Here is a 288,358-nt window from a genome sequence, read left to right as displayed (position 1 = left end):
GATATTCAAAACCCGTCTGGATGTGATCCTGGGCAATTTGCTCTAGAGGACCCTGCTGGAGCAGGGAGGTTGGACTAGATGATCTCCAGAGGTCCCTTCCAACCTAAATGATTCTGTGATTCTGTGATTCTTTTAAACGCAAAAGCATTGTTTAGGACCCATGGGCACAGCGCGCATTGGCATGTGGGGAGGGGACTCACCACCCACAGAGCACCTGGGCCAACCGTCACGTTGGACCTGAGGAAGCAAACCTGAACTGCGCCGTCACCTGAGCTGACTCTGCTTAGTTCACTCAGGGGCTAGTCTGCATGGTGGACACTTGCATGGTGTGAGGCTGCTGCCGAGCTCCTAACACCTTCAGTCTTCAATCTAGTCTGTGTGCTAGTAGACGCAAACAAAGGATCAAGAAATAATCCATCGGCCTAGGCCATGTCATTGTAAAGTCTGCCTATGGCCACTACCCGGCTACCTATAAAAGAGCCATCGCCGAGAGTAGGTGTGTGACAACGATGACATGTGTGTGCCGGTGGAGGAGCGAAGGAAGAAGAAGAGGTCATTGGAGCTGAAATCACTCCCTTCATCACAGAGAGCTTGGTGGCCCACATAGAGCTCGAAGGAGCCGAGTGGCCTTGCTCAAGGCCTCACCGGGAAGCCGTGGGCGGTGGATGGAAGAGACACATGCGCTCCTGCCCCCGTCCCGTTCGGGACACTGGACCGGGAGTTACCATGCGAGAAAATGTCCGTACGTAAGACCATACAATCCTAGGATAGGGAAAAAGGTGCACCATCACGTGTGGCCTAAGTCCACAAGTTGTGGTCCCTGAACCGGGGTCTGGCATGCCTTCGGGGTGGGACCAGCTATTACTTAGGGTCACCGCACCGGGGCCTGTCACACCCGCCAGGGGTGGCCAAATGAATTCACAGTAGCAATACTGGAGAGCCCAGCGCTGCAGTGCTGCCTTTCGGGCATCTTTCCTTTTATTTCTCTATATATTTTGTGTTTCTGTTCATTTCCAGAAGATTTACTACTGTATGTACGTACATATGATCCATCTATTCCATTCCTTGTAAATATTGGTGTACACATACATATAATAGTTACACTGTTCATGTTTTATATCTGTTACTGTGCTTGTTATTTGATATTAAAAGTTATTGTCAACGTTACCAGTAGCGTTTGTAAATCCATTCATCACCGTGCAAACACCTATACTGCCATCCCGAATCTGCTTAGGTTGCGGTTGCCTGCTCACTTCGGTATCCCTATTCATACGCCTTTCAGTGGGCGCATCCGCCCCAGGCGCGTACCGCAGCGCCAGTGACGCAGGCCTGTCCAACCGTGACAATTCCCCCTGGTTTATGTGCTGTTGGTGTACAACAAGAGATACCTTATTTTAGGGCCATCCTTCAAGGTCGTCGTTCTTCATCATGCTGTAACGTTGGTCTAACGTTGTCCCAGGCCCTGGAAGCAGGAGCACAAGGAGATGGGCGACACGCACCCGTGCAAAACCCATGTCAGCAGCTATTCACGATAACATGCAGAATAACCTAATCACAGAACTGCTCTGTGAAACCATAATGTGGAGATTTCCTCTGCCAAGACCTCCTGTCGCTGATAGCCTGGTTGCCGAAAGCTTTGAGGAAGCTGTGATGACCTCATCAACTGAAACGCATTGGGGCTATTTAGCGACATGTAATGCCAGGGGATTTTGAACTTCACAGAGCCAAAGGCTCTGTGCGGACATCTGTTGAGGCAATGGTCATTTCCGTGGGCTCTTGAAAGGCTTTCGGGGTTGTTCCACACCTTTTTGTTGACATTTATAAATAGCAGGCCAAACTTCAACCAGATAGAGATGTGCTTATACAATCAAAACGTTACATATTATTATCTGCAAGTTTTAACAAATTATTTATGGCGGTTTTATAGCACAGGAAAGTGCAAAGGTGAGATAAAGCAAATGTTTTAGGGCTTTAGCAGCAGTGAGTCACTGCAAGCCTTGCAGTTAAGGGAACTTTGGAACCGAGGCTCTGACTGTCTCGGCTGTCGTTAGTGCCTACATAATTAGCTGTCTTTTGTATGTGAGCCATTATGTCTAAAATAGGCATAAGTTCAAGCCTACCTAGAAAATGCTGCAGCGAGGCAGGCGTTTTTCTGCACGCTGATGCCTTTTGCTTAGCATCTCCTCTGCTTTTCCCCTCGCTTTGCCGTGCAGCCGTCTCCTGGCAGATGACACGCACTTTGTCTATCGTGCAGCCTCCTTTTTTCAAATACTAAATCAAGAAATTATTTCTTAAATGACTGTAATTTTATTTTCTAGTTCAAGCTAATGAGCTATTTGTGTAATGAATCATAAATTACTTAGAGGAAGACCTCTCTTTTACTTAAAATGGGTAAAAAATATGTGGCTTCTCTAGTCCATGCTTCTGACTGTGCCCACAAGGCAGTGGATTTTTCCAGCTTAGGCCTTAAATATGCACAAGCCCTAATTCTGCAAATAAACCATTGCTATTTCATAAATGAGTTCTGTACAGCATGTTTGTCTTAGTTATTTTCAGAAAAATTAATTCTTAGAATTTAATCTGATTAGCATCTGATTAATGGGATTTTTAATGACCCATAATAATAATAAAAGGCTTAAAGCAATAACAGAGGAATAGGTGTATATTTGTCTTTGCTATTTCCATTGTCCTCACAGTCATCAGTGCCGTACAATAATTCATGATATTTGGCATTGTTTCTTTCAGACCTATTGATCAGATGAAAAAAACAGATCTTGTTTGAATCTGATTCATTTAACCATTTTTGTAAAATTACCTATTATCAAGAGAGGTTGTTTTGAAGCAAGCATTTCAGTCTCCTTGAGTCAAGATACATCTGTACTGTTCGCTCCTGTGACACAAATACCATTAAGCCCATGTCTCCAATAATTAAATGCCTGCTGCATGACACCTAAAATCATATTTGTTGTCAGATATGGCACAAGGTACAATAGTGATATATTATAGCATAAATTTAGCAAAAGAGTAACCACGCTGCAGCAAAGGAATTTAGCTTTAGAATGTTATTCTGGTTGTATATTTGACTTTTTTGTTAACTATCTAAAAAATATATGTCATACAATATGCCAAAGCAAACAATGCCTGCATTATTAAAGGTCCTGCTCTGCAGTAAAACTGTACAGAGCAGTTAAAATCAAATACAATTAATTGAAGACAGGGCCAGCTCCCATACTTCTCCTTTAGCAGATTTAATACATTTACTAAATCCTTCCTCTAATTCTATTGTGTTGTAGAATGCAAAAATCCATTACAGTAATCACTTTAATGTGTCACTGTAGCAGAAGTTCTGTGAACAGCTTCTGAAGCGAATTTAAATACAACAGAAGATGTTTACTGCGCTTTTTGCAATCCTCTCTCATTCTTCCCTCTTGGGATTGCCTTATTTCTGGACACCGCCACCAAGGGCAAACCAAACCGCAGGGCTCACTCCCATCGCTGTTCCCACCGAGCACAATGGCAATGCCGGGTCAGAATGGTTTCTCCGAGGCTCGTGAAACTGCTTCCACAATTAAGTCAGCAGCAAAATTTCCACAGATTTAATTGAGGCCCAGTTGCTATATATAGTACATAAAATAGCAAGTATTGACCTAGTTCCTTCTCGGCCTTGGTGAAGTCATGTTTAGCTGCGTGAGGCGGGTGTAGGATGCTATGAAATCAAAGCTCTTCAAGCATGAGTACTAGTGGGGTTTTGCCCAATTTGCATAGATAGGAGTGACTGTCCAATAAATATGCTTATTTTGTAATAGGAAAGATGATTCAGTAAGATCAATTATTTTCCTGAGCATGCATGTAAATATTTTTAATATTTCATTAGGAAAACAGAACAAAACATTTCATTTGTACCACGGTTGTCCAGATCCAGCCATTTTACCTGGATGAGCTGAACCAAGTTCCCTGCAAACCAACACAGCGCGTCTCTCTCTGCTGTGCCGTTGCCTTATGGGGATTGTAGTTCACGTTTCTTTTCCAGGTGACATCTCTTGTGACACATCTTGGTCTCTGCTCTGATGTGATGCTCAGCTTGTCATGTGCGTTGGATAATTTGGGTTTTCGGGGAGATGCAGGCTGGTTAGGAAGCCTCCCTTACAGGGAAGCTGAGGAAAGATCAAGACCCCTGATCTACAGCCGTGTGGCTCATTGCAGCAGTGCTGAAGGAAGCAGTAGGGCATCACGGTGACTTAAGAGCAAACCTGGTCAGGATGTTTTTAGGATGCATCTTTCCACAGCTTTTTCCTTTCCAGTATGCTGCGTTTGCATGCTGAATTACAAGAATGTCTACCAGACAAATATCTGTGTTCTCAACGGCTTGTGGTCTGACTCTCTGGGATGTCATTTTCGGACATAACAACTGCTGTGCTCTGTCCCAGGGTGACACATTTTAATACCTTTTCTGATCAGGCCCATTTATATAGGCCTTAACTTGAGACCATGCATATCCGATTTCACCTTTGCTTTCGGGTTTATCTGCTTTCTTCACCCTCTTTCATAACCTTCTCTTCTCATTTCTTCTCTTTGCTTGCACTCTTGCCTTCACACTCTTCTCCTTGGCCCTCAGTTCTGTTCTTCACAATGCTGTTTCTCTCTCCGTAGTCACCTGATTTCAGTTTAACTTCTTCCATGACGCTCTCTGGGAGGTCAGGATTGCTGGTGCTTCGCAGTTCGACTGAGCATACATTTTATTCATTTTCTTTTCAAAAGCATCACCACAGGAAAGCATTTTACTTGGATATCCAGGTTTTCAGGTCCAACCAAATGCTCTAATTACCTACCATGTGGGATTCCAGCCGGGAGGTGGCATGTCCACACAATTACTGTTACTTCTCTGCAAGAACAAAAGAAATGACTTGAAAATAGCCTTGTGTTCTCTACCCTATGCAGATGTCCCCAAAGGTCTCCCCACCGTCAGTCCCGAAGCTGTCATGTTCACCTTTGCTGTTGAAATCCTTTTCCCTTTGCTGCCGCTGCTCCTAGCCAGAGTTAATGAGTGGTGGGTGGGCAGAGCCCATCTTTGATGTGCTGACCTGCCCTGTCAATCACATTGCCTTTGTATTGATTAGGTCCCTCTCTCCCCCAAACAAGAAGGCAATCACCGTGTCTTTGAACCATGAGCAGGCGGCCATGGACACTTGATGGCGAAACGCCCGTTCCCAGTGGCAGCTGCATGTGCGGGAGAGCAGGGGCTCTCCATGCCGCCTGCTCTAGCTGAGGATGTCGTGTCTCTCTCTCTCTCTCTCTCTCTCATTTGCAGTCCCACATGGACAAAGCATCAATAAAATGTTATTCTTCCGCAGCGTGAGAGAGAGGAAGCTGGTCATGGTATAGCACATTGAATGCCACTTTAAAGCTCTGTAAAATTTCCCAGGACAGGCTCCTCTTCAGGATCTCCACTGTGGTCCTGCTTTAACCCCACAGAAAACACACGTTTTGCCACCGGCTCTTACAGAAGCTGTGCTGGAGCGTGCAGGTTGGGATTCCTCCACGTAATGAGTCTTTCTGCGTGTTCCTGCATGGAGCTGTGGCTTGGTCCCAGGTGGGCGAGGGCAAACTGCTGAGAGGAACAGCCTCGACAGTTACTGCTCCAGACAGGAATCAAGCACCAGGCTTCAGACGCCAGCTTTGAATCCATGGTCCAGTGTGAAGCTGGGCAAGTCATTTCACTGCCTTGGACCACAGTGTCCCATCTCTGACAGTCTGGGTCTGTCTTGTGTATTTATGTGGCAAAGCACTGGGTGATCTTCACTGCTGGTGAGGTGCTCACAAGGCAGTGACGTGGTGGGACCCTAGACCCACTGCTGGACAGTCCCGGGTATAGCCACACTCCCGGTTGCGTGTCATTAGGAGATGCGGAAATGTCACTGAAATACAGAAATGAAGGAAAGACAGGAAAAGGGCCAACAGCTCTGGTGTCGCCTCTGTTGCAGGCTTTGGTGGCCACCTCCTGCTGCCCTGGGACCACAGAGGGCTGAGTCGTGCAGCTGCAAGCGAAGGAGATGCGGCAGGAGAGAGAGCTCTGCTTTATTCCTTCGGTGAGTTTTCACCTTCTTGAGGAGGAGCTTCTCAGTGAAGAAACTGCATTTTTTTGTCTTGCAGAAACTTAAAGTTGTGTGTTTTTTACTCTGGAAGGGTGAGTTGAAGGTCAGAGTGTAAACTCTGCCTGCTGCACTTTCTGTGAGAGGAATCAATACTCTCCTGACCATCCGCATTCACACACTCCTCGCAGGGAACGCGCGTGCAAACGGTGGAGAGAAATACTGAAAGGCATGTGCTGAGAGTGGAGAAAGGCATCCTCTGCCTTTCAGTGGGTTCCTTCCCTCTCCCGCTTGGAAATTGGAAAGAAATGGATCGATTTTTTACTCTTTTCGGGGTGAGGGGAAATTACAGAATGAAGATGACTTGAAAGAATTAGATGGATGGGAGTAACTGAAGCTCATCCTCCACGGGGGAGAAAAATGCAGTGAAAATGACTGTGTTAGCTATCCATCCTTCAGTCAATGTTTTTATATGGAGGTCCATCACAGAAGTACTCGAGCACCAGCATTAATGTAAGCTGTGCTAATTTAGGTGACTGTGCAACTTTAATAATTCATCACCAACTAATATTCACAAATGGTAAAAAATTTAAAATCACCACTGAATTGTCCTGGGAAGCAGGTTACTACCCTTGGCTATTCCATAACATATTTGCATTTGTGACAATGATATAAGCAAAGCAGCACAGCGATACCTAATTGTACTGGGATTTTTTAAGGACTTGCTTTCATAAGGGCAGCAAATTAAGGTGTCAAAGACTTATGATTCAGTCCTGTGGTGAAGTGCGTGAAAAGTGCTACAAGAAACGTTATAATCAGCCTACACTATGGCCACTTGTGGCTCAAAGCATCTGTAATCTCTGCAATGTGCCAGGTGGGTCTCACCGCTTTGTCAGGAATGGGTTTCAGTAACTGCAATCAATCAACCATAATCCTCATTTTTCCTTCCCTAAACTGAGGGAGTGCAGAACCGGACAGGACATGCCTTTGCTAAATGTAGGATTTCCCGGGAGAGATTCCCAGGGCATATTTGGCTGCCTGATGGTTTTGCATGGACACCCCCTTCTTGCACAGGCAAGGAAGCACCACAAAAAAGGTATCGTTTCCATGGGGGAATGCAGGCATCTGTGCATTTTTGTGCAGGTTTTCGGTGGCTGCATGGGGAGGGTGGCAGACCGGCTTTGGTGCTCGCGGTCGCCCTGCATGGTCTTCATGGCCATTTCTGTTTGGGGATGGTCAGGGCCTCTCACTGCCTGTTATAGGACCTGGGCCGTGGTCTTTCCTGAGACTCCTCTCAACCACAAATAAATAAGTCTGCAAATTCCCCTCTCAATCACAAACATATAGTTCTGCAAATTCTCTTCCAGTTGAAGAGGCAGCAGTTTGGGTGGCCTTGTGAAGTCTTAGGAGTTATGTGGAAGACCCTCACATGCATTTGTTCCTGCTTCTTTTTCACCAGAAGAATTGCTTTTTACCCAATAGTGATCAGAAGATATATTCTTCCATGAGATGCTACCCGTCTATCTTTCAGGGGCATTGCCAGCAGTTGTTGGTTAGTAGGTCCACTTCCTTTTTTCAGCGTTCTTAAAGCTTCGTGGGAGGAAGCCTGGGGATGCACAGACAAGTCATGAGAGCAAACAGCCCTCTGAGTCGCTTGCTGCTGAAAAATGCTCACTCTGGAAATTCGGGAGGTTGGGTGAAGCCAGGGCGGCTGGGCAGCACTGGCGTCACGTCTGTGGGGCGTCCCATCCGTAGGTGTCCTGTGCATGGAGCGTCCCATCCGTGGGGCATCGCATCCATGGGCGTGCCATCCGTGCGGCGCTGCATGTCCCGAGGCTACCCAGCAGTTCATTGCGTCCCGGCCTCCATTTCTGTCCCTGCATCTCCTGCTGACGGGACTTGAAACAAGAGACAACCTTTCCTCTGCAGAGCAGTTATAAATTCACAGCTTAGCAGATTTCGAGCTGATTGCCTTTTCTCATGTTGTCCCCCTGTAAATGAGGCTTTTCACCGATGACAGATAGAGCTGCTCCTCCAAAGCATAAATTCTTGGCTAACTCAAAGTACCACCACGAACTATTTAACAATCCTGCTTCCCAGCCAGCCCAAAGTTCAGCTCCTTTGGATGACACAGCCAGCTTGATGATAATTCTTTATCAGTTACACGTGTCTCCAGATCTGAAGTCCCCCCGTATAATGTTTTGTCGTCAGGTCGCCCTGGCTTTGAGCTGGGCACTAACCTCGGCACCTGAGTGAACACTGTTGCCAAAGGTTACTCCTGTCTTCATCTGGTCAATCCTATATGAACCCAAACGAGGGGACGGATTTCCGTTAGCCCCTGTAGCCTTAAGCGCGTTTTCCCCTTGTCTGTCAGGTTTTCCAGGAAAGCTTGTCGTCCCTCCTCCCTATTCCCCGAGGGCTGTCAGGAGTGCAGTTACTCACATTCCTGGAGAACCGGCGTGCCTCTTCCCGGAGCACCGCGGTGCCCGCTCCGGAGCACCGCCACCCCCTTCCCCGAGGGCTGCCCGCTGGCCCCTCGGTTTCGGGGCAGCCTCCGACCCTTGCTGCTTTTGGCCTATTGATGCATTTTAAACGGGCATCTCTGTCCCTGATTGCTGCCACAGCTCCAGGCCCATTCCTCCCCAACTCCTATATTTTTAATGGCTTGGAAAAAACCCCTGGCTTAGGGAGGGGTTGGAAGCTAACGACTGCCAGCCCTGCTCCATGGAGCACCTGCAGCTTTGCTGCCTAAGCAGGACATTAAGCTCTATATTTCTTCACATTATAATTTACTACCATAATTTATACAAGTTTCATCTTTTATTTATTATTCGTACGTGTTTTCTCCAGAGGGTTTCAGGGTACTTTTAGTCTCAAGGTCTATTTTTGCAGGCTTTCCAAGAGCTTTTCCTATGTTATTGGCCTCATTTATTATCTTCGCTTCTTCTATTGGTGGACATAGATTTTCCCTGGGGCTTCAAAATCAGCTGCTAGATGAGAAGTCTCTGGTGCAAGCGCTGAGATTGGCTTCTTGAGTGCATGCACAGCCAGTGGAGAGTGGCCTACGCGCTCCGTGCAGACAAGCTCTCTCTAGGTGTATATCCCAAATTACGTGCCCTCTTAATTTGCCAGTTCACGCATTTAAATCCACCATTTCCTATGCATGACATACAAAGCCTGATAAGACCAGGGTGTAAAAGCTTTGTAATTGTTTTATAGCGGATAAACAACCAATTTCACTTTGAGAATCGAACTGTCTCCATTAAATAAAGGCACAGAGCAAGAGAGCGGAAACCTGGGGATTTGGGGCTTCAGGAAGAGGGTGAGATGCAGCCATGGCAGCAGCAGACACCTCCCTCCCTCTGCGTTAATGGACTTAGCCCCAGCGACGACATGAATGGGGCGGTACCAAAGGGCCAAATGCCCCAGCAATACCCATTCCCACATACTAGGCACTGCGCGCTGGTCCCACATCGATACAAAACCCCGTGCACGGAGACGCAGCTCGGGTTGGGTTGCTCCTCATGCTGGTGCAGATCTACCAACGTGCGAGCTGGAGGAGGGCAAGTCCCGTGGTTCAGCATGCTCCTTTCTCCAGAATCGTGTCACCCGCAAAGTTTGTAAAGGAAGACAAACATTCATGGAATAATGTCCATTTTTAGAAGCGATCTGGTTATTAACCGGTTTGAGAAGAAGCTTGTGTTCCTGTCAAGGCTGGGAGACGCAGCCTGATGCTCATTATGCTGCTCCCAGATGAACAGTAAGTCTCTGGAATGGTACTTACAGCCTGTAATAATATTACTGCTCGGGTGGCTACATGGTCCCTCAGTCATTTTTTCAATTAAAAAAGGACCAATGCTCTATTAACCTTTTGCCTGCTACTCCATTCTTCATACAGCCATTGGACTGAGATTGCAGGCCATGTATTAAAAAGGGCATATATTACTGTAAACCATCTCCAAGTTTTCTGTCATTGGAAAGATGAAGTATCATTTTTTCATTTAAAAATATGAGACGGTTTATCAAATTCATAACCTCTGAACTCGCAATGAAATCTCTTTGTTACACGTGAAGCACAAGGTAGCTCCTATAAACTCAGCTTTTAAAGCGCGGTGGAAACCACAACGGGCTTCTTCATGCTAGCGTGAACCGCTGCGGAAAGGCGACGGTGTTTGTGTTTGGGACCGTGCATTATTGATATTTCTGACAGCCTTTCCGATATGGAAAGACATATTCTGCTTACAAAATGCTCTGGCAGGAAATGGCGACAGCTCAAGTAAACAAATAAATACCTCTATTGCAATCAAGAAAAGACAGGGTTTCGGGGGCCGTTGCTAGTTAAGAACGGTGGCGTTTCTCGCCCTGGGTGTTCCCGCTTCAGGGGCTGGCTGGGCTGGCTGCAAAGGCAGCGGGCACAGCATTTTGCCTTTTTTTCCCGACAGCTCCGGAAAGCAGCAGACGCTCCCTGGGACCCCCTTTGCCCTGCTGCTCCCGGGACCCTGATACCCGCAGCGGGGATCCAGCCACGGCGCCGGCTCTGCTGCCCGGTCCTGCCGCCGGTGCTGGTCCAGGGCGGCACCGCCACCCTGCTGCTTTGAGGCTGCTTTGTCTCTCTTATTCCTTTTCTCAAGGCACCAGCCACCGGCGGAGGCTGCGGAGGCCTGTTGACAGCTACTCATCTATAACGGTCCCAAATGCCACCGCAGCCGACATCTCATTGCCCTAAACCCGCACAATGCACCCGCAGGGTAATCTCGCTGGAACGGGCACGGATCACGGCAGAACAGGGCCGTTCCTGCCCCACCGGGCGCTGAGCCCCGCCACCCTCCTCGCCACCCGGGACAACCAGCACGAAACCCCGGCAGACGCGGCAGGAGTCCGAATTCAGACCTTGCTGTTCTGAAGTACTAAAAAGTGTTGGGCTAATTGTTAAAACTGATCCTTAATTCTGCAGAAAATACAAAATCTGGTTCAGAGCACGCAGCCCACAAGGCTGGATTTTTTTTTTGCTTAACAACTTAAAACCATGAGGTTTTGTTTGGTTACTTAATATTTTCCATGGAAAAGTACATAAATTAACTGTAAAACTTTGGAAAAGAGAATTTTTTCCCTACCGAAACAGGGAATGTAAGACTGTGCCATTTCCTGATTTGTGCTTTGTCTTTTTGCTGACACTATTATACCTATGTTTTCACCCTGTATTTTATTGCCTGTCCTTTTCGTTGCCATAAATTCGTGCTGGCCTCCTCCATGCTGATTTGCAGTGTGAGGAAATGAACACGTTTTAAGCAGCGTAGTTTAGTCCTACGACTTTTTTCTTCTCTTTTAACAATGCATATTTAATTTTTGAATTTATGCTCGTGCCTTCTGCCCCGCCACCTCCTCCAGCAGCCACCCCCATCCCCATGCCATTCTAAATCTTTCTTTTTCCCCCCTTTTAATCTCTTCAAGCCTTTTGGCTGATAAATTCGTGGGATGGCCTTTCATTCTTGTGCTAGAAGCCATGCTTGGTTTTCATTCCTTCCCTACCTTCTCTCTGCATTCACGATTTTGTAGTGCTCTGCGAATACCCACTCTTAGCCCATTTCTTTTCCAAGCTGAAGAGTGGTTGCAAATCTTCAAGCTGCAAACACTTCTGAAAAATTTGCCCTGGCCACTGAAATCTGCTCGCACTAACATATTTTCTTTCCCTTTTAGTGGAGCCACCAGAGAAGAGAGGAACGCCGACCTGCTGTTTAAGGCACATGACTGTGGACGAGGGGGAGAGGCCCCGGTGCTTCCCAAGGACCCCACCTCTGCCGCGGCTCCCACGGGCTGTGCTGGCTGGGGACACGGGCTGGTGCCAGGACTGCGTGGCCGGCCGATGGGGCAGCCTGCTGGGTGTCACCATCGCAGTGGCGGTGGCAGCGGTGGTGACAGTGGCAGTGTTGCTGACAGTGATGGTGGTGGTGGCTACAGTGGTGGCAATGGTGATGACTGTGGTCACAGTGGCAGTTGTGGTGGTGGTGGCAGTGGTGGTGATGGTGGTAGTGATGGTGGTGGTGGAGGTGGAGGTGGTGGCAGTGGCAGTGACAGTGATGGTGGGTGGTGGTGACGGTGGCAGCAGTGGTTGTGGTGATGGTGGCTGTGGTGAAGGCAGAGATGGCAACAGTGCAGTGGGCGATGGTGAGGCTGGTGGTGGTGGTGACAGTGGCAGTGGTGCACATCCATCCACAGCCAGGGACCGGTTTTCATTCCCTTCCTTTTGTCTCCTTCCTTACCCCTAAGCCCAGTACTCAAAACAAAATGTTCATCACTATGTTTTTATATCACCTTCACTCTTTCAAATCATATATATCAGCGGCTTCCTTAACTGAACGCTGGCGGAAGTGGCCCCATCTAAGAGGTGAGATGGTGTCAGCAATCCGTGTGCAACAAACTGTGCAGCTGCGGGAGGCAGATATATCTTCCAGGCAGAAACGTCAGGGCAAGCCCCCTTTTAAATTAAATGCACCGCGAGACCTTTAATGCCGATGCGTGTCAGGCAGGCGCTTTGTTTACTGCCCTGCCCCGCCAGGGGCAGCGGGGTGGCCTGGGGCTGGTGGCCCGGCCCCGGACCGTGTGGCTGCGCGCCCCCGTGGCCGGAGCCCTGCTCGTGCGCTTGGTAACGCAGCCCATCCGTCCCCGCGGACAGACGAGCTGAGCTGACCCGCTGCTGATGGGATTTGAACCCGGCGCCCCCCGTTCCTGCGGGTGATGGGCCCGTTAGGAGCCTGACGGATAGGTGCTTCCAACGGCTGCCCTCCCGCGCCGCCCCCAGATGAGTGCTCAGCTCGTTTTCAGCCCTTACGCCCGCGTTTCTGCAGAGCCCGCTGATATGGGATGTGGCGGGGAAGGGACGGGGATGACAAACCACGGAAAGCACGAGCGAGTGTCTCAAATGCATACCACAAATACTCATCAGCAGGCCTCTTTCTTGGCAGCTCCTGCAAACTAAATCAGCTGTAATTGACCTGGGGAACTTGCTAAATGTGTTTAGAGAAGGATATTGCAAGGCATAAACCATAACATATTGCAGTTCTCTGCTCTGAACTCAGCCAGCAGGTTCCATATTGGAAAAAGCAAAAGGATGGACCCACCAGGCGGTTCCTGGTCAATAAGGGCAAGGGGAGACTTCGCCCCAGAGCACCGTACCCAGAGACAAAACCAGCTCCCCAGCCAGGCCCAGGCGAAGTCTGGCTTTGCTTGCAGATCTTCCTGGGTCGGAGACCTCCGGAGCAGCCGTGCTGGTGTTTAAGGCTGGCCCGACCACCCGGGTTCACCGAGCACAGAGCAGCTGGAGAGTCAAGTGCTTCGTTAGCACCCTGTCATGATAGGACACCTCCTGAATAAAGACCAGAGTGACCCTGTCTCACGTTATTTACGACTGAGGCTCTGCCGAAGGAGCGAGCGCTCTCGTGGCGTTGTTGCCTTGGAGCCAGTACTGTGCCCATCCAATTAGCCGTCTAACGGGGAAGCAGGGGATGCTGGGACAACTTGGCATTTAGCTTGGCTATGGCAGGGCAGATTTGTTTTTGAGGCACAGGGAAGACCCTGAAAGGTTTCCCTGCTTCCACCTGAGCAGGGAAATCCACTTTATGCAAACAAGGATAGCACCGGAGAGGCTCAGAGGTGCTTTTCCCTCTTTTATTTCCAGTGATAAACTAAAGAGGAAATGTTAACAAAGGAAGGATGCCATTCAACTTGTGATAATCCATGAAGCCCTTATAAGCTAATACGTTGCATCAAGGAAAACATGTAAGTGGAGTCCCTGATCCAGATCTGCCTTTTATCCCTTTCTTTCTTTTCCAGTGCAAAGCTGCAGAAAGCTAAACAAAATCAACCCAGGGAAAGCCGACTTCGGACACACAGTGTTGCGGAAAGGGACATGACTCGTTTGCGCCATTTTTCCTGATCTATCGCGAGGGCTCTTTAAATTTTGCCTCGCACTCTTCTCACTGCCTGCCAGAGCCGTATAACCCTAATAAACCAGCAGGCCAATTGCTGCACACGCTCACCCTAGTTGTACTGTAATAAATATTATGTGATCCACTTGACACTCACTGCATGTTCAGTAATGACCTTGATTATTGCAGGGTGACCGAGGCTCAGCGACTGTCTCTGCAAATTTCCTTCAAGCACCGCTCCTGCCTAGCTCCTTGCGCTGCTTACGGGGAGATGTGGCCATATGGCTCTGCGGCTCCCACGGCGCAGCGCACGCCCGACACGCACCCTCTTGCCTCCATTTGCATTTCAATGCAGGTTTGCGTGCCATTTACTCACACTCTTCCTGACACATAGGTAATGATTAAAATCCCAGCGTATGGTTGGAGCAGTGGGTAATTACACCTGGACGATCATTTTTATGGGGTTTTCCTCCCTTGCCTCACCTCTCGCTGCTGGTCTCAAGAGCGGCTGCCAACTGATTTCGGAAGCGGGATGTTGTGAAGTTGACGTAACCAAAACCCAACTTTCCTCTTCACAGCTCAGCAGAGGCAGGCCTTGCTATGCTCTCCTTGTTTCTCCTGGATCCTGCGAAAGGCATCCCTCCCTCGTGGGACTGCTCATGTTCATCCGTGGGATGGTTCTGGCCCTGGCCATGGCTAGAAGTGAGGCCTCAGCAAAGGTTTTCACATTCACATAATGCTCTTTCCAAGGAAAGGACTCAAGACAGTTTCTGTGGCCACTGGGATGGAGGGGGAGTGAATTTGGATGGAAGGGAAGTCCCCAGGTGGCAGTCCTTTGGCTAAGTGCAGGTGGACACTTCTGAGCTAGTCCTGTTAGGGGAACCCCACCTTAATGTGTCTGCTCCTGTCTTGGCTTCTAGCTGGTCACCAGTGCGTGTGTAGACATCTCCATGGCAAACATCTGAAGCTGGGTGAGACAAATCCAAGGGGAACAATTCCATTGCCTCAATGGACAGCACTGGTCAGCCCATGGGGATGTGCTCCATGGGGACACCTGTGTGACTACCTGCACATCCATCCCGCTACTCTTGCACTGCGGAGAGCAACCAGCGAGTGGTGGGACCGGTGGCATTCGTGGTCCCCAGCAGCCAGGAACACTACTCAGGGTGGGGACAGCAGAGCCAATGGGAGACACTGACGTGAGAGAGGAACCTCTGGGTTCTCTCAGAGACTTGTGCGTGCCTAGCATCTGGCACAACAAAGCGATTTACTCCCATAGTGAAGAGCAGCACTGGGGAAAGCAGGACTGTGAGAGCTCAGGCTTGGATTAAACAGCAGCTCAGAGGTCAAAGTGGAGATATCCCTTTTTTGCTGCTCGAGGGGACCTTCTTGATTCTTCTAGCCCTCTCAGCCACACTGTGCTGCACTGAGGAGAAGAGGTGAAGAAGGGCTCCTCCATGTCCACTGTCCGCTTCATCCTGCTGGATCCAGAACTTATAGGAGAGACTGGAGATTTCCAAGTGACTCCCTCTCTCCTTTACTCTCAGCACTCCTTGGTCAAAGGGAAGCAGGAGAGCGGGACCTGCGGCCCTCAGTGATATCTCCACTGTGCTTGCCTGGCTTCTGCCCCGAGCTGGTGAGTGGTTGGGCACCTGATAGTCCTCTTGCCTCCCTTTCTCCCGCATTGACCCCTTCTCTCTCTCTGCCAACCCTCCTCCTGCTTCTCCTCTGATGACTACCTCCACATCTCTGTCCCCTGTGGAAAGCTATGCTGCTGCTTGCTACCATCACAATTTTCGTTTTTTGGGCTGTATCACTTTACTCATCCGTGACTATTTGGTCAAGTTTGGCTGCTAGTCTTTGAGATGGACACCACCAATGACTTTGTGGTTTGGTGCTATCTGATGCAATGGGCCCCGTTCCTATGCAGCTTTCGGGCACTACTGCGGTAAATGTCACCACTCAGGGACCGGGAACAAAGTCAAGCCCTTTGGTAGCTGCAATAGGAATGATTTGGGGAGATAAGTTTAGCCAAATAAAAGAAATCACTGATATTTAGTCTCTGACCTGCAGACCAGTAGCTGATCAGCAGGTGTCCAGAAAAGGGTGCTTAGAAAATGAAATGATGGGTACTGGGAAGACAGGTGTCCCACAGCAGGGCTTTCCACATGCCACGGAATAGCCTTGGCCAAAGGCTCAGCAGGGCTTGCCCGCCCTGACCCCCGTGGCTATGGGTCAGTCCCTCAGAGGGTTGAGTTTTTCAATAACCCCTGTGCTCTTCGTTGCCCACTGCCAGCCAACCTGGATTTTGGAGATGCTCCATTCAGACCTGGACCTACCTCTGTGATTCAAGGGGTCTGAAGCCAGGGACAATTCCAAAGTGGAGTTTTGCTGGGATCTCTCCAGATGCAGAAGTAGGAAGGGGATGTGGACACGAGGCTTTCGCACCGCTTGGAGCCCCGCGCTTGGTGATTTTGGCACCGATTGTTCCCCGTTACCTGCTCACAGAAAATGGAGGGCGAGTGCTTTATTTTCAGCTAAGGGTTATCTGCCAAGTCGCTCGTGCTCCACGCTGCCATTTCTGATGCCCCCAGAGCACCTCAGTAAAACGAGAGCCCTGATTAGGGGCCTTTGTTTCATCTCTGCATGGCCTGCCCGTTTCCTCAGGACTCCATTTTCACACAAAGAAAGCAAAGCATTTGTGCATCAAAAGAGCAAAGCGAAATGCTCTGACAGTGACTAGCTCCTTGTTACTAGAGTCTTCTCTTAAATAAGCATGTACTAGAGAGACCTGGATGCTTCAGTTCGATTTTCAGGACCCACAAATAATGGTTTACAATACATTGTTTGCTAGAAATTACCCGAAGCTCAGCTCTTCTGAGATCGTTCTGCTGTACAGAAAAGAGACCTTGTTGCAATCAATAGGTTTTCCATGGTCTCTGGCTGTCCACCGGCTATTATTTTGCTGGTTTTATTTTGCTTACAGTCCCAGCTGCATCAATGCAAGCATTCAAACTGTTGCTGGGTTTAATTGCAGTAGCAGTGATCAGGGGGGTTTCTCGTTTGGTTGTTTGTTTGTAAGGTCTAACACTCTCTCTGGCAAGGTTACAGTTCCTTGATCTAGAGAAAAGGAGACAAGGAAAGACAGGGAGTGAGAAAGCGATTCCTTGCATTTTGTCCCAAATCACACAAGTTGCACAGCTCCCGGGAACCGTCTGCCTGCTGCCGTGCTCTGCCTCCGCTCCGCTCCCGCCGCCTTGCCAATCCCTCGGAGCAATGAAGGACACATGGGAATGAACAAGCTGAGGGTATTTTGAAAAGATTATGCCCAAACAGTACTGCTTACTAATGGTTAAGCTATTATGTGGCAAAAATGCACATCTCCATCCCAGAGATGGAGAGTGCAAAAGGACAGATAATATGCAGCATAATCTCCAATTGGGGCAATTCTTGCATACGTATTCTTCCCAAGGATATGTGAAACAACTCAGATTATATATGAATCAGACTAGTCAATCTTAAGCACTATGAACTGGGAGATAACTCAATATGAATATTGCTATTGAACTTTCACACTGCAACACCATATTGAAGTTCATAGGTTCCTCATTTATAAAAGGTCTTTGAATTTCACTCATTAATCCTGCATTGTGCCCAGTAGCTGGTGTCTGTTTAAAAGGCCCATTTCAGAAAGGCACCCTGCCTTGAAGAAGAAACCAAATCTGCTGCACCCTTGGGTACTTTGTTGCTATGGTTTTAATTTGGGGCCCTCTTTTCTCATGGAGTTTGTCCAGTTCTGCTTCCTCTGGCAGGTTAAGGATGGCTTAGTACTGCACACTTTTTTCCTGCAAAAGTTCTCAAAATCTTGCGATAAGGATATCTTCCATTCCTTTCTCGATAAGCTCAACATATCAGGCTCTTTTAGTCTGTTTCTGTGCAGTATATTTTTGGCTTGCAAGTAATTTTTATGGCTATTTTCTGTTCCCTCCCCAATTTCTCAACATCCTTTTGAGCTGTAAGTGTCACAACAGGCTATAGCATTGCAATATCTGTCTACAAGTGCCACATACTGAGATAGGAGCAGCTCACCACCTTCTCGCCCCTGGCTCTTACATTTAGCCAGGGCTTCCATTAGCCCATTTTTCCATGGTAGCTTTTTGGGTATCATGTTCCATTATTTATTCTAGGATAAATACATAAAAGCTAGATGTTTTTCAGAGTTGCTGTTCCACAGAATAGTCTCCCATGTGGCACACTCCAACGCGACATCCTTTGCCATAGACTATGTTAAAATGCGTTGGTTTGAGCAACCCTGCATTAACAAGAGATCCGTGCTTTTACATATCTTCAGTCTTTACGTTACACTTCTTACCAAGCCACGGATAAAAATATCACAATCCAGCCTTGTAACAGGCCCTGCCAACAGCGACTCCAAACCTTGTCTTCAAGGACGATTCTTTCCCAACACCTACTTACTGATTTTTTTTTTCTGAAGCTATCTGTTCTCCATTTACCAGTGCTTTTATTGATATTGCACTATACTCATATTTTAGTCAGTGTCATGTGGGACTAAGTAAAACGCTTTATAAAAAGTCTGACCTGGGAATGCTCATTAGCACTGTTGGCTTTCGCGGCTCCTGGGACACGGATACGCGTCCTCCTGGGTGCGAGGGAAGCTGCTGTGTTACATCCCAGCCAGCCTGGCAGAGCTCCTCACTCCCCGAGCGTTTGAAATGTGGACACTTTGGGTTTATTTTCCTCGATCTCGTGCATGCCTTCCTGGCATTTCGCAGCTCCGTATCTGATGCCCTTCAGGTTTCCGGGGAGCCGGGAGGTCCCAGCCCAGCTCTGCGTCCAGGAGGAGCACTGGCAGGGCACAAAAGGACACGGGCTCCCTCCCGCCTGCACCACCATGCACTGGGAGTCAGATCGCCGATATTTGTGCAATTAGACCAGCGCGGCGCTTGTGTAAGATAAAAAAAACAGGTCAACAGCATCCAAGGAGAGAGACCAAGATAACATGCCTGCCGCACAGCTGGATGGGGGTTGATTGTTGCCTTCACGTGGAGGAGCAGCCACCGGCTCCGGCGCGAGCCGAGACCTGGGAGAAGGGGCTCTGGCACGTGGTGGTCCCTGTCCGGGACCCCGCAGCGGTGAGCCCGGCGGCCAGCGGCTCCTGCCCCGCTCCGGGAGCAGAGCTTGGCCGCACTGCAGGTTTCCCGGGAAGTGGCTGCTGGTGCCGAGGGCTGTACCCGACACCCTGCTTGCTTGCTAATAAGGGTCTCCAAGCAGAGCATAAATATTTAATGCATTTCACGCTTATTTTTATCTTCGGGTCTTACTGTTTCCCTTCCAGCCCTCTGACTCTCTCCCTTTTTCCCGCTTACTGCCAGCCGGCAAGGGTGAATCAGCTGATGCTCGTGGGAAAGGGGGTGCAGGAGTCTGCGCCCCAGGGTAAGTTAAAGCACAGCCCCACCGTTTCATCCTTTTACCTGCAGACTGGGGGTGTTTGTGTGCCTTTTTACATTTTTTAAGTTCTTACTATAACTATAAGGTGGCTCGCCATGAAGATCAATGTGCCTGAAGGAAATTTTATTTACTTTTCCTCCTGCACAGGGAGATGCTGTAGCCAATATCCCCAGCAATAAATTTAATTCAGGTGCTTGCAAGGACTAACAGTGCTCCTGAGAGGAGCAGCTCACAGTGTGTGCGCTCAAAGGGTTTCTTTTAACTTTCTCCACTTGACGGCGGATTGCATCATGGCATTTTACATCCCAGCATGCTGGAAATCAGCGTGATACAGAGCGAGGTGACCAAAGAGCACACAGGAGCACACAAAATCTTTAATAAAAGAGAGACCCCCTTTCAGGAGTTGGCATCGGTTCAGTCCTTTCTGCAGCTTTCCTTTCCCTGCGGTTGTCATCTGCCTGTTCCCCTCTGCCTCCCTTTAAAGCAAAGCCCTTTTCCCAGCCCCTGCAATTACGCCTTTCCAGCGCCGGCCCGCGGTGTCACGCGCGGCGCTGGGCTGGGGAGCAGACCCCGGTGCTCAGCGGTGGTTTCCAGCCGTTCGCCCCAAGCGCTGGGGCTGCACCTGGAGCCCCCGGGCGCTGCGGGACGCGGACACCTCCTCGCCCCCGTCCCTTCCCCAGCACAGGGCCAAGGGCGCCCGGGCGGGCTCCTTTCCCTGATTTTAGCCACGTGTCCCGTTTCCTTCATGATCTCTTCTCTTTCTGGGAGATTATTTGGATTAACGGGACCCTTCAAATTAGCTATAAACCTCCTTGATCCCTAAACAACTCCTCTAATGAGATTGAGCCCACCTTTTACAGCCTGGCTTTATACCTTTTGCCCTCTAGGATGTGTTACCTCCTGCATCCTTCCCAAGAGCAGTTATCCCATGCCGGCTGCTGCCTGGGATTGCCACGGGGGCACCGAGGTGGTGCCGAGCGGCCCGTCCCGCGGCGCCATCCGTCGCGGAGGCGGCTGGCCTCCCTTTCGCCTGGCCGCCTTCTCCAGCCGCCCTGGGTTTCGCTGGTACCCCTCCCTCTGCCTCTGCGCTCCCAGATTTATTATTCTACAGTGATTGTGTTGAATTGCATTTGAAATCAATTAGCACAGGTACTCAAAGATGAATGTTCATGCTCTGAAAAAAGGTGATGAAAACATACCATTTAAATAGAAATCAATTTCCCTTTCATGTATTTCTTCCTAGCTGCTGCCCCAAAATTAATAGTTTTTAGATATTTGTGTGCAAAGAGGAGACTTCTCTCTCATAAAGCACTTTCCTCTCCTCCTCCTGCCTGCTTGGACTTACCGGGCGTAATCCACTGCAGCAGCCTTTTATATCACAAACAGAAAACAAGGATGTTTTGTTTGACTAAGCAAGAATAGCTAGGTCAGGAGCGGGTAAAATTGCCTCCTCCCGCCTCATATTTTAGTGACATCATTAGCCATTTCTCCATGGAAAACTATTTAATTCTAACAATAATAAACACAGGAACTGCAGCAAATGAACCCCAGGCAGCTACAGTATTTGCCATCACCCGGTGGGCTTGATCTTTATCATAAACCTCAATGTACCAATTAGACTAACAATGAACAGAGATCCAAAAAGGAGAACAAGAGCGGGATTAAGCTGCTGTGTCGCTGGATCTCAGGGGCAGTCTGAACATTTCCAAACCCCGCAAGCAAAATCGCAGCTGATTTACAGAGATCACAGCAGTCCCACCAGATTTTAACCACAGTCCAGACACACTTCTGAAACTGAATTTAAAAGGTCCGGGTCTGTGTTCCTACCCGGAGTTTAACTTTGACGATAAGCGATGTCACTCAGGCCTTTTCCTAACCCAAAGCTCATCACAAAACAAGCAAAACCCATATTCAGACTACCTCAGAATTGCAGGGTCAGGTTAGTGTCACAGACGTGGGGTCCGCTGAGCAGTGGTTTCCTACAGCACAACCACCTCAACAAACTGATCGTTTGTGGTAAAGGTCTGGGGGCTGAACCACAGATCTGATTATTTCCCACCTACTCTCAATGCCTTGGGCAATGCCTGTCCCCCCGCTGTGGGGAAACCACACCAGGAACTGGCTGGAGGAGAGCCCTGAGCCACCTCACAAGCTTCACTCCTGTGCCAGATTGGCTCCAGGTCAGCTGGACAGTGTTTGCAGCCCACTAGCTTTCCAGCAGCAGCCTGGGTTTTGGGATGCTACAACTGTCTTTGGACTTGGGCTGCAGCCAGTCACTGCCAAAGCGAGCCCAGCCCTCAGCTTGACAAAGGAAGCATCACATCAAAAGTGTTGGGGCTTTGTCTTTTCTGCTTTGCTTTTCTTTCACGAAGCGCAACCTGGGAGCTCTGGTGGAGCACCTCCATGGAGAAGGGGGCATGGAGCAAGGGGCTATGAGGAGCTGCAGAGCTACCAAATGCACCCTGGGACCCTCCCTTCTCTGCCTGTGTGCACGAAGCTGGAAGATATGGCCGGAGATAACTTAAGGTCCAGCTTTGGAGACCAGGTAAGAGAGTGCACCCTCTCGAAGCGCAGGTGAGGAGCTAAGCAGAGCAGCAAGGCCAGGAGGCACCAGTGAGGGAAGGAAACCGGCAGTGCTCCGAGACCCAGGCAGTTTCCACTATTGGTTAAGAGGCCCAAGAGCGGCTGCACACTCCTGTCTTTCCAATACGTGCTCATTATCGCCATCCTGCTGTGATAAAATGTAACATGCACAGGGAGGGAACGACCCCTCCTGAATCACACCATGTTGCAGCATTTCAACTGCAGGACAACAGATCCCTACTGCTGCTTAAATGAGTCTGACTCCTATGAACAACCTTTCTCTTTCTGCTTAAAAAACAAGGACATTCAATCATAAAATCCTTCATTAATGCAGAGTTAAGGTTGTCCCATAGCATTTCATGCATTCCAGAATACCAAATTCAGCAAAATGCAAACCACTGGAAACGATGAATTAGGATATGTTGTACACCTACATAACCTAAATTCTGGTTTACTCGAGCCAGGTCTCCACAAGGCCACCTTGCATGCTCTCTGCCTTTGGTTGCACCCATAAGATGTTCTTGCATCTATCTCACAATCATGTACTTAGACTGTCCCGTTAAAATGACAGAATATTTACTAAAGGCCAAAGCCTAAATAGCGTAAAAGTTAGGTTAAAAAGAAGAAAAAAATGTATACTATGTTAACCTTTCCTGGAAAATTGTGGCCAAAGTATTCTCTTTAGATGCCCCAAGGAACCTTTTAGAAAAGAATTTCCATTGGGCTAAAGTGCCTCTTCATCTTTATTCTTATTTGTTATTTTATTTGCAAAGGTCTTCCTATACTGCCTGTCAACTGGAAGACTAACATTTTAATACTGTAATCATTCCATTTATTATCTTCTTTAGGCTACAAAATCTAATCCCCAAATTTAAGCAAGCATCTGTCCTCTTCATTTACTACAGAGACATCAAATTATTGTCCAGCCTCTCTGTTATGTCCTGATCCTTTCAATCTAGTTTTCTATCAGTATTACTATTAATCTCCTCCCATCATTTTTCCTTACCATCTGCTTTACAGCAGGAGTCCTGTGCTTAAACTGGTTCAGGCGCGGGAACCGGCACTGTGGGGCTTCCAGCCCTAATCCCGGCGGTGCCATCGAGGCGCTCCTTGGTGCTGAGCAAACTGGTCCCCGACCTCCTCGGCACTGCTTGCACCCAAATGGAGCTGGCGTGAAAGTAGGACAGCACTAAAAACACAGCACTGCGTTTGTGTCAAGCCCTCTTGCACAAAGAGTGTGCAAGGGAGATTTAGGTTAATTTATTTAGGAAATGTGGGGAATTCTTTTAATGGTAAGGATGGTTAGGCACTGGCATAGGTTGCCTGGAGATGCTGTGACATCCCATAGTTGGAGGGTCTGGGAAAGTGCCACCAGCGAGGGGGTTCAATAAGTGACCTCCTGAGATCCTTCCCAGCCCCATTTCACATGATTTAAAGATAAAAATCTCCTCCTGCTAGAACATCTTTTTCAAGAGTGTATCTGAATCCTGCTGCACCTAACTTGTGCTTGATATTTTATTAATTCTGTAGTCATATTAATATGCTGGCTTAGACAAATATTTGTAGAAACAGCTCCATACTGCAAAGCTATGAATGTCCTCAAATCCTGGTATTATTTGTGTTCAGGTTTTTCTTGACTTTTCTGCTGCCTGCTTAATGAGTGCAGATGGCAAAATCTAGCCCTGTACCTGCCTCCGACGACGGCAAAGAGCAGCCAGCTAACGGAGAGCAGAGAACAGGGCAGACGACACCCTGTCGGAAAGCTTTGTCAGCTTGCTGCCGTTTGAGGGAGTCCCTGAGCAAAAACAGGGTCTTTGCCTTTCTGTGTAATAGTCCTTGGTGGATGTCGTTTCCACGGATTTGTTCAGTCCCTTCTTGAGCGCCTGTAAAGCGTTTAGCACTTGCAGCACCCAGGAACGCCCGGGTTGTGCACCTGAACTGCACGCTGTGTGAGGACGCATCTCGTTTCAGTTTGATCTCTCCCCCTGCTAGCTTCATTCGATGCCCCCAGTTCTTATGGCAGCAGAGATGGAGAACAAGCGTTCCCAACCCAGCATCCTCAGTGCCCCTCAGGGTTTCATGCACCTACAGGCTAATGATGATGAACCAACCACATGCAAGCCATGACTATGGTCTCTTGGCACCGCTCTTTTGAAGACAACTGCTTCTGACACCTGCAAAACCAGGCAGATTTCCTCTGATCACAGAATCACAGAATCACAGAATCGTTTAGGTTGGAAGGGACCTCTGGAGATCATCTAGTCCAACCTCCCTGTTCAAGCAGGGTCCTCTAGAGCATATTGCCCAGGATCACATCCAGACGGCTTTTGAATATCTCCAGCGAAGGAGACTCCACCACCTCTCTGGGCAACCTGTGCCAATGCTCTGTCACCCTCACAGTGAAGAAGTTTTTTCTCAGGTTCAGATGGAACTTCCTGTGGTTCAGTTTGTGCCCATTGCCTCTTGTCCTGTTGCTGGGCACCACGGAGAAGAGGCTGGCCTCATCCTCTTGACACTCCCCCTTCAGATACTACTTCTGAGCAGAGGGAGCTAAGGTGAGCATCTCCCAGTGTCCTGGTGCAGCTTGGCCTGGCTTGGAGGGGTGGCAGAGCTGCTGGCTGGGTCCACGCTTGGTTTCCTGTGTCCCTGAGCTGCTCTCTCTATGCCTAGCAGCCACCTTTGCCTGTCCGAGGCTGCCCTGGGCAGTGGGAGAGGACCCACCATCCTCTGGCCAGCTTGTTGGTCTTGCCGGGTGAATGTCACATCTCCACACATACAGCCTGGGCAAACCCCACTGTAAAAACCTAGTTTTATTTTACAGTTGAATTTCATTGGGCTGAAGAAGGATTTGAAGTTAGCATCTCTGTCTGCCCTTTGCGCTGCACCTTCTGTTTTGGACAGAAGAGTTGTCTGCTTTCTGCAACCCTCTTTGGCTCGTGCCCACTTTCACCAGCTTTCTCTGACCACTTAATGTTTTATGGGTGATTGCTTTCACAGGAAACATCAAGATATTTTTGGTTCTGCCGCCAAAATTAACATCAGAGACTTCTGCTGGTCATTTATAATGCCAGATCATTTCAGAGGGGCTTACAGCCAAAGTGAAGCCAGCCTGGGTGTGCCGTGGAAGCAGATGGCTCTCTTGCACCTGTAAGGACCCACGTGCTGCAGAAGAGCCCCCTCCTGCTGCTAGATGGGAAGACAGCAGAGCCAAGGGTTAGCTGAGAGCCTGCAGGATCAGTGCACTTCTCTCACTGACCTCAGGATTTTCTGTCTTGTCTTAGGAACTGTTCATAGGATATTAAAATTGTTTCGTGGGATACATTTTTCACCACTTCTATCTTTCATCTCTGCCTCTACTGTGATATCAGCTACCATGGTGTGATATCCACCATATTATTCTAAATATTTATCCATTCATCTGTCCATCTATCCATCCATCCATTCATATTTCAAATTCCTCTTACTACTAGCCAGAAAGAACCGTCTTTACTGAGTGAATAAAAGTTTTTTTGGATATATATGAGTGAATGCATGAAGAGGATAATGGCAAAGAACGTTTATGTGTATGGAGAGGGAAGACCATGGCCAAGAAAAGATAGGTCTTCATTTTTTCATATAAATATTTTTTTCTATTTTTTAAAGGAAAAGGGAAATTTAATGTTTTGTCTTTATATCTACTTACAGCAAATGCAGATCAGTTCCGTGCTGTGTTTCCCGGTACGCGCGCAGCTCGTGTCGGCACCCCCTCGTGCTGCAGCTCGTGGACTCCACAGCGGGGTCAAACCAACAAGGTTTTCCCAATTAACCGCTGGGAATCGGAACCTCGTCCGGGCTCGTGGAAGGGTCCCACTGGTTTCCTCCTCCTGCCTGTGCCCTGTGGCCCGCGGCCTGCAGCCATCGCTCTCTGGGGACGATACCTGGCTCGTTAACCACCCAGACGGACAGCGGGACATGTCTGTAGGGTGGATGGACCCCGCGCGGGGTACCAGGGACTTCCGCTTCCAAGGCTGTCAGAAGGAACAATTTGGGAGCACTACATTCATTTGAAGGGTGTTGCAGTCAATGCCCTGATTTAAATCCATCTTGCTTTTGCACTGTTATTATACTTTCTCTTAAAAAAAAAAAAAAAGCGGGGATCTGCAGTGCAGGCACCTGGCTGCATAGATCAGTAATAAAAATTATTCCCAGTTCTCTTTCTGTTTCTTTTCTTCAGATATTGACCACCTCTTCCATTTTTCCCGTCCTCTGCTTTACTCCAGCCGCTGGGTGTTTTTGGTGGATGCTCCTCCCGAAGCCTTTCTCCGGCTCGGTTACTTGCCTGCCGCCCGGCCGCGCACCCTTGCCTGCCCCAGACCCTCTTTGTCGGCTCTCGCTGCAGCCCGGCCGCCGCCGCCGGGGCTCGTTCCCCAGGCTGAGCCCGTTAGCTGCTAACGAAGCCGTTTTACGTGACCAGCGCTGCTGGCGGCTCCGATTTTCACCTGCTGCGTAGCACACGTTCAAATTGCATTGCTGCTTGAGACACGTATTTTAATCGTCTTTTAAAGCTTTTCCTTACACAACAACCTTCCTGATTCCTGAGTATCTTTATTACTTAGATTTGTAGCCCCTTTTTATTTTTACAGGCAGATGTTTTCAAGACGTATGGACTTTCACCTTAGACTTTCATACGGACTGGTAATCACCATTGGTTTTGGGTAGGGCCACAAAAAATGAGTTTTGAAACCTCTCTGTAAGAACGACGCCGTGTGAAGGGATAGTTCTGGGTAATCACTGGGGTTTTGCTTGTTTATCGAGGTTTTCTCGTAAAACTGAAACATAACGGCGGCTGTAATTATATAACCAGACCAACGATAGTTTGTTATGCTGTGACATATTAATAAAATTCTCAAATACAATATATTTTTGCTGGCAAGTACCCTCTGTCTTGGTTGGGAGTAAGCAGTAAACCAGTTCCTAAATATCTATTTGTCCTCTGTCCATTTTGCTGAGTCCGCGCTTGACGCATTTGTTTTCCCATGACTGTAATCTCCTTTTTTGATTTCCTAATTTTTCCTTCTCTTCTTTGTGTTATTTGTTACCATCTTCAGCCGAACACAGGCTAGTAAACTCAGAAATCAATTCAGCACTGGAGTTTCAGTCTCCGAAGAGCTATACGGGAAAGGCCTGCCACCTTCCCGGGATAGCCTGTGACAGAATATAAATCATAGCAGATTTTTTGCCAACATACCATATTTCAAACTCATAATCAGTCTGCTATCATCCTTAGGTTTCCTTCAGCCCTATGCTATCTCCTTCCCGCTATGCGTGATTTATGTCCCCAGGTACTGACACCAATTGTACATTTCTAATCCTCCCTTGTATAATTTCTTTCTGCTGCATTTCCTTAATTACCCTCTTTCTGACCTTCCTTTTCCTTTCTTATTCCTCCTTCTAGCTTGCTCTGGGGCTTCTTTGCCCTCCACTGACTCGTTCTCTCAATTTATGGCGTGAAGGCGACGTTTTCACCCAGGCCTTCGCCCGACAAAGTATTTATAAACGTGGCTGCACCTGGCGACCATGGTGGGTGGCTGCTGAGACACGTCTGGAGCACCTCAAGGGTGCTCCAAGAGCCTCCGTGCAGAAAGAGGACCATGGTTGGGTGGCTTTGCAGGGAGATGGTGGCTGTTATAACAAGTAGCAAAATACTATATGTAAACAGGAAAAAGGGGAACACGATGATAATATATGTTTCTGGTGTCGATGATTCTCAATAAAAGCCACGAAGACATCGAATTTGTTGGCATGCGGGTAGCTTGGGCCAAAGAGCCCATCTGTTCCCAGCGCAGTGGGGACACATCTAAGCTCTTAACAGGCGTCTGTGCGTTAGTTTTGGGTTCCTGAATCAAGGATTACGTGTTTGATACATATTAAAAAGTTGTGGCTAGTGACACAGGGAGGGGAAACACCGTTACGGACCTTTTGTGGCCGGCCGAAATGAGCGGTTTGAGCGACCTGTTGTCATGGAGACACGCATCGCAGGGGTGAAATGGGGAATTGTTTGGGAAAAAGCAGGCATCTTTTGAAACAGCAAGTTTTCTCTTTTATTTATTTTTTTTTGGTAAAAGCTTTTCACTAAGAATTGAACAGCTTATTTTATTTTTGATGCCTCGCACTTGCAGCTTGCTCTCGCGTCCGGCCGAGCGGTCAGAGCAGCTCTCCCAGGACGCCCGCAGCTTCTCGTGGCCCAAGTGCAGCGCGGTGAAGAGTCCAAAGTGAGAGCTGGGCCCTTTAGCTGACACTGCTGGTGCTATTTCCCAGTAACAAATCCATTCCCAAGGTTCCCATTTTGGGACACAACCAAGTATACACACACACACACAGGTTTTGTTGCTCAGGGGTTAGGCAGCCAGTCTGATTTGTGAAAGGCAGTTTCCACTGAAAAAGAATGAAATTGAAAATGCAGTTTTCTACCAAAATACAGTTTTTATAAGAAAAGGCTCAACCTCACTCAATTTGAGGGATAGTGTATCTCTCAAAAAATCCAGCTATTCCTGTTCCCGCTAACATCACTGCTGTGAAGCCAATTGCAGAAATTCTGATCTTTTCGCAGAGCGGAGAAAAGGGCAAAAACCAGCTTCGATGTTTTCCTTAATGGCTAGTGTGACGAGCGGTAGCATTTATAACTATTAACATTTACAGCTGCAGTTCGGGTTACCAGTATGTATGGGACAAACCGTCACGTGCTTTAGCGATACAGAGCTATCCCGCAGCGATTAATCTGAAGATCACTCTTTACATTAATTAAGGTGAGTTTCTTCCCCTCTGTGCTGGTACGGCGAAAGCCTGCAAGGCTTTGACAGCTGCGACGTTGGCCAAACCACAGCATCTTGCTGCAACCTCGGTCGGCAAACGGCCGCTGGCCGCGCTCTCCGCCTTGCCCACAGGCAGGCGAACCCCTCCAGGGCGACGCTCGTCTTCTGCTGCTACTTTTCATCCTGCCCTGAACCGGCCCAAGGTTTCCAAACCGGGGAGGAAAAGGCTTTTCCCAAGCGTTGCAGCCGCGCCAGGCAGTGACGGGGAGAGGAAAGATCACACTAGTTAACTTTAAGAAATCCCTGGAACATCTTCTTCATAATTAATAAATGAAAAATGTTGCTGCAGCTGATCAATAACGTTGTTAGAGAGAATTGATCGGAGGGGGAAACTCTTTTTGTGGGTACAATTTTTCACCTCTTCAGAACAAAAGACTCCCTGGGGCGCTCTCAGGCGGACGGACGCTCGGGAGCCTGACCCAAACGGCGGCAGGGAGGGAGGGAGTGGGGGGAAAAACCCCGAAAGGCGATTAATTAAAACCAGCTGGGCTGCGCGGGTGCAGGGGACGGCGGAGCCTCCGGGATAACCCGTCGCTCCGGCGCCGGACCCCGGCACGTGGCATTGCCTGGACCTTTCTCGGCTCTTTCTGGGATTTACAGGAGGTATCACTCCGAGTGTGAAAAATAATTAAAAAAAAAAAAAAAGGTGTTAAAAAAGTGAAGTAGATTTTGGTGGAGCTCAGTCTGCCTCCGAGGGCAGTCTCGTCCTGACTTTTTAAGACCAGGCATTTAAGGCACGCAGAAGAAATTGCAGCAACAGCGAACGCTGCGCAGTGTTTGCACTAGGGTCCGCCAGGCAGCGTTTTGCAGACAAACTCCCCCCGTTGCTGTTTACGTGCATCTATCACCTTCTCAGCCCTCCCTGGTTATGTTCATCTTCCCGATGGGATTCCCACGTCCCAGAAACAGGGTGACCCGCAGCCTGGTCCGTCCCCGGGGAGAAGCCGGTCACAGTCTATAAAGCCCTCGCGGAAACGACAGCGCTGGCGCTTTGGCCATCACCCGGCGGAGCCTGGCTGGGGAGCTCGGGAGCGCTGAAGCCTTCTCGGAAATGGCACGGGGGAGCGTCGCCGTCGCAGAGGCGTTTCCGCTGCGGAGGCTCGTCTGCGCCGCTACTGCAAAGCTGGCTCAGCTTTTCCATAACAGAGCGGAGAGCCTTGGCAGGCAACAAACCCTGTTTTAGAGAGTTTATAGGAACATCAAAATGTCCTTGGGGTTGACACTCGACGTTCAAGTATTTCCTTCGGGAGACCTATTTTGAAGATCTATTTGAGGTTCTTTTTTAAAGTGGTTTCACCGTTTTTCCTCTTGGAAAAAGTGTGTTTGGGTCACCATGGGAGGCAAATCCATTTTCGGGTCAGCGTCTCAGGCCTCGTTTTCGTTCCTGCGGCAGGCAGGTGCTCCCTGACTTCAGCAGGCCCAGGAGTAGCTCCTCTTCGCACCGCCGCTTTCCTCACTCCTGCTCACGAATCATGACCGCGGGTCTGGAGCCTGCCGACGTCCGAGGGCGTGCGGGGACCGCTCGCACGCGCGAAGCTGCGTCTGTGCATAAACGTCTGCAAGCTCAGGGCCTTCCCACCCTTCCTAGGAGGGACGCCTCTTCGGTTTTCACGTAGTTTCAATTTTTCATGGTTTTGCGACATGGAAAGACAAAGGAATAGAATAAAGATGGCGAACGAAACCAAGAGCTCGGCGTGAGCTTTAACACGACGCAGGGGGTTTTGCAGGGAACCGCGCCGCCGAGCTGCGAGGCCCCTTTGGGCGCCGTTGTCCTGCGCTGGGGCCACGCGGGACGGGGCAGCGGTGCCACCCGGGACCGCGGCGCCGGCCCGCACCGCACGCTGCCGGCTGCCGGCGGGCAGCGCCGAGGCGGCCGAGCAGACCCCGCGCCAGCCTATGGGGATCGATGAACAATTAATTACTGTCATCAAGCGGTGCTCTGCTCGGGGAAGACAGCACACTTATATTTATCAATTGCTAATTAGTAGCTCTTGCCTGGCTGACAGTTGTCTGTCAGCCAAGAGGGAAGCGGCAGTGTGCGGCTTTCAAAGAGGTCACTTTCTTAGTGGTAATTACGGATGGATAAACTTGTTTGGAAAAGGCTTGAAGCCTGAACTACAGCTGTGATTTGAACAAAAAAAAAAAACCCAACAATTAAGACTAGGATCTTTAAAAGAGCTTTTAGATGTCAAAGCCGCTAGCATTTCACTTGGGTTAAGTGCCTAACTCCCATAAGATCATGAAAATCCCAGCCCCGAATTAATTTTTCAGATGTGTATTGGCTCAGAAACAAGGTGTTTTTTTTTTCTTCCTCTCTTCACTTTTGTTTCATGGGGAAGGGAGTCTACTAGGGGTGTCAGCAATGAGTGCATCCTTTGCTGGCAGGTCTCAGGACTGTGGCTCCAGCCCAGCGATGTCTTGTAGCCCCCCACTGTGAGTGGGGTTGCAGAGTAGCTGTTCCGTGCGAGTAAAACCAGCCTGAGCAACGAGGTTCTGCACAAAATCAAAGTCATATTCAGAGTTTTCCAATTCAGCGGAGTAGTATTTACTGCTCCAAGTGGTATCCACCATACAATGGAATTCAGTGTTAGAGACAAAGGTGGTTACTTCCCTGAAAAGCTTGGACAAGAGCAAGGAGATGACATAAAAGTTTTCTAATGCCCTTGTTTATTTGTTGTTTGTGGTGTTTGCACAAATAGTAGGAGAAGAGCTGAGACAAGGCTGTTTGCCCGCCTCCTCCAGAAGGTCAGGGGGTAGGCTGGACTGCTCCAGGTCTGGTTCGTGCAACATCGATTCTTCACTGGATTGCATCCGGCCATCCATCCTTGCCATTTTGCTGTGTCTCATGACACTTTGTGGTTGTGCCTGTGTTTTTGTAATGTGCCAACTTCCATGCTTGTGTGTTGACCTCTCAAGGTGGAAACAGGCTTGGCATCAAAGCTGAGAAACTTGTCTTTTTCTGTGTATTCATATACGGCCTCAGCTCAGGAAGAGCTGAGCGAATGTAACAGTTACTGATTTGGAGAAGAACCAGAATGTCTTCTAGAAAGACTTGTGTGACCTTGAGAAATGAGATGAAATTTAATACAAGGGAAGAGCAAGACTGTGTACCCTTACTGGTAACAGATATCTCTGATGTAAATCAGGGCTCACCATTTAAGATAATAATAAAAAAAAGAGAAAATAATAGAAAGAAAATCTGAGTGCATAGGCAGAGCCCTGGATGCTGCCATCCTGGCAGTGTCAGGTGGCTGTATAACAGATGATGAAAGTTCACGAACGTTTCAGCTGTACTACTTCCAGCAGAGACGGGGAAGCTAGAACCCAACAGCTGATTCCTGAAATCTGGGCTGTTCAGGTCAAAGCCAGGCATTTAGCAAGTCCAGCACGAACAGGGCAGCAATACAAGCTATTTTGGCAAAGAACAGTTATGGGTACATGGGATAAACGGGCTATGTGTGCATCTGGGCAACATGAAGGCCCCGACGGAGGTAGGAGCAGTGGGGGCAAGGGTCCAGGCTAGCCAGTTGTAAAATGGGGCTAGCAGGGTTTTTGAGGCCGATTATATGACAAGCTAAGCCAGCAGAGGACTGGATTCAGCAGCCCAGGAGATCCCTGACAGTCCTGTCTTTATCTTTTAATGACCTTTCCCTGACGTGCTCTCTGGGGTATAAAGAATTGCTGCTTTTCTCCGGAAGGGCTGGATTTGTGTGACCGGAACCGCTGTTCACAGCTGTTTCCTCCTGGGTTGTATTTAGTATCGATGCTGCCATAAGCCCTCCTGCAGGTGCTTTTCAGGCAAAGTTTCTCAATCGTCTTCTCGTATTTAAAACAAATGTCAAGTTTCTGTAATTATCCCTGTTCTAATCAAAATGTGACTTCCCCCTTTTATTTTCTACTACTGCGGATTACACTAGTTTTTTGCAGAGTACAATAGCTTTACAGAGTGTCTTTTTTCCTTTTACAGAGTCAAGAATAAGTTACCTTTTAACCATCTTTTTGTTGTTTGAAAATTAACGTACTGACCCAGCCAGTCCTAAGGAAACAGCGCTTCAAATCTGGCTTTGCTAAATCCTCTGGCTCCGTGTCAAGTTGATTATTGACGGTGACAGCCATTTTATCTGCCACAGGTAAACGGTCCAAAAACACACAGTGAACCAGACACCGACCGGTATCTCATCACTTCAGCGGTGTTATCACCTCCGCAACAATGGGCTTCCCACGCAGCAAGTGTAATAAGTTATTGTATGTAATTAACTTGATCAAGCAAAACTCCTATAAATCAATCATGGCTCAGTTAATAAATAAATCTTTGATCAATTACTCTCTGCAAAATACGTAGACAGCGGTCAGTATCTCTGATTCGCCACTTTTCTCGTGCTGAATTGTAAGATCAAAGATTAATGTCATGAGGGACATCAGCGATCTGAATGTAATGCATTATTTAAAACTTCAGAGATAATAAAATTTTTTAGGAGACCGACCCATTAGTTCAGCATTCATATTGACATTTCTTCCACTGTATTAGGAGTTTTGTTAATGATTTTATATTCCCTCCTGACTTCCTACTCATTTTTCTTTGTCCTTTTTTCATTTTTAATGGTGTGGTAGGACCTGTTCTCATAGTGACACCCTCCAGCAGCCAGGAGTCTCTGATGGCTAAAAGCTTCTCCTTGGAGCGGAGTACTCAAAATTAATCCAGGCAGTGCCCTGCTCCTGCCTAATGGCACATGGTTGCTTAGTCATTTCCTCCTTTTTGTTTTCTCTCCGTGCCCTGGGGAGTAATTCCACTGATGTGTGGCCCCCACCTCAGCATCACACACACGTCTTTGCTAATTCCAGGGCTGCATTTCTTAATCTAACTACTAATTCCAGGAATCTAACCATGCGCCGTAATGGGCTGCTGTCATCAGGGACTTGCCAAAGACGGTTTTATTTGATCTGGCGCTGAGACGCAGAACAACAGGGTCTACCTCCAGAGGAGGATAGTGCCAGGCTTTCAGACACTGGAGAAAGCCAGTCCGAGTTGCCTCATTATCTCATTAACTGGCAAATCTTGGGGCGTTTGGTAAAACCCAGAAAATTTCCTGGAAATGCGAGAAACAAAGGGAGCATCTGAACTATGGCTGCAGGCTCCCAGGTCCTCCCTGATGGCTGAAGACCTTGACTCTGTGATGTATTTCATTGCGACTAATAATGGGCAGCACTCCCAGCTCCAGGACCCGGTTTAGGTTTAAAGGAAGAGCCTCCAAGTGCCTCATCCCCAGCAGAGGGGGTCCTGGGGGCTGCTGGAGAGCCATCTGCAAGGTCCGGCATGGCTGTGAACTCTCTGGGATGGAGAAGCCAAGTTCTCCAGCCTCTTAATTATGCTCTTTGCTGTCTCAGCCACGTAATAGAGTGAGTCCAGCAGTTCTGGTGAGTGGCAGATTCTCTGGCATTGTGGCACAGTGCAGGTTTCCAGGAAAACAGAGAAAGGATGGAGAACTTGGACCAAAGCCCAGACCTCCATGTTCTAGGCCAGCAAGGCTGCTGCATTTTGAGTTGTGCCTAAGGCAAACTTGCTTGAAGTCCCTTTGAGTGGACAAATGCTTGTCCTCAGGGACAGGCTAGAGGTGACCTCAAGGGAAGAGCGAGGGAGAAGCGTGTGGCTTGTGCCACCTGCAGAATTGTGGGATGGGCTCCTTCCTCAGCATCTCCATAAACCCCATCAGGCTTTGGGCAACACCTCGTAATCATTGGACCGCTTCCAAAGTAGACATCCTCAGCCTGCAGCTTGTAGACCAGGGAGGGTCTGCAAAAGCCAAGTGAGGCAGGTCCGAATGCGCTGCACAGGAGGTGGCACCTGCAGGGGAAAATTTTGAAGAGATCTTCTCTCAAAAAGGGAAATGCGCTATCCAAGAGGGCTCTTGTGGTCACCTACTGTAAGGCTGGAGGGTACCCACAGCCAGGCTGTGCTTGGCTAGGTACAGTGCAAAACAGAAGCCAATAGCTCACCTGGCATCATCTTACTGGCAGAAATATGGACCTGTTCCCTGGTTCAGCAATGCTGATCAATGTAGATGTATCCTGGGAGGCTCCAAAGAACGGATCTGTACAACTACGGCATGTAGCAAGAAATCAAGTAAAGGAAAAAAGAGAGTGCGTATACCAGAGGTGTGCAGTGGATGAAACCTGATTTGCTCAGTCATGTGGCATGCCCTTTATATTGCAATTTTCTGTCAAATCGAGTGCAAGTGGTGGTAATCCTCCCAAGGAGCTGAGCTCGCCTCCTTTGACTGATGTTGCCACCTCGAAATCCAAATGATCCGGGATTTTAGCAAAGTAACGCAGCTAAAGCACCAAGGGCTCCTGAAAATAAAACTCCGGGGCCCTTCCCGGGCACAGGAAGGAGGGGTGCGGGCAGTCCTGCACCGCCGCTGTAGCCGGGGCCAGCCCTCGGGACGAGTCCTCAGCCGGGCTGACGCTCGCCCGCCGGGGGCTCGTCTCTGCCCCTCGCTGCCGGAGGTGCGGGAATGCCCGTGGGCCAGCGGCGCCGGGGTCCCGGCAGCGGAGGGGCGACGCTGCCCGGTGCTGGCCGAGCCGGCAGCAGCAAGAGGGATCCGCAGGAGCACGTCGGCATCAGTTATCTGCTCCTCGAGCAACGCGGCCTCGGCTCATATATTTTTCATTCCAGTTGAGGGTACAGTGTCAGCTGATGACCTTTGTCACACCCCAGTGCTTTCTGGGATGTAAATTAGGGGCTTTTTTTCCCTCATCTGGACAGATAAGATGCACTCTTACTTGTGCGTCTTGGAAGTAGATATTTATTGTAAGCCCACCGCTATTCTCAGCAGGCGGAAGAAGATAATACTGTCATTATGTGCTCAGAAAATGCTTTGTAAAATTTGGTAAAGTATGCGGCGGGCTCGGGAGCAGATAACATCTGCCTTAAAGGACTGTACTGTTGTAAACAGGGTTTAGAAAAATAGCACCCACTGCTTCTCCACAGGAGTATTGATTTTTGGTGCTGGAAAGGGTCAAATTCAAATTGCCGGCACAAAGAGCGGCTGCATCCCCTCAACTGCGCGTCTTTTAACAAAGAGCAAAGTGAGGGAAGGGGCGCGCGGCGGCGGAGGGGAGGGCGGCCGGAGCAGCCGCCGGCCGGCCCGGTTCCCGCGGGAGCCGCCAGCTGCGGCCCTCGGAGAGCGGCGCTGGGGCTCTGCTCCCCGGAAGGGCTGCCGGGAGCCAGCGCCGCGCGCGCGAGCGGGGACCCTGGGCCAGCGGCCCCGCGGCCGTGGCCCGTTGCACCTTGCCGGAAGACCCGGAGCAACGGCGCTGCGTTGCCTAGCCCCGAGGAGCGAAGGTCTTTTCCTTCTGCTCAGGTCGAGAAGGGCCAGGAAGCACCTGCGGCACCTCCGGAGGTTTGGGGCGATCCACTCGCGAGCTGGGAAGGAGCCAAAACGCCTGGTGCGAGCGGCCAAGCGGCGCGGCATCAGCCCCGCGAGTGCCGCTCGCCAGAGGAGAGAGACAGGCGAACCGGGCGCGTGGTGAGATGGGCAGCGCCGAGCTGCGTCCCCCCGCAATGGGCCGTGCCCCATTTGCCGCTCCAGAGCCGGTCCCAGCTGCCAGCCCTTTGTGCGGACCGGGGAGCTGCTCCCACGGCGCAGACGTGGCTTCAGACCCGGCTCTGGGAGCGAGGCTTTGGCTGGATGCGAAAGCGGCGCCAGCAAAGCGGCTGAGATGCTCCGCTGAAGTTCATCACTCTTGAGGGTTCCCATTGAAGGCTTTGCTTCAGGTTTCTCGTTGAAAGGACATGAAAGCAGGGACAGAAATTAAAATGACGACAGCCTCAACCTGCCGAGAGTGACAAGCCTTGCCCTTGCCTCGGAGGCACCTCGCCGGTCACAGCAGTGGTCCTCGAGAGCTTGGCATCCTGCACCGGCATGCAGGATCCGGTGCGCTGCTCTGCTGGGGACACAGTCCTGACCCAGCATCATCCTGCCTTTACCCAAACCTTTCCTGCAGGTGGAGGGCAGCCTCCAAGCCTGGTCTGATCTCTTCCCTCTTCTTCCTCTGTCCCACCGGTCAGGAAGGTGCTGGTGGCCTCCTGAGCCCACCCGCGGGCGCCCTGTTGCTCAGAGCCCTGGCATTGCTTCCAGGAGACACCTCCTTCCACGGACCATGCAGGAGGCCCTGCCTGAGGCACCCACCCGAGGTGGTGGCTGCCGTAACTGCCCCTCCAGTCTGGACCAGCACCACCACTAGGTGCCCAGACCACGAGAGACCATCCTGCAGAGCACCTGCGCGGGCGGTCACCTTATCCACACTCTTGCAAACGCATGCTGCTGAATTTTAAAAACAGCCCCACCTCCCCCCCCCTCCCCAGAGTGAAGCACCACCCCAAAGCACAGCCCTGCAGGTACCAGCACTCTTCTCCACCGTTGACGTTTGGGTACAAAACCTGCCGGTTCTGCCCGGCCTGGCCTGGCGCGAGGCTCAGCCCCCGCAGGCAGCCGTCCGCAGCATTGCTCTGGCGCGGGAAGCGAAGGCAGAGCAGGCTGCAGGTCCCGGAGCACTTACGGTGTCAGCTTGAAAATTCACCATCCACGTTATTGTCCCACAGGAATGCCCTGAAAACGTTTCCCAGACGCGGTCTAACGGGAAGCAACATCACCCGCAGCAGAAAATAAAATGTGGAGGCAGCACATGCGAAGGCTGATGTTGGAAGTGAAGAATTCTACCCAAAGAGCACGTGGCAGATCCAGGTCGCGCTCAGCACAACATCATTATTTATTGATATTCGCATGGCACATACTGTTGATTTGTCCAAGAGACGCAATCAATAACCTGCACCTTGCTACCGCTCATAAAGCACAAAAAAAGGAAACCCGCTGCAAAGGGCTAGCCCAAAAAGTGGAGCAGGCGTGACAGTGGGATATTGCGAAGAAGATCCTAACAGGTGGAAGTGAAATTTCTGAACTTTTTCTGCGACAGAAGCATTACTAACACTGCTGTTTTACAAAAAATAAGAAGAAAAATCACTACTAGCGTTATTCTAAGCCTCTGGTCAAACCTAGGCTGTAAACAGGACCTTGCATGCTTTGTGCCTGCTGGACTGAAGGAGGCGGTGATGCCAAGAAACGGGCGCCTTCGCCGCGATGGTTGTCCAAGCGGTCGCGTGCCTCTCCCTGGCCCGGAGGAGCCCCGCGTTCGCGTGTGGCCCTCCACCTCGCACCTGCCTTTCCCGGAGAGAAACAAAGCCGGCGGCGGCGATCTGCTAAACACGAACAAGGCGCTCGTGTTGAATAAAGACGCGGGAAATTTATGCCGTGGGGGCACCGCGATCGTCCGTTGCCCGTCGGCTGAGACCCTGAGCACCAGCAAAACAAAGTGGAAGGCGCGCGCGTGCTGCAAACGCGAGCCAGGAAGTATGATTAGATCATTTAAAGCTAAATGCTATGCTGTCGTCTTCTCCTTGACAGATATACCGGCCGCAGAAGGAGGGGGACGCAGGGCCGGCGGCAGCCCCGCACGCCCCGGGCAGCGCGCTGGGAGAGGACACGGAGACAATGCTTTCCGTGGTTATGCGCAGAAGGGAGCTGGCACCTTTTGAGGGGAAAAATAAGTGTCTTCCCCATTCAATTAAATGCAACCTAAGGCACTGGAAAAGCAAACGGGCTTCCATTTACGGCTTCGGGAGGGCAGGCGGGCAAGCGCCTGATAGCAACATCGCGACAGGAGCCTGGTCGGGCAGGGAGAGATTGTTTAGCATATTGAGTGACTTTTATCGTGCGAGTAATTAATATGCATTACTCAAATGCCACATGTTTCTCAAGCAAAGTGCTTTGTATGAGCTTCCAAGCCATGCACGTTAGCAGCGGACTGTGCAAACAACAGGCAGGAGGGAAATAAGAAAGATAAGGGAAACGCGGAGGGACGCGCACCTGCCAGGTGTCCAAGGAGCTCGGTGCTCGGTTCTGGGTGACTTCCTGCTCCCTTAGGTGCTCCCCGCTCATAGAGGTACGGACAGCTGTGCTGGGTGGGACCAAGCCCAGCTACGGGAGCTGGAGACCAGCGGGGGGCTGCAGGGGGTTAGGAAGAGGGTGAGCATCTCTGAGAGCTTGTTGGACCCCAACACCTGGTGGCACCTCGGGGGCTTCCTGAGTCTCCATGCTCAGGAAGTGACAACAGGTTTATTTTACATGGTTCCCCCAGCCTTTCTCTGAATCCCCAAAACCCCTCAGCCGGGACTGGGATGGGGACTGGGAGCGGGATGGGGAGCGGTGCCGAGCCCAGGCGTCCCCACCACGCTGTGGGGGCCGAAGGGCCACGCCGCCGCACCGGGCATGTGGTGGGATTAGCAGTGGCAGGACGGTGCCGGATGCTAAATTAGTCCTGAGCAAGGCAAAGGATGGTGCTGTGACTGAGACATTAGTCTGGGATTTAGGAGACCCCCAATTTAGCTTCCGTCTCCACCTCTGCTCCCGTGCCACCTTGGGTAAGGGACTAACGGCTAAACCTGCCCAAGGCCTGTGCTCCTCCGCTGATGGGCCAAAGGGAAGTGTTTCTGTTCATGAAATGTTCACTTTTTAGTGGTGCATGCTGCCCAAACAGCATGGAAAAGCTGCCAGGTCAGGCCCTGGCTCCTGCCTTCCTCCTCCTCGGCGGCTGGAGCAGCGCTGCCGAGCGGCAGAGCCCTCATCCTGGCTCAGGCATCGCTGGCGTGGCATGCACACACGTGCACACGCATGCACACGCATGCACACACACACGCATGCTTGTGCACACGCACACGCATGCATGCACACTCATGCACACGTGTGCACCGTGGCACAGTGCGGTGGCTCCATCCAAGCCCATGGTGCCAGCAGGGGCCCACAGCCTGGCCCGAAGCCCCGCGTGTGCAGCGAGGCAGCCCCGGCGAGGACGGGAAGGATTTGGGCCACCAGTGAGCCCGGCCGCTCTTGCAGCCGGCGCTGCAGCACAGCGGTCGGGTGCTGTGACAGGAGCCAAAGCTGAGCATGGTGGCCTGCGGTGGAGGTCCTCCTCCCTTGGTGGGTTTAATGCCACTTTCCCACTTCTTTCTTAGCATTGCCGATCGGTGGAGAGGTGGTTTCAGGGTGATTGCTGCGTCACCTCACACCTGCATCGTGTTCGGTGCAACCTGCTGCTGCCTCCCGCCGGCCTCCGAGACCGTCTCCTCTCCGCCGCCCCGCGGCAGGCGCTAGCCCGGTCGCTGCGCGTGGGCCGTTGGTCCTGTTAATGCCCAAAATCTGACCGTCGTTCACCGGCGGTAGCTCGAAGCTAAGCCCCTACCTGCCGGTATCCAGCCACTTCTTGCTTTGCTGCTTGAGAAGCCACCAAAGAAAAGAAAATCTGCTGCCAACCGACCGGAGACCAGCGATCTCTTAACTTTATAAAGCAAAACCGGGCACGATCGCCTTAAATTCCACTTGCTGCAACAGCAGCGGTGAAGAGTGGTTTTAAGCCTTTTAAAAATCTATCTCCTGGCTCATTATTATGCAGACCAATTTTTCATTCATCGGGAATCTACAGCAGCATTTTAATGTAAGAAGCTCCCTACTCTGTTTCTCTTCCCCTGAAGAAAAATAGCTTAATTTCTCCAGCTTGATAGATTTTCCTGATCCTTCAAACAGTAGAGAAAGACTCTTGAAAATCGGTCGTTGAACTATCCACAGGCATTTTATAATGGCCGTAAATAGGTCTATACTGAATAGCTCTCCAGGCATCAACTTGAATGGTGTCCTTGACACTGTTATTATTATCCCCACTGAAAAAAAGAAAAGAAGAAAGAAAAAGAAAGTCTGGGAGCCTCTTCACACTGCAGTTTGTATGTCTCGGAGTTGCAAGAAGGCTAGAAGAGCTAAATTCCCCTCGCCGTATATATGCCCCCAGAGAGCTGCAGACCATGCCATTTTTCACTTCACAGAATTGTCACAAATTTCATGGAATTTCATGCATAAAAAAAATCAATGCACATGAGAAATTTTGCAAACTCCTGAGCAAATGGAGTAGAAGGAGAAGTTTGGGGTAATTTATTTTCTGTCTTTTACCCCTTTGTCCATTTTCGGTTGTCCAACTAAATCCCCATTTAGTTTCCACTGGAGAATATGTTTTCTATAAGTTCCTGGGCTATTGTGTCATGTTGCTCTTTTGTTGATAAACAGCTGCTGAACTTCAGCTTTGGTGTGGCTGTTCGTAAGGGGTGATGATTTTACAGCATTACAGTATAACTCTGCATTTAACAGCTGCATGATGTTTTCGGCTCTATTCACACCCTTTTCCAACTTTTCCCCCAGTCCTCTCCCTTTAACCTTGGATTTGGTGGGATCAAGTCTTATGTCGTAAGAGACAGGGTGGAAAAGCTTGAGGTTAATCAGTAAGTGCTATTTTCTTAGAATAAACAAGGTGCTTTCATTTCTTGAAAGCCGATCTGTTTTTTTTTTTCAGCCCACTCACAAGGCAAAAATAGCTTGCCCTAAAAACGTCACCGTGCCTTTATAGATTTATCGCTGCTGAGCACGAGCACAGCCATCGACTGCTGCTCCCTCCGTGCGGCGCGCAAGCCCTGCCTGGTTTCTGCCCCCCACGCCCGGAGCTGCAGCCCCTGCGGGACGTCACGGCCCCGCGGTCCCCCTGCGCCACGGGACCGAGCCCCCTCGGACCCCAGCGGGGGATGAACCCCCGTTGCAAATTCCCATTTCGAGACATCATATTCCCATTGCAAGCAGCCGAGTCGCAGCTCAGCCGGCCACGTGCAGCCAGGTGCACGCCGGCAAGGGGTCTGTGGGCCGGTTACAACCTCTGGAGCCACCAGGTACGTCCCCATGGACTGGTGGCCACCTGACTCTCAGCGATTGTCTACACTGGAAATATAACGCAATGTGAGTCCAGCTCTCGCACACCTCTGCCTTCGTTAAGCTAGAGAGAGAGTTGATGCTCATGTGCGATTGCCCGAAAGCAGCTGTTTGCAGAACGTCTTTATCCACGGCAGGAAAGAGATTATAAATATAAAATGCAATTTCAGGTAAGACTGCAGATGTCTGTGTTGTTTGGGTGCTTGCTTTTAAATTTAAGGACATTGCTAGGTAAAGCAGTGCTCAAGTTGTAAAGTCAGAATGTCACGATGTCATATTTCACGTTTATGGGACAAAAAGTAGCTTTTGAAACATTTGAAAGCGAGGAAAGTTAAAATTCAGCTTGAACTCCGGACATAACTGTACAACCAAGCGGTAGAGCCTCAGGAAATCACCCGCTGTTGGCCATGGGTTGTGCCTGCTCTTGTGCCCGCCGTTGGCTCACCTCACTGGACCTGGCATGCCCTGGCCCAAGCTGTTGCCCAACCTGGTGGAGCTCAGTGTGTGCCAATATATTCAAAGTCCTCATATATCTAAATATATTTCTTGAAACTTGAGGAGCTCAGTGGCGTGGTCTCATCACACACCTACCATAGGCAGTTCTACTGTTTCCTGACAGCAAGGGCTACAATTACCATTGTGGGGCAAAACCCCGTTATTTACTAAAACTTTAGTAAATAGCATGCAATAATGCATGCTTCATGCAATAATGAAGCAGCTAGCGTGGTGAGGGGAGTGGTGCCGAATGCCCCCCCTGCCCCTTGGTGCCCAGGGCAGGGGCTGCTACGCTTATCCACGGGCGAGAGCCGGCTGGGCATCCAACAAAAGGAAAAATTAGAGACACAGAGGAGAATTGCAGCAGATCGGATGTGTGTAGCACGTGCAGGTTAATAGCTTTGGCAGGTTGCTCTTCACTTGAACATATACGTACGTAGACTTGCCTAAATGGGCTTTCATACCTGCTGATTCGTCCCAGCTCTGTGGAAGCGTTAAAGACCATCACCGTTATGCCGCTATCCTGTGTCACGAGCACCATACGTTGTATGCTCAAAAGTAGGGAAAAAAAGGAGTAGCTCAGTTCAAATTTCACGCACCCTTTGGCCTTTGGGATCCCCTCTGCCTCCATCATCCAAAGCTTCTCGCCGCAAGCTGCAGTACGGTGCAGTTCATTAGCTCACCATCTTCCGTCTTTTCTCATGCTTCTACCTAATGAGAGTAATGTATGCTGGTGCAAACTTCCCTCAAAGAGCTACAGACTATGAAGGTGTTTTCTGCTGTATGGACCTACATAGCTTCTTTTGAAAAAGATTTCTGGCTTTGAGACTTTTCCCTGGCATTTCGATGTGGGGACCTCAATTTGAGGACCTCATGAACTCATTTCAAAAACATGGAAAACAAAAGAAATTCTTCACTGAACTGTCCCCAGAAACATCTCCCCCCTCAAGCTTTTATTTTGAAGCTACTCAGCTTCTCAGCAAATCTGAGACTACTCAGTCCTCAGCAAATCTCTCCATTTACCTGCAGCTGGTTTTCTAGTTTTCCCAGAAGAAACATGTGAAACTGCACAAAGTCATGTTTTATGTTTCTTCTTCAGAAAATGAAAAGCAAGGCAAGTGTCTCTGGATTAATTTTGTGCATCATTTTTCCCCTCTCTCCTCTGCCATAGTTTAGCATTGGCTAAATGCTAAATATAAATACAATAAATAGGCCCATCTACAGATGGCTGTGTCCTACTTTCGGCAGGAACGACAAGTACACCATGGATGGGTGGCTGTGAAATCCAGCGTTTGCTGCAGAATCCGAGAGCTTCTGCGTCCTCATATTTTTCCATGCAAACCATTTAGAAACAAAACAAGATAGCAAACACAAATCAATTCAATTGTCCTAGAATATGACAGGTTGACTTGCGACCTGTCTCATCTGGTACATGACAATGTTGTTTGCATCCTATTAAAGTGGATGACTTGTGCGCTATTTATACAGAGCAGAGGTTCCTTTTGATGACAGCTTTTGAATCATAGCTCTTTCTTCATCATATAATTCACTACAAAACCCCTCCACCAATTGACATTGTAACATGAGTGTCACTATACAAAGCAGTTTATCCTTCAACACCAACAATGCCATTGTAATTTTTTTATACCCTTTCACACTCCCTAGCCTGCTTGGCTGTTTGTAAGAGCAGCATTTCTCAGGTACAGACAATTCATTACTTTCTGGCACAAGCCGCACATTGCTGGATCCTTTTCTTAGCAATGGCCCAGCTCTAGCAGGTGTCTTTATAAAGCGTACAAGAGCTCCTCAGAGGATGTGGTATTTAATCTAACATCTCTGTGAGCATCTAAACTTTCTTTTGCACTTGTTAGTTCGGAACAGCTTGTCTGGACCTGGATCTGTGCCTACAACTGTTCCCTGAGGGACCCGGGTCCAGACAAGGAACCGGTGCACATCCTAAGGCCTCGCCAAGTGCCACCCCGGTGTGCAAATTCTGGCTTGGTTTCACCAGGGCAGAAACCATTTAATGAGCAGCAAGAGCACACGGAAATGCAGGGCACAGGACTGCCACTGTGCGTGCCAGAAAGTTTCGCACCTGAAAGCTCATATTTCACCATGTCCCACTAACCCTCTCATGTAGCTGCATGCTGAAGTCCACCCAAAATACAGCTGTAGGACAAATACCTCAAAACTTGTGCGTGCACTATCTCTTTGATTTGCATTCAAGCTCTATTTAAACAAAAAAACTTTATTTATTTTTAAATCTCAAACTGTGTTTGGAGCTTCTGAGCTTCCTTTTATTAGACATGATGAGATGTGAAAAGGGCTCCTGCCTCTTTTGCCCTTCTGGTTCTACTTCCTGAACTTCAGCATGGGTCATCATCCTAGGATTCACCAGCATGGTTAGCAAAGCTGAACAAATAATTCATAGTCACTGACTATCTGACAGATTTTGACTGTTCCTATCTTCACAGGGCACCCCTGAGCTCAGCATGACTTGCACTATCGGAGATTACGCTGTAACAGATCTTTTGCATTTCATGTGCTGTTTGAAATCGGATCTGTGGGGCTGAAGTAAGCACAGACATGAAAGGGAGCTTTTCCCTGGCTGGATTCTGACCCCCCTCTCACGTCTGAAGCAGTAAACAGGCAGCAACAAATGCTAGTTAATAGATTTGGGCCAGAAGTATGGTAATTAGGTTAAAATTATTTGATTATTTTTGATACCTTTGCTACAAGGATCTTCTTTCAAACGCAGTCCTTGGCCGAGCAAGGGGGGCAGGCAGCAGTTCTCACGCGTAAAGCCTGCCATGGGCCCCAGACGCCTCATCCCCTTTGGTGGTCTTCAGCCATTCATTCCCTTCAGACCCTGACCTCCCGTGAGGATGAGTGCGGGAGCTGCAGCCGTGTCGCTTGCCCGTTTTGAGACAGGTGAAACCATGGAGCATCATGATGAATGGAGCATCAGCTCCACTTCCTTCTCCCTTCCTTGAAGGAGGGACCTCAGCGGCTGAGACACGGTGATCCAGCGGGGTTGGATCCAACAAGCCTGCCTTTGGACTCGGTCTGGCTCAGCCCTGTGTGGCTGTGGGCAGAGGGCAAGATCTGCTTCTGAAGGACACTGCTCTTCTCTTCATGATATATCAGTTTTATAGTCTGGAACCAACTTGGTTTAGCAATAACTGATGACTTTTCAGCCTTTCTGCAGGGAGAATAAAAAATGAAAAAAGGGAATGTGGATTCTGCCTCGTGCTCCAGATTTTAGATTGAATAAATGTAGCTCAGCCTGGAGGCATGAACTTGATCCCCCTCCTCCTAACCATCAGAGACGTGTTTTAACCAAGGTAGTAAATAATGCTGTTAAAGTCATCGTGGGGCACAACGGCGGCACTGTCATTTTATGATATGACTCCAGACTAAAGGCATAGAAGATATTTGATTCTGCTCACATCTCTCTAAGTTTCTCCCCTCTTAAGCAGTGAAGAAAGTTTCCTCCTGACGCGTTTGCTGTCTGCTCGCTGGTGTGTAGCTAAGGGAAGGGTTCTGCTCTTTGTCCTTGCAGCGGTGGTGTGTCCTGACCGTGTGGGTTTTTCTACTCGTTCTTATTCTGCAGGCAGCAAGCCTCTTTTAGCCTCTGGCTTAGGGCAAGAGGAGTTTTCCAGGAACAGGCTGATGGGGCCTTTGGGATACTAGCTCCACCCTGTGCTGAGGGTCTCCCCCCGTTCTCTTGTTCTTCCTTGATTATTCTCTCCCTAAGAATGTGCTCTGTTGCTGAGGTCTCTACTTTATCCTTGGGTCTCATACTAATTTTTATCCCTTTCAGCTTCTTATTTGCCCATTTGAACTTTTAGTTCAACCCTTCTTTATTTGGAATCACCACTGCAAGGTGAGAACTTCTTTACCTTAGACTACCTCTGACTTCTCCTTTTGCCATAACTCTGCTCTTCCCCCCCAACATGTTGGCTTGCACATCTGTGCCCAAATTAAAATGAATGCATCATCCATTTCCCTTCTGATTGACAATCCATTTCATCTACCGCTGCAGCTGAGTACAACAGTTAATTCTCCTAGCAACGCTATTGTAACTGCTGTAATATCCTTTTTTCTATTGCAAGATGCTCACAGAGCTTTAAGAAGCGATGCCTGCTTCTTCCCTCTTATGACGTGCAGTCCTGACTTATCCTGGTTGTCCCAGTACATGTGAGTCTGTGTGTGGTTCTTTTTCAGCTCCGATTCCAAGTTTTGGTTTTCAGTTTTCTTGGATCTTTAGCTGCTTCACTCTCCCAGCCAGGTTTTGCTTTGTTTTGCTTTTTAATTCCTGGTCCAACTCATCACTGTGGACCCAGGGTCCTTAAAAGCATTTTTCTTGCACCTGCAGCACTCTTCCCACTCTCTCCCTCCAGCTGGAAAACAAAACCACCCAAAGACACGTATCCTGCAAACCACATTGGGCTTCAGGGAAGGGGCAAAATCTGGCTATGGGTTTTGTAAGTTCAGACATTTCAAGCCAGTCCGACCAGTTACACTGAGCACTTGATTCAGGACTTCTTGAGCACTTAGGTAGCCAACATGAAAAACAGTCTAAAATCATTCCCAAAGTAAATGTAATGGTCAGTGAAATGCTGAATAGCAAAGTCAACTGAAGCAATACTCTGTTCCTGAGTTCAGGAGGACTGTGGAAGGAGAGGATTTCAACAGAAAAAGAAGATCTGTTGCCATTATCTGAAAGCATTGGTCTGAATATGATCTCAGCCAGCCTTAGCTGTCAAGATCAAAGCTGATCTCTGGTCACCTAAGACTTTAAAATGTCACTTCTATATTGTGTATATTGTGGAGACAGAGAGCATTTACTGTATTGTGGGCTTCCAGTCCTTAAACTGGAATTGTTTTGTGCAACCACAGTAAAAATGAAGAGGAATGGGTGACACTCGGTGATCCATGGCCAATAAACTGCAAAGATGTGAGCAATGATATTCTGAATAAAATAACTGCAAGCCCTTTGCCATTTCTCCTTTGCCTTGTTTAGTACCTCCTGCCCTGTGGTTGGAGATGTGTCATACTGTTCAGTGCATGCTGGCTGCCTTCGGTTGAACTCAAGACTGCATTATGAAAGAGGAGAACATGGGGAAGTCTTAATGTCCCAATTTTTCTCTAGATAAAGCCACCACTATCATGATTCCACGGAAGTAAATTAGGCTAAGCTAGTGATTTGGGGGAGAATTTGCCAATTATCCATGCATGATTTGCTGTGATAAGTCCAAAGACAGGGGGCAACTGTGCTAACACTTCAAAATACCAGCAATAGCTTGCAATGTACCCTTGTGGCAAAGGAGGCCAACAGCATCCTGGGCTGCATTAGGAAGAGTGTTGCCAGCAAGTCAAGGGAGGTGATCCTTCACCTGTCCTCAGCCCTGGTGAGGCCACATCTAGGGTACCGTGTCCAGTGCTGGGCTCCCCAGTACAAGAGATGGATCTACTGCAGCAAGTCCAGCGAAGAGGCACAAAGATGATGAAGGGACTGGAGCACCTCTCCTAAGGAGGAGAGGCTGAGAGAGCTGGGACTGTTCAGCCTCGGGAAGAAAAGGCTTAGGGGGGAATCTAATCAATGTTTATAAATATCTGATGGGAGGATGTCAAGAGGATGGGGTCAGACTCTTCCCAGTGGTGCCTGGCAACAGGACAGGAGGCAATGGGCACAGACTGAAATACAGGAAATTCCGCCTGAACATAAGAAAACACTTCACTGTGAGGATGCTCAAACACTGCAGCAGGTTGCCCAGAGTGACTGTGCAGTCTCCATCCTTGGAAATATTCAAACTCGCCTGGACATGGTCCTGGGACGGCTGCTCTGGAGCAGGGACTGGACCAGGGGATCTCCAGGGCTCCCTGCCAACCCCAGCTGTTCTGTGAATGCCTTTTCTGAACTTGGCAGGGAGAAATGGGATGTCCTCATGCTGAACTGCCATCCTTCATTAAAATTCAGTATATACTACCTGGCTTCCATATTCATAGGGCATATCAATGCCACATCATGAAAAACAGACACAAACAGTCTTTATATAGTGGTTTCAACTATAAGAACCCTATGGACAGTAACTAATTACTTAGCGTTTCACCTATTGATTTGCAAGATAATATGATCTATGCTATATATACTTTTTAAACATGGAGTAATTAAAAAGGAATACTACTCACAATAGCTTTGGAATTGAGTTTCCTCAGGTCCTGCTTACACAAGGTTTGCTTCCGGATGTTAACTATGCTGGAAATGTGCCTCCAGTAATGCAGCCAAATTCTCTTTTTGCCCCAGCTGATAACTACTGTCTTTGTTGCTATCTCTGCAGAGGCAGAAGCCTGCTAGCTATTTTTTAGCTAGCTAGCTTTTTAGCTAGCTAGCCTGCTAGCTAGCTTTTTCACTATTTGGCTCCTTAGCCTCTATATTTCTTCTTTTGCTTTTTCTCCCTGCAAGACATCTGTGTCTCATATTTCGTCTCACACTGAGTCTGACAACTCCTCAGCACTTAATAACACATGAGAATTCTCCAGACTCTGGTTTCCGTCCTGTTGCCCTCCAACATACCATGCCCGTAAACAGAGAAGCTGAAGGACAACCAATTCTATTGGCCTCTCATACATAGCATACTTAATATCATTTAAAATAATGATCACTTAAATTACTGGCTATCCCACCACAAGGTACAGATTTTCTGGGGACAAGTCCTCAAATCTTAACTAGCAGAATAATGACAGAAATTAAGCAGTGGCAAAGAGGAGGCACTGGCAGAGACCGCGGCTATGCTGGGGCGGGTTTGGGGGACGAAGGCATCGGCCAGGGCTCGAGGAGCCGTGGACGTGGCTTTGAGCGTCAGGTCGGTGGCGCTCCACAGGCACTGCTAGCTTGCAGGCAAATGTCTGAAAGGGGAGCAAATAGGGTATATATTCCCTTCTGTGCCTACAGCTACAGGCATTATTTTCAGTCATGGCCTCTTCAATCAGCTTCCATATTTTAAAATCTGCAACTTGTAATGTGGCTGGAATCACATATTTTATCTCAAGCCCACCTCTGCTACCTTTATGAGAGTCTGGATTCATTAAGTCTATCACAGGCGACGAGGCACCGCCCCAGCCACAAGCACAGCCCGTCTCTGTGCGTCAAGGGCACACGTCTGACAAAGGTTCTTGGAAAGGCAGGCAGCAAAGCAGCAAAGCTCATCAATAATTTTGCCCAAAATGCTTTCTTCTTTTTTTTTTTTGTCTAGAAAATGCAAATTCAGCTTTGCTTTGCAGAAATACATTTATCTCAGTTAACACGTAACTGTAAAATGTCTCACCTCCAAACCGAGCAGCCTGTGGCTCTCAGCGGCTGCAGCCCACCATGGGGATCTCTGCGATCGGGGTTGATGCTCCTGCAGAGGATCTCGGCTCCAGGTCCAGGAGAAAGCACGCGCTTCCTGATCGCTCCCCGCTGCCTCGCCTGGCATGTGGGAGCTCCTAACCATCAGCATCTCTGAGAGACATGTTGCAAAGCCAGGTCCCAGGTGGGTGGTGCTTCTCTGTTGCCCTTGAAGATCTCTGTGTCCTTAAGTTAGCATGTCTCTGTACCCTGGTAGAGAGGTAGAGAGGCAGAGCATGTCTTTAGGTGAGGAAAGCTTTGATGTTAAACCAGCTCCCTCAAAATCAACCTTAACTGAAACCAAGTTAGGTGAAAAAAAAAAGAAAGAAAAAGAAAACACAATATTTACTGCCTTGAAAACAGACAATATCATTGTAAATATGCATAAAGAAAAGGTGAGGAATGAAAAGAAAGAAAAGCCTAATCAAGTCATACTGAGGTCACTTCCCTCTCTCTGTGCTGGTTCTCATTCTAAGATGGTATTTCATCCCCTCTGACCAGGACCTCTGTCTCTCTGAACACCCAGCTCTTGAGATCCTCTTCCTTCTCCATGTCCTCAAGGGATGTCCCTTCGATCACCCATAGCGCATTCAGCAGTAGCTTATTCAAGGCATAGTATGATATGCCAGCAAACTAAAGACGGCTACCCAGTGTGTTGACTTGGCAGCCCAGACACCCCTCACGTAGTGGCAGGCCAGCTAGTTGCACCTCAGCTTGTTAAAGGATAAAACTCTCCCTCTCTCTCACATAAGTACACATATCCCTCCCCGCTTGGCTCCATCTCTGCGTTTTCCAGGACGCCTTTCTTCCACTGATCCTGACATTTTTGCATCAACCTGTCTTTGATACTAGTGTGCAATGTCTTGCTTGGAGGTGCTTCTGAAGGCTTCACCAGGGTGGAAACCAAGCTTGATCTTTGTCCTATGCACGTTTCTCTGCTTATTCTGGGTATTGGAAATGGGGTGGCAGAAAAACAAACAAAATATATCAAGCAAAAGACCTACCCCAAATCCCAGTAGGTGTGAGCTGCCTGCAGGGAGAGGGAATTGTCCCCACTGCCGTCAAACCGGCCGTGGTGCCGTATTGCACCGGGAAGAGCCCGTGCGCTGGTGACTCTGGAAGAGCCTGGGAGAGCAGGCTGCACTGCACAGGTCTGTAGGGGAAAGGGGCTACCAGAACCACTGGAAAAAATGGGGAATTTGGTCAGCCCCAAGGGGCTGCCTGCATCATGTCTGATCCCAATAATGAGCACTTAAGTGTCCTACAGTATTTTATGTATACATATGTACATGCACACACATATGTACACGGAGTCTCCAGTATGTTCATAATTTACAGATTAATATAGACGCTGAGGCTCACTTAGCGGAAATATGTCACGCTGAGATGTGCATGCTGAGCTGCCAGCGAGGGAGCTGCAGGGAGGCCGGGTGCGTGCGGAGCAGGGTTTGGGAACATGGGAATAATGGGGTTTTTAATTGTTGCCGAGCCCAGGGCTTGAAGGAGTTGTTTGCACGCCAGCCAAGCACAGGGGATGATACCTGGCTTGTCGAGTGGTGTTTACATCTTCGGATTTAGCAGAGGAATGACAAAGCTGCCTCCTACATGAGTTAAAGGGAATAAGTTTTGGGAAAGAAAAACTGAAGCTGGGTGGAGGACTCTACAGAAGACATTGGCTATCAAGGGTAGTCTATTTTATGAGGAATGTTCTTTTTACAGAAACAGCCTTTTCCGTGGCCAGTATCCCTGAACAGGAACACCTAACCAGGCACCGAGCCTGGAGGTTCAGATTAAAGGCACCGCCGTGCGGACAGCGCAGTTATTCAGAGGGACAGCAGGACGCTTGGCCCATCCCGACGGTCAGGCCTCCTGCGTCCTGCCTGCTGGTGGGTCTTGGCAGGGTTAACTGCAAGGCCCCAAAGGACCTGTCGTGTGGTGCTCCGTGGTGGCACGGCATGCGGTGGCTTTCTGGAGCATCTCTAGGACCCCATCCCACTCCTTCTGGGTGGGATTCCCTCAATACAGACTCACCCAAGGACCACTGATTTGATCTGCTTGTTGATCCAAACTTCAAATATAGGCTCCTCTTCTAGTGTTGGTCTGATTCCTGAGCTGAGCTTCCAGTAACGCCAGGTTTAAATGGTACCTACATATTAGGTACCATTAGTATAGGGCTGGTTGGTTGGATCTTTCTTTTTTTATGTTAAAGGTTTTCAGAAGTATTTTGCTTGTTCAGAAAACAATAACCCTATTATCACAGATTGCTTTAGAGACAGCATGAAAGACCATATAATCCCGAGTCCTCATTACTGCTTACATGTCTGGAGGAGGTAGGTGTTTGTCTTGTACTTACGTGCCATAATGCAGTCTGGATCGTTTTATTTTTCTTCTCTTGTTGAGGCTGATTTTCCCCACTTACACTGCTGTGAGTTGAACAACTTCACTGCAGATGCTAGCGCAGAAGTGCCTTAAAGAACCAGAAATGAGCAGTTTGTCTGCCTAGGCTATTTTTCAAAAAGCTTGTCACCATGACACCTCCGTGATGCGAAGAACAGGGAGCTCTCCAGAGGCCCCGCGGAGGCCAACAGCTCACGGGAGGGAGCCTGATGTTTGTGGTAGGAAAAGATTCGTCAGAACCGCAACACTTTACATTCAACACTGTGCAATACCACATTTCCATAAAACTTTGCCTGGAGTTTTCAGACTGTCCACTAATGAGGGCAGACGGTGTTGCGGCAGCGCACAACAGCCGCGGCACGGCGTGAACCCACACTGCCGGCAGCGGCGGGGCTACGACCACGCTGGGAAAGGCCACCAAAGGGAAGGGCTTAGGAAGGAAGGAATACTAAGACTGGGGAAAGAAGAGCGTTTTCTGCCCCCAGGATACGTGCTGAGAAGGAATCCAAGTTTTCAGGGCGCAGGCGCAGCGGGGCTGCAGCCCAGAGCCGCTCTGCTGCGTTTTGCTGCTGTCCTCACGATCAACATTTAGCTCGGTTTTACCTCCCATGCAAGATGTTACCTCTAGTGTAACGTCTCACTTAAGCAGATGTGAAGATGTTACTAAGGAGTCCCTCCGAAGCCGTGACAGTAATTGCAGGCTACAAAGCGATGAGTCAAATCTCCCTGCAGTTGTCAGCTGTGCCGCGTGCAAAGCCTTTTTTCCCTTCTCTGGGAGGTTATTTTTGTAGGATCGCTCCTACCTGGATGGGGGAGAACCTGGCACATGGTGAGGAGGAAGGAGGTAAAGGCTAAAACGGGTGGTTCCTGCGTCCAGAGAGACTTGCTGGAGCAGGAAGCTCTGGTTTTTGGTCGCACCCGAGGAAGGTGCGACGCAGAAAGGGCCACGTCGCCAGCGGACGGGCAGTGAGCACAGGGACCTCTGCTCACTGTTTCTCTCCATATGATATCAGGAGGAAAATAATAGATAGCAGGCTTGAAGCAAACAGAAAGAAATACCTTTCCCGTGCAGAGCATTGCTGTGGGGCTCATTTCTAGGGGAGGCCGCGGCAGCTAAAAATGGTTTGACAAGGGACCAGCCACATTCAGGGTTGGCTGGAAATTAATGAGCACGATGGTCTGGATGCCACCTCCACCAGACAAAGCTGCCCATCTTGGCTGCCCAGATGCTCCCGCAAATTAGCAAGGCCGAGAGAGAGGGAAAAACAGGAATGGGGATGGGAGAGGAGGACAGAAGGGAGGAACAGGCTTCAGCACCGGCTTTCCCTCCGACAACGGCAGAAGAAGGGAAAGGGAAAAGGAAGCAGTGAGAGATTGGGAAGCGAAGTGTGGACATCCGTCTGCCCGCACGGCTGCATCCGGTGCACAGACCTGGGGCATGCGGTGTGTGCAGGGAGCAGGGACACGGGGGGTGAGCAGGGAGCAGGGACACCAAACCGGGCTGTTGCTGGTGGTGGTGAAGGGACACCAAACTGGGCTGTTCCTGGTCATGACGGGATGCCAAACCAGTCTGTTCCCAGCGGTTCTGAAGGGACACCAAAGCAGTCCATTCCTGGTGGAGAAGGGACGCCAAACTGGGCTGTTCTGAGCAGAGGTGAAGGGACATCGAATTGGGCTGTTCCCAGGGGTGGTGAAGGGACACCAAACCAGGGTGTTCCCACTGGTGGTGAAGGGACACCCACGAGGCCATCGGCCACCACAGCCACCCAGGTCACTGCCCCCAGGCGCGGAGCAGGGATGTGAGATGGGACACCAGTGGTGACAGTCCTGCCCGTGGCCCCTGCTCCCACGCTCCCCGTGCAGGACCGATCTCCTCGTCCCATTGCACAGCCGCCTCCCCAAACCCCCATCGTTTCCAGCCAGCCGAGCGGCTCCTTTCAGTAACGCTGGGGAGCCAGCCACCACTTGCTTCAGCTCACCGGCCTCAGGAGTCAAATAAGATCCCGGAGGCACGGGGGTCTGCCGGCAGCCCGGCTGCACGGCCGGGATCAGGCGGGCATCCTGCCGAGCTCCCCGGGCACCTCCGCAGCAGCAGGGAGGCTTCTCGGTGCCACCTGCCCTCTCCGCTGCTCCTCTTCTTCGTGTTCGGGTCCAAATTTCCTGGCTACCTATTTCGTGCAATACTGGGAACGGAGTTTTCCACTGTGCCAATCCCTTGCCTTGCCGGGAGACCTGATATCCCAAAATAAAATCTATATTTAAGCCCCTAAGCACCTCCCCGAGTTACATAATTCACACGCATCAGCTAAGCGGGGCGCTGAGCGCTGCGTTTTTACACCGTTCGTTAATTGTCTCGCCCACTTACGGGCAGAGCCGAAAACAGGCAGATAAGGCACAAAACAAATCCCACAAACCCACAGCTGGCAGGTTTAAAAACCTGTTTTCCTACAAGGAAATACGGGAAAGATGAGTGATTAATGAAAGACTATGAAGAAAAGATTTTATCCAGCAGATTAATTTTAAAGTGTGTTTAAATCATTAGCAGGGTTGGACAAAACATTTCGCCGCGGCGCCGCTCGGCACGGGATTTCCCCGAGAGGCGTCTGCAAAGGCGGCGCAGTGAACGGGAGCCAGGCTGCGTTGCGCTCACCTTCGGTCTTTCTAGACACGTTTTGCAATGCACCTTTCCAACCTTTAAGACCGCTTTTTAAAAGAATTAATTTAGCATAAAAATATATATATATATTGGCTGAACTGTGGGCTGGAGTGCTGTGCCGCGCCTCACCGGGCGCGAGCGGCTGTCGCTGGACAATCCCACCCCGAGCACGGTCGCGCGAGCTCATCCCAAAGGATGTGGTTACCTGCCGAGAGACGCTCGTCCCCGAAACACTGCTGGTCCTCTTGGGGCATTTTCCACTGCACAAACAGATCTCTTAAACTTAGGGGTGGTGGAGCTGGAGATTGAAGAGGATGAAGTTCAGGTCTTTAAAGGGATTGTTCTTTCCTCTTTTATTCAGTAGTAGGTTTTGGGCCTTGATCTTTAACAATTTACCATGTTTTTGGCAATAACATGGCTAAATGGTTTAGACATAACTCGCAGAAATTCAGGGTTTGGACAAGGTTCTTTAATTCAGCCTGAAAAACCCACAAAGGAAGAATTTCGTGCCACGAGACCAGGCCTGTGCAACTCCGATGGACCCGGCCCTGCGCGTTAGGCCATAGCTGATGACTGGACAGCCCAGAATCGTGTAATTTTTGAAAGAGCTGCCTCCAAAACCATAACGCCTTCGAGCATCTGCACCGCTCCCTCGCTGGCTCTGCTTTGCCTACGGCCCTCGTGGGTAATGGGGCTGGAGGGTGAGAGCTAAAAAGTCACTAGTGGTATGGAGCTGGGGGGGATCGAGTGGTCATCACCTCTTCCCCTACGAGAGCTGGGGAAACCACCTTGAGGAGATGTTGGACATATCCCTTTGCCCCTTCATACCCCTCCTTGAAAATCTGCTTACCATCACTGCTGGGGGTGACCTGGGAGACCTGGGGACCCGTACAGCCACTGCCATGCTCTCTGCCCTCCTAGTTTGTCCGTGCACTCACCCGCTTCTGCCTTTCTGCTGTTCTGCACTCATTCTGGGGTATGAGCATCAACTCACTGCCTCAGGGATTATTAAAACCTGTAAAAATATCAAGTTTTTCATGCATTCTTTTTTTTAAACAAGAAAGGATAAAGATGTAGAAGACTGCACAAGGTGCAGAAGAGCACTGTAGGAGGCTTTCACCATTCCCTTTCCCTGGATGTGGTGCTGCAGCTCTATTTGGGATGTGTGGTGTCCCAGGCCAGCGAGACGTGGGCCCTGAGGAGCCAGGGAAGCCTGTTGGAAGGGACTGGTGACAGACAACTGCATATTACAGAGAAGGAGACTCAGGAAGGACCTCTCAGGAAGGAACATGGGAGTCCTTCTTATGGCGAGGGAGCAAGGACTCTGACACCTGCCAAGATGCTTTCTTAGGCAGAAGCAGGAGGAGCTGACCGCCAACCAGCAAATGCTGTGCCAGCTCCTCCACAGGCGGCAGGGGTCCTTGGCTGTGTCTCTGCACTGAACGCCTTGGACCAGCTCTGCAGATTGTTGGGTTTGAGTGCTCAGGAACAGGCCTGGGTATTATCTACTAGTTTACTACCATCATCAAAGTCTTCATCCAGACCCTGCCTGGCGTGTCCTCCCTCAGCGGGAGTCCTAGTGAGAGTGATTTCAGCAGAGAAATCCAGCAGGCTGATGCCAATCCAGAAGGTCCATCAGATCTTCAGTTCCTAGGCTCCTTCTGGACTGGACATAAATTTGGATGTTTTCCTTTTTTTTCCCCCTAGCTTTAACCAGTTTGACGTTGTTCAGTAGATTCGCCCAGGCTGCTCTCTAGTAGCAGAAGTCAGAGCGGCAGCTTTGCTTTCTGTCTGATTTGCAGATCTGACCAGGACCCCCCTTCTGATGTCAGGTCACCCTTGTGCCCCATGAATGTCCCAAGCAGTGTCACCTCGTGGGGCTGCTGCTTGGGAGTATATTTGATTGCTTCCTTCTGAAGATCTTATTTTTTGCCATTTGGCTTCTGCCAGCAAAAATCGGCTGTCTGCTTTTACTATTCCCCCTCAGGCATGTTTTGCTTTAATTCTTCCAGCAATTACTTTTGTTTGGAAGCTTCTTTTTGATTTGCTCCTGCCCCACACGCTGGAGAATGGGAGGAAGGGATAAACTCAGTTAATCTTGCAGTGATATCAAGACGAGAAAATAGGGGTAAACAATTAAGCTAATGCCAAAATATTTGGATATGAAAAGCATGAAATAGCCCCAGCAGGAAATTGCTGGAGATAGAGGATTTACAGTAAAGCCCCGCCCCGGGCTGGGCTTATGGGGAGAGATGGTAGGATGCACCAGCCTAGCTGCAGCTTCCCAGACCGGACAGCGTTGTGGTTGTCTGATACAGCTGTGGGCACAGCTGTGCTGCTACTCCCCCCTTCCTTCCTTCTGATAGCTTCTACATCACGGCTGCGTTTGGCCCTTAATGTACATATTTATGAAGCTGAATATTAATTTTAAACATAGTGCTTATATATCTGAACCATGAAGTCAGCATAATTTGCAAGACTAATTTTTCTAGCATCAACTCCTGTTCTGAATTATGGTGATAGTGTTATACAAAAAGACAAATATTTTTAACATCCGGTTGGGTTTTCCCATGCCGAGACAAGCAACGAGAGAAAGAGACTGTATCTGGCATATATGGAGGGCAATCATTTAAAGCTTTCATGTTTAGGGAGCAATTAATTACCCAGACCTGCAGTTTTGGAGAAGAAGATATTTAATCTCTTTTAATCCCTTGTGACTCAGACCTTTGACCTCAAAATCATGACCTTCGGCATCGCACTTTGCCTCCCTTAGGACACTACTAAATGTAGGACCATTGTTTTGTAAACAATAGTTTCATAAATCTTTGCAAGGGGTGCTCAGGATTGCTTTGTCGTCAGCTGCCCCTCACAAGATGGGCTCTTAAAAACACAAAATGGAAGAAAGTGACTTTTAGCATTCCAGGTCATGCAAAATCACCCAGACCTCGTGCAGGCGACTGGGGCAGCCTGGAAATCTGCATTATGCGGACAAGGACTGATCGGTCCGTGTTTTAGTGATCAGTCATCAAAACCTGATCTAGCAACGACAGAATTTGGAAGCTGATCACTTGGTGCTACAGATACCTTGCTTGCGGCATATTATCAGCTATATTATTGACATCAATTCTAATTACTGGTATTGTCTCTCACCTACATAATTCACAGTTGACATTACCTTGTGCAAAATAAAGCAGGTTACGCTAGAGTGGGGGTTACTGCGCATTTTCCAGCACCACGCTTTGCTTGCGTTCTGTGCTATTAAGTTAAAGGTTGGTGTTTTGTTTCTGTTTTGTTTTTCTGTAAAAATAGTCTTTGATGAACGATTGTATAAGCTCTGGAAAAAAAAGACCACTCAAATATGAAAAAAAAAAACCACTCAAATTTTAGGCTAATCTCTTTTGAAATAATGAAAGATGGCACGATTGTTCTCCAATATATTATTTTTCCTGCATCCCCTTGATACTAGAGCAACTACGGAAAAGGGGATTTCTTCCAAAATTGCTGAAAGAACCTCAACCGTGTCTAAAGCATGCACTGCAGGTTCATGCGGGATCACGGTATTAACATCTGCAAAGGTGTGAAAGGCAGGTGACAAAACCTGAATGTTTATTCCCCCTAAGCAGAATAATTCCTAGTCATTGCAGATCGGATAAATAAGATGTCCCTGATAGGCTGTTCGTGCTTCCAAGATCGTGAGTCCCATTTGTGCTCCTTCCAAATATCTTATATCATCTGTAAGACAGCAGACCACTGGGGAGTTGGTCTTAGCCTTACCTGCAGGCTTTTATGTGAAGATGAATTACTGAACATCACAGTCGAAGTACCTCCTTAGCAGGAAATACAATACTGAGATACAAGTAACAAAAATGAGAACGCTGAGTGATGGTTTAATTTAATTTATCCATGGATAGTGCTAAGTGCTTATGCTAGTCATGGGATGTGACAAAGATTGGACCGGCATTAATAATATTTGGCTCAGGGAAACAAAAAATCTGCTTCCCGCAGGTGGAGCCCTACAATGCTTTATGAGCAGGAGGATGTCTTCCGCAAACGGAAGGGACAGAAAACGGACACTGAAACAAGTAATCGTGGCGGTGGTGTCCGAAGCTCTCTTTGCCTCCAATTTTCCGTAGTAAGCATTCCCCTGGGAATACATATGCCTGACCCTAAACTTCCCCATTTTCCAAGTCAATGCACTTGATGGGAACTCATCTTGCTACTCTCGCTTTGATTACATACCCCGTAGGTCTTCGGCTGCGGAGCTGTTGCCAATTTGGAGTTGGTTGAATTCATTCCACTTACGGATCTTTTAAAAGATTGAGTTTGGTTTTCCGCCGTTCATTTTATTTGTTTGTTTTCGTCTCTTGCAGCTCACTAGATGACCTGGCCTGCGAATAAATGCCATCCAGCGTGATTCCTCGGTTTCTCACGCAACATGGACACACCTATTGGGTTTGCTTTACACCAAACTGGCGTTGTGGAATTACCATGTAGGAAACAACGCTTCAACTTTTTAAGGCTTTTTGCCCCCCCCCCCCCTTTTCAGTTTTTCGTAAGCTAGTAAAAATCAATAGTCTCGTGTTGCCATCTGCAAGCCACCTGACATCCTATGAATGATCAATGCTGCTGGCGCAGGGACTCGCAAGCGAGCCGAGGGCCGCGGCGGCCACGGCAGACCGAAATCACAGCGCTGCAGTTTTGCGCGCTGGTGGTGGGAGCCGGAGCCCTCGCTCCCCTCGGGAGCCGGCTGCTTCACCGGGAACAAGCAGAAGCAGCCCTTCTGGAAAACGACACGTCCGTGAGGTCAGCTCCCCGCGCCGACAGTTTTGCGTGCGAGGGGCTGGATGCCTTTGCTGCAGCGCCGAGCCAAGCGCTCGGGCGTGGGAGGATCTGACGCCCGGCGGGTCGCGGAGCACGCTGCTCGGCGCCACGCGGGGCCAAGCGGGAAAACGCCGCGTGCTGTCCTAGGGCAGGACAGTGGCACCACCCCGGCCGAGCCCAGCGCGCCCCGCTCGCCGCGCGGCCCTCCCGGCCCTCCCGCTTTAGCGCTCGCCAACGAAGGGTTGGCCCGAAACGCCGCGGGAAACGCGGCAGGCGTGCAGGCGAGCTCGGCGAGAAGCTACGGAAGGAAAAAAAGAGAAACCGAAAACGGAGGTTTTCTTTTCAAACCGCGGGGCTGCACCCGGCTGCCGCCACCGAGCTCTGCCCGGCGGTGCCCCGGCCCCGGCGCGAGCCCCCAACCCGCTGGCCGTGGCTCCGGCACAGCTGTTACCGCTGCGGACCCGAAAGCCAGGGCTGAGTCAGGCTGCGCCCCGCGGACAGCGAGCGCTGGGCAGCGACGCTGCGGCCCGAGGAGCCCGGCACGTCGGCGGCTTCCAGGCGCGCCGTGAAGACCATGCCTGGAGCCTCCCTACGAGCGGGAAACGGGGTAGGTATCTCCGCATCCCTTGCACCCACTGGCCGGGAATTGCAGTGCTCGTGGGCAGAGGCCCCAGAAGCTGCTGCTAAAGGTGCCCATACATGTCCCCATAGGCATATATGTGCCCATCTGGAGCTGCCTGAGGATGAGCGTGGTCAACCCTGCTGAGCTGCACCGCCACAGCCGGGCACTGCCGCTGCCCAGCGCCCCCAAAGTGCCCTGCTAAGTTTGCCCATGACCAAAAGCAATGGAGCAATTCAAAGGAATCATTGGAAACCGTATTAAACCGGCTAGAAAAGGTGCTTCTAGGCAGAACGGGGTGAGAGAGCGCGGTGAGCAAAACGTTTTCTCCACAAGCGTTTTCTATTTTGTGTCCTCTGAAAGGGACAATACGTGAGCAAACAGGACAAAGGCGGGTGTTCCTCTGCGTCTGCGTCTCCAAACACGCTTGCTGGAAGGTGCTATTGTGTCTGTAATAAGCTGTTTTTTTTAAAAGGTTGAAATAAAATATTTAAATAAATGGGAAATGTGAGCCTTCATGTTGCTAAGTCTTAAAAACATTAAAGATGGTTTTTAGTTCTCATCTGTCTTCCCTTGCTTTTCGCCTGCATTAGGGGTCAGGAGTCTCCATGCTCCCTAGTTGCCTCTCTTGGGCCGAGGCTGCTGCCCGCTGGCCCGGTGTCACCGCGAGCGCCGGGTGCCAGCCCCGGGGACAGCGGTCCGCGCAGACGGCCCTCAATTCCTCCTTCATTGGGGTCCAGGCAATAAACTGCTCTGAGAGGAACGGAAGGAGCTCTGCTCATCCTGCTGCGCTTCCTCCACCGGCTGCGAGTCTGAGTTCACATCTTCCCGCCTTCGTTCTTTCCCTAAAACTCATTTTATGCACCAGAACAAGTATCAAATGGTAGTAATCAGTAACTTTAGCCACGATGCTACTTATACAGATTTCTAAAAAAAAAAAAAAAAAAAAAAAAAGCCCTGGCTTAACTCCAGAGAGTTAGCCTCGGTTTGCAAGTTCAACAATTAATCAAACAGAAAAAAAACCCCTAAAAAATGTCAGGTATGATTACAGAGTGAAGTTCACAACAGCCCTTTCCTTCTCACTTCCCTTAGAGCAACCGGGCTGCAAATATTCTCCTGCCGCGCCACCCCCGGGTCAGGACGCGGGGTCCCTGCGCTGGGTACGTCATGGTACACCCGCTCGTCCCCGGTGCTATCTGCCCCAAGGAGGCAACTGCTCACTGCAGGCAACTCTTGAATTTTGAATTGAAGATTCTTAGATAAAGCCGCAGATGTTTTCAGCTGAAATTAATGAGTTCCTTTATCTTAGTGCATGCCTAACTGCTAGGTAGCCATCTAGCAACGTGCGGTTCCTCACAGCTAAGCCAGACCCAGAGGCAAGATGTGGCAGGCAGGAATGCAGCGGGATTTGTGCTAGTCTGCAGAGCCGTGAGCTGAGGAATCAACTGCAAAGAGTCATAAATACAGCACTGTGCTCGGTGATGGACATACCTTTAAGTTTACGCGACCGAGGGAAGTAATTACATTCAATTTAAAAAACTGCTGTTTTTTTTCCTGGGGTAAATATGTCCTTCATCTTACTTGTGAAACGCTGAGGTGAAGGTGTTGAGATGTGCTCACTGGCTGATGCGCTGCTCCGTGGCCGGTGTGTTGAGTGAAGAGCAGCGATAGTAGGAAGAGGCCAGGCTGCCCGCAGCAACGAAAAGCAGCACAAGCGACCGAGACGCTGTGATGCTCTTGAGAGCATCTTGGGACTCCTCGGTGGGGCAGGTGGACTTTGCCTCTGGGCAAGGGCTCCCCAAGCTCCCCCTGACACGTGGTTTCCACACTTCACACTATCTCAAATGTCTCTACCAAGCCATGGATCCTTGCCTGCAGGCACGAAGCACCATCCATCCTGGGGCCGTAGAGCACCTTTCAAGGCAAGCGCCACTGCTCCCATTGCAGAGAAGTGCCCAGAGGACTATGAAAACCACATTAGGCTCAGCAACAAACGCACATCTCCAGCCTGCGCTCACTCCACAAGGCTCCTGGCACGTGAAGCCACGAGGCCCAGGCACGGACTGACAAGAGGAAGACGTGCGGTCCCGTGCAGTGCCAACGTGGTGACCGGAGCTCACCTCGCAGACGTCCCACCAGCAGACAAGGCGGCTGCCGGTGGCCGCCCTCCAACGAGGCTCCGGGGACTTCCAATGGAAAGGGCAAGAAGGAGGAAGCAGCTACCATGCTGCTTTCCTCTTTCTCTTTCCACGGAGATAAGTGGATTTTTATTTCTGGAAGCAATTTAATGGTTTGCTGATAACTTTGATTGGTTTCTTGTTAGGTTGGCTTTTAATCTGTGTTCTGGTCTGCTTATTCCTTAAAATAACTTCATGTGATTAAACGATGCCGTTCCAGCACTGCACACACGCTCGCCGACGCACATGTGGCTACGTACAGGGCCGGACGGTTTTCACCAGCTGACCCGTGCTACTTTCTACTTAGACATTTACGATTCCAGTCCTGACCATGCCACCTCTCTGGCTCTCCTCTTTTTCAGGAAGGATGGAGAGAAAACAGCCACAAAAGCAGTTTGGGCAGATGTTGCAGTGACAACAAGTATCGCTGCTCGGGACTCCGCAGCGCAGGGCGGAGGTGCCTCTCCGGGAGCCCAGCAGCACGCTGGCAGCTCCGGGCCCCAGCAGTACCGCTGCCAGCGTCCAGGCCCTTCCTCCAAGGAGCAACCACTACAGGCAAAACAGTCTAAAGCTACTCGGTGATAAATGCAAGTTTCCATCAGGGATAAACGCTGCTAAAGGTACTTCGGTACTGCTAATCTTCAGCAGGTCACGCTTGGTTTTGCAAGAAGAGGGGACAAAATTTAGATCAGATTTCTTTAGATCTTATGTGATGCATGATATAATACTTATTTTTAATAGGATACTACATGAGCCCAAAACCTAAGATCACATTCTTCATTAAACCAAACTGAAAGAGATAGCAGAATTAGCTATTAAATCTCATCTTTTTCATGAAATCAAAGCAGATGATTCACTTGCTTAATAACCCTGGATAGACATACTTGCACACAAAATGTGAATGAAACCTTCCTTTTTTCATCGTGATAAGTAGACTTAAGAGGTATTTGCCAATAAAGGCAGACTCCCTGATTAAGAGGGCCCTCTCGCTGGAATCTGGTCTGCTGAAAAGTAGGCTTTTCAAGGTTAGATCTTACACAAACCTGCAAACAGGGGAAGAACGGTTTCCGGGACGTTTAGTGATTGGCAGGGTTTGCTCGCACGCTCTCCTCGGCCACGGGTGATCTGCAGGCGGAGCGGAGTGTCGCGCGGGAAGCGAGGGCCAAGGCGACACCAGCCAACCTCCTCCTCGGCACGGCGCCGAGTCAGCCCGAGCCCCCGCGCCGGGCCTGCGGCGAGCGCCCCGGCTCCCAGCGCCGGGGTGACAGCGCTCACCTCCACTGCTAAGGAAGTGCATCGCGGTTTTTGTGCTGAATTTCTCCTCAGTCATTGGAATACTGCTACAAAAACCTGTCTCCTATTAGAGCATCCTTTTCAGATAATGGTTAATCTTCCTTCTCACCTTCTCTGGGGTAAGCTAAGACGAGCAGGATTCCTCTAGCGCTGCCTGCAAGGCGTCTTTCAGGCGTTACACTTCCTTCCTGAACATCTTCTGTTTGGCCAGAAGACGAGAAAGTAACAGCACAAGTGAAATCAGCTTAATTTTTGTGGATTAATAAGTCAGTAAGTCAGTCAGTTGGTAAATCAGATAGTTATAACTTCTATTTTTGGTTATCCATGATATTTCAGTGAATACTTTTTTTCTTTTAAATGGATTTGTTTTAATCCAACAATTTTCTCTTTGAGTTGCAAAATGAGATTATGAGAAAAGAAATATTCACAGCAAACAAACAGATCACTTAAGGGTAAATATTTGCCCCTATCCCCCGGGGATATTAGCATGAATTAGTATGGTTGCAGCTTCTCATTACTGCCTCGCACAGGGTTTGCATTAACTTGATCGCATTAGTACCAAGCAAAGTTGCTAATGCAATATATTATACCATCGTTAAGTGTTGTCATCTTTCAGACCTCAGCTTGCCCACTGAGGCTGTAAAAAGACGGACGGACCGACGGGCTGTGATAATGCGTTTCGTGGTGTCGGCATCTGCCCACAAGGATGTGGGCGACGGTCAGGGCTGCGTTTCACAGGCGACAGCGACGGCTGCCACGTGCTCATCAAATAGGTTGTATCTGCAGAGAGGACAAGAACGGCACCTCACTGCGGCTCTTGAGTTTTTCCATGCGTCATCCTATTGCTGATGTGATAACAGAAAAGTCCTAACCCTTACTCGGCTTCTCCAACTGTTACATGCAGCTTGGTTTGTTTTCAAATATCTGAAATCGGAAGGAAGCGCGTGGATAGAGGCAAGGTTTATTTCAGTTGCTCTCTCGTTCAGCCAGCTGGTAGTTCAACGTCCCAAAGGAACGCTTCCTTTCACCAACCAAGTCTCACAGCTGGCTTTTTCCCTTTGAAAGGTTTTACAGAACTGCCTAGCACTGAAATTTTTAAATGTCAGGCAAAAACTGTGAGGGTATGTAGAAAAAACTAGCTACATGATAAAAACACTGTTGGCATTTTGGAAAACACGTTTTTATAGAAAGATTTCAACTTACATTGGATGCACGCTTCATGTCGAGTTTCTGCTGCTAGTTTCCGACTGAATTAAACGTATGCTACCGGCTTGTTAAGCAATACGGGAGCGACCGAACATACCATATTCTCCATGTTAAATAAAAGCCCGGAAGATTCCTAAAAATACATACCTGCCAGACCCCCGCCCCGGCTCTCGTGCCGTCCCTCGCCGTGGCAGGGCACTCGTGGGCTCAACGCTTCACTTCGCAGCACGGAGACGGTCATGCTCGTTCCTCTTCTGAAGCCGCAGAGACTCCCTCCAGGTGCCATGGCTTTGACATCCCCAAATGAATCTTCTAGAGATTCACATTCGGGGCAGAAAATGAACATATACTTGATAAACGTGCTAGGAGGGAAAGGGAAAGCCATGCCTAAAATCCCTGGGAGTGCTGATAGTTTCCTTTACTTCAGGGCAGATGCAGATTTTAATCAATGAAATCAATGGTTAATGTTTGCTGGCTGTAGAAATGGTTAAGAGGTTGCTGGTGAGTGGCCGTAAGATGGATGACCGGTGGCAGAGGACTTCGGAAAGGTCAGAGGTGACTATCACCTTGAAATCTAATCTGCAGCTTGTTCCTGCCACGCTGGACACTGCCGCGGCTCGGAAAAACGGCTTGTGTCAACTCACTGGCATAACCTTAGGGAATCCTGATCTGCTCCTTCCCACTAATGCAGTGGCTTTATATACGGTCACATACCCTGAGAGGTAATTACATTACATTTACACACTCGCTAAGCCCTTGCGTGACCTAGGATTCTTCTCAAGCTGGGATCCCAGAACAATCACAATCAGAGCAAAGTACATTTTTCCTCAAAAGCTGCCTCCTTTCCTATTTCTCTGTTGTTTACCTTGCCTTTCCCCTCCTCCCCAGTAGCTGCTCAGAGGGACCTTCTCCAGAGCCATCACCATGGGCGCTGGGCTGGAGGTCCTCCCGCTCCAGTCTGGGAAGCTTCACACCTCTGCAAAGCCCAGCTTCCGCCTCGAACGACGCAGTCTGGATGACAGGCGAGTATCTCATACCAGTATTTCTGATTTTGTCTCCAGTCTTGGTGTTAATGGTGACAGCTATTTTCGAGGCATCCTGACTATGTGAATAACCTGGCTGCCCAGAAACGCGTTCTCTGGTGGAGGGGGAACAAATCCCACAAGATTTGCTGAAATGATTTTGCCTAGTCTGGAGTTTTTTGGCAGTGCTAACGTGAGAGTCCTAGCAGTTTAATCTAACCAAAAAAATCCCATTATCTATGTTTAAAAACATGGCTCAGTGAGTACAGGGAAATGGTCCTGCAAGTCTTGGTGTGTTACTTGGTTTTGACCCCAGAGCATGTGGTGCTCACTCCAAAGGCTCACGCACAGGCCAGTCACAACAGCTTCTGCCACCGTTTTCTGATAATTTCTGTCCCCCCTCTTTTACTTCCTCAATTCATTCTGCACCACTCCTCTCCACTCTTCCTTCTCTTTAGGTGTGCAGCCCACAGGTTGATGAAACAACAGTTGCATTTGTTTCTGTAACAAATTTGGAACTGCTTTAAAATGAATTTTAATCCACTTTCTGGCTAAACTGCAAACAAAGTGACAATATGCGGCCGATTTTAATAACCCCTCTGTCCTTAAAGCTCAAAGAAATATTTTTCACAGCTTTGGAGTGATGCTATGCATTGCTAAACACGTTCCTGTTTGATTCCATACTTTTTTGCATTTCATTGCAATTCTTTGCCATATTATCTCTGCCTTGAAATATCATAAAATCAGCCTTTGAGCTCCTCCTGGAGTAACAAGATAATTAAAAATGGGTCAACATTATTCTTCAAGAGAGAAGGATGGAAAACAGCTTCTTCCAAAGCTATCCACACTGACAGATGACCTGCTGACTGTAAAGCAGTCTACACAGCAGCAAACACGTTCCCCTCTCCAAAGGTCATCTTCGGAGCAGCCGCTCTCTTTCTTACCCTTCTGTAACTGGAAATCTCAAGGTGACTCAGATTGAAGTCTCTAACTACCAATACTGGGATGTCAATGGGATGACTAGTTAGACATATTTATGAACTGAGATTACCATGAAATTGGACCTAATGGCTCACTATTAATTTCAATCCTCATTGGGATCACGTGGGTTGCCAGAGAACACTTTATCTTTTAATAAAACCTAAATGAAAAAAATATATCATTCATACAATTATCTGACTGAATTTATAAATGGTGTCACCCCATTTCCTTCAATGGAAGAGCATGAAAGCTGGGGTTGGGTCCAGAGCCTTAAATGATTTTAAAAATGTCACCATTTAATTAGATATACAATATTTCAGAATGTATAGTACAAAAGCAGTCAGGTGGAGTGAAAACTGCAATATGGTATCCCTGATACTCATTAACCACAATGTTAATGTCAGGTACTACCAGCACGATTGGTCAGAATACGTTACGCCTTGCTTTAGAGACAAGTATAAATTAGATGGTGGTATGACCATTAATTTCACTGATTTGAGATTCAGCTCTTCAGAGCCAAGATGGTAAGGAAGATTGTATAAAAATTGATATGGAGTTATCCTGGTATCTACTTCATTGGCTATTTGAGACCAGCTTTTTTTCTGAAAGCAAGAGAATAGACAAGCAGCTTCTGGGGTCCTCCAGTGGCATTGCTATTGATGCATGCTTCCCAGACTGAAGGCCACATAGGCCTTATATACATTCCCACATACTGATAATATGCAATAATTTCTGTTGCTTCTGAAAGATAGAAGACAAATTAGGAGATTCATCTTTCCTGCATGGCTTTTCTGATTCTTCTTAAAGCTGGGAAACATAGGAAAACACTCATAAACATTGCTTTTCTGTTAAATGGTTGCAAAAGCTGGCCTAAGCCCCTACCTTCTCATGCTAATATCCCCTTCTGACAGCAAGATATGAACTGCTTCTCTTCCTCACCAAGGCTTAAAGGTAACAGCCAAGATTATGGAGGAAAATATTTTGTTAAATACATTCTGTTTTGTGAGAGTTAAAGCCAGAATTTGTGCCTTCTGTATCTTCAGGTGAGGATGGGGAGAGAGAATGGTGAGAACCCTGGAAATATGCTTTACTCATCTCATTCAAGAAAGCTAGGGCACATTCACAGTACTGTGGCAAAGGAAAATGAGAAGTGAAAAGTTCCTTAATGGTAACTTTGAGGCTCCAACACCAGGTAACACTGTTATCCTCAACACGTCCCTTCTCAGCTTCCCTGAGAGAGAACCCTTCAGAGTCAATGAACAGTGAGTGCTGCCTTCACGTTAGGCAGCAGATGAAGATGAAAAGCAGGATAAAATGGGCCCATGCTATTTTGTATACCTTCGTCCCTAGCCCTTGTCTTCCTTCCAAATGAAATGATTAGTATTACTTTAAGCTCTCCTGTACAGAAGCACCATATATTCTTCCAAAAAACGTGTGCTATCCTTCTTCACACAATTTCTATTATGGATAGTTTTTTATTCATTTTTTTTCATTTTATCAAAGCTGATTGACGTGAGCTGATTGTGCAGCTGCTGCAGGTGACAGGACCTCCTCCTAGATTAGCCTTGCCCAAGGCACGCCTCAAACCCAGCTCAGGACTATCACAGCAACTACAACTGTGAGGAGCATTTCATCCGGCTTCTTGCTTCAATACATGCAGCTTGCTACTCAAGGTTTGATGGTTGGGCTCAGAGTGCACGGACTGGGTAGCGGCTGTGTTTTTGATAAAATTATCACTGTATTTCAGGTATGGTGGGTTTTATCCTCAAATATGCTGTTCTCATGGCCAGTCCTGGGCGTCTGTGGCCCTTATATGCTTAAAAGCAGTGGAGAACAAGGACAGAGCAAAAAAACACAGATGATGCCATACATAATCACAGAATCACAGAATGGATTAGGAAGGGACCTCTGGAGATCATCTAGTCCAACCTCCCTGCTCAAGCAGGGTCCTCTAGAACATATTGCCCAGGATCGCGTCCAGGCGGGTTGTGAATATCTCCAGCGAAGGAGACTCCACCACCTCTCTGGGCAACCTGTTCCAAGGCTCTGTCACCCTCACAGGAAAGAAGTTTTTCCTCAGGTTCGGACGGACCTTCCTGTGGTTCAGTTTCTGCCCGTTGCCTCTTGTGCTGTCACTGGGCACCACGGAGAAGAGACTGGCCCCACCCTCTCAACACCCTCCCTTCAGATACTTGTACACATTGATGAGATCCCCTCTCAGTCTTCTCTTCTCCAGGCTGAACAGGCCCAGCTCCCTCCGCCTTTCTTCATAGCAGAGATGCTCCAGTCCCCAAATCATCTTCGCAGCCCTCCGCTGGATTCTCTCCAGTAGCGCCATGTCTCTCTTGTACTAGGGAGCCCAGAATTGGACACAGGACTCCAGGTGAGGCCTCCCCAGGGCTGAGCGGAGGGGCAGGATCACCTCCCTCCACCTGCTGGCAACACTCTGCCTAATGCACCCCAGCATACCATCAGCCCACCTGGCCACAAGAGCACATTGCTGACTCATGGTCAACTTGTTGTCCACCAGCACTCCCAGGTCACTCTCGGCAGAGCTGCTTTCCAGCAGGGCAGCCCCCAACCTGTACTGGTGCCTGGGGTTATTCCTCCCTAGGTGCAGGACCCTGCACTTGCCTTTGTTGAATTTCAGGAGGTTCCTCTCTGTCCAATTCTCCAGCCTGTCCAGGTCCCTCTCAATGGCAGCACAGCCCTCTGCGGTATCAGCCGCTCCTCCCAGTTTAGTATCATCAGCAGACTTGCTGAGGGTGCACTCTGTGCCTTCCTCCAGGTCACTGATGAATAAGTTGAACAAGACTGGACCCAGGACTGACCCTTGGGGGACACCGCTAGCTACAAGCCTCCAACTTGACTCTGTGCCACTGACCACAACCCTCTGAGCTCTGCCATTCAGCCAGTTCTCAATCCACCTCACCGTCCACTCATCCAACCCACACTTCGTGAGCTTACCTAGGAGGATGTGATGGGAGAGTGTCCAAAGCCTTGCTGAAGTCCAGGTGGACAGCATCCACTGCTCGAAACCAAGGGTATAGGAATGTGACGTATAAATAGAGTAACAGAAAAAAAAAACACGCAGAAATCGTTGAGCTATTAAGAATGTTAATGTAACGATATCGCTCCGAGTCCCAAGGGGGTCCATGAGGGGAAGCCTGGATACTCTTGCAGCCATGGCGCAATTAATCTACCACCCAGATAATCCATCTGCATGTAATTAGGGCTGACCATATCACCTGAAAATCTTCTCATCAGCTGCATCTTTACAAATCAAACCAGCAAGTGTATTACCTGTTATATGCAATGCCAGGACAGAGTCAGCCAGAGTCTTGTGCTCAGTCCAGCTAATGGTACCTTTGATGTCTTGGGCCATGCAGAAGATGGAGAAAGGGGTATTTTAAAATAAACTAGGAGAAGGTAAGATCTGAATGTGCATGCTGATGAAAATGGTAGTGCATTTGAGTTGCTTCTCTCCCCTTCAGTTCTAGATTAATTTATAAGAAGAAATATTCTTGCTAAAATGGCTCAGATTTAACTGCAACATCTGTTTTGATCACCACAGTGAAAGACTTACCTCAAGATGGAACAAATACAACTGTTTTGCTCTAGCCTGCAGTATAATGCAACTAACAACAGACCAAATCCTTTTGTTAAGATGGCAGTGACTCTTGGCCTTTCTGAGATAGTGATAACAACTCAAAATTGTCTTCCTTCAGAGATTCTTTAATCAGATATACATTTATCCATGTGGTATATGGACACTTTGCCATGAACATAAAGTGGAAGGTCCACAGCTAGGTATTGCGCTTGGGACAGACAGCATAGCTGGAATTGTCCTTTCTGCATGGCTGACCATCAGGTTTCTGGGAGTAGATCTGCCACCTTCTGACGCTCTGGGCATTGGTGGCACATGTGAGTGAATGTGAGTGAGATGGAGGGGGCACTATTTGCTGTGAGATTTTTTTTTCCAATCAAGTTTAAACTTGCAAGATGTGCAGATTCCATCATCATGTTTATGGTAAAAAACAGTAGCTTTCTTCTACTTAATGGAAAATTGGGAGTAGCTCTACAGAAGTGAATAAATTGCCTCTGTTTAAAATCAGTTACTTCAGTAAATAAATATCCAATCCCCCCACATTTTAAGCTATTCGAGTCCTTTGCAAATCAGTTTCCAATTTACTAAAATCAATTGAAATCATATATTCTAAATGTAACAACCAACAATGATCTTCCTGCAGATGACATTCAGCCTTCATTTTAAAAACAAAATCAACATTCAAAAAGCTATGCTGCTGCAGCAGAAAGTTTTACCTTTTAATTTTTCATACAAGATTAATTTTTAATTTTCAGACATCAGAGATACAGGGAAGTTCCCCAGGAGCCCTACTGTTCAAAGAGCACTCTGGGCAACTATTGCCATCAAGTGTCAATTTATCACACTGAAGGCTCAGACTGCTTGATACATATTTTTAATAATATTCATATTCAGACAAAAGTACTATTACTATGGAAGTTGTGATGTTTGTTAAAAGCTGGACACAGCCAGGACAGCCTATCTGCAATACACAGGAATCTCTGTTTTGCTTTCACAGAATCCAAATTCAGTACAGTCCCTGCAACCACAGATACTACCCAACATATGTTACTTTTATGACTTAACCTACCACAGACTTTGCCAGAAAATGTTGATTTGAAGTAATAGTGGCACAGATATTACTTAATTTGTACTCCTTCCACTCATGTGCAAACACCTTAAACAGGAAGAACCTCACGAAAGGTTTATTGCACAAATTGAAACCATCTGAAATTTTCTATAAAGCGGATGAAGAAGTCCCAAGTGGGTCTCCTTTTCACAAATTGGGTCCTGACAATTTTGCGAGCCTTCAAACAGAAATTCAGAACTGAATGCTTCTAACAGTCTGTCTCTGGATGTTTTCAGTTCACCTCATCCTGCTCTCAGTGTCCACAAACTCCCCCGGAGCTGCAGTGCAGCATCCTCTACCCCAAAGACAGCAAACGTGACTGACGCATTCGCTCCTTCTGCAGGAAAGGAAACAGGGAGGTGGAGGAACTTCTATGCTCCCTGTGGCTTCCTGGGTGTTCCTACACAAAGTGGAGTGACATTTGAAACAGATGTAAGAGCTGGAGTTGGCCAAGAATTTTCTTTTCTAAAGGGAAAAGTAATTTGCACAGATTCTGATATTTGCAAGGACACTTCTTCAGAAAAAATATCTGAATATGTCTGAACTGGGTTATGCTGCACTTTGAAGAGTAATACGCCATAATCAACACCTAAAATCCCACCTGATACCATGCATGAAGTTAGATATTCAATATAAGAGATGAAGTTTATATGAGTGAATTGCCGCTCATACTGTCAAGGAAATTCTGTACAAGAGGGATGAAGAAAATGATTGAATGTAGATTTGAAGTCAGTATTGTGGAGCTGGAAACTGCATTAGGACAGAAGGATCAGGTCTGAATCAAACTGTACTGCACCGGGGAACACAGCCTTGCCAGAGGCGATGTTCAGAGCAGACTCAGCTTTGGGTTTTTCTTCATGTGTTTTTTGCTAATGAAAGTTCCTGCAGCTTTCAAAGAGGACACAATACCTTTGGGCCCTATCCAATTCCTGCCATTAATAAACTGATTTTAAATATGTAAGTACATATGTTTAAGGTCTTCCATTTACAGAATCACAGAATGGCCAAGGTTGGAAGGCACCTCTGGAGATCATCTAGTCCAACCCCCTTGCTCAAGCAGGGTCAGCTAGAGCACGTTGCACAGGATCGTGTCCAGACGGGTTTTGAATTTCTCCAGCGAAGGAGACTCCACTACTTCTCTGGGCAACCTCTTCCAGTGCTCTGTCACCCTCACAGGAAAGAAGCTTTTCCTCAGGTTCGGACGGACCTTCCTGTGGTTCAGTTTCTGCCCGTTGCCTCTTGTCCTGTCACTGGGCACCACAGAGAAGAGACTGGCCCCACCCTCTCAACACCCTCCCTTCAGATACTTGTATACATTGATCCCCTCTCAGTCTTCTCTTCTCCAGACTGAACAGGCCCAGCTCCCTCAGCCTTTCTTCATAGCAGAGGTGCTCCAGTCCCCAAATCATCTTCGCAGCCCTCCGCTGGACTCTCTCCAGTAGTGCCATGCCCCTCTTGTACTAGGGAGCCCAGAATTGGACACAGGACTCCAGGTGAGGCCTCCCCAGGGCTGAGCAGAGGGGCAGGATCACCTCCCTCCACCTGCTGGCAACACTCTGCCTAATGCACCCCAGCATACCATCAGCCCACCTGGCCACAAGAGCACATTGCTGGCTCATGGTCAACTTGTTGTCCACCAGCACTCCCAGGTCACTCTCGGCAGAGCTGCTTTCCAGCAGGGCAGCCCCCAACCTGTACTGGTGCCTGGGGTTATTCCTCCCTAGGTGCAGGACCCTGCACTTGCCTCTGTTGAATTTCAGGAGGTTCCTCTCTGTCCAATTCTCCAGCCTGTCCAGGTCCCTCTCAATGGCAGCACAGCCCTCTGCGGTATCAGCCGCTCCTCCCAGTTTAGTATCATCAGCAGACTTGCTGAGGGTGCACTCTGTGCCTTCCTCCAGGTCACTGATGAATAAGTTGAACAAGACTGGACCCAGGACTGACCCTTGGGGGACACCGCTAGCTACAAGCCTCCAACTTGACTCTGTGCCACTGACCACAACCCTCTGAGCTCTGCCATTCAGCCAGTTCTCAATCCACCTCACCGTCCACTCATCCAACCCACGCTTCCTGAGCTTACCTAGGAGGATGTGATGGGAGACAGTGTCCAAAGCCTTGCTGAAGTCCAGGTAGACAACATCCACTGCTCTCCCCTCATCTACCCAGCCAGTCATCCCATCATAGAAGGCTATCAGATTGGTCAAGCATGATTTCCCTTTGGTGAATCTGTGCTGATTACTCCCGATCACCTTCCTGTCCTCCACATGCTTAGTGATGACCTAAACATTACATTGCTTTACTTGCATAGGACTCATTAGTTTGAAAAAGTATTTTGGATACACAGATCATTATTTGAAATCAAATTCAGCTTAACTCTAAGTGTTTCTTATCTGAGCTCTGGACTTACTCTGGCTGCATTCACAGGAGTGTCTCCTGCATGTGATGAGTGCATAGCAGGAATACCCCGAGTGCTGGTGCATTTTATGGCTCAGTCCCTTTCCACACAGATGTAGGAATGCCCCATTTCTCATACAGAGGAATCAACGTACTCTAAACAGATGTCTATCTGGTGATCAGACGATTGGGACCTTCAGGTGAACTCTGACTCTAAAGGTAAGCCTAGAAATAGCCTCTGCTAACCCTTCCCCACAGTTAATCTGCTTCACAAATGGTATCATGTCCTTCACAACCATTTTAGATTGTGTTAAAATGGGGCTCTCCACCCCATAGTTCTGCAAAATACCAACTATATTGATATTTGCTTGAGTTCTAAATGTGCCCTAATGGGTATGGCGTTGTCTTAATGTTTGGGGCATTATGCCAGGCCGCAGAAGAGAACATATCCCTTCACATCTGAGTAGAGAGTTCAAGATGTGTTTGAATGAATTTCTGAGTCAGCTGTAAGGAATGTTGATCGTCTGCAAGACACATAGGCAATGTAAAACTGTAGCATTATGCTGTTTGGAAAAAATCTTTGATCAATACATTTCATGTAGTTTACACTGACCTCAGTGGTCTGCATTTTCAAATAGCTTTGTTTTTAAGCATGATTGACATATTTTGAAGAGGACATAAAACAAATACACACGCTTGCTCCGAACGAAATGCTGCTCCTGCTGAAATCCGCATGAGTTCGGGCACTGGGGGCCGAAGCTGAAACTTCTCCTTAGGAAGTCTTTGGTCCAAGGGGCAAGAGTTACAAACACAACTCCAGAACAGAGGCTCTTTTTAGCCAAGTAAAGATGCCACAAACCTGGTGCCAAAGGTATAGTGACATTGAAAAGTAGGGGACTCTTCCTTCATGTTTTAAGTAACTAAAAGCAACAAACGTGAAGCGTCTGCTACAGCTTTTTCTATAAATCTCCAGTGACCTCTCATTTCCAGTATCTTACTCCAAATAACACTAACTAGTGGAAAGACCATCTCTACTGCACCAACTCAAGCAGAATATTGTGTGACAGTTTCGAGACAATTGTGCGTATGTAATTAATAATGTAAAAGTACAGTGCTCCTTGTCTCTATCACCTTCTCTCATGCTGGCTCTTTTCCAAGGAGCCTTAATGCATGCTCTTTCAAGCTTGGAGACAAGAACACCTTCTCATTTGATCTCCTCTGACCCTTCAGCTGCCTCTGCTCTCCTGTGTCAAAGCTGTCAGCTGCCTCGAGTCGCGCTGCCCAGCCGTGTCGCGATGCCATCCCAGGCGCTCCGTCATTAGGAACGTTCCTCATGCTCCTACTGAGCGCCGGTGCTGCACGTTTGCCAGCTCTGACTCGTAAGGTGGCCGCTTCTGCTCCTGTTCTTCATAACCTTGTTCTTTTCCTTCTTTACCTTTGGCTGCAACCTCTTCGCTACTGCCATAAAAATGCTCGTCTGTCCTTCAATTTGCATTTGTAGCTGTGTATATCACATATCCCCTCCTTCTCACAAGGTTAGGTAAGATGCTGCTTGGCTTTAAGTAGCATTTCAGGGTACTGTTATTTGGATTGGTATTAAATGACTCCACAACGGCACTCTAATCATATACGTTATCCTGATTTGCGAGCGTTCTTCACGTGAAATTAGTCTCGACCTGAGTCAAATGTGGGTTTTTTGTCCGTTTCCAGGACTTGGACTAGCATTCCCGGCCCGCTTGGCAACACCGGCGTGAGCCCCCGGAGCCTTCCCTTATCTGCTATGTTTGCTCACAGATTGCCCAAGGACCTCAGCATGCCAGAACGCTCCAGCTATCGCTCAGCGCCGTAGACCGGAGCGTTATCGCTAAAAACAAACCGATTGCCCCATTTGCTGGCACTGCCCCTGTGCAATCGGTGACGTATCAGTGAATTTGAAAGGGCCCACACTGCGGTGGGATGTGCAGCTATCCACACCGCAAAGGAGCAAGGGGGAGCTGGGAGCAGCTTAGCCGTGGAAACCAGCACCGAACGCACGGGTGGAAATCACTGGTGCTCAGCGTCAGCAAGGCCTTAGGTAAGCAGCGAAAGGACTACAACATTTTTGACTGTTTCATATAGTGCTCAAGTACAGAGTCAGGTATTAAATTATCAAGAAATGATGCTGCATAAATGAAAAAAAATTGATCATTTTGCATCAAAATGCAATTATGCCAAATCAAAAACAATTAATGTCCTTGAATGCAGATATATAGCAGGAAGCAGGTACATACTTTTATAGCTAAATTGCTTAAGGTACAATACAGGCATTGGTCTATTTTTATTTCTATTAAATGAGGGGGATGTAGTAAATACTGAGATCACTACATTTAAACATTTCTATACACAGATCAAATGGTCTTTATATTTTGTGAAGTAAACAGCAAAAAAAAAAGTGCATCTAATTTCTGAAATTCTTCTGGCTTTTCTTTTTGACCTTTGGTATTTGTATGTATTGACGCTCTCTCTAAACCATTGCACAAAAACACCTTGAAGTGTCAAGCTTTAAAAATGAGTCTTCTTTTCTCTTTCTCCTGTGCAGCTTGGATTATCTTGGCCTTGTCAAAATACATTCTCTAGTTAGAGGTTGGAAATATTTCCCTCCTGGCTCCTAAGTATTGATTTTTCAGCACTCAGCTCTGCCTGTCAGCCGAGAGGGGAAAGGTGAGAGTTCAGCCGGCGCTGCCTGGCTTTACCTTCCGATTAATGTCATAACCTTTCCACGTTTGATCAGTTCACGGGATCATCAATAGAGCTGCTATCGAACATATTTTACCTATAAGAAAATACCAAAGTCATTGATATTTCAACATGTTCACACACCTTGGAAACTGAGAATTCACATATGTTGCAACCAATTCCTTTGTGTTTTTTTTTTTTGTTTTGAAGTCTTATTAGGTAATGTCTGGCTCAATTCAAACTTTTCCTCGGAAGGCCAACATCCCGCCGTTCATGCCTGTGTTACGCACCTTTGTAAGCTGCAAGTTACTTGGGCTTTTTCGGCAGAAAAAACAATTGTGATTTTTATTTTTATTTTTTACAATGTGGATTGCAAATTCAAACCCAATCCACTTAGTAATCCCAGCGCAGTTTTCAAAGGACAACAGTCCACATCAGAAAATGTCAGTGTTAAATTTGTTTCAATTCCTTCTTTCCTTTGGAGGAACCTGAACCTGGATGACGAGGAGAGAGCATCACCTTTCACATCACACTGATGTTGATGAGTTTTTGGAAGATTAATATTCCTTTGTTTGGTTTAGCTGCATTGTTCTGGGAGCTAAGAGAATTTTATTCGCAGCACCTTCCTAGCTTCACCTCTTGTTATGAAGTGTGCAAGTCCCGTTAACACGATTCCCTGTCTGCACTGATGGAACGTCATTTATGTTGGTTTTCAAACGGGAAAAAAAAATTGGCTATGGTGAAAATAATTAAGATTACTGCCCAATAAATCAGCAATGAGAAATTATTTACATGTCAGGAGGTTGATGCCAGAAGCCACACTATTCTTCAACATAGTCCAGTTTTATTTCACACGCATATTTACACCAGGATGTTTAACACATACAGCGCATTGGGAGTGGAACCATCAAGAAGCTGCTTGAGAGGCAGACTTTTTAATCATTTTCCATACATGGCGACTTCAATCATTACAACATTTTCATACAGGTGTCTCATCATGTCATCTTTTGCTTGTAAACTGCCAATGAAGCCACATACGTCTCTACATTTACAAGGACAAGTCCAAATACAGTACTAACAAATCAATAAAACACTAAAAGCTTACACCGGAATGACAATACAAATTTTACTGCAGTGCTGAGAGATCTAGGCTGTGAAGAAGTTGAGGACTAGGGTTAACAAAATCACTGGAGTAGAGGTTTCACTAATGTGCAAATATCACTTCAATGGAAAGATATTTCCGTCACGGATTTTGCCATTTCCTTGCCAAACAATACTACCCCCACGCTGGCCTGCAGAGGCCTGACTGCTGTTGGAAGCGGACTGGACTGAACTCTGGATTGTTTTTAAATGTGAACAGTATGAGAAGTTTTGAGGGATCATCACCCTCTACAAATTAGCTAAGATAGCTTTCATTATTAATGCTTTAGCTTTGCTACATTTAACTCATTTTCAGGACGGGAAAAAAATTACTACCTCTCTTTTGCAATTAAAAAAAATGCACTATACTGCTTGCTTAAAACAAACATTTTTATGCATCTATAATTCAAAATATTCTTTCACTATACCACCAAGAAAATCATTTGCAGGGTATGGTCAAACATTCCCACTGGGGCTGCATTTTGTTTCTGAACATAAACACATATTTATATATATACACTTTGAAACCTATTGTAACAGAAGTGATAGGATCCTGGAATACCTATGGGAGCATGTTTAAAGCATACGTTTCAGGTTTCCTTGTATGCATATAACTTAAATATATAATTATAATATTTCATTCTACAGATGAAGAGTTTGCTGGTTCCTTTTTTTTTCTTTTTCTAAATCTTGGAAGTTACATATATATCTTTACAAGCACAGTGTACATGCATGTTGTATTAGTTCACTTTAAAAAACCTCTGATATTCTACTACAGATTTTTCCACTATACACTCTGGCCAGAGTTAAAAAAAGAGTATAATTTATGGTAGTTTGTGTTAAACATTCCTAATGGTCTTTCTTACCTTTTTGGTTTGTGTGTTTGTTTTCTAAACAGTAAACAGATATGTAGTTTCTGGACTGTAAATCTCACTTTCATGTACAGTGTACTACACAGACCACCTAAAAAAAAAAAATCAATGCTTTTTATATTTAGAAGCCATTTTAAAAAGTCATTTATTCTTTTTGAGGGGAGGGAGGATTCTGCAAGTACCATTTTTACTTTATCATGTAAAGACAGCCACCTTCTGTGAGCATTTCAGACAAAAATGGCAAAGAAAAAGCTATACAAACATATACATCAATATGTTTAAATAAAATAGTATTTTATGGATTTTTTTTTTACTGTGAGCATAAACATATTTTCACACCATTAAATATTGCACAAAATTAGATATGTAAGAAGAGGGAAACACAGTTAAAGCAAATATTACCTAAGAATATCCCTACTTAAGAAAAATTTCAATATATCCATTCAAATGACTTACCTTGTACATAATTTTTCATAGCTTTTCTTGCCAGAATTGCTAAATACCAACAACATCTGTATCGTCTCCCTTGAGGGCTTGCATTCTTACTCTTTCAGCCTTCAGCAAAGCCAAAACGTGAACCTGCGACTCTGCAACAACTTATACGGTAACATGCCATGGCATAAAGGCAGATTCTAATTTCCCTGCAAGTTCCAGCGTAAATGGGAGTGACTTTCGGAAGAAAAAGGTCTTTTTTTTTTTTTAAATAAATATCTGCATTCGTAGCAAAAAACACCTTTATGTATAAATATTCCTTTTTCAAGTTTGCTAGTCCATCTTCAAATGATTTTTTTTATTTACATGTGGATTATTATTCTTTCTTCCAGATTATAACAAACAATGACCGAGTACATCAGCACTTCCCACTCACTTAAGAACTTAACCTTTTTATGAGGAAATACGCCTCTTCAAATAAGAATAACGACCATGCGCTCCCGAAAACTCAATCCCTCACGACTGTGAGGCAGTTCGGTCCTCAGCAGGAAACCTAACTGGTTAACTCGAGGACACATAAGCCAGCGATCATCCAGTGGTCACTAGAAGAAAGTGCATGTAAACATAGAGCCTGTTTGGTAAACAGTGAGATTCCTTAAGAATCTCCAAACCAAAAACAACATCTGTAATTAGGGCTGCTGCTCTTAATTCAACATCCAATGAAAAGGGACTAGATCCAGCCCAACTTCAAAGCCTGGGTTTTGGTTCCTGAGAACGCTGGTCTTGCCAAGGAGCGCGAGCACAGTGCTATGGATTTTTCCGTTTCTGTTGCACCAAGCAACAAGAACGTTTCCCCAAAGCCATCTTCTTCCCTCCTCTCAGCTGCTGGGAAAACCCACCCGGGACAGCGTCCCCGTGCTGCCTGGCCGGTGCGCGCTGCCGAATCGCTAGCTGGCACGAGCAGGGCTCTGCCCTAGGGAACATGCGGAAATGCTGCAGCCTGGCTGGTCCCCTCCATGGCTTATGGACGCACTGGTGTGGGCAAGCCAGCGTTCAAAGGACACAGAGAAAGAAAAAGGGAGAATTACAAGGAATCATAAAACAGAAATGCATTTCTAATACAGGTGGAATTACTCTAGACCATAAACCGGTGCTCCTTGCCGTCATGAGCCATGAGGATGACGTTACGATTGGACGTCCAGATCAGTCGTGCCAGCTTGAGCGCGTTGTGGGACCCCGGAGAAGCGGGCTGCACGGGGGGCACCTGGTAGGTCTTGATGCAGCGGAGCTGGGGCGCGGAGTTCAGCATGCCGATGCTCCCCAGCAGCGAGGTGTTCATCTGCGCAAAGAGCTGACGGTGACCACCCGCCGACGGAGAGCCGGCCCGGCCCAAACGCGCCCGCGCCCTGCCCCACGCGTCGCGAAACTTTAATAATTGTTGCTGATCCCGGTTATCTAGCTGCTGTCTCAAGTGAGGTTTAATTAAAATTCCATTAGACTCGAGCCAAGCAATGCTGTTTAACTGAAGAGCGGCTGGGAATTTAAGCAAAGTGCTTGATGTTTTGGGGGACGCTTAACGAACACAATACACAACTTTGCAAAATGAAAGATTCAATAAATTTAGTGGGCACATTTCACTGTTCTCCTTTGATGGGGAGTTTATAAAGTGAGCTTAACTGCATAAGTGTATAGCACTGCACGCTATCTTAAGGAACATTTTTTACAGCTATATTCTCTTTTATCCCTCCAACACAAGATAAAGGGGTTTCATATGACTAAATGAAAAAACAAAGTACAGCAAAAAATCTGTTAAATTCTCACCTGTGTATAGAACTCAGTAAAGTTTGGCAGCTAGTGACAGTATTGATCTCATAGTTTGTCCCATATTTTTCTTTGCTAATGTTTTCCGTGATTGTATCTATTTCAAATTCAATTGTGAAATTTGAATCAATAAATTAGCTAGGAATAGTACATAGTTTATTCAGTACTTTGAAAATACCACCTCTGCTTTATTTTTGTCTTTAATAATAAAGAATTTATTTGGAATTTAAGGAAAAATCCATAAAATATTAAGAAGATTATATTTCTGCTAGAATATTTTTATTTGTCAAAAGCAGAATGACAATAGAGCTCATGGCAGGCAGAGTAAAGGAAGAATAGCCCTCGTGATGGGTACAAACAGAACAAACAGTAAGAGCTCTGCTCATTTTCTGGTCTGTAAGTAAATCATTCAGATGTTAAACATCTGAAGAGATCTGTTGAGTTACATTCTTTGGAAAGCAGGCCAATTATTGCTGATGTACGCTGCCTAGTTCCATGGTTTTAAAAACGAGATTCACTGCTTTCCTCTGAACGATCCACAGATACAAAATCCTACACTTTCTGAAATGCTTCTTCACTCTTGAAACCCTTGCCCTCCACCCGCACTAGGGCCCTAGCATGTACGCAGAGCCGGCAGCTGACGGCCAGGCTGCGCGCCTACGATGCGACACACAAAACCTTGGCAAATCTCAGAACATTTAAGGCGTGTTATTGCTGATATCCTGTTCTGAATTCTGATCAGTGGAAAGTGTAAGCCATTACTTTTTTCTGGCTCTTCTCAGCAGCAGAACGGTGTCAGAGAGTGTAAATCATGGCATCTCTAGCAGGGAGCATGCAAGCACCACTGACATTTTCACAATTTAAATCATCTTGAGTAATAACCCTTTTAAGATGACTAATGTTACTGATTTTCCTGCATTAATAATAGTGCCAAATAGAACACAGAAGGGAAAAAATCACTAGTGCACGAGGTCACATTTTAAAACTAAATGCGTAGGTATGTTTAACTCTTTACGTAAAAGCTAGCTTAACGTGAACATTTATGCACCTGGAGGAACGTGGCAAATTCACCGTTTAAAACTCAGACCTGAACAGAGCCTGTTTCTTTTCCTACTTTAAAAGATCAGGTAAAAAATCAAAATCAATAAGTCTGATTGCTTTCCAGATTTTCCCTGAGTATTTAAACTGAATAAATGTAACTGATGGATGAACATTTTTGCAGTTCTCACTTACTGTTTCACAAAGCTCACTATATAGTGATGGATAATAATTTAATACTTTTTACGGCACCTGTAGAACTACTGAATGACATCAGAAAACTGGGGAAATAGCTTAAATTATATAACCGATAACTATGACTATACTGAGTCCAATTTTATAGTCTGATTACTCTAAGACTCCTGATGATTTTAATAGTCTGCGCACATTGCTCGATCAGATCAGTTGTTTCCAAACACATTTGTAAGTCTGAAGCCACGTGAAGGCATGCTCACACATACACACACGCGCACAAATCCTGCCTAGGGAATGTAGGCAGCATTGCCTTGGTTATCTGTCCCATCGAGCTGCGCGTGTATCTACAACTGACAAAAAAAATACTGACATCAGATTACAATGAAAAAGATTGCTCACATGTTAAAAACAAGAAACCTGCAGATATTTTATAAAATGCTGGCCTGATTCTCAGCTTCTCCTTCTATTTCAGACCCTCCTTACATTGTTTATAGCTCAGCTCTCCTGTTTGCAGCATTATTAAGGACGTGAAAATCATCTCTGCGCTGTGCAATACAGCAAAGCGCAGAGGGAGCAGAGCAGTTGCGCCAGCTGGGAGGAAGGGCCGGGCCACAGCAAGGACAGGAGTAAGTGATCATCTTAGTTGCTTTGCATCATGCTTTAAAAAAAAAACACAATAAAAACACCTAAGAATCTCTTTCTCTATTTGGATTTATTAGGTTCCAGAAATTAGAGAAGAAAAACACCTACTGGGACAGGGAGTCAGAGCAGAAGTAGCTGTCTTGGCCTGCGCAGAACCAGTTGGGTGTCTCCTACATGGCTCTTAATTTTATTATTTGGACATTTTAGATATGTGAAATTGAAATATTACAATAGTACCATATTTAAATCGAAACATCAAATATGAAAAAGTTTATTATTTAAGAATATTCCTTGATTGCCTAGAAGTTGCATACTAATTTGTATGCAAACAGCCCCTCATCCCCCAGGACAGTTACATCTGCAAGGACTGTTTATATAGAAACAGCAAAAACCCTCAATACAGAGGCAGTGATATTCAAAGCTGTCTCCCCAAACCAGAAGAACAAAGAGGGAACAGTTACAGCTCACAAGCTACCTGGGACTTGGGGACTAAGCCTGCATTCAACAGTCTTTCTCAGATACCTCCGTGAAGCTGGGAGAGCTGCTCGAGACTGTGGAGGAGTTTCATGGGACCTGATGTGCCCAAACTGGGGGGAGGGAAGGAGAAGCAGAAGTCTACAGGAGCAAGCTGGAAGGTCCAAGTGCTGCATCTTAGTTCTGTACAACAGTACTTGGACAGTGTGGGAAACATAAAATACAATCAAAGATGGTTGTACAGTATTACAATAAATTGGAAAAGAAAGAGCTGCTGAAGAATGCACACTGCAAGAACTGTCCCAGAAGTAGTCCACTTGCACACACGTTTGCACAACTCCGAGCTGAATTATACAAAAATGTATGAAGTGTGACCAACTCTCCAGGAAACAAACTGAAAAGCAGCTAAACTGGATTTAAAAAAAAAAAACTATATGATTTTGCCAATTTAGCCCTCATCTGTCTATATGTACCAGCACCTGAGGGGGGTGCGAGTAGACAGAGGAACACCCTCGCTCCAGGTAAGACCGGAAGCAAGCACAGGCGGTGGTGGCACAGCTCCATGGAGCTTTCAAGGAACAGAACTGCTGTGCTGAGCTTTCAGCTTCTGCCTCAACTGCAGAGATTTTCCTGTTTGCAATTATTTCATGTAACATGATCAGTATTTCCTTATGTAGTACACTATTACTGAACAATGTAAAAAGATGTCCCAAATACTGCTTCATCAGCAACGTGTGTGCACACAGATTCAGATAATAACAAATTCTTACCTGCCAGAAGGAGAGATGACTGTCTGAATTGGAGTACGTGGCAAGGTACCGGCCATCAGGGGCAAAAGCTACAGCAGTTATGGGTCCTTTATGGCCATGGATAGTCTGACAAGAGGGGAAGAGGACAGTAACTTAGAAGATTCATTACTCAGCACCACAACGATGTTGCACAGACCTTTCAGCAAACACAGATGTAACAGTATATGAACTTCCAGAAACATTTTTAAAAGACAGAAATAGATCATAGCAGTCAGTAAAAATTAACTACTGTGTTCAAAAGCCCTGGAAGAAGAGGTCTCAAACAAGTACTGCAACATCCTCCTGCTATTTCACTATTGTATCTTAGGTCTCTTTGCAACTAAGGCAGCATCTACAACCTCTATGCGGCTTTTCTCTAATACTAAACTTCAAGAAGGGGTATAGTCCAAATTTATATTTAAATCCTGAATTCCTTTCTCCCAGTCTTTCCCTTCAGTGTTTCCTACTATGAAATATCCTGGACATAAGGAGAAAGCACCTCCGCGGGCAGCGGTCCCCAGAACGGGCATGGCTCCTTCCGCGCCTGCTTTGACTTCAGAAGCTGTTTGGCTTTTGCCAGGAATTCCAGCGATAATCGTTGTGCGATGTGAGCTGACGAATTACATGAACGATACCCAGGAATATCATACTAGTACCACAGTCGCAGACCTCTACCTATATACTTACTGTAGGCTTAGCAAGTGATCCTTGCAGAAACACACAGAACAAGTTGTGCATTTTCTGTTATTCTAGTACTAATTACTCTCTGATTGACGTTCTGTCAATCGGCAAATACCTCGCAAAAGAAAAGGAAGCCTCTTTTTCACCAGGTTTTGCTTCTCTCGGCCAAGGGAGGACCGGATGACTACGCATACTGCTCCCGCTCGCTTGAAGGAACGGCAGCAATTTCTCCAAAAGCCTCCAGAGCCTCCTTGCGCACCACGGGCAGGCGCCACTCTCGCAAGGACGAAACGCGAATTTCCCCCTCTCTGATCCCTAACGCCAGGCGCTCTGCAAAGCCACGGGAGGCAAGGAGCCGCGAGCGGCTGCTAGCTCGGTCCCCGCGTGGGAGGGAGCGCCGGGGCCCCGGGGAAGCAGGAGCTGCGCGGGAGCCCCACTCACCCAGCCGGGCGCCCGCTGCTCTGCTCGTGTTGCCTCCCTGGGCCGCTCCGCACGCCATGGATTTTCTGGATAATCCTGTACGCTTATTACACACTAGCAATGAATTAAAGGGGTTTCAGATCGAAGAGAATAATGCAGAACAAAGTGAAAAATGAAATTACTTGCTTAATTCAGTCTCTACGCAATATTAAGGTGCTACCAGTTAATGCCGCAAGCCGCGGAGCAGCACCCAAGAGGGGACGGTGCCGTTTCGCAGGGTCGCCCCGCCATTCATTGCTGCCCCACCAGCAGGCGCTAAGGGTGGTCAGCAAGCGCCACGCTAGCGACCACAAAAACGGCACGGCTCCTTCCAGAAACAGCTGATAACGTTAAAATCAGAAATGAGAAAAATGAGCCAGCCTCAGCCAGTGAGAATACTGACAGCAAAATCTAACACTTGCCGTTTTTTGCACACGGGGATTTGTGCTCACATCTCCTCAGGGCCCTCAAACGCCTCTGGCCACCCCAAAACATGGAAGCGCCCCTTGAAAATCACTCACCTAGCTGCATGCGCTTAAGTTCCCCTAAGTTTTCAATAACTTGACTATTTCTTTTAAATGACTTAATAGCTGCTTAGCCAATAAAATCTAATTAAATCATTGGATGAACAAATTCTCTGCCAAATTTCACTTTTTAAATCAAAGCCATTTGTCAGGTATATGAACAGAAATATGCCTTTAACTGAAATTTTTAAAATATATAATACTTATACTCCAAAAAGTAGGTTGTAAATTGCAAGTCTATAACAGCCTTCACGTGGCTAAGCGGCAGGCAGGGAACGATCAGAAGTTCAAACTGGGGAAGGAAAAAAAAAAAAAAAAAAAAGAACCATCCTCCCAACTCCGGCCTTACAAAACAGTCTTTACAAAAATGCAATCCAATTCCGAAATTTAGATTTGTAAACTTTTTTTTTTTTGCTGGCTTCCTGGTAACAGCACCAGAGGCTTTTCAAAGATCAGGAAGGCAGCTTGGAGAGCGCGTGGGGTGCTAATCGTTTGTCCACATCAGATGTTTCACCTCCAGGTTTTCCACCACATGAGTACTGTGGTATTTTAAGGCATCGCATTCATGCCACCGTTGTTTCTTTCAGCTGAGCATCAAGTATTGCGCACAGAGAAATAGCAGCGAGAAGACCACAAGCTTCATTCAAATGGTACAGTGACTGTAATAATATTTTTGCAGAAATGTGGAGTTTTCGGTTTTGGAGAATGGTCCCAACCCTGCATGGGCAGACGCTGGCACAGAGCCAGCTCCACGCATCGACACTGAGCACAGCGACGGCTGCATTTCGACACTCACAACTCATGGCTTCCTTTAAGCGGCCTTCTCTCCCCCAACAAACAATGCCGTATTTCCATTGCAAATATTTAAGGATCTATGTATGTTTACAAAGAAAATATACCTGCTAGTAGCAAACAACAGGCACACAAACCTCGGGACGAAGTACCTGGGGTTGCCCCGCTGAAACACAGGGGGCTCTGGGAAGGCAGAGGCTGGAGCCCCGCTCATCCCACACCGGTCCACATAACTGTTTATGTCCAATCTTCAGTTAACTAGAAGCATGCAATTAAAATACTTTGGACACTGTCATTATAAATGTAACTAAAAGTTAAAACCTTATATAGTAGATGAAGTGTAAGGGAATTTCTTCAGAAGTAACAGTCAACAACTGGAATGTCCTCAGTATTATCTCACATAGAGCTTAAACTATCATTTAAAAATATATACTTTTCATAGCAGTTGATGATCACAGAATCACAGAATGGCCAAGGTTGGAAGGCACCTCTGGAGATCATCTAGCCCAACCCCCTTGCTCAAGCAGGGTCAGCTAGAGCACGTTGCACAGGATCGTGTCCAGACGGGTTTTGAATTTCTCCAGCGAAGGAGACTCCACTACTTCTCTGGGCAACCTGCTCCAGTGCTCTGTCACCCTCACAGGAAAGAAGTTTTTCCTCAGATTCAGATGGAACTGCCTGTGTTTCAGTTTGTGCCCGTTGCCTCTTGTCCTATTGCTGGGCACCACGGAGAAGAGGCTGGCCTCATCCTCTTGACATCCCCCCCTTCAGATACTTGTACACGTTGATGAGATCACCTCTCAGTCTTCTCTTCTCCAGGCTAAGCAGGCCCAGCTCCCTCAGCCTTTCTTCATAGCAGAGATGCTCCAGTCCCCAAATGATCTTCGCAGCCCTCCGCTGGACTCGCTCCAGAAACTCCACGTCATGATACGTTCTCCATACACATCCTTTGCCATCAAGAACATTTTCCAAGACCAAGTTATGGATGCTTAGCTCAGGACAAGCTTTCACAATATTTAACATGACATACCCTGCTGCTAAAGCAAATACTTGTACCCAGCTTTCTGGAAACAAGTCAGACCCTGAGGAGAATACAAGAGTCAGTCTTGTATAAGAGTCCTATTTTTTATTCCTGGTTCTGCCACTGATTTGTCATGTGAGCTTCAGCAAATCAAGCATCATTCTGACTCTCATTCTGTGCTTACCAGTATGGTCTCACAAGGGTTAAACAACTTGTATAAAATTTCCAGCAATATAAACACGTGCATCAGAAATGCAGTGAAAAATTATTCCACTTGTCAACCTGTGGTCAGAGTCATAGTTAAGAGGTTTTTCTGTTACTTGAGGTTATTGTTTAACAATTGCAAAAATATGCAGACACTTTACACAAGATTGGCATTCATTTGTCTTACGTGTTTTCTAATGCTTTGGAGATCTCAACAGTGGCAAAACCTGGCAGCTCGCTTCCTCGCTTACCTTCCCTGTGGGTATAAAGTTTCTGAACGTTTGCCAGCGCTGGGATTCTTCCCTCTGGTACGTGGTACGTGAGTTTACTTCAGTCATTAAGTGCCGATTTCTTATATCCAGTACAGAAAACACCGTCTGTCTTCAGAAATCCCATAGAGAGGACTAAGGCTACGGAGCTGCAGGAGAAGGTAGTCTAGGTATGACGGACCAGATAGAAATGGCGCTGGCCAAGGCTGCATGGGAAGCCAACGCAGTAGTGCTGTTGCCGGGATAAGAGGAGACATGGGCAGAGTTACAGGAAAAAGCAGGCTGTGAACAGCCTTACAAACGTACAGCAGAATCTGCCACTGCTGCAAGATAGCTAACGAAAGCAGAAGAAACGCAGCCAAATATATAGGAATATCGAGTGCAGGACAAACCAAAAAAAGGTTGTAGATTCAGGTTTTTTAAATTCAAGATGATATACACAACTTTCTTTCTGAAGATATGACTTTCTATTGGATTATCATAATTAAAATTGTATTAGAAGTGCACAAAGAAATCAAAGTATTTCTTCAAAAATACACGGTAGCTGCTCTTTCTGCATTGGAAGGCTCTGTGCTAACCTTAAAACGGCATGACTTTAAATGTTTTCAGAAAAGATTCTGTAACCCTCAGAACTGTATTAGGCTTGGAGAACAACAGAAGTGCCCCTTTGGCCAGCTCTGAGACACTTCAGAAGACAAAGACCTACGAAGACAATAAACTGCACTTAAAATGAACTTTATGTTAAGAATTCATTAATATATTTATTCTGTATCATGTAAACAGGCAGTGAACTTCAACAGAACCCCAAACGCATGCCTTTTATATAATCCTTACTCCTTAGTATGAAAATCTGAAAGGGTAATTAATTAGATCATCCAATGTTCAGAACCATCAAACTCTTTAGCACTTAACAAGCAAGTAATACTTGTCAATAAAAAATGTTTTGGTAATACAGAGGTGGAAAATCAATACGACTAGCACACTTGTTGCTCTCTTTACTACTGAAAATGTGTTGCAATAACTGCAATCCTCCAGGGAATTAATGTGCTTTGTTATTTAAAAGAAGTGCTTCCTTAATTGATGCTAATCCTTTAAAGTAAAGATTTTTTTTTTTTAGTGCACTATCTAAATGCCTACTTTCCAAGGCTCATCTTCCTTTTTCCTAGGCACAGGAATAAGCATGACAAAAGAATTTGCTGCTGCTCATTCACAATACTCCGCTTGCCCCCGTGCATCGGGTGTTCAGACTTTGCTGGCGGGCACAGGTCTGCTGCTGTGCCGAAGGCTGCGTGAATGGATTACGACATTAACGCTTCAACAGAGAACACGTGATAAAAGAATAACAAAGAAACAGTGTTTTAAGTGACTTATGATTTGCCGTTTCTCCACTCTGAAGTAGTTATATTAGTACACAAGGAAAAGTATGCAAAAAGCTATGCAATGTTGGTTTGGGAATAGTCTTAATTTTGAAGAGGAGATATGGTGGGACAAAGTGCAGCTGTTTGTCGTTTCCTTCTGCCCAACCAATTGTTTTTTAATGGGAGGACGCTCCTGGGAGACTATTTGACTTCTGCACCTGCCACCGTCGTCGTCCTTTAACGCATGATATACTGAAGCTATGACAACCTAATTCTAAGTCCAATATTTGCCAAACCCTACATTGAACTGTATTCTTCTGTTAAAGGTGATGTAAAAAAATAAACATTCTGTATCGCTGCAGCAATTCTAATAAGTACACTGGAATACACATTTTAAGCTGATAACCAGGTGATTTATGTACTGCTATAGAAACATATTAATATTTTACTGCCTTTACTATTAGATATTTATTCCCCAAATCTCAAGGGTACTTTACCTAAGACGAAACCAAAATTTTACTCGCTGCGAAAGCAGCACGCCTGATGCCCCCCGCGGAAGCACTACCACGCCAACAACCACCATGCGAAACAGGCAGAAAACAAGAAGTTTGTCACAGCTAGACAAAACCCTGAAGGAGACCCACCTGCTTCGAGCTGGGAAAGGCCAAGAACGATCAGCTCCAACTTTTGCACGGGGTACAAATCATCTCGGAACAACGACTGGTTATTTGCAGATTAAAAAAAAAAAAAAAAACCCCAAACAAGAGAAGATTCTGCAAGTCTTTCACTGATCTGCAGCGAGGCCCTGGCAACGACTTTTGGCTTTTTGGCTCCGCCACAGCCACCTCCTAGGAGGGCTCTCTGGGAAGCGACCTGAACACAACGGAACGCAGCAGTCACAAGCCTACAGCTCGCTACTTTAAAGGCAGAGCCTACCAAAAGGCCCTTAACAACAACCTGAAACGTTAAGCTGAAAAAAAGGGGCCTGCAGTTTGCTATCAAAAAGTAACTCTCCTTCTGCTTGTCCCACACCCCCTAACCAACCCCCTCCCCCAAAAAAAACAAACAAAAAACCCCATCTGTCCAGAACAGATCTTACCAATACATAAAGCTGGGTCTCAGAGTACTCATTCTTGGCTTTTTTAGCATCACGCTACAAAGAAGATAACCAGAAGTGAGATATGAAAAAAAAAAAAAAAAAAAAAAAAGGATAGTGGCGATTTCCTGACGGGCACGTCTGTCTCCGAGGTCTCTTCTGGAAGTCCATACGCTGAGTAATTCCATATCCCACAAACAACAGTTGTCTTTTGTAATTAAGAACCGTAAGTTGAATTTTAATGTTAAATTAGGGTACAGGGACCTCCAACATATATACAGCCCAAATCATTCAGAGGAGTAATTATCAGTCTTTGAAATGAAGGTAAAATGGTTGATCTACGAAGTGAACGTATAAAATATACACTTAGAGAGACTATATACGTACATACATAGACATACACACACACATACATATATATGCATATATACACACGCAGGCTGCAAAGATAAACAAGTCATCTCAGCACCTTCTCTCTCTTCTCGGGTTGAGAGTCACCACGGAGATGACCCCGAGCTCTTCATGAACTTCTTGCATTTTTCATGTGGCAAATTTACTGATTTCAGAGCACACCCACTTAAGAAACGTACCTGCATCGGAGAGGAATATCCGGATTTCCAACAAATGACAGAAGTTACCAAATTTCCATGACGTTGCTGACCTTTAATTTCCAACTTTCCAGTCTACCAGCTCAGCCCCACACAAGTATGATTTAGGTAATTCTTTACCATATTTCCGTTTTTTACGGAAATACAACGGATTCTGAATAATGCAAAGCTTGACATTTCTTATACTTAATTGTGAAGGACATATAGTAAACACACCGATCTTTGCGCTTAAAAAATAAGAAAAAAAAAAACCCCGTAAAACCTTTGGTTTACAGCTAACGGCCCCCTCGTCCCTGCGTGGACCGGCCGTCGCAGGCGGCTCTTCCCTCGCGGCCCGCGCTGCGGCACGAAGGCTCCCGAGGACGCGTTGCGAGGCGCGACGACCTTCTCGCCGAGGAACCGCCGGCCCGCTTCCTCTTTCTTCCCCGTTTGGCCAGCCGGCCGCCGTGCCCACCCTCGCCTTCCACCTCACCGGCCCGTGACCGTGACACAAGGGCGGAAAGGCACCGCCGCGGTACGACGTGTTACGCTAGACGCGCGCCGCACGCCGAACCCAGGCAGCTCGGGTCCGGGCTCGTTTTGAGCAAAACCCTCCGCGGCCGTTTCCTCTGCAGGGGCCTCCGGCGCGGGGGGCCGGAGGGCAGGCCCAAGGCCGGCACGGCCGGCGGCCGCGCGGCACGGCCAGCCCGTTTCAGAGGGAGCGCAGCCGCTTCCCGGGGCGGCGGGAGGTCCCGCGCCAAGGTGCTCCCTCAAACCTTCCTACAAACGTTGCAAAAAAAAAAAAAAAAAGAAAAAAGAAAAAAATTCCCTACTCTCCAAGCAACTTAAGGGAAACGCCTAAGATAATAACAACTTGACAGTAAAACAATTCCAGTCCGTTTAATAAATAAATTTCTGTGATAGTTCAAGTAATACCGACAATCGCAGTAAAAATTTCTGAGAAAAGAACACGTTCGCATCTTTAAATTAATTTTCTTCCTGTCCTTCAAGTGGCTTCTCAATAATACCAAGATAAAGACAGAGTCCATGTATTAAATTTTTTAACTTAATAAAATATATAACTTCATTTTTAATTTTACTGTAACATCATTTTGCATCAGCCATTACAATTACTCAGTATTAAAATGTGACTTGCGTGAGGTGACAGCCAGCATACAATGAGAGCAGAAAGTGACCTTGAACAGCAGTGTATAAAAATACATTTATCACCGAAACGGCACGCTGGCTGCCAGTCAATATGTGCCTCTCATTTGTTAGGAGGTTCTCCTGCTGTGATTCCCTCATTACAATTTGCTTTTACTTCCTGGGCAAATGACAACCAGAAAATGAGGCAGCGTCTTTCTTTACTGAACTTAATCCAGACAAAATTAGATGACAGCTGCAGCCATCCAAGTGTTACGGGATGTTTTAAAGAGTTTCTCAAACGTACGGCTACAGATCCTAACCACCACAAGACACGACACAGAGCAGCCAAGATCTAGCCTTACGCGCCCTCCAAACTATCGCTTCTATTAAAGCGTGCACTTGGATCTCCAGGAATCAATCCAGCCTACCGTCCAAACACCCAGGTGTTTACAAACATTTGATTTTTTTACTCTCACTTTAGACTTTCAGATGGCAACATCAAAATCCATATGGCAATTAATTACCCCCAAACATATCAACCAGTCATTCCCTAGTATCAGCAGCAATTTTTTCATCTATGAATCTAATGCCATTGATCTTCAGAGGTGTACAACGCTGTAGCATCATCTCAGAAGATATGCATTCGTACGTGTTAGACCACAGGGTATTACTACTGAAATTCAAATCTCCTTGTCAAGTGCAGTTTTAAAAGAGGTTTCAACAGCGGGAAGGCTAAGCTTCATGCCTTAATGTCTAGGAAAATAACTGCAAGTGTGAACTATGAGTACAACTAGGATATTCACGTCTACAAAAATGGAAGAAGAAAGTGCTAAATATTTTCTTTGGGTTCTTAAAGAGTATTTTGAGACACATGAAATTAAATATTAATTATTTTAAATTCCTACAAAAAGGAGTACACTGATACTTACAGATCGATTGTGTAAAAAATACACAGCATGAACAGGAATGTAGGGAAAAAAAACCCCACACAGGACACAACAGATCTCTCCCTTTACACGTGCCCACTGCTATGGAGCACCGAAAAGGTTTAGATCCTGAACCACAAACCCCTGCGGGCTGACGCTCCGCGGGTGCGAGCAAGTTTGGGCTGATATCCCAGCTCCAGAGAGCGCTCTACAGCAAGACAAGACTGAACGTCTCCCAAAGACCCACACCACGGAACAGGTCACCGCTTATCACGTGGACCTCATTGAGCCAACCTTCAGCACGTACCTCACACCTTTAATGGGAACGGCCCTGGAAACTGCTAGAAAGACCAAATTAAAACACAACAAGTAATAACAGTCCACGCGGTGAGGTGTAGGGCTCACCCGGAGACCGCACCACGAGGCGGCACAGGAAGGCAAGCGCCAAAGGCAGAGGCGTACCGCTCACGCGGCTGCCGAGCGGCTCCTCTCGAGACGGAGCTAACGGGGCGTTAATTCCAAGGGCAACGACCCTAGCTAATTTCATGATTAACAGAAAACGCGTGCTCTTTCCGGTCGGCTTGGCAGAACGCACGCGAGGTCGTGGAGGCCTCGGGGCCGCGCTACCGTCCCGACGCGAGATACCCTGCGCGGGCATCAGGCGGCTAGGGGCGGCGCGCGCGGGGCGAGGAGGCGGCAAACCTCTCCCGCCACGCGAGAAGTAGCCCCCCGCCCCGCACCCCCGGGTCAATCACATTTATTGCTCAGTCTCAGGAAGAGCCGTAGTCGACGGGCATTGACCGCCCCGGAGAATGGAGCCTGGCTGCACGATGCAGGCCTGATTTTTGTTTTTTAAAAAAAAGGAGAGTAAAATCAAAAAGTATTAAAACAGACTTTAGGAGCGGACAGGAGAGGTGACAATATTTTCCTCTTAAACATGCAATTTTTAGCAGTGAACTGCACTACAACAAAGCAGTTTCCAGATCGGTCTTTTTTAAACGTTAGAAACTTAGGGAAAGAAAAAATTACATCTTGGTAACACCAGACGGCTCATAGCACCAAAGACAGTGACAAGACAGACGCTGTGCACTCTTACAGATGCTGCTCTTCACAATTCTTAATTTCATTAAAATCACCACTATTGAATGAAGAAGCTATTAAGATTTCTAATTAGACTAACGATGAACTAAAGCTTGGCAATGAACTAACAGAAACTGGAATACTCTATGTAAATACAGGGAACTTTCCCTTTTCCTACCTACTGAAAGCGAATGGTATTTACTGCTAGTAAAATACTATTTCATAATAAGAGTTAAACTTACAAAAAAAATCTGCTTTTCATTTGCCTACATTTTTCCACTTCTATTTGAAAGCTTATAATTGAAGTATGCAGTGGCTCAAACCTGTAAAACTTCTTAGTCCTGAGGTGACTTCCTAAACGTGCTCTCAAAAAGCCAATTTTTTCTCACTTCCTATTTAAGCAGCTGTCTCTAGATTTGCTACTAGCGGCAATATTCCAACAAATTTCCTACTTTTTCCACTGAAAGCGTATTTTGCTAAGATACCACTTGGCTAAAATTTATTCTAAGTCATGTCAGCAGAGATCAAACCATAAGAGCTACAGGACTTTGTCACAGCAAGAAGCACTTGTGCTTAAACAGTTTTTGTTAAGATGCAACTGCTCCCTTTCAGCTCTGACTGTACTTGTAAAAGTTTTAAAGAAAACTAGTCAGAACAATATCACATACATATTTTGAGCGCTGGAGTATTTTTAACCTTTGACTTCATAGCCTTCAATGTACTCGCAAAACACACAAATCCATAGCTCCCAAGTGACCCGAGACTTCAAACAAAAGCATTCGCTAACTCAAATGGAGCAGGCAAAGCTAACAAGATCAGCGTTTCCTGCCAGAATCGTAGGGTTTGGGGACTTAATTATCCTTCTAGAAGTGTCTTCTGCCCTGTGGACTCTGCGAAAACACACCACCGTGCCATAATTTTTGAAGTCCACCACTCCCCAGTGCTGCTTTTTCTTTCCACTTTCACCATTTTCTTCCAAGAGTTACAAGTATTAAAATTAAGATTCTGAAAATCAGAGGAAATGTAGAAGTCAAACTCCTCATATTTTTAAAAGCTTTGGACAACATTTTCTTGAAAGTCTAAATCTACAGAGAGTTAGCTTGTGTGCAGCTGCTTACATTCAATGATGCAACATTCCCGTATTTGGAAAAAAACACATCAGCTTTCCAACCTTTTTTTTTAAATATAGTCATTTATGCTTCTTTAGAAACTGCAGAGCATAAGTCCTACAGAGACCTATCTCAGCTGAGCGGAACGACGGTCAGACTTGTGGGTGCAAATACATACATCTCCTGCTCTCCGCCAGGACACTGTGCCACCCAGGTGCCCCAGACAGTGGTGCTAAACAGGGACACGGGAACTGTAGCACGTGATGACGAGTTCTCCCCACTCCTCTAGCTCTTAACTAGTGAAACGTTCCTGTATTTCTCCTTAGCCACAAGTATGTCTCTAGTCATTACTTCTAATAAGTGATGGCAAAATGTCTGTAGCAAATGGAGAGGTAAGTAGGTGGGCACACTGAACACCGTATTTGGCACCATTAAAATGCTCCAGACAAATCAATTTACAGGAGAGTTGCTTATCCTCTTCAAGCATCTTCTTCAGTAAAGCTTTAATTCACCGCTTAAAATGTGAAAGTGTATTTAATGAAGACTGGGGTTTTTTTAATTCGTTATTTCTTCTTTTTTAACATCAGTGAAAACGTTCTCACAGTGACATCCCTGAAATGAGCTGCAATATGTGGCAACCACAAGGGACTCAGTATCAGAGGAGGGTGCGATTTACAGCGCATTAACTCTTCTTATGGCACTCACCTTAAGTTTCTTTCTCTTCAAGTTAGGCATTTAGCCAAAGTTATTCACCCGTCAAAGAGCCCACATCCAAATGGTGACGCAGCCCCCCGAAGGGACGCAAACGGGCAGGGTGACTTGCCTTCCCGGGACACCGCACTCCTCCCACTGCCTACGGAGCAAGCCTGCTGGCCGAGCCTGGACAAGGCACCCGACTTTTAGCTGAATAGGTAAAAGGAAGCAAAATCTTGTCAAAGATAAGACGAAGCAAGCCACCTTTCTGGCCAGACCGCATCTACCGGACCAGGGCAGCGAGACGTAGGTGCGGGATGTCGCCTGCTCCAGGGAGGTGGCACAAATGCTCTGAGTCCTGCCCACTGCTTGTGTAGGCTACTTAGGCTCGGCACCTCTGCCAAGCGAGACAAAGCCAGACACCAAAAATACAGGGTTGACGCATGCCTGCCTTCCCCCTCCCCAAACGCCTCTCAAGGAGAGCTCCTGCCCAAGCGCATGCCGAACTGACGCCCGGTTTATGGTGAACAAAATCCTCTGCGGAACAGGGTTTAGCTTTGCTATAGCCAGACATACGCTTGTGTATTAAACAGATCACATGCATCAACGCGTTCTACACCATTTTACACTAAAAAGTAGCAAATACTGAAATAAATTGCCTAAACCATGGTGGGGGGAGCGGATGAGGGCTAAGTGCGCTGAGCCTTGCATACTGAATGCGTTTGGGTGTTCAGAAACTCTCCCTGCAGTATCAACGTCGCTTATTCACACAACCGCTGTAAGTTTTGGGAAAGGTCATTCGTTATAACAGACAGCAATAAAACTTAGAATATTACAAGTAATTGTACAGTGATGAGAAAGGAAAATGAATTAGTGATCAATAACTATTCAATAATTGACAAAGAATAAAAAGCAAGAGGTTCATAATATTTTTCTGGTTATGAATTTGTTGAGTATATTAGGGATACAGGTTCTCCTTGCTTGGTGTTAATTATTGTTCAATTCCTTCCAAAATGTACTTTGATATCTGGATTAAAAACTTTAGTTCCACGGCAGATTTTCTAAGCACCTCTGTATCCTCAGCTGAAATGCCACCTTGCAGCTCCTCAGGGCAATACCCTCCCTGAATCACAAGGAGATGTCCCAGGGCCTCCGAGAGAGACCGAGCCCTGGCAGCAGGGTTTCCTTCTTACGTAGCAGGGGAGCAGAGCAGCCGCTGCTTCATCGGGATTCCAGCCCTTCCTTGCACTCAGGCACCTACAGGTCTCGCACTTAAAAGATATGAAAAGCAAAGCAGAAAGCAGTCGCCTAAATTCATGACAGTGCTTTTCCCTAACAGAACAAACCCCAGACAGCAAAAAAGGCATTCGCAAAGGTCAGGTCTAGACTGGAGAAACAGAGGTCAGTTAAACAGGTGTGTTAGCAACACGGTTTTAAACACTTCTGTATATCTGCAAGAAAGAGGGATATTTAGATTCGCGTTTGTTGGTCACAGGCAAGGCTAAAGGGAGAAACCTAGGTTTGACCACCACCATCTAACACACGTTAAACATTAGCTGCCTTCTTTATGCTAGCTGCAAAGTCCTGTGTAAAGGCAGGCTTTATTAAAACTTGAACATCCAAACTAATCTTTCTGAACTTCACTTTTCTCTCTCTTCCCACTAAAGGCCAATTCTTCACACAGAAGGGACATTTGAAACTCCACGTCCAAAGATTTGATCCTTCTTGGCTTCATAAGATTTTCCAAAGCACTGAGGCATAGTCCATTTTAGTCTGTATTCTGCAGTGTGAAAAGTAACAAAAATTATTTGAAGGAAAATTCCAAGACGGGGAACACTCAGCTTGATTCATAAAACAAGACCGAGTACAAGAACAGCTGTTGATTTGGGAAGTGAAATGCATGAGTGCAAGAAACCTGAATTTGTCCTGACGGGAGAGAAGGAGCAACTGGGGATCTTCAGAGTGAGAAAATAATAGGGGAATTCCATCATTATTTGTTTCTAGCGGCAGAGAGGTGTGCGCGGGCCGCAGAGAGGACAGAGGCAGTTCCAGGGTAGCCCTCAGGTCGGGTGCCAGGACCTGGGTGAACTTTAACTGCAGGGGAAGAGAAGGCAATGGCCTAGAGGTGGTGGAAAGAGTGAAATTTGGACACCGTCTCGATGTCTAGCAGAGGGGAGAGGAGGACAGTAATGGCATCCAGTTTGCAGGAAGGGGAAACGGGATGTCGACGCAGAAGGGAAACGCGAGGTTTCAGGGAAGAGAGGGGGAAGTCGGATGTTGCACATTAACCTGATGGGGGTTGTTCAGGACACACGCGACAGAGCAACGGGAGAAACAGAGGCAGGACGGCGAGCAAGCAGCAGAGGTTACTAGTGAAATCACACAAACGAAAAAGAGCATCTCTACGAAGGATGCAAATAGAAGAGTCTTTCAAATACAGAGGATTGGGATATGTAACAGGAAATGAGACGGAGGATGGAAGTGAGATGTCTATCACATATATTTCACAAAACATATCACACATATATCACAAAAAAATCCTCATCCCCTTCTCATCTGGACAGTTCCCTAGACAGCTCTAAAAACTTGTTTTGGCAACACCTGAAGAGAAAAGCTCTACTCGTGGGGAAAAAGAATTGAGACCACTTTTTGCATAAGAAATAATGCCAGCATAGGAAGTAACAGCTAAATTAGATATTATTTTCTGTGTTACATGAAAACTCAGTTGTCTTTGCACATCTCAGTATAAAATCTGTGTAAGTAACATTTCCTTCCCCTTTTCTGTCACTGCTTCTAGAGCCGCTAGCAACTCAGTGCTGTAATAAATCTGTGAATCAGTGGGGGGTTATGTAGCCTCAGAGGCTGGTCAGTAAGTTTAATATCTTTTTCCAGGCTACTTGACTCTTGTATACTGAACTGTATCACTCCAAAAAGAAAAAAACAGCCCTTAGTAAAATCGATTATACTGTCAGCTCCCCATTTTGGTAGCCGGCAGCTCAGGCATAAGAATTAAACTAGTAAGAAAGCTGTTAACTGAATCTGTTTTCTTATTTAGTTAGTTTTTACTAACTTTGATTACTCAAAAGCACTTCTGATGCCTAGTCTTGGATTTACAGTCTACACTTGACATCCTTCCCTGCCTTTCCTCCTCCCGCAAACCGTTGCTTCGCCTGCAGCCTCCACGCGCCCATGAAGGCACAGCAAGCGAGCTCCTCTAAATCAGGCTCCAAGTCAACCGGGAAAAAGCGCAGAAAGTGACAAAACTGTCTTTTAGAAAACGAGCACTGCTGATCACTATGGTCCAAAATAATAAATTCCGTGGAGTAACTCCTGAGGCCTCAATACTTAGCCTACTGAGCTTGGAAAGTTAGAGCAGAGTTATGGTATGAATTTATGGTGCGCTCACTGGACTGTAAGTGAGGACTCTCGGTTTGCATTTGTTACTTGTAGCTTAATGTGTGTATTTATATGTGCAAAGCAGATTTATCTGTGATGCACAAAGGCAGCGTTGCTGTAGATCAACAACATCCAAATGGAAAGTTAATGCAGAGGAGTTAGCGCGCTGTAAATTCACACGCCTTGGCCAAATCCCCACCAACTTCCCAGGTAGCAACATATCAATGCAGGTTACTCTCATAAAATACACTGCTAAATTACCACCAGCCTAACCAACAGGGCATAATTAAACATGCTGTTTTTAAAAGACATCTGAGAAACTTGAAAAAGGTGGCTATTCTGCTATTGATAGGCGAAGGCTGTTCTTGTTAAAATGAAAATGAATGAAGTCTCTCAACTGTAGTATTAGGCATGTTTATAAAGACTGGGTAAAACTACTGCAACCTCCGGGGAACACGTCTGTGACATACAGGATAGCATGATGCCTTTCGTCTTCTGCAAGGCAACCTTGCACTAGAAGTATAACATAAGAAAAGCTGAAGAGTGAGGTTTGCATGTGAAAATGTCAAACGTGTCAGTGAGGACATGAAAACGCGAGTACATGCAAGTCCATGCAAGTCCTGCAGTAACTGAAGAGCGTCCCCTTAAGTTTCTGCCCCGCTTGCCAGTGATGCACTTAACAGTACTACTTGGCGTTACACTGCTATGGATTTTCCCTTGTGAACTTTCCTGTCGCCTCTGTGAGTCAGATTACATACTAAAGCAACCACGAGGCGTTCCCAAGGCTTCCTCGAAAATTAACACGGCTCTTTGCAGCGCAGATGGTACGAACAGAGCGCTGTGGGCGCCTCCGCTGGGCAAGGGATTTGGGCTTGGACTATCTTTTAGCTGCAATTTGAGAATGTGTGTTTCTACTAACGGCTTTCCTGGCTCATCTGAACTTGTCGGCGTGACAGTGTCAGTAAATGCACGGGTACGCGCAGGTTGCAGGGCAGCTTGCTTTCTTTTTCTACCTATGAAATACCGTATTTGAGAACACTGACTGTCATTTCTTTAGTGAACAGATTTAATTAAAACAAGCTATTTCACATGGGTAACTATTCATTCCAAATATAGTATTAAACAATTTTCTGCCTTTTATAATAATAAAAATATGCACAGGTACCTAGGCATTGAAATAAAATAACATTATGCACAGTTCAATTACTGCGTTGACTGCTGACGCCCTGATTTTAACTCTTTAGTGAGCCAAATAGAGTACCCAAGACCAACACAGTATCGATTCTAGCAAATGTTTAAAAACATCTTTTGCTTTGAAGCAAACCGGACCAGAACTCGGGCTTCTCTTTAACCTCCCGCTCTGAACAGCGCAGAGTTTTCCGGCACAGAAGCTCGTGTCCGCGTCACGTGCCGAAAGCCGCCGGGAGCAGCTGGAACGCTGCCGGGGCCCCGCACCGCAGCTTCCCCGCCGCGGGCCAGGACAGTCTATTCTCTATTCACAGGGAATGCAAATCAGATTACAAATATCAACTAGTGTCCAGAGCCTGTGAACACCTCAGCACATACTTAACTGTATCAGTGAGATCTGCTTCAGCAGGTTGCTTTACCAAAGCGTTCAGAAATTGCACATCAAAATATACAACCGTCATCATCATAGCAATATCCAGGTGGAAACTGTGTTCACTTTTTACTTTACTTGCTTCCTAACAGAAAAGAGCAGTCCACAATGAAAAGCATTTACCATTCTGAAAAAGGTATACAGATGATGAGCATGGGAATCAAGAATGGGGTGAGGAATACAAATAAAAGAAATAAAGCCAAACTGATGGCAAAGAGATGTCTTAAAGCAGTTACTTGTTTTACTAAAATACACTAAATATCATTTCTTACTCCTATTAATACTCAACCTCAGTCTTCCATAAATAACAAATCCTAACCTCACTTTCATGTTTCCCTTCACTCTTCTACTTCAAATTTAATTGCTTTTATAAGAATAATCTGACTACTCAACAGGTGGACGAGGAAAAAAAATCCATAAGCAGATAGACAGACACCACCTTCTTCCTCCATGTTCTTGTAACCAGTTTAGGACATTACAGTCAGGACGGGTGGATAACTAGATGGGTAAAAACTTGGTTGGATGATCCGGCTTAGAGAGCAGTGGTTAATGGGTCGTCCTCTACCCAGAGGCTGGAGACAAGTGGAGTGCTGCAGAGGTCTATCCTAGCAGCTGTCTTGCTGTTTAACATCTTTCTCAATGACTGGGAGAAGGTGACACAGCCCACTTCCAAACTGGGGAGCAGTCAATACACTCAAGGGCAGGGCTGCCTTCCAGAGGGACCTGGACAGGCTGGAGGAACGGGCCAACAGGAACCTTAGGAAATTCAGCAAAGACAATTGCACGGTCCAGCACCCGGGAAGGAAGAGCCCCTTGCAACAGTACAGGCTGGGGACCGCCTGGCTGGGGAGCAGCTCTGCTGAAAAGGCCCTGGGTGTCCTCGTAGGCACAAACTGAACATAAACAGCAGCATGCCCTGGCAGCATAGGAGGCCAACAGCACCCTGGGCTGTATGAACAGCATGGCCTGCAGATCAAGGGAAGTGATTAACTCCCTTTATCTAGAATACTACGTCCAATTTTGGGTTCCCAAAACAAGAAGGACTTTGAGATATTGGAGCATGCTCAGCAGAGGGTTGTTGAGATGGTCGAGGAGCTGGAACACTTGTCCTGTGAGAAGAGGCTGAAGGGCCAGGGCTTATTCAGCCTGGAGAAGAGAGGGAATCTGGGGGACCTAACAGCAGCCATCCCATATCTGTGAGGACATCATTGAGAAGACAGAGCCAGCTCTTTACAATGGTGTGGGAGGATGAGAGACAACAGGCATAAGTGGAAACAAGAGAGATCCTGACTGGATAGGAGGAGAAATTTTTTCCTCAGGAAGACAGTCAAGTGTTGGAGCAGGTTGCCCAGGGAGGTTGTGAAGTCTTCATCTGTGGAAAAAGCCCTGAGCAATCCGGTCTGACCCCCTAGCTGACCCTTCTTTGAGCAGGAGTTTGGACCAGAGACCTCCTGAAGCCCCTTCCAAACTGAATTCTCCTATGATCCTATTATCCTATGACTACATGGACTAACATGTAGCTAAGGCCACTTAATTCTACGGAAGTCACAGGACAAGAAATGAACGCAAGGTACCACCATGCTGCGAGCACTTGCAGCACTGAGGCTCTGACCCGCTAGTTTCTTTTAGATGGTAGTATTCAAGACATATTACAGCAGCAAAATCTGTGGCTATGCAGAACAACTTCGGTGTTCAATCATATTAAACAAGGAACAGAGCCCTGATTTTGATCAATTGGTGTTTGTCTTGATTATTACATGTATTTGACCAACACCAAAGATAAACATTGACTGATCAAAAGCAACATTTAAATTAACATTTTTTAAAATTTACTCTTTGGAGTTAAAGTCATCTTGATCTTTCTAATGACAACATCAGGAATATATTCAAAACAATCTTCATTTCCCTCCAAACCAAAAAAACATGTCTGAGTAAACTTAATAAAATTTATGAAACAGTAAATAACTGTAATAACTTCAAGAGAAATGTCAATGATCATATTCGTGTGAAATATAAATATATACGCTGAATTTTGATCCTGAATTCATAAGCAAGAAAGCTTGCTCCAGTGCAACAGAAAGCTCTGCAATACACAGAAAGCAGAATTAGGCTGTTCAACAGGCGTGGTGATGGACAGAAGGAAATAGCTCAATAGCTTTGCTCTTGCTAGAGCATTACACATAAGATATAATCTCTCCATAACATACATTAAAACAGCCGTAAAATTGATTCTAGAACTTTGAGCTATACGTTTATAAGGTATACACAGTCTAAACAAAGAGTGTTGCTTTCTGTCTGCTGTGAGAAATCCCTCTTCATGCTTTCAAGACTACAGCTAGCCAGGGCAGCAGTAACGTGTAGAGCCACATAAGACCTCTATGTGCAAGTCAATAGCCAAAAACCACCTCAGAAACATCAGGGATACTGGACACGCTAATATTTTCCAGTAAAACGCATCTAAGTAGAACAGACAACAACATGCTAAATAAATACTTACCTACTGTCAATAACATACAAATTCTCAAGATTGAATGATAAGGGAAGCTTTAAAGCACAGCTTGAATGCAAGCTAGAGGAAGGATGGTATTGATACTGTGAGAGTACTTTCCAAATCACTTGCTGCGACCATTCACTTTCTTAGGTTGTTAAGCTTTGTTCCAGCCTTTCCTACCAGTTGTGTCTTACAGCTTTACCCTTTCTTCCTTCCTTTGGCTTTCTGTTTAGTTAATCCCTACCTAACTTAGTCTCAGTGAAAAGATTTACATAACAAATCCAAGAAAATTCTGAAACAAATCACTCTGCTTGTGTTCAACTCCTCGTGCACTTCCTTCTTCTGTTGTGCCTACAGAAGTGGGAAGCTCTCTGGATAGGGTCTTTGCTTCTTGTTTCTGCAAGGCTAAGCATAGTGCAGTCCTGCTTCCAGGTCCTTCCTGCAACGGAACTAACACTGATGATAACCTCACTGAATCTCTGCAATACTAAAAATCACCAGAAGCAAACAGTTTGATACGGTTCGGCACAAGGGAGGACCTCTCTCAGTGTAAACTCTCCCTGCTGGAAGAGCAGAACATGCGTTTTTGGAAAGAGAGGCCTCCCCCTGTCACACTGCTAGGGTGGTTAGAAGGCATAATGATAGCAGGCAGTTTTCATTCTCCTGTTTTAACTAAAGTCTTGTGATTAGTGACTCAGTAAGGGCCAGTTTTTCACTATATAGCCCAATACTTAATTTTCTACAGGACAAGAAAAATAATCAACTAGCTAGTATGTATGAATTAATTCGGGGGTTTTGGACTGGTTTATGCTGCCCAAGGAGAATTTACCTTACATAGCTTTAAGTCGAGATAATTATATTGACCCCAAGTTTCTAGATTCCCCTCTACAATCAATGGTGAGAAACAGATACTCTTCTCATGAGTCTCCCATGAATCATTCTAGGGTAGATACCTTAAGCTAGATGAAATGCCTGACATTTATTGCACAATGAGAAGTCCCCAAACTAAAAATGTAGGTGAATTAATACTTATCAATTACATGGTGACAATAATTAACAAATAACGATACTAAACCTGTGGTCACTTTAACATAGTTCTATAGACTTTGATACGCAAAATATTATCAAGCAACTTTTGTGCATTAATATCTCCCCATCATTCCAAAGCCAATAAAAATCACGTATCCTAAAATCCAGTTACTTGAAATATACCTACACATAGTCTGACAACACTGATTTAGTGTTAAATTTGAAAAAAAAAAAAGTATCAGAGCATCATTCTTTTTACTTCATTAATGCACCTATAAAGAAAGGGAAATTTCAATTTCAATTGCATGTTGATGATAATTTACAATCTTATGCAAAATATTAATAATTTATGTTTCGAATTTAACATCAACCTGTGTTTTTAATTGTGTCCAACCTGCTGAAGCCGCTTTAACTCTAGGAAAAATTACTGCATATATTTTTGTTCTCCTACTCTTATATAAATGTATTTCTTTGAAAATAAAAAAGAAAGTAGTATGTCTCCAGGGTCATGACTTTGCACAGTATGTAAGTCACTTCAGAAAACCTCAAAATTGTCACTTTGTAAAATCAATGAAAAAAAATGACGTTTGGAATGGAAAGTGTAATTCAGTCACAACTGCAGTGGCATGAGCGCACTGCAATGCTATCAATGAGCTGCAATGTGGTACGTTTATCATTAGATAATCACACCCCTGGAGGATTAGAAGCACACAGATGAACCCTGTGCCACATAACACACTTGGGGTGTCATTATCTCATGATAACCCCACTCCCTGCCATCTCCTATTGCTTAATTAGGGGTTACAAAGGTTATAATAGGACTAAAAGAACTTGGGTGAACACAACTTGCAATGAATGATACCTTAATCAATTCAAAACCGGAGGCTGAAAAACGTGTAGCACGCACAGCAACAAAGGCATACATGGGAGACAGTAAGCATGTGCTGTTTTAAATGTATGAGCTATAACTTCTGGAGAACAAAGAAATCTAGACATGCTCCATAATTTATTTTACCTTGCCAAATTTCAACTTCTTAAAGTAGCATTTTGCCTAATTCAAGTGACATGTATGCATATTAGATGGACAGATCTTAGGATACTACCTCATCTGAAAATAAATGATCAAGTGCACCCCAAACAGAAGAAATAAGATTTGCTGGGTATCTCATCAGAAGTATGCTGTTACACGCATGATCACAGAAGTTCATCCTGACTTCAAAATTAGAAATTGTGCTTCTTAGCTTAAAGGTTTCATTTTTGGTTTAAAATGTCCACCTGTCTTAGAGCAGCGTGTTTTGTGCACAGCGATGGTTAACAGCACCACTGAGTTGTTTAACTGTAGTTCTTTGTTACGTTGTGTAAACAATGGCCATATTTGCAGATGGAACAGTCACAGATCTGGTGCATGCAGAACTGTTTTCCAATTCACTGTGAAACATCAATTATCTTTATCAAATAACAGTATCTCATCTCAGTCCATTATCAAGATGGAGTCTTATTTTAGCTGGACTGAAGCCCTATCTGTATATCAAGGCTGGCCGCAGTGCCAGAGTGAGTGAAAGGCTGTGAAATAATCAATAATCATCATCAAATTGTGGTCGACAGGTTGTGAGGATGGAAGTTTTTGATGAAACCTCAACCTTTTTCTGTGCAGCTGATAAAGCTTAACCTTTGCAATACCTGATAACTATGACTCAGTTAAAGGAAGCTCTGCATACACTTAAAAAGAGCTTTGACTGTTCAAAAAATCCACTGAAATGGCTTGGTTTAAGTGCATACCAACTTCACACCATCAAACATCTTTTTGTTACGGAACAAGTCAGAGGACAAAGAACATATTTCATGGATTTTTATAAACGCACCACTGTGTTCCCAGAACTCGGAGCCACACTCGGTCTCAGAGCTGTACAAATGAAAGGTCAGCCCAAAAAGGACAATCTATGCATAACAATGAACCCAACGGCAGAAACAACGGAAAAATTGCCAGCAAGTATTTGTCTATTTAAATGCAGTTTGCTTTAGATTATGCAGGATATAAGTGACATGCGATCACACAGATAAAGGAAAAAAGCATAAGAACATACATATGAATTAGTCTGCTGGCTTAACAGCTTTATTCTTATTCAGCCCTTTTCTTATGATAATTTCTTTTCAAAAATAAAACATAAGACACAGAAAGAGGCTGTAAAAGTATTTTGGTTTGAGTTTTGCTTCTTTTTTGAGCATGAATGACATGAGCAATCTAAAACCTGAATATAACCTACCTGTGAAAGAGAGAGTTGATTTTGGCCACGCTTTTGCCCTTTTAGCTATCCATCAGTTTTTCTGGAAACTGAGATCTGGGGAAATTTGTCAGAAGTCACATGAACAAGTAGAATATGAATTTCAAGAAGATGTAAATTTCAAAGTTTCTCAGCCAGAATTGTGTTTAGCTAGAGAACTGGAAGAAACACTTTACCAGACAAATTGCATGTAAGCACAAATTTAACGTTAAATGTTTATATGCAATACTCTTTAAAAACAAAACAAAACCACCCCAAACAAATGATGACCAATTATTTCAGTTGATGAATGCATTCAAGACAACTGTGAAAGTTTACTATTGGTCAGATTAAGCCCAAATAAATACTTGGAAAGAATTTATAAACCATCACCAAGTTCTGCGAGATGTGGTAATACCATTCCCTTTCAGCATTACCACTGAAGAACTGGTCATCACTCTCCAGGTTACTATAACATTCCCTAGGGGATAAGTCCAGCACTCGAACTGTCTTCTTTTTGGATACTGCAAATGTTAAGTTGTGCTTGTTTGCCAATAATAATAATATTTTTTGCTCTTGAGCATGAACTCCTCAGGTTTATCAGGCCATGAAAGCTGACGTAAAACGACCACCAGTTCAGAATACATCTGAACTTCGTTCCAACAAGTTCCTGTGAAAACAGGAAATCCATAGTCCACTTTCTACACTGATTTTCTGCTATATCCTTTGGCCCATTTCAAGATCTCAGTCTCAACCTTTAAAAGACACGTGAAGACGATCTGGGACTAAATAATAATTAATGTCTACATCCTGGCAAAATGGAACAGCTATGCAAGACTGAAGACGTATGTGTACACGCTACCAGATAATTTCAGAGCCTGGCTTAAAACCGCTGAATTTTCTCTTCAGGTAGGAGGATGATTTTGAACAGAATCACTTGCTTTTCCAAATAAAAAACTTCACAAAGAAAACGTGCATGCGTCACCATAACCAACCATAAGAGCTTTCAACAAACTAGTTAAAGAGCCTGCAAGACTGTCAGCACCGACTTCTACCAAACGTTAGAGGAATGTGAATGTTCCCGAAAACGGAGAAAACCTAACGTTATTAGCTAAGCCAACATTTTAACTCAAAGAGCACAGAGAAAGACTTAAAGAAGTATAAGCTCACCTACCTCACGCAAATCCTCTCAAAGGAAGGGAGGTTTCGTATGAAATTGATGCTACTAAAACATTTACCGACGCGCTATAGCCCCCGTCAGAGCTTCGCAGTGAAGCGGCTGTCCCCAGCGGACGTGCTGCAAGGTGCAGGCCGGCTGCTGGGGAAGGACGCCGACGCCTGGGACCGGACTGCTCCAAGGTGTTGGGCATCGTCTGCTACAACCCTTCTGTGACCCATTCAAGGGATACGTAATACACAGCTGTTACATGGATTTAATAGCGGCTAACCGATAAGCTTTGGAATGCAACTGTAAACACAAAATCTGCTCAATTTGTGTACTTCCAGCGGATTTCCAGAAGGGTCTGTTTCACCTTAAAATGACACAAAAACTTGTCGAGAAGACATGGTGGTTTGTTGCAGGTGGGGCTGTGATAAAGAGGAAAGGGGAAGGCATTCAGAGCCCTCGGCGGTGCCTTGGCCTTGGAGGATCCAAAGATGAGAAACTTGATTTTTTTTTGTTTGTTTTTTAGTTCATTAAGTATTATGATGTGACTTCAATCACAGCCTAAAACACTCATAAAAAGAAATTAAATTCACAATTTCGTTTATAAAAGAAGAATTAAATGTGAAACAGAATCTAGTGATCAGAAGTCAAAGCTAAAGCAGCATCACACTAAAAATAAAACATAATTTTAATAATGAAAATAAATAACTACTGAAACACGTTATTATGATTCTGGTAGGTTTTCCGTTACTGAAAAATTTACTGTCAAGATTAGATGATCTTCTGAGGATATACAATGATACGGGATTTAAGTGTCCTGTCTTATGCAGTAAGTCAGACTTGCTGATCACAGAGATCCTTCCTAGGCTTAACTCTCTCCTTCCCTCCACCCCGAGAGCCTCAATCAATGAGCTTAGTCCATTTACCACTTTGCTTTCCTGAGAGAGACCTCACATGGGATGAATACACATTAAATTATTTAATGCCGCTCTGGCGGATGCTGATACCACACTGATGGACGTGGTACTAGACTCTATAAAAGAAAAAAAAAATAAAGAAAAAGGAGATCTGCTCTGACAGGGAACTTGGGTCCTCCTTAGATGTTGAGGGTGCTCAGCATCCCTCAGAAGGCTGCTCGTCACGTCGTCAGACTGAAAAAAACCTTGGAGATCCTTTATATCCTATCATCTGTCTCAGAATAGCACGTTTCGAGGCATTTAAAAATACTCTGGTCACAAAACCACTACTTTTCTAGCAAAGGAAAAAGCTGAATGAATTCAACAGTAGTTGCTGGATACAAACATTTCTGAAAGCACACCAACGTTTCACTAGCGCATTACCTACCTCTGACCTTCAGAACAGCTCTGCTAGCGAAGTTCTGAATCTGGGACAGAATCAAACTGCAACACTGCTTGTCGCTAGACAGCTCTAAACAAAACAAAGAGATCTGCCCACAAAGGCAGTTCGCAGCAATAACCTGAACTACGATATGAAACAACGTTAACACAACAAATGAAATGATTCAAACCATCCCCCAATAATCTCCTCCGAGATATAGTTATTTGATAGTCAAATATAATTCACTGAATTTGAAAACAGCTGATAACTTCTTAGCTACAATAAAGTAGCTAAACTGTTTGATATTTCTATTTGTGATAATTACTTTGGGACTTATCAAAGGATTTAAAAGCGTAAAAGTGATCTTGACGTTTTATATTGCTTTACTTTTCATAACAGTAAACAAATTTTTTAAAAAACTGTTATGAAGTTCTTCTGATTATTCAAAGATCCCGAAAGCAGTCTGGATACAGCCTCACCTACAATTTTACTGTAATTTTCAATAACATAATGCAAAAATATAAAAGCCTCTTTTTCTCCAAGCAATCTACGCTCTTACAGGATGGAGTCCAACCACGGCATACAGGCTGCCGGTAAAACAGAACACAAAGACAATCTGAAAATTGCTACACCGCTTTGTCCCACATATAATAAAACGTTCTCCAGAAAGGCAGCAGTTGTTCGGAGGGTAGATCAGTTGGCTTCCAGAGCCGAGGAGCAATAAGATAGTATGTTTTATTATGAGTGTCATGGAGACGGTGTGAAAAATCAAGAGCCATAGGCAGTAAGCGGCAATGGGTCAATAATGTTCACCGAGACATTGTGTAGATAATCAACAACAAGGCCCTGGGTTCTCTCTGCACTGCAAACAGCTGAAGGGCAAATCAATACCGCCCTGGGAAGGACACTGCCCTGCTTCGCTTGCCACCGCACACTCGCGCCCGCGCACGAAAGCGCCCTGAGAACGAGGCGAGCGCCCACGGCGCGTGCATCTAACAGCAGGCACCGGGAATAGGAAGTAACTTGCAGTAAATATTTAATAAATAATTTTATAGAAATAAGAGAGAGAGAGAGAGAGAAAGAGAGAGACAGAATTCAATCGCTGTATATTCAACTGTAAACAATCATCAGCTAAGAAGAAACGATGGGTGTTTGGAAGGCTCACGACCGAACGCAGAAGGATTGCAATTCTCATTCCCATTTAATATTTTAAAAGACAAACTAAAACAAGATATACAGTTGAAAGTAAAAGTTTAATGGGAAACTGTTTAAAAATTTAAAGTGTTATAATTAATGACCTATATTCTAAAATATTAAGTAAAATTCACATGCTAGTACCTGCAGCTGTACCCTAACTATGAAGGCAAAACAAAAGAAAAATACTGAAATGCTGATTACTTTCGCTTTGAGGCAACATTTTGCTGGTCATATTAATAATTGACACCTTGTTAAATAAGTGATACTAATATTATACATTTTTCTGGAAAAACCTATCACATAAAAATGTTGATTTATTATTTGTTAAAAAAGGCGATTCTTAACATCCATCATTCTATTAATGATTAGATGTAATTTCTCAGTCACAATGGGCAACCATCTTTCTTGAAAACCACATAAAAATATGCTGGAAGGAAAAAAAAATACATTTAAAGCGTTTTTGTTTTCTATTGTTAAAGTTAAAATACCTCCCTGTTTTCTTCAAAGGGATGATAAAATTCCTACCATTAGCACCCTATTCGCCTATAGCATAGAAATAAAATAACTGCTTTTAATAGAGTACGTATTTAGGACAACAGTTTGTGCTACTGCTGATAATTATTAGAAAATTTTCGACAAACTGTATGGAGACAGCCAAACCCTATGTTAATTCTTTGACATAATTTCAGCAAAATAAAAAGCCAGGCGACTCAGATCTTGCTGTCAACTGAACTTAAGGAGGATTTTTTAAAGTTAGCATGGCTGTGTGATATGAAAAAGATATCATAGTAAGCTTTATTTTCATCCAAGATAATTAATTTAATATTCACCGTGATATACGCTCAGATTATTTTTTCCATGAATTATTCAGTGCTAAGATGACAAAATCCAAAGCAACAGCAAGCAAAGGTTTCTCCTCCTTTTATGAGGATTTCCGATATGTTCTTCCCTATCTCCACATCCACGTTGCTGCTAAAAACCAGCGGCCCCGAAGCGGCTCGGCAGCTCTGGAGCTCCCAGCGCCCCTCGCACAGCTCGCGCTAGACGCCGAAACCCCTCCAGGCACCCGGGGTGGGGAAACCGGGGTCCTTAGCGCGGGTTCCTCCCGACAGCGGGGACGAGGCCGGCCCCGCGGCTCGGCGCTGACCCGGCCGCTCCGCAGATGGCGCGGGCGGTCCTTGCGGCCACCCCAGCTCCGTGAGCAGGGAACCCCACCGGCCCACAGCACCCACCCCGTCCGCGCCTACGTGCCCTGCTTCATCCTGCAGACACGTCACACACCCCACCGGAAATGAGCCTCCCGAAAGCCACCACAGCCCAACTGTTCCTTGACCTCAACAAATGACAAATTTGGCCCCCAGATGCAGATTTTGAGTTTGCAGCACCACAATGGGGATGTTCTAAAGACCAAGTAGGACGGAAAAGAGGTTCATTTCAACAAAAAAGAAAGAAGCGAGCGTTTCTCAATCTTCAGGAGGGGCAGCCTGCTCTCACAGGCGATCCCAAGAGCAGATGTGTATTGCTAAGGGTACAGATCCCTGTCCGAACAGTTTCACTCCGGTAAATCACACCGCTGTTGAAGAACGGTCCTTTCCGGCAATTCAGGTGCATAAAAGTGACCCGCCTGACTTTCGGGGATGGAAAGCATGAAGAACCTGGCTGAACTCAAACAGAGACTCCCACTGTTTGTTTATTCAGCTTTTTGAGAAACATGAAGAAAAACATCTCTTTAGTTTCCAGCTCTGGTTTTATACATGTAACATATTGAATTCATCGTTCCCTAAACGCTATCAGATGTCTCCTGATCTTTTACCTGGACCACTGCAGTTGCTCTTCAAAGGCCTTTCTGAAGCTCACAAAACTAGCGGACAAAGGCGAGCATGCTTCAGCGGACAGGCATCAGGCTTGAGCTATAGCGACGGAGCTCCTTCGCGTTACGCACTGATACAGAGAAAGCTGATCCCTCCTCTGGAGCCAGGGAATGAAATGGAGACGGGTAAGATCCTGATGGTATTACAGCCAACAGCAAACCACGCTCCAGCTTCGGCAAGGCCAGGATGCCACCCACATGCCCTAGGCTGAGCAGTGGTAAGCAGACTGTCTACAAAGCCTTTTGGTATAACCTAAGGTTTGAAGTTAAACTGAAATGCTTTAACTGACAGAGAGCTTTTATTCTCAAATGCTCTTCATGACAGATTTCTTCCCCAAACACTAACTGTGACCCCCGAAGGTAACAGTATTTTAGAGTGGTTCTGGTATTAACCACAAGCTGGCAATAGAAAAGCTCATAGATATGGTTCCACGTTCACGTGCCTGAGTCACAGGCGGCAGAACTATCCAAGATCTGTATCCTAAGCTAAAGGAAGGCGTCCCGAGTAATTTGATAACAAACCATCAAAAACGCATTAGGAATAAACAGAGAGTCTACAAGGAGAGAGGGGAAGGTACGCATTAGAAACACGTACGGACATAACAAGCCTATGTCAACAACATGAGACTTGACAAAAGCCAAGTGGAGCTCCATCTTGCAAAACAATATTCAAGTAAACAGCTTTTTGAAGTTCTGCTTTCATAGAAGGAGAGAAAGGAAGAAAGATTGGGGGAAACTAAGCAGCGTGACTGGAACAAACATTTAAGTCAATCTATGTGGAGCCTAAAACATAAATTAATATTTTGTCTCTGGAAGATTAAGGAAAATAGCTTCTATTACAGGAAAGAAATTTTTAAAACCCTTGGTTCATTTCACCTTTCAAAACAAAGGCTGAAAGTGAAATAAATATTTTTCTTGGTAGAAATAAAGAAGCAATTAGTACAGAAGAGGTAACGGTTCCAACAGGAGAGCAGAGCAGAGGACGAGGGGCCACGGCGTCTCGGGTGCCACGTTTCACCCTGGAGGCTGAGAACGGCGTGCTCACTCCCCGGCGCTCGCCGGCTGAGCGGCCTCAGCCCCGCTCGCACCCTGCGCCGAAAGGCACCAAGGCACCCTCAGCGTTTCCAGCAATGTTTCGAAAGCCTTTAGCTGCTGTAACAACAACAGCAGCAGCAGCAGCACTTTTTTTGAATTTTGAAACATCATTTTCTTCTACACAACCCTAAATGTATTTTGTGACTTCTGAGCAGTCTGAAATTTGCAGCCATGAGAAATAACTGAAACGGTCAGAATCTGAATAAGAAACCTGTATCCAATAGATGGCGTCACCCCCTAATAATCACGTATCTGGCACTCACCGAATTTCTCTGATCCTACTACTACTAATAAAAGCTGCAGGTGACCCTGCCCTCATCACTCCAGGTGTCCCGTCTCTTCAGCCAAACCCTCTCTGCTTTCCAAGACGGACCTAGAACCTTACTAAGAAAACAAGTGTTTGAATATTCACCAACACGTCAAATTAACCTATAGAATTATTCAGACAATTCACCGATACCAATCTGGACTTCCTTCCAGGAACCGAATACAACAAAATGTCAACTAACAGGAAAAAGCGAGCATGTATGGACAAACCACTTGCAAACATTAGCCAGGCACACTCTCCTTCAATATAGCCAGTGGTTACGATGCAGAATACATTTTAAAAGCACTGGAGAGAAGAGGGGAAAACAAAAGGGGGGGGGGGGGAAGAAGAGAAAGATGAGGTATTTCAGCATGCCTGCCAAACCAAGGGCCAGGGGAAGGTTTTCATTGACGATTCAACCACAGACATACAGGTAGCTCCAAGCACACTTTACTGTCCTGCCTATCAGCACCTCTGGTCTCCTGTAAACTGTTTTAGACAACTGGATTGCATAAAACGTTTTATGGAACCATTTGGAATTCATAGTATTGAGAAAGACATTCCAGAATCACTCCATATATTAACAGATACCTCTGTTTTCCTTGGAGACATTTTATTAGGTGAATCTGAAGTTCAAAATGCAAGGATGCCAGTACAGAATAAATGCAATTGCTAAATGGAAGAATGAGTTAAGCACCCTTCTCCTCTAGAAATAGAGGAAGGGTAGAGTTGTGCTTTTTATTTTTTTTCCTCTCTCTAATAACATTAAGAATTAGCTATTAGCTTGAGATGCCAAGATTTCCCAGCCTCATCTGGGTTTTGTGCTCTTGGTTTCAGTGAGATGATGCACACGGAAAGGAACTGTGGTCTCTCAATGGCCAGAAAGAGATGCCCAATAGCTAGCTGCTTTATCACGCCGGTTGCTGGATGCTTGGGAAAATAGTAACGCAGCACGCCCAGCCCCTTTGCACAGACAACCAAGAACACATATTTCGCCAGAGGAAGAAGAACAGTCGCGTGCAGCAAGGCGGTGAACATGGCTCGGGCCCGATGACTGGACCGCAGGCCTGTAGCTGTCGGCATGAGGCGATACTAGCTCTGACGAATGCGATACAGTAAGAGTTGAAAATAACACAGCTCATTGCAATGGAAAACCCTCAGGAATTAAAATCAGGCCCCTCTTCCAAAGGTAACCAACGGATCAGACATCTGCACAATCGGGACACAAGTAATTTTCTTAATTTTTAGTTATCTCCGCAAAAGTCATGTCAGAAACGCTCACTGACACCTGATACATCAACACGTACCACTTCTTGAGGACTGATTTAATAGTTAAATTAATAAACCACAACCCAGATGATTTAATCTGAAATAAGACAGAACAGACTACTGATACTACTTGCTAACATTATATAGCTATTTGTAAAATTAATTCAGCCATTTCAGCTTCCACAGGACAGCTGTCTAAACAAAAAAAAAATACTAAAACGTACAACATTTGCAGCTACGACATGTGGGAAATAAAACCCAAAAGTCAGCAGCAGAAAATGAACCGACCACGTAGACCTAAACACGCGATTCTGCCAGCAAAGCACGGCATGACACTGCAGATTGAGCTGGAAGAAATCTATGCCACCTTTTTTATATCATGTACCTGTTGTAAGGACTAAATATAGCAGATTTTAGTCCAAGTTTAGAAACAAACAACTATTACATTTACACAAAAAAGTAGAAAGAATTAATAAAACAGATTCAAAAATGTATGTCTTTTATCCAAGTTCTATATAAAAAGCTATTGAAATTCAGTGAGAAGTAATAGTTGATCACACATTACAAGGGATAAGACAGAATATTACCAATGAATTTTTCTGAAACGATGATGTAAGGTAAACGCTTTGTTATTTTTATTTCCAAGCAAATTGAAGTAAAGGAAATATTTCAGTCTTATCATTTAGTATATCCAGCTCTAGGCCAGTGGTAAAACTGGTAAGAAAACATGTACCTTATTTAGTATTAGAAGAGCAAAACTTCCTCCAATATAAGCATTGCGTTGTTTCGTAGACAAGAGTTTTAGGAACACCCCTCCCTCCTGAACCAGTGGGTTTTCTTCATGCTTAATATAGCAGATAAATCTACCTCTCTAAAACCTTTTTTTTAATTAGCTATTTTATTTATTTCAGGGCAGAAGCACCACCTAACTTTAGGCTTTTATTATTAACCCCTCTGTGGCACCCATTCAGCTGCAGGGAATGAAGACAGTAGGGCTCTATATACTTTGAGTCCTTCATTAAACTATTGATCCCCTTAGCATTATCCATAATGTTCCAGCAGCTCAGCATGTCAACTGATGCAGAGCTAGCTGCTCTTTCCTTTCAATAACTTCCACACTTTATGGGGAGGAAGTCACAATGATTTATTTACCTGACATTTCCCAGTCCGGATGTCGTAGAGGGCCACTGAACCATGGCGAGCTCCAACTGCTATTCTGTGACTCCGCTCATAATAGCTGACCATGTAGAACCTGAATTGAACAATATAACAAGTAACAGGTGAGATCTGATCTGCCTGCATGATGTTAAAATTCATTCGCAATGCCACTGGGTAATTAACATTAGTGCTAGAACAGAGATTCGACGCAAAAATCCATCAGCTGCCAGATTTCGTTCTTGGCATTTAGCAAAGAAAGCAGACTGGTATTGGATAAATTATTGCAGAATCATATAAAATATTTTTATCATAGAGAGTGAAATACTTCTGCTGAGTTTGGTAATAACCTAAATAATAATTACAAGTTCTCTGAACGTCCACACGTATATGTTGTTTATAGTCCAACACCATGATAGTGCCGGATGTCAAATGATTAAAGAAGACAATCTTAAAGCCCTGAAAAATTTCAAAGCATTTTTCTTTGAAAATCAAATAAGAAAGAGAATGAGAGAAAGGGCAGGGAAAAATATACAAACAAATATACAAATATACACATTTTTGTTCGGTCTTAAAGAAGGAGCAAGTTATCAACCTATCACTAATTCCATAACATTCTTCCGGGGGAAGAAGAATGGAGAGGTCTGCAATATTCCTTAAAGTTCAGTGTGAGTATATGGCATTACTGTGAATTCAGGCAATTTCAAAATTCAAGGAATTTTTACACCTTGAAACACAGGAGAGTTTTAAAATCTTTATTCCCCATTCAAGTATTTGGGAATACTAGCGTGCTTTTCTTCTAAGTGGGAGAACAGATCTTTGAAAAGCACCTACTATATTTCTGGTAAATTTTAATTTTACAGTTAAATTTTACTGTAGCAAATTCTGCCAGAGATCGCTAGAATCAGTCTATAAAAATACATTGCTGACCATATTTATGGCTTAAAACAACAATACTAGCAATATCTTACCATGAGCTATTGCCTTCTTTTCTTAAAGGATTCCCAGAGTGCTATAAAACCTACTCGCATGCAGGTATTCTGTTTCTACTGCACTTGTTTCTACAGTGCAGGATGGCAGCCAGGGAGAAAAGCAAGCACGAAATATGGCCAAAAAAAAAAAAAAAAAAGGAAAGGAAAATTGCTAATTCTCACGCAGGAAAAAGGGCAAGAGCGACGGGCTGGAACGCACCTCTGCACGGGCTGCCCGGCTCGGTGCCGTCTGGCAGCAGGGTCGTCCCTCCGCGGGGGCGCGCGTTTCGTTGTGCTCCCGCACCCTGCGGGCACGACAACACTGCCCTTCGGCCTCGTCCTCCCTTCATCCTCGCCACAGCGCAACGAGCCGGCGGACGGGGCTGCTCCGCACCCCTCGTGCTGCCTTGCCCGGGCAGGCTCCCCCGCGCGGCGTCGCGGGAAGCTTTCCCCCGCTCCCTGCTCTCCGGGCAGAGGAATATTTCCAGGCCACATACCACCTCTGTTACTTCCTCTGCAGCCAACTTCTGCCTCATCTATCTGCTTTTGGGAGCAAAAGAACTTTCCACATTATTTCAAATTATTTTTCTTCTTATTATTTAATAATAATGCTATTTTATTTCTTATTAAGAAGAAAAGGAGTGCTTGCAAACACTCAAAAGCTGTTGGCAAATAGGCAGGGAGCAGGAGAGGCAGGAGCTGGTCACTGGTGAGGAAAGGGATAATCCTCTGGGCAAAGAGGTAGGTACCCACGGGCTCTAAGCACTTCGTAGATGGCCAATAATGCAGTAACGAGAGTACCGGAACGAGACAGAGGACTGTAACGAGAGCGCATTCACATTTTGCACCGTTTCATGTCAAACTGTCATCACCCACGTTATTAAAGTAGTATCTCAGGTGAACAGGAAGGAGACTATCTGTAAAGCTATTTTATATGACCAGCAAACCCAGGATTTACATTTAATTTTACAGAAAAATACACCCTACTTGATCATTTTAAGTGAAATGGAACGCAACAAAAAGTTTCTACAGAAAACGTTTTATATCCCTGTTAGTTCTATCACACTTCTGAACGGGCACAGGCCGCTTGTCTCCTCCAAGAGATTCACAAAGAGCATATCACATACTACTCTGTAAGCATGCAGCATTTCTCTCCTTACTGCATTTAAATGCCCATTTAGACAGAGAGCTGAGTCAGTATTTTTCCTCAAAAAGAGGAATCCATCGGTCTACATAACAAAAGAGGGTTTGGAAAAAAAAGCTTTATGGCGATAGACATTTCTGAACTTAATTTTCTAAGAAAGATTCCTCCTTAGTCTGACATTCAGTTGTCAACTCTTTAGCCTCGATCTTTATCTTTCAGTTAGCTTCGCATTGTGTCAGCCGCCTATACATTCAAATATTTTAATCCTTTGCATTACTTTCTAAGCCTCTATATGGCAGAATTTAATAGAGAATGATATGCCAATATATATTTAGACTATACTACAAATTCTTTTTTGCAAGTCTAGCTGATGCATCCATATCCCGAGTTGGCACCTTAATGGAATCTCTGCTCTGAGTGCTGCTCTATTATTGCTTTTAAAAGAAACTTTAGTCAGCCAAAAGACAACTTACTTCACTTAACTTTTTGAGGAATTCTCTGGTGGAACCAAATTAACGATGCTACTACTGCTGATACAAGACAATGCTTTAACTTGACATACCCTTCCCTCCCATCTTTTGGAAATGAACACTGTGCATGTTAAGATGAAGGGCAACGTGGCCCAGCCTTCTCTTCAGATCTTGTTGCCTTCAGTGACCGCTTCCACCCGTGGCTCCACTTCACCTGTGACACGATTCACAGCTCAAAGGTGGGGGGGACACGCTTCGACGCTTGCAAGCTAGGTGGAATAGTCTGTTGGCCAGGAATCATACTGCAGAAGGGGAATTTAGCATAAGCAAGTCATATTAATGACTGACTATGGAAACGATCTTTCTTCTTCTACCAAGTATTTTGTAAGCATACTTGGAAATAGGAAACTGGAAACAGGAGTGGTCGGGCTGGGCTCATACCTTCTGTGTTTCCATACAGCTGTGGGTTAGCAACAGCCCAACTAGCTAGCAAAGATACCAGGGGTTCAGCTTGTCACAGCCATGTTAACTTAGCACTTGATGAAAATAACTTACAACACACAGCTGAAGCTCTCTTGCTTTGACACTCTAACGACAGAACTAGTTGATGAGAGAAGTGTGAAAATTGTTGCTGCTTCTACTGCAGAATGTGAGAAAAGCAACTGTGACTGCAGAAAGCCAAAGAAAAGCCAAACAGTCATTTTCAAAACAAAAACGTTTCATGAAGCTTTGTCAAAGATATTTATGCATTAATTAAGCAGAAAGGAAGATTTCTTTCGACATCCACAAAGATGCCCACGCCACCTTTAACACGGCAACAGGAACACAAACAAAAACCAAAGCCCCAACCAAAGCCAAACCCCACTGAGCAGAACTTTGTCTGGGCGCCCTTTAAAGAGGCTTTGCAAAAACGACTGCACCGCTCCACAAAGCTTCTGCACAGTGCTAACTGCACTTCTACGATTAAATCTGTCAAAACGGGCACTACAGCTGCAGTAAGGGAGGAGAGTAGCAAAATGAAGCTTCCTTATAGGTTTGAGCCCTGCCTTGACAGTCCTGGGATGCCTGTCAGGGAAAACTCGGGGATGGCAAGTTTCCACCGCAGATGCATGAGAAGTTCAACATTAAGGACTCGGTCAAACCCTCAGAAACCAAAGCCAGAGAAAACCCGACTCGGTTCTCAAACGGCAACAGGGAACCAGGGGCAAATAATGAAACCGAGACCTCAGTAATGGCATGCTGCATCTGTGTTCAGCTGCAACAGAGACGACACTTGCCTTGATAGAGGCAAGTGAATCTTTGGGTTCATTTCTTCAAAGTTTTATGCAATTTTTTAATTTTAACTTTTTTTTTTTTTTTTTTTTACATGCAGAATGTCACAGAGTTATCAGAGAGTTTATTTTCTGGGGTCAGGACTTTTAAAGACTGTGAACTACCTACAAGGGAAGGTTTATAGAGGTAATATTCTTTTAGCCTTCTAAGATTACAGATGTCACGAGCTCATCATCAAGTTTCATTAAATTCAGCAGATTTTAGCACTTTGTTGTAATTAAAGATTTCTGTTTGGATTCATTAAGAGGAGAAACAGTGCAAAAACAGAAAGTTACATGTTCATTAAAAACAATTGGTCGTTTCGTATCATGACACTTATTAAATCTTAGTTTAGAACTTCAGTATCCTGCAATTAGTCAGAGGGGGTCTGCATTGCCTTTTAGCTATTCTTCAGCCACATTTCACAATGTGTTCTTTTTTTCTTCTCTCATACGGAATCAGGCTTTTTAGGCTTTCTTTGAGTATTACCATAATAACACCTCAAACTGTTAGACTGTAATTCCCTGAATTTTAGTCTCCAAATCCCTGGAAATAATTAAGGTATGAAAAGTTGATGTACAAGCTCGCTTTGTCTAATCCTTGGAGTTTTAACTCTTCCCGCAAAACTGCTGCCTAGTAAAAAGCAATGCAAAATATCTGCTACATTAAATTGAATGTAGCTTCCTGTGTGAGAATATAGAGAAAGCTTTAAATCAACAGTATATACTAAATACCTGACGTGACCAAGGAGATTCCGTCAAGGACCACTCAGATGTACGTAACTGCTGAATCTGGAAAATGCTCAAGTCAAACAGAATTATGCTGCCTTCAATATTATCCTTCAAAATCTTTTCAAACATCAAAAATATTTCATACTCATTGGAGTATACTTCCATGTTTTATTTTGTTTTCATAAGAAATGAGTTTGCATAGAACATGCCAAAAGGTAATAAAATCCCTTATAAAAAGTAACACTTATGGGAAAAGCAAATATACACCCTAACGATATGCTATAAAATATGGTGCATTGTGATGGATTTACCTCATCACCACCAGATAGGATTGAGTCACATTCATAGCAATTAAGAGCATGACTGCCACATTTGTACAACAGTAAAAAAGATGAAAAAATTAGAGGAAAGATAATCTGGTGCTTTAACCCAGCACACTGTTGCTCACGGCCCTAGGTTTTACTGTTCTACTAAAATTAGAACATCACCTCAAAAGTGTCAGCAGATGCACTAAACAAATGTTTGTCTTTATATAGCCATCAATATGCTATTTCCATAATGTTATATGAGCAAGAAGAGCTTGCACACCTAGCAGAAGTATTTAGACAGCTGAATGATTTAATCACAACATCTGTCCATATAATACAGTACAGCAGAAAGAGTATTAGGATATTAAAGAATTAGTAATAGGATTATGTCAAAGTATTTCCACTTGGAAACCCTCCAGAGACTCAACGATTCGCTAAAATCTTATGAAAATTTCCACTGGCCTGAATGATCAGATCAGTGGGGTGCTGTATCATTTTTACAATGGCTATAACTATGTAAAATAGGAAATACTGCCAGTAATTTAACAAAATTTTAAGACAACGTATCACTATAAAAGTACAACTGAAATAGGGAGATTTTTTGCATTAATTCGCACTTGCCCTTGCACTTATAATTTAAGTTAAGCCTTTTAAAGTATCAGGAAGAAAGAAGATTACCTCTATCAGTACCTTATCTGTCAACAGGATAATAGTTCTTTTCTTGAAACTATTCAATATTTTAATAGCTTATTAAGTTAAAATGTAACACTCGACAGATGAATATTATAATTTATTGGTTGTACCAGTTTAATAGTATAACTGGGATATTTATAATAGTCTAAAGATACTGTAAATGTTCCCATTTTATAAATCACATTTTATTATTTAAAAGTACCATTTTAAGAACTAAGTAGAACTACTCTAAGACAGAAATGACTGATAATGCTCAACTCCATCTGAAGGTCAGTGGGAGTCAGCTACTGAACTACCGCTTGTGTCTTTCAGTGTCCTCCAACCTGCCAAGCTACCAGAAAGGTGAACACAAACAGGAAAGCTACTGTGCTTCTCTTTCCCTTTGGTTTTACGCAACTAACGCGTATCATCTTCATATGATCAACTCCATAGATGGACAATTTTAAATGCTTTCTAAACAAGTTACACACAACAGACTGTGAGACAGCTTTAAAGCCACCAGCGGGGCTCTCTTGATTTTAGGAGATTTAATTTCAGTTGAATCCTATGCATCCACTGTGATGCGTTTCTAAAAAACAATGAGATAATACCCTTTGTGTCCTACTTCCTGCCACATGAATTAGCAACCTGAGAAGGACTGGCCTGTTGCGTATTAGCTCTGAGCTGAAGTCCAGCTTTTGTTCCCTGTGCCCCAATTCTGTTCATCTTTCAAAGATGCCAGTGGGAGAGTAGTAAAACCTTTGCAAACATAAAGCTACCAAGGAACTTGCCCAAGTCTTTAGAGCCCTGTTCAAAAATGCTGAGGAAAGGAAGATGAAAAAGGCACTTGACAACACTATTTCGAACCATCCGAGAGAACCAGGCAGATGGACAGGCAGAGAAAAGGATGTGGGCTGCGGGAGATCAAGGGGAGAGGACAACCACACAGCATGGCAACGAGGGCGTTACTCATTAGATAGGCCAGAAAGCGTGGAGCACAGCTTGCTCACCTGGTGGACGCCTGAAAAACGCTTACGAGGCAGAAGAAGCGTGGCTTTACTATGGGAGGGCGTTTGGTACTTTGTTTTTCTTGTTATCTCAGTTTTACTGATCTTTCCTACGAGATGGCTGTATGACGGACTTGTGTGAATAGCACAGGAAGCCCGGAGACCATGGAAGGCCTTGAAAATACATATTCCGGAGACGACAGCCTCCTCTTTGTGCCCTACAGCCATGCTTACATTTATATAAAAGTGCCCATCTAAGCTGTTGTCTTATAACTACGCCCTATTGTCAGCTATTACGTGGATTACAGCAGTTGGCTGTCGACATAGAGGGAATAACATTTATTTTCAAAATTCCCCACTGGAGGAGGTTTTGGAGAGAAAAACAGTCAGCCTCAATCTTCCTTCTGAAAGAAAAGTGGGCCTGCTGTTGGCTAACCCTCGGTGCGAGAGCGCGCTTTGCTGCAGGACGCTGCTGCTGCCAGCAGATCATGCCACGGAAGTAGGTGAACTAGGGCTTCAAAGAGCTCAGCGCCCTCAGCACACCTGGAAATCTTATTCTGACACATACCTTAAACCCGCTGCTCATGGTTTAGTCTCACCATACCAACAAACAATCACAGCTTCAAAGAGTTTACAGAACGCAAGCCACCCGCACCTGTACCATACCGGAACCCACCCCAACCTCTCAAAAATCCCCTAAACCAAACCTTTATTTTATGCTGTCAGAGCCTGACTTAACTTTATTTCCTTTGCTTCTCAGTCTCTGCTATGGTAGCAACTAACTCATTCAAGCAGGTTCTGCATACTGGAATCTAGAAGCCAACTTGTTATATATATTATCATCATTGTTGCATCAGGAAAAAATAAGATGTTGATAAATCCTCCGAAAGGCAGCTATTCAGTCAGTCTTGTCAGCTTCTGTGGTTGTTCCAGCAGGGCAGCTGGGAAGTACGAAGGGGGAGTATGACACAGTTTTTCAAGAGACTGCACAATATTTTCCTACTTTTGGATTTTTTAAATACTAGAACTTCAAAGAGCTGTTAATGCTTTTCTTTTCTGATCCATATCTCTGTCAGATGTGACAGAGATTTAAAAACCTATAAAGGCTTACATGTGTGCTAAAAACACTCTGCACGTTTGATGTTTTAAGGGGCAAGTATTGCGCAAAACATTGTTTCACTCCACGGGTGTTTCCAACAGGAAATATTTTTCATTTTTGTCTTCACAGTATTCCTGAAGGAAAAGTTTACCTGCAGATGGCTGGAAAGCATTCCTGAAGACCTTTTTTCTTAACCAAAGATCCTTCAAGGCAATACATGATGATGTCCATAACCTTGGAAAAAAAGGTTAAAAATCATTTGACATAGCGCATTGTATATTTCATAATAACAGTTCTGAACTGGTAAAAATAGAGAATTTCTGTGTCTGAATGCATCCTTTGATATCTAAATTTTAAATATGATTGGGATAAAACAAAAACCTGTCTTGCATTTAATGGAGTTTACAATAGCAGTGGTACTGGTGACTCAAGTGAACATTCACAGTATCAGTAAATAACTATAAAACAATAAACTACTGGTAAACATTAGCTATTGGAGCCCCATAAATAGCTCTGTTGTGAAGAAGGATTCTGAGCATCAGCACCAATGATAAGAATCAACTATATTATCTGTGACATTCTTGAACAATATTCATCAGCACCAATGAATACAAAACCCAAAAAGGTCTGTGCGATTCCTCAACGCATTCAAGTATTACTGCTACAGGTACACCCACACATCCAGCAAATCCTCTTGCTCATTTTTTTTCCCCCCGAACAGTGATGACTTATCTAAAATTGATCTAGTCTCTTCCTCTTTTCCACTTTCTTTTTACATGCCCTACAGGAATAAGATTACTATTCTGTTCTTCTCGCACACACACTTCCATATTTAGTAGCTCCTTTTACTTGAGCCCCATGCCTGGAATGCTGTCTTTAACCCATGTTGAAAAGTACCCACCTTTTCCTCTTTATTACTTTCTGAAAAGATACTCTCTTACAAGCTCCTCTGAAAAAAAGGAATTTCTCTAACAGGAAATAAAGGCAAAAAATAGAATAGGAGGCGAGTCAAGCTTTATTCCTTTGTATCACTCTTTTGTTTCACCCTGCTAAGTTCTTCTACAAATGTTTTCTTCTCAGTTTTTAAGATTCCTGAGACAAACAAAGTGGCATTCCCTGTGGAAAGAAATCCTACAACTGCATTCCATGCCAATCCATTATTCACTGTTGCATCAAACCCACAAACTGATATGGCAAAACACTCTTACCTCCACAAGAAGGTCCACTACATCGGTAGGCATCTTCTCAATAAGTATCTCGATGACTCTCAAGATCTCTCCTTTGGCCCGGGCAAGGGTAGTGGTGTGAATATTCTGCTGGGACTGCGTGTTGGCGGCCAGGGCCGTGTGCCTGTGCACCTACCAAAGATCAGGATGGTGCGTGAAAACTCAGACTCTCTAAACACCCTTCAGCCATGCTCACCGAGGTGTTGTTTGCCAATTCCTAAAACGCTTACAGTGTCTAGTGAGAATGCTCCTACAGGTTATTGCAGTCTCACCACATACTTCCTTTTTTTCAGTTTCTTAGCAATTTTATACACATGAAACCAAGACACATGGGCAGTGATTATTTCTATTTGCTCATCACCCACAACTCTGCACTTTTGACTCAGCTAGCAAGTGAAATAACTACTCCAACATCTAAGGCTGTAATCAGATCAGGTCTGAGAGAATGCTGGTAAAGAAAGGCAGCCCAAAGTATTTAAATTTAAATAGTAATTATTTAAAATTACATTTTGAAAACTATACCCTTTACAGCGAATAAAATATCTTATGGCCAATCCAGAAGTATTAATTTGGATCATACAGTATCGCAAAACAAGTATTTTTTTTTTTTAAGACCTAAGTTGAACACAGGCTAATATGTTACATTAGGAGAATCTGAACTATGCAGAAGGCTTTGTTTTACTTTGAGACCTACGGGTTGTTTCCCCTCAACCCCATTACTAGTAATCACTAGAGTAATTAATGCTTATCCTTCATACAGTGTTTAAACAAGGTTTTAACTTCTTCGAATAATTCTTAATCTCATTAAACTAAAGGTCAAGATAAGCAAATGCCTTGGTCTTGATTTCTTTACATAATTTTCACATATTTGTGCACATTTCTATAGGTAGTAGACTGCTGCAATACAACAGATGTTTTTTGGCCTAACGCTGAACATCATCTGTCCTTTAGCCAGTTAGATCTTCTTTATTGCCTTTAGCTATGCAAAAGCTCCAGCCTTTGTCTGGGTTCACTCCAGCGATCCTCAAAAGGAGTGTGCCTAACCTCCACCTAACCCATACCGGAGCCCTGCTCCCCTCCACACCGATCATTACATCTGCTGCTAGGCCACCACTATGTTTTACTTAACACTTAAATACTTCATCAGGTAGTATTCACGTTGCCTAAAAAAGGGATAAAGGAAAATCTAGTAAGCAGCATTTCACACGCTCCTATCCATAACACTTTGAAGTTTATATAACCAGCATACCAGGACACAACAAATTAAGCCCGTTACAACTCATCAGATGCGGTTAAGTATCAGTGCTGTCACGGAGTAGGGGTGATTCGAAATACCAGCGTTTGGGGATGTAAAGATTACACTTGTTTTCTTTCTTTTCAGGGTGGAACGGAAGGGCATCTGATTATTTATTGCTTTTTGGTAATTCTGGACTGTCAAAGCACACAGGAAAACCATTCCTTTGCTGGCAGCTCGGGCCAAGCTCTCCTCACCTCCTTGGCGATGGTGGTGATGAAGGCGGGTGGCCTGGCCGTGGCGATGAGCGAGAGAGCGTGGCGTGCCGAGCGCGCCGAGTCGGCCGCGGGACTCAGCGGCAGCCCCATTGTGATGCTAAACAGGTGCCAGACAAAGGGGGGAAAGAAAAGAAGCATTAGAAATATAGAGTGCAAAGATTAGACACAGCTTATAATGTCAGTTCAAGGTCAACGGGAGCACTCAAACAGTTAGAATATAATGGACTTCCAACAATGAGCAGTGATTAGGAGTCAGGGTGTTCTATCATCAAATACAAAATCGAATAATTAACCATGAAGATTGAAAACAGTATGTGCATCTGTCCAAAGTGTTAAAAAGGCCTTGTTAACAAATTATCTATATGTATTGAATACATATCACAAAACTGAGGACAAGGCAAATAAAGAATGTCTTCCAAAGTATTTGCTTTGTTTTGTTCTTTTAGAAAATTTTAAAAGCAGGCAGAAAAATATACTGTTCACAGTAATTCTACTTCATTTAGCTAAGCACTGGTTGCAGGACAGTAAAACAAGAACAAGAACCTTCCTGAAGAACTAAAACCATTAAACCAGTTAGATTTTCTTTATTGCATGACTTATAGAAGGATGATAAAATGAAGACAGACAGACAACCTCGTACCTTATGCTTTCTACTTACTGAAATTATTCAAACGCTCTTTATAATTTATAACACTGGGTTTTTTACTGCAATCCTCCAATTAACAGTAAGGGATTAACCTCTATCTAACTTTTCCATACACAGTGTTTTTATTTGTTGTGACAAGGTAAATACGAGAAACAATAAAGTAATAATAAGTAACAGGTAACTTCGTTAACTAAAAATAAAATCCAGTATTTGGTAATTGATAGAATACGTTACCTGACAAGATATATTTGCTATACTTTTGTCTGAAAGCTTCCTTCCTTAAAATGTACTATCTTAATCATCACCGTTAGATATGTCATAGCAGACTGCAGCTCTGTTAGGCTATTTGTACGTTATCCACCAATTCCACAAATCCTTCCGGCCTTCACATCCACAGGCCATCCAAAACATTCACACTGGACGTGCCCAAAACGCAGTTACCTCTCTAGACCGACAACTCCTTGCATTTACTAACCCAAGGTAATACAGAGAGATGTGTTATCTGTGTCTAATAATAAGAGTAACCAATTCACATTCAGCAACACGCAAAGGCATTCATGTACTGAGAGTTAAAGATTACGGGCAGGGAGGCTGCGGCAGAGCAATGCTTAACTATTGCCTCAGACACACTGCAGGCATCCACGCCTTCGTGGGAGAGGACATTTCACTGACAGAAGAAAGCAGCAGCACAGGAGAAAGCAATGGTGGGAGGAGAGCTATGGGGGACAGGAGGAAGAACACGCGCTGACATGGAGATCAGGGCTTCTGCAGAAGAGGGGAGAGCATCTAGGAACTAGATTAGTTCATTGAGATTAACCTTACACGTTTAAGCTAGCCTACAAAGAAAACCTTCTCTGACATGACTACTGTAGCACAGAAAAGAGAGGCCACAAACCACTGTTTGTTGGCTCCAGCATCTTAAAATTTAACGTAATGCAGCCTGATGAATCTTGCTGATGTGGCCACACTTTCATGAAGAAGTAGCCCTAGTAATCTCTCTTTTTTTTTTTTTTAACGTAAACACAGCACAAACGGAAGGTGGTTTCTTACGCTCACCGCCTAGCTCCTGGCATCAGCCAGCCCCCTGAGGACACTGCAGTTCCCCACAGGTCCTGCTGCGCCACGAAATGCGGCCTTTGGGAACGCGCCGAGAGCTCTCCTCCCCATGGCCTCTTTGCACAGGACACCCACCCAGATGGGTTACTACTTACTTGTTCCCTTATTTTGGAAGGGACTGAGGATTTAGGTGTTCAAGGATCACCCTGTCTGACCGCTTCCGAGCAGACTGCCCTTCAGCTGAGCAAAGCCAAGCCTTCTTGCTCTGCATTTAGTTAAAAGCCCCTCAACAAGAAAACTAGCACAGTATTCGGGCAGGAACATCAAAACGAGTTGCCCCTGGTCTACGGGACCATGTGAATACAGGTCCCCGACACCCAATAACGTCCAATCTAAACAGAAAAGTACAAGCACTGAATCTGGGGATGAAATTGCAGAATATGCGTCAGTGACGCAGATAAACCAGAGAGCGTCAGGCACCCTTTCTCTTCACTGCTTCACTTGGAGATTAAGTAATGAAAGAAAAGATATTCAGTTGTAAAGAACACATACGGGTTTACTGTTTTTCTGTGAAAACAAAGTATTTTTCTGCATGCTCCTATGCTCAGCAATCAGCAGTCGCTGTTCTTGAAGATCAGAGATGAAGCTGAAATTCTCATATGTTGCAAACTTGCAAGATTGCTTTTCCAGAACATATATATATGAACAGCACTGGTCTGTGAGTTAAACAAAAAGGCATCAAGGTTTAAAGGAATTTCTGCATCTCCGCTGTTTATACTGCAAGCATATGTGAATAAAATTGAAGCTTTTTATTAAAGTAACTGTGGCCTTTAAGTGCATGTTAACAATGCAAGATAGTTTTTATTACATGAAAAAGATAAAATCTACAACCTTCTCCACTACCAATGCGATTTCAGATGGTTTAACACCTTAACAGATGCACATGAGATAAAAACACATTCAATAAAATCTGTACCAGTCCAATGAAGTAATCTTATCGAGGATCAGCAATTTCAGAAAAATACTATGTATTTCCAAACACAGGGGAAGGCCCAGTTACGTAAGTTATGGCTCATTATAAAACACAACACAATTATTATGAAGCAACACAAAGTTATTGGTGGATGTGTCCAAACAGGAACCATAACCAGGTGTCCAACCCTGCAGCCTTTGCTCACCTGAGCAGCCGCGCTGCTCTCAGTCGCACTTTGCAGTTAAGTAAGGACTGCCGTTTCCAGGTCTAGGACCGCACTCGTTTCACACATTTAATGCTATTAAAATTGATGAATGGAAATGCACTGTTCCACATCCCCCATCCCCAGTTCAGAGGCTCTTGGCTGGAGGTTGAGCTGGGGGCCAAAGAGACCTGCCTCCTCGCGCCCGCGCCGCGGGGCTGCCTGGCTCAGCCCGGAGTTACCCGAGAGCGCCTCAAGGCCCCCCAAACCAGCAGGCTGCAAGCAACCTCCACGGCAGAGGATAAAAGCACCATCATAAAAGCATAATCATTCTACGCTTTTATCCCTTAAACATCTCTACATGCTTCTAAAGTGGTACAGACCACTTCATCAGGGTCAATACAGTTCATTCTACTCTGAAAACAAAGCACCAGGTTCATTCTGCTCTGAAAAATGAGGGAAAGGAGAAAACTAAACAATCCAAAAAATGTTAAAAAAAAAAAGAAAAAAGAAAAAAAAAATCACAAAACATTGTTCTTGCATTTCAAAAGTGCCAAACCCCACAAACAACGTAACACCATCTTTGCACCACGTTTGTTGCATCTCCAGAGATATTTAAGTCAGTCTGCCTATTCACCTTGTTAATGCTTGAGATCTTCTGATCTTTCAGCACTTTAACAAGAGAACACATCAGAAAACGTGGGTAAGAGAAAATAAGTGACATGCCATTTCCTCAAACGCACAGAAATTGTCCTTTCAGGCACTGTTTGAAGGGGTTTCTTTTCCCCAGTGCTATTCTATTGATTTGGGGGAGGGAAAGAGTAATGCAAGTTTAAAAACCCAAATATCTTCTTACAAAGTCTATTGTTTTGTAGAGGACTTAGGTGCCATTTGCCAAGTGAACAGTTACATTATTAACTTCTGTAATTTTTCTGTTTTTTTTTTAAAAAGGGAAAAGTAGGGGGGGGGAGAGAGTGGGAGGGAGGGAGAGGTGTCTACAGAGGAACATATGTCCTCTTGATTTCTTTTTTTAAAATATCTTTTAAAATTAATTCCATATTCAACCTCTGCTTCCGGGTTCGGAAAGCCTGCAAATGAAACACTTTGCGACAAAGAACTTCACTGCGGTTACAACGCTTGCTGACAAATGAACTCTTTTTCCGGAGCAACTTCAGCACAAGGTAGGGGTTTTACAGACTGACTTCACAAAAATACAAGCAGAGTTTACTGTCGTGTTCTTTCCCTTTCCTCAGCACCATTATCTACGTTAAAAACACAGATTTTGAAAACCAGTAGAGTCTCTGCAACAGTATTATAAAGATGTCTCCATAACCTTTTGCTTGTGAAAGCATATTTGAACATAGCTTTACAAATGTAAGAATTATACAAGTAAAAACTATGAAACACAGGACGAAGAACTAGGCACCATAAAGTCTGACTTTCTGACCAAACTTATCTTTTGAAAGCAACGAGCCCGCCGAGTCTGGGCACTTTTGTCTGTAAGAAGGCTGCACGTGTCCGCCAGCACCGCTTTTGCTTACCTAATGCTTGGTAAAGCGTGCGTTTTCCTGAAAAGCAACAGGCTTTTTGTTAATTCATTAGCATCACTCAGCAGTGGGAGCATGCAGCCGGAGATTAACCCCCTCCGGCGCTGGGCCAGCTGGCCAGCACGTCCTCTTCGGGGAGAAGCTGTGCGGGAAGGGACGGCCACATTGCCCCGAAACCTCAGAACAAAACACCAGCAGATGCAAAACTAACGTACGGAGAGAAAGGCTGCCTTTTCCACCCAGACTCATGTTCTTGTGCCGATGCGTTTTAGGATTTCCGTAGGCTTTAACGCTGGAAGGCAACGTGCTTCGTCCCCCTCGCCTCCCGACTTCCCGCGGCGCTGCAAAGCGGCAGCCGAGGAGCCGTTTGTGCACGCACAGCGCAGACCGGCTCGCCCAAGAGCGCACGTGGCTCGTCCTGGAAAGCGTGCTTTTAACACCGGGGACAGCGCGCTAGCTGCATGCTGCAGTAGGAAACTTGGATTTAACTGTTGCTGGGATTCGTGCTCTTCCTTTGTAGCTTTTAGCTCATTTCTAGAAGGTTGGTTCTCACTGGCTGCATCATTAGGGAAGTCTTGCCTAAAGCTGCCCTTCGCGCTTGGCAAACCCCAGTCTCCAGCACCGCCTCGGCCACCACGGGCTATGTGGGACGTGCCCGCGGCGCTGTGAGACACGACGCGGGACATCCAGGCCTTGCTGGCTGGAGGACATGCTAAGGCATCTAAACATGGTACTGAGCGACTATCTTTAACCATACAAATCCAAGACCTTTAATACCCATTAATGCTCCAGGCTCTCGGCTGCCCTCTCTGGAGCCCCGGTGGTCTCATCTCCCCAACATTACATACTCTTCACCGACTACAGTAGTAGCAGCAAGAGGGATCATCTTTATTTTATAGATGGGAGATTTAAGATAAAATAATTAAGCAACTTTGGCAAGGCAGCAGAGGAAGGCTGCATCCGAGTCGAATCACAGCGCGACAGTGGAAATTGTGTGTCAGGTGGAGACGATGCCTCTTGTACAGAAGCAGGTCGTTAAAATCACGTGTTTAAGGGAGACAAAGAGCAAAAGTTTTATTTTAGTAGCTCTCTACGACAAAAAATACAACCTTATCGTAAGGAGCACACTTCTGGAACTGCGTTACACAGAATTCCTGCTAGCTGAGTGGTTCTCAAACCTTTTTGTTCCTGAGGACTCCACGCAGTCTCCAGCTGAACTGCGGATCTCGCACAGATAATTTCAGCTAACTAGCAATAGACTGACTCAGTTCTATTTTGGACACTCCTTAGACCAAGCCCATGGAGCGGTGAGGTGTCTAGGCCTCAGGAAAATCAGCTAATGAGACACGCTGATCGGGGCAGAAAAGAGTACATGAGGAAAAGCAGAATATCTGGAGGCAGAAAGTCATTATTCTGCACAAATCTGACATGACCTTGATACATGGCCTTGGCAGAACCACCAATCTTTACGGTCGCCTCCGAAGGCAGGATAATGACAGTTACCTTTGCAAAACAGTGAATAATAGTTACTACGTATCACAGTTTTGCTCTTTGAACTAGAGACCACAGAAAATACTGGTATTGACGGACACCTAAGACAACGATGTCCTACTTCAGACACTTACTTTTGTTCAACATTACCCAAGAGCTGCCCTTTCTTTTCCTGAAGACCACAAGGAGGAGTGCAGCTCCTATTCTCATCTGCATAAATGGGCCAAAACCCAGCTTAATGAGAACACAGTTCCTCCCACCGATACGAAACCCGTTCTCTGCCTCAGGAAGGGATTTCTGTTATCTTTTTACATGACAATGTCAACACCAGAAATGTAATATATTTAATACTTTTTAAATTAAGGAATGGCGTTGTTTTTACTTTGCTTTCATTAGTACGGAATTGGAGGAGCCCACAGCCTTCTTGGTTTTGCTTTTAATACAATCAGTGCTGTTCTCTTGGCACTATTTGTCAGAGGAGCTCATTTCTGACAGAGCTGCAAGAGCATAAATCCTCAGGTCATCACAATAATTAAGCAGCACTGCTAGGACATAACAAAAGCTCTTTTGGTTATAGGATCTTAACCCGGGGGCTGTAACCTCCAGGAGTGGTACTAGCATGTGTCTGTGCAACTGTACGCGTTGCGTGTGGACTGACTGGAATAACAAATCAGTCAGAAGTGGGAAACCTGCATAAAAATAGTCCATTTAATTGAGTTTTACAGTTGTATTTTTTTTAATCTAATTTCTTAAAGAAAAATCTGATTCTTATTAGCAGGTACAGTTTGAAGCTCTTTGTTAGCTTTTTGTCACCTTTTTGTTTTTGTGTTTATATATCGTATTTAAGTAATTTTATTCATAATAGTTCATCTGAAAAAACGTTACTGTATCAGCATACCATTTTCAAGACTTACCCCCTTTTTCAGTCTTTCAGTACTTTACATTTAGATAGAAACTGATACTCTCAAAATGTACAAAATTATTTAAGATTCTTAAGTGAAAGACACACAGCCAAAAGGTTATTTTAAAATATATTTTGATAATTTCAGTTGCTGACAATAAGCATTATGTCTACTTGAATTTAACCAAGTAACACGCCCTTCAAGAATCGGTAGACTTCATTCTCATATCATATCAAAAAAACCCCAAATACTTCCCACAAGAGTATCACAGAAAAGTCCATTTCCTGATCTTGAAATTCCTTGCAGAATTTCAGAATTGAGAAATTCTTTCTCTGACTTTGCAAAAAACCCAGCTGTTGAGTTGAATGGCTTGAGCTGTACTACTCTCCCTGCACTCTCTTTCCCGAACAAGCAGCACAGTCCCTCTTACCAGCAGCTTCCACCACGTCAGTCATTCGGCCTTTCTGGAATGTTTCGAAACTGATATACTATTTGAATAATGTTTTCAAGGAAATATATTTTAATAGATAGTTTGCTTATATGCTTAGGACTTATGCTTTATATGCTGATCATAATTTCAGAGTAATTTTAATTTATTTGTCGAAAAATCAGGAGGACGTGTTTAAAAAGCTGATTCTTAAAGAAGAAAGCCTGTTACCCCAAGGAGCTATAGCTGATGACACAGTATCAAGCAGATCATGGGACAGGACCCAAAGAACACAGCATTTCCACCACCACCACGGAGGAGCATGGGCACCGGCACGCTTGAAATAGCCAGAAAGCCGGCACTGCTGCACCACACCGCAAAACCTGGAGGGCGAGCAGAGGAAGAGGCAAAGCAGAAGCGAGTGTCCTAAAGCGTACGAGCACTTGCTGGTCTGGAAGGGAGACAGAGCTCCGACCAAAGACAAGGAGGGAGAGCATTTCCCACCACGGGAAGAGGTAACAGGATTTTGGAGTGTGAAGTCACAGAAAAAAAGAAAATGAAGCTTTAACAGGAAAAAACATTTTAAGGACAAAAAAAGTTCTTTGGTGTCTCCCCATAGAAACAGGAAAGCTTCTTGAAAGCACAAGCATTTTGCATCTTCATTCTAGAAGATTAATAAAAGAACGTATACACACACGCAGAAGATAGATCTTGTTTCTAGCTACAAGGCTCTTCTGCATACCATTTTCTGTATTTGACAACCCAGCTTTCCTAATTACTTGGAGTAATTACTATCTGCTGTATTTTAGTATATGCCTAACCTAAATTTGGGACCAAAAGAAAAAGGAATACAGAAAAAGAGGAACGGAGAGAATTTAAGGTGATATCTCAGGAAAGAGGAAGATGGAAAAGGTTTTGAAGATGGTTAACAGAAAATCTAGGAATCAGAGCTCCAGATCTCTTGACTTTCATAAGCTAATGCCAGATGAAAACTTCAACTCTATAGGACTAAAAATGTGAAATTTCAACATAAAAGTCAATGATCTTGTTTAATATTTCTTTACTAAATGAAGTTAAACGAGGAAACCAAATATCCATCCAGGCACCTCTGCACTGAGGGTTTGAAACACAGCAGACATGGATACAAATCCTCTGCTATTTCCAGGTTTAAAACGTTTTTGCAGTTGTAGCACATGGTAACTCGCCAAGTCACCTTTAGGAGCAAGCACCCAAGGCAGGTTTCTCCTTTGGAAAAATCTCGATTTAACGACTGTTAAGGCTGTCTTCTAAAGCTGTTCCGCTGCTTTCGCAAGCTACGGAAGTGCCCACCGTACATCGCACCCTTTCATAGACAGACTCTATATGAACGTGGGAGTATTAGGAAAGTTCTCCATTAAACACATACACTCAAAAGTAAAGAGCGGTAACCTAATTATTTTAGTGCACAGATATGTATAAATATACAGATGGATGAGAATTCAATTTGTTAATTTTGATGTATTATATCATAATCTGTATCAAACTGCAGCTTGTAACTCAAAGCGCAAAAATTAAGGACAACAATGATCCCTACAGTTATCCAAGCCAAAAAAAAAAAAAAAAAACCCAAAGCCTAATTAATGCTAGAAAAATACTCTTAATCCTCCTGAGCGAGCCGTTGCGCGCAGCCTGGCTGGCTAGCAGAGCATAATCTTTGCGGGCTGGGTTGAACTGGGAGAGCGGAGGAGTTATAAATACCAGAGCTTTGGACTTCAGTTCAGATATTTATTTAATTCAGAGGGGAAAAAAGAAAAACACTGCTTTTGGTCAGTAAATGTGATTTTTTTTTTTTTTTAAAGGCAGAAGCTTGACAGAAAAGCTCTTTCATAAAACATTCTTAACATCCAGAGAGAAGCCAGGCAGCTGCGCGCCGTTATTGTGTACACGGTAAATCAGGCACAAAAAGGGGCAGCTCAGCAGGGCACCAGAAGGGTGAGATGCACACTTAACCCCCTGCACACGGTGCTGCTCTGCTTCTTTCCGTCTTAGTCCGTCTGCAGTCACTACTGTATCTGTCATGAATGTAACAGGCCATTTTCAATCTAAATCTTGTTATGGATTAATAAGCAAACACTTTCTCGCTTATTATGCAATTTATCATGATGAAAATTGCATTGGGCTCCTCAAGGCTACATGCTGATACATTCATTTATTCAGTGCTCTGTGTATAGAGAACCATACTAATCTTTATGACAGCTAAGGATGTAATAGCAAGATGAAAATTACTTTCCGAAGAACTGTATTCGCTCAGCTTGTATAAGTCTACATTTAAATACAGTAGAACTTATTTGACTCTTCGGGAAGGTAAAATATTTTGTCTTCTTTTGTCAAGTTAAAAAAAAAATGATTGAGGTTCAGATAGACAAGAGCATTCATCCAATCTGTACACATTTCTCCTTTAACCTCCCCAAGACAACAATCATTCATTCTTCAAAACTTTGCGGAAATTAAATACGCTATATAAAACTGGTAACGTCTACCTTCATATAATGTAAAAGAAAGTTATAAATCTTAACGCTTCTACAGACCGATGATAAGACACACATATAGGAATAAAGCAACTCTGCCAGTTCCTTATTGTATGTATCATTTAAAATGTGTGTGCTTATAAACAAACATTTCCAAATATATTTATAAAATAAAGTCTATTCATAACATAGCAGTTTTCCGAACTGTAAGTTCTGAAAGGAAAAACATAAATTCGAAGGTCAAATGATACCGGTTTCTAAAAGTACTCATGGTGTTAAACGTTATTTCTACAAATCAAATAATTTCTTGACAAAAAAACCAAAGAAACTAAAATATAAATATATAAACAGCTGACAATAATATTTATAACTAAAATATTTCTAATTAATCTACAGTTTCAGATAGTGTGGCAAAAAAGGAACAGCTTTAACTGTTATTAAGCAAATAACAGAATAAAATACAAAACTGAATAATTCTTTAAGAATAGAAATTCCCCCAGTTTTAAGCACCTAAACTTATATTACTATAATAGTACTGTAAACAAAAATATATATATAAACTAACCAAATCCCCTCCTTACTTTAACCACATATATAACCACCGTACATGCATATGAATACTCACTTGATTACTGACCTATGCAGTTTAAGGTACTACCTCTTAAGGTACTACCTGCCTCTTCAGTAACGTAAAATACTCTTCTCCTCCATGCTTCAGGATACATTTAGAAACTTTGACACACATTAACAATTCCACAGAGCAAAATACTACTGAAAAATGAATCTCTATTTTATGAAAAGAAATAATGCAAAATTAACACCTAAGTAATCAACTGACCTCTAGATTTTCAGCTGTAAGATTTTTTCCCAAGCAAAAACATTGCAAGGAAAACTTCAAAAATCAGTCTTCCGTTACGAACGAAATTATTTCCCTGCTAATGAGCTGTTTATCAATCTACACTTAATGTTCTAATTAGTGAAATTCCTTATGTAGAAAACACTACATAAAATAAAAGTTAAATATGAAATATGTTTAAGGTACAAATGAATACTCACTTGTATTCACTTGCTTGGAAGGCCAAACAGAAAGCACTATATTGTCAGCTGGTGCAAACTAGGATAGCTCTACTGAAACAACAGCATGACCACAATCCGCATGTGCTGAAGGTTTTGTATCTGTTCTGCCCAGAAACACAGCCCACAAGCTCATAGTCCAGATTCAGAACTCTGAATGCAAAACCGCCTACAATTTAAGACTGTAACTGACTTAACAACAAAAAGTTTCCAACATTTGAGGCCATCAATGTTTTCTACCCTTTATGATGAGAATTATTGCTTAATGGACGTAAATATTTTCAGTAGCAGTTATTTTCCAGGTGAATGCCTGCAGTGCTTTAATACTATAATATTAATTCACACTGACAAGCAAATAAGTACTACATTTGTATTTTCCAATTTATATTCGCTAAAGAAGAGCAACGCATCTCCAGAAGGATTCCAGATACCACACGGAGAATAAGGCAGTGCTCATCCCAGAGCAGGGGCTGGACGTTTTGCATGTCGCAGTCGGGGACTAACCTGTTCCTGTGCAAGGACTGTGCACCTAGGCCTGCAAACCCTGCAAATCTCGGCAGCACTGCTGTACAGTTGCAAATATTTGCCAAGGTTTTACATTAAAAGGAAAAAAAAAAGCCAATTATATAAAGCATAGCAGCATTGTTCTATTTCATACAAACAGGCCACTGTGTTTACTTCTTATATTTACTTTATTCCATTTAATACAAAGCACAGTCTCTCCTTCTGCAGGTTTATCTCATGCGGTTTGCTTTACGTGACAAAAACTAAATAAAGAAAAAAGGGGGAGATGGAACTTTTTAAAATAAAATCTATTCAGATAGAGATTTAGAATAAACTTGAGACAAGATGATCAATTTTACAACAAACAGTAACAAAAATAAGGGCTATCCTGCAAAACCCTTTACTGTGCAAATACTCCGGTTGCCATTAATCAGATTAATGGTGTGAGTAAAGACTGCTCATGTGAGAATCGGGTCCCAAATTGAAATTTATTGCATTTGGGCCTCAGATAATAAAGTCGGTGGATACTCAACAAAAACACTACTCAGCTCCTGCAAAACGGCAGACACTAACAGCTAAAATTTAAGAATCCGGCTATCTTAACGCAAAACGCGTTGCAAGAACATTTGATAGGAAAACAAAACGAAACAGAAAGAAAAGCCAGAGAAAGTTAGGGTGTCTGCCGAGAAGAGTGGCACAGAGGTGCCGGAGGACAGCGCGGCCCGGCGCCGGGAGGGAGCGGGCAGCACGGGGCGGACGCCCGCTCGCCGGGCGAGCGCGTTGCCACCAAGGCCAGCGCGCGAGACGCCTGACGACGCTCGCTGCGACGAGCTTACTCCAACGCACCCGTACCGGATGGAGTCGTCTGCGTTATTTCAAGGTAATCGGGACTTTTAATCCTAGTTAATCGCTGCCGCTGCGAAAGGGCAGAGGCCAAGAAGCGGCACAGCAAGCCGACGAGTCCTTCTTACGTTACTCTCGCTGTGCTAATAAGACGACCAAGAAACACAAGATAATAAACTGCAGATATGAGGCCATACATAAGATACAGTATTTACAGCTTAAATATATACTATTTTGCTAAAATATTTGAGTTGTAATTGCACTAAAGACAGACATTAAAATACATGAACCAGAAACCCTCAAGGTTTATCAAATTAAGCTAAACTGATTTTCCTTGCAAGTCAGTAGAGCCAGTCTCCTGTCTCCCTCTGCACGTCCTCAAGCGTGCCCTGTCCCTGATCTCAGGCCTCAAACAGCTCTTTCTGATACGTCTCCAATTCTTTTTTAATACTAATTTTATATCCTCTGCCCCAATAATATTTATCTTGATACCTATTTTCTCCTTTTTTCTTAGCAACACCTTCATACTTTTCATCTCATGCTCCCGTGAAGATAGCCTCATCCCTTTTCCTCACCCCAGTCCCATTTGATAATATTTGTGTACGTACTACATACATATTTACCTATGACATGAATGCTATGAGATACTAGTTGGACACTAATGAAGAGCAGAGGAATTTCCCATGAGTTTCTTTTCCAAAACTCCAGCACGCCGCAGGTTTTCCAGGCCTGCAGAGGCTGAGCCGTCCTTCCCTCGCCTTGCTCTCAAGTTCTCAACTAACCACGCGCTCTCGTGATCTTAGATCGGGTCTAACTCACAATTTCCCTTGCTTATGAAAACCCGCCCCAGGTTTACGTTGGTCCGTCACGGACGAGGGCCTCTTCCACTCGCGTAGCTCAAGCAGCCCGGCCAGGACCAGGCGGCACCCGAGGAACCCGTCCAACCGTGGGGCGGCCAGGCGCTCGGCTCGGCTCGGCTCGCGGCGCCGCCTGCCTCCCGGGCCCCCGCTCGCCGGGGCTACCGGCGCACCTACCCGCTCAGCAACTACACACAAACGGAACACGCTAGCAACGCGTTTCCTCGGCCGGTACAAACAAACGAAGATGGTTTTTCAAGTCATACTGGGAAAAATAACTCCACTATTCACGAGAGAGTAAACTGAGGTTTTCTTGAATGTGTCAGTTCCCATGGGTAAATTTTATTCTCTTGGCCCTATGACAGTGGGAAAACTGGCGGCCCAAAAAGTAGATGAAGCTAATACTTTTCTTTTGATTTTGCTTTAACAAACATTAAAATAGGGTAAGCATAACAATGGCATTTTTGGCAAATAAATTCAGAGAACTGACTCTTATTTCACTCTATTTAATTTTTCAGCATAGTCTATCATATTAAGGTGACTGAAATCACTTTTTCTTTTTTTTTTAAAACATATTTTAGGAAGAACGTATGGCTGTCTTGAGTTTTATAGACAAGTTGTTACAATGTTGTGTAGACGTGATTTGAAGTTGTAGAAATCTAGTGATTTTTAACTGGAACGTATGTACATTTAGAGTTCCTTGAGCAGTATTACATTTTTAGCGTGCACTTTATGCCAAAGCGACAGACTTAAGAAACTTCTACCCCTGCTTTAATCTCAGTTACAAACATCTGACACAAAGATGATTCTATCTGAAAGAAGGTAGAATACGTACCAGATAGGACACCATCGAAACGTCGGTTTAGGACACTTTAATAAACTGCTCTCTGACCCAAGAGACAAAAACCAGTCTACTGTTTATGATTTCTTAGTAATCTTTAAATCTACAAATTATCTTTATGCTACCTATGTGAACTGAATGCAATTGAGGAAAACCAAAATCCAGGTAGCCATGAATAATGATCTTGTACATACAAATTCAGCAATGCTATTAATAAAATAACCCTCCTTTCCAAAACGTGCTGTCCAGAATAACTCACGTTCCAACGCGATGGCTTGTAAAACCATGGAACAAAATTCCACGTGTTGAGACATACTGCTGGGAAAATACCTTCGAAAATACTAGTTTTACATTTCAGAATGGTTAAAAAGATAGCAAAAAAAAAAGAAAAAGATATTTTTCAGTTTTTAAAAACGTCTAGCTCATTTGTGTTCTCAGACTTACCAGCCGCTCGAGCTTCCCTTCGGAGGTCACCCGCTGGCGCTGCCCAAGACTACAAACCGAAGCAGACTTGAGATTATAAGCTGGATGGTTCTGCCTCAAACGCAGAACTCCACACGCACGGAATTATTCCTTTTCCCATCTTCTCGTCAAAAACCAGAGCTACCAGCAGCCGAACAAGCCGCCGCAGGACCGAGAGCAGCGGGTCGGAAAGGGCGGCCGCGCGGGATACCTACTTGGCGAGCTGCTTCTCGGCGTCGGCGCAGAGCTCCAGCAGCCCCATGAGCACGGCGGAGACGTCCATGTAGGGCTCCCAGACGGTGAAGCCGCGGCCGATGAGGTCGATGGCGGTGCGGCGGATGGTGCTGTGCGCGGGCAGCTTGGGGCTGGGCGGCTGCAGCAGCAGGAACGTCAGCGCCTTGCCTGCCGCACACAACGGGAGAGAGAGCGCCGGTGACTCGGGGGCCGGCGAACCCGTCGCGGCCCTGAGCTCGACGGCCGCCAGAAGGCTACGAAAAAGCGATGCTCGCAAACCGGCCAGTCAGGGCCGGAGGGCCGGAGAAAAGGCTCACGGGGAAGCACCCGGGTCGCTCGGGAACCAGTGGTAACTAGCGCACCAGAAGGTTTTTAACCGTCTTTAGAAGGCAACATAGAGCAACGTTTCCAATGTGCAACTGCCCTCGGGCAGCTAAAATTAACTCTAAAAATCATTATTAGATTCCTTCTAAGGACTTCTATACGGGGTGGAAAGTCTGACAGACAGGAACAAAACCAAGACCTTCTTAAAAAAAAAAAAATTAATTAAATTTGAAAGCATTGTTGGAAAGCACGCCTCACAAATGAGAGACAGCCCTCAAACAGCACGCTTCTGAGGGAAGCGGTACTGCTACTTCCACGCGCCTCAGACACAAGTCAGGCTTTGAGAACCGCAGATGATAACAATTTTCAGGTACACATAAGCGTAGGAGAGATCTAATCAGAAGTTTTGCCTCCCATTAGCGACGCCGCAACCCATCCAGTCTCTACGTAGGAGGACCGCACAGCGATCTATCTCCGCGGCAGGAAGGGTCAGGCGGTCGCTACAGCGCGGCTGAAGCGCACCAGATGACACCGTGGCCGGCATCAAAGGGGCACAGGCATGTGCCAACATTGCCGTTTCTGAGTCTTACACACAGTGTTTTCAGTATAAAATAAATAATCCTAAATATACTTGGGTGGGGGCAGGGGGGGAAGGACAGAAAAAAAGAAAACTCATGCTTGAATATTTCTGAATCAAAAGTGTGAGACGTACCACAATGACTCAAAATGAAAGGAAAAACAAACAAAACCTCCCCTTTCAATGGGCACCTCTGAGGAAAAAAAAAAAAAAGAAAGTTTCTAATAATGTTAACATGGAAAACAAACAGCTTTCAGAAAAAAGTGTCCAGAAAAAAAAAAAGTACGTAATATTTAAGGGAGTGTCTTACACAAAAGAGTTTGCGAAACTAAACTTGGCAAAATAGCTGTTAAAATAAACACCGTTTAAATTTTGCAGTTTTTAACCGGCACCTTGGCCGCAGCTACCGGACGCTCCTGCTAGGTGCGCTCAGCCGAGGGGGGAAGCGCAAGGCCAAGGCAGCGGGGCCCTCGCCCGAAGCCGCCGGTCCCGCTCCCGAGCCTCGGGGCGCTCTCACCCAGCCTTCCTGCGAACGCTCCAGTCTTGAACCAAAACCCTTTGTGACACCATGACGACGTCATCTCCGTAACTGGCGGAGATGGCGCTTAATTCAAACGAACTCTACTGTCTGGGGATACAGTTTCAGCGACCGATGCTGCCAAAACGGAGCTGGCTCCTAAGCGCAATGCTGTACTTCACTGTTTCTCTTAAGTTTAGCTCCATCCTGAATATTCCCGCCAGCATGTGATTTATGAGAGTGAAAGCTGCGGCTGCCGCCAGCTTCTCGGGCGACGTCGGAGCGCTGCGCTTGCCTTCTCTCCGCTCCCAATCCGACAGACGGCAGCTGCCCTCCACGGAGCAGAACAAGCAACGCGCAAGCAAAACCTTTCTTGACAAGCTGATGAACTGGGGCAGGGCGCTCGGGGACTTTGCTTGCCTGTCCTGTACGCGCCACAGTACTAGTTCAGAAAGTGAAACGACAGAGAGGAAGGCGTTAGCGATAATTAAACAACAATCCTCTCCCTGCCACTGAGCAGCACGGCCTCTGCTGCTAGGTGTGGGTCATCGGGGAACCAGACAGCCAACGGTGCGGCAAAGGTCCTTCCTCCTCGCAAAACCTGCTTCCCATTGAGATCGCCTCAGTGTGAAACGGATGGGGATCAGTAATGCTTTATTTATGAAACGCAATCAAATCCTTCAGAAAGCCCCGCACGGCTCCGTCTCTGCAGGTACATCGTCTGTAACCCCTTCTCGTCCAGAACACGGCACTTCCGCCGCTGCGCCGAGGTGGAAGCCCTACAGCCACCGCGCGGAGCCTCTTAACACACGCAGCTCGGCTTAGGAGACACTTAAACAACAGGAATATCCTACGTATGTGAACAGGAATCAGCTACTACTTCTGGCAAAACTATCTGCCAGGATCACAGACTGAAGAGTAGACAGAGGAAAGGAAGGTCACATTAAAAGGATAACAAATTAATTAATAGCTCAACTACAGTGATAACCCTTGAGAGTACATATTATATGCACTTTAAAACCAAGAGAATTTCTGATGATTTATGTTATCACAAGGCATGCCAGATGAATTAGGACTGTGTCACCACGTGAAGGTGCAGGTCATGGTGCACCGGTGGCAAGGGGTCATACTGTACTCTTTGCTCTGCCTCAGTTAATTGACTTTTATCAATAAAGAATTCAAATGTAACAAAACATCACAGTTGTAGACAAGGAAAGCAGCTACTTGCACTGACTGTCACGAGATGCTAACTCAAATGCATAAGGCTCTTGGAAGCTTGATCTTTACATTTTGCATCTTATATGACATTTAACTGAAGAAAAAAATAGAAAGCGCCACCAGAGTTACGCTCTTGTGACCACAAACAAAGCCACTCCCAACAAATCTTGGGGTAAAAGAAAACTGAGCAAAAATCTGACAAAACAAAGAAATCCATCTGTCAATAAACCTATTGAGTCCTCCCTGCCAGATGCTCGGGGGGAGCTCGCGGGCAGTGGTTCCCATGCAGCTGAGTTCTCCCAGTTCAGCGCTGCCAGTCACTGGGATGTTGTCCAAAAGACGCAAACGGTCTTCACGTCACGGCGCTCAAAAACATAGCCTTCAGACTGTGCAACTACACAGAGGAAACTTGGGAGGGGCAGAACTAAAGAGCTGGGGGAGACCAGCTGTAAGAAGCTCGGAAGGACCGTTCAGGCCCCAGAGTGGCTCAGCCTTGGAGAAAGACTCTTCTCCCAGAAGCATGAGCTTTCCGCTCGGATGTGAGGCCCAGAAATAAGCTGCACGTTTACAACAGTTGCCTGAAAGTTCACAAGGAGATAGAGGTACAAGGGTCACCACTCCAGCGATGTCCCTTGGTAAATAAACATTAGGCATATACAAAAAAAACCAAACCAAAACAAACAAAACACCAAAAAAACACTTAAAACTGAGAATCAGATCAAATAGGAAATGGTCTATTTAGTCCATTTTAGTCCATCTTTATAGCCCTACCAGCAGTCTTTCTTTTCACCTGCCATGCATATCTTATGCACTTACTCATCAAGCATATATTAAAGATAATTGTTTTTTGCTTATTTAATGCTCTGAGTTTTTGGGGTAGGGCTCTTGCTTTCCCGTGGTTCGTTATGAGCCATGTCTTATTGTTTTCTAGCTATGCCAAGCGCTCAGCAGATAAAACCAACTGCTCGTAGGAACGGAGCAGGGAGCAGCCAGTGCACTTTTCCTTGCCGAGCGCTCTGAACCTCCGCACTGAAGAGTCATGCTCCTTTCGATCCAGTATTTCTTTTTTTGTAAATAATTCCAATGACAGTTTCAGCAGGAAACGACGAACGTGTCTCTGCCTTTGAATGCCTGGGTGTTTGGTGGAAAAGGTAAGGTAGAGACGTAAGCTCAAACACTTCTCTCGCACAGGTGAAGGAACTAAATTCTGGGTCACCTTTGTCATGTTTGAGTGCTGTAACCGTTCAGATGTTCACTAAGAGAGAGACTCTGCCATCACCACTGCCCCTTCAGGGACCCCCCCCCAGACCTTAAAAACGAACAAACTAACTCGCAGGGATCTCCCTCCTTTATTGTAAGAAAGAGAAATGTAACTAAAAAAAAAGAGAGAAAGAAATGACGTCCCAAATGAGTCCAACATATATTAATCCTGAGCCAGGTTCTACGTGTTCAGAAAACAGCATCAATAATCTCATTTAAGAGATTTTTTTCTCATTAAAAGTAATTATATAGTAATAAATGTGAGGGACAGCTACAACAAGAAACACTCCCAGATAAAGATAATTTATCATTATTTCTACGTAGCTCTATGTTACCTCTTTCAATAATGTTCATTCAATTTTCTATTGTGGTAGAGATAACCTATCGATTTTTATAGGTTTTTCTTTAGCTTTAAGAACTATCTTCTAGGAGTTGCTTGTTTTGTTTATTAAATAAACCACCTGTCATATTCAGTAGTCAGAAAAGCCAACAACAGACATGCTTTTCTAACAAATTCACACTAAACCCTTACATATGTGTAACAAAAGAAGAACTGAAAGTTTCTGCTTAAAGCAAGTAGGTCATGAAGCTTTAATTTCCATGAATTTTATTTCTCAAATATAAGGCTCTTACTAAAAAGCATGACTACTCAACACATCACTACAATGAAATATGCCTACCTTTTTCATAAAAATCTTTCCAGTATCGCTCTTGTTGACACTTACCTTGTGTAAATTGAGCTAAAGAAAAAGATGAACTAAACCAAAGTCGTTCTGCTGCCCGTTTCTCAGTCTGGACATCTTTGTTTAAGCTTTGACTTGGCTTAAATGAACGAATTAATATTGACAAAAACATCAACTAAGCTAATGAGTTGTTAGTTAAGGCAATAAACATGTCACATTAGAGTCAGCGCAGTAAAGAGGTAATTAGCCCTGGAAAAGCTCTGCTGATTGGAGCTGTTGAGCTCCTCTGCTCTTAACCTTTGAGTCCATTATCTGGGGCAGGAGAAGCAGCGCTATGCTAATGCCAATTCCCCGATACACATCAGCCCTGCTGCAGCAGCCGGAGGCCCTTCGCCGGCCCACGCTCACACTTGCTCTTTACCGGGCATCACCTAAGGAACCTACGCACTTGTGCTATGAGCAAGTGTGCGGGGAAAAAGGTTCTGTAGCCTTTAACAGACTCTTCCAAGACTCGATGTCATTTGTGCGTGTACTTCAGCCATTTCAGAAGGGCTGATATATTGAAATATATTTTGAAATTGCTAAATCAGGTTAGATTTCCAGCAAAAGAGAAAAAGAAAGAACATCATACTCTTTAAAAAAAAAAAAAAACAAAACTGACCTAGATAAGTTTTAATGTAAGTTAAGTAAGTTTTAATGATTTACATGTACATTGTGCTATAAAAAGTCATTAAGAAACAAACCCACCAAAGCTCTTTTCATTAAAAATTAAGGTGTGACTCGCCAGACAAGACTACTTCAAGCAGTAACTTGGCAGAAACGTAGCTCAGGAAGTGACATTCCTATATATATTGGCATTAAAATATCACTTTGTTTCAGATGTTTTATTCCGCTTTGCTACGCGTATGCCACAAACATACGGAAATAAAGAAACCAGGAGTCAAAAGGCTACAAGAAATTCTGCCACTGGAGAGGAGGGACCACCCTGCTAGCATAAGGGAGCGACTGAGCGCGATCATGAATTCCAAACCCAGACTGAATTGCCCTCAACAAATATAGATAGAAGGATAAAATTTTGGGCACGTGCTTTGAAGCGCTTTCAAAACCTAGGGTAGAGATAGCAAGTCTGTCAGTTCGTTGGCATCTACACGGGAGGCGGGGGGAAGGAAGGCTAAAGCCAAGACAAACACAGCAGAGTAGTTCCAGGTGACACCTGCCTACTTCTCCTGTGCTTACGGGAACAGTAAAATAAGGGTCTTTGATGCTATGTCATTTTTAATAATGACAATGTGACCTGAATACTAATACATATTCAGTTATTTCCAATGCATATACCCCCTTGGATTTTTAAAATGTCTTTTCTTGCTGAATCTCAAGAGCTTTAAACATATTACAGCGGTCAGCATTGTTATCCCCATTTTGCAGAGAGATTTAAAAAAAAAAATAAATAATTTGCTCGGGAAAATCAATAGCACAGGCATGAACAAGACACCGATATGCTGATTCCCATTCTCATAATTTGCCACGAGATCAAGTTCCAAGTGAATAAAAATGACAGACACCAAGAATATGATTTAACTTGCTTCGAATCTTTCTCTGATTTTATAGAGGAAAACAAAAGTGAAGAATCCTAGCTCTGACTAATTCTTCTGTCTTCCCTGTCTCCCTGTGTCTTTGGGCACAGTATTTTTCTACAAGAAATTAAATCAAATTGTCACCCTTTCTGGATGATTTTTTTTTTCCTGATTTGATGTGTAAATGTGTGAAACGCCCAGAGAAAGAGAGAAAGACAAATCTGGAGAGCTAGGTTAAAAATTCACATCCCTTCCTCCCTTCCTACTTGTTGTAGTGCACTGAATTTTTATTACATATCTTGCCTCATCTTTAACATAGGGGTAAGTCAGAGGATAGTTGTTAGGCTTAAATTAAAAAAATGACATATGTTATTTCAAGAAATTTTATAAAGATGCAATTACGAAAACATTTTTTTTTAATACTCACTCAGTGTCACATTTTTACAGAACTTATTTTCAGCATATTTGCCTCACACTTAAATTCCATTTTTTCAACTGAGTTTTGCTGGGAGAGAATAGCCTTTTGCTGACTGTCTCCAAGTCTTTTCGGCACCATTCCTGCAACAGGTGCAAAGACCCAACTTCTACGGCAATCTCAAAATTGGTATGAATAAGTAATATTTTTCTTTATTTTCAAAAGGATGATCTTACAATATAGTAAGAAGCTAAGTAGTTACTGCGCAGGACAACAATGAAGCTTGCATTTCTTTTTTAAATTAAAAACACTGAAGAATTAAATCTGCATTGTTCCTGTAGGAAATGAGAAAAACAATAAGACTGAAAAGAGATAATCCACAACTGCTGCACTTCACTGCAAACGACACGACTAAAATCCTGCACGAATTCTCATCTGCAGCTGAGTCGAAATCCTGGCTGCTGTCGTCATTTCATGCGGTGCTACGAGCTGAGCGGGTAGTCGGGCGGAGGACAGACAGATAATTTAAAAAGCCTGAATTGCTGTGCAGCCATTTTGTACTTTAGATCAGACAAGATATCTACTAGATTTATATCTGCAGCGCACATCCACGCAGGGACTGTTTTATTGCGTCTCTAGTTGGTCACTCGGTGCAGTTTCATTCACTGTGCAATGACTCAAAATTAATTCTCTATATGCCCGATGAAGTAAATTTTGTCTGCAACGGCCCAACCTGCACCTACCTGCCACGCTGACGTGCCGAGAACAATAGCACGTTTGCTGTACAGTAAATCAATAACTACTATCTAGTGCAGTCTGAGTGATTTCAAAAGGGAGAGGAAACAATTAACAGTCTCATGTCGTATTGGCCGAACACAGTTGCAATATTTTCGCCTTTGCTCTTTTGAGGGCTTAAGCACAGCCCCTCCTGTCACGCGTACTCAAGAGTTGACACAATTTTCAAAAATAACTCGAGAACCAGAGGAAAGTAATCTTTGCTTATTTTGTCTGTATAATTAAACGGGCAGTTGAGTTCATTATCCGAAAAAAGGGTAAAACTTGGAATTAGCACAAATGTACATTTAAAACAGCATTTATGAACTGCTATAGGTCCTTTTTCTCATTTACTTCCAGAAGGTAAATACTTCTAAACGTAAAGACATTAAAAGACTGGTAATCTCAGAAGGGCGAAGATTATTATGAAAAATGCAGCACTAGCACCCTCCTAGAGCAATTCCGCCTTCACGCTCTGTTCCAGTGGCTTCCAGCCATCGCTCGGCGCGCAAGCGGCACAAAACCTGGCCTGACATTTACAATAACCTCTCAGGATACTGAAATTTAAACTTTTATTTATTTAGTTATTTACAGCTCATATATAACTACAATAAAAAATTTTTGCGTCATGTGTTTGTCTGATTGGAAAGGAAGTGTCCTCATTCACTTTGAAGATTTAAAAGCATCAGAAATATTATTTAACCTTAAGGGAAACATTCGTGCCATGTTAATTATCTATGTAAATCCTAAAGATTAAAGAGAGGTTTATCAGGTCAGAACAACCCATTCTAGATGCAGTAAATTCACAGCATTTCTTTTAAGCAGAATTATATATTGCTTTTTACATTAAATGAATAGACAGCAAGGATTTTTGTGCCAGATGAGCACTGCCTCTAAGTGACATAAAAATTACCTCAGATTTTACATAAATCCTTAGGAAGAGAGGGAAAAGAAAAAGAAAAATGTTTATAATCGCTGGTTTCCCAGTCTTTTCTGTCCACCTATGGCCCAGTTAAGCTGACCTAACAATGCCATTTTTCTTCCTCTCAGAGTCTGCAGTGGGGGAATCAAATGTGAAAGCAAGATCAATTCTGTTCCAAGACAGTAAATGAGTTTTAGATCAGACTTGTTTCAATTTATGGAGAGAACCCAACTATGGTGGTTTAAATGCATTCTTCCTCTAACTATGAAATTATATTACAGCGCTACAGAAACCGTAAACCATCATTATTTTAGCCCCAAATTTGTGTACAATCTAGCAGGGTGGAGAAAATCAATAGGGCTTAGTTCATAACTTTGCCAACTGCACATTTTCATTCCTATTAATTGTGTAACTATTATGCAAGTATATATAAATATTATTTATTTTAAATTAGGATGCTATTTCTGTAGGAATGATCATCATTTTACAGGAATTCGCTGTTCTTTTCACAGCGCTGATTATACAACGCGTTACTCTTAGGAATCTTTCCTGTCAAACATAACTACAAATAATTTTTTTTTTTTCAAAGCCGTTCGGATAACTTTTGACCTACATAATGGTGGAAGACATTTGCGCAATCCCAATAAAATAAGCAAAGCCAATGCAACGACTCGTATGAGTTGGTGATCACACTTTAACGTTCTCGATAGTATCAGGGTCTGATATATAAACACACCGGTATCCACAATGACACGTAATTTCTTCTCAACTCCCAGAAAGCTGCATGGCCTGTACAAAACCTCAGGGCAGCACAACCATTTTAGGCCGTTCCACACTGCCCAAGCCCTGTCACCCCCAAAGGTGTCTGTCCCCTCACGTGCGGTAGCGCACCCGGATCGGGCTCTGCTGTACCTCACGCCGACATCGTTGGGCTCTCTGCAGGACAACCCCGCAATCAATTCAAGCAGATTTGTCTTTGGAGAAAACAAAACCCGAGTAACAGGGCTTTACTGGAGCAGGGCGTTATGTGTACGTGCACGTTCTGAGGAGGAAAGCAAAGCTCTCGAGGCTACGAACTGCTCCTTTCCCTTTTGGCTATTGTGGCACATCCTGAATCGCAACCCAGGCAAGCCATAGCTCCGAACGGGAACTCTGGCAATAACAGATCTTATGTTAAACTGGTAACTACAGCAACAGAAAAAGAACCATACAACAAGCGATTAGTTTTCTAAGACTTAGGTCTCTGAACTCATTTACTGCGGTGTCTGGTCAGTGCCGGTGCAGATGCACAAAAAGTGGTCACGGCCCACTTCCTTTGGCAGCAGCTAGCTGCTCTGAGACTGGCCTAGCTGCAGTTCAAAACCGTACTCTTAGACAACGTGCCGCAGAGGACACAAGGACTATTTGTTTAGTGCTGTTTTCCACATAAATTGCAACCACATGAGGACCGTCATCTCAGAGAGGAGCCCCAGGATGGTACTCAAGTCATACACATTTGAGCTGATTATGTGCTTCTTGTGCTATGACCCTTCATAAAGTTGAGATGAATACAAATGCTTATAAAACACAAAATTAAATAAATTAGAAATTAACCGGGGACCTGTAGATTTCAGCAACATTTTTTCCTGTTACATTTTACACTTGCCCAGAGAGGCTGTGGATTCTCCATCCTTGGAGATATTCAAAACCCACCTGGACACTGTCCTGGGCAGCGGGCACTAGGTCACCCTGCTTGACTTGGTGTCTACAGATCCCTTCCGGCCTCAACCATTCTATGATTCTGTGATACAGGTGAATATAGGAACCACTGTTTGGGATGAGATGAAAGTTCTCTTCTCCATTCTTATCACTGTGATCCCCTGGGATACCAACTACTTAAAAATTACTGCTGTAGACAGGTACATAGGGGAACTGCCTTAGGAAAAAAATAGTCCAACTCCCTAACAGTCAGCAAGGTGGACTATATTAAGGATTAAACCCTTTAAAATTCTTAATATTTACTGCAATTTTCACTATTTCTTGTTATCCAATAAATGCCTAACCCTGGTTACACCTTGGTCTAAAGTAACTTCTAGCAATGAATTCCATAGGCAACGTGCTTGCTATAGAGCAGCACAGTGAGCCTGGGGGAAAGGAAAGGAAAGTAGCAGGGAAACCCAGGCAGCCCTCTGGAGCGGCCGTGCTCCTAACGCAAGCGTGCCTCGGCCACTGCGGCAACAACGCAACCGCGGCTGTAGACTAGAAAACTCGTGTTTAATTATTGTTTTAACATGAAGCTAGTATTTCTCTGAAGAACAAAGGCTGCGAAAATAAGACTATGATTTTCAGAAGTTTCTCACTCAGATAAATCCTACCTTCTTCCCAAGCAATCCTAAAACTCCCAGCAGAAACCAGAAAAGAGGGGAGAAAAGAAAGAAAGAAAGAAAGAGGGGAGAAAAGAAGAAAAGAAAAAATCCCCAGACTTAAGAGAAACACTGAAAGAATTCACAGAAACTTCAACTATTTCACAATATAAAGTATTAAAGAACCTATATATTGTGAAGGTAAATCCCTGCTACTTCTCTCTAAAACAATATTACGATTATTATTTCTGTATATCATCTCCCATGTTTCTCCTTCCTACAATGAACAATCTTAATTATCTGTTTTCCCAAGTGTTTTCCTAGGGTTGAGGTTATTCCTATCATACAGTTCTGGAAGATACTCTGGAACTCGGAATTCTCTCCCGCCACCCTAATGAAGGGCTAACGCTCACTTCTGTGATGAATTAAGTTAGTTTCTGCGTATCTCTTCATCACTCTCGCAATGAAAGCGAGCACAACCTGATTTACTGATGTGCATATTAAGCAACAGTTCATAAAAGGCAGGTGTTTGGGGTGTTCTTTTTAAACACCCAAACTATTGATTGACATCATTCGGGCATTATTTTCTTACATACAGCACTAAATAGCAAAAAGCATATGGAACGCTCTGGTTTTCCCGTCTGGCATATGAAAAATACACGTTCTAAATTGAAAACATTACACGTAAATAATATAACACAATCCTCAAATACACTGTTTGCTAAGCCCTCTGCAACATTCAAATACTATCTCCACATGTAATCACAATTTAAGAGTAGGTATCAGTCATACAAAGCAGCAAAATAAAACTAAAATTCGTCTCTTTTTTGGAAAAAATCTTTTCTCTTTAATATGGGCACCCCAGTTCAGACATGCATGTGACCACTATGGGGCAACAATCTAGACTTTGCACATGGTTTGTTATACTAAAAATTGTTCTTGCTTGTTGTGCCATCAACGGCACTCAGCGCATTTCATCAGCTTCGCAACTGGTAGGCTATTTGTGTGAAATGGAAATTGTAATTAGATTCCAATAGCGACAACCTTTCACTGTCCACATCAGGAAGGAAAGAACGAATCACAGGTAATACACTAGACTGCAATAGTCTGTGGCCAGAAACATGGATTGCAATTACGAACCACAGCTGCAAAATATAACAGAGGTATCTAGCATAGCAAACCATTCAGCATCCCTACTTCCACCTCCCTTTGATACACATTCCTGGAGCTGAAGCTATGCTTTCCTTCAGATACGCACAGTGCTGGCACCATGAATTCTGCTGCTCTTGTGATAAGCTTCCTGAGAATAAACAAGAAGCAAAAAGCTGCGTAAAACAAAAAATGAGTATATATTTTTCTGAATTTCCCACCTAAATGCAAAACCTCCTATCACAGAAACGGCTCTTAAACATCCAGACGCTCTTTTCAATATATCTTGATAAAGAAAATCCCTTTCTGGAAAAGAGACCGGTGATGGAGCACATCCTATCTGTAATTGTTGTGTGGTGTCAAACCAAAGTAATCAGTCCTGACAAATCTGCTAATCTCAGCACCGAGAAGCACTTTGCACTGAACTGTGATCTTTACATAAATGCTTCTTCTAAGAAGTGCAAACACATATATACTTGCAAATATGTGTAAATAAGCACATTCAGATTAATTGTGGTACATCCTGCTTGTGTGAAATTACTTTCACTCAGGTAGGTTTTCTCCCTTCTGAAACTGCAGCTGCTGCCCGTACATACATTTCACTCGGGATGTAAAAACACAAGGCCTTAAGCTTGAAGGTCTTGGCAATTCCTAAGAACTTAAATCAGGAATTATACTCCCCACAGGTACCATAAGGTTTTCATCAATTTTAGACCTTCAGCTTCCAGCATATCTCACCTTGGCTCTAAAAGGGGCTGTAAAGAGCAACGGAAAGCGCCACGTGCTTGGGACTGGACCTAAACCCAAAGGACTCAGCCCTCAGGTCCTCTACAGGAAACGACACACTCAGTTGTGCAAAGAACAATTTGTGAATAAGAATTAGGAGCTCAAGAACGGTGCTGAAGTGCGAAATCACTGAAAAAGAGGAAGGGATTCTCGTGACATCAAAAGGGACTTCTGTTTCTTGCATACAAAGTAAGAAACTCACTTTAATTGCTTTGCACCATAAAATACCGTCAATTCAGATCATCAAAAGACATCCAGGGTCTTTGTTCTCCTTGTCTTTCTCTCGGACATCAACACAGTCTCTTTATCAGCCCAAAGAGTAACCTTCACAAAAAATGGTAGAAAATTAAAATTGAGACCTTTACCCCTCTAGAAAACTTTGGTGGCATCAGCAGTGGTTTTGAAGGTTATTAGCGATGGTGCTCTCACACTGACAGCTAAATCACATAAACTTTATTTTCTTAGGAAGCAACTATTTTCCTTACTTTCCTTGGGGATTCTCCGAGTGTGATACTCTTTTTCTAATACCTAAGTTGCCTTCACAGTGCTTCTACTATTCTGTTCCTTATCTGCAAAATGGGAATAATATTGTCCCTTTAAGTTAAAAAAAAAATATATCTATCCAATCAAATCTGCAATTTGACACACTTTAGACTAGATTTTTCAGGATACTTGGTATTTACATTGAACTTTTTAACTCCTCTCCGCTATCTCAAAACTGATTTTATCCTCTTCCACGATCAGCTGCATCCGTAAACGTTTGTTCAGCAGGTTTGCCAATGGGACCTCAGTTCTCCCCAGGGGACCTCAGGAAGCTCGACTTCCCACCAGCCCTGCAGGCGAGGCACACGCGTGCACGCGATTCTTGCCACGCGTCCCGGTGGGACCGGCGGCCGCGGGTGAAGCCCGTTCCCCCGCCCGGGGTTTGACTCCCGCCGAGGGAAGGGCCCCCCTCCGCACGCGTAACGCAGGCTATAGATTCTCCCGTGAAACTAAGGATCGCAACACAACACCAGGAACGAGGGTGTTGAGCTTAAGGCTGAATTTTAATCGTTTGGATTTACAACATGATCATTCTTTAAACAAAAACTTTGTGCTTTCTGAGGCCTGATCTGGTGTGATACGCCCACAGTGGCACCCCTGCCGCGAACCGCTCACATGCGCAGCTATTCTGCTAGTACTGTCCAGTCTTTGTGCCCCTTGGTCACCTTTCCCTCAAACATATTTTAAGGTCATTTATCAGCGTATTTTAAGATTTTCCTCTGCCTGGGTTAATGAAGCTTTCCTATTGATTGGGTCACATAAAGCACCGTGCCTCGGCTGCAGCTGGGCGCAGGATGCTGCAGTGCTGCAGCAGCACAGGCATTCTGAAAACTCATCTATTTTGCTTTCTTTCACATCAGATAGAAATGCGAGTGTTCTCTGGTGGAAGGGTTCATGTTTTGTCCAGTATTTTATACGAGAACCTAAGCTTGCATACTTGGAACGAGAAAGTACGCGGAAAAAAGGTGCATGGACACCAACACTATTAATACAGGTCACTGCTACAAAGGCACTTTTCAACAGGTCTGACTCCCCTCCCTGGAGAAAGATGGGCTTGTTCCAGCAACCTGTGTGTTACACACTTACCTCAAAATGGGGTACCAGTGACAAAGCTGAGTCTTTACTTACGGTAGCTTACAGACTGGCAAAAACCGTAACCAACTGATTCAGATCTGTTACTGAGCTGTTACATTATTAGGCTCCTTCATATTCAAAACACAAAGAAGAGATAAGTTTTAGATTATTGTGTACCAACTCCTTACAATAATCAAAATATTAAATTTGCAAAAAAGAAAGCTCTGATTAAAAACACATCATTCAAATCATTCAATCCCCTACAGGATTTGGGGGGAAAAGGTGAATTTAGTTTTCAAATTTGGTTTTGTCACTAAAGCTAACAAGGAAATAGAGATTTCAATTAGGGTATAATATTGGTGCAAAGATTGACTGTTTTCTGCCACACAGATTTACTATTTTTCCAAAATATTATCTCTAAGGCTAAGATACGGGTTTCATTTTTTTGTAAGTCACAATTTTTCTGTTTTTTTTTTTTTCCCCCCTCCCTTCAGGGACAAAATTCTGCTCGAGACACTGATCTAGTTACAACAGCCCAGGGCGAGGGGGGGTGGGGAAGGAAAACTGCAGGTCTACTAGTACACTGAAAAATCAAAGGAATGACACAAACCGTGGGATCCATACAAATCTGCAAATCTTTCTGCCTAACTGATATAAAAATAAAGTCGATAAAATGACATGCACTGTTACCACTCTCTCAATTATGAACAATAAATTCTGTTACTTGTTTTAATCACACTGCTGCTGTTGGTGTTTTTTTTTTTAAATGAAGTTACTGAGCCATTTTGCTTAATTTGCTCTGAAAGGCTGCTGTTCAGGTGCTCAGCTGATTTATTGCATCTGTAAGTGATGATCCTGAGCTCGCTCGCTCCTGTATCAATCGCTGTTGCTAGTTCAAAGTATCAGATACGCAATAGGTGCCGACAATTAGTGGGGTGCGACAATCTCCTCACAAGGACCGTTTTCTGATTGTCTAGATTGGCGATTAAAATATTTTCACAATACAGAAGAACTAATGTTTCAAAAGACATGAGAAAAGGTTTCAGCTAGTTGATACAGTAAATAGCCCTGTGTTCACCAAGGGTCTCTGGTTTGGACGGTGTTGCCTTTTATTTTCAGATGAAGTACATTTGGTACACTGCGCAACAATCTATAAAGCTAGAAACCCCAATTTAACAAAGCACATGAAATATCTGACTTTATACCCCAAATAATCTTGTGCCTACTCACTGTTTCTGTGCAGAAGTACACGTAAAAACGGATTTGGATGAACGGATGAAGCACAGCCAAAGTATACCTTGAAAAGTAAACTTCTCTCTAACATACACAGACACCACTCCAGCAGTCATAAATTTTATCTTTTAGAAATATTGTGAAAATAAATATATTGTTTACAAAATGCATTCATAGGCTGCAATGAGGAGACTGAGAAGATGCTACTGAGTGGTCAAGTCTGAATCATCAGGCAGTAAATAGCGCAAAAGAGCAAAAATCCCAGTTAGGGATAATAAAATGTGGAATAACTCATTTAGGGACTATAATCCATTCTGCACTCCACGTGGCAACAGTCCTGACTTAGAATTAAAGGCTTGACCCAGTTCATATCTGCAAGCAAGCTGAATTCCAGTAGCACGCTCAAACTTAACTATACCGTTCCTTCCTTAACAGCGGAGCTTACAACCTTAACCAAAAAGTATTTTCTAATGCAACTTTGTATGCATGAACATACAACTTGTTGTGGAAACTGTGGGCCACGAACCTCTTTGTTCCCGTTTTCCTCAAAGCTGAGTCCTTCTGCCCAGCAGTTGGTCTCATTCACACCATCTCCCCCACTAAGATCCTCATCAAACCTGCTTGTCCTCTCCCACCTTCTCCCCGAGCAGCTCCTCTCCCATCTGCTTCTCACCTCGTCCTTCCTCCCTCAATTCTCCTTGCCTGCATCTCCTCCCCGCCAGCTGGTTTCCAGCATTTCTCTCCTCTTTCCTTTTGTCCCACACAGGGTTGAGTCGAGCAGCTCTTCCCAGAGCCACGGGGCTTTCCTGGTGCAACGCAGGCGCCACCAGCACAGGAAAGCCCTCCCTCCCTCTCGTTCTTGCAACTGATGCCGTGTTGTGACTGATGAAAAGAGTTCAGAAGAAAAACTGCAGGAAAGACCCTTAGAGTCCCCTCCACCTCCGGGGGAGCGTGCCCAGCTCAAACAAAGGTTTAGAGAAGTGGCAGCCAAATAAATCAGTCTTTAAACAACGCACTAATCTGCCAGGAGCTAAACCAATCTTCCACGAGAACATAAAAAGATAAACATCCTCAATATCCTTACTCCCCATGAACTTTAAAGCCCTGCACCAAAATATGGCATAACAAAACTCCCATGGCTAACATAATACATTTGCTTTCAAACTGATGTTAAAATAGTATCTGTTTTCTCTACTCTTCTTGTAAATGACCAAACCTTTTCAGAAGACATGTTCCAAACAAATTCAGTCTATTAAACATAACTAAAATTGACTTTTGGGTTCCAAATTTACACTTGACAGCTTTAGGCAGCTGAAAAGATGATCTTACAAAAAGAAATACTAGACAATCTTAAGAATAAGTGGTGATACCACCCATTACTATCTGGAGAAAAGAGAAATCAGAGAATGCAATAGCTAAGACTGAATCCCAGGTTTGCTTCCTGATGGAATTAAAAACGTCACTGGAATAGCTTGGATGACAAAGCAGAGATCAGTTTTGTATTTTAAGTCTCGCTGTTTTTGTTTTTTTTAATGGTCAGCTCAGTTATGCCTGTTTAGGATACCATCATCATACTTGCCGTTAACACTTGCTCTAAAGCAGTATTTTCAATTGCTTTAAAAATGGGCAAAGTATCTAGAATCTGGTATTTTAGGTTGTGATTTTGGATCCTTTTAGGAATAACAGTTTTACTATCTCTGTAAGATCAACAGAAAAAAAGGCATCGCCCGTGCTAATAAGAAAAAACAACCCACTCAAGTTTCCAGTCCCTCCTCAAACTTACAACTGTGCTATTAGAAAGCACCAATAACTCACATTTTGGAAAAAGAGAGGGAGAACGGGACAGGAGATGCAGCTGTAAAACCTGGGACATTTCTTTGGTTACCCACATAAAATATGCACAAAGGCAGGCATTAAAAACCATTGAAAATTGAATGTGCTAGAGATTTACTGAAAATTACCTGTAAAACTGAAAAGAGTATGTTCAATAAGGAGGCAGCAAACATGCATTTTCTGTGGCGATCGCATCCGGGCTCCCGCCGAGGGCTACGGGCAAGTCGGCGCTCTGCAGCTTGCTCCGGCGGCGGCACCCGAAGGCGAGGAGCTCGCTCTTCTGCGCTCGGAGCGTTTCTTCTCTTCCTCTCCCATTGCTCAAGTGGGGCGCAGGCATTCGAGGGCATGAGATTAGTAAGGAGGAGGAGGACAGGCCGGAGGGGGTAAAGCTAGCCAAGGTTAAGCACAGAGGTACGCACAGACTGATTTTTGGTTACGACACAACACTATTCTCCATAACCTGAAATAGAATGCAAAATTCCCAGTTTTCTAATCTATCAGCAAATCTTTCTGAAATTCGTTAACAGCAAACTTATGAAAATGGAAAAATGCGTCTGGGCAATCTTAACTCGTGTCCTTGGCATTTACATATTATGACTGAGACTTATAATCAAACAACGAGGTTATTAGTTGTGCAGGATTTCTAACATACTTCTTACACAGGAAAGAATTGCTCTGGGACTGAAACTCTCATAGAGCAAAAGAAAATTATTCTATGATTTGGGGTATGAATGAATGAAGTATTTTAAAATTTTATAATATCTCTATAAAGCATTTTATATTCAGAATGAAAATTCACTCTAATCATTCTTGTATCTATTTCTCAGCGGGAAACAAACATCCACTCAGCCTAGGTGAATGCTGCGAAAACATATATGTTTGCAAACACTTCTCTGGATACAGAAAGCCTATTGAAAAACACTTATTCATTGCCAAGAGTTTTAGATGCAAGGGAAGTACAGAACCACCTCTTCAGGGTGAATAAACGTTTTAATTGAACTGCTTCTTATGAGGTTAATATAGTTCTGCGCTTGGAATCAAGACAGACTGGAGGAGTTAACTCAGGAAAAATCTTCAAATAATAAGGAAAATAAAGAGCTGGAATAGATTTCCTAGGAAGATTATGGAGTCCCCGTCACTTGAGAGTTTAGGATTAGGCCAAAAACCGCGTCAGGGAAAGGAACTAGATGATCTTCTGAGGTCCCTTCTAACCAAATTTGCCAGGTTTGCCTGGAAGAGGACAAAGAGGCACACCTCTGACACAAAGCTACTTCCTTACTGTCAAATCCCCACTTCAAATATCGATGTGCTGAATTTCCAATGTTATTAAAACTATATTTGCTTTGAAAAATACATCTTCTTTTCTTCATCCTAAGCTAACGACGTAATTGCTTTGGCTGAAAGCATAGCTACAGGCTAAAGGTTTCTGCTCAAAGGTGCAGGAAGTTTACACGCATGGCTCCCTACTGGAAAAACCATCTTAATAGCAGCAGTCTGACCTCACGTTATTAGGCAGACATACATATTTCTATTTCGGTCCAGAATTTTCACTCGCTTCCCCTCCTGGCCTGCAGCTCACAGGCAGAAGGTCAGCTGCTACGAATTTGGGAAATGATAATTAAAAAAAGAAAAATGGTTTCATGAGAGTTAGGAACCTTATTGCTGGCTAGCTTACTTAACATCCCCCTTGTCCCCAAACGGCGGTGACTGCCATGGATCCTGTAATACAGAACCCCCTCGCCTCTGGAAGTATGTACATGTAGCCTGCAAAAACAATATAAATAACTCAACGCCTTGAACATGTCGTCACATATGACACTGACTAAGTTAAAGGGCAAAACGCTTATCATTAATAACTATATTGATGGCAGATGCTTTGAAAAATATACTGCATTAACAATGGAATCAAGTATTTTCATATTCAGGACAGAACAGTCATTCAGATTTATCAGCCCATTAACTTTATAAACACAGCATTAGCTGCAGTTTAAGTGTGATGTGGTGCATCTGTAATGAGAAATTCTTTGGGTGGCATTTTATAATTAAATATCTCATGAACTATTTGTAAGGTCAACAGAGATTAATGCGAGATGTCAGGCAAGGTCACTGTGTGAATTTCTAGAGAATTTCATCCTCTCAAAAAGACGTTATCACAATTATTATTTTCTTAAATACAGTAAATCACATGTACAACTCATACAGTTAAAACCTACAATATAATGTTAATGGCATAAAAAAGTCTTTAATTTTGGTAACTTATTTTGAATTAGAGAGGAAAAATTTTAGGCTTTGGTTATATACCATTTTTCTCATTACTTTGGGTAACTGGCAGCGCACAATTTCAGCGCAGGATAACAGAACACACAGATTAAAAAGGCATCACATCTTAATAGTCACAGTAAAGGGATGGAAAAAAAAAATCACCAGAACCGCTGTTTCTGGAGACATTGTCACACAGGTGGTCAAAAGGAAATTTGCTACAGCAGCTCTCCAGCCTAGGCTAGCTACACCTGAGCAGTTTGCACAGGGAACTGAAGCTGTATTTCAGGAACGGTTAAAAGGCAGGCAGGCCTCTTCCAGTTTGAGGACAGCCATACAGCACCAGGCTTCCATCAGTATTTATTGCATGCTATAGCACTGAGAAATAAAAAAATACAACTTGAAATGGAGGAGAACCAATAATTTCTTTATCTAAGCTTCTGTTGCTTCAGAGCATCATTTATGTCCCACAGCCAGCTTTCAGAAAGTAGACGACATCTCAGTAACCGCTCATCTCTTAAGGGCCAAGAAATATTTTCTATGCCATTGCAAGTCAGAGCAATAACCTGCATGTATTTCAGATTGGTGCCTATAAATCATAATAAGACAAAGAAAAAATTCGAGTCCTAGTGCATACTAATAATGTTGTTTTTGCACACTCAAAGAATTGTTCAATTTTTGATCAACTGTTCAGTTTTCAAAGTAATTCCTACTGCAGTACTACACATGTGGAGTAAAGATTAGAATGGACTTTTTAGAAGTATGATTATACACAGAAAAAACATCCCCAAAACAGGATTTTCTGGTAAGCGATTCTTTCCCTTTTCAGTGAGTCTTCGCATTCTCTCCCTTTGGGAAGAGCTGTGCGTTGGTGAAATAAGGGGTCATGATTACATCAAGATTAGAGAATAGACCTCCAAAAGCAAACATCAGTCTTTGGCATTATGCTGATACTCTTCTGCTTCATGATTATCCAAAAAACCCACCCTCAGTGTATACGCTTTAGACATTTACGGTGAAAATACCACCGAATGAAGCTGCTTAGAGCTGAACACCGTAGCTCTGGCAGAATGAGCTCCTGTCACAGGTACTGACAAATTACTATGTAGACATGGCCAAGTTTACAAGCTAATTAACTGGAGTGGAAGATGAGTCCATCTCACAGACATTTCCAAAGACTATCCTAATCTTCCCCACCTCAGAGTATCGCTTAAAAATGCTTCAGGCCTAGCCAAACACAAATCTATAGGCATTAAATACTTCTAATATCCTTACAATGAGTTCTGTAAGATGGTACGCTAGAAAAAAACTAGAGTTCAATTTTTGTATTTACTGTCAGCATACCTACAGACAGTTTCACACACATTTGGTTGACAGGATGCAGAATTCTGTTTCTCACAAAATGAATCATTATCCAGTTCACCTCACCTGCCCTACCTTCCCTTTGTTAAAGTAAAGACAAGCCCTATCACTGTCACCATACATGCATAGATCAATGTCGACTGAGAGGCGATCCCATCAAGTATCTGAAGGGGGGGGTGTCAAGAGGATGAGGCCAGTCTCTTCTCCGTGGTGCCCAGCAACAGGACAAGAGGCAATGGGCAGAAACTGAACCACAGGAAGTTCCATCTGAACCTGAGAAAAAACTTCTTCACTGTGAGGGTGACAGAGCATTGGCACAGGTTGCCCAGAGCGGTGGTGGAGTCTCCTTCCCTGGAGATATTCACAACCCGCCTGGACGCGATCCTGGGCAATCTGCTCTAGAGGACCCTGCTTGAGCAGGGAGGTTGGACGAGATGATCTCCAGAGGTGCCTTCCAACCTCAACCATTCTGTGATTCTGTGAATGTCGCCCTACCCTAAGCTCTTTAATGTTCTCCGCCCCCGACCTCCACGCCCTCAAATCACCTACCACTAATGAAAACTTGAACTTCCTCTTTCAGGCTTGCAAAGTTTCTTCAAATACACAAACATGCCCGAAAACTGAAGAAATGAACATTGTTGTTCTAACCAAATTTTCCAGTTCAACTTCCTCTACTTGAGCAAAACACCTGAGAAGATACTAACCACTCACCTCTAAGAAAATGTAACATCGTACTTTGGTTTCAGAGTAGATTGCACCAGAAAGACAGCAATACTGACTTTAATCAACATTGTTATTGCAAGGGTCATAGGTAAAATATGACGATGAAGATCCTACTTCATCTCTTGACACAAACACAGATGAGAGTATTGCTAATACCAGCATCAACCAAAAATATAACCCAGCATCTCCTGTCTGTTTTTCTCCAACTAATCTTTACCTCTTGAGGGTTGCAATGGCCCTCTCATTTGAAGAATTCTCACATAAGATGCGAGTGATCCATTCATGTCACCTCCCGCTTAGTTTACATCAATTTACTTGAACAGGAAGAGAGTGAAGAGGCTCTCCCTAGCAAATGATAAAGCACCTGCTTTCCCAATGCAAACCATCACAGGCAAAACTGCTCTGCTCTTCCTCTGGCCCTTGGTCCATTTCAAATATTACTTTATGGTCTTCACCTAAATTTTTAACATTTTAGTTCGTCAAGCTTCATCCACATTAAAAACTGAAATTCAGCCTATCAGTCAGCCAGACAGTTGTGCAGTGTTTCTAAGATTATGATTAGTAAGAGTTCTAAGTTGGAGTTTATAACTCTACTAAGCCTAAATATAACAAAAATAACACGCAAACAGATAAACAAAGAACATTGCTTTTAACAGCAAGCGACACCACCAACTAGTTCAGCCTGTAAAAAGCGTGGGAACGCTCAAGACAAGGCATTCTTGGTTGAAATGATTTGGTTTCTTTTCCATAGGAGATCAGGCAATTTCAGTGCTCCATCGCCTTTTGGAACTGAAGTGCAGAGGAAGCTGACCAGCGCGGACAGTGTGCCACTGAAAGGCAGGAGAACACGACCGCAATCTCCGCATCCCCAACGCAGCTTCCAAGCAAACAGAGCGCTCTGCGCTGTGTAGAGTCCAATAGAGACATCAGCATCCTCTTTTTTAGGAAACTCTAAAGACAAGTAAAGCCTGTTTTGACCCTGCGCCCAAATATCACTCAGAAAAGTAAGAAGTCTGACTCAACCTCACACCATAAAGGAAAACATGGAAGAACCTGTTTTGTCCAATCAAAGTATTGCAATCCCTCATGCTGAAACATCCAGGAACACAGGAAAGTCTATTCTTCTCAATTGTTTTCTCTCCTTCGAACAACAGATGTTGTTCGAAGAGAGAAATAGCTTAGTAACTTAAACCCAGCAATAATGCAGAACACACTAGAAAATGAATAAAGAAAAAAAAAACCCCCAATGTGATCACAAGGTAAAAAAGAAATAAAAAATGTAACTATTTAAAGCAGAGTTCCCTATACTTGCAAAAAAACTTGAAAGGACAGAAGGAAGCAGGGAACTGCAAGACTTTGCAATTTCAGTTCTGCAAAGGACTTACTGAGGAATGTTATTTACTAAAGCACAGGAATGCATTTACCAATGAAGTATATGAAGATGTCAGTTGGGGGGGGGGGGGAAGAAGAAAAAAAGATTTTCTCTAGGTTTCTCAGAAATATAACTTGCTTCCTGAACTACTGCATAGCTAACCCTACACTTCCTCACTGACACAACCAAGACTTGCGCATTTTTCAGATTTGCATACACTTGGCAAAGTATGTGCTCTTTGAAACCTTTGCCTTTCAAAAATCGGTGTGGGGGCTTTTCCACTTTGTGGAATACAGCGCTTACAGCTATACTAGCGACTTAAACAGTGCCACATAATGCCCACGAGCTCCTGAACGTGATCCTCCAATGACTGCTAGCACAGTGCTGTTCCGTGCCAACTAATACTCTCCCGCGCAGTTCCTGGGCATTGCTCAGGGCCAGCACGGGCAACAGACCTTTCCCAATGGGCAGCAGGCATATCACCACCTTGTTTTGGAGGGCGAGTTTTAACAGCGTAGATGCAAACTATTCCATGCCAGCAAGCCTCAATGGAAGGGAACGGTCTAAAGCAAGTTTAATGTGTTAGCATAGTAATAAAATTATGTTTATTTGTTATTATTCATATGATACTCCATTACCATGCAACTAAAAGGGCAGCATTTTTCCTGCATTTAATTAAAACCAAAATATAAAATTTATCATTATGAAACTGATTGACTTATCGGCATATTTCATTGGAAACACAAGTTGGAGTAAAAAAAGGACTTGGAAACAACTTAGAATTTCTGAGTTTTGTACCTTTTCTGAACAGAACTGTCTGTAATCTGATATTTCAGAGAATATTGTCACCTACAATAACAATAATCTCTGGAATAAAAGCAAGCAGAAACATAAGAAATGAAAACAATGTAAAATATGTCCTCAGTCATGCTATGGCACACGAAACCTTCAAGATTTCTTTTGCTAAATACATAAAATACTGCGTTATGAGACAACCGGTGCTTGTCCAAAACCATTGTCATGTTGATGCACTGCAACAGCGCGGTTCAGCGGTAACAACCTACAGCTCATTATAAGCAGGATCCCAAACGGAAGGACAGTTTCTTTGCTTTGCAGATGGCTGCAGCCTGAAGTTTAACCCCTAGAACAGCTGACCTCGGCAAGCTTACCAATAGCATTTTCACCTTCTCTTACCGTTACTACCTGTCCTCCTCTTGCAACAGTACACTGGTTTTCAATTACTTGTTTTTTCCACTTTTCCTCAAAGGCACTTGGGCATCTGGTGGAGACTACACGAGTGCACCATGAGAAATCCATTGCTATGAAATTATCTAGCGTTAATCATTTTTAAAGATAGTTGACATTTTTTCAAGCAATACTGGCAGTGAGTCCATAGTGCTTCAGAGTCAATTTATAGAGGTGACAAAGAGGACTTTCGCCAGACTCCACATAAAAGAAACTAGTATCAGCCTGCTCAGAACACGTCCAAAATAGTTGTAGGAATGCAGTGCGCTGTGGCTGCATTTGCTCCTATTAGATTTGCAATATCAACATCAAATAGTCAGTCTAAGGCATGCATATGTAAGCAGCTTAATATAAGATCACAATCACTGTTCATACTAAAGATAATTACATCTTTACTAATTCTGGATATGTGACCTGAATGTAAAGTTCTTTTATACAGTACATCATGAATCCTACCATTTTTCCATTACTTTTGTCTTTGTTTTTCACCTTGGGCATCTTGCACATTTTTTTGCATAGCCACATATGCTTTTGTGCAGCCTATTGATCCACATTGCCAAAAGTATGAGGGGTGCAGTAAACATACTTGTCCATGCTTCAATTACAGAGAAAAACCTCCATTAGGAGCAAGAGCTACTATGTGATGAAAATGAAGATTAATCAATGGAACAGGCAGGTCTAAAGCTCATGGTCTTCTCCTTCTCTTTGTATTAACCCAAATAACGTTTTCGGGAGAAAAAAAGAATAGTTACGTTAATGCAGTCTTAGATGCAAGCATTTTAAGTGTAACTGGAAAAAGAATAAAGGATGTTAGTATTTCAGCAGGAAGTGCTTGACCACGACAATAAAAATTTGAATGCTTCTCTTCCAGAGACAGGTACTTCCCTCTCACAAGTACCACTGCAGATCTCACTACCTAGTCCCAGACTCCATAATTCCGCTCAGCTATCTGTATCAGTACTAATTTCTTGGCAACTTATTATGGTGTTGCTTATTTGTATGTCCAAAATATCTTCTCGCTATCTTGTTCTCCGAAAGGAAATTCTTAATGAACAGATTTGTCCTGAAATATAAGTAAAACAATAACATAATTAAAAAAAAAAAATCAAAACAAGGGAAAATAGTACCCAGGATACTTACATGTATGCCTTGCCAAGGAATAATTTGATCCACCACTAGTTAAACCAAATCCCTCAGGAATTTGACTAGAACTGCGTGGCCGAGTCAAAAGTTTTGGAGGTTCAATTTCAGCTCCAAACTCTGCTCCAATCACTCCAAGCAAAACAATGGCGGTAGCTTGCTTCCTTCTCTCTTCATACGAGGTAGATATTTTTTTCATTTGTGGGAGACCAGACAGACAACCTAAAATGAAAAATAAGAAATATGAGGAAAATCAAAAGCAGGGTTGTTTTCCAGTACTCCAGACAAAGTTGTCCTTTCCAGAAGAAAGAGACGACATGGATTCCATTTAACTTAGAACGTGTCTTCAGCACAGCTCGCTTCCATCGCCAGGCGTTCAGCTGCTTGGTCTGATTCCACTCTGCTTCTCCAAACCTACCAGGCGTGATCCAAGTCCAGACGCAGCCACTGTAACGTCTGTCTCCAGTGACACCCACCATCAAAAAATCGTCAAGATGTCCCAGAAATATCAACCATCCGGAAACTGTTCCAACTTCACAGTTTTATTTCTTCATTTGGAGTGAGGCACAGGGAATTCTGGGTTTGTTAACCAACCTTTTCTGAAAGGTGAGGTACGGCTTCCTTCCTGTTTACTTTAAATCCGAGTAACAAGTTCAGCTGAAGAAGTAATCAGCTGTTTCTTCATAAAACGGATATTCAAAATTGTATGTTTGTATCACATATGAGGACAGTCACTGAAACAACAGCATGCTCTTATCGCAATTTTTATGAATTTTAACATAACAGTATATGCCTTTCAGCTGAATTAGTATTTTCGTACACTACAACGTTACGTATGGTATTTTAACAAACATCTTCAAAAATGCTGGAAAAACCTCACTGAATTACAAATTTTAAACAAAACTATTAGTTTTACATCGGTAGTCTAACGTAGCCCAGGGATTCGTAATTTCACGAAGCAGATGACGCTTTTTCGGAGCAAAGAGACAAAACCCGGAGAAGAAATTTACTGGAACGAAAATACGGTATTCGTTTATCCTGACAGCTACCGTTCCCTTTTATTTACAATGCTACTCCACAGTACACTAGCAAACGCGCTACCACGTATCGTACAAAAATAACGAAGTCTCGGCCCTCCTTACAGCACTGCTGTTAAATCCCTGCCGAGAAGCGGGAAGGCACCACCTGGCATTAAAGGAGACTCACAAGCTCGCAGAGTAACGGGGGGCGAACCGGCGCGGCTCCGCCGAACGCCTCTCTTTGCGAGGGACAACGGGCCGCTACCCGCGAGAAAACCGAGCCACGTTTTAGACGGGGCCTTGGAGGACCACCGGAGCCCAGGCGCCGCCGCCGCGACGGCGACCTGCCAGCCCGAGGGGAGGGCAACTACCACGTAAATAAGTTAATCTAACAGCTTCACAGGAAGAGGGATGAGAACTGTGACGGGCAAAGCTTAAATTTAGGAGTTTTAATTGTCGAGCCATCGCTTATCAGCTTCCCCCGCCGCCGCGCGCGCGGCCGAGGAGAAGGAGCGGCTGCTCCGGCCGGGAGCCCGCCTGACGTCTCGGAGCAAGATGAATCGGCGCAAACTCCTGCTCTGTTTTATACCGTTCAATTTAGTTTCTTGCCCCGCTCGGATGAGCGCAGCCCCGGTTATGGATTTCTGTTCTAACGCGGGGCAGCGGGCGCTGAGAGCGGGCAACGAAGCAGCTGCCGGAGCCGGCAGCGCGGGCGGCTGATCAATAGGCGAGGCGCTGACCCCGGCGCGCCGCCCCGCGCCGCCGGACACAGCGCACATGTGCGCCTTCCAGCAGGAAATTAAACAAGGGGGGCGCTCGCCCCCCATCTCCTTCGGCCTCGGCGGCGCCTTAACCCCTTCCTCAGCCAGCGGGCAGGGCTCTCGAGGCAGCCGTTGGGCTGTCCGCCCCGCGCCAGCTCGCTCCCAGGTGTCCGTTGCAGACGACGAACCGGCCGCAGCGAGCGCCCGCCTCAAAACGCCGGGGGGAAAAAACACCCAAAATCTAAAACCGCCCGGTCCCTCCGGCGGAGGCTCGCCGCTCGGCGACGGCCAGGCACGCTCTTGGATGGGGCCACGTCGCTCCCTGCGGGAACGGCCTCCGCCGGAGGGGGAACGAGCGCCGAAACGCTTTCGCCGTTCCTTCCCCACATCGCCAGTGGGAACGGGCGATCAGCTGCCTGCCCCGCGACTAATTGTGCTAATTGCACCCGGCAAATAAACCGGCAGCCGTAGGGGAGATTTCAAAAACGGAATCAGGTCTATGAAAGCAGTCCTTCCGACGGTGTCATTTGTCTCAGGAAAATCTGGTATTTTCTCACAGCGACGCGCCTCCGTTTAATCACGCTAAAGGGTGACACAGAGATCCATTTTCTTGGCAGGACGGTTGATCACCCTATCACAGTCAGAAAATTAATAACCTCAAATAGCTCTGTGTGGAAAACAGAAGCTACGCCGGTGAAAGGACAAAAGCGCTCTACGTTTTTAGCGGTAAAAACAACATATTTCCTGTACTGCACCACAACCGAGAAATCTGTCATTTCCATCTATTTACTTAGCTGGGTTGTTGTTGGTTTTTTTTTTTTTTTGTTGGGGAGAAAATGAGCGTACTGCAACCTTTCAAAACGTAAGATCTTTCGAAAATTGCAGGTAGACAACTTGCACGGAGGAAAGCGCTAAACAGCTTGAGAGATTTCACAAAGCGACTGAGCGTATTTATAAACCATTTAAAATATAGGTAAAACATTTCAGAAGTTTAGACTGTTTAAAAGGCTGGCAGATATTGATTACTTCATTTAAAAAGCAGTCAGAGAGTGCAGCCACGAGGTCAGGATAAATTTAACAGTTTGAAGCACTTTACTAAATAACACTAAAGATCATGTTAATTGGCTTTGCACAGTTCTTGGGTAAAATTAATTTTATCCTAGCTTACAATAAAAGGATTAAAAGACAAATCAAGTTCTTCAGGTTTAACTGGAATAGGAATCAATGGATTTGAATTAAGGCTGAAGGCGGTTTTATGAGAGATGGACTACTATCAGATACTTTATATCTGCTATTAGGCACATATTGATGGTACTCTGTTACTGTATTAGGTATTAAAACCTTACAAAACTAGGTGCTAGACCAATTTATTACTATCAGCCTACACCATCAGAACGTATGTTGCTACCTGAGCAGGTTCCACCAAAAAAGCTTCCCAGATGCGCTCCATCATATTGCTGGAGTTAAGGAGAGCCACTGAACCAAAGTGTTATAAACTACAACGAATGACAACTAACTACAAAGTTGTAATTATGCCAGAGGTTGTAAATGCAAATGTAATCACTGACGTTTAGTCACAACAACTGATGTGCACAAAATCCTTTAAAGTGAAAAATGCCAGAAAGATCTTCCACAGCCCCATTTCCGTGCCATACGCTCTACTACTGGCCAGGGAATTCCAAGCTGATAACACAGATACCCACCGCCAGGCACGTCCCAACGGCGGGGCAGGCCTTCTTCGGGGCTTAGTGCATTAGAAAATATATAGAGAGAGATATAGAGAGAGATATATAACATAGTATGAAAAGACAGGGGTGAAGAAATATGACTTTCACCTTAGAGGACAGAAACGCAAAGACCTAAATGAATAATGTTATTTGCCCAAGGTCACAAATGTATTTTGCATCAAATCAGGAAGAAAACCTAGACCTTGCATCCAAATCTGGTACTTTAAGGCTGTGAAGAAAACCAAAACACGCAAGTCCTCTTGATTTTCGTCACAGTTCACATTTCACAGCACTGAATATAGTAGTTGAGAGTCAGAAGTCACTATCTAAGGATGAGAACTTGCAAAACGAACTCCATGAAAAGCACCGAAACTTTTCCTTCCTGTTTGCCAGGTCCCTATCTCTGCATTTCTTCTGCTTATTTATAATGGTGGAGGGGGGTTGCAAGTGAGCAGGTGGGGGGAAGGATTTCTCTCCATCTCACTCTATTTTTTTTCCAGTCCTGCTGAAAAAGTATAGTTAGCTAAACTCAGGAAATCCTCAGAGTCCTCGCATCAGATGCCAGAGACAAACATACACCAAAACGTGGTCATGGCAGATGTTACATTATTAGCAACAATCACTGCAACTGTTTAGATTTGAAACCATAAGAGCTTCTTTGTGAGACATGGATCGTTAGAAAAGGACGTGCAATAGCTATGAGGGGGAAACGTGATTTTGTTCACACTCACGTGAGCGCAAAATAAATTGCATGATATTTTCATGTCAGTAAATTTAAATATTTCTTAAATAATTGTTTCTTTAAACAGTATCATTTCCTCACCGAAAACAAATTTATATAATGCTACCTAAAAAAGGATATTGCAAAAAAATTTAAACATGCATCATATATGTAAAAATGTATCATATGTGTTAAAACGCATGCTATGTGTACTTATAAAAGATACTTCTTTTCTTCAGCTTTAATTGTTCAAGACTCTTAAAACGCAAAGCCACGCTACCGCTTTTCCTATATTTCTAGTTTTTCAAAAATCATATACAGAAAAATAATTTTAACAATTTCAGTGCTTCTGGAAGCTTATAAAGCAATAATATTTAAAATAAAATCAGAACTGAGAATTACTATAAAGAAATAACAACAAAGTGACTATGCGAAAAATACAGCAAGGCTGAGAAAGTAATCCACTTCATCTAACCCTATAAAAACTGTTGTTACTCATTACTAGGCTCACGTTATTTAAAATGTTGCGAGTGCTTGCAAGATCAGCTATTTCTATATAAACAGCTCCCTCCACCGGCTAAGCAGGGACAAGCCCTCCACAGAGCCACCGTATCAGGAGCTGAGAAGGGTGGAGGGCTATCCCGAAATGCAAAAAATTACAAGTGTGCATTATGACCCCTACTGGTCCCCAAGTACCCTGGCTGCATGGCAGGGCGCGCGTGTGCAACACCAAAAGGTGATTTGATACCACCAATACGGTTGAGTTCTTTAAAGCTTCCTCTTATATAATAATAATAATAATAATAATTTAAAAAAAAGATATTTAGTGACTACATAGCATCTCCTTGCAGTTTGGGTTAGTTTGCATTAAACACATTGCTGTGGCAGGAAGGTACTTAATTTTTCTAACCCCTCCCTCCCCCAAATCCACCCTGTTCCTTCCTAAAAAAGTGGGTTTTTTGCTAAATACAGTGCATGGTAATGCAAACATTCTTAAAATACTATTTGTTCTTAGTACTAGGACCTAAATGCAATACACAAGACAAAATTTGGTCCGATAAGAGGAAAAAGTCTGTATTTAGGGCTACGGCTTTGTTGAATTTTTCCAGCTGCGCCCAGCCTCCACTTAGAAACCGAGCGTGCTGCCTGGAAGGGCAAGCGCTGACGCGAACGTGCAATGCCTTCTCCCCTCGGTGCTTTGTCCACCCACGTCCAAGACAATGCGTTTCCACAACGTCTTTCCCTATTTCCTCATTCTCTAGATGCACTCAAAACGCTTATACTAAAAGGTAAACCTTAACAATATAGCAAGACCTCTTCTGATGAAATACTGAGTACTCGAAAACTTGTGAAAGGACAGTCAACCGGGTGGAATATATCATCTCGCGCCGCCAAGTGCACGACAAAGTTAAAGCTATCTTATTAAGGTTTAAATTAGGCACCCGTTCCCCTACCACTTAAAAGAAAAAGGCAAATACATAAAAGTTTCTCCCTTGGAGCAATTTATTTCTGTTTCCAGTCTTCTATCCACTGAGGGGTAAAAAAAAAAATCTGCAAAGATGGAAAATTCATGCATTGCAGAAGTGGTGATCTTTGTCTCTTTTAATGTGGAGCAATGCCACAGTCTTTAATGTATTTATGAGATTTACAGGAGGGTAAGACAGAACAGAGAATCACATGTTTGATGTGCTCACATATTTTGCAAAACTGATTATCTTTTTCTCTCTTATATTTTAAAAACTACTTTCGAGCTTGACTGCCATCACGACAGTCAATATACGAGTCAGTTCAGTGCACCACAGAAATCTGACAACTCAGCGGCAAGTCGGAGGGGAGACTATCCGTGGTTGTTATCTCTGAAACCCAGGATTTCTACCCTCGTTAAGCATTTTTAGCATTGTCATTTTGTTGCTTTCAGAGTACTTCTAAACTGCGCTGATGTAGGAAGAACATGAGATGTAGAACTGAACATAATTTCATTAACATTTAACTCATTTTGTAATCAGTCTTTTTATCATTCCAATAATTGGGATATGAGCTATAAAAGACTTATAAATAACGCTGCAGAGTATATTTTTATAGAGTTGAAATGCACACTGAATAAAATGTGCTCAAAAAAACAAGTGCAGGCATTTTAGTGCAGCAACTATTAGTATTTTTAAATGAATCTTTTACTGTGTTTTATAACGATAACTGCTACCAAATTATTAGACAAGGAAGGGGCTGTAAGAATAAAATAGCCAAGTTCTATGAAAGTTTCCTGTACATTTCTATTATTCTCACTGATAAAAACGTGCCCGTTTTCAAGAGACATACGTACATATTTAGGTAACAAAAGAGCACTTGACAACACTGCTTGAAAATAAATTCACGTAAGGATGAGTGAAACAATGACTCTGGAATCAAAACAAAAGCTTTTTTTTTTCCTCTTCCTCTTCTTCCCCTAAAGGATCTGCTCCCTAGCGGCATGCTTTTTGATTTATTTAATAATACTCGTCTTGTTATATTCTTTTAGTGTCCTCAGGAAAGTATTTGAAATAATGGAGCGCTGTTACTACTGTAAAAAATGGAAGTCTTTAACCTTTTTTTTTTTTTTTTTTTAACATAACAGGAAACGTTTCACAAGTCATCTACGATAGACTAGTTGAATAATTTAATATCAGTATGCCAAAAATAGCTTGCATTATGAAAAGCAGGACGTTTTCTGTTTGCTTTCTAATAGTATATTCCCTCTGCAGTGCCAGTAACACGGTTCTGGGCAGGTCAGCTGCAGCAGCTTACAGAGGACAATGCCAAAAACTGTCACGGTGAATAATAGTATTATATCGTTAGAGAACAATACTTTTAGAAAAGACGTTTTCAGCCACCAAAATGCTTCCAAAAAACTAAACATAAAATTCATCTTCATTAAATATTTCATTTAGGAGGTTATATCTTAAAATAGAGTTCTGATCCCCTCAGCCACGTCTGATCAGAACCCACATGTACACCACTACAGTTTATCCATATGGCGTGTTACAAAATACACATTACTGGAAAAACTGCAGTGTATTCGCTAATTAAAAAAGGCAGTATTCAAGGTAAAATCTGCCAGCGATCTGTTAGCCTATAATCAAATATTAAAGAGCAGCTATGCACAACCTTAAGGGTTAAGGCACTGATTTTCTTCTGCATAGGTGGTGCTAGTCTAAGCCAATAGTGCGCTTAAATCCACACCAGTGAAATCAATACTGCACTGCTCTACTCAAGGTGAGACCAAATAAACCTGTCGGAAGCTCTGAGGAATAGGCTTTGCAGTACGCTTTGAGTGCTAAGTGCCTTTCAGTCCAGAGACCTGTCATTAAATAATCATTAGCCATCACTCATTCTTCCTAAAAAGCTTAACGTCTGAATTTGTTCAGCGTCCACTAAGCGTTCGTATAGACTACTGCGTGCTCATTAGCACTCAGGGATGTTGATATCGCTCTTTAACAACGTACTTCCTTGCTACAGCACACCTGGAAACAACACACTTCCGCTGCAAAACCAACGTATACGCAACTTCCAGGCTTCCACGGCTGGCAAGGCAATTTCACCCAGAAAGCATGCCTTAAAAAATTTATAAATGAGCATTTAAACTGCTTTCTTTTACCTTGTAAGCAAATAAAAGAATACCCATAAACTGTACCAGGAATTATTTACTTACACACTCAGGATGTACCAAAAATGTTTCATACCTTATCTCAGTTGGAAACGCTGAACAGCACTGCCTAAATGAGAGTGCTTCAGGTATTCAGATTAAGCTAATGATAGAAGATATTTTAATAACTACTTTCATACAGCTATAGACTTTTATTAGGTCTCACTGCAGCTTTTTTGCTGTAGGAAACACTGACTTGAGTGCCACTTGTTGCTTTATAACGAGGCTACTTTAAACCAGTAACAAACTACTTTCACCCATGTAACTGCAAATATTGAAGTTGCTATTGCCAGTCACTTGCTGTCCCTAACAAACTAACACAATAGAGAAAAAAATCATTTAATAGCTATTGAATACTCAACAGCAAGTAAAGCAGTAATAAGTTTCATTTTTGGCATACACAGGCATACATTAATCTATTTTCTATTAGCATTAAACTCCCCGTCTCTCACCAAAGGCTTGTGACCTGTGCGCTCCCTGCTCCCTTTCGGAAGGCCACCAAGCAGAGGAGCTGCGCTCGTCCGCGGGCACGTACTGCCCCACGAAGCTTGACTAAGCGCCTCGTCGTTAACACACACGTTTAAATGTTTATGACGCCGTTTCAAAATTTTGATTGTTATCGTTTCAGTGTTACTAATAATAAGGAAAGTTTGGATGTATTAAGTCGGAGCTTTAAATAAAAGCAAACGTATTTAGTAAAAATATGAACTATTCTCCTCCATCTGAACAGCAGAGAGAGAATCCATTTGGTCGTAGGCTGTCTTTCACTGCCCTGCGCTCTGTGAGAAGAATCACAGAAGGGCTGAGGTTGGCAGGGACCTCTGGAGATCATCTCGTCCAACCCCCCTGCTCCAGCAGGGTCCTCTAGAGCACACTGCCCAGGATCGCGTCCAGGCGGCTTGTGAACATCTCCAGCCAAGGAGACTCCTCCACCTCTCTGGGCAACCTGGGCCAGCGCTCTGTCCCCCTCACAGGAAAGGATCATCATCTTCACCCATTTTATGTTCCCAGACATTCAATATAGTGAGATACTCCGTCATAAAAGGAATGTTACAGCAGAGAGAAAATTCTAGTAAACTACAATATATTATAAGAAGCGTGGTTGCAAAGAGTACTTACTAAATACAGGAAAGCCCATTTTCTACATGAGACCAGCAGCCTTAAAAGCCCATTTTCTACATGAGACCAGCAGCCTTACCAAAACTACACAGCAGCGTCTATCTAATAGCTTTATAAGCATATGGCAACTCTGAGTATTTGAATAACTCTACTATTAAATCATACACAATCATAATTCCATGATGCAAACCAACTCCCAAAGAGTGAAAGATCATATCCTTAATATTCATATTAGGAGCAATTAGTTTGCACATAATTAAAAGTCAGAAAAAAGTAAACACGATTTTTTCCCCCCCAAAAGAGCTTTTAATAAGCTGCTTATAAGAATCATTTTTTAAAAAATTGATTCTCAAGTTTCAGAGAGATAAAACTGTGATGAAACCAGTACAAACCTAGACTTGACATTCTGAAGAACTATTACAATTTCACTGGAAGGAACACAAGAGTAACAAACGATTTTAAATCACAGTCATTTTCAAACTGAACTGAAACTTTGCCTGATGCTTTATGAAAAGATGTTGCTCCTATCAGAAATCAATGAAGTGGATAAAATTAGATAGCTGTGATTTGCCCAGAAATTAGTAAGAAATAGATCGATATCAGAATCTATGTCCTTTATCTTTTATATACTAAAATTAGACTTTCCTGTGAACAGAAGTTTAAAAAAATTACAGTAGAAAACATGTAAGCTGACTTAACATTATTCTGACATATCTATCGGGACAACTTAAAGTAATTTGCTCTTAAAATATTTCCGATTTTAATTGATTAAAATACATTCCTACTGCTTAAAGACTTCATTTAATTTGAAGTGATTCAATATATCTTTGAGATCGTTCTGTTACGAGAAAAAAATCTCTCTCCAATATTTATTTGCTGGCACTTCTATGGTGCTTCGCATCCTTGTTATCACCGGGAAGAGTCGGGGGAAAAATTCAATGGCAGAGGCACCAAAGCTGCACTTAACCAACGGTGACAGAGGAGTGACAAGCAGTGCAGAGCATTTCCTCCACAAAACCTTTATACAAATATATGCAAGTTCAGGAGAAAAGGAAAGCAATTAGCAGCATAGCAAAGAAAGGTGATTTAGACCAAGCGCTGGATTCCCCCAGGAACTTTTTCCCAGCGTAATGCAATGAAAGCATCTGGGGATGTATTTTGCAGCATTCTTTCGGGACCCTAACACACGTGCTCTGAACCCCTGATATTACCTGCCACGACAAAGTAGGCACGTAACAACATTTCAGATCTCGCCCCGCACCCTATGGACAGAATGGACTGATTACTATGAAACAACTGTTTTAATACTTACATGTTGCTTGTTCAGCAATATATTTTCTTTAATATTCTCACAAATTTTATTCAAACTATGGGTGACTCTACCTTCAATTGGATATTTTAATCCAAGAGTGAAACCAACATTACATACTTCTCACTTTCTGATTCATTATCTTTTTCTCATTTTCTGTAATACAGAAACAGGAAAAACAAATCTCTCTTCCAAAAGGTACCTGCACGTTTGTTTGGAAGAAAAGACAAGGCGCCACCGAGGGAGCGGGGAATGATACCGGGCGCTGCAGAAGAGGCTCAACGCCCAGCGGCCGCAGCGGGGCCGGTCCGAGCGAGAGCCAACGCGGCGCGAGCAGAGACCGCGAGGCTGCGGGCCGGCGCCAGGACCGCGCGCCAAGCGCTGCCTTGCAACGGGCGCCATGTGCGCGCGGCTTCATCGGCGGCGCTAGCGCTGAATGCAGAACGCGCTCTATTTGGCTTTCAGTCAATTAAGCTTTAAGCTGTCAGCAAACAAGACTTTTAAGTTAATTTTGAATCACCACAAATCAAGTTGAAGGTTGCGAAAGGGCGCGCTCACACGCCGGCGTGGAAAAAGGCAGTTTAATTGCCTCTGAATAGCTATTATGTACTGCAATTGGCCTATTGAATCTTAGATGATTTATTTATTTATCAATGTGCAAAGACTGGTAAAAGGATGAAATGCAGAACTCTAACCTTTTACTCTCGTGCGTAAGTAGGTGAAATTAAATTTTTTGGTATACACAAGTGCTTTTGAAACTAGGATCTTTTTTTAAAAGTTCAGTGTGGTTTACATCCTATTTTATTTTTGAATTACAGCTATCCAAACTACAGCCATCTGAAAAGTGAAAACAATATTAAAAGGTATGGCTCTTTATATATATTTTAAACTTATGTCAGGTTTTCCGTGCATGATATAGATAACTGCTGCTTTAAATTACTACTTTGAAAACTTATCTGACTATATAGAAAGGTACAGAAAAATACTGTAAAACATTATAAAGTCAACTGCTGTAAAAACACATGCTACAAGAAACTGCTACAAATTTTATATCAGGTCTCCATCTCTATGAAAAATACTTTTATTTAGAAGAAAATGAGATCAGACAGCACCAACAGTAATGGTTCTTCTTAACTTTGAAAGGCCTTTCAGCAATCCACTTACAAAAGCTTCAACGTAGACTAAGAAAACAGTACTTTTAAAATGTATAAATATATCTAATTTTAAGAAGAATATTCTCTTTAACTTTGCTGTGATGAATCATATGCTTAAAGCATACAATTAACTGCATTTATGGAAAGGTTGCTGATTTTTTTCTTAGCACAGTACATCTATTTGTATCAAATAGTAAAGTCCAGTATTAATAAAAGTAAATTGATACAATTATTCTTTATGTAATCAGCTATAAGATTTTATTTAAACAAGTTTAATCCAACCAGCTGCAATTCTTCACTTGTAAAATGATGCAAGATGTTGACTAAGGATTCTCATTCCTTTAAATTCCCACTTAACACAGCACGACAGCTTGGGGAATTCACACCATGCATTTTCTATACGTGAAGGACAATTCAGGATTCTAACTTTAGACTAAAGTTATTGGAAAGAGGTCGGGAAAGAAATTCAGAACAACCAAGTCAGAAGCTTAAAGTCATATAGATGTGCATAAGCCCCTTGGTACCTTTTGTTTATAGTTTCAAATGTCAGCCTGGCAACTTTTACAGCTTTTGTTTTTTTATTGCAACTATGACCCTCTGGGAAGATTCACAGTCTGAAACTGCTATAAACTTACAGCTCCCTCACCTGCTTAATATTGACGCTTGAAGTTATGTTCTTCCTATCATCACATCCTATAAAACATGCACAGAGAGGAGCGCCTTGCATAAGAAGAGAAGAGCCATGCAGAGCTAAAACATACTTTGGAAAACATTTTTAAGAGAAGTAGCGAGAAAGATCTACCAGTGATGGAAAAAGTAACGAACTAAGCGAGTGAGAGAAGAGTTTCCTGTTACAGTACTCAAAGAGACGGCCTGCAAGGAAATGACACGGTCAAGGCATCTCTCTGGTCCAAGGTTTCTGTTGTAACAGAGGAAGGACATGACGAGCTGCAGAAGAGCGACGTACTGGTGAACCAAAGCTGTCTTCGCAGGGACTCTCACGTTGGGAGCTGACCAGAAAAAGAGGCTCTAAAAAGCGAACTCACCAGGGACACAGGCATGTTTCCCTTAAGAGCAGACAGTAACATTTAAAACACAAAGCTCATGCTGTGCGAGAAAGTCCAGTCGGAACTGAGGAGAAAGAGAGGCTGCTGCCCTAGCGAGCGCTGAGGCTCGGGGCAGAAGGAATGGAGAAGGGGAAAGGAGAGGCTGGCAAAGAGGCAAAGGGAAGGAGGCATAAAAGAATCATTTGCTGGGGCACTGCGAGACAAGCAAAAATCAGCAGGGCAGACTCCTGCTTTGGAGACCAGATTAAGTGAAGCAATGGGCGCTTTCCTTCCCTCCTTCCCAGGAGGGACTACAGCTGAATGACCCAGCATTGCTTCCTGCTATAAACAGTGGCCACAGAGGATCACGCTCTGCAGGTCCCTCTGAGGACCAAGGCAAAAAGAACGCACTCAGGAATAGGTTTTCATGAGCAGAAACGGGGCGCACAGCTGCCCCAGATCTTCCATAGCTGCAGTGCAGACAGCCAAAGTGGTGAAGCCAGGACAGCCTTCCAGGCAAGTTGCCTGTCTCCTGCTATTACAACTACCTCCTACTTGCTCTGAGCAGTGCAACCCCTCATACAGCAAACGGAAAGAAACAAGGGTGAAGATGAAGACAGAGGCCAGGACCAGCATCTCTGCTATGAAGAAAGACTGCAAGAGCTGGGCCTGTTCAGCCTGGAGAAGAGAAGATTGAGAGGGGATCTCATCAACGTGTACAAGTATCTGAAGGGGGAGTGTCAAGAGGATGAGGCCAGCCTCTTCTCCGTGGTGCCCAGCAACAGGACAAGAGGCAATGGGCAGAAACTGAACCACAGGAAGTTCCATCTGAACCTGAGAAAAAACTTCTTCACTGTGAGGGTGACAGAGCATTGGAACAGGTTGCCCAGAGGGGTGGTGGAGTCTCCTTCCCTGGAGATATTCAAAAGCCGTCTGGATGTGATCCTGGGCAATATGCTCTAGGTGACCCTGCTTGAGCAGGGAGGTTGGACTAGATGATCTCCAGAGGTCCCTTCCAACCTAAACGATTCTGTGATTCTGTGATTCTGTGACTTAGTCGTCTGCATCATGCATAAACAGTAGGACATGTTATAAATATCACAGTTGATTAAGAGGGGAAGAAAAAACCCTGCCATCAAAACTCACTATCCCTTCAAGACTATGAAATTCAGGCACACAGTGGCAACTAGGAAAGACTTTCCTTGGCGAGGAAAGTCAAGAGACAGGGATTTTACGGTTAATGCTTTTGATCTCGTCTTGACAAACCACACAGACCGTCACAGATCAGTCTTGCTAACACAAACAATTAGCTGGTAAACAATTTTTGCTCAGTAGGTTACTGTCCTACTGGATGTCTGGAGCTAGTTCTACAATTGCAACAGAATTTTTTTTTCTTCTTCTTTGATTTTTAAATCCACCAGAGATATACCTGGTGCTGCTTGGGATGCCAGGGAGAGCACCTGATCTTTTCTGAGAAGGAAAACCGATCAGAGGAGGTGATAAGGCATTAATGCCACAAGAGCACTGCATCGCACAAACGTGTTTTAAACCGATGAAGCGGGGACCTCTTGAAGGATTACCCCAAGAAACACATTCTACATACTGTCATGCTTACAGAAAGTGTTTAGATGACACACGAAAGGCTTACACACCAAGTTAATATGAGAAATTTGAAATCAATACAAGGCACAATAGGAATAGCACACCAAAAAGATTATGAGCAAAATGACTAAGGGTCATCAGTTGACGTGACGGTTTAACAACCCAGGGATTATGAATCCCTCCTATTGGTTTAGTGCCTGAAAAGGCACCAAACACAGACTAATTCACTACCTTTTCTCTACCTGGGAAGGGGGCCTCAGTGGATGACACCATTGATTCACAGCTACGTACAGGTTTTTTTTTTTACTCATCATTTGATTCAGTGATGGCAATTATGAGGACCTGGGTTTGGCACAGTGTGATGTTAAATCGCATCCCAGGTGCGGTCACTAAGCTTTAGAGAATTTCAATCGAAACTCTTAAATTCCAGGCTTTGCTTTTTAATCTATGGCTCCATAGCCCACCAGTTCACTCTCCAAATTGGTCATGATTCAGGAAACAGCTACAAGTACCTATCACTACACCCTCCCATTTTCTTGCATATTAGGGACTGATAAGCATACTAGGTTTGTAACTGCATGTAACAGTAGCAAGGGAACAAAGATTCCTATTCACAAAAGAGGAAAAAAAAATGCACTATAGAAGCTTACTAGGAATCAAACAAGTCACTATATGTGGTGATTCTCAGCTAATACAAGGTAAATCAAGTATTTTATATCCTAGGTTTGGAAGAAAAGCAGCTGCTAATTAATCCCTTAGGCAAAACCAGGTGATATCTGCGCATTTCGATTCCACCTGCCATGTAGACTTTGTTCCTTGCCAAGCCAGTAACTGCTTCTTTTAGGGTCAAAAAACCCCTTTATCAACGTATCAGAAACATTAAAGATATTAAGAGACATAACAGAGGTATTAAAGAGGATTCAGGAACATAGGATTCCTTCCTGGATTACTGGAACAGGATTCCACCAGAGTACCTAGGCTGCAGAGAAAAGGAGGAGTTCTGGGAGGTTTTATACTTAGAGGAGATACACATCTAAAGCAGTCAGTGGGCTCAGCTCACGATGAACGTTATGACACCTAAGCCTCCCAGAATTTGTTTCCACCTTGGTAGCGCAGACAACCTGCCGGGAGTTTGCTCTGATCCGTTTTCCGTGTGATGACGACACCATAGCACGCAGAATTAACACGCAGAGGACAGAACTCTTGTGGGTGGGTGGGGAAGGGAATCATACCGCATATTGTTCTGCGGCAGTCTGCAAGTATGTTGTGTAATATTATTAAAATTCTGCAGATGCTCTAGCTCATGTTAAAGACACCAGACTGAGGAAGGCTATGTCTAGGACCAGCACACTCCAAACTGACCTTCACTCAGCTATAGACTACAGGATAAGACCTATCTTGAAGAAGGCCAAAGGACTTTCAGAGCATGCAGATCACCCCACAAGGAGGGCACCGGGTTCCAGATATGCAAGGAGTAGTAGTGTGGGTGCCCCCGAGTGACTGCAGGTGGAAACGGCCTGGTAGCAGACAGGGGTGAGGACCCTTGGAGCCATGCAGGTCACATCTCTTCATTGCTCAAAGCAGCCCCTAAGGCACAAAGGGACTTTGGTATTGTTTAAACCTGAGTTATAAGAGGTTTTCTGGACCCAAACACTAGATACTATGTTTGGTTATTTTTATAAAATATGTGTAGTTAAGAAATGAAATTGTGGCTTGACATTTAAAGCCTTATCCAGTATGTGTCATTTTTCACCAGTGAGTCCAAAAATTAAAATAAATAAATCCATATATAGGTTTCACATCTTTGCTTTACATCACTGCTTCAAGAATTAATATAACCTCAGGGCAATAATATTTAGATATCTAAAGAATAAACAATCCAATTTCAGAATTATTACTGCTCATGATGCAGAACACCACCTAAATTAATATTCAGCAACAGATTCACAGGATTGCAGATAGAAAATAGCTTACTTGTTGTAGCATAGAACTGTAGTCAAGGATTTCAGATCACAGATACGGATGCCCGGCAAACTTAAGACAAACAAAGAATTTCCCAAAAACTTCAGAAGTCGCTTCCCAGACTAAAGGAAATCTTTAAAAAGTTGTATGTTATATATTTAACAATGTACTGGTCATTAGGCAATTGGTTTGTGTAATAACCGGTACAAGCTTCTGGGAAAGTGGTAATTTCCACATGGAAATTGCTAGAGTTGAGAGTTAAGACTTATCCCAATTATTGCTACATTCGTAAGAACATTCTTCCACTGACAAATGAGCAACTTACTCAAGTAAATACTGCCAAAAGTAATGGATACGATGCATGTTAACAGCAGCACAGCTTCTGAAACCATTTGGTCCATGACTAAAGCTTACTTACCCTAAGGCTTGTAAACCTTGCTAGCACTGCAGTATTTAGCAATCAAGTTTAAACTTACTGTGGTGGACTAAGGAAAATCTGAGAGGTATTTGCAACTGTTCATTACTATGCAAACTTCTGAAAATGCTGTACCTTAGAAGGAGTTGTACCTCACAGCTGCAGCCGAAAGCTGTCAGGTATCAATAAGCGAACACCTCCAGGAGGCAGTGCCATTACTTGGCTCAAGCTCATTTTATCAAAGGGCCTCCAGAGCCGCTTCACTCTTTGCTCCTGCTCCAGCGTATGCTTTAAATGACTTCTCTGGCAGCTATCTCCATCAAGGTATCATATATGAAGTAAAATTCCTATATCAAAAATACCAAGACTTGCTGTGCCTTTGAAGACATTCTTCAATGTAAGACAAACAGTTAAGATAATATGGCAATTATTTCAGGCAAAACAACTGCTGAACTTAAGCTAGCTAAGAACTACGCCAACACTGGTGACCTTACCATTTCCCAGATGCATTACCCAACAATTTACCCACTGGGCTTAAAATCAAAATTAAGCTCGAAAAAGATTCTTCCAGGAATAAAATCCTCCTTTTTTGGTAGAGCAAAAAAAAAAAAGTGCTCTCCTCTCTTCAGAACGTAAATCTCTGAGAAGTCTCCTGGGAGAAAGCAGCAGTCTGAGTCTAGCTCCAATGGACAGGAATTGCTAAGTTCAACTCATTAATTTTTAGGATGGTATTTGCATCAAGGAGGACAGAAACAGTGTCTCCTGAAACGATGCTCTTCAAATCAGCCCTGAGGAATATTTTTAGCACCGAGGCTGGGAGCTGGGAGATAATACTGCTCTTGCCTCTGCCATCAACATTATGCAGTTAAACAGAAGATTGCAGTTTTCAGGACTGTCAGTGCTGTCTTGTTCTAACACAAAACTCTCTAAAATAAGACTGAAAAGATATTAGATAATGTTTCTAGAAGTGCATACTTTAAAAATATATTATGTTTTCCAAAAACATAATAATCTTCAACTGTTTCATAACAGGCTAACATCCCTACTTTAACCGCATAATCTTTTTATGCGATTTACTTTAATAGTACTATGCCATTATAGCATCTTTCTCAGACAAAGCCTTGGATTTCAAAGCTAACACTTTGTTGCACATTCACAGACATTAAATAGACTATTAAATAAATACAGCAAATCTTGTTTCTATTTAAGACCTGAAGGAGGCTGGGTGTACCCAAATTTGGCTTTTTCAGTTGTATTAGTTTGAACAAATAAAAGATATTACCTCTATACATTGCTTTACAGTACACAGATGCTATAAAGCGAAGTCTTGCCAGTTGACATGGCATGACCGTACGGGCCTTTAACATGCAGAGGAGATCTGTCACCTCTGTAAAAACCATCACCTGTCAGACAGAGGGAATTAGAAACTGATTGTTTCATTCACCCTTTTTTGGATAACTGGTCACTTTAAAAGTCCTCCTTCACTTTCCCCTCCCAACCCAGTTTCGATGATCTGACACTTATTTCCATGGAAACTGCAGCAAAAAAGAGCAGCCTTCAGTTGAAGAATTTGAGATTTCCAAAGATTCAGCTGTGGCTGATGACAGTGATACAACTGCCCTTGCACTAGGAAAAGGAAAAGGCTCAATTACAATTATTTTGGAAGGAAAGTAATTTTTGTTATGCATGAAAAATTATGAATCGTCAACTTCCATTCTCTTTAGTGCTGCTATTCAGATTTTGTTATTACATACCATGTGTTAGCAGAAACAAAGAGAGGTTGCTGTAGCAGAGGGGAGACTCTTACTTAGGTTTGATAGACCAACCTGTTTAACGAATCACTATTAAGCCTAGGTGCCCTCCTGATTACAAATTTGCTTTACAAATTTCTAAATTAAAACAAAGCATTTTTGGAAAAAGATGCTTCCTAGATATTTCTGAAAATCCTGTAGCTGGATTTCACGTTTTCAAAAGGCAATCTTAAACATGCAAAAAATCAACATTATCAGGTCTCTTTACACCTATGGATTATCAGCTGGAAAAGGTTACATTAAATCAGGACTAACATTAAGTCCGTTATTTTAAAAATTAATTTAATACCTTGTTGTGTAAAACTGAAAATTTTTACCCATATAGATAGGGAATATCTCTAAATATATAGATAAATATTCTTACTGTATAACAAGGTGGCACATAATGATTGCTTGCAAAGAACAATTACTGAACAAGCATATTAAAAATTGGATTGTTTTATAATATTGTTCTCAGCCTGCTGTTATAGGCTGATACTTTTTTTTAAGGTTGAGTTAATTTATACACTTTTGGGCAATCAAAAACTTAAACCAGCAGAACGAACAATTCTAAAGCGTTAACAAAATGTAATTGTTTGAAGAGTCAAAAATGTGTATAATTAATTCCCGATTTCAACTGAGTATTTATTTCACCATAACTTTAGACGGTTTATCAGTAAAGTCAACTAAAAAGATTGTTTTTAAATCAAGGATGAGAAGTCAGGACTTACTCCTTGTATAACCTGTTTTTTCTTTCTGGCAGATAAATCCTACCTGCTACATAACTCTTGCACAAAGCAACATATCTTATTCAGCGCTTTACTCTTTTAGGTCGATACTTCTCAAAGACAACTTAGTATAAATGAAAAAACGTTACTTAGATACATGTTTTTAAACTAAGATTTTCAAGACTACGATGAATGAGAAGTTGTGGTTTCAATCGCTTCTATCCCACTACGTACTGATTCGTACGATAAGAGTTGTTGAGCAGCAACTAGCAAGGACAGGCAAACAAACGTTATTCAAATGCAGCCAAAAGGACAGAATTTTATTGAATCAAAATGTAACAGGACAACCCATAATGGCAATGGGGTACCGCTAGCAGCGGAAATAGGAAGAAAGTACTTACTCAGCCATTTACTCAGTTTACTGACACAGGCCTCCCAAACCCCCTTTCATATTTATACATATAAAAATTTAAATCTATATCCATATTTGGCAAAGTTATTAGTGCCTTTTCTAATCGAGGCTTAAGCAAATCCCTCCGCCACAGACTGAACTAGCCAACGGCTGTAACCCGGTGCGCGCAGAGGCGAGGGCTCCTAGGGACAGGCTGCGCCTACCAGTGCCGCGTCTGCCTGTGCGCCAGCCGCGCTGCACGGAGCGGAGAGAAGCAAAGCACAACTTCTCCTTGGTTTATCCGAACGTTAGCCGCGCTGGCAGTCCGACCGCCTGACCCACGCAACGTACTGAGCTTAACTACAAACCGAGCAAGACTGTGCAAAGCACTCACAGCAGAGCGGAGACGCTCGATGCTCGTGGCCGCGGCGGAGACGCGAGCGGCACCGAGACCCACCAGCAGCGTTTGTCCGCGGCACGGAGGTCAACGCTTAGCTTGCAGAAGCTTCGTTATGTCCGTTACCGGGGATGGCAGGCCCGCGAGCGAGAGAACACCGCAGTCCTGGAGGAGACGGCAGCGCTGTCGAGAGAAGTTCACAGCGCGGTTTCTCTCCAGTTGCCAGTTTCTAAGAAAACTTCAAAGCTTGCTCCGGAGCGCTCATCTCATGTTAGTCACCACACACTAACAGAGCACACGGTAAGAACGTGTAATACTAACGAGACTCAGCCAATGCCGTCTTGGAAAAGATAGCGTAGCCTCTTTGAGGGACGGACCGGGCAACGCACTGCCGAAACCACAACGCAGCGCTGCTGCCTTGCTGACACCCAGAGCATCCCTTTACGAGCACTGGAGACAGCAAGCATAAGCAGCTATACAAAGGAGGAAGAAAAAAAGAAAGGTTGAGGCTTACATACGTGGCAGGAAAACCCAATCCACTACGCCCATTTCGAAGGCCAGTTGCCTAGTAAACAGGTAACAGCCTACCACAGTCTTTCCCCCCGTGTCACCACTTCTAAAAAGTAAACCGAGAAACAATTTTGCACAGATCTCTCCCCTAACGGTGTGCTACTATGGGCACGCGGCTTTCACAAAGTGGGGAGGAAAAAATAAAGCAGAAGATAAGCTCTCTTTTGGATGTACATAGACTGCAAGTCACTACTTCATGGGCTGTGTTTGGAACACTGTTTTGCATCCAATTTCTAAAACTGTTCTAAAATAAGGCGCTAGCTGCATATTGATTACACAAAATGAGTTTAAGCTTTACTGAAATAAACCTTTGACCTTGTGCGTATCTGTAGGAGCAGCTAAATCGGACACTAAGAGAAGCTAGCAATTTCAGTTTATAATGACAGCCTTTTCCACCCACGTTTGGATTTCAGCAGGGCAATGTAGACACCCAACAGCGCTCAGAAACGACACCACGTGCTCCCAGCAGGGAACGGTGCTGCTGGCACACACCTAACCCCTTCCACCAGGAAAGGCGAGCAACGTGCCAGAATTTATCTTCACCTGCAAGAAGCTCAGCGGTCGGGGTCAGTTACATAAAGGACCGATTAAGACAGTGGGGTGGATATTCAGGTCAGGAACGGTGGTTCTCAAACTCAACTTCTACCCTAAGGTAAAGCTTTTATGAAGGACGCTCTTCTTTCCGAGTCTGCAGATTTAACACTACAAGGGCTAAGGAACATCAGCCTTTCGTTTCCCTCTAACCCAGGTTAGACTCCACGCTCCATGACCTTGTCCACACCAGCAAATGCACAGCAGTATTTTTAACACATAAAGCAAAACATTATTACAGTCTAGTACTACGCTGAACACGCAAATCTCCCGCAGAAAACATTACTGATTTTAGTCTCACAAGTTAACTCGGGGGTGGGGGGGTGTGGGGAAATTAAAATACTGTAGAATTAAGGTTAGTTTATGACTATACAGAGTAGATCTTTCTGCTCTTGCCACAAAATTTTTTAGTTTTTTAATAGGCCAAGGTCTGTCCCTTTCAAGAACTACTCAGCACATTTTACTACTGATGAAATGTTGAAGCTTGATCGTCAGCTTCATGCACCATAAATGAACAGATTTTATAACTCTACTGCTGTGTTTAACACTCTCCTACACTGCACATGATCTTTCTAAAGAAACACGGGAAATTGTACCGGCATGCCTACTTACCTACTGCGAAAAGCCATTAAGACTAGCACTTAAACCCAACCAAGCTTTGATTTCCAGAAGGCCCATCCAAAATTCACTGAATTTAACAGGCACTGAACCAAGATGTATATCAAAAATGATTTTGTAGTCTGACAGAAAAAAGACTGGCCTAATGTTAACAAAATGTAGCATAAGATATTCCAAAGCTTAAACCGATGGGAAAAATGTTTGATATCTCACCACCTTCCAAGATAAGGCAGATCCCAAAATCTGCCAGAACTAATTTAAAGGCAATAATTAGGGGCGAAGTGACTTAACATAAATTTTTTATCCAGTCCCTTGCCTTAACATTAAAAGAAAACTCTGCAAAGATTTAAGCATTTTCCTACCATATACTTTAAATTTAATTATACTAGTATTAGAATTTAAAAAAGTGAAACCAAAAAGTATAAGAAAATTTGAAAGCTTTGGTTGCAGGGATAACCAAAAAATGAAACTTAAGCAGAACAGAAAGAAAACAAGGAAATGAGGATTCTCAATAATATTTAAAATTGCATTTTAACACTTGTTTTTTTAAACTTTTCTCTTTAAAACCACACTTCCACATGTGCAGGAATTATTCTCAATAATAATTTAGAAAGATTCTTATGATCAATAGAAAAGTCTTTAAATGAGTTAAAGCACCACACTGAAATGTTTCTGCCTAATGTCACTGAGAAAAGATGGATAGTGAGAAAAACACCAAAACAATTAAGGCACAAATGTTTTTCTAAGAAAAAGAGAATTATCTTTTCCCAAGTTAATAAAATTTGCAGAGTGACTGTGGAACAAAGGAAGACTGCACAAAGTTGGAAGGCGACATCTGTCACCAAAAACAGACAAAAGAACTTCAGTCCAAGAATCGCGTATCGATTTTCACAAAGTACTGACGTGTAACACACACAGCGATGCTGACATCCCGCGTGCACACGCAAAATAAGAAGGTGCAAGTATTGACAGTTACGTTAGCTACGTTCTGTTAGTTACGTTAGTTACATTCTGTGAAGCACAGATATTAAGCTAAGTATCATCAAGTAAACATAGACACCAAAAAGTATATGAAATTAAAAATGAAAAAAGTTATTTTTAAATACACAAGTAAACATTTATAGATGAATGCATGTTCAAGACTGCTTTTCAAGCCACACTAAAGAAATCTGTTTTTAACTCATTCTTTCTTCAGAACTGCAAACCTGGCTTTCATGTAAAACACTTTCCCTGAAATACATGATAAATAAGGCAAATATTTTTTTAAATTTAAAGAGTTACTTGCTTTAGTGATAAGTCATGGCATCTATATTAAAAATGTAATGGTATAAAACATATATAGAGAAAGAACGATAAACAGTTAATTTTTAACTAATACATTAAAATGCCCGTGCTTTAAACACTATAGCTCTTTCAAGGCTTTTATTCTCAGCAAATCACTGCATTTTCATTAAGTCAGGAAGATGCTAAGCGCTGCATCCAGCACCTCAGCACTGGACAAAGGCGGCAAACAAAGACCTTAAGCAGTTCTAACCTGTTATTATCTCCAATTACACAAAGCCTGAAGAACAAGGGTAATGGTGATAAAGTTTTGCACATACTTTTAGAACCAGCTCCTTAGGAACAAACTTTCTGAATAGCAAACACAACAGCTGTTGAACAAAGCGAAGCTGACACACACGTCCAAGGGTGCTATTTCGTTTTTCAGATCCATAGCTCATAAGCTGAAGAAGAGCTGATGTTGCCTTCCACGGAGGATTACTGTTTTCTTAAATATCTTCGTCCAAGTTTTGCAGCTTATAAAATCTATGTATGTTGCCGTATGTTAAACAAATCCCATTTTGTCATTTTTATTTTAGTTTGTTAGCTTAAGTCAAGGCAATTTTTTTTTTTTTAAATCTACAGTCATTTTTAAAAGTGTCAGCTATTTCTAAGTCAATATAAATATTATAGCTTAACACAAACCGGTGGACTGGTTTGGATCGGGCTCTTTAACAATTCTTGCTCAAACCCTTACGCAGCTGCGGGGAACAGGCCAACGGCAGAGCACGCAGGGCAAGCGCGCTACAGCAGCCAGAACCGTCTAAAACTCAGAACGCTCTCTGCAACTGCTGTGCGGTACACTTCTACGTTAATGAGAAAAGCATCCCCCAAACGAACTAGTTTTCTTGTATTAGTACTTCCTTAATGAATACATGTAGCACTATCCCAACACTGACATATGCCATTCAGACAGATGTCACGCCCATAACCCTCTTACAGAGGGTAGATCTCTTTATGGAGTTTATTGGGTGACATCTGCTTGAATGGCAGATGCCCACATCTTTTCAAATACACGCAGCTTTGCTGAAAAACCAACTGATCCCCAGTTTTTACTGGAAGTACACTTCCTTTAAAAACAAAACAAAACAAGCTACCGAATTCTCTTACCCATAATTTCCTGCTTCCTTGCAGACACCTAATGACAAATTGCAAGAACCTAGATTGAACGTAATTCTAGATTAATTTGATATACACTTATCTATTAGACACACTTGCCAAAATGCTTCGGAATTCTAGTTAGCGCACACGAAAACTCCATTAAAAATTAAATTTACTCATTTAACAACCTGAATCCCTGAATTAACACTCCATTCTTAATTGTAACAGAACAGATTGAGAGACAGAGAAGAGAGAGTGTGTATTTTCACTGCTTTCTTAGTTAGCATCTGAAAGAGATGGCATTTTCTTTAAATGACAAAACCTCGCTTTTCTGGTGTTTTCCACAATAGCCAGTGCATGATATGGTAGTTGGTTTCCCAATGAGTGATTAAATACAAATTAAAAGCTTCTTTGATCTCTCTACAACAGACATTGGAGATACAAAAATGTATGTGACAGGGTCTGTAGAAGGTTCTCAGGTTTGGTCTAACCTACTTAAATGAAACCCAGCAGGAATTTTGTCCAGAGATTGACTCTTTTGGTACCCTCATTGTGCTAAGCAGTGGGTCACTGGCTTGTTTGTTGGGGATGGCAGATGGTTTCATTTGTTGTGCACTTCCACTCCACACCAAATTTTCAGGGGAAGTCTGGCCAGTAACGGGAGGGAAGTAATGCGCTACTGCACCTGCTGCCTCCAGTTCAAAGACGGCCAGCTCCAACAGTAAGAAAGAATGGAGAGAAACCAAAGGGTGGCTCAGAAACTCAATGTATTTAAAAAAGGGACTTAAAATAACTCTGTGAAGCTTTCAGGAAGCAGTTCGTTGAAATGTTTTCTTCCATTACACTGGAAGCTTTCGGGCTAGAAATTGTAATGCTCCATAGAAAAATCAGATATGACGTAGGAATTATACTAAAAATGAATTAAAATAGTTAGATGATACCAACGTCAGAAAGTCCAGGCTGCATAGGAAAAATAAGATTCACTCAAAATTACTGCAAATGCATTCCCACGCACCGCTGTGCCTCCACAGCTGCTACGGTGCGGTGAATTACACGACGAAACCCAAGCACAGTCCCTGCCTGTATATTCCAGAATCATTATGATAATACAGACATATTTCTCCTGATTAAAAGGCTATTTTTAAGTTTAGAATATGGAATAATCTAGGGTTATTTCTCACTTCTAATTTTGCCAGTTAAAGGGTAACTACTGCTTCAAAAAAAAAATACTGCTCATTATGCTCAAAAATACATCTGTGAATACTGAAGGAAAAGACTTAACTATTCAAACTTGAAAATTTCAAGTTGATAAACATTTATCAGTAGCGTTCCTAGACTGAGACTTTTTTTGCCATGCAAACAAAAAAAAGCATTTCTAAAGCATACCATTATTGCCTGAACTTGCTAGAAGGATTTACAGTGGCTACTGAAAATTTACAGCTATTTCTCCCTCTATGCAAGAGATCAGAATGGGACAAGGAGAAGGTTGACTCTCTCCAGTCCCACGCACTAAAATGTCATGACATCACGCTGGAGAAAATGGACTATCTCGTATACAACGTTCACACAAAAAGAAACTCAAAGCTTCCCTTTGCTCCGAGAGAAGCACAACAACGCTCAATGCTCCTAGAGAAGCCAAGAGAGAAGCACGGGACTGCAGGTGTAACACGAAAGACTTTCAGGCTCAAGACAGAATTATCTGGATAGACTTATTTGGACAGGCATCTGCCAGTCTTACTAACTTTACTAGTATCCCCTAACCCAGGGAATCATATTGCTCGGTTAAGTTCAGCAAATTCAGCAAATACCAATATCACACAAAGCCAGCCCTACACAAATTCACCGTACTCTATATATGCTGATATCTACACACCTCAAGACCCACCTTGGTCACCTGTCTACCCCCACCACTCAGCACACCAAGTTCTGAGTTTTCTTACTACAATATGCATTTATTTTATCCTTCTTGAAAGTAGGATTTTTTGCCAATTTAGACTTTTTTAAATTCTCTTTGACAAATAATACGTTCTGTTTCTGTACTTCAAACGGGTCAGATTCCCTACCTTTTAGGCTTTTGGAACTACAGATCCTTCAGAATAAAGTACATTTCAACTCAAATTCTCAACGCTTCTGTTGCAGCAATTCACTATGCCATATCAGAGCATTTCCTGGAAAAAATATATTTGTATTGCTAAAAGAAAAATTAGATGATATCTAAGAGCCTAAAATTATATTTCAAATAAAATGCTTTCTGAAAAAATTCAATTTACTTTCATGAGGAACTGCACAATTCTGCCCACTGAGGTCAGTAGATTTATGACCACACAAGTGAAAGAACGCTATTGTCCACATATGAGCTGAAGTTGTACAAGCAAAATATTTTTCTGGTTTTGAAGACAGAACCAATTTTCTAAATAACTCCTGCTTATGTGTTTTTAAATGCTTAATAGGCACTGTAGAATATTAGGCTTCAGTGTTTTTCAGCCAGCTAAGCTAAAACACCTTAATCGCTAAAAGGACTGAAGGGAAAGTGATCCTTTTAAAAAATTATTTGGATAAATGAAAGCGTTTGGTGAATCTCAAGTTTAACCGAAAAAATTCCTGTTGTCCACTGCACACCAGCATTACTTTGTGCAATGAATCAATAAATATTAGGTTTAAAAGGACTGCTATAGAAAGAAGCTGCATCATATTTTTAAGATGACAAGGTGAAGTTTAAATTATCTCAATTAAAACCTTTTGGGGGGCAAATGGCATTCTAGTTGTCTGGCTGTTCTTTACAGATAGGACTATTCTTTTTGAACAAATGTATTTGTATTTAATTAAATTAGTTTTATCCAGTTGTAAACTAAATATTCAGCTTTACTCAGGACACACTTTTTAAAAAAAAAATCAATTGCTTTTAATAACAGAGGTACTTTTCCTGTAAATAAAATTGTTACTGCTGTTAGATTCTAGCAATATATTGAATATCCTTCTGAAAACCTCAAGAGTCTACACATAGCAAAAGATGCAAATAACCTGGAACTCACTCCATTAAAGAATCTCATCTTTAATCTCTTCCTCTTGAAAAGAACATAAGATGTTGAAGGGGGAAAATGCTGTCCTAGATATAATTGTTCATAATACTTGTTCATAATACCGCTGGCTCTCACTAAAAACTCCAGGAAAGGAATCAAAGTCTCCAGTAGACGTGGAGTCAAGGAGAAGGTGTACGTTTCTGTACGAAACACTGATGTAAAGGAAAGGCTAGGAAAAAAAAATTGTATTTCAGGCTACCTAGAGCCCATTCACTAATTTTTTTTTTTCGAGGGTCAATCTTCTATTTATTATTGTTTCTTGACAGATTCTGCATCTTCCTCTAGTCATTAAAGGCACTTCCAGAATCATATTAGCTCTTGGCTATTTCAAGTTCGCCTTTTATCCCCTTGCTTATGTTAGTACTCACTATTCCAGACAGTCTGTTCTCTCACCAACCAGGAATCCTGTCTCAGTCACCTTCAACCAGAGACTTGACCCAAAGCTAGGCCTGTCATGCTAACAGACTTCTGGTCAATAGAAATAAATAGTTTTGCTTTAGACTCTCAAAAAAAAAAAAATCTATACAATGCTCAGTGAAGTCTTTGAATCTAAAAGGTAACTCTTGCACTCTATGATCTACAGCATGCTACACTAAAACACAGAGTTGTTCAAATTAAGAGGGTATCGATACTGAGGATATAGATATTTCCCTTATGACAAACAAGCATGGGGGGGAAAAAAAAAGAATTCAAAGATATGTACTTCTAATTAAATGCATATTTTAGTATGGTCTATCAAGGCTTATTCTGAAGTGACAGATCAGAAATTTTGACTTTATCTGCCCATCTACAATAAACTCGAACAATGGTAAAAAGCTGGATTGGTATTATAGAATGGAAACGTACTTGAGTTCTGTGCATAACAAACTAACGGCACTTACTTGTTGAAAAAAAAAATCTCAGATCAATCAGGGCAGACTGTGACAATAACATTTATATCATTTTTTTCACTAAGGTAATTAATTTAAGGAATAACTAGAAACAATTAGCTTTTATTCAAGAACTGCAAGCTAAACATGCCAGTTGTAGGCAGATTCAAGAGCTGAAAGCACATACAAGGAAATATAAATAATGTTTCAGAAGTAGCACAATAACATTGCAGTAATTACAACAAAGCAAGTATTTAGTTTTAATCTAGAGCTCTGCATTTTCTTTTCTTTAACCTTTTTTCTGCTTTTTACTTCTAACTGTACGCACTTCTTCCTAAGCAGCCTTAGAGTTTCATTTTCTCATGAAAAATATGGAAATTTAACATGAAGTGTTCTGTCTCCTCTGCACTACACCTAACGCCAAAAATAACATATCGATTATCTTTACGCTTACCTGCTGTGATGTCATCATCAGCCAGATCATGCTCTTCTTCCTGAACTTTCGCTTCTGCTCCCAACGAATCTGGGCTTGCACTACCAGTCTGAATGGCTTCTGTTGTTACTCCAGCTGGACAATAAAAACAAAAAGAAGTCTGAACAGCCACAGAAATCAGTGACTTTGGTATATAACGTCCTTAGATTAGGAAAGAAAAAAACCCCACAAACAAACTATCTTCTGAAGTTCTGGACCATGCAGTACAGTTCTCTACGAAATGTAGATAAAGCAAAGGGTAACTATTTTCTGATTTCCTTTAAAATTATATGCAGACCTTTCAAACAGCTATCATTGAAAAAAAATCTTTTGCACACCATACATATCTCTCTTACATATTTTCTTCCTTTAAGATCACCTTCTAGCTCCATGAAAATACCAGATCGTACCCACTACATCCTACACTAACATCTCATTTAGGCACAAAATACAAAGCTGCATAATAGGTAGCGGCTGAATTTTTATCACATCTACTCTTAGTATTTCATCTCTCTCCCCAGAAAGAGAAAGGGTTGGGTTTCCGCGTTACCTCCAGCACGCACTAAGTCAGCGGAGCCATTCCATTCCCCTTGGGTTGTGACGCACCAGCTAATTGCCATCAGAAACCACGCCACAAACACCAAAGCTTGCCACACAATACCACGCAAACAGCTCTCTGGTTTACACTCCGCCTAACTGTAACCTGTAATTATTCCCCAGCCAGGCCTTACCACGATCCAATCAAGGCATTATCAAAATAAGTGTTTTGCTAAGGGCGGAAAAGTCCAGCCTCACACACAGTCTTACCAAAGAGATTTAGGAAAGCTAAGAGAGCAGTTTGCAGAGAAGCCCTGATAAGATTTCCTTCCTCCTGATATATCCTCTAAGTCGGCCTGTACTATCAAAAATCTTATTATATGAAGGGATTGCTGCTTTACTGATTGTGGTATTAGGCTTGCAATCTACAGAGGCGTTAAGTCCCCATTAAAAAAGGACCACAGCCCTTTGTCAGCACCGACCAAATTTCAACACGAAATTAAGTCTTGGTAAAAGGCTTTGCCTTCTGACAGTCACACAGCTCTAGACTGTGGTCTGAAGACTCCAAAGCACCAGCAACTGCCTGCTACAGGAGGATGGAGAACTGCCTGCTCCACTTGCTTCTCCTCCTCCTCCTCCACTTTGAAGTCGTATTTATGAAAGCACTAAAATGCATTCCTTCATTCTCTCAGTATTTTTCATGTAATAAGTTACTAGTCCTCTCCAAACATATAAATTTGATTAATAAATCACGAAGGGAAAATTTCTCTGTGGGTGGGAGTCTGGGAATCCAAGTCTGAAAGCCGTTCAGTTCCGAGCCTTCTTTAAACCAGCTCCAGAACAGTAACAGCCTCACGAACACTCTCAGATTTTACTTTTTTAGTACTATTGGTAAGTAGCAAATATTCACCACAAAGTAATTACTTTTATCCTGTGATAACACAGTGATTTTCTGACACAGCAATTTCTACGTAGAGGTTCTGGCGTAGCCTCTATAAAGAGGGTAGTATTTTTAAAATATCTTTATGAACTTCCTTCTCATTATGCCAATATATATAAACATAGTGACAAGAAAATTCCAAGAGAAGAATACGGATACTTTTAAGACATTTTAGTATCAGAATTTTCCTCTCTGTCACAGAAAAAACCCTCCATTTACCTAATATTCCAGCTAGTACAAGAAGCTGCTAATCTCCCCAGACATAGTAGACTTGTATAACTATTCCCCAAGTATCACTTCCATAGTCTAAAATTATTTCATTTCTTTCTATGCTCCGAGAACAGCAAAAAGTTTGCATGCCTTTTTAAAGCTGCATTATGAAGCCTCTTATCAGTGACAGCTTTCATCTCAGATGTTACATTTTCTTTGGTTATAACTAAGTCAGCAGAATCCAAGGGTCCAGCAGTCCCCAAAAGGTAAGTTCAGGCTATGCAGAAACTCACAGTCTTCAATTAATTTAGTTATAACATCAATTCTTTCACTGTTTTATATCCCCGAGAAGCTGAAACGAGGCTGATCTTCCATACGGGATGTACTACACCCTTCGAAAGAGTTTATCAAGACTAGTTATGATACAATGGGAGGAAATAAGGGCCTTGCATGAGTTGTTTTTAAGTCTAGTATATAAAAAATTGAGCAAAGTCTATTACAATTGCACACAATTAAGACTATAAGTACAAATCTAATTTAATCAGAACGATTAAACGTTCTCAGAAAGCCACTGAATGGATAAAGCCAAAGGGAAGAAAAAATAACAAGCATGCAAATAAGTCAGGCAATAAAACATTGTTTCCTCTCAATAAAAATCCAAGATGATGGAATGTATATTCCTGGATGCGAGAGCTTTCTACATAACTGACCAAGAACATCTAAGAAACAGATTTTAGAAATGAAAAGGACATAAAAACTTGAATGTATTAAAAATAAGCCAGTTGACATATTAAATCTATTGGAAAACTAAGCAAGATATACACATATTAGAAACCTACAACACTATTATCCTTTACTATTTACTGTAGCATCCTCAACTAATTATTCATTTAATACATTAAAACATTGCAGTGCAAAATTGCTTCTTTGTGCTCTTTTAACTCAAACCTTGCTAGAGTAAGATCAACCACGTGTATAAACAGCACAAAGTCTTTGGGGTCCAATCACACTACCCTTACTCAATGAGAAGTCCTGCTTAAATCGATGGAAGTTTAATTAAGTTTTACTCAGTTAATCAGGCTTTAAACAAAGCTAAGAGATGCATACATCTACCGGAAATATATTAATAAAAAAAGACAGCAAATTCACTATTATAGACTGATCACAGTTACTGTTTTGCAGTGATGACATGGGTTACTATATGAAGCAGGTTAAAGACGTACCGCAGTTTAATGATATTTGAATTTCTTTAATGTTATGCTGCTACAGCATTCAAGATTTTCACTTAAAAATGGACAATAATTTGATACAAACATGTACCTGAATGAACTGGAATTTAATGATAATGGGGAGCAACAGAAGTGTCTACACTTAATTTCTGGACCGAATTCATTGAGAGCAGATTTCTGCAGCGCCTGACCAGCACTGCCCCCGTTCCCTGCAACCCTTCTGACAGACAGCCTGCTTGCCGCACATTAATTCACTTCACACCATTTCTATCGATCCTCAGCCAGTTCCCTAGTCTCTTTGCACACACTGCTTGTCTGGCTGCCTACATCCCCATCAGCACATGCACACAAAGGCCACAGAAAGATAACCTTTTGCTTTCCATTAAAGATATAGTAACCGTTTTTGTATCTGCAGTAACATCACATATTTAAAAATATATCATACTTTCCCACCACCAAGCATACAAATCTACTGCCAAAAGATTTTAGGTGCTCCTACTGCACACAGTCTGGGAAATGATTGCTTCAACATTTTAGGAAAACGTTACACCAACCAATGTTAAAATAAACAAATCCAAAGGTGAATATAATATCCAGCAAAGAAATCCCTTTAAGAAAATAACTTAACCTGCAAAATCCAATTTTCCCTAAGGATAGCCTTCACTCTTAAAAATAAGCAGGTAGAAGGCAGTAGTAGTGCATTTTCCTTTTTGAACTTCACTGGAAAACACTTCCTCATGCAAAACACACCATGGACTATGCAACACTTTAGAAACAACTGTATACTGTGAAAAAAGAGTAACAGATAAGGCTAGGACAAAAATACACAGTTGCATGACCTTATCTTAGCAGGTATTAAATGAAGCTTAGAAAGTCTAACGCTTTTCCTCCTTGTGGGAACCTGAAAAATATCAATGGCTGAAACACCTCTAATACTTTTAATTCATAACATCACTTTTACACCCATTCCCATTTCATTTGCAGTCAACAGGCTGACACGCCAATTTTGGGTTTAGAAGGCCCAAAGAAAACCAAGATTTATTGTTCTACCTACAGCACGCTGTGGAACTAAGCCTAATCTGTTCCAACATCTGAACTCTAACTCATTTGCTGCAGAAGCTGCGTAGGCAGCTATAACCGAGCTGCTTGGAGGGGCGACAGCACAAGGGGGCCAGTCTGAGGCTGGTCTCCAGCATAAGCTACTGCTGTGCTGGCAGACCCACACAAGGGAAAAGAAGATCTGCTTGGCTTTGTCCCTCCTCCACCAACCCATCATCTTGGGGAAAAAAAATAGCTGCAGGGGAAAAAAAACAGCTGAAGGCTGCTTATAGCATCTCGCAGCCTAGTTCTATCTTACAGACTTACCTCTTTCTCCCTGTCTCAGACACAAACAAGGACATCTTTCCAATTAAATGGCTTAAAGATGATAGATTTACCAAGATCCAGAGTCGATCTGGAAAATCAGAACTTCATATTCTTATGAAGTTATATCAGGACTCTTTATTTCTATTCTACAGCTTAATGGGTGAATATTACCAATAAAGAATAGTCCAATAAACACACACCAGATTCAGAAACAAATTTGCTCAAGTATTACGGAATTTTCTTTCTCTTTTTTTGTCAAAACCATTGACATGAAATGGGACCTTACTTTTAAGAAAAAACACATCTGGTCCTGCTGTTTATTCTTTAAGGCCCTAATTCTCTCAGTGTGACATCAAGTTAGCTACTTAGAAATAACTTCTAAATTGGATAAGAGAACACAATAAATACGAAACAAACAAATCATTTTCAACCAGAATGATTAAGAGTTTTCCTGTAGGACAGCAACAACCCTTTTAGCATACCTATGAAGAGACTACTTCATCATGACAAAAGTCTGAAATATTTTTGTTCAGCATCTCTGTATTCTATTTTCTTATTCAGAATCACTTGAAGGGGTAAAACATACTGCAAATGATTAATATATTTAAGCTGTGAGAGATGCTTTAACTTTTTTTCCTTTTTATTTCCATAATGAGCATTTTTCCGCAAATGCTGGTTGATCTGCCTGTCAAGGGAGACCGCAATTGCACAGTTGTATAAGCTCCAAGCGAAGCAACCAGATGCCAAGATGCCATGAATCCAACGCTTAGCAAGACCCTATGCAAGGCTCTGGGTCCATCTACATAACATGTTCTAGGCTGGTAAAAGTTCTGCCAATGCTCTGAGTCAACCAAAAGATCACAGCAAGTGAAGTGCAAACCCAGAACTAACATACCTTTCCCCAGCAGGACGCTTTGGTTTGGACTCTGTACTGCTGAAACAATCACATGGCCTTTGCATGGCTTAGCTCTCTGTCCAACATGTACCAAACAGGCCAGAAATAACCAGCTTTTTCTTGGTCATACCAAAACTGCATACCAGAATCTTCTTGGGGCTTAAATTGACAAAAACACGTGCTCAGCACCACCACACGCTGTTGCTGGTTGTGTGTATTTGACTGGAAGTCACGTCTGAGCAGCGCGTGCTGCAGCCAGCTCAAGAGCCACACAATGACTCCCGAGCGCAGACACCTCAAATCCCAGAGCCCTTCCACTTCGCTTTTACAAAATTAACATAAAAGACACAGATGATGGTTACAAAACAATCTGACTTCTAGCACTTAAACTACACACAAGTACAAAATCATTGATAACAATAAAGTGTACAACACAGATAAACTGTCTAAAGGCAGAAAACTGCTGCTTATGTTTTCACTGCTTCATTTTCCTTGTCTTTTCAGCATAAAGATATTAAAAAGATTTCTTTTTGGACAGTTGGTGGCTTTTTGCTCACTGATGACCTCAATGTCCAAAGAGTTTGATTTAAATTTACTAAACTACAGACAGATAAAAATGCTTAATTGTCTTCCAAATATGTTAATAATGCCATATACTAAAGATAACAGGCTTTATTAGTGTATTTTATTATATGACAACCCCTGGCCCTAAGAATATACATTCACCAAAAAAGAATCATAAAACGGTAAAATAAAAATGAAGGTCAAGAACGTAGCCTCAGATGGGTACTGCATAAATATATACGCTAGCAGCATAAACCTCTACAGCTGACCATGCAGAACATCTCTATTGACTTCCACAACTCTACCACTTGTAAGCTGCCAGTTTGAGCTTGCCTATGAAAATTAAGGAATTGCAGGGCATTTAGCAAGGTATATTCAGTAATTGTAAAATATATATTTAATAGGTAGGTCAAAGATTGGAAAACACTGATCTCTAACCCAGACCCGCCTGTTCCTGACCTGATATCTGACCACTGTAAAAAACGGATGCAATACGAAAGAATAGATTTTATCTTATTTTAAATCACTTTCTCTGTAAAATAATTTCTCCTTGTTTTCAGTACACATCTTTTCTCTCTCCTCACTAATTTCAACTTCCTTCTCACAGTTTTTTGTAAACAGTCCTTCACACTGTAACATAAAATTATCCCCTTAGTGTATTTTATTGACTCAGTGTTTAAGACAAATACCTAGATTTTGACAACATAGTTCCTTCAAGTATCTTACTGAATTAGTCCTTGAGCCCCTAATCTCACAATATGACCCCTTCATGAAATAGCTGCTGAAATAAATTCTATTCAGGAAGATCAGGAAGCATGAACTGGACATAAAGTGTATTGTATTTCTCAAATCTCTGCACATTAATAGAACAATATACAGAAAGAAAATTTTTAAAAAAAGAAAAAAAGATTTGTAGGAGTAATTTATAATTAAAACTGACATCTCTAAAGGTGATCATTCCAAAAGATGGGAAATCTATACCAATATGTATAACACATGCCTTTTTGAACAACAGACAAATTATTATTTGTGCTAGATGAATAAGACGAATAAAAACTAGAACAGAATAAAAACTACTCGAATCTTACAAGTTCCTCTAGAGGTATTTCCTTATGGCGAAGGTTATACAAAACACAAAAGTTCTTGCAAAGGTTAGTCTCATTTGTAAATTGTTACCCTGCATTGTAGGGAACAATTGTGTTATAATGTAGCAAGCGCAACCTTTGGGGAGCAGTCACATCCGTCCTTTAAAGGTTCGCGCAATGATCTAGATAGCAATCAGCTAAAAATAATAGAGGAGATAAACCTCTGTATCTACATGTGTGCTCTACATGTAACATTTATGAATATGTTCAGAACGCCAGTATCCTGTGTAAACCCAGTAAGGACTAGAGAAAAGAGATATTCGAAAAAAGGACACAGCACACTGAATCTTGTCTGCTTCACCATCTTACTACTTTTAAAAATTCTGTTTCCGTGAAATACATTGAGTACTGTTGAGTAATAATAGCTAAACAATTCACAGGCGATAGCAGAACAAGACTACTAGTACTTTACTAAGTATGAAGCCTTAATTATTGTTTCACTATGTGCTGAGAAATATATTGAGAAAAGTTTTGAATTAAAGAAAAATTGATTTGAATGAAATATTTCCTAAGCTGCCACATTCAATATGTTCTATGATGTGGCATCAGCTAATATTTCCCTATTTCCCTCAAAATGGGAAAACAAGTCATGGGAATAAAATCTGGCTAATCATTTTATGATTGCACTAACTGGAAGCATTAATCAAACACAAGTTCTAAAATTTGTATTTCTTTTGTTCACAATACTCTCTCTTGCATCACTAACACGGGATTATCTTTTGATAATCTTTTAAGTTTGAATGTCTTGCAAGTTCCTTGAACACACGTTATCAAAAAGCCGGGAGATGTGCCAGTTAACTTGATCTTTACGGGCAAGGTCATGTCCCAAAACTGCCATTGGATCTGTGTACAGAATATACAAATGGTGAGAGATTTCAACTCTGCTTCCTCGTACCACATACTTGATTCATTTAAGAGTCAAACATAACATACTACAAAGTATCTCATACTAGCAACAGACTTCTATTAATGATTACCACTAGTTTTAATTAAAATGAACCTGCTAGTGCAGAAGGATTTTTTTTAATATAATTTTTATAAAACTATTGTGGAGTAATAAAATGTGCTGAACACAAAAATATGCTGATAGTATTTTATGCCCCTCTGTCAAGAGGCAAAATAGGGAGAAGTGGTGAAGAGACTCAAATAATATTTCTTGATCTACCATAATCCTCCTCCATGCCTTTCTAATCATAAAATGATACTCTTCCAAAGACCATGATTGAAACTGTGTCCATTTCGGCCTTCACAAATAATTTTTATACCTTTCAGTTCCTCCCCAAATTTTTAAAAAAATATGTCACTGTTTATTATGTCTTACAATACAACACAGGAAACCTCCGTATGTTTTACTCTACTACCCACAAAAGCAAACTTCCTTGTTTCTTAATTATTTTGTTTCTCCTTTCTGATAGCATAATTACCTTTTTTCTCAGGGTGTCAACATCTGTGTATACGTTGATACAGGCAGTAGTAGTATTAACTGCCCTCTCAGCCTTGTCATTCAGGAGAACCATAAACTCATTGAGGGGACACCCACTGTAGAAGTAACCTCAATTCACATGGTTTTCAACTCTCTTAATTGGGGGGGGGGGGGGGGGGGGGGGGGAATGTTTGATTCGCCAGTCACGATCTGTTTAAAAATTTTTCAATATTAGGACTTTCACAATTTCACTTATTTTCCAGTTATCCATTCAACCATGCTCTGCTGCTTTTTCTATTTTATATTTTCCTCCTGTGTTTTAAAATTCTCTTGTCTGTTCTGATCAGATCAGGATGTCCTAATTTAGTGTTAAAATAAACGCTATTCTTTGATCTGCCAATAACTAATTTAAAGGCCAAAATACAGCTGTATGCAAGCTTTCTTACAAAATATCGTATATTTTCCTTAAAGTGGTCCCTGGCTATTGTCACAAAAATGCATTGCATACTTGCAACCTGAGCACAAAAGCAAGCTTTAAGAGACTGAACAAAATAACATGCTTCCAGAAGATGCACGTGTCAAACCGAGCCTAATACTCTTCTATAAAACTTTCAGATGTAAGGATTTAAGTAACTAGAAGTACTAGAAATACCAAATGATTGGAATTAATACAAACTAACAGCTGTTTTCAAGTATCATTAAAAACAAGTTCTTTTTTTGGAAACAGTCCACTGGCTGAAGCAAGCAGGCATTACAGAGCAGTTCATGTAAACTTCACCAACACGATCGTATCCATAACCTTGCACCCAACAAGGTCATTCACTATCACTGTAGAGAAAAGAAATTAGTAATCATCAGTAGTTGCTACAGGAGCAACTATAGGGCAACCATAGCTGTATTCTACGAATGGAGTGTAACTGACCTCATAGAAGGATCAATCAAAAAATAAATCCAAGAATACAGAATGTCACAAATATCTATCAGTATGAATCAAGGCTCTTCTGCATCTATCTACAACGTGCTATCACTTACTATTCACTGCTTGAGGGCATGTCTAACTGTGTAACATCCCAGTAACCAGGCAAATGCTACATGCCTAAAGGCTGTAATTAACAACACCTTAGTCTTAACAACAAATTCTTAACACCACTTGAAAATACTGTGTTCTCAGTAACATATACATTGAATTTAGATTTGATAAAATTATTACATGTCTCAAAAATCTATTGGTACCTAAGAGAGATCTTTCTCTGTACACAACTACATTCTTCCCTGGAAGAAGGCTCATTTTCAGAAAAATGCACGTCTATTATTCTCATTAGAAAGCAAATACTCTCATTAATGAAAATATAACAAATCAGTAAAAACTTGTAAGTGGCAGACATTTTTGGATATTATCATATAAAGGCAAGTTTCTAGATGGATAATCGAACGTTACAATCCTGATAGGTCTTCCCAGAACGTATTCTTAAGAGCCTGTAAAACATCTGCTTAAATAGCAATGAATAAAATGAAAATAGCTGGTTTGGAAAAAATTACAACAGATGAAACCATGGTCAGTAACTGTTTAACAGATTTGGAGAAGAAAAGGATTATTAAACTGCATATCCCTGATTATTACTGCAAAATATACATACAAAATTACAGTCAGGAGCATAATTTTTTGGCATACCTATCTTTGTGTGTAATAGTTAAAATTACACAAAAGACTATTGCTCCGAGTCACGTCAAATTCAGTTAAAACCCTTCTTTGTCCATGACCCACCTGCTTCAACACGGCCAGGCATTTAGAAATCTAAATAACTTTCAAAGCCTTCAGGAAAAATATTAAAAAGAAATCCCTGTATTATTTCATCTTCAATTGGAAGATTTTAATGGATAGCATTTTATTGAAAAGGACAAGACAATATTTAAGATCACTCCAGTCAGACTCATAATTGAGCAAAACGACAACTTTGTTTCACCTTATTGCTTTAAGAATTTTTTTTAAAACGTGTATTAGTTTATATCATTTGACTTCTTCAAATACCACCCTTCACCTAATAAAAGAGAAAAAAGATGACAGGAAAAAATTACAGAACAACTGTTAAGGAAAACAGTACTTTATTTTATAATCAAATTAAAGCATAGAAATATTGTTAAAGAAGTGTATTTGTAGCAGTATTTTTAAGTTTAAAAAATTACACAGAGGCCTGTATGAAATGACTTACTGATGTATGTGTTTTCTAGATTATGAGACAAATGAAAAAGGGAACAATTCTTATCCCTACACGTACTTCTGGTACAGGTTAAGACTTCTTAGTGTAACACTGCAAGAGAGATTTTCTTTGCTGCTCCTGCGTTGTCTTTGCTCTCTGTAAAACCAGGTCAAGCTTCTAATGCCCTAAAGCCCAGCAACTTCTAATTTTAAACTTTTATTAATTTGCTGAGAGAAAGAAGAGAATATGCTCTACTATTCAATAGAAAGGGAAGTACCATAATCTTGTGCTCATCTAATCAAATGTCACCGTAAATTAACGCCTCATGAATCCTCAATGAACTATGCTACCATCTTTGCCCAATATCTCCTTGCAGCACTCGGTAACCACTGTTTTTGAATACTCACTGGCCAGGAGTGACATCAAGTGTTTAACAGGCACTGACAGACATATCCTATTAACCTTCATTACTGCCTTTTGGTCAAAGGATAACATTATAACAATTTCTATAACTTAATTATACATTCTATGAAAAAGGACTTCTGCCTTTTACCAGTAGAGCCTCACCATTTTATCAATCCCTTAGAAAAGCCTTTTTACACTAGGTTTCTTCCCTGAAACCTCCGAACTACAAGGCTAGCCCTTACCTGGCAGGGATAGCGTTCACAAATGACACTTCATTCCAAAAGACATGTACTGAAATATTTTATTTACCTAATTAAAATTAATGATCTTAAAAGATTCCATGGTTGTGAAATTGCTTTTAAAATTTCAAGAAACTTTTATATAAAAACCCAAGTATTACAAAGCATTTTTCCCTTAGGTTTGTAGTGCTGCTTATGTTATTGCTTATGAAGCTCTTTTTTCCCTTATCTAGCAACAAAATTATTTTCAGATTAAACACAGAATTACTTACGTGATATAACACTGTCAATATATTGTGGTAAATACGGAGCCCATGCATCAATTGTTTCTTTCCGACCTGCCTGTTCGATTCTTCTCAGTTCTGCTAACAGTAACGCCTGGGCAGCTTCTCTTACCTATAAGGCCAACCAGAATGTCATACAATCTCAAATCTTATTTATTAACATGTTTTAAGTATAATTTAAAAACAAGAAAAAGTAGCACTTAGAAAACTTATATAGAAACATGAGCTAAGCTTTTTGATTATTTTTCCCCAACACTCCCCACTTCAAATACAGAAGCACAATAAAAAGCAACACGACATGCCCAAACTATCATGACTACAGAGCATAGATGTGCTGCCCCATGAGAAAACTAGAGGATGAACTTCACAACTCGGTCCCCTTGCATGAGAGCACTGCACAAACCAAACCGGTGCTCTACCCTTTCCTGGCTTCTCTTCGCTTGCCCTTCTCAAAGCAGAAAGCAAGACCGACACAGGCTTCTTCCCCTTGCCGTAAGGTGAACGGTAATATAAGTTGCTCGCTCTCGGAAATAACATGGCTCACAACTGAACCTTATGCTTACATAGTGTAATGTTCGATCCACATAAGTAAAATTAGCTATCGCCTTTCAAAAAAGAGCAGCTCTGATCTACTGAAAGAATACCAAAATTTAGTTTTCTAGAAGCCATTTCTTGTGATCATCCTTTTCTACGATATTTCCAAAATTAACAAAGATAAATAATGCTCAAGTAATTTTTCCAAACGTCAAGAATGCTGGAATGCAGTAACAAGACAAAAGTCACTTAAAAATAATTTTTCATGTGGAAGAGTTAGCAATGAAAGAAGAAAAAAAATATATATATAAAGGTTTTCCAAAGTTTACAGGAACTTTGCTTTTTACACCAAGAAATACAAAACATTGACAAACAATACAGGACAAATAGTACAAGACACTTATTCTACCTGAAGGTTCTGTAACATTTATAAATACACATATTAGATGTATCCTAAAGGATTTAGCACACAAAGAAGTCAAGTCACTTGACCAAAGTCAAACAGAAAACTGTGGACAGAGAGAAAACATGGACAAGAAGCACTCAGTACAAATTGAAACAGAGGAAATTCCATCTGAGCATAAGGAAACACTTTTTTACTGCAAGGGAGGTTGAACACTGGAAAAGGCGTCCCAGAGAAGCTGTAGAGACTCCACCCTTGGAGATGTTCAAAACCCTCTCTCCAAAAATCCCTTCCAACCTCAACTGCTCCGTGATAAAAATATAATATCCTGCCAGTAACTAGACTTCCATTGCTTACAAATTTTCATTAGTTTCAAAGTAATTACGCTCTCAGGAGGTCATCTCACTGTACACACTATCTAGCAAAAGATAATTCTGTAACAGGCAATCAGGTAGCAAAAAAGCATTTCCAATGAAGTTACAGAACTGCAGAAGACCTACGGTCTACAATCCAGCTCTGTTACTCCTTTCTTACGTTGAAAGCTGCACAATCAACAAAATTTTTGCCATAGCAGCATGGGTGTAGTGTTAAGGCCAACTAGTCATTTATCAAATAGTTGGGTGACAAACCATTTACTAACTACTATACATGCACTCCAAAAAAAAAAAAAAAAAAAAGCAGCAACTCAGCAGTCTGGAATTTTTTTTTGATCCTAATGAGATTCTTGATGGACTCTTGAAAATTTTTAATCCAATAATTTTCTTTTTAAATATGAACAGCAACATTTCTGCTTACTACATGTCACACTGAAAGTAAGAAAATCTGCAGACATGATTACACTTCCAACATTTTGACACAAAAACTGAAAAAATTAACCTACCGTATGCGAAATAAGTAATAACTATAGAAACCTGTGTCAGAAACAAAGTAGCATTCTCTAGTCTACAGAAAAGTGGATTCATAAAAGACAACAGCATCAGTTTAAAAAAAGTACATTCTATTTGCATCAATAGACTAAAATCAAGAAAGTAACAAAACAGACAATCACATATTTTGATTTTGCTTCTTCTTCCCCTTCTACTCCTTCCTCCCTGCACCTCCAAATAGAATACAACAAAATAAAATTCCAAGAATTGGGGAAATTAGCTTTTCTAGCGTCAAATAACAGTATTCACAGTTGTTGTAGTAGAACAAGGATGACATCCAGTGGCCAATTAGATAAATCACAGACATACACTATTATTACAGAATCACCTAGGTTAGAAGGGACCTCTGGAGACCACCTAAGTCGAAGTCCCCTTCACAAAGCAGGGTCAACCAGAGCAGGTTTTATCAGGGCTGTGTCCAGTCCAGTTTTGAGCATATCCAGTGATGGAGACTCCATCACCTCTCTGGACAACCTACTCTAAAGTTTGGCCACCCTCACGCAGTAAGAGTTCCTCAGGTATGGTACCTCGCTGAAACGTAATGTACCAGATTAAACCAAAGAATTTAACATTTAAAAAGGTAGACTGAGATCTGAAAACACACTATTTTGCACCTTTTAAACACAGCATTAACCATAAGCAGGGAAAAAAAGAGTACAAAATTACTACTGAAATCACCTCCAAGCATCGATCCTGCCACCTGCGAGCTAGCATCTCCAGAAGAGGAGGTCTAAATTTGTCCAGTCCTAACAGGTCAGGGAGCATAACACAGTGCATAGCAGCGAGCTGGCTCCACCCTGTTAAAATACATCGTAACAAGAAGATAAACATAAGAGGCACTGAAGCAATTTTAAAATACCATCAAAGAAATTTACACTGGCCACTGAGGGAGAAGGAGGGCAAGAAAAAAAAAAAAAAAAAAACCACTACAGCTATTTTCTTAAACAAAACAGGATTCTTTTCCTCTGCCATGGGAACGCAGGGTTCACCCCTGCCATGGGCTGGACGCCCAAGCTCTAGAGACAATACGTGTCTTTTTACTGATTCCAATCAGCTTCAGATCAGGTTTTACAGTGTGTGATCTTCCTGTTTCAGGCACAGGAACTGAATGAGCGCTTCAAGGGAAATACCTGGTCAGATCTCTTAGACACATGCAACGTCCAAGAGAGATACCAGCAGAAGGTTGTCTCAAATCAGTCCTGATTTAACGCAAACATCCCTCGTTTCCCACCCCCTCTCAAGGAGGCCTTCCAAAAGTAACAACATTCAGCCTCATACTTGGACTTTGAAGTTGCAGCCTTATGAATATGCTCAGCATAATTAGTAAATACAGAAAGAGTTCCCAAAAGAAGTACTACAGCTAATATTTTCAAAAGCATAAGCCAGTGCCCTCAGTTCAAGATTAATTTAGATGATCTGTTCAAACAATAATTTATGACATTCAATGTCCTATTTGCAAGTGTGATATAATCTAGTTACAGAAAACTAAGTATATGAATTATCACGACAAAAACCTGCATAAAATTTTATGTTCAAAAGTTATCAGAATAGATACTAAAAGCAACTTACCAACAGAGCTAGAAGGGGTGTGCATGCGTGCGTGTGTGTACACTTACACGCCAATCTTTTTGGCAGAAAAATGTTCTTTATAAAGTTGATAAATATTTGGGGGGAGGGGGTTCACCCCCAACCACAAAACCCAAGTAGCTTAAATCCAAGCGCTTTAAGTTTTCATAAGCGCCAGAAAAAGAATTTAAATGACATGAAAACAATTTTGTTTCTTTTTAAAAGGACCATTATATTTTTAGTCTTTCCGTTTGCAATGGAGACTGCAAAACGATGGTGCTCGTTCATTACGGCAGTGGAAACACTTGCTCACACTAGAAGGTACTCCAGACTCTAGTTTGATTTGAACCTTCCTACCAAGAAACAGAAGCTATATCCACAACGGAAGCAAAGGAAACGGCACACAGAGAGAACACAAAACTAAATACATTACAACTTCTTTCATTCATATATTACCACGTTTGTAGATAGAGGCATCCAAAAAAGCACAGCGCTATTTCCTATTTAAGGGAGCAGTTGATACAGCATTCTTCTAGAAGGAGCCTTCTAGAAGAACAAGCTTTTTCTTGTTCTTAAATTTGTCAACCTAAAGATTTATATTTTCCCTACTTGAAAAGATTGAGAGTATTTGTTAAAAAAAAAAATCAGCAGGACCAAACAAGTTCTGAAACGTAATCTCTAAAACAATGTTCATGAAGTGACTTTCCACAAAGTCCAAGACACACAAACCAGATCTACTCACCCTTTACCAGCATTAATGGCAAAGTATACAAAAATAAACTCTTTGCCTCTGTTTCTTGTAATGACAAATACCTATATAGATTAAAGTACTGTCATAACAATGATAAGGGACATTAGTTGAAAGTAAGAGATAAATAGATAGAAAATGAGGAAAGAATACCTTCGTTTACTAAGAAACAGGTATGTAAAGTAGGAGCAGTGTCAGAGCCAGAGTGACCAGCTTCAGTGCTAGAAGAAACAGCAGGAGCAACTTGCAGAGGAAAAAAGAAGAAATAAAGAGAAAAAAAATAGGAAAGTGAGGATAGCAACGTCTGAAAAATAGATTAGTATTACTGAAGAATGAAAAACAAAAATTGGAGGAAACTATGATAATATTAAACTAAAAAAAATTTTAGGTTTTACAAGAAGTGCAATGTCAGTGAGAGAAAGACATGCAACTGCAGAAAAACATAGATATACTAACATAAATTTGCATGTTTTGAAAAGAGAAAGTACCTATAAATAAAAAGATTACAAATACGGTTTTTAAAGAGTGTGGATTCATTTTGCAACACTTCACCATGAATAGAAAAAATACAAGTTCCAATTTTTATTTTTAAGTTTTTCCAGTATCTAGACAGATTTTCAGTTTGCACTACTCACTACACAGCCTAGAACTGAACAACCAGTTCATTTCTATTACTCTGAAACGGTATAGAAGGTATTACTGATCGTTAGTTTTAATATAATACTGTTCAAACGTATCTCAATATTCAAATAATTTTAAACCTAGATCAAAGAAAGGACTAAGAATATACAACATAAACATATAAAACACACAGTAGACAAGCAGCTATAAAAGAGCACAGTTCACGAGTGTTATTCGAGGCAGAAGTTATGGCATTTACTTCGTAAACTGCATAATTTCTTGGCGCAAACGCATTTTAAAAGCGGTTCTAAACACTGTACTTCACTAATGCTTCATGACTTGAAATTATCACATGAAAAGATGTGCAGACCTTATGGCATACGCATGCTACAACCCAAGGTCAACGTTAAGATTTACAGGTCACGATCTGACACTTCCTGTCTATAGAGAAATTATCACGTCATGCACAAGCATCTTCAAATTAATCCTCCTCTTTTATTCCCTTGCGGAACAACAATGGGTTCAAGCTCCTGAGCAGATTAGGCATTGTCTTCTGAATAGTATGTTTGCTTTTCATGCAGTGAACTTCTTTTGTCACCGTAGGACATCTGCATCAAAACTACTTTTTTCCGTACTTTCCACATGAATGCATCATGATGGCACGTGTACAGTGACAGGATGACTAGCAGAAATCACATTGTGACAACAAAAATTAGTTTCAGTAGATGTGAAAAACAGCTATTTAATTTATGAAAAAAGATTAATTCTTTGTAAATAAGTGAAGTCTTTTTTTTAAAGTTTTTCTTTCTCTTTTTTTTTTTTCTTTTCTTCTTCTTCTTCTTCTTTTTTTAATTGTCAGCTCCCTTCAAATGTCATTAATTGTATCAACCACTACTACAGAAGCAGCTGGCCCAAAAGCTGAGTAACACTGGGCTCTAGTGATCTCAGGACAAATACAGGTCAAATAGATGGAGATCAAGCATGTCATAATAGGCATTAATTGTAGCTGCACTAATTGATTTCTGAAATCTATGAGAAGCAAGATGCTACATATAGCACATAAAGGGATGTGCACATTGGATACTAAAAAAACTCAAGATCCAAGTGTACCCTCAGAAAACAAAACCATCTTCTTCCAAGACTGCGTACCTCATGCCACCAAAAGTAGGAAAAAAAGACCGTTTAGAAACTATGGTATTTTTCTGTACTTTCAACAGCACACAATCTCATTTTTATCAATTCTTTTCCCAAGCAGTTTTATATATTTTTGTTACCAAATGGAAATGTATCCATCATCGTAATTAGCAAACCTATTTCAAAGAAAAATGATATAGTTTTCATTCTGGAAAGGATAATCATAACGGAACTACAGAGGGACATAAACCCTACCTGTGAGAAATACATTTTAACATTGAATTTGCTGTGCAGACGTGATTTTTGGGAAATCTTGACCTCACAAACACTTCTCTTTCAAAATAAAAAATAAATGCTTGTAAAATAACACAACAAAATACCTTTTACACGTTAAAGACAACTGCTCTTCCTCTTTTTTTTTTTTTGGGGGGGGGGGGGGGGGGGGAACACATTTCTGCTTTTTGCTATTGCCCACTACTTCTCTATTATGTAGCATCCCTGATCAGGAGAAGGAAACTTGAAGTGTGCCACTCCTGAAAATGAGTTTCCCTTTTTAACTGAACGTCACAGTAAATTAATATTTAGCAAAATAATGAATACGCACAAATATTGCTGACTGGCAAGTTTCCTCCTCCAAGATATAAATATCCCTCTTCTTCACATGTGAGTGAAGAAAGTAATCATACAACTGATGTATGAGGTACCTGTTGTGCTTACTACCTTTCTAATCTAAGAGCAGTTCCACAGCTTAAAGATGTATTTAAAGATATACATGAAGGATAAATATTCACTAAAAATACCACAAGGAAAAATCACTTCTACTCTGTAATTAAGAATTAAAAAGTGCAATTATTTTATCAACTGTAAATTTCTCCTTATTCAAATAGCTTGAAAAGACAAAGTTTTAACAGTTAACCATAACGGTTAAGACTTAATAAAAAACAAATATGATTAAGAAAACTTGAAACGAATCTGAAAGGATATTTTCTTTATATATTACGAAACACATTACAGAAAAAAAAACAAACAACCTACTATTCTGACCTATAGCATATGCACAGAGCTGGATTCGCATCAAAAAAAATTTCAAAAAAATCAATTTTGTAAGAAGATTAATGTTGTATATACCTTTTCTCTTTGTTTTATCATACAGTGAAGTGGTCCTCATAGCAAAGCGTAAGTCTGCAATCAGTTTCATCTACTGGCTTAAAAGCTCATGCTTATACGTTCTCCCCAAATTGTTAAAACCTTCAACTGCTTTCCTGTTGGTAATTGTTTGAAAATGCCAGTTGCAGTTAACAGTAATGGAATCACTAGGTTTTATTTACCCGTTATCCCCGTTACGGGCGAACACTGCAATTGCTGTCTACCAGCCCCGCAGGTATACTACCTTACCACACCATCCCCACTTTGGTTCTCTCGCTAACAGTTCATTCGCTCCTTACTTTTGTGCTCAAGTAAAAATTGGCCACATCATGGTATTTTACGCTTACTTTAAGAGAATTAGTTCATTTGTCCCATCAAACAGCAGCTACCTAATTTAGAGAAAGCACAGAAGGGGCCACTTCCTCTTTTGTCTCTTCGTTCACGGGAAGATGATATTTCTTTGGGGCTTCTGGCATCCAGAGGAAGCTCTATTTACCACTCCACTCTGCTCCAGTAGAAAACGCAGGTCTAATCTTGTGCACATCTTTCTCTTACATCACATATTGTTTTATATATGTATACTTAATCATTGTACTTATGAAAGAAAAGATATAGACTAGAAAAGACTATTAAAGGAGCCTAAACTATCACCCGTTGCCATCTTTCATAATTGCAATTGACGAAAGTAGTAGCAGAGGTAGAATTAGTGTTAAAACAAACATTTGTCTTCATCCTTCTTAAAAGGGAGAGGTAACATGTATATATTACTTACGTGTGTTTATCTTTAACCTTTAGTTTAGATATATTATAAGCATGTTTGTAGTTGGCCAGTCTGTGGACTTTAGATGCTTGACTGTCACCTGATCCTCAACAGCAGAATGCTTGGGAGCACTTAAAATATGCAAAAATTCAATGTCAGAGAATCACTCCATGACGGTATCACCACCTTATATAGATTTTTGAAAAGGTCTTAGTCATTAAAATTTTTGCCTAGCATATCACACTACTTTTTTCTCCCTCATTGTAGAAGCTAGCGATATTTTTTTTAATCACTTGATAGTTGACAACTTCAATGCCAAGAGCTGAAATGAGATATCAAATTGTTTTACAGAAGGCAATTTTTACCTTGCTTAATTTGTCCTTGAGCTGCATGACTTGAAATTGAAGGAGGTGCCTTCACTTTTGACATCTCAGGAGTGCCTGGCCTAGGAGGCCTAAACATGAAGCATGTGCGAAGGGGGAGAAGAAAGGGGATGGGGGAGGGGGAAAAAAAAAAGATTATTTGCTAAAGATATTGTAGCTAAACAAAGTTTGAAAGGCAACCCTGTAACAAAAGTCAGTTTAACATCAAAAATAGACCTCAGTTACAATTCCTAGGTAAACTTATTCTTTGATGAAATACAATGAAAAGCATAGCTATATGTTTTGATTGATTCAGAATTTGATCTACTAGTTATAAAAACTCTTTAAAAACAATAAGCATTCAAAATAAAGGACAAAAATGGCCTCTCATCCCTATCAGGACAAATTATAATAACTCTATATTATAATAATATTTTAAATTACATAAGTCCATTAAAAGCAATAAAGCTATCTTAGCATGAAAAATAATATACTGAAGAAAGAAGAAATACATGCTGTTCCTCTAGGTACCAAAGCTTATCACAGCCATTTAATACAGCAAATCCAAGAGTAAAATTAAACAAATTAAAATCTGTATTAAAATACAGACTCTGAAAGAAAGTTATCACAAGTTAAACAAAAGGAGTATTTTTCTATACCTTGTTGGACCTTTCTTCATATGGTCTCCAATAAAAGTGGCATTAGTCATACTCATCAATGTGTTTGCCAATGAAATAATAGACAGGAGATGCTGAGTGGTGACAGCACGTGATACACCGTATGTCCCCTTTCCTAGTCCTTCGGTAATGGACATTTTTCTTCCTAATTCCATACTATCATACGGCGGTTTACCTATAGACTGATTATAACCAGGAAGCATGAGAGACATGTGGCCTCCTCTAGACAGCAGGCCAAAGGACACAGAACAGTGTGGCTTAAGCATCCCAAGACGATTAAGGCAAAGCTCATCTAGAACAGAATTCAAGCCCCAGGCATGAAGACAAGACATAAAAAGCTTTGCTGTATCCATGGTTAGATTATATTCTAACAAGGTTAATGGTTTAGATTTGCTAGAGCGATATTCTGGGTCACCGTCTTCTCTCCTCTGTCTTATTGACTCTTCATCCTCATCTTCATCATCGAGGAGATGTTCTTTTATATTCTCTTTGATTGTTTCCTTGACCTGCTGGAAGAGAACTGCGGCTCGTTTGCCAGTCAGAAAAGAGCCTCCTTTGTCAGAACTGCCAGATGCTTTCTGTAAGTTCTCTGGGGAAATAAGTGCAGTATTAGGCCTAGAGGCTTCTTCCGTCAGTAGCTGAATAATCAGTGCTTCTACATCAAAGAAGAGCACATGTATATCCGGATCTGTTAGGTTGGTCTTTATAGCTTGAACCATCAGGGAGTTGTGTGAATATTTAGGTAAATTTCCCTGTAATTTAAAAAAAAAAAAAAAAAAAAAGAAGAAAATATTTTGAAATTTTAATTGGATTACTTTCTTAATACTTTTCATGAAGCTAATTCATAAACTGAGGAAGCTCTGAAAACTCACATAGGTGTAAACCATGTTATGAAATTGTTAGTGAAGAATTTTACAAGATTCTTTCTAGATGTCAGGAATAAGAAACTCGTGATCAAATATGACATCCCTAAAATTGAAAATCTCACTTACAGGAGTTTCAGACAAACACAGCTCTCTACATAAGAGGGAACGTCACATTTGTTACACAGAACATGAATTCTAACAGATCAGTTATACCCTAAGTACAAAAAAAATTCCAATATTTTGTTTTTATTAAGCTTAAAAAGCACTAAATATTTCACATTCGGATATAAGGAGAACTGAAAAAGCAATGTAGCCAAGGCTCCTACCTCTCGTCTCATCTATAACTCAGCCTTAATTTTAGTATCAGCTCTTTCAGTTTGGTATTCTCTTAAGTGTCCCTATTATTTCCACTCTCTACTGTCTTTTTTAAACCACAAATGCAAATTTAACGGCACGTTAGGAATGTGGAAATTAACAATGTTTGAAGTTTTTATAAATACACTGTCTATATATGAAAATACATACACACTAAGTGTTTGCATATATATATATAAATAAAAATATATATATACAAAAATACTCAAGTAACTGATAAACTATATATTATATACAAATTATGCAGCCATTTTCATTCTGCTTCCAGAACACTAATAAATGTATTTATCAGTATGAATCATAGAAACACTTGTATATTCCACCTAATGTCTTTTACTTGGAAAACTGGATATGTATGCCTAGTTCTTCCCTCCCTCAAGGACTTTCTCTCTCAATGCAAGCTTTCTCTCTCATATTTCTAAACCTATGACTGCTTAATAATTTTGTACAGGATTTCATAGCAGGTGTTTGAAAACTGAATTTACCTATACATATATATACACGCATACATAGTTTACATATATTCCTTTTCCATTACAGCTATATAGACTCTAAAAATGGTGTTAGCTTTAAAAAACGTCTGCCATATCCCGTTCGATTACCGCTGCAGTGTACGGTGCTGTTTGAGCAGTAGGCATGCTATTGTAATTCCCAAGGTTTTTGCCCTTAAAGCACTCTGCTTCTTCTGTGGCTCTGATACCTCATCTTCTTATACCTGATTTTTAATAAGATCCCTTTTTTATGAAAAAAATCTTCAGAGATCTTCAGAGGAAAAACTGGCCTCCCCAACTTTTATATATGAGCTTTCTGCTTGGAAAGAGATCTCTCCAGAAGACGTTACGTTACTGTCCTGCAGTCAGGAGCAGCTGATGAGCCAACCGTAGTTTCTTCTGGGTTCACTTCTCGCTATTAGACTATTTGTTTCTGAGTATTCTGAGTATTACTGAGTACTCTGAGCAATTCAAGGATAAGCTAAAGAGAGTCACATTTTTCAGATGCTAAGACACGGCTTCTTAGTTTTGTCTAAACATAATATGCACAAAGTTTGTTCGAGTTTATTTAAAGCAACCCGTTATTTTAGCTTCGACTTCGTAATCTTCAATTTTCCACCACACTGATACATTATTTTTTAATTTGCAAACTGCTAACTTAAAACTGCTAATATTTTGCTTACTTAGAATGAATATCCATGTATATTTTATTGTACGGTGTTGCAGTAGAAGAGAACAAGTGCTGATTACTGGTTGGCTTGCTGCACTCACTAGTTCTTGTTCATTTTTAAAGGATGATTCTCAATGAATACAAAATGAACGGTCCTTGGTGTTTCCACAGCCTCAGCTGTAGTTTCAGGCACTGAATTCAGCAATGACCGGTTTTCTCTTTTAATTCCCAATCATATTTTGTGTCTCTGAAACGATAAGTTATTGCCTTAAAGGAAGGTCTCCTGTGACACCTCCTCACGAGAGGTTTTCTCAGCTAGAACATCACCAACAGCAGCTCTGAATAGCGCTCTTTAAACGTTTTACATTGTTCTAGCGCACTGATATCGTAAAAACCACCACCAAGCAAGACAATAAAAGCATACACACACAGAGACATATTCCCAACACATATAAAACATCTCCCCACCAACGAACCGCAGACCTGGCAAAATTTTCAGTAACATCTGCTGCTCCACAAGAATCAAATAACTCTTAATTTCTGTCTTTCCTCACATTAAAATCCGTTTCACTTATGCAATGAAATCAAGACTCTACCGGAAGAAAACTTCACATTTGGTCACAAGGGTTATGAAAGAAAAACTGAATGGAGACCATCATCTTCTCTTTCTTTTCTGACATTTCTCACAGAAGCTGCAGTGCTGATTAGTTCAGACCGCTACACAAACAGCCAAGGGGCCTAACAGAGTCAGCACGAGAGCACATACCCAAATCCTGTTCTTTTTTTCCTGTGGTCAACTCTGAGAGCAAAGAAGTTATGAGTTATAAGTTTGTCATGAGAAGCAAATCATGAATAATGGGAACCAGAATAGAAATAATTAAATGTCAATAAATAATAACTGCCAATTATGTTCCACAATGCACTGATTTATTCACATATTCCTTATTTATTACAAATCTAGTTGTTATTTTCTGAGAAGGTAACGTAGGCACCTTTTTATACAATGGTCTCTGGTAATGGTCTCAATGGTAAAATTAGAGGCAACAATGTAACACAAATATTTTAGCTGTTAATCACTGTTGCTCTCTTTTTTGCCCTTCGTGTGCTGGGTACCGTAACAGCGGTGCTGCCTTCAGCAGCCAGCAGTACCCTGATCAGAGCTGAGATACCTGCGCCTACAAGCGCAGCATTGAGGTTTACGTGAGCGGAAAGTTATACTGGATTCAGTGGGAATACTAGTACCCAAGTCTGAACGTACATCTTTGTGGAAACTAAAGAACAGTCTCTATATGTTCCGTTTGGAAAAAAAAAAGTCATTTAACATAGGAAGAAAAATAGTGATACATGCTGGAAGCAGATCTCTGCTCCCCTCTGCTGGCCCATAATCAAAACTACCAGCACACTAATTAGTGCTGGTAGTGCACACCAGTCTGCACTAATTAAAAGACAGACAAAAGCAAAAATGCAAGCTCCTTCTCTAAGGACTCAGTTAAAATTTTAAATGCCATTAATAGGATAAGCAAATTTACTACCTGCATAGCCTACTCTGACAGGTCAGTATTAGGGGGAAAAAAAAAAAAAGAGTTAGGATGCGTGGTAGCATGCTGGCAAGAAGGTGTTTAAGCAGGACATGGAACTGGAGGGGACCTCCAGAGATCGTCCTCCCTGCTCAGAGCTGGGTCAGCTGGAGTAGATTGCTCAGGGCAAGGAAAGCCTCTTCTGTACTGCCTTAACACACAGCTCCAAGGATATTTCTTTCCTAGTTTCCTTGAAGATAAATTTTCCACTTCTTTGTATTAAGTTTTTATTTTAATAGAAAGATAAAAATAAAAAAAAAGAAATCAGGTGTCATATTCGCTCTGTGGCAAAGTTCATAAAACCCTCACAAGGCCAGAAGTCATCCTCTCTCTGTATTTTGCACACAAATATGCATGCTGCAAAGCCCAGGAGAAGCTCTTTCTTAAGCTCTCCTCTGATGATTTGCACTGATATGCTGTTTAGTCCATCAGCTAAACTACCTTTGATACTTAAGCCTACTTCTAAAATTTACGTTACAGAGACAATAGAGATGGAACAAAGAAGCAGAAAGTGATGCTGTTTGCAAAGACTAAGAGGCAGCACTGCTGAGCCCAACTCCAAAGGCTGAAAAATTTGAGTCTGAATCTAGGACTGCATCTAGGCTCTGGGTTTCCTCGCACAACTATACAAATAATTAAATTGTATTTGTGAACTACTGGAAGATTGATCAAGCATAAAAAAAAAAAAGAGAATATATAATCTGAAAGGCCTAAGGACTATATTAAATCTGTTTTAAAATAACGCAAACAGCAGCAAATTAAAAATAAGAGGCTATTCAGCACCAGCTCTTGTGCCGTACTCTCCCCCACACTGCAGTTCCGTAAAAATTTTACATCACACTAATTTTTCCTGGGATACATCCTACATTGCACTCTAGTTTTAACATTCTGAAGAGCAAATAATGTTAAAGTTATGCTTTCTATTACATATTTTTGAAATTCAAGCTATTTATGAGATATCAATTCAGAAAAAGAGCTCTTTTTGCTAGTCATCCTTTGACTCCAGAGACTAATGTGTAGGCTCACCCTCCAGCTGTCAATTTAGCACAAATACAAGTATTTATTTACTGCTCACATTGGTAAGGAGTCTGTTGCTATATTGGCTCATTGTAAACTTGTGCGTCTAAACATACACACACAAACACGTCACGGCTATGTACGTGGGGCTCAACAACAGGTAATGAACGCTTTTCACAAGTTACTACGGACACCTCCATTTGAATGTGTCACATAAACTGAAACACTTAGGAATCAGCTAAGCCCATTAAAATCTTGCTTTAAACACTGTTAAAATCTTTCTCAAACCATAATTAATTTTCAGCATTTAAGTTAAACTGGTTCCATTTATATCTGCTCATATATATATTTTACTAATACTTTTTTTTTTTCCTCTCCAAATTGTGGCTATGTGGCAGGCCAGAAAAAAAATTTCCAGCTATGGCTTCATATAGCTCCATCTTTAGAAAGGTCTGCAGGAACGTGTGCAGCACGTGTAACGTGGCGGGGGGGGGCAGACCAAAGCTGACTCCGTTGCTCAGTGCTAGCGCAACACAAAAAGGATAAGTCTTCCTTACTGTGGATCTGGAGCATAGGCTGGACCCTTGTCTACACATCAATATTACAAAATTAACAGAAGGTATACAATTGAGCAAGTACTCCAAATTTATTAAATGGCACTAAATCCAGATTTTTAAAAACTCAACCTGAAAAACAACGGGATAAAAAGAAACTGAAAGAGGAGGAAGCGTCAAAAACAGTAACGTCAATGGGGGAATAACATCCAGAGGAATACTGAAAAGATTGTTTTGGTTGGTGAAATTAAGTATTTATTATTACTCATCTGGAGGGCAAAACAAACAGTTTATTTGGTGCATAACCTTATGTCCTTGCTAAATTTAGAGAAAAAAAACGTGAAAGTAGTACCGACTTACAGATAATGAAAAAGAAGTTTAAAAACCTTAAACTCCAGGAAGGAAAACCATTACCACTGAGAGCACAAAATGAACACATATAAATGAAAAAAGAAAACAAACAAACAAGTGGCGTTCGCCCGCCTCCATCATTAATCTGCTGTGAATCTGAAAGGCTCAGACTTGCATAAAAAATGAGTAGAAATATTTCATTTATCTGAACAATTACTCTTCAGCCGAACTAGGTCATGCGGCTGTGGCTAGATTTAGTGGTCAGCATAGATTAGGCTCTAAGCAACAATGTAGCCTGCAGTAGCAAGTTAAAAGAATAGGTACTCTAATCACTCTCTTTCACATAGCAGATCTTTTTAAACAAAATAGAACAAATAATCTTAGTGACCTCTCGCAATACCAAGCTCTGCTACAACTCGAACCAGTATTTCTAGTGAAGCTCAGGAGATGATCGAATGTTTCTAATATAATACATACCTCAAGAAAAGCAACAGCCATCAATTCATGGCCCTTAAGTGTCTAAAAATGTAACTTCAATAGACAACAAAATTCACTTCATTGTTTCCAACTGAAAATACATATATATTTGTATTCTATGGGCTGAAATCTTTAAGTTGAAGAACTTGAACAATTCCTGTCCATATGGGACACCAGTAACTCTCAATGCATGAGATCTGCTCCAAATCCCTTTGTATTGCCACTGTCCGGTCCCCGAACAGCTGATCCATCTCCTTCACCTCCTGCCTACCTGCTGGGTCGGCATTAACGGAAGGAAAAGAAGATCTTGGACAGTAGCCTTCAGCACTGGCGGGCTATGAAGAACCCAGCGTCAGGTAATTCTGATCAACAGCCGCCTCAGTTAAATTACTGTTCACGGTCCTTGCCCTTTCTGAAACACCACACACAAGTCCGAGGCTAAACACCACTGTGGTACAGGGGGCCAAACACCCCAAAAAGCAGCATTATCAAGAGAGGTTAGAGGCTACATGATGCAAGAGGATAAAATTCAGCTAGTTCACCCAAATCAGTTCTTTGTAGCCTGCATTCATTCATCCAAGGGAAAAAAGCATTCACAAAACTAGGTCAGTTTTTCAGTGAAATCAAGGTGCTAGAAGTGGGACTGTAAGGAAAGCCTGCCTACAGCTTTCAGCACAACATTGACCAGGGTGAGGGGAAAGGAGGGATTTGGGGAAGCAGTTTCGCTGTCCCACAACACAAACAGAAATAATCCCATACTACAAAGTCTTCAGCAAGCACAAACAAGGCGGTCAGCTGACAATGAGCTTCTGATGAGGCAAGGTGGTCTTCAAAAGCCTCCTGCGGGGCCGGCTGTGCTCAACTGGCACAGACGGCCAAGGTACTGCACCATGAGAAGAGCCGGGTCAGGTGAGACCACAGGTCCACGCAGCCCAGCAGCCCGTCGCAGACGAGCATGACCACGGGGCAACCGCACAGCAGTGCTTCCCAGGGCAGATGCTCAGGTACCACTGCTCCATGGCTCAGGACCTCACCGAGTCAGAGCTGGTTTCGTTCTCATTGAGAGATTTGTGGGGGGAGGCCCGGTGGGTGGACAATCCAGTATTTAAGAAAAAATAGATGGATTAGCTTTTGGTAAAACAGGCCACGATACCAGAAGGAGGCGCTCTCAATTGGTATTGCCAAGCTCCACGGATGCTCTAACTGAACAAATGGATGGATCTAACTTGTAAGAAGAGTGAAGGAAAGAAGAGGGTTTGGATTATTTGTTTTGGAGGACATCACTGTCTTGTATAAGCCATGCATTTGTGAGTATATACACATCTGTTAATTGAACAGCAACTGGAATAATCTTATCATAAGGAAATCACCAACACTTCGGCATTTTTTTTAATTTTTAGTCAAGCTAGAAACACAGCAACTACAGAAAACATTCAGATAGCCTCCATATGCGTATGCCAGTGTTATGCGATATTCTGTCAGAATACATTTATACCAACCAGATATTTCCTATTGTTTATAATTAAGCTCTTTGCTAATTTTATTACAATCAAAATGAAGGAAATGGTGTTTTGCACAGTTCCATGCATTTACCACCACATTTCAAATTTCTCCTCAAATCCCTTCATGGTGTTTGGTAGCCTATGTTATTAATTCTGAAGGGAACTAAAATTGTTGTGAAATTAAAAACACTATAAAATTAAAAATCCCCCCACATATACCCTCCCCCACAGGTTCCAACTGCTAAGATAGGTACACTAATTCACTATATTGCTTCTATTGCTTCTATTATGAGATTTGTTTATAAAAACTAACATGAAAATGTAGGACTTTGACAATTTAAATTTAAATAGATTCACCATCATAACTGTCTATATTCATGATGTAAAACATAGAATTTTAGTTTTCCCAACAGCAAGCAAAATATTCCTTATTCCTTTTTTCTACAATATGCATCTATGTCTACTCACTCTTTAACCCCTACTCCAGTAAAAAACAAAAAGAAAAAAAATACAGCCCTTCACTGTCATCTAGATATAGCCTGCAATATCCTGGAGGCTGAAGTCAGAAAGGTGTTCCTGATAGGATTTCTCTCAGAGAAGCCCATAATCCCTGTACAGAAGAAAGACAGTGGTGAAAGAAATCCCTAATGGGTGGAGAGCGGCAAGAGAAATCCCAGCAGCTCTTTCAACATCCATTTTTCATAAAGAGATTATTCCTCCAGCAACCTTTAACTTCTTAGGCTTGCCTCTGCAAATGTATAATTCTTCTCCCTTATAAACTGGGCAAGTATTACCACTGCTAAAGGACTCAGTATGTTCACAAGTAAAATATAAGGCTAGTCTCTTATCTAGAGCTTTTAATCACTAATTTACTGTAAAACATACTACTAAAACTGGGAACAAGTCTATAAAAAAAACACAGAAATATTGTATGATGGGCTGAAAATATAAAGTGTTTCATCACTGTCATAACATTTTTTTCTTCTCTCAAATTTTTATTCTCACTTTGTTTTTACCAAAACCGTCCTTCCATATGCAGTACAAAAAAATTATTCAATTCAGAAAAGAATTAAGTATGCACACCTGAACTTATATAGTTTTACTATGTCTGTTCTTAATCGATATTGTGATATTTATGAGTTAAATACATACTGCCATTACAAACGTATTGAACAATATTTAAAAAGAAAGTGTTAAAATTTAATAATAGTTGAGACACAGGTAATATCCTTCAGGAAGCAGGAAATTTTCTCTCTAAATTAACAGGTTTAGAGAAAATATTTTAACTTGTCTTTTTTCAGAAGCCAACTTCTGAGAGCCAACTTACAACTATGCTGTAAACTTAATAAAATAAATGTGTTACAGTTATAGAAGGAATTCAACTAATACTTCTAAATATGAGAAAAATCTCAATTTCGATTCCTTCCGGGTAAGTAACTACACTGAACAAGGCTCAAACTGTTAGTCCAAGAAAACATACCTCTGGGTAACCTAAAGCTAAACGCTAACCTAAAGCGTTAAAGTCAGTCTGGGTCTTTCTATTAAAATTATAAACTGCTTTGGATAAGACCCTTTAAGTTTACAACGATGAAGGCTTTCCACGTTCATTTCATTGTTTATGAAAATAAATGTTCCAGATATTGCATTAAAAACAAAAACACAACTTACTTTGTCAGATGCTTCTGAAGCTAAAAGGTTAGTGGCAAGAGTCTGTAGTTTCTGATGGGCCACGTTTTTCAGGGCAGCAAGACTACGTCTTGTCATGGCCTGCTTCAGGTTGACGGCCGGATGACTGAGGGAGTCTACAGCAGCTGGAACTGCCTCATCACAAGCGCTCAAGATTTCAACGGCTGTTATTCCCATCACACACCTGTCCAGCGCACCTTTGCATATTTTGAAAAGCATTAGCTTAGCAGAAACAATTCAGAAAAGTCCAAAACATCACAAGTACCGTGTGTGAAAATAACTTACACCATAGGATGCTATGCCTAAAACTTCTGGTTGTGTATAAGCTATTTTTAGAACTCATATTCCTAACGGGATTTTTTTCCCCTAAACATTTTCCCCTAAACATTCCCCTGACATTTTTAGTAAAAGGATATTTTCAATCATTTCAAATTCCTTCTCCCACCCAGCTACCTGTGTGGCTTACACTGTCTATGATGGTTATCAGGTTTTTTTTTTTTTTCCTTCCTAGAACTTTGATAACAACAACAAAATTCTCATCTAGTTTTCATAATAAGCTGAAAAGAATATTCAGACATCATTACATGTTTGGGTTTTTTTTCTTAACTCAATTATAATTGAGTTAGAAGGTAGGCAGCTACTTACAGTATATATTTTGATGCATTATTCCTTGTCTTCTCCCTTTCAAATACCACAAACACAAATTTCTACAACATAGCTGCTATTATTTTATGCCCTTGTTACCCATTCTGTTCAGGAAACTAAGAACAAGCCTTAAGTCTTTTAAAATACTTCAAAACTAAAATTTTAACCATTAACCTTTTTTTTTTTTTTAAATTTATGATTATTCTTCACGCTACAAACTCTTTCAGGTTTAAGATGATGCATTTCTACACTAAGCTTCAAGTAACTTGCACAAACACTAATAAATTTAGGGGACGTTATGTGCTGCCAATGTGAGCATTTCCACTGTTCTCTGTAAAGATAATTAGGAAATCACATAGGGGGAAAAAGCCAGAGTGAGCTATACTTCTCCAGAACTAAATGAGTTCTTCAAAATACTGAAATATGTATGCTTAAATAATCTGTAAATTTAGGAAAGATTTGGAGAGCGAAATCTTTAAATATAAACGTGTGAAAAAATTTAACTCATCTCCCTGAGATGCAACTTAGAGAACTATTAGCAAATATAATTTTTTCTTTTTCAGAAGTCACTATCTTTGCATTAAACCTTACCAGTATCCATTTGCCAGACATACACAGATCCATCCGAACACCCCACCACCAGGTAGTCATCTGAAGGCCTCCATTTTATTACTTGGATAGGAAAAAGGTGACGGGATGCCAGCATGATACATTTTTTCTCCCGCAAACTCAGAAGACCTACTGAGTGATCACTGGCAACAGAGCAAATACAGTGCTGGACTCTTGCCTTAGGAAAAAACAAACAAACAAAAAAGAGAATTATTTTGATCATAATAAAATTAGTTTTCATTTGATAAAATACTCTTCATCAGACTGGCGATAAACAACCTATTTTATAAGCAAAACGCACGGACATCAGCCTATGACAAAGTTGCTATTGACTTCACCAGAACCAGAATTTCACCCACAGAATCCAACCACTTGCACATCGCAGAGCAAATGGGTATGAGAACATCTTGCCTTCTCAACATGACCAAGTGATATGGCTACCTCAGACAAAAAAAAACAATAACAGTATTTCATATTTATTATGGCAGTCCCATACTGATACATTTCTTTGATCTTATACAGCAACTATGAAGAACATCTTTCAATTTTTCCACAAAAAAGAAAATAAAATTGCTCCACCCTCTACATGCTTTTCAAGTATTTAAAATTTGAAAGGATCAAAACAGTCATAAAAATAATAAAATAAATTATTTGACAAACAGATTCAGTCAGCTGATAAAACAGTTCACCTTCAAATAAAATACAGAATACTTGACTCCGTCACTTTTATTCAAATTTTTATGCTACAGGCAGAAGTGCTTTAGCCATCACACTGACGTGTGTTACTTCGTAAAACGAAGAAAAAAAACGAAAGGTCAAGTATTTTGACTTATAACAAAGAAAATATATTGCCCTGCACACACACTTGAAAGAACTACTCTTTAAGTAGTTTTAAATCTTATATATTTATTTTTTCCAGCTTCTCCGAGACTTTATTTGACTGTAGACTAATAGTTAGATGTTTTTATTTTAAAAAGTGTACATCTACCTTTAGCTTAGTTCAACTTAGTTCTTGTTCTTCGCAGTTCTTAGTTCTAACTCTCTAGTCTTTTTTAGAGTTGAGACCCAGGGAGGAATAGAGCATACCAGTAGAGCTAAGTAGTGCAGAGATAAAGCAAATGGGCTCGAGGAACAGAAGAAGTAAGAAAATGAGGATAACTAAGCAGAAAAATGTTGTTCAAGAAGAATAACGGAAGACAAAAGGAAATAAAGGGCAAGGAAATTCTGATAAGCAAAAGAGAGAAACCAGGATTTTCTTTCAAACAAGTTAATGGCAATTCGCTCATAAAACTCTTCCTATTCACTCAAATTATGAAAAATAAAATGTGACAACCGCTGTGGATGTTTCCCTGTCACATTCCCAAGCAGCTTCAGGGCCAAGACTTTGCTTCCATGGGGTAAAAACCTTCTCCCACTGGTAATGCTGTATATCACGCAATGCCAACCATTTCTTTAGCTATGTTTTAATATCCAGTTTTTCCACTACTTTTAGTCCTCTACCTAGATAGATCATGATGTTAAAAAAAAATGAAATTAACAGAGCAATTAAACTCTTTTTAAATATCTGCAAGAGTTATACTTTGGCTCAATTCTAAACCTGCAGTATTTTTATTACATTCACATTCTCGAGAAGGATTCAGACTTACACTACAGTTTTCTGGTGGAACTAGAAGCTGTGTAATTTCTCCACCATGTACACAGAAGATATGTTTCATCTCTCCAGAAAATATATCCCATATGATGACTGAGAAATCCACACCACCTGAGATCAAATACCTTTGATCATAACGAGAAGAAACCTGATGAGGATAGAGTAAACATGTAATTTTGTTTCGATGGCCTCGGAGAGTCCGGTGAGGTGGCCAACCTGAGAAATTTAGAGGTGGGGGGGAAGAGAGAAAAATTCATTAGAACAGTTTCCAATACAGGATACTAAGAAGCAGTCTGCTCTCGATTAAAAAGATAGAGGCATGTTGCAGTTTGTCCTGAGCTCTTTAGAATTTTTATGAGGTTAAGAGTCACCAGCAGAGAACTGCAGAATAACATAACTGACTTTGAGGAAACTGAACTTTGCATAAAAATTCACTGATGTTTGAAATTATATACAGTAAATCAATTAAAAACAGAAAATATTATAACTGGGAGCCTTATATATCCACTTAAGAGAAGAATATTTAAGTATCTTTTTCATTTACCAGCATATGTAAAAATTTGAGACAAACACATTTGTTCTGAAACACCAAGATAAAAACATTAGGACAAAATTATCTGGAACCAGAATGTACAGCAGCAAGCCAATGTATAACATACTTTAACTACGTGATACACAAGGAGGAATTCTCTTTTAAATGCATTACTTTCCCAAGGAGAGCTTCAAAGGCACACTACTACTCTAGCTGAACGTGCGGCCCAGACAATTCTGGGTAGAAGAGAGACGATCTCCCCCACTGTAATGTTGCTACTGCATCTCAGAAAGAATCCAGGAGAAACACCTGAACCTTTCCAGTGAAGGGACATCCCAGAAAACTGACGCAAGCTGGCCACACTTAATTTTTCACTTAAGTTTCTCATTACATAATAGAACAGAGACCTTGTTAAGAATACGGTTATATGATTTCTCCACTTTCTCCTCTCCCCCCACTTTTTAAACCATATTTATAAAACAACTGAATGCTCACTTCTTGAAACTATTTCTCATTTCAGTGTATCGAGTAAGAAATCAGCACGTTCGGTAATCCAACTGTGCTTTTCTAAAACTTATTTCCATACCTCTCCTAAGCATATGCTCTCCTTGCAGAAGCTGAACTATAGCAGTTTGCGTTGCTGGCACAATAACGATGCTTCCATCTTCACGACCACAAACCAGACGCCCATGCGCTGGGATATATACACTCGCTGTCACTTTAAGCGGTTCATTGATGTTTGGTATTAAGCTTAATTGGTCTATAATTCCAGCAGGGTGAGGGGTAAGTTTATTAAAAGCTTCCTGTAGGGATACTGAGGTGGTTGCTTGTAGTCCTGTTCAAAAGGAGAAAAAGAGTTTAAAAAAAGGGAATGAAATGCAAAGATTTTCTGAGAAGATGTCAAGGCCTGCTTTTAAATACACTATGTTACAACGGTTCAAACCAAGTACAATACATATGCTGGAAATTAATTCACCAGCTACATGAGCGCTGTTACTGCAACACATGGAAACAATGAATACTTGTGAGAGAACTGAAAAAGTACATGATTTAAGCTACAAGAGGAAGCTACATACAGAGATGGCAATGATCAGAGCTGGTATTCGGAAAGTAAAACAGGTAAAAATTTAACTCCTGCAAAGTACTCATAGTAAATTAAGATTTTGATGATATATTTAAAACTTAAATTACTATAACTCTTACAATAAGCTAATAATTTAAAAAAAAAAAAAAACAAAAAACTATTCAAGCAACACAGATTTCATTTGAAACTTCAGTAGTTCACATCAAAAAAATCTGAACAGGAGGAAAAAATGGTTGGTAACCTGAAATTAAAAGGTTGCGGAGGGACTGCCCAAGTGTTGGAAACAAAGCTGGATCTACTGCAAAAACAACCCAACAAGCTTCCTTCATTTCTGTTTATTCAAGTATTTCCAAGACTTTTCTAACCTACTCCTCCATACACTCCACCTTTCTCAATGTGCATCTTGACACAGAAGTGAGTTAAGCAAATGCAGTATAAAAATTATATATACACTTATATGTCCAAACAACTATGAAAATATGTCGTGTAAGGCTCAGGGAAACATGATTGATGCATTTGTAAGAAAAGTAACAGTATTTCAGCCAGCTACAGAAATCACATAACAAGAATTTAGACAGACATGTCCATTAAAAGGTTCTTGGCAGCAAGATCGTTAACTAAGTATACCTTCTGCACTGTCCTGTTGTTCAAATGTATCAGGCACACTCCAAATACACAGTCTCCCTGAAGAGTCTCCTTGGATTAAGAGTTTATTGCAAAACTCTCTACGTCCACAGAAGAATCGAGTAACTGGGGGACATATTAGTAACTGTTAAAATAATAATAATAATAAATTAGAACAACTTCAGGCACATGTAAATCATGTACTAACCTCAAAATTCACTTTCCACAAAATCCACTGTACCTTTTAAGATCAAAATGGGAACTAGCCACTCTAGACTTTAGCCTTTCCATAGGAGAAAGGATAAATATAGTAATATGAACCAGCAGAAACTGTGATTAGTTACAAAATATGTCACAGACTTAGGGGAAGAGGGAAATTTTAAAACTGTTTACATGCATATAAAATATAAAGTTGTTGATGTTTTAACAATAAGTTTAAGATACACCACTCAGTGAAAAAGTTCAAAAACAGAAACAAAACATGTTACGAATTGATCGACACCACAAAGTTTAAAAAAACAATTAAACAAAAAAGTATAAGAGTATCAATGTCCAAATTTGGCAACAAATTAAATGGTTAATATTTTTAAAAATCCCTATAATAGTCTTGTAATAACAGTATTTGTAAGTTAGACTTACTAATAGTACTGTACGTTACTAGATGTAATTACACAACAGCCTCAAGCTGTATTAGTTTATAGCACATACAGTTTACTGTACAACATAAGAATGAATCCTAATTCAAAGAGGATTTGGGCCAGAAAAATGGGATCTTACTTCCTTTGCAAAAATTTAGGCATTCAAAACCTAAGCTGTGATAGTAAAAATACTTCTTCAGTGATTGCCTAACCATTAGGCACATCACAGCTTGAGTTGTAATTCTCCAGGCACTGATGCGCGGTAAGCTGTTAGTACAAAAGAACTGAAGATTCACTGGACCAGAGACTAATCACAATACTTATATGACAATAAAAGAAAACAAACCACAAAAAAACCAGAAGGTGTATTATATCAGTTACTCTCCTAAACATCTACTTTTACTGGAACAAGAAACAACCCTAAATGTCTACTTTGAAGGAGAAGAGGTCACTTGCTATGCTAAGTGAGTTTCAAGTCTTTAGAAAAAGAAATGCAGTACACAAGACAGTACAGATAAGAAAATCCAAAGGAAATATCTTTTACCTGTTTATCCGCTCTGTCCAATACACTGTACAATAAAGGTGGAATTAAATTTTCTACTGCTTTTCCCACACCACTGCGAAATGAATCACTAGCTGGTAGACAACTGGGTTTGCAAACAAAAAAAAAGGAATAAAATTCCCTAAATTAGTAGAAAGGGATTACTGTATCACCAGATAAAGAATATGTTAGATTCTTTTTACTTTCAAAAGAAAAAACAACCCCCTAAGCCTCTAACTATTACTTTTTTAATTGTTAATACAGTGTATAGCAGATCATTACAATAACTTTAATGTCCTCAGTCAATAAATGTTCCAAATAAATAAAAATTGTTCCAAATGTTTTCAGCTCAGTCCCCACACACATTCATAACTGAAGAAAAGGAAAGAAAGAAGGCTGGCTTTAGGGTCTACTCCAGAGTTCAACATATTTGGCTTCAGACAGATTCAGGAGCTAAATGCACCAAACCCAAAGGATATGAGATGGGAAAGAAATTTTCTCATCTGATTTATCACAGAAGGTTCAGGGATCTCTCGGAGAAAACTAGTACCTTCACCCAGAACAAAGCAGCACGTGCACAATAAGAAGTAAAAAATGTCAAAAGAGAGCCATAAAAGTTCCTTTATTTTAATTTTGTCTTTCTAAATCTGCTTAACCCCTGCAACAACTAATTTTAATTTAACTTTATATTTTTATATTTATGTCCACAAAACAACTGTTCACCCCACAGAGCCCTTAAAAGGCTTGGAGAGTACACACCTATAATACTATCATTTACATTCTGCTTCATATAGCCAAATTCTATTTCTTCCTTATGGAAGAAGGTTTTAGGAAATATTTAAAACATACATTTGATTTCAATTTGTTTATGACACTTATTCAACAGCAAAATGCAACCCTTCCCATCACACATTCTCCAACAGCTACCATTATGAAGTGAAAGAGAGTTACAGTAGCATCAGAAAATAGCGAGACAATCTTTGATTTTAAATTACTGAGCATTACCTCTATGCGATACATTCTGGGGACACACACTTTAAAATATGCTCATGGAGTATTAGTTTCTACAACTTTCATATAATTTTGTAAAGAAATACAAGCCAAAAATACTAAGTGTTTATTCAAAGCTTCTCTTTTTTTATCTCAACAAATAAAGAAGTAGACAGTGTTTCCTTTCTGAGTACCTGGCTGGTAATTTGTATATAAAACTTTGCCCATCTTCTGTCCATACAATCACTTTATCAGCTGACACAAAGTCACCGCCAGTCCAGGTCTGTTCATTCTCGCTAGGGACTGAACATAAGAGGGAATAATCTCCAGCATCAAAAACCTGCAAAGAAATAGAAAAGTCTATCATTAACCAACTACAGATTAAAACACCCAGATAGCAGCTAATTTCAGTATTTCAGCACAGACATATTAAATTGTCTTAGAACAATACTTACTTAGGATACAGAAAATTTATTAGAAAAAAAAAAAATCTAACATCTACCTAATGACTACAGGACTATCCAAAATGTTATAAATATGGCAGGATGTTACATTATATCACATATTTTGTCTAGGTAAAAGTAATAGGCCTTGTTTTATTGAAATAAAGCAATATATTCCCTACACTGCAAGACAATATACTTTTAAGGGATTACACTCAATGAACTCTAGAGTTTGAATTTATAAAAAGAATAAACCTTTTGGTCTAAATGCCTTACTGGCGTTTATCTATAGTGAAAAAAGCCAGCTTTCGTTCAACTGGCTTTCCTTACCCTCCAGTATTTGGAGCACACTACCAACAATGACCGTTGGGTAAATGCACAGAAAGAAATGCTTTGGCAGTTTTGACAATAAATAGGTTTAGACTCCTCTTCAAATACTGGCGTAGTATCCTAAAAAAAAAAAAGAAAAGTTACATTAAATTAATTGTATTCTATTTAAAAATATGAATTGGAAATTAAATAGAGCTATATTAGCTTCTGTCATAACAACAGTACCTTCAAAGAAGGACATTTCCTGACAGTTAAAATTTTGCTCAAATCAAAAATGTTTCTATAAATCCTAACTGAAACAAACACTCATGTTTTATTTTGATACCCTCATGGGTATATCATCTGTTGAATATCAATCTTCCTGTGATGAAGAGTCAAGTCTGCAGACTCTGTCACAGGTGCAAAGGTAGCATTACACAGAAAAACACAACCAAAGCAGCAATACGTAAAAAATTCCCTTGGAGAGACAGACAAAAAAAAAAAAAAAAAAAAAAGACATCAACTGGAATAAAGATGCCATTTTTTTAATCTAAAGATTCCTTTATAGCCGTAATTAGGTGCAAATAGCGTCCAGCACATCAGCAGAGTTGGAAAGATGAGAACTGCTGAATATGCAAGCCCCTGTTTCCTCCCCAACTCATTTCCACTAGCTCACGTCTCAGTTTTCTGCAGCAGTCTCACCCTTGGCTAGAGGTTAAAATTCAGCCACTGCTGACCACGTTCTTCCAAGATTCAGCCTAGCGCTACCAAATAGCACGGCACCTTACCCACTGGGCACTGCACCCTTTACTGAGCTAAGGGCGTTATGCTGGTCTGCTGCGTTAATGCTGTACCTTGGCCAACAAGGACAATTCCTCTGGAATCCCGCCAGCTCCACCTCCAAGCAAAACCCTCCCTTTTGATTGCACTGAGGGTGCTTACTGCTAACCTGGCCAGATCCAGAAAACACATGAACTAGGCTCCCACGTCAATCCTCACTTGCAAACTCTCCTGACTGTCCATCTTCACTCTGACCCCGAAGGATAGCGGTGACTTGGCTGCTCCACATCTTTTCCTGATTTCCTTTTTCAGGAAAACCAGAGCTGAAACAACCAGAAGACTACAGACTGAATGCTTTGCTGGCCTCTAACCAGGAGATGTATACGGCAACCTGTCTGTGCAATTCCACTCACTTTATGAAAATGGAGAACCTTACGAAACTAGCTAAAAACCAAACCCTATTAATTAAGACAGGGTAGAGGAAAGCAGCTCAGCCAAGCAATTATGGCAGAAGCAGGGACTCAGCTGTCCCAGGTGCAGCTCCTTGCTCTCTTACAGATCTCTCGCACAAGACAGAATTTTCCTGGGATATTTTTTCCTCACCTTCAAAGTGGGAAACAAACGTTCTGCCCAACACACATTTATACACAGAAACCAGTTAAGTGCTCAGAGAGTATGACAAAAGTATTTAAAACTGACAGTCTCTACACACACGCACAAAATCAGATAATAAGAGAAAACCCAAGTGAATCTTTTTTTGCTCAAACTCAATTTAGGAAGATGACAGAGAACATGCAACAGAAAAGGGACTCCTCTGAGTTTCATAAGATGACAGATGGCCAACTTCTACGGAAAAACCAAACACTTGTAGCCGTTCTTATTCTATCATTCTTCATAAGAAGATCTGCAAGAGCATGTGGTATCTTGTCTTGCCTAACAAATTCCCCAGCTTCTCCGGAGAGATTAGCAGTGCCTGTTTGGTATTGTCACCCTCAGTGAATTACCCTGCTTGCAGAGAGTCAGCTGAAACTAAGTAGATTCAGCTCTGACTTCATTCTTTCAGGGTTCCCAATATCCTACACAGACTATGACAAAACCCCTGTTCAGTTATGTCTTTGTGTTTCTCACTTTCAGAAGAGCCAATACTCTCTATTGCTAACACCTTTATGTTTAATGTAACTTTTAAATGTGATATTAGGTAGAATAGTAGTAGTTGCATGACAAGGGTTTCCAGAAAGAGCTCTGAAGTGATCAGAAATCATATAATTTCAACTAGGTTGAAACTGTGAAACAAAAAAATTGAATAACGACTTCGAGGTACCCTTATAGGATCAAAAGCAAGGAATTCCATTATATTGGTCTTCCCAGCTAATTCAAAATATGTTGCTTTTGTGCTATAAACATTTCTGAAATCAGAAAACTGAATTTGTTTTTCTATATATAATAAAATTATATTTTCATAGCTGCTAACCATCTGCAAAAGTATCCAAGTAATATACATTTCTTATAGGAAGTTTCTGTGAATGGTTAATTTGTAAGACGTTTATGAGAAGTATGGCAAATCTCCTATAGGACCTTCTATTGATTAGTACACAGGAAGGCAAAAATTGCCAAATAAGACTTAGCTGTAGATAACATTAATAATGAAAATTCCTAAAAATTGTATCAAACACCTCTACTTCTCACTTTTTCTTTACTTTTCTCAAAGAAAATAGGAATTTCTTTTTAAAAAATGATATAATAATTACCTATAATAATAACATAATAAAACTACAATAAAAAATTAAAAATTGAGTACAGATATCTTTAAGAACATAAAAAAATGAAGTACTGTGATAAAGTCGCATTGTGACTTTTATAATTTCACCACCATATTAAAAGACACACAGCTCCTGTGCAATACAGGGTAAGTTTCAACTTTGCAATCTATTTCTTCTATACAAAGTAAACAACTACTTATTAATATCATCTGTTTTGACTAAAGGGTACTGGGACTGCAAGCTCTTTAACATACAAATTCTGTCTGTATCACATGAAGCTATACACATAGTATAGTATCCATCTCAGTTTGGAATGCCAAATGTTATTGTAACAACCTTTTGTTACTAAATTCCCTTTGGAAGTCAAAAATACTGTGAAATGGACAAGATGACTTAAGAAAAGAATAGGACTTAAAGAGGGGAAAAATAAAAGTCACTAGACAAAAATATTGGAATCTAACTAACATAATTAATGGTACAAATAAAGATGTCTAGGAATCAGAGATTAGAGATTCTTAACTTTAAATTAGATGTTCTTAACTTTGAAGTCAGCTCTGTGAGTGTCAGGCGTAAGACAAAGAAAAGCATCTTCGTCAAGAATTCTGTCAGTAGTCTGAAGAATCGGTTAAGCAAGATTAATGAAGTTCATTTTTGGAGGGTAAAAGAAAAAAATCCTAACATTACTAGGCAGATGGAAGAACAGGAAAAAGGACTAAGAGAGTCTCTCTCCATCACAACAAGACTTCAGAAAAATTTATGCGAGTTAACAGTTGATATTGGGGTGCCCAGCAAATATCACCAGTACAGAAGTCTTTGTTTACCTGCATGCGACTAACTTCAGAGGTTATTATCCATACTTTCAAAATGCCAGTCACCGAAACAGCGACAACAGTATCCTCTGGAGGAAAATAAATACAAAAAGTTAAATGGATAAATACAAGAACCTTTCCATTTCGTTGCACATTTGTGCATGTGCGACTACAAAAATACATGAGAATAACTCAGTATTAAAGTTCATCAAAACATAACCAAACGTTAATTAGTGAACTGGTATATTGAAAATAAGTACACACGTGCACACACGCGCACAGAGATTCGCTGGTTTTATGTTTAGAGGCTCTTTGCCATCACGAGAGGGGGCAAGTTCTCTAAATTAATAATTAAGGCTCCAGTTGAAAGGGGCGGGGGCGTGCAAGGGTAGTCCCACTTGTTTTAGGTTGGAGGTTCCCAGGGAGCTTCTTTCACAATTATTAGATTCATTACCTTCAGGAAAGGAGCACGTTTTGCACTAGTCAAACTTTCTAGAGGTTCCTGTTTATACCAGAGGAGTCCAGTGTTAAGACAGAAAGTCCATTAAGCCAAGGTACACCTTCTTGATTATAAAATATGAAAACAACTACAAAATAAAATGAAACCCCTGGTCCAGTATCTGAAAAGACTTAACATCATAGTTCATTTGCAATTACTCCAGTAACTTGGATGGTTTTAGGGGTCAGCAATGGAGTTTTCCCACGCCGGGGCTTTGGGAACACTCTCAGTTACAAACTGCTCTCAGTCTCAAATCAAGACAAAAATCTCTCCTCTCTTCAGACCGCTCTTCTCAGTGTTTCTTTTTTTTTTCCCCCTCCATAGGAGCCCATCTTCAGGAAGCAAGTTTGCTGACCTGCGTTCAGCAGCAGATTTAGTTAAATAAACTGAAACAGGAATCCCCAAGACTTTCACTCAACTCTCCCTAGGAGTGGAGTTACAGCCTCCAGAGCAGCAACAGCTGAATGAGTCATTTCTGCTCCTCAGCTGCCAGAACTTAAAAGCCCAGCAAAGCAATACAAACCAGCCCAGGGCAAAACAGGTACATGTGGACGAGTATCACTTCAAATCATGTCAACTAACCCACTTCCAAACATGGAGACTACCCACATACATCTCCACTAAACTGACTGTCATCATGTTTACAGAAAGTTCTACAGTCTTCAGGTTTCTTTCCTCTTCTCCAGCAATGGTTACAATATTGTAATATTTCCGCCAGCTTCTTGGACATATAATCCTATTGTGCACTTCAATCAACAAATTCCTTACATATTTCCTACAATAGCTTTCAAAGTGTTACAACAGTGCTTTTTATAAAGTCACTAATCAACAAAGTCACTAAATGATCTTGATGCGTACTACGCATCACATTAATAAAGAAAACAGCCTCAGCGTTTAGAGTCCTCGCAGCCTTTCCTGCAGTCTTGTGTCACTTAGAGGCTCTTCCTAGGTTCTTCCTAGCGTTCTCCCAAACTCTTTCTGAATTCTCAAAGAGAAAACAAGGTATCACCTTGTTCTCCAGGTTTCGACACGTGCATACATTGAAGGAGATAACAAAACTATTCACTGTCTACTAAGTGTACTGGAACCTGTTGTGCACACGCACATACACACTGAATTTGGCTAGAACTGAGGTTCCGTTCACGAGAAAGCATTTAAATATAACCAGAGCTAAAACTCTCATCTGGTGGAACAGCAACAGAGACAATACTAAAAATATTAAAGATTATCAGGTCTTCTCTCTGAGCAAATATTAAAGCAGTCTCAGAATCACAGAGCAGTTGAGGCTGGCAGGGAGCCCTGGAGATCCTCTGGTCCAGCCCCTGCTCCAGCAGGGTCAGCCAGAGCAGCTTGGCCAGGACTGCGTCCAGGCAGGTTTGAGTATCTCCAAGGATGGAGGCTCCACAGCCTCTTTGGGCAACCTGCTCCAGTGTTCAACCATCCGCTCAGTAAAAAAAGCGTTTCTTGTGTTTAATTTGATTTTTTCGTGTTTCAGTTTGTGCTCATTGCCTTTCATTCTGCCTCCGGGCACCACTGAGAGGCCCCATCCTCTTCACATCCTCCCATGAGATATTTATAAACATTGATAAGATCTCCTCCCCTGAGCCTTGTTTTCCAGGCTAAACAATACAATACTAGCACTCTCCGCCTCTCCTTGTATGGGAGATGCTCCAGTCCCCTTTTCAGGGACTGGATATAAATATGTATACATTGCTTTTAAAAAGGTTAGTGCTTGATGGGTCTTGGACAAGACCATCTTCATTACTCACATGGGAGAAAGAGGCAAGAAGTAACATTGTAGTATTTTCAGCAACCTGGGGAGAAACTATTTCTCTTACAAGGAGGCAAAGTCATAATAAAAGCAACAAAAATAATTACCTTGTGTTCTATTGGATCGAATGATACTCATGGAGCTGATCCAGTCAGGAGATATCTTTGATAATAAAGAGTAAAGAACTTCAAGGCTGGTAGCATCCACGACAAGAATTTCTGGATAATGTCCGTGGCATAATAGTCTCCCTTCACGCTGAGTCCCAACAGTGAACTGGTAGAACTAAATGGATATTAACAAAATACAGAGGTTATACTCCATGTGAGGCACCAAGTACTTCATTTTTAATCAAAATCATAATTTCATAAATATAGTCTAACGGCTATCTGTTTAAAAAAATGCCAACGAGAACCGAAGGGAATTTTGTGTATGCAAGTAATACGAAGGAAGCTTTTTGCAGAGGCCCTCCTTTCTCTTAGCATCTTCTCAAGGCCATCCTTTGCCTCCATGCCCAGCTCCTGCAGCTGACAGAAAGCCATCTCAACCTTCTCTGCTAAGATCATCCTCACCCTCCTACCTCCCCTTATCAGTACTCCTCCTAACACCTCCTCCTTTTTCCTCTATTTTCTCCAGCCTTTCTGATAAATTAATTATGGTATATCTTTTTCAAAAGCTGAAGTAAAGCACGTTTCCAGCTCTAGGGCATTTGATGACGCAGAATACAGCATAAGCTATATCGGCATACTGCGGTATCTTATAAAATATCATTGTTAAGCTTCCAAAAAAACCTAGCCTTGTTTCAATAACAGAGCTACAGTTTCCATGCTACAGTAGGACTTCTCAAGCATACACAAAGCACGAACCTGTATGCCAGTGTGTGCACAGGCTAATTTAGTAAACTCTATGCATCTCCCATCATTCACATCCCACAGGCACATCTCCCTAAAATACAAAAGACAAATTACAACCACATCCAAAATATTTCATTTTTCAAGGATTTAGAAATCATTTATATTGGGAGAAGCTTAAACAATTGTTAGTGACCAAATAAGCAGCATTTTTACAAAGGAAACTCAAAATTTACTTGAATTTCCAGTCCTTCCATCGTAACCCATACAAACTCTGCTTCCCCAGTACAGTTGCGAGGGGAAATGAGTAAAATGCCATGGTTCATCACGAACGACCAATACTAAGCAAACGCAATTGTGTAACTTAGAACTCCTGACTGCTCTCAAAAATACTTCAGATTATTATATACTTCTAGTGCCTCTCCTGAGGTGTTCAAAGATGAGCTTACTTTTTCCATATTTGTAAGGAATAAAATCTTATTACCAAAAACAGTATTTTAATCACATGGCAGTGAACACTGAGGTTTATTTCAGAGGTTCCGGAATCATTTCCTGCCAGCCAGATATATCACGACCTTAAGCTTGCTTCTACTCAAGAAGCAGATCTTGGATACGCAGAGGAGAGGAACAAAGCATAGGTGTCCATCCACAACTGAACTTACAAAGCTGCTCAAGTGAAAGGATGACAGAAGTATCTAGACTGCAGTTGACAACATCATACATTTCCTTAGCCATCCAAAGATAAAGTTATATCCAAGGCAGCAAAGATTACTTTACATACAACTGTCCTGTGTCCTGCCACTGCATCGTAAGTTAAAACAAATAACATAGGCAAGCCTTCAAGATCTCAGGCACACCTCTATCCTCCTTCAGACCAGGAATCTAAAATTCACACCACATTGAGTATTTACCTTGGAGAGGTCCCATCATTTGGGATGGCAATGAATGAGTTAGACATTAGTCTAAGTAAAAAATAGCGTGGATGAGAAACTCAGAGTGAAAAGAAGTAGATGTAAGCAACCCAATCTCTCCTCTACCCTCATCTTCCATTATTTAACAGATCTGCATATTAATAAATCTTCAGAAAACTCACCCGCTTTCTGATGCACTCACTATATACTGCTTCTCACTGGAAGCAGAGGCCTTTGATAAACAAGTAATTGAGGCTGTATGACCAAACAACAGAGCTCTGGGATTAATCTAGAATCAGAGAGATAAAACATAAAGCAAAAATAACATCGGCACTATTACTTACCTAGAACATACACATTCCAAATTTCTGTTTTACACAATATTTATATATTGTATATATAAATGTGTTTATGTATATATATATATATATATATATATATACACACACACACACGCTTTATTATCACAGCTGTAGAAATAGCATCTTAAAACAGTTTGCACAGCATGGTGGTACAATATGTGAAAGAACCAGTTTCTAACTAATACTGTAATGCCAATTTGTGAAAAAAAATGCTTTTTGTGTAAAACTAATTCCATCTATAATTTTAAAATCATAGTCTGAATTTGGCCTCAGTCAAAAGGAGAATTTGACCTATACTGCAATAACAGATCAGATCAAGTATACTTCATGACCCTTTGCATTTATAAATAATTTTATATAAGAGTCCATTCACAGACTATACTCCATTCACAGATTAAGGATAAAAAAGAAAATCACCCTTTGTGTGCCATTTCTAGAAAGAAACGGTCCCTTTCTCCAGTTGTTTCTTGTTAAAGGTATTAGACACTAACATAACTTATGCGGGTAACTCGGAGATTGAGATTTTTCAGTATAACCCTTGCCTGAAACATGCTTGATTTTATAAGAAAGGATTGTTTTTCTCCTCCATTCCAAGGATTTAAAACTATTTGCATCCAACCAAATTACTACTTCACCTGTAAGACGGACACTTGCAGATTTCAACTCAAGGGCAAAAACTAATACATAATAATAATTAATTAGTAATCCTTAGCTCTGCTACAATCGGTTTTCACAGAAAACGGAGCTTGAATAGAAGAATAACCTTAAAAAGCCCTCTAAATACAGGCATCTGATCTCAGAAATCTGTTTTCTCAAAATACTAAGCAGCTAAATCTGAAGGTAACTATCAGTTTAGGGTAGCCCCAATGTCCAGAAAAGAAGAAATAATTACTTCAAAAACTTCCTAGTGCAGCAGCAAAGTTAAAGAGTGAAAACTCCTCTTTCTAATCAGAACTATTCACTACTAGAAGCACACCGGGTCACCTCCAGGCGTCATTTTAAGAGAGGGAGGTAGAATACATGAATAGAGCGTAGAAACAACTGAACACTGCAACATATCCTGCCATACTGAAGAATAAAAATCACTTTAGGAACAATGGTTAAAAACTTTAAATACGAAGAAAATTAAAGTTACACACGGAGTTTAGACTTACCTCTAAATCTAAAGAGAGGTCCCAGAGACATATTTGTCCATCATGACAGCCTGTGACAATCATTGACACGTCGTCCATTAACAGCAACGTTGATATGCAGTGGGTGGGAGCTTTACGGCCCCAAAGAACAATGGGTAGAACAAGGCTATTTCCAGCCATTTTGCTTTCACACCTGTCAATTTAATCAAGATAATAAACATTAGGTCTCAGCAGATATGCCTTTTCCATGCTTATCGCCGTCTCATCCTCACAAGAACTTGAAACAGTAGTCTGAAGTGACTGTAAATATTTTATACGTAAGGAACAGTCACTATATACGCCATTCTTTAAATAAAGTACAATATATAATCAACTCTTCTCTCCTTGGGGAATATGTGCATCTTCATAGCTAACATAGGTATCAAATAATATATTCTTTAAGCAGCCATTTGAAAAATGCGATGAACAGTGATAGTAGAAAAACTTCAAAACGTTGGTTTCTCATGCATTTTGCAAGAGATGGGGCATTTCAAGGTGACATCTCCCTACTTACATAGGCACTTTTTCCAGTATTGACCTTCTTAAAATAATTCTGGAGCGAATGCTTCCAGTCCCAGGGTTGTAACAGCTAGTATACGCCCAGTCAGTAGAACCCACCCCCATTTGTCAAGTGTGATGACCCTTAGTCACAAGTAGGGTCTGGTGCTTTGTACACATCGCTAGGCACTTTCCAAACATATTTTTCAGTTAGAACAGTGTCACATCAACCTAACCTTTTCAAATGGGTATCTATGTTCAAACGCGTAACGCGCTGTATTAGTTGAAATGTTTTTGAGCTCCAACTTCAAGGTTATTGCAATCCCTTAATTAATTCTCCTTACCTGATTGTTTTTACCCTGTCACACACAGCTAAAGGGACTACCTAAACAAATAAACAAAAGGTAACTAAAAATAGAAATAGTCTAATTAAAAGTCATACGCTAGCTTCGGATTTTCTAGTTTCTGGTTTCCAAGCCTTGATGGTAAGCGTATTCAACCTTCCACTTCCCCAGTAATGGTGGCTAACGAGTTACTTCTAATTTCTTTTTCCTTTCAGCTAGACTATAGAACATGCAACAGCAGAGATGTGGTGGTAAGCAGGGCAGGGGAGGAAGGGGAATAAATAAAAATCATTGCTACCATTGTCAACATCGTAACTAAAGAAAGAGAGGACATCAGCAACTGCAGACCATCCCTCATGCTTCTCACTTCTTCAGCATTATCAATCACCATGAGCTAAATTCCAAAACAAAGCCGCACTGACTTAAAGATTGAGACTTTAATGGTAGGAACTGAGTTATTTCAGTTTATTCCTTGCTTTACGGCACTTCAGGGTTCATGCTGTCAAGTTTTTTTCAATAAGGACGATACACTCGTGTAATCCAGTCACTTTGTGACAAATGTCCCCGTTCTTCCAAATATCTCCAGCTGTTCAAGGTAATCTCAAGAACTGGCAGCCCTGCCATAAGGAGCAAGCAGGAAGAGGCAACACAGCCTGACTTTTCAATGAAACCTGCGCCCCCCGGCACCCGCAGCAGCATATATTCCTTAGCTTGGGCCTAAGGAACAGCAAAGTAAGAGTTAACATCTACCTTATTATAAAAAAAATCAATGAATTTTTCTACTCATATTGTGTTTTTTATATATATACAGACATATATACACACACACATATATACATACATATATAGAGAGAGATATATTGCATGCATCCTGGAGGAAAGGCTACTGAACTATCATAAACGACATATGAAGTTCCCCACTATTCCGTTATCAGGTGAATAAAACTTTTTGAATAAAAAACATAAAATTAATAGTTGCACCACAGCATGTTTCAACTCAGAAGAATAACTGCACTCGACAGAATTGCTGCACTGCGTGCGGTTTCACTCCCACGAGACTTTGCCCTCTCCTTCCCCCTCGAGCTTTCACAGCCCGCTGTGCCCGCAGCCATGCTGAGTCAAGCACTCTTTCCGAAGCACAACCTTTACATCGACCCGCTGAGCTCTACTGCAGGCTCAACTCCAGGTCTCACTGAGGGTAGGAGTACTGCGCAGCTGCAATAATTTACAACTTTCGTAAAGTTCATCTACGGACTGAAAAAAAAAATTTTAATTAGGTAATTAAAGAGTCAAGTTGTATTCAGAAACGAAGCAATGACTAGCCAGCCACTCAAGACATTTCCTCAGCCTTCTGAGGAACTATACTAATGCTAAATGCGCTTATATGGTATCTGAAGGTAGTTCTGATCACCACGGCTGGCCATAAGGACCAGGCTCTGGCCACTCTCCAGCAAGCAACGTTATGTAACGCTCTATCTCTGTGCCAATATTTAATAGCTTATACATATACTGACACAGATAACACGGACATTTTTTTATCTGTCACAAAGCCAAAATTTTCTTGGGAAATGGAGAACAAAAGCGTTTGACTCATAACTTCAGAGAAATAGAAAACACCACAGAATTTGAAATAATAAAAAACAATTACGAGGAACCGCACAAGGTTTAAACTGTGTTTTGTTTTTGCATTTATGTTAGCAATGTTCTGAGCTTACACATCATGTAAATGCGTTTAAAAGCTCCAGCCCTTGAATCAGCCAGCGGGAAAGGCTGTTTATGCCGAGCTCGTCAGTTTCGGTGGGCTCTCCGGGGGCGAGGGGCCGGCGGAAAGGGCAGCTCTCGCCACTGCCCATCTCCCCTTTGGCATGGGGCGTGTTTAAACCAACCACGCGCGACATCGTCTACGCAGAGGAAAAGGAAACTATAAAATACCAGATTTTCTTCTACCTCCCAGTAAGCCAAGACTGTTTCGGGTATGCTTTCTAGGTGTATTCTATATTTAACAAATAAAAATGCTAGAATTCAAGTTACATCCAGATCACACCAATGGTAAGTTTATAAATAAGCGACATATGTTAGATACTATTTTTTCATTGTTTCTTAGCAAGTAATAGCATCTGGAACGTAAGTGCAACCATCAAACAAAACATGTCAGGAGCGAGTGACGCTTTGTTACCGGCCTCCTATTTGAGATTCAAGAAGAGCTGCAGTAGTTGCTCTCCTAAGGCATAGTAAAAGCTTGAGTTACAGAAAGTTATTGCTTGGAGCATTTCATGATGAACAAATGGGGAACACTGCTTTGACAGATAAAGGAGATGCTCCTTATGTACTACCTTGTAGAAGTCCATGTCCTGAATTTACTGTAACTCAAACCAGAACAGAATTTCTGATTTACAGGAGTATAAACAACTCGGACACAGGCAGAAATCACTGGAAAAAAACTTTAAAAATATATATTTCATATCTTTATAAAGACATTATTTTTCTTGCCTGTGTGACGTAGTAACATTTGCATTTGTCCACAGAGATGCAAACTTTTTTTAGAGCATTTCAAAAGCAGAAAAATATTCTCATCTATGAAAAAGGGAAAGGGGAGGGGGGGAAAAAAAGTCATCCTGAATCTAAGCCAGGTTTACTACAACTCGACTTCCCCCCCCACGATAACCACAGCTGCCCCCGCGTGCAACAGCCCCATCAGGCAACGTATGGTGACCAGAACCCAGCACAGCCGAGCTGACTGACCGGCCAGCTCCTGCCAAACAGTACATTACAAAATAACTCTGCTTGCCTTTTTTCCGGTGGAAGCACAAATTCAGAGCTTCAGCATTTCATGAAAGCTGTCGGAACTTAATTCAATAATCTTCAGCTCTACTGAAACTATTAATCAAGGTTTTAATGACCCCCTTTTCAGATAAACTCAAATTTGATATAAATAGAGGCAACTACATAGACCTTACTTGTACCAAGCCTGATTTTGACTTTTTGATCTTACATACCCCCATCATTCCCAGTGTTAACTTCTATACTTAAGTGCTTCTGCATCAAAAATCCCTTCTATTTCAAAATAAAAGTTTATTTTTTTACTCATATAATATAGGTTTTTTATGCTACATGGAGATCAACACAAGTTGTCATCTCTCATCTATACAGTGCAATTTCTTCAAGAAAGTAATTTCACATTAGTTTTGGCAAATGCTGCCTATATTTCTAGCGCAAACAACCTCTGCGGCCAGAGAAATCAAACATGATAACGTACATGGAGAAATGGGGGAAGGGAAGACAGTGAACAATAGTATAATGAAAAGCTAAGTACTGGAAACCATAAAGTGAAAAAAAGCATGATTCTTGTAAAAGAGGTTACAGGACCTGCTGGATATACCAAGTCTCAAACTTCTGTAGTTTTTCACAAAATCCAAATCATGAAAACAATACTAACGCTTACTACAAAGTGCCATTTTACGTCAATTCAGTCTTGCATCTGATTACACTATGTTTATTAGGAACTATTTTACAAAGAGCTATTATTTAATAATAAAGCACAAGCAAAGACCCAAGATCAAGCATGTAATCTATTATAACATTCTACAAGCTACACTAAAATTAGTATTTTTAAAACATGCCTGAAAATGTATTGCTATCTGTTATGCAATAGCAGATCAATTGTTCCCTGTCTGGATGATCACAATACAGAACTGTAAACAATTAAAAATTCTTAAAGGATATGGTGACCTTACTAATGATTGCATGTCTGTTAACTAAGAAGTTACAATTCTAAAAATACTTTATTTACAGTGATTTAAGCAGAAAAATATCATGAAAAACAGAAATAAAACATGTCCAGACATCATATAAAAATGAAATCATATAAGAACAACTTAAGTCTTTAGCACCCAGTTTTTGTACTCCTAAAATGAAAGACATACTGGGAAAGGTATGGTGAAATGGAAATTTCAGCTATATTATTTATATATATATACACACACACACACATATATATATAAGCCCTTAAATAACAATTGAGTTACAACTTCCTTTCCAAAGTGTTCTTCCCTCACTACTTCCAAAAAATTCCTTTCAGTAGCTCAACTATTGTAGACTAGAAAGGCAAAACCACGCCAACGTTAATCCTGAAGGATGCTACAGCTGCAGCCTCCTGCACATAAAATATACAGTGCGTTCTTTTTACCTGTGATTAGAAGACATATTGGTTTAGCAGTAATCTTAAAACTACTGGTTTCACCAAACTTCCTCTAAGTTTTTTTGTCATGATAATAAAAGATATTTGATCATTAATGTAATCTGTTAATTAGTACTTTTTTAAAAAATGGATAATATAACAATCACTCAATAATTTTAAAGCTGAAAAATCTAGGAGTGCATCAGCTATAAATGCTGTTTAGCAACATAAAAACCTCTTTTCTCATCCATTTCATTTCTTATTGTTCACAATTCAGGGAACAAGTCATTCTATTTATATAAAGATCTTTATGCTTATCTCAGCAATGCAAATAACTGCACTTTTGAACAAATACAGAAGCTCCCCTATCAGGGCACAGAATTGCTTCTTCTTTGCAATTTTACAATAAGTTTAAAGCTTTATCAAACTAGTTTAAAAACTTTTAAATTTGACAGCACTATAGATACATATCTAACAACAAACAGTTTTCACAAGGAAAAAAAACGGATATTACAACATACAAAAGTGCTAGCACATATAAATAACTCAATGTATTTCATATTTTCCATACAGAAAAATGTGAGAGAAAGTATTGAAAACATTAATATCAAAATGCATGTTAAAAGCTTACACACATACACATTTCAAAACTTTGTAACTAAAATAGAAAAACATAATTCTTAGGCTATTTAATATCAATCCTTGGGAGGGAGAGCAAAAAGAAAAGCTACCTCTTTCCTTCTAGTTTTTTATTATGGTACCGCAACGCCTTCATTAAAAACTTCATTTTCAGAAAGTACCACAAGTACCACATTTTAACAGATGAAGAATTCAGTCTACAGAGAACAACTCTTCTCTACCATTGCTGAACACCAAATACGTCCCCTGCAAAAAGCAAAACTCATTTAATGTCTGTAAGCAATCAATATATAATTTTTTTTACATCAATGACGACAAACTACAGCAGCAAATAAACACTGTATCTATTGATAAAAGCATGAAGTGAATCATTACATATGAAATCCCATGTTTAGTTATTTATATCTTTCTTGAACAAACTGCCTATTTTTGCAGAAACAGGAACTGGACATTTGAGCTGAAAAATTAAGTGGAAATATTAAACTGAGTTAAGCTCTTCCTGCCTAACAGCCCTCTACCTTCACTGCGAGTGTTCAGTTTTCCCCTATCACTTGCACAAGGGTCAGAGTCCTAATTTTGTTCCCCTGCACGTGCAATAGAAGAACATGTTCGTGGTACTGCATATAAATTTTAAAAGCGTAAAGTTGTATTTATTTTGCTTCCCTTCCAAATCACCTCTCTCAAGGAGACAAAACATACCGAAATGCAAAGACTTGACAAAAGTTTCTCTCTTTTTCTCACTGTGCCCAGCAACTTAAGATCTTCTCTCTCTCTTGTACCTGCTTTTTTGTAAGGTGAGTGTTGTAAATCATGGCATCGCCGTCTCTTGCAGTGCCTTAGGAACTCATTTCAACTCATGCCCTCGGAACCACAACCCCTTCTTCAGCCCCTCTGTACAACCCTGACAGATGCCACTTAGTTCTCCAGAACCCACTCATGAAAACATGAAAAACAGAAATAACAGAAATAACTCCCGCGAATTAAGGCCGGTTCATCCTCCTGCCACCTGCACCAGATAAACTCTACTGACACCCTTAAGCTTCCATCTCTCTAAGGATCTCCCAGAACAGTTTGGAGAGTGGGGCATATCTCACCAGATATAATGACTAGAAAAATGTAAAATTTATTTTTTTAATTTAGATCTCAATTTTTTTCAGCTGTTTTATCTTTATGTAACTCAAAAGACGAATGCTGAACTATCCTGGTAGCCCTCCACTAGGCTCACTCCAGTATATCAATGTCCTTCTTGCAAGGTGGAGCCCCAAACTGGACACAGTACTGCAGATGCAATCTTGGAAGCACCAAAGAGAGGGGAAAGATCACTTCCCTTGACCTGCTGGCTACAGTCTTGCTAATTCTTCATGGTCAGCTTGTCATCCACCGGGACACCCAGGTCCCTTCCTGCAAAGCTGCTTTCTAACCAGTCAGACCCCAGCCTCTACTCTTGGTAATTCCATTTTGGATGCAGGAGTTTACATTTGGCTCTGCTGAACTTCACAAGGTTCCTGTCAGTCCTTTCTCCAGCCTGTCAAGGACCCTCTGAACACAGCCCTGCCGTTCACTCCTCCCAGTTTAGCATCACCCAGGAACTTGCCGAGAGTGCATCCCATTGCCCAGATCATTAATAAAGACATTAAAAGGTGTGGGCCCCGGTATCTCCAAGGGGCAACATCAGCCACCAACTGTCACCAGGGTCTGCACTGCTCATCACAGCCCTTTGTGCCTGGCGTGAGAGCCAATCTTCCACCTACCTTATTAACCACTTCTCCAGTCCGCATCTCACAAATTTGGCTATGAGGATACTGTAGGAGGCTGTGTAAAAGGCCTAAAGTCAAGGTATACAACATCCATTGCTCTCCCCTGCTCACAGAGCCAGCCTCATCTCATCACACGCAGAAGGCAAGCAGACTGGGCAGGTGTGATTTGCTCTTTGAAAACACCTTCTTGCCCTTCGTGTGCCTGAAGATAATTTCCAGGAGGATCTGCTCCGTAGCCTCCTCAAGGACTGAAGCCAGACTAACCAGCCTGTAGTTCCCCAGATCCTCCTTGTCCTTCCTGAAGATGGGTTTGACCTTTGCCTTTTTGCAGCTGTTAGGAACCTTCACAGACCACCATGGCCTTTCAAAGGCAACAGGGAAGAGTCTCTCAGTGACACTAGCCACTGCCTGGTCCCATGGATTTTCACCTTACCAGGGAAAAAACAGGCAAAAATGGTATTGAGTACTTTGGCCTTTTCCATGTCCTTTTTCATCAAGTCCACTATATCTTCCAATTATAATTTAGCTAGTTACATACACCTAACAAGTGTTTCAGTTGTGTTCTTCATACTTAAGGAGAAATCGATCCCTTAAATTACCAGAGCATCCAAAAAAATTAGATTAAATTCACTATTTTTACAGTAGTAAGAGAGAAGGATTTGAAAGAATATCATATTATATCAGTTTTAAATCCTCACATAGGTAAAAATTTAGAACATTAATCTGGTAAACTAGTCAAGTGAGTCTTTCTATGGCAGTGTTTAAAGCTGATACTTAGGCAAAGGTGACAATCTGGGATAAATTCCGATTTCAGTAAAGCTATTGAATTAAATACAACATATTACTTAAATACGGAATCAAGGACTCTCACATAAATCTCTTTATCAAGCTACAGTCCTCTAAACACTAACTTGCACCTTCATGTTTAATAAGTTATGGCAAATTGTCCCCAGCTAACTTATTGAACTGTATTAAAACAGAAAACATACAGTGATTTCAAAAAAAAAAAAAAAGGTCTGATGATAAAGATATAAGGCAGAGGCAGGAAAATTGAAAGTTAACAGTAGCTTACTGTTCAATCAGGGGAATGATCAGGTTTGATAACCACAGCTATATAGACAAAGATCAAATGTAAGGTCACACTTTCAAATAACTGTTTTGATGACAGATTGAAAACAGAGTCACACGATTTACATGATTTTTCTTGTCCCTTGCATCATCTGCCATATTAAAAAAAAAAAAAATCTAACATGCAGCAAGTGAGAATATCATCTAATCAGAAATATTCATCATAAAAACCACAGAACTCAAAACTTCGATCACATGGCTTATGACTTTCTGCCACAACTTACACTTGGAAACTAATTCTAGTATTTTCAAAAATCATTACCATTTCTGCCTGTCTTGTAATTGCATATGCTTTTTATCTTGCCGAGTGATGGCAACAGACAGAAAAATGTATAAACCTTCTTCTACCTGTATGCAAACTGTTCCTGAAATCTCATTTTATTGGTAATTTGCTCAAGTTTTCCCACAACTTGCAGATAAGATAGCTGACTAGCAAGCTTACACATCTCCCTAAACATTGCAAGACTCAAGAATCAGTTATTTGCCCCGAAACAGCGTTCATTATAAGGATTTTTGCAGACAGAAAAAGTACCACGCAGGATTAATTTACGATAGGAAGTCCAGAAGCTAGTGAGAGTGGCTTATTGCTTCTGCATTGCCTTGGGATAATAAAGCCAGTTCTCTTTTGTGCTTGTCATTAGCAAGGGGATATAATCTGCTAGCTGGTACTATTTCCATGCCCTGTGTGCAGAGAAACAGCTGTGGCCACTACAGCATTTGGTATGCACGTGCTTCCCCTCTCCCTCCCGCTCCCCCAATATATTTCAGGAATATCAGGAAATATTTAAAACGAAGCAGGGATAATGACATTACACACTGCACAAGCAGGAAACATAAAGCTAAAGGAGAGGAAGGAAAAACAGAATACAGTATTAGAGACATCTCAAGGCAAGATAAACAAAAGGGGTAATTAACATCCTACCTCAGTGCGCCTAAACACGCTGCCCCAGTCATTGGCACTGCTGATGACTTTCAAAACACAGACTAGACTGACAGAAGCACACAAATGTTTCACCCTGTCACTAGCCTTAGTTGTAACAGCTTGCACACGTACCTTTAAAACATCAGTAACTGCTACAACTACAAAACCACAACTACAGGTAATACCAGTAACACCACAAGTAATACCAGTTCTGTCACCAAAAAGAAAACTGTTTTAGGTTTATTCTATGTGCACAAATATTAAGCAGTCAGCACCTCGCTTGATGCCACGTGACACCACCAGAATTCACAGTTACCTGGTGACTTTCCGAAGCACAGTACACCTAATTGCTATGGATGTGCTCTGGTCTAGAGCAAAGCGCCGCAGTATCTCCCAAAAAGGAGATAAGACTCACAGAGCCCTCCAGTAACTTCATGTTCAACAGAGTACTGTCGCATAACACTACACAGACTGAGCTTAGTGAGCCAGGTGCTCTGCGTGAGCCTGTTTCCTGTGATAGACAGATTCAGGTAGAACAGGCAGGTACTCAGGAAGGTTACAAAGCGGACCGGTAAAATGGAACACTTCTTTTAGGAAAGGAGCATAAAAATAACTAAATCTAGCTTTGTTTTGACAGAGCAGAGCAAAGGCTAAGACGACATGTAAAAGAAGAAACGTATAAAACACTTCTTTGGATTAAAGTACATGCATTTAAGAATTAATCTCAGGATACATATGGATGCTAAAAGAATCCATCAGAAAAAAATATATCTGTGAAATGACTGCTTCTCTATCATATTTCATCTCTGTGTATAACCGTTCCAAAATGAACCATTAAAGACTGTCAAATGAACGTCTGCTTTTAAATAAATGCATCTGTGCTTATGTTCTTCAAAGAAGCTCAGGAAGGTTAAGAATAAATCATCCCTTTCCCTACCCACTTTTTCCACTCATTAATACTATTTTCCATAGCATTTAAATTACATTATTATTCAGATTTGTCAAAAATAAATAGAGATGGCTGCCACCCATGACATCAGGACAAACCCTAAGTGGACTGCAAGTTTTCAAGAAAGCCAAAATGTTCAATGCCTAATACCTTTCACGCTTAGAGCATCTTTCATTGAAAGAAATAACATTAGTTAAGTGTTGTAACAGCTCTCCTAAACCATTTACATGAAGGCAATCACAATTTATTGGAAAAGATCACCTCTGTTACAACATGTCTTCCATTTGAATAACCCAGTGCTTTTTATAAAATCTGAAATTTTTGGTATTATTACCAATACCCTTTTTCCATTTAATACTTGGAGCTCCAGAAAAAGGGTTAATGTGGATGAGAAGAAAACTAAAGTGGTTTACCTGGAGTTGCAGAAATCTTTTGCAGTCAGAAGTGTTAGACATCTATAACTTTCTTTAAATGGACGGTGATTAAACAAACAATTCCATTATTAAGTGCAAACAGTCAGTACAATCTGCTCTGTTAATTAATAATTGTTGCTGAAGATCTGTCAGTAATTTTCAGTCTTTTTGCATTTTGTTTTTATTCATCACAAAGGCATCAAATGCAAATTATCATGTTTTTGCTTTCCTAGCCTATTGTTCATCTAAGAAAATGAGTTTGAGAAAGAATTAAGAAAGCTTTTCAATACTAATGCTTTTTCAGTAATACAGCCCTGCAGTTCTTTAAGTAAAAGAAACTTTGGACCATACTCTCATGATATAAACCACTGTAAAATCAATTATCAGGAGAGTTCTTTGACACATGTAACAAATAAGTAGCATTTCAGGAGACACCTGGTAAGCACAGAACACCGGAACTAAGGAATGATAACTATGCCTTTGTACTTGATCCATTTACTGGCTCAAGTTTCTGATCTGCAACTACAAAACAAAAAATTGTTGCAACCTTGTGCTAAAATATACTTATAAAAATAAGTATTCAAAAATGAAATTGTTCACTAAGAGAGTGTTATAGGCAAACAGGTGAAATAGCTCTCCTTTCCAAGCATACAGTTAATTCTGCTTGCTTCACCAAGAAGTGAATTTTTCACGGTGATGGCAAAGTTGGGAAACTGGCATAGCCAAAAAGATAGGAAGGCTGGCAGTTTTAATGCCAGACCCACCCCCATGCATGCGCACGTACATGCGCGGACACAAATACACAGAATTGGACAGCAGCTGGTGAGCTAAACTGTAAAGTGCATTCATTCTGATATTCAGCTTGACTCATCTGACAACAAAACAATCAAGTAGTTGTCAAGGAGAACTGATTTATCCCTACGTAACCAAGAGGCATAAGGACTTCTTTTTCAAAAGCCCTGATTTTCTAAATACAACACATTGAATTTTACTACTACGAATATTCACATTGGCCTCGCTAGCCGTACTCATTAAAGCAGAACTAAGCATATCTGCAGGAGAGAACTAAACCACTACTTTGAACTTGGTCAAAGCTACGTGGAAGTTTGCATGAAGTGAATAAGAGATTTCAAGCCAGGTAATAACAAGAGCTAGCAAACCAGACTGTCACTCTCGTTATGCTGACCAAGGATCAAAGAAGTACGGGCACCTGGCCTTCTTTTACACCCATGCAATCTGTTGATTCAAAATGCATCACTTCGCAAGTCTGCTATTCTCAAAAACCCAAAACAAACAAACAAAATCAGGAGTATCCAGTAACGTTGTCCTATTGATATCTCTACATCATCCTGGTTCATCTGTCTATAATATCAATGATCAATTTGCACTGCTGCATTTTATAGCATATTGGTATTTCAAGCTCTCTAAGACAATACAGTCTTCTGGTTGCTTCTTTGCATAGGACTGTATGTCTTTATTTTGCCATGATGTATTACTATAGTCTAAATGAAAATACTCTGATGTTGCCAAACCTTCCAAACACACCCAAAATCAAAAATAAATCCATCAAAGAGATAGGAATTTGCTTTCTAAAATTAAAACTGAAAAACCCAACTAATTCAGACACACTTCTTCCCTCATCTTTATACGGCAACAAAAACAATGACAAGATAACAAAAGATTTGTGCCTTCCCCAGGTGAGTTAACGATTACAAAAGTCTCACTTGAAAGTATTTAACAACAGGAAGGTAAGATCAGTGACCGCATTGAAAAAAAGAAACCTTACCCCATGTACACGCAGAAGTTTATAAAACAAGAAAGAAGGGGAAATAATAATAACAATTCGGGACTTAAAATCCTTTGTTACAGTTAACAGGTACTTTGAAAGCCATTTGCTGGTTTTTCTGGCACTTACTCTGATGACACATGAAAACCACACGTTTTTCCTGCTTTTTGTTTTAAACTGTCACAATCACATGAAGAACAGCAGATACAAAGCAGTCCCCAAGCAAATTCTAAATCACGTCCCTATTTGCCAATAAGATCGCGGCTTTCACGGAAAAAAAAAAAAGGGAACCAGACTAGAGAGGCCACGATACGATGGAAAACTCGCCGTAAAAGAAAACCAAGTTGCTCTAGCGGCCGGTAAAGGGTTATTTCCGAGCTATTTCCTTAGCAAGGGTCATGCCTGCGGCAGCCCCAGCAGAGCGCTCTCCCCCCCGGCAGTAACCCGCAGTTTACGAGCGACTCCCGCGGCGAACCAAACCCCAAACCCGGCAAAGCACTGGGGACGCCGGCGCACCCCGGGCTCAAACTCCTCGGAAGGGCGGAAGGCGGCGGGCGGAGGCCGCGCTTCGCGTAAAGCCGGCGGAGCGCCAGCGCCCCGGGCCCTCCTGCGGCCTACGGGCTGGCCCGGGCCCGGCTGCCTGCCGCCGCCGCCGCAACATGGCGGCGCCCCCCACCCCCGCCGCCGCCGCCGCCGCGGGGCAGCCCCGGCCCGGCCCGCCGACGGGGTGCGGGGGAAAGGCCCGCTTGGCCGTAGGCGCGTCGCCCCGCGCCGTCCCGGGCGCTCACCTGCCGCCGCTGCCGGGGGCTGCGGAGGGCTGCGCGGGCACCGCGCCCCCGCCTCGCCCGGTGCGGCAGAGCCGCCGACACGCTCCGGCTGCCGCGACTCCTGCCGCCGCTGTCGCAAAGCCCCCGCGCGTCGTGACTGACGGCAGGCAGAGGGGGCCGGCGTCGCCATGGCAACGGGGGCGGTGTCGGCGGCGGCTGCTGCGCGGAGCTCGGCCGGCCGCAGCGGGCCCCTGGCCGGGATGGCGGCGGCGGCGGCCGGTCCGTTGCGGGGGCGAAGCCGCCGCGTGGGGGCAGTTTTGCCTTCGAGCCGTAGCGTTACAGCAGCCCTTGAGGCCGTCGGGCCTCCCACCCCCGGCCCAGCGCCGCGGGCAGCCAGGGCTCCCTCGGCGCCGGGCCCCGCAGCCGCCGGGCCGGGGCTGACACCGGCCTGAAGGCCTTTGCCGGGGTTTGCGGGGGAGGCTTGACGGCAGCGCCGCCGCGCTGGGCTTCTTTGCGGGGAGCGCTGCCCCTTTCGGGGGCAGTTGTGCAGAGAATCATACCCGCCGGGGTTAAAAACGTTACAAAAGGGCTTCGGCGATGGTAGAAGCTACGAGGCGGTATCTTAAAAATACTGCTGGGTTCGAGTATGAGAAATGCTATTATCTGCCAGGCTACTCGCGGTGAAATTTATCAGGAAGCGTCGATGGCAGGCAAGCAGCGTAGTGATGAGTCGTCAGTAATGACATCGCAAAACTCCGCAGAGGGAGTTCTGGTTTTAACTTACGTTTTAACTTAGTTTATCTTGGAACATAGTTAACACAAACATTTGAGTGTCTCCCCTTTGCTTATTTCCCCTTACTGATTCTGATCATTCGTGACTTCTAATTTTTTCAGTTGTTATCACCCACACTCTGCTTTATAAAAACATCAGGAAACTTAAAAATATACAATTAATTGCTATCTACCAAAGAGCTAAAGCGGCTTCCCTGCAATGTCACAAAACACTGCCAAAACTAGGGACAACTTTTAACTTATCCTATTTTGAGATAATTCATTCCCTTCACATTTTTCAGCCTACAGATGAAATGAAGCAGAGGCCTTAGCAACCAACGTAGCAACCTACATAAGCCTGATTTGTTTTCCGAGCCTTGCCTATGGACTGAGCTAACAAGGCATAGTAGGTTATTAACTTTATCTTCTTTGCAACTGAAGCAGCATTTTTACTGTTAGCTTTTGGTATGCGTGAATAATTGTTTTTAGCTGCATACAAATTTAACAGAGATGTTGATGTTATTAATGGTATTACAGTGGTGATGATTGTTTTTTTCCCATCAGCTGTTTTAACAGTGTACAGCAAATACCTCACAACTGTTTAGGAGAGAAAGGAAAAAATATTTCTGCAGTTTAACAACAGCATTTGTTGTTTGCCAGAATTAATTAAAAGAGTGAAATTAGTTCACAACTGGCTTTACTATATGTTGGTACATATGTTACCTAAATAGGGACTGGTATCAAATATATTCCATACCCCCAGTTCCCTATGATGGAACTGATGGATAAAGACAAAGGTGATCAACTCCAAATTTTCATTGCTGTTGAATTAGCAAGCAATTTCAATTCAACTCTGGAATATAAAACTAGAAACAAATATTGTGACTATGTGGGTATATTTTTGATGATAAAAGTAATGCTGATAAATAAATAAATAAATATATATATATATATATGCAAACTACATACAGCCATGTGACTCCTGGTAAGTGAGTATGAATACCCTATCATCCAAGAAGAACAGATGCCTGTCTGGAACAGCAGACTATTTTGCATGTGAATTACTTTCAGCTGGAAGAATAGAGATTTTCCAGTTGTCCTATGATAATAAATTCCTAAAGCCTGTGTTGGTCAAAATCATGCAGAATTATACTACAAAATAAGTCGGTATTTTTTCTTGCTTTCATGTTTACATAGATTGTTTTAAATTTAACCTACACATTATAAAAGGCCCAGACATGTTTTTTGAGTTACCGAAAATATTTTGTTAGAAGAATGTGATAATACAATATTTAAATATTTTCATTTCATTAAACTTTGTTTGCAGTGTTTTATTTGTATTGTCAGTGTACACCTTGAGGAGAAGGCTTGGGGGGATCTTCTCAATGTATATCAATACCTGATGGGGGGAGTAAAGAAGATGGAACCAGACTCTTCTCAGTGGTGCCCTGTGACAAGACAGGAGGCAATGGGCACAGGTTGCAGCACAGGAAATTCCACTTGACCATTAAACACAGGTGGAATGGACAAAAATCAAAATACAGGAAATTCAAATTAAACATAAGGTATCTCAGTGTGAGGGTGCTTAACTTAAAAAGAAGACGACGCTTTTACTGCAAAGGTGGTCAAAGACTGGACCAGGTTGTCCATTGAGCTCTTGGAGCCTCTGTCCTTGGAGATATTCAAAACTCGGCTGGACGCAGCCCTGAGCAGCCTGCCGTAGTTGACCCCCCTTGGACGAGACAATCTCCAGAGGTGTCTTCCAACCGCAACCCATCTTTCCTTCTGCAATTCTATTGCCGAGGTGCTCAGCACGCAGGAGGGGGACGTGTCAGAGCAGACAAACCGCGCTGGAGGAGGTGGGGTGGGAGGGGCTGTTTTGACATCCGCACGCGTTTCTTGGCTGATTTTGTACGTCTAGTATTAACAGTCAGAGGCAGCCTGGGCAGCGATGCCTCAGCCAAAGTTCCTCCCAGAAAAAGGCTCCGTGCTTCTCCGCTCCTCTGAACAGCCGCAGCAGAGCAGTTGCACCTAGGGAAGGAAGTAGGATCCTATAGGAAATATATCCTGTATTTGAACTGTTACTAATAGATGACTCGCAGAATAAAACGCTGCTTGTTTCTAATTTACACGATATCGCGAAATGTCCCCTTTGCGATAAAACGCTGTTTGTAAGGCGAGGGGACTGTAGCCTGAGCTGCGTCCTGCCGTGTTTCCAGTTCGGCTCTGGCCTGCCGCTGCAGGCCTGCAAAGGGAGCCGCTTGGCGCTCTTCCCCCTTTTCCCTCTTGTTTCCCTGAGGAGCGGACGTGTGACTTTTGGGAAAACGGGGGCTGCCAGGTGGCTCTGCAGCCTCAACTCAGTTGGAGGTTACCACAAGCTCCGCGTCTTCGCGGGTGGGCGCCGCTGCCTCCTCCCGCGGGAGGGGGCCTGAGTCGGCCCGGCCACGTTACCAAGGCAGAGCCATAACCGCCCTTCTTCTCCTCCTCCTCCTCCTCCGTCCTCCTCAGCCCCAGCCGCCCCGCCTCCGCCACGGCCCTCGGGAGCGAGCTCCTCCCAGCCCACCCGCCATGGCGGCTCCTCCTCCACGCTCAGCTTCCTCCTGCCCTCGACCAAGATGGCCTCCGCCCCCAGCTAAAATGGCCGATAGCCCCTCCCTTCCCCCCGCGCGGCGGCGGTGGCGGCGGCGGCAGCGGCGGGCTCCCTGCCCTCGACCAACATGGCGCTGGCGGCGCCGGGGCTGGGCGTGGAGGGAAGGGGGCGGAGCCTACCGTCAGGGCGGCGGGCGCGCCCGCGCCGTGCGGCGCCTGCGCCTGCGCCGAGCGGTGCATGCCGGGCGGCCGTTCGCGCCGTGACGCTGCACATCGCCAGGGCCGCCCGCCGCCACCGCCGCCCCGCCGCGCCGCCGAGGGGAGCCTGCGCCCGGCCCGGCCCGGCGAGGATGGTGGGCGTCAAGGTGATCGCCAACGACACCGAGTTCCAGCCCGAGCTCAGCGCCGCCGGCTCCCGCCTCGCCGTGGTGAAGTTCACCATGCGCGGGTGAGTGCCGCCTCGGCCCGCCGCCGCCGTGAGGCCCCGCTAGGCCGGGCCGGGCCGGGAGCGTACGCGTATTTGATGCCTGACTGTTAGGCGATGGTTTTGTTTTTTCTTTTGTTTGTAGGGCAACTTCATACCTCACTGTAGAGGTCTTGCCGATTTCTGCAGTTACTAATAATGCCAGTGCCTGTGCTCAGGAAAATGTTTTGGCTACAGCTAAGCTATTAGGTTCTACTTAAAGCAGTGCCTTGGTGTCTTCAGCATGTAGATGTCTACAGGTTTGCCTTGCTATGCTCCCATGGATTCATATCTCAAACAGGAGAGAATAGGAAGGGTGAATTAGACCTTGTTTGTGCTGTTCTACAGCTGCGCATGTTGGCATATTCACACAGAACTCTCTTGATTTAGGTGTAGCATACGTTGGGTGCTGTTGGATGGAATTTCTACTTTTTTTTTTAATGTTTCTTTTTTTTAACTGCTTCTTCCACAACAAGCTAAGTTGTAAGGTTATTCCTGTGTCAACATAGGCACATCTCTGCACCAAAGGTATGTTTGTTAACAATTACATATTTTTCACCCAAGTTGATGCAGTTATGCTGGCGGAAGTCAGGTCTATTATACTGTAGCTTAGTAAGTATTGCAGTAACTGGTAAGCAATTCTAGTAAATGAGTTTTACCATAATAAACCTTCAGTAGGAATCATAGAATTCTAATATGTTAGTATGAAGCATTTCAAGTCATCTATAGAGATTTTACTGTTGATAATATTTTCACAGGTGCTAACTTGGATCATTAGTACTACTTTTCTATTGAGAGAGTATTTTGCTGCTTTCAGGAAGAGCAGGCAACTGTGTGCCCTCAATAGTTACTTGTCTTAGCAGGATTTTGCTTTGCAGGGAAAGGTGCTAGAGCTAAACACGCTAGACAGAAAATGTGTAGTTAGTTTTAATTAATAGGTGCAGGTAATCATGTGATATTGAAACTGTCTAAGAAAGTGGGGATTAACACTTTGTGATGTGTTTCTAAATGTCGTTCTTAATTGTATCACCAGGATTACTCACCATCTGTCAGCCAGGTAGGAAGGTTATTTTGACGTGTACCAAGGAAAAGAACACAGACGTGCACGTTCTGTTTGGGGCAGGTGTTTTTAAGTTAACACCGTCTTTTTGTGAAACTTTGTTTTGTTTTCACAGATGTGGGCCTTGTTTAAGGATAGCTCCAGCTTTCAATGCCCTGAGTAACAAATATCCTCAGGCAACTTTTTTGGAGGTGGATGTACATCAGTGCCAGGTTGGTATTCAGAAACGTATTTTTAGCTAGGAAATTAGACCTTATAAGAGAAAGAGCAGATAATGAAGGAAAATTGTTCAGACAATATATCATAAGAGACTGCGGCTGTTATGAGTTTCGTGAATCGTGAACAGTTATATTGTAGAAGTCTACAAAATTAGGGTACATGCAAATATGTGAAAACCTACACTTATTTTAAAAAGTATTCTTGGAGTTACCGTTTTGATATCTTTCGTTTAAATAATGTACGGACAGTTTAATGGTTGCTGCTGCACGTACTATTTAGACAGTACAGCTAAGTGTGGAAGGTAGCACGAGTGTGAATTAAAAAGAGTAAGTTAAGTTTTTCTAAACAAATTCTAGCGTAATTATTGATCAAAATGAGAAACAATAAACTGATCTGATTAATAGGACTAGGTGTCTCTGAAATATTACTCAAAACTATTGTAACATACAGCAATGGTGCAAAGTGTCTTGAATTACTACAGATATTACTGATGATAATGGAGACAGATGAATATGAAATGGTAACATCATTTGTAAATGACACTGAATTATGCAAAGTTGTGGAAAAGCTACTATGGATGCATAACAAATATAAATAGAGGTAGAAATCAAACAGAAGTCACTGACGCTCACAGGCTGCAACTTCCTGGGAGTGATGTGGCTTGGGAGGGGGGAGGAGGAATACAGCTGTAAAGAAAAGCTTGTAAAATAGATGTGTTAAATGAAGCAGACCTCCACTTTCAAACAGACATTGCTTTTTGAGAACAAGGAAGTACAGTGACTTTTATGATGTACTAACAAATCTTTTTACAAGTTTATTCAAAGAATAGTCAAATACATAAAGAATTAGGAGAAACTGAAGAATTAATGTATTTTAAATTGGCAGTTGAGTTACAGCTGTTTATAAAATAGCAAATATTGTTTGTGACATTTGAGGTGACAAAGCTTGATTAACATGTAACATGTACATCCTTATCTAAGTGAAGCAAGTTAATGTTTCTGTCTAATATTAGTAATAGTCTGTTAGGTAACACTTGTAACTAATTTGTGCGTTCTAGGGAACAGCTGCTACCAATAATATATCAGCCACACCAACATTTCTGTTTTTTCGAAACAAAGTGCGAATCGACCAGTATCAAGGAGCAGATGCTGTAGGTTTAGAAGAAAAAATTAAACAGCACCTGGAGAATGACCCTGGAAACAATGAAGATACAGATATCCCAAAAGGATATGTATGCATCTCTTCTCTTAAAATTTTTTTGATGTTTACATAAATTTAACACATGAAAAATCTGTTGCTTTTTAAACATACCCTACCCTAGCCAAACAAATAATGCTGCTTCCACCAGAAACAATGCAAATTCCACCAGACTTTGGGAAGATCACCTCTCTGGGTTTCCTTTTTCAGACAAAATTAAAAATTCAAATATGTACATGTGTAACATGTACATATTAGTAAGCATTGTTGTAGCATTATAAAATGTATTAAGAGAAAAATAATGGTTAAAATAGTGAGTTTCATGTTTCATGAGGAAATTTCTGCTATGGTTGCTTATTCTGCTTCTTATCTGTGTCCATATCAGGCATCTCTGTCTACTCAAAACACTTTTTTTAAATGCAAAAATTTCCATGGGAAAATGACAGTCATACATAGCTGTCAAAAACCTTGGACAGTTTTGCTCTGGTTGTTCCCTAAGAAATCTCTGTTATTTATGTGGTGGTAGGTTGATGTGATTTTTTTTTTTTTCCCCCTCTTCTCTTGCTGTTCTTCCTTCCTACCCTTCCTTTAATCCTCTCCATCTCATCTCTTTTATCTCTTAAAACAACCCCCCCCCCCCAAACAACAACAAACCCCCAAACTTTGTTCTCTCTTCTTGATGCTTTTCAATGCTAAGGAAGTAATGGATGTAGCATATTGCAGCAGTGATAAAAATAGGATATGGATTTGTTTAAGTGGAAAAAAAAACAACTGCCTTTTTGCCAAAGGAATTAACCTTCGTAATAGTCTGGATCCATCTTGTCCTACAGCAGCTTGCCCTGAAATGGCATGCCTTTGGGGCAGTATTGTTAGATAAATGTTATCTTATTGTGCCTAATTTCTAATCTTTTCAAAAGTGAATGGTATTGCAAAAAGTTTTTTCAGATTCTTCCTCCTCTTAAAGAATTTAAGAGGATCTAGAATGTATAATGTAATACAAATCCATGAAAAAGATGATGTGCGTGGTCTGAGTGGCATACAAGAATTATCTTTTGTTGAATATGAACTTGCTTTCAAGTTAATGCTGAATGCATTTCATTTTTGTTTCTGCTGGGATACTGCGTGTAACTGTAGCGACTCGCTGATCAGGCGTTCAGAGAGTCGAAATTGTTTTACCTATTGTAGAAAACAGTTGCTTAGCATTATGATAGGTTCTGATTTCTGTTTGCTTGATCACCATAAATGTTCAATGATGTCAAGACAAATTCCTGCAGGATAGTGCTTGGAGAGATATTTAGCTAGCCACTGGGAAAATGAAACGTTTCATCAACGACAACTTATCAGGAACTTCTTTTTCTGTTTTGACAAGCTGAGGGTGTCTTTTCTTTTGAGATGTTAGTTGCTGATCCCTGTCAGGAAACCTAATAAAGTTTTAGTGGTTGGTAAATGTGCAAGATGATGATTCCTTTCTCCTTGTGTATCATTGCTTGCATTAATAAGAGTTTCTGAGATTTTTTTTTTTTCTTAATGTGAAAGCGTTAAATAACCAGTAGATATGAGTAACTGAAATGCACTTAAGTTTATGTGGAAGAAAAATAAGTTTAAAAAATGTTGACATTAAAAATGTGTAGTATTAACACATTGATATTTTATCTATATTTTTAACTCTTGTTAAAACTCTTGTTGTTTAACTTTTGAATTTTAAATTGGTCTTACATTCTGGCTTTCTCATTGGCACTTAGCTGAAATTGCTGAATTGTTAGTGAATGAACTACAAATGGAAAAGTGAGCACTCCTAAATGTATGTTAGCAAACTGGAAGGTTTTAAATCTTGCATCAAAGTCTCATTTAACCAACTTTAAGGCTTTCTCAAATTTTCTTCTGAGCATTTAAAAGAACCTTAAAGAAGCAGTATTTGTGAACAGATTTTCATGATGGCGTGATATGCCCGTGTTTTCTAGACAAATCAAAACTTTAAAGGGACACTTGGAAGTTTTGGTCAAAACTTCCATCACAGAGCAATCTGATTAGAAATATTTGGTGCGCCCAGGAAACTATTTGCGCTGCGTTCTGCATGTTTTCATGTTACCTCAAGGCAACTGTGCATTGCAAATCATAAGTATGTCTGACAGCTGTAGTAACAAACACATGTAAATGAGAACTGTAATGTGACAAAACACTTTCCTGGAGCTGTCATCTTAGGTGGCGTTCTCCAGGAAATCCTTGGTGTAATATTACTCCTTAAAATTAGAATGTCTATTGTTCTGACAGATATATAAACGCAGTTAGCTATGTGGTGTATTACATTTCATCTAAATCGTGTGTCACAGTTCACTGATGAACTAGTTGCTGTACAGTAGTGAGAACGTTAGTTTGCATTAGCAAAAATCTAGTGTGTTTGACTTAGCTGTGATGAGTTTCTGTAGAACCCAAAATCACGTTATTAAATGCAAAACTAGGTTTCTCTGGAGGTTAAGTATTCTGAATTCATAGCTAGTCATATCCTATCTGACAAATGCAAGCAGGATACAAATGCAGCTGAATGTTTCTCGTTTAAATAAACTGCAAGAGCACAGACCACTTGAATTTCTAGCAGTTCCACTGCTTGTTAACTATTTCACGGTATGCATTGCGCTTCATTTTGTGTGTGAACACTCACATAATTAAGGTGAAATCCAGTGTGGGAATGCCAAAAGGCAGAGGTTTTGCTTGTTACTTTTGCAGCCCAAAACACACTGCAAATCTTTTAAGTAAATGACAAATAGGTGAGGTTGGTGTGTATCTGCTTCTTTTAAGTTAGATTAGCATTGAGACGAATATAACGTCTCTTATTACAAATCAGTTTTGCAGTAGATGGCGTCTTACCCGTATGAATCGAGTCCTGAGTAAATTCAGGGCTATACAGAATTCCTGCTAGGCTCGTTTGAGTCAGTGGTGGGCTGAAATGCAGCTTTATTTTATGTTTGATCCAATCCTGACTGCCACTGGCTTCAAGAAAGTATCCTCCTCTTGCTCAGCTGCATGTTTCTTCTCCCGTCTTACCTTGAATCTTCTGAGCAGGCAAGATGAAAGCTAAGCCTCTCTTGGAATGCTAGGGGAGCACTAAGTGTTACTTTTTGTCCAGAGCAACAGAGTTGCTAGAGCAGTGGGATACAGGAAATGAGCTGTAGGATGGAGAAACTACAGTTCCCTCAGCAGCCTGTGTTTGGATTTAGTTATAGTGTCATGAAACCGCAGCCTGAGTTGTAGTACACGGTATTTTTCAAGCTCTTGTGTGGGGTTTTCTTTTAAAGGAGATGTATTATCCTTTGGGATCTAATATATCATGTCTATAAGAAGGCCTTTTTAGGTTTTCATACTTAAGGAAGTTCCTTTAGTTCTTACATTCAGACTGTTCCAAGACTCTACATCCTGATGTTGAGATAGTTTGTCTTCTGGCTTTAGGTCCTAAGATATGAAATACTCGATTTTAGCCCAGCTTATTATGCTTAAATCAGACTTGGTTTACTTCAGTTACTAGGCCAAAAATTCTAGCAATCTGGGGACTGATTTGGACTGTTCTACCTCTGCGGTAACATCACCTTTTAAAAGGTTGAAGCTTTACAGTGTGGACAGGGGCCGCTTTAACCTGCCAGTATGTGTCTATCAGAGGTTTTAGTTGGGCACTTTCTGAAAGAGCTCTGCAGTAAAGTCAGGTTGTTTACGGTGAATCAAATAGCTTCTATTTTCTGCTCTTCTGAGCTTTACCCAAATATATGGATAAAGGGTTGGGAAACTTAATTTCATAACATTAATTAGCGTACAGGGCCTTGTGGGGATGGAGCGGGGAGTGAAATGAGACTAGCTTTGCATATAGAGCCCAGTAACAGCTATAGTGAGAGTGTTTTAATTTACTCTGCAATAGATAGTATATTTTTGGGGAGGCCTATTTCTGGGTTTTCTGTTAAATTGATCATAGCTGCAAGTCTTGGTGTCAGTTTGTGATGTTGTGGTGTGAGGACTTAATGATGCTGTAGTCTTTGTTTACCAAAAGCGTATCTGAAAATTCTCCCTTTGCCCAATTTCTTCTGGATATAGTAAACTTGTGTTCCAGGGATGTGGGACTTTGAATATAGGGGAAAAACTTCAGTGAGTTACGAAAAGGATAAATTCAAGTACAGCCGTATCTGTAGCTTTTGTTTGAAAGCTCTTCTGATATGAACCTTGAGGTTTTATGTGTTTTGCTTTTGTTTCTAATGTTTTGAATGAAGAATTCCATTAATTCAGACGTTTTCTAATCCCAAGACAGTTGATGGCACAGGTCTTACGCACCCAGCAATGCTCTTGTTTTTACTTTCAGATGGATTTAATGCCATTTATCAATAAAGCTGGCTGTGAATGTCTTAACGAAAGTGATGAGCATGGCTTTGATAATTGTTTACGTAAAGACGCTACCTACCTGGAATCAGACTGTGATGAGCAGGTACAGTAGATGCTTATGTTTCTAAGTCAGATATTTTCAGTGATGGTCTGGTCTACAGACATTTTTTCTGAAGAATTTGTCTTTATATCCTTATGATAATGTAAGTAATGGATGGTAGTAGGATAGAAGCAAGATTTACATGCAGAGGTTGCTATAACATTTCCAGTTTTCCATCCCTTTATATATAAATAATTTCCAAGCAGCATAGCATGTGCTGATGCTTTAAAGCGACAGACTCGTGTGTGTGGAATATAGTGAATGTAAATAACTGGTTCTGTTTCAAAGCTCAGACTTATTTCTGATTAACTATTGTGCTATTTCATTATGAATGAATAGGATAGTATTTAACACCACCTTTTTCCTCCACAGCTACTTATTACTGTAGCTTTTAGTCAACCTGTCAAGCTTTATTCTATGAAACTTCAGGGGCCAGATAACGGTGAGTAAAGTGTGTCTATTCAATCATATTCCAAATCAGAGCTTTGTCTGCATCTAACTGAAATTCCTAAAAGTGAAACTGTTGTTCCTGGAACCTTTTGCCCTCAGCAAATCCTGCAATAGCTTCAGTAAAATTGGTGTAAATGAATTGGATAATAACGGTCTTGCATTGATGTTATGCTGACTTGGTACTTCAGTATTTGCTGTGACGCAAATATAAATATTTACTATATTTTGACTTCCTGCAAGGAGAAACCTATGATTAATTGAAGAGTTAAATGTGAGACCTACTAAAAAGTCTAGCATAACTAGCATAATGCAAAGCTATATAAAATGTTCAGGTGTTATATGACAAAGTAAAGTTGTTAGTTTCAAAAATTTTTTTAATTGCATTTCTTCTGTGAAACTCTGTCGCGTAAGCATAGGCGGGTGGTGCACCTGCAGATATTCTACAATATCCAGGGTGTCACTTTAGGATTGGCAGATGAAAGTATTGGAACTATAGAAGACTTCTAGAGTGGTAGCTAGAGACTATGGGATCTGCAAGGGCTTCTCAAACAGCATTTAAAAAAACTTGCTTAAGCAACTGAATCCCACATGTTGCATTTTTAAAGTCACTAATTTATTTTAACGCAGGGCAAGGTCCAAAGTACATAAAAATTTTTATTAACCTTCCTCGATCTATGGATTTTGAGGAAGCAGAACGAAGCGAACCAACTCAAGCCCTGGAGCTAACACCAGAGGATATTAAAGAAGATGGTATTGTCCAGCTTCGCTATGTAAAATTTCAGAATGTTAACAGTGTAACTGTAAGTAAAACTTCCGTTCTGAGATCTGTGTCGGCTGAGGACTTCATAGCTTTTTAAAACGCCGTGCATGTTTGTTTGATTGCAAACATTCTTAGTTGCTCTCAACTGGTTGCATGCTGCATGTTCATACTAAACATAGATTTGTTTGAATTTCAGGTGAGACAAGGTCATGCACGTGCAATGTATGTTTTGGCCTATGTGACATAAGGTTTACTTTCATCTCTTCATGAGCTAGTATGCTGTTTAGCACAATGTTTTTACTAACACACCTTCTTGAGAGGCATCTTATCTTTGTTTGAAGAGTTCAGGAGTCAAGAAATCCTGTTTTTTTTTCAGTAGTCTGATTACTGAAATGAGACAGCTATTCCCCTCCTGAGTATCAAATGAGGTATTTACTCTGACTTTAAACTCAGTACCTGGTCCCTCTGAGGGATTTTCGATGCTATAATCAAATCTCTTTTGTCTTTTAATGAGTTTTCAAATTATTTAGCTGTGAGATACTTTCTGCACATTTCGCATAGTTTTTGTGCCTCTTAAAAGCAGGTTCAGTTTCTCATCTTCCATTTTAAAAATATGGGTTCTAGTACAATATGTGCTAGGACTAAAAAGGTGCTGGACTTGATTCATGCTGGCGTTGTCCTGGTACTGCATGAGCACTGTTTCCTCTAGTATTGTGTTGTCCTGCATGACCCCTGACTTCTGTTCTAAGAAAATGCTCTACATGATGTGAACTGGACTGCATTTTAGATCAGTTGCCCACTTTCACGTTTAGCATGTTTTACTGATAATTATTTTAAATGTAATGGTTGGTGAATCTAAGTAACTCCTTTCCAAGTCTGTTGTGTCCATGAAGCTACCTTTACAATCTAGATGACAACTTTAACCTCCCCCAAATTAAGTGGGGATCTGTCAACAGGCTTATGTTCCACAAAGCTGTGCTGACAAGTACAAGTTATGTATTTGTTCTTCAAGAAAATCCTGTGTCAGCTTTATACAGGCTGATGTACAAGTGCCAGACAAATGATAACGTGATTAACGAGATGTTCCACTTTTTTGCGCTCTTTGGATGTGGACACCACAGTAGCACTCTCCTAGTTTCCTGGCTAAACCTGAACGCTGTATTTAAGACTTCCTAAAAATGAGAAGGCTGGACATCTCGTCAGCCTTCCGGCTTTCCAGTGCAGGTTAAGAAATTCTACTCACTTAGTGTCCTACTGATAAAAATCTTCTGTTTAGTTCCTAATAAGCTGGAGGAGATACAACTGTCACATGCGTAAATTGTTTTGCTTTTCTTCCAAGTATAATCAGAAATATTTATTGAACACTTCCATGTCGGTAGTGGCAGCTTCATACCTTATATATATACATAGCTGCTAAGTTTCTTTGGCTCCTAACCTAGTTAGCTTATCTGTTTTTAGTTATTAATTCTATACATATTTCTAATTCATATGGTCTAAGTATGTTTTTTCTCTCTTTTTGTGTTTCTCTTCACTACTACTTCTTCAGTGGTGTTTGCCACTGAATCAGCAAAGATGTTTAGTCTTTGTCTCCTTATTTACTTTTAATATTGCTTCTGAGACAGAATTTCACTAAACAAATGGCAGGTCACATTCTCTGTTCAACAGGTTGGTTACTGACATGCTCTTCTCTTTTTTTCCTGTTCAAAAAGTACTTTTTCTGTGATGCTTTTCAGTACTTCAACCCTGACTTGCCATGCATCCCCTTTTTATAGGAAAATACATGGTCTTCCAACTGTAGTGAAAAGTTACTTGAAGAGGAGTGAATGTCTGTACTGGTTTAGATCAGCCATCCGTCTAGCTTATCATATGTATTCAAGCATCCCATGTTGCCACAAAAAATATGTAAATACAGGGCAAGCATTTAGTGATATGTACCCTCAACATTTGGTGGTCTGCAGCACAGACAATTTCTGAGACAGGAATGACATCTTAGCAGTTATTGCTATTGCTTGTGGAATGGGCTTGCGATGCATGCCTTCCCTTGCCCATCTGTTGTCCTCCCTCTCCTTTCTCTTTTCTTTGCTGCTGACCCAACTACCTGCTGCCTTCCTCATTCCTCCTTTCCCCATGCTCACAATAAAGTGTGGAGAGATCCACAAACATCTCATTGCTCTTCTGAGTCCAGGTTCCTTACTACTAATACTTCATGCAAAAAAATGTCATTTGTCTGCTTGCTAAAGTGTAGTGGTTCCGGCGTTAACTAAGGACTGACCTAATCTATTTTTAATTCCTTAATTTGCACTTCAAAAGAAGGTTGGTATTTCTTGAAACCTTGAAATAACATCATAGATTGAATATTCATGGTGAAAAACACGTAATTATAAAGGCATTGCAATGAAGTTTGTTTATGAGTAGTCCTGTGGGTTTCAGCAAACATAGTTAAATCAATATTTAACTTCATTTGAAATCAGAATAAAGTGAATAGTGAATTTTGACTTCTTAAATCCAAAGTTTTTCATTTGCTGTGTGAGGTCTCAGATTAGAAGTGGAAACTGGGGAAAACCCAAGAAATATATTTTTTTCCCTTAACAAATTTCTTCAAAAGTAGTAGTATCCTATATAATTATTTAAAGTAAGTGGACAACAGTGTCTCTGAAGGATAACAAGGTATTTCTAAATGAAAGCCTTGTTTGGTTAGTTCAAAAATTTGGGGAGCCTAATAGATTTTATGCATTAATTGAGAAATGGACTTTTTACTTAACTCTTGCATTTTGGATTTTTTTTTAGTTATTTGTCCAGTCCAATCATGGTGATGAAGAGACAACAAGAATTACGTACTTCACATTTATTGGAACTCCAGTCCAAGCAACAAATATGAATGACTTCAAGAGAGTGAGTTCGTGGTTTTTTTTTTTTTTTTTTTTTTTATTTCAATCTTTTAAACCTTTTAAACCTATTTGAAAATGGGCTGCCTGAACAAATGCAATTGGCTGTTACTCTAATTTCACAATTTAAGGTAAGGTAGGTTTGGCATCCAAAACAATACATCTTCCTTTATTTTAAAGATCTTTTGACTTGCTTGCAGGTTCTTTATTCATCAACTTGGTAAAAATAACTGGTAAGAATGGCTGTAACAAGTATTTGTAACCTGAAGGTCCCTCAATTTTGTACGCTGTAGATAATGTTTTTTTTACAGCTTTGAGATTTATGCCTTGATTTTTGAAGCTTGTGTTCTGGTGTTCAGGAAGTAGAGAAGCAAGCGCGCAGACAAAATAGACTTCTTTTAATTTTTGCTGTGGTGAAGGATTTTTGTCCATGGGGCAACTTTAAGTAACTGGGAAGATCTGAAAAATACTTGGTCACAAGGTATTTTTAAAACACATCTCTCCTTGTTTAAAAGGAAATGAAGAAGAGGCAAACAACTTGTTATAGTATGACTTAGACCCACTAGCTCCTAACAGCAAGGTGCTCTCAATTCCTTTTGATTTTTGAGAATGTGAAATGGGTTTGGAAGTACTGAAACTTTTAAAGCTACTTACAGCTTCTGGGAAATTTAATGCAAATATTTTAAAATGTACTGCTTTAAAACTTACTAAATTACTAGTCCTTTTACAGAGGCAGATACGACTGTAACACTATCTCTGCTAAGCTACTATGTAGGCAACAATAACACTGAAAGCACCACAGAACAACTTATGCCAACTGCCTAAAACTTCAAGAGGTTAAAAACACTAACATTTGCCAACATTTCATGTACTTGAAATTTTTTTTTAACGTCCAAACTTGATGTTAAAAATTTCTACGTGTACAACTTCAGGATCTTTGCAGATCGTAATTAAGTTAATAGAAGTTAAACAGATTTTGTTGCGTTTCCCTGAAACCTGAAGAGAAGTCACTAAAAAAGTTGCTCTAGTGTACTAAAATCAATTGGATATCAGTTCTAGACCTTTTTAATGCGGCACCCATTCACTCAAAACTAGAAACGTGTTAATTCATTTACAGTATACTTACTTGTTTTGATTTTTGTTTTGTACTGCTATTTTGTAACTACTTTTGTTAGTAGGGCGTCTCCCTCTGACTTATGCGGTTACTATTTTAACATCTCATCATTAACGTGCAGTACATCCTGGTATTGTTGCAGGGCGAGGGGAAACAAGTGCATTCTTTAAACCCAACCTTGTATTTATCAGTAAAAACATATCTGAACAGTCTTGACTAGGGAGTACTTTGTCAAGGAATTTAAAGTTTTCTGGAATGTTGCGCGGGGTTGAAACCTTGAGCCTCCATGACGTGTGTTCTCCTATGATGGTTTAAGTTGCGTGGACACAGACATACGTGGTGGATGTGGTTCTGCTCAGTACTGTCAGTGCTGCCTTAGCCTAAAGCTCACTGCTGTGTAACAGCCTGAAGTCCAGTCAGTGTGTTTTTGGCCAGTAGGGTTTTTTAATTCACACATGTGGTTCTGATTCTATGTCTTTATAGAGTGGTACGAGAACTTAAATAGTGTGGGTCTCCAGGCCTCAGCATCTCTGCCTACTCTAGTTTGAGGGAACGTCTAAATCTTTTGGTTCTAGATGCAGTGTGGATGCTTGGAAGCTGGCTATATAGCCTGGTAAGTGCCAGTTACAGTTTCAGCTTCCTTAAAGTTCACAGGTGAATCTCTTAGCACCATCAGGGAATATGCCCATCTATCTTGTGACATGCATTTAATTAGGGGGGAGGGGAACAAACCTGTGAAAGCTAAATATACCAAACAGTAACACAGGGCTAACATTGCAACCTTAACATCAGGATGGTAAGGAGCTTGTCAGAACTGGTTTAAATAGGAGTGTTGCCTACCTTACTGGGTTAAGAAGTAGCTAACTGTGTCTCTGTTCAGATACTTGTAGACACTATATGTAATATTCCTATTTTGCTTCCTGAACATGTAGTTTTAATATTAGGCTGTTAAAATATTTTATCATAACAAATGGGATGTGTAGTCTGGCAGAGTTACAGTGCTCTTAGGAATTTTAACTTTTGTTTCCCGTCTTCCAATGATCCTGTCAGCTACGAAACCTTAATATAGCGTTGGGCATTAATTATTTTTAGGTCTGTAGATTAACTGGGAAACCTTATTTTTCTTTTCATCTCCTTGAGTAGTTACCCACACTACTCCTCACCACTTTCATCTATCTCACTGCCTCATCTCAGTCTGTCTCTCTACTGCTCCATATTTCTCTTCTCATTATGGTAGAAATTGTACTACAACATGATTAACAACATAGGGGAATTTTTTTTCTCCTTGAATTTGAGTTTTTGAAAAGTGTTTGTGTAAGAATCAGTTAATTATCTTATTTGAAGGGCCTGAATTAAGAAGTGAACGTGAACATGATTTCACTTATGTTCTCACGATGCATCTCATCACTACTCAGTTGACTGTACGTGTGCAGTTTTAAAGTAAAAAGCCAATGGTTTAAACTACTTCTACTGAGGATCAGGCTAATGTATTTTGCTTCCCAGCTGAGGTGGGATCTGAATGCATCCCTTCTTATGGCAGCTCCCAGCTCAGCAGTTGATTATCAAGATGCATAACTGAAGCACTCTTGTCCTCCAGACAGTCAAGGAAAATCGTATTTGCTTGTGTGGTGCTCTGTTAGCACCAACTGGCTGTAAGAAAAAACACCTCCTCTTGATCAGGAAGTCAGTTCATGCATTTTAATATAAATGAGGTATTATTTCCAGTATTGAGACTATCGAATGTGAAGCTGAATTTCATCTACTGTGAGTAATAGCAGAAGTGCTAAGCAGGTCTAGTTAAGGTCCTTCAGTAGTAGTTTTTGCCTCAAGTTAATTTTGACATGTATGTAGTTGCTATCGCTGGATTCAGTGAATAAGGTTGCAAAAAGCTACTTTTAAACTTTTTTTATACACTGTGTGTAGTCTACTCCTTTCACAGCTTGGGTTTTAACATCTGGGGAGGAGGAAAGTTTTGGGAATTTCCGTAACATTCCAGGAGCAGAGAAGGGGGAAACAACAAAAATAGTATCTTACATGGAAATGGCTGCTGTGCGGTGAGTTAAGCGTACAGAGTAGTGGGGAGAGATCTAAGATCTTTGTCCTATTTAAATGAAGGAGTCCTAAACAGCAGAAGACTCTTTTGAATTTTACATTGCCATGCATATTTAATATCTTCTGAAATGCTTTTGGAAAAACTTGTTTTGAAGGCATATGGTTTTCATTTTTTAAAAAAAAAAGAGAGGGGAGGGGTTATCCTTAACACTAGAAACATTTCTCCTGTTTCTTGGCCACCTAGAGCCTGATTTAAGACACAAGTTATAACGCAAATTACTTTACTACCGTAAAGTAGTAGACTGCCTTTGAGATTGTCTTTTGCTCAAAGACAATTCTTAATCAAATTACTAAGTTGGGCAGGCCACTGAAAGTATTGAGTAAAGGCACAAGGTGTGTGTGTGTGATTCCTCCCTCCCCCACCCCCCATAGACTGATAATTCAGTCTTAGGTAGATTCCTGTGAATCTTGTGGTTAATTTCTAGACATACTTTTATTTGTTTTAGAAGAGCATGGCAACTCTTAATTGATGTTCAGTAAGATTTTTATGTCTGGTATTAACAAATACAATGGATGTTGCTGCTCAGTTCTGAGGTGGGGGCACAGATGAATGTGGACAGGTTGTGGGGTGTCTTTGTCCCCTCTTGAATGATGGCTTTCTTTTACTCAAAACTGCCTATTTGCACTCTGTGCTGCTTCTCTTTTTCTTGTAACGTTTTGTTTGTTTGTTTTTCAGCTTAACTTCCCATCCCTAAAGAACTAAAAATGCAGAAGAAATTAAAAAAGTAATAATAAGATTGATCTGGTCTGGTGCTACTCCCTCTCTTGCTCCCTGTGCTCATCTAGCATGTCTTTCACCCTTTCCACAATCTCAGCACTGATGCGAGAGCCTTCTTCTCTGCACCTTCTGCCATCCGGAACAGCCTTCTCTACCTTCTGACTCATCAATTCATCTTTTTCCAAATCTCACTTTAAACACTTACCTCTTCCTTTCAGTCTTACCAAATTTTTCTGTCTTCTCATACTCCTAACTAGACACTTTAAAGGCATACCGTAAAACACTTTTACACGCTGTTTTCTGTAACTCATTCTTCAGTCTGTATTGAATTTTGTTAAGCTGTTTGAAATGGTTTGTGGAATGCTTTACCAAGGATTGGGTTTTTTTGTTTGTTTGTTTTTAATATCTTATTAGGGCTTAGCCACCCGTCTTTGGTGTAGGATCCTTCAATAAGTACCACGCAAGCCATAATGTTAGGGCAGCAAAGCACTCTCAATTGTCCCACGAGTAGTAGCGCTGGGCACCTCCTTGCTGCAGACACAGTGAGTGAGGTGAACCTTTGTGCAGGACCTGCTGAGGGTTCTCCAGCAGCATCTAATTTTAGTTGTTTGGCCCCTTTAAATAAAAAGAAACTAAACTTTAAGGAGCAATCTGCTCTAGAATGCTCAGTGGTAAAATGATGTTTCCAGTCCTACCGTTTATGAGGAACCAATGGGTGGCTTGTGTTTTTTTTGTTTTTTCTGTTTTGTTGTTTTGTTTTTGTTGTCACTGTCAGGCTTGTGGACTGATGCTTGGGGAAGTGCATTTAAGAAAAGCATCAAAACTTTCTTGTACTTTGTCAGAATTGCAAGCTGTTATCAGTGTCTTAGGGCATACTAAATGCTGGTTCCTCCTGTAAACAGAAGGAAGATGAATTTATTTCTGAGCAAAGAATAGAGATAACTTTTTCAGTTTAAGTTTATGTAGGCATTTTCTGTTTGGGAAGGTGGAGTGGGGTGATCAGAAAATGAGCTGCTTTGACCTCTGGTGACAAAATATCCATATCAGCATGATTAATTTTTACAGATAATACACATGGGCGAGTTGTCAATTTCCACCACAGACTGGTATAGCAATACTTTTCATTGATGTTGAACACTTGCTAACATCTAATCTTTAATGTGTTAATTGTTTTTGCTTAATCTGAACACAGTTTGCTTTTGAAACACCTGAAGAATAAATATTGCTCCATGTCAAGTTTAACTGTATTTTTAACTTGATTAATTGAATCTTAATGCAAGTGATTGGACTTCTGATTTTTTTTTTTCCTTCCTCATGTTGTCAAATTGGAATTTTCCTGACCCTAAGCATTAGGTTAAATTTATGCCTTGGTGAAAATGCTCCTGGTTAAGGGCTCTGTACAGGTGAAAACTGTCTTTAAAAGTGCTTTTCGTCAATAGATCTCAATTACTTTGCAAAGGTGAGAACTGAGATCACCAACAGCAGCTGAACAATGGAAAACTTTCCCTCTTGAATTTTGATAAGAATCAGAGAAAGGGGAAGGATCAGTAAGAGTACTTCCAGTGGGTCCATGAGGCTTGCGTAGTTAGGGTTGTTTTTTGGGTGTCTCCCCCACCGTGCCCTAGTCTTTCAGTATTGACTGTATGAATCTTGTGTGGTATATTGTCACTTACCTGCAGAGGAAATTAATCCTTAACACATTTTGCCATATGAATCAATTTGTTAGAATACAAGGAACGTCTTACTCCTCAGATTTCAGCATTATTATGAGTAGCAATGGGAAATTCTATGTTCCGTTAGTGTACGTCCTCAAATGTCTGTTCCGGCTAATTCTGACAGCACCTTGTCAGATAGGTAAGTGCTACTCTCTATTTAGATGGAAATGAATTGGGAATCAGTGCCTTGCCCAAGGTCTCCCTTGCAATTCTCAAGCTTAAATTTAAAAACTTTCTTTATAGTTTGATTTGACCTAAATGGGTCTTTTCTATGGTCTCCAAGAGCACAGAATTAAGCCTAAACCTTTTCTGAAGTGTGACTAAAATGGCATTACTTTCTGCCCCATGTCTTGTGTTCAGTTATCTTAATGAAGGGGACAGGATACCCTTCCTGTATGAACTATATTAATTTTAAATTGTAAACCTGCATGGCCACAGGTAGAGTGATAGAGTTGTATTTGCTGTTGGCGGGCAAGCCTGCTCACCAAAGTTTGATGGCAGTGGTGGTCCTTTCTGGAAAGCAAAGTACCAAACTGACTCTGATTCCAGGTGGAATTCACAGAATTGGGGGCTGGAAGGAGCCTTGGTAAGGAATATTGCTTTGACAAGGAAGTTACTGAAAAGCAAGTGACTCCTAGATTTCTTTTTAGGCTTAAACTGCATTATAAGGTAAATGTTCTCAGTGAGGTAGGTAGCAAGGGCACGAGGCCAAGGGAAATGAACAGACTTAAATTTGAGCACCCAGTGGTCCTCCTCCCCTTCTAGTATTTTATGTAGCACATTAAGGTTGGATGTGTGGTATGTAACTTACGTATATTCTTAATAGTGTGGGCTGTTCTGTTGCTGTTACTGTCTCCTAACTCCTCTCAAAATGAGATTGATGCTTTGCTAGCTGGATTAATGCTGAAGGTGGGAGTTCCTTGTGTCTCCCACATCCCTCTTAATTCTTTAGAGGGGTTTACAGCTCCTTCTTCTGCAGGTGCTACAATGCATGCTTAAATGCATTAATTTAGTTGCGAATCCAGTAGCTCTTATTTGTATCAAGGCTTACTTTAAAAAAAAAAAAAATTTGGCAAGACGTTTTCAGTTAAACATTCATAATTATTTTCTGATTTGTGTTTTTCTTTTATCAGGTAGTTGGCAAAAAAGGAGAGAGCCACTAGGATGCTAAAGACACTGGAAGGCCTTATAGCAATCAGATGAGATCTTCACTTTTATCTACGACTCCTGGATAATTGCTTGACCATAGCCAGAGACTGTCAATCTGTTTCGATTAATAACATTACCAATAAATCATTGCTTTTGTTGAGATGGAGTTTCTCTAGTGTGTTTCTGTTGTAATCCTGGTACATGTATTTGTAAATAAAATTCATTACTTTTGCCAAGTTTAATTTTGTTATTCTAGCAACTGTGGCTCTTTCATTGTTCCATTTAAACTTCAAAACTAGACTGGCTTATCTTAAGAAACAGAAGTCATAATGTAGCTTGCATTTGTTTAAGGAGTTTAAAATATCAAATATAAATTAAAAAGATGGCTTGTTCACGGGCCTTTTAAAAATAAAATTCAGAGCTGCTTTGTTATAAGACTGGGTGAAATTAGGATCATTGCCCCCACAAAATAAAGTTCTCAGACAGGAATAACTTCACCCATTCTGGAAGTCCCTGCCCCCTTCTTAAAAGCATAGGATGAGGAAGCATATTTTAAGTTTCTGCTCCATTAACTTGCAGATTTGTTGCAGACAGCATGCTGGTATAAGCTTTTCAGCATTGAGAACTCTTGAGTCTTTTGGAAAATTTTGTTTGTTTAACGTCGTTAAAAAATACTGATCTTGTTTCCCAGGCAGACTCTAGCAAGCTGTGCAGTTATGGGGATGAATAAACATCTGTGCCCCCCCGCCCCCCCAAATTTTAATTCCTTATTTCTTTTATTGGGTTTTTTCCTTTCTCTGCATCTTGATAAGGAAGTGCTTACTGTAAATATTAGTTTCACATCTTAATTGGAATTCCTATGCTGCTTTGGTACATTTTCTTGGAAATGTGCCCTAGGTAATTTTAATAAATTGGGCATTGATCAGCACCATATATAATACTATATAAATTCCCAGTAAAATTTACTAAGTATTTTAATTGACATAATTAATTTCTTTGTAAAGTTAAATTTGTTACATTTGTAATTACTATAAATCCCGCTAAGGCTTAAATCCTGTCCTAATTGGCATTCCTTCCTTAAACACAGTAGGGTCCTTCTTTTGTGGCTTGGCAGATTTGTACGTTAATACCAAGTTAACTTTCTGTTAGCATCACTATTTCCCCCCAACAGAAAACTGGAGATTGCCTCACAAAAAGAATGTTTTTCTAGACACTCTTTTTACTACATCGCTACAAACGCCAGTGTACTCATCTACCTGTATGCTTGCATCTAAGGGCATGTGATGACGACTTGATTTCTTTCCTACTTCCTTAATGGTTTGCTTCAGTGGGGGATATAAGGCATGTACGGCACTGTATATAGAATATAAAATCATTTTTAAATAATTGTGGGCAATATGAATAACTGTTCCTGTTTATAATTTTGTACACTAACTACCGTTTGGGTTATTGTTTAAGTGCCTCATCTTAAGTATTGCTTACCTCATAATATTTATACCAGAGGGAATTTGATAACTCAGCGATTCTCATCTTTGTAAAAGATTAGTCAAATTTATATTGTTTATGAGATCTTGTGATTCCATTGGTTGCATGATGCATACCTTCCATAATGATACTATGTGAATAGATTTAAATAAATGTTTAGAGGTAACTGTTACATGTTTCCCTTAATGGAAAGGGGTAAAATTATGCACAAGAAGCCTAAAATAACGAAACTGAAGTTATGATGTGGTACTGTCCAAATGATGTTACCTTTAAATAATGTTCCCAGGTGTGCATGCATCTATCTCCTTCACGACCCGAACGCATGCAATGCAAGTGCTCATGTTACTGAGTTCATTTCTTAATGGAGAAGTTAATGTTGAGTTACCCGTTTCATAGTTTAACAGGATTCCCGAAAGGGAAGCCATAATGCTTCTTGTAATCAAATGATTCAAAGGCTGTGCCCGTAAATTAAAATTTATTGCTAATCCAAGTTACAGATTACTAACGTTCACTGCCTTTAGTTTAAATCTTTTTTTTTGCTCTGTTTGCTCTTTTTATGGACATATGTGTATTCACACCCGTGCACACTGTAACTGATGTTGTTTGAAGGTAAGAAGGTGGAATAAGCTGCTATACTGCTCAGAAATGTTACTGAGGTGAGGTGTGTGTAAAAATCAGGTGTACAGACTTGGATGCATAAGCAAGGTCTGGCATAGCTTTACAAGCAGTCTTATCCCTTTCTCCCTCTTCACCCTCCTACCCTTGCTATATTGTTTTAAGCAAAGGTTGATCTATTGAACTTGTAGTGAAATACTGAGTTTAGTGAAAATTCATAGGTAGGTATCTATTTTGTAGCAAGCATCCTAGCTTGATCTGTTAGCTTAAAAGATACTTTCTTAGCTGGGACCTTTTCTCACTTCCTTCAGAGATGGTGAAGCTGGTGTTGAGAGGATTGTCTTGCTTAGTTTATTTTAAGTGCCAAAAGGCTCTTTAGATCATCTAATCCTGGAGTTTCTACAGACTGACTTGTATCGATGGCTAGGCTATCGGGCTGGGGGCTGCATATAGTAATTTTTGTGGTGTGATTCCATAGAATATCACAGTTTAAAACACTCCTATGTGGATGCATTAAAATACTGAGAAGGGGTATTTGAATTGCTGGTAGGTATTGTATGTTAGGAGCCTGTGATGGGGGCTTGTCTTAAGAGCATCCTTTATTTTAGTTCTGTGTTGAGATTAATAAGTGTATGTTACCAGAAAACTGCTGGACTTGATCTAAAGACTGCTAGACAGCAAATACAGCACTAGAGAAGTTATTTAGATGTTATAGTCCTCATTGTTTTTATTTCTGATACGAGTTTTAGATAATAAAGAAGTAACCTCTAAATAACATTTGGTTCCTAAATTGATGAAGAAAGGATAAAGGTAATAATGGTTAAAAGCTATGACCTGAAAAACACTCATGGACAAGGAAGTATATATTTGATCTGTCCAATTCCTTCAAAATACCACGTTGAAATAAGTGCTACCACTTTCCTATTGCTGTTATGTTGTCATTTAGTTTGGGCTACTTCATAGCATTTCCTAGGCAGTAGGAGACCTGCACTTACAACGGTGACGCATCCTCTTGCAAATGTGGTGAGGAGGAAATGGAGCCTGTCAGATGCGATGCAGAAGGGGAAGCGAGTGCACGGTGTTCTTCCGTTGGCTTTGCAGAACTGAAACCAATGAAACGGACTCAGTACGGTAGTGGAATCTGTAGCTCAAGAACTCGTGGTTGTTTTTCCATAACGTTTCTCTATGTATATTTTATAAAGACTTAGCTTGAAGACAAATGCTGCTGGCTGGTTAAATTTGAGGCAAGGGGATTTTATGTTGACTGAACTAGCATAGCTGCTTCTGTGGGCAGTGCTTTTTTAGGTGTCGTCTATATTTGTCCAATATGTTGCGAAGGCACCTGGAGAAAGGGGACCTGACTTAAGAATACTTTGAAAGTGCAAGAAATATCAGAAGTAAAACTCAAAATGAGGGAAGATTTGCTCTATTCAAAGGATTAATACCTTAACCTGTGACAAACTCAAGTTTTGCGGAAGTTGCACAGCCTTTTGCTTTAGCAGCAAGTTTATGACTGAATTTAGAAGAGTACTTTTGAGATGTGCCAATAAAATACTGAAGTACTGCCTCAAGTATCAAGATTTTGTGTAGTATAATTCACATGTGTTGAGGAACATAAGGAGAATATCTGATACTAAGTTTAATTCCTAGCTTAGTTTGGCATGAACCCAAGTGCATTCTGTGCATCTTAACTATTGCTTCTAGACTTCTTAAAGTTTTGGCTCCATCACACCAAATGCGTTCCTTTTTTCTGGCTGAACCTTTGGTGTAGGGCCTTTTCTACTTGGATATTTCTCGATAAAGTGTTTTCTTTTTTGCTATTCGTTTTTGAGTGTAGTGAAAATTCAGATGATTTTCTTCTGTACTTTACTTCAATAGAAATACTTGTTTGAGAATTAAGGAGAGTACTCCCCTGCTTGATGCCAATGTGTTGTGTAAGTGGTTTAGGACCAAAAAATGTCTGTGGTTTCTCTTTTCCTGTGGCCTTTACCTGCAGATTGGTTTTCTTATCTTGATTTTTAAATCACCAATAAAGTTTTCTTCTTGAAGAATTGCATAACATGAGCATGTTGAATGAGGAGATAAGGAAAAAAAAATTCCCTCTCAGCAGTGAATGGGGGAAGAGGTGTAGTGGAAGGAGAGAGAGATGTACAATAAGCAATTGCAATGCTGTGTAAATGGTATGGATGCACGGTTGCTCCCCTGCGCTCCCCTCTACCTCCACTGCCACCATCAAGACTCAGCGTGCAGTTTGGCTAGAAAAAGTCTGTAAGGTTTTTATTCAAAACAAAAAATATTTTAATTTTATGACTTGCAAAAACCTTCAAAATGCAAGCAGAGTGAGTGTAGGTGAGGTATTTTAAGGGTCTTGGCACATGCATGTTTTGAACCACGTCTGGAGAAAGCTGGATCAAAGCGCTAGATCTGAGTTGGTCTGCTGAGGTTTCAGAACTGGGGTTGGGACGTCATTAGTGTGATGAACCACAAGCAACGGTCTGTTTAACTAGAGGTTTAAATAAAATCTCCATTTAAGTATCTCATAAACTGATACTCCCAGCTGAGGTAAGGTTCTCTAAAACTCTCAGTTTTGTCACTAAGAAGTTTACAGGTGAGCGGTGCCTTCCCGTGTTCTCCTTCGCACCTTCCTGACACCGCTGTAAGGAAAGCCGCGGGCAGAGGCCTTTTCTGGTTCGATCTCGTGTGCTGGTTTATCTGCTCCTGGTGGTTGTCTTCCATGGCTGTCCCCCCTGCCGTGTTGTGGCTCTGCGCTGGGTCCCAGTTGCTCCGTGCCCGTTCCTCGGTTGCACTCGCATCGCCGTCCCCCCCAGCCGCCTTGCTTCGTCCTGGCCGCTCCAGCAACCCGGTTACATTCGGTGTTTTAATCGCTGGTTTGCGTTTGCGTAGACTCGATTGCCTGTGCTGGCTAGGTTCCTTTCTACAGGATATGTGAAAGTGTCCTAGAAACGCGTGACATAAACAGAAATAAAAAGGGTTTTCTGCTTCCTTATGTGACGTGCCTGCTTTGCCATGTGATTCCTAGACCCTTCTCGAAGACCGTTTTCCCTGAACGCCTCCCCCTTTCGGTAAACGTGGCTTGCTGTCGTCGTTGTGGAGTGCGTTTGCCTGCATTCACACCATTCCAACCAAACGCTTCTAATATCAAGCAATCAAAATCATTCTGTGCTTTGCCCTTCCTTACTTTTTTGTGCGACTTTATCTGGTTTTTTTATCGCCAATGACCCTAGGCTTAGCTCTAGATCGCCAGTAAAAGCACTGAGCAGTGTCAGTCCTGCAACCCGGTTCCCGTGGAGCTTCTCCGTAAGTGTGTGCAGGAGATGCTGATTCCATTTAACTACTTTTGGGCTATTTTTAAATATGCTTAACATGTTTTATTGGGGTCAGAATGCCAGCTTTTATTAGAAAGCCGCGTGGTCGAGAAGAAATAAATATCTACAATTACCTTTCATCTGAATATGTAGACTTACCGCAAAAAGGTATATTTGAATTAGTTTTTGCTTGATAAAGACTTGTTTTCTGTACACCTGTTGTCAACTGGCATTAACTGTATTCCTGAACCTTGATTCTTTTTTGATCCTGTCTTAATATTTCTATTTTTTGTGCAGGGACTGATGTCACAGCAACTGCTGCTTGTTGTCCTTGAAGGCTGGCCCCGGTTGGAAAGTCTGACTTCTGGATTCCTCTTTATTCAAATACCGGGTATTCCTGAAACAGAGCTGAAGGGGGTGAGCAGAGGACGCCCCACAGCACTCTGCTGCTGCTTTAATTTGTGCTCGCGAAACGTTACTTGCACGCAACTGCTTAACGCCTGCAGCTGGCTTGAGGTCTTCACTTGTTCACGCGCAATTCTGCTGAATGAATATTGGATTTTTTTTAAGTTTAAGTGGCTATAGCAGTTTCATAATTGACCCTCTTATCTGAATATTAAAAGACAAGCTTTTCCTAGCGGCGGTCTTTTCTAAGAAACAGATTCTTCTGAACAAACGGCAAGTGGTGGGCTTGAGGGGAGCTTTGCAGTAGCCCTGGGTATCTGCACGTGCCGTTTGCGTCTTTGCCAGCTCTCTTGCCCCATAACGCTTTGTCCGAGATCCCTATCACGTTCTGCCCCTTCTTCCTTCCCCTGCTTTAGTAGAGAAACGTTCCTCAGGAACGTCGAATCGGCTCCTTTAACTTTGGCGAAACGTCTTTGTTGAGGACAAAGCGGGTTAGGGCTCGCCAGGCGCGCGTCTTCTGCCCAAGGACTGAGGCGCGTCCATTTGCACTAAGGAGCTGTATCGTTATTTGGGAGTTTAGCTCAGTGTCAGTGGTATCTAACGTGGTGATAAGCTACGTCACCCTGAAACGTGCTGCCTGCTCCTATGGGAGGGCAGATAATTAATACAAAAATGTTTGAGCACTTTTCGGGGTCAGAAGTGTGCGTGTGCTGCGTATCTTGGACCTCTTGATGCGTTTTGGTCGTTTGGTGTGACCGCAGGAAGAGCCCCGTGGAGGAGAGGTTTCTCTTCCCTGCTTCTTCCACCAGATGCCAGTAGCAGCCCAGCCAAAATCGCCTGCCGCCGCTCTGCGGGCCTGGGCGGCCGGGAGCCGCTCTGCCCCGGCCTTCGAGCCTGGCTCGCTCCCACCAGGAGACCAGGCGGACCTGAGGTTCGGCCAGCTTAGGCTGGCACAGCCAGCTCAGCGTCGCCCGCAGCCTGCGCCCGGCTCGGGCTTCGAGGAGGATGACGGGAGCGCGAGGGGAAGGCACGAGCTTGCCTTCGTGAAATCCGAGGAGCGCGTTTGTTGCATCCTGCTGGAAAAACGTGCATTAGTCTTCCTGATGGCTGGAAGTCTTGCAGGCAGGATAAATAAAATCGTAGGGATGAACGAGGCAGCGGGTAGGACAAGTTCTGTTAATTTTGCTCCAAATAGACCAAAACCCAATATTTCTGAGGGGCTCTGTGGAGTGAATGAAGGGAATGTGCTTTGTTTTGCATAGGTTATGTTTGCGTAAGTAATGTTAAAAAGTTAAATTCATGGGGGGAAAGAAAAAAATAACTAATGGGGATGGATAAAGAGACCGAATAACTAATGACACAGAAAGATTACTGCATTTTCCGCTTCGTTCAAAGCGATACTGCTAAGGTCTCAGCAACCCCGTGTTACTTGATACACTAAGCCAGTAGAAGAAAAAGAAAAACTGTGTCGACATCAATGAGAATTAAGTTGGTCAGATTCTTCTGGCTCTTTCACCCTACGTATGTGTGGGTGAGTAATTTCAAGTGAAATTTTAACCCTCGCATCTTTGGCAGCGTAAGCAGATGAGCTGCATGGGAAAAAAAGACAAGCTATTCCCTTTTTGTTTGCAGGTACCCCCACTTTTGAATTTGAGGAAGAAGCTAGAGCAGGTGCTGCTTACAGACGGGGCAGTGGCAGGAGCTGTAAGGTATGGATGACTGCAGTGGACAATGCGTGGCTTGTTTTGCTTCATACCAGGAATCTGTTGGCATGTGTAATTAAAAGCAAGTTTTGTGTAAATTTAGGTAAACAGCAATGAGTGGTTATATGTGAGCTGATGAAATAAAAAAAAAAAAAGAGTTGAAAATGCTCAAAATTAGCATTTTGTTCTCAAAACGATTAATATATGCTACACAGTGCTTCTGTGGAAAGCACCGATTACAGCAGTCTGAGTTCGGCTGAACATCCCGTTAGACCTGTGCGCGAATATATTTTTCTCTTGTTGTGTTCATGTGGAACAGCAGAGCTCACACAAAGGTTTAGGTGAAACCTAAATACAAGTTTAGTTAATTATATTACTTAAAAATGTTCTCCAAGTGTTTGTGTGTGCTGAAACTTTGCGGCTATGAAATTTGCCATGCACTTTGTCTCTTCTCGAGTTGACTTTTGCACTTCATTGTTTGGTTTCCTTCCCCCTGGTTGGGAGGGAACAACCCCCCACCCCAAACCCCACAACACACAAAACAAAACAAAAAATCCAAAATCCATCCCGCAAAGCCAATAGATGCAGCTGATGTTTCCAGAGATAGGATGAGTGGAAACACACCTCCGAAACAGTGGACGGCTTTGCCCCCTCGCTCTGCCGTGGACTGGGAAGCCCAATGCTGATAATCTGTGCGCCAATGTTTACGCAGAGATTTTTCTTGCTGATCACTTTACTAGAAATATTAATCTTGTATTCTTAGGCCAGAATCAGAAGTTGACGGCTTGCCAGGTGTTTGCCAAAATGATTTTTCTCTGATAGCGTGTTCTGTCTTTTGCCATTAATTTTTGGGCACTGCCGAATGTAAAGGGGCAGAGAAAAATAACCTGAATTCAGTAGCAGAGGGTTTTGTCCGTATTTAGCGTGCTGTGACACGCTTTAAGACGCTCACCGCGAAGCTTGGAAGGTGCCTCCTCCAGCGCGTTTGCAGCCCCGTCTGGATGGAAACTCACGTGAAGGCTGGGGACCACTGCTACCGCTCCCCGTCAGCTACAGCTCTTCTCGGTGAAAATGAGGCTATTTAATAAGACTTAGTCACTGTTTAATTAAGACCTGATTAACGTCAGGGTATTATCTGCCATGGCTGTGAGCGCCGTGGGTGTGTATGTGCATAGGTTTATACGGAGGTGAGCACGCGCGCAGCTAGCTGCACGGGTTCTCTCGGTCAAGAAATTTCCCAATTTGAAGATTTAGCTTGTAAAACGCGGTCTGGGCGACGGGCGATTGTGGAAGGTAACGGCGGCGCGGGGGAATCTGCAGCTGTTTGTACTGGATGCAAGTAGAGCCTGTCCTTGGAGAGCGGCAAATGGCAGGAACTGCCTCTCACTATTGTAATCTACAAGATTATCCCATTAATCTTATTTGTCTCTGGGAGTACCTTAGTTCTAAGTGTTGCTTTTCCCTTGGCGCATCACGTGCGAAAAAAGCCTCTAATTGAAAACGAGGGGGAGACGGTGGGCGTGCGGGGAGCTCTGGCCGCCAGCGGGAGGGCAGCGGAGGGCGCGTGCCGGGCGCCCGGCCCCTCCGGTCGTCCGCCTCCTTTTAGCCCTGTGAGATGCCGGTTTTCCTTTCGGGTGTTGGCAGGGTGCAGAAGGAGCGAAGGCTGCCGCCCTGACAGCAGAGGGGCGGCAAGGTTTCGGGGAGGGAACGCTTTCTTCCGAGCCCGCGCGGCCGGCCGGGGGCGCAGGGCGTCCCGGGTGTAAACCAGAGCTATCCGAACTGTGCCTCTCTATTAGGTCCTCTGACAGATCGGCTGATTGTCTCTCCTAATTCCAATCTGCCAAAATGAATCTACCTGTAGGCTGGGGCTTTGCAGGTGCCCCCCGGCTGTGGTTGCTGATGCCCCGGCGGGGGGCTCGCGCCTCGCCGCCTTGCGGAGAGATGCTCGCGGCCCGGGAAGCTCGTCGCCCTGCTCTGGCCCGGCACGAAAGTTATCTGTTGCGATACCGCTGGCAGCGGCGTTCGAGGGCGTACCCCCTCGAGGACCCTGGCCGCGTCTACCCGTCGCAAAGCTGCCCGCAGCGGGCCCCGTCTTGGCAGGTAGTACGAGCTCTTGTGTTTTAAGCTTTTTCCTCTCTCTTCGGGCCTGGGACAAATCTTAGCGATGCATCTTAAAGGTGACTCGGCGCCCGGACAAGCTGCCTAAGAGGAGACCAGGGTCCTGCCCTAGTCCCTTTCCGCGCTGAATGCCAGGTGCTTGGGTGAGGTACCTATTTCCTTAGGAAACTCGTAAGCATCCCCAAAAAAGCTGAAGACCGATGTCACGGGCAGCGAGCACCCCGGCTCCCGCACGCCGCCTCCCCTGTTTCATCCCGCGGCTCTGGCTCTGCCCGTCCCGTCCCGTCCCGTCCCGTCCTCCTCGAGCCAGCGGGAGAAGAGCAAACTGTCCTTCCGGTCAGTCCTCGTGCTGCAGACCACGAAGCAAACGGAGATGGGCGCATACCGCATCTGTGCTTCGTGCCGGAAGGCAGCTTTTTCTGTTAGGGAGCTATCTACTAGTCGTGACGTCTGCCCTTCGCCGGGCGCTGTCCCGGCGGCTGGCTGCAGCGCGTTCTTCCTGCTAATGCCCAGTTGTTCGTTCGGCCCGTCGGGTCGTCTCCGGATGCGAATCCAAGCCAACATATACCGTTTGCATGTGACCGTCTGACTGCATGGCTATGGGAGGTCATCGCCGTGTCCTCCTGAAGAGAGGGCAAAAAAAAAAGCCTTCCTCCCCCCAACCTTACCTCTACTGTTCCCGGTCCAAATTCCTCTAACGTAAGGCAGCTTCCTTTTCCCCAAAATTAGCAGAAATGAGAATTAGCTCAGTACGTACGTATTCTGGATTAGTCTGCCAAGAGGAGGGTACTTACGTAGTGCCGATACAAGAAAATAAAAATAAAATACAACCCTGTTATTAACGAATGCTTCTACGTGCACAGATTTCCACTGAAGTTATGCCTGTGCAGCTGCTAGGCACCATAAAGGTACGTTTATTTGTAAGGTCAGGACCTCAGCTCCGTCGGTCAGTCATGACAATCTCAATAATGCAGTCACATATATGAGTCATTCATACATTTAAAAAAAAAAACCCTTTGGTCAAATTACACAACTGTTTTAAAATTACAATCAAATGCATTCAGTGAATTACATTAGTTGATAATTGTTATAAACATTGATTCTTGGTGTTAAGCCTTACAAGTTTTTGGATACAGATGTTTCAGGGCCGCAATGTTAAACTTCATCAGTTATGAGTTCTGCCCGTGTAAGAAGTTTGTTTTATCCTAAAAATTGCAGTGAAATATATAGGATGGGCAGGAGAAATTAAATGTTTTTTAAACTCAAGTTATTTTTTCAAATGGTTTCTTTATATAGTGGAAGGGATAAGTTTGTGTTGCCTCTACTAGTCATAGTGTTGTGTAGCGCAGAGCAAGCCTGTTGTCTTCTATAATCTCTTTCGAGGAAAAAAAAAATCACATTTTTAGAAGGTGATCTTAACCTGTTCTTTCCACACTTGCCCTTGGAACAAACAAGCAAAATTGGCCGCTGTGGTTATGGTCTCCAGCCCCTGGTTTCCCCCAGGTTCAGGGCTGTCAGCACCAAGTTACTCATATCAGACGTGTTTTGATAGAAAGGCCTGATGTGAGGTTCGTTGTATGTTGTAGATTCAAATTGCAGATTCCCGTTTGGGGTAGATGCAGGTTATATAGAAAGAGGGAACACTGCTGCAGCAAACATTGCAACTTCAATAGGGTTTCTGCAAAAGCATTTTGAAATTAAAAAAGCTGTAAGACCCAAAAGGGTTGTTAACTGAGCAAGGCGTTGAATGCTGCAAGTGATTTCAGAAGATAATAGCAGCCTTCACAGATCTCAATGAACTGAAGTTATATTTTCATATATATGTACATATGCA

At 42.4% G+C, this 288,358-nt stretch overlaps 2 protein-coding genes across 6 annotated transcripts; one reads left to right on the top strand and one right to left on the bottom strand.

The window, feature by feature from the left end:
- Nucleotides 1–77,479: 77,479 nt before the first annotated feature.
- LOC138060884 (WD repeat-containing protein 7-like) lies at nt 77,480–255,360 on the bottom strand. Of its 5 annotated transcripts, XM_068927404.1 has the most exons (29): nt 255,233–255,360; nt 241,814–241,985; nt 240,480–240,586; nt 239,402–239,480; nt 238,646–238,820; nt 236,281–236,357; nt 232,941–233,060; nt 232,362–232,507; nt 231,181–231,283; nt 230,002–230,143; nt 228,877–229,125; nt 227,754–227,974; nt 226,090–226,285; nt 224,836–225,050; nt 215,270–216,039; nt 214,614–214,702; nt 210,741–210,830; nt 208,952–209,070; nt 206,399–206,522; nt 194,959–195,072; nt 166,536–166,757; nt 141,192–141,378; nt 126,624–126,741; nt 125,115–125,264; nt 124,058–124,140; nt 116,191–116,290; nt 84,040–84,144; nt 80,921–81,017; nt 80,311–80,438 (listed from the first exon to the last, which is right to left on the bottom strand). In XM_068927404.1, the coding sequence occupies exons 2-28, from the start codon at nt 241,970–241,972 to the stop codon at nt 80,934–80,936; spliced, it is 4,344 nt and encodes a 1,447-aa protein (XP_068783505.1). In that variant the 5' UTR covers nt 241,973–241,985; nt 255,233–255,360; the 3' UTR covers nt 80,311–80,438; nt 80,921–80,933. The 5 variants fall into 5 exon arrangements, with proteins under 5 accessions (XP_068783504.1, XP_068783503.1, XP_068783508.1 ...); XM_068927402.1 differs by lacking the exon at nt 80,921–81,017 and having other exon boundaries at nt 78,689–80,438; XM_068927405.1 differs by lacking the exon at nt 210,741–210,830 and having other exon boundaries at nt 78,803–80,438.
- A 3,424-nt stretch (nt 255,361–258,784) lies between these two features.
- LOC104138519 (thioredoxin-like protein 1) lies at nt 258,785–277,032 on the top strand. Its single transcript, XM_009666161.2, has 8 exons — nt 258,785–259,019; nt 260,210–260,306; nt 261,371–261,544; nt 265,850–265,972; nt 266,342–266,411; nt 267,047–267,219; nt 269,967–270,071; nt 276,857–277,032. Exons 1-8 carry the CDS (start codon nt 258,922–258,924, stop codon nt 276,884–276,886), a joined length of 870 nt encoding a protein of 289 aa, XP_009664456.2. The 5' UTR covers nt 258,785–258,921; the 3' UTR covers nt 276,887–277,032.
- Nucleotides 277,033–288,358: the final 11,326 nt, after the last annotated feature.

Source organism: Struthio camelus, chromosome Z (assembly GCF_040807025.1).
Source record: "Struthio camelus isolate bStrCam1 chromosome Z, bStrCam1.hap1, whole genome shotgun sequence".
NCBI lineage: Eukaryota > Metazoa > Chordata > Aves > Struthioniformes > Struthionidae > Struthio > Struthio camelus.
This window is presented reverse-complemented; position numbering and strand designations above follow the sequence as displayed.

Excerpts from the sequence above, each read along its gene's own strand:
- LOC138060884 (XM_068927402.1), bottom strand. The coding sequence starts at position 241,972 with ATGGCTGGAAATAGCCTTGTTCTACCCATTGTTCTTTGGGGCCGTAAA. Across the intron at positions 232,508-232,940 it reads TGTGCTCCAAATACTGGAGG|GTTTTTGATGCTGGAGATTA; the intron begins GTAAGGAAAGCC and ends ATTTCTTTGCAG. Across the intron at positions 195,073-206,398 it reads TATTGACAGTGTTATATCAC|CTGGAGTAACAACAGAAGCC; the intron begins GTAAGTAATTCT and ends TTTATTGTCCAG.
- LOC104138519 (XM_009666161.2), top strand. The coding sequence starts at position 258,922 with ATGGTGGGCGTCAAGGTGATCGCCAACGACACCGAGTTCCAGCCCGAG. Across the intron at positions 261,545-265,849 it reads CAGATATCCCAAAAGGATAT|ATGGATTTAATGCCATTTAT; the intron begins GTATGCATCTCT and ends TTTTACTTTCAG. Across the intron at positions 267,220-269,966 it reads AGAATGTTAACAGTGTAACT|TTATTTGTCCAGTCCAATCA; the intron begins GTAAGTAAAACT and ends ATTTTTTTTTAG.